Raw genomic sequence first — 266225 nt, forward strand, 5'->3', positions numbered from 1 at the left:
TTCTAGACCCACTCCCATGGCATATGGAGGTTCCCAGGCCAGGGGTCTAATCGGAGCTGTAGCCGCATCTGCAACCTACACCACAGCTCACGGCAAAGCCAGATCCTTAACCCACTGAGCGAAGCCAGGGATCAAACCTCATGGTTCCTAATCGGATTCATTAACCACTGAGCCACGATGGGAACTCCTCCCACCCTAAATTTAATGCCCAGTTTGGAAATCAATAGATAAAATTGATCGTCTTATGCTAGTAGGGAGGCTGTCCAATCTATATAATTTACTAAATCCTTAATAACATTTCCTTTTTCTGCTATAAAATATGAAGGCTTTTTAAAACATCTGTAACTTGTTTCTATACTGCTTTTTTTTTTAAAATGCTTTCCTCATATCTGCATTATGACATTCACATTTTTGTTGTCAACATACCCTTCCCAGAGGAGTTTAGCCTTTAAGCTAGCAGATACTTGACCATGCTTTGTGGTGTTCTTTTGTTTGTTTTAGTGAAGTGATAGGTGTACTTGGTTTTAAATAACTTTGAAACCTGGGGCAGTTTACTGCACCCAGTTGCTTAGGGATGCAATTTGAATTCCCATGTACAAACCTGACACTTGCCCAGTGGGAGGAGAACTCAAGCCTTAGCCAAGGCTCTGCCATTTGGGCCAGAGCAGCAGCTTCCTTCCTGTGGCAGTACCTTTCCAGCAGGTGCATTGAATTCATAGTGTTCTGAACGCTACAGAGATGTCACAGGAGTCTGAAATTATTATAAATTTTATTTTCTAATTCATTCTTGTTTGCCCTTTCCCTACATTCTTATCCCTCCCACCTCCTGTATCTTCATCAGATTGCTGCTATCATCAGTTTGTTTAGGTCATACTGTATTAGCATTAAACAGTTTTTTAAACTTTAAAAAGCAAACATGCACACAGAAGGGCAAAATATTGCCTCTGTGAAGAATGTGGTAAATAAAAAATATTTGGAAAAAACCTAGTCTCTTGGTGTTTTTTTGTTTGTTTGGTCTTTTTAGGACAGCACCTGCAGCCTATGGAGGTTCCCAGGCTAGAGGTCACATAGGAGCTGTAGCCTCTGGCCTACACCACAGCTATAGCAATGCCAGATCTGAGCCTATACCACAGCTCACGACAATGCTGGATCCTTAACCCACTGAGTGAGGCCAGGGATCAAACCTTTGTCCTCATGGATACTAGTCAGATGCATTTCCACTGAGCCACGACGGGAACTCTGGAAATGGATATGGGTTTCTAATGAAAAGTGAAAATCTGTTGACTGGGAAGTGTGCCTTTTCAGACAAGACTTAGGGAAACATTTTGAAACAAGATAGGTTGCCTCCCTTGCCTCCAAAGAATCTCATCATAGGAAACTTTTATGAGTAGGACTTGACGTCACAATATTCTTTACTAGAATACGTAGAGTAGTAACAGCCAAGAAGTACTTGCTAGTTTGTGGTCTGGTTCTACTCACCTACCTCTGCAGTGTCAGAAGAGTTAAAAGGGGGAAGACCCTTCAGAAATTAGATGTGCCCCTATTTCTTGGACCATATGGCTGTTTGCCTCTAGGGCTGAAGCCACAATGTGATTTTTCTTGATAGATTTACTAAAGTTTAGGGTCCTTTTGTCCTTTTAGGTTCAGCTGTGTTTGGACCCAAGTTAGCTACGTTCACAAGTCTGGTTTATAAAACCGAAACTCCAGTTTGTAAATAGAAGAAGTTGCACATGGGGTGGCACGCTCAGATGGTCACTGAATTTGCTCTCTATAGCAGTCCAGCTTATTATATGCTGGGAATTATGAATTTTTTGCCTAGATGTCAATACCATGTACTATGCACTGAAGATGCACCGGTGAACTGGACAAAAAGCACTTTTCTTCCTCTGGGCATGTCTGCTTGGAATCTGAAGGGAGGCAGTGCTGGTGAAATTGCATAATGACCTAAAACTAAGAATCATTTCAGTTTTAGAGATACCATTGTTTTTATGAAAGGAATACTAGAAGCTACTTTCCACCTGGGAAGTGTTTGCCTGAATAGTGTCTAGGTTTTTGTCTCAGTGTCTCCTTTTAAACATTTGTGATTAATACCTTCATTTTTTAGCTCTATTAAATACAAATGCTGGCCCATTTCCCACTCAGATGCCTTCAGGGAGCTTTGCATGCTATATTTAAGTGCCCACAGATGTGTGTATAACCCTTGCCCACACTTAGAAAATGAGTTGGTGATAGATTGGTACATGAACACACCCAGTGTTTGTTTATTCCCAGTTCGGGACACCTTTGGTGATTACACTCAGTGGCTGGTTTTTTTTTTTTTTTTTTTTTTTCTTTTTAGGGTCACACCCAGGGCATATGGAAGTTCCCAGGCTAGGGGTCAAATCAGAGCTGTAACCTACAGCAGGATCCGAGCCACATCTGCAACCTACACCACAGCTCACAGCAACACCAGATCCTTAACACACTGAACAAGGCCAGAGATTGAACCCGTGTCCTCATGTATACTAGTCAAGTTCATTAACCATTGAGCCACGACGGGAACTCCTGACTGGCTTTCTTCTGAGATGTTCTGTCCACCTAAAGTCCTGGAAGACCCTACTACTGAGAAGGTGTTAAGCTGCCACAGAAGTCAGCTGACTTCAAGAAGCAGTTAGCCTTGTTTATAACTCACTTTTACTATGTCTTGATAGTTTTTATTTAGAAAAATTACCTACATTTTGCTATGGTATTTTCCATCAAAGACCTCAATAGTCTTAGAACATTTTTTATGTTTTATGTTGTTACCTGACAACATTTTTGCATTCCCTTGGTATGATTTAAACTTTTGAGAGGAGTTTCTCAAGAGTAGCAATTGTATTCTTCAGTAGCTCTGGTCTTATTGTAATGGTCTTATGTTATCTCTTCTTGTGCTTACTTACTACTTCATATACTTCTACAACTTTTTTTTTGTCTTTTTTGTCTATTCTAGGGCCACTCCCACGGCACATGGAGATTCCCAAGCTAGGGGTCTAATCGAAGTTCTAGATGCCGGCCTACACCAGAGCCCACAGCAATGCGGGATCCAAGCTCACGGCAACGTCGGATCCTTAACCCACTGAGCAAGGCCAGGGATCAAACCCGCAACCTCATGGTTCCTAGTCGGATTCGTTAACCACTGCGCCACAACAGGAACTCCCATACTTCTACAACTTTAACCCAGATCTTTGTTCAGGAAGTGGTAGGTGTAATCACCACACCATCGTACCTGATAAAAAATGAGAATTAACTGGAGTACCTATCATGGCTCAGTGGTGAACGAACCCGAATAGTATCCATGAGGACACGGGGTTCGATTCCTGGCCTTGATCAGTGAGTTAAGGATCCAGCATTGCCACGTGCTGTGGTGTAGATTGCAGACAAGCTCAGATCCTGTGTTGGAGTGACTGTGGTGTAGGCCATCAGCTACAGCTCCCATTGGACCCCTAACCTGGGAACCTCCATATGCCAAGGGTACGGCCCTAGTAAGACCAAAAAAAGAGAAAAGTAAACTTTTTTTGTTTTGTTTTGTTTTGTCTTTTCTAGGGCCTCTCCAGCGGCATATGGAGATTCCCAGGTGAGGGGTCCAGTGGGAGCCGCAGCCACCAGCTTACGCCTGAGCCACAGCAGCGTGGGATCCGAGCCACGTCTGCAACCCACACCACAGCTCACAGCAATGCTGGATCCTCGACCCACTGAGCAAGGCCAGGGATCGAACCTGCAACCTCATGTTCCTAGTTGGATTCGTTAACCACTGCGCCATGATGGGAGCTCTGAGAAAATAAACTTGGATGTCTTTTTCTTCATTCCATAGATCCAATCACTTCCCAAATCGTATAGGTTTTACTTTTCTTGTATCTCAAATCTGTTCACTTATCCCCATCTTATCAATGCCCTACGTTAGGTTGTGGTTAAACTTAAGAATATGAAAAATGAGTTACTTTGTTCTTCTAATACTTAAAGGCTTGATAAACCATGTATAAGCCAACACTGGAGTTTTGGCACCTTGACTTTCATTATTCTGGTTGTAGTTTCAAACTCTAACGTGGAGTTAACACCAGTGAGGAGGGAGGAAAATGAACTTTGGAGCAAAATTACCTTCTACCTGCTGTGCATTGCTTCTGCGCCTTAGATTTCGATGGTTGCCAGGCCTTAAGGTGAACTGTATGTGTGCTATGTGTGTGTATTTTAGTTCTTGGAAAATCTAGAGAAATATTAGAGTGATGGGAGATAGGGCTAAAGGCTAACATAGACTTTTTGTGTGTCTAAAAGGAATTAAAAGGGGCCATCGAGATTGTTGTTTGTTTTCAACAATTTGCCTGTTTTTATGACCTATTACCCTGAAAACCAGAGACTTAAGTCTATAAACGCAGAAGCAATAGAACATTTCAGTTGATTTTCCTACATCATGTATTGTGCCAGGCACTGCCTGACTGAAACTTTTCTTCCCTCCTGAAATTAATTTTTTAGACTAGAGGCATCTGGATGCTGGGATTCCACCAGCATTACTTGGGATCAAGGTTCCATTCCTAATACGAAATGAACCTAAAACTGAGCAGAACCCTGTGAAGCCTCCTGGCGGACAGACACCACTCCCTGCCCCCCCAGTTCCCCGTGTTTTATTTGTAGAAAAGCATTAGCCTCATAGGCCTTCCTTGAGTTCCAAAGAGCAAATTTAATCAGAGAAGTGAGAAAATGCAGAAACAAAGGAAAACTGTCAAGTAAGGTAAAATAGTTTAAAACAAAAGTCAAGGACCCTGAGTTCCTACTCAAGGGCTGATAATATTCTGAGCCATATCTAAGTTGTTTTATAGATACCCAACCCCCCACCAGATAGAAGAAGGTGACCCCTGCTGACGGAAACACATAGATCCCAAATAGTTTTGAGGCGGAATAATAACTCAGGTCGTCAGTGGAGGAGGTGGAGGAGCGTGGGCTCCGATGCCTTCTTTGATATGGCCGTTGATTAACATTTGTGGCTTAAGGGCTCCAGGGAGTAACATCCCCACAGGCCTGGTTTACTATAGGGAGTGTACCTACACCCAGATGGACATTAATCTCTAATCCCCTAGGGGAAGAGAAGGGCAAAGAAACGGTGAGACTTGTGGGACATCCCCCCACCCCAAAACCCCTATTGGACAAGGACTGATAGAGGTAATTGGGCAAGGCCAATGGGGGGCCCATTGGACCCCACGTTGGTACCCCCCATCTTTAAGGGATTAAAAACCCCTATAAGATAATAGAGAAGGGGGACTCTTCTTCCCCCTCCCAGCTGTCCTGGGAGCTATTTGCTTTCCTGTAGCAAAGACTTTGCTTGCTTGATGCCTGTGTGTTTTCGAAGTTCATGCTTCAGCTTCATGAGCAAGAACCCAGATTCCGGTAACATCTTTCCGGCAGCAGTTTGAAATTACAAGGGTGATGATGTTGACTCCTGAAACATCACCCAGTTACCTCACTGCCAACCAGAAATCAATCAGAAAAACGCTCATAAGTTGATCAGTCTTCCTGTGACCTTCTCCCTCATCTGGCCTTTAAAAACACTTCCATAACAGCCATCAGAGAGCTTTTGAGCCTGTTCTCCTTGCTTGGCACCTTGCAATAAACAGGGTGCTTTCTTTCACAACCGGTCGTCAGTAAATTGGCTTTGCTGCCAATTGGGTGAGCTGACCCAACTTCAGTTGAGTAACAATCTGGGTGGCGGAAAGAGGGGGGTTCTCAGCTCCTCCATTTGAAATGTGTTTATCTCATTATTTCCTGAGAGCATATTTTTAAGCAGTAGGACCCAACGATTTTATTTGGAATGCGTCTGCCTGAAGTGCCATCTCCTGACCAGCCTCCAGCCAAAAAAAAAAATGTCTGGACATAGGAATGCCTTCTGCCTGCCAGGGGAGTTTGGTGAGGGGGTGGGGGTGGGGAGGGCAATGCTTAAATATCCAAAGAAGATGCCAAGGACACGGGCAGCATCTGCATTTAATTCCTCTGATCTCAGAGAGACAGCAGTGGTGATATCTTGGAGCAAGATTTTAATTCTTTGCTCAGGAATCGAACCTGGGCAGCATAAGTGAAAACCAGGACTCCTAGCCACTAGACCAGCTAGAGGGTAGAATTGCCCTGATTCCTGCCCCCTTTTGAAAGTGTTGCCGTTCGGCCTCTCCGCTGTTGCTGAAAAGAAACACAGAGTGTTTTGGGTGAAGGAGAAAAATACAGTTATTGCTTTGCCAGGCAAAGGGGGCCCCAGCAGGCTAATGCCTTAAAGACTGTGCCACCCCCTTGGGAGAGACTAGGAGGTGGTTTTATTGTTTGGGGAGTGGCAAATCTAAGGATCAGGGTGGACGGCCAGCTAGCATTGTTTCTCAGGGCGGGTTAAGTTTAGTGGCCCCAGGACTGGTTCTGGTGGTCCTCCTTCTTCCCAGAATGAAGAATGCTTCATCAAGTAGTTCTTCTACTTGCTGGGGGTTTTAGTTCTACCAAAAGGTTCAAAGGTATTGCTACGTATATTCCTTGAGGAGGAACCAGGACCCTGCCCCGGGGCTGCACTACTGTTATCTTATCTCCCTGATCTCTGCATCCCCTTCCTTCCCCAATTAGCAACGGCCCTTTGGAACTGAGGGAAGGTCATGAAGGCTGAGCCTTATTCCCTAAAAACAAGAAATGGAGGACACAGGAAGGCTTGTGTGCCTAGGAGCCTCACAGGGCCCTGCTCCATTACACTGCTTCACCTCAACTGATGGGAACCCAGAGTTTTTCAGTATCCAAGCTTTTAGAAAAATAGGCAAAACAACACAAAAAGCACGATAGAGCGACGCGAAAAAACTTTTCAGGGATGCTTGCTCAAGTCCCAGGGCGCCTTGGGTCAGGAACCAGAGAGGTCAACAGTAGAGGTCCAGAAGCAGGTGCCTAGGGGAGAGAAAGGGCAAGATGTCGTGGGGGTGCAGGGAGCATCCCCAGCCACCCCTAGCACTTGCGCACTGGTGCAGGTCTGCGGTCCAAGCCCAAGGATTCACTTTCTGACCCTGTGAGAACGGTCCGATTAAACATTTTTATTTTCCACGGCTGCCGAACTTAATGCTATGATTTAAAACACATAGGCTCCCCGAGAGATTGTTGCGATTCTTAGCCGGCTCCCTGCTCCGCTGCTGTGGGCGCGGACGCCGGCACCGCCGAAGGCAGCCCCGGTTGAGGGTTGCTTAGGCTCGGGGTCCTGGGTTTCTATGACGACGCGCACGCGTTTGGGGAGAGGCGAAGCGACAAGGTGTACGGCGGAAAACACAGTTTATGGGTACGGCTTGCAAGTGTCCGTTTCCCATCATTTCTGAGGCAGAAACATTGCGAACTCTGCCACCCTCGAGTCGGTGGAGCTGCATGCACGAGGCGCGGCCTGTGGGGGAGGCCGGGGTCGGAGACCACTCGCCTCGAGCCGGGGGCGCCCTCGGTGGTTGGAGGGGTGGGTGGTAAGAGCGTGTCTCTCCCCGCCGCCGGGGACCAGACTCTCATCCACCCACAAGCTTCTTTGTTGCGTCAGAGGCCTTGGGAGAGCCCAGAAGTCTCCCCACAGAGGGAGAACCCATTGTAGATGAATTATAAACGCCAAGGGTAACATAAACACTTGTTTGGTGGGGGACGGGGGTGCTTGTCTCACTTTGGTGGGTTTGTTTGTTTGTTTGTTTTTTTGCCTTCAGGTCAACGTGGCAGCCCTGCCAAGTCCCAGGATGCCGCTGCTTAAGTTTCTAGGTTAGCTTTCTGGAGGGCTATTTCAAATTACTAAAGAGAGTGATAGGAGCATTGCTTATTATGTCGCTTCCGAAAACGCCTTCCACATCAGCATCTGAGGGCAAACATTTGAAAATCTCTACATCCAAGGAAGAGAGAGGTAAAGTGCTTCAAGGATCTCACAGGCATAAATAATCATGGTCCTAGACAGAAAGCACAATACGTTCATTATGCGCCTTAATCTGAGATTTCAGGATACCTTTTTATTTTTTTTTTATTTTTTATTTTTTTTGTCTCTTGTCTTTTGTCTGTTGTTGTTGCTATTTCTTGGGCCGCTCCCGCGGCATATGGAGGTTCCCAGGCTAGGGGTCGAATCGGAGCTGTAGCCACCGGCCTACGCCAGAGCCACAGCAACGCGGGATCTGAGCCGCGTCTGCAACCTACACCACAGCTCACGGCAACGCCGGATCGTTCACCCACTGAGCAAGGGCAGGGACCGAACCCGCAACCTCTTGGTTCCTAGTCGGATTCGTTAACCACTGCGCCACGACGGGAACTCCAGGATACCTTTTTAGCTCCGTTTTTCAATACAGTTGTTTTAAAAAAATCAAAAGCCATTTTATAGTATTTTTGTTGGAGTCTTGTTTCACTACTCCACAGAAGGACTGTGTTTGTAGTTTTTTTTCACATGCTGATGAGTTTTATGTATATATACATATATATATTATATATATACAAACACATATATATATTTTTTTTTGGTATTTTTGCCATTTCTTGGGCTGCTCCCTCAGCATATGGAGGTTCCCAGGCTAGGGGTCCAATTGGAGCTGTAGCCCCCAGCCTACGCCAGAGCCACAGCAACGCGGGATCCGAGCCACGTCTGTGACCTACACCACAGCTCACGGCAACGCTGGATCCTTAACTCACTGAGCAAGGCCAGGGACCGAACCCGCAACCTCATGGTTCTTAGTCGGATTCGTTAACCGCTGCGCCACGATGGGAACTCCTATATTGTTTTAAATTCAACTTATTTTAAATACCAGCGGTTTGGCATTTGATACCTGAGTTTGCTTATTTTGCTAGCTGCTCCTGCAGCATGTGGAATTTCCCAGGACAGGAATCGAATCTGACCTGCTGCAATGACAACACTGAACCCTCAACCTGCTGCACCACAGGGGAACCCCTGTATCTGTGTTTTTGAACTGATGTCTGATATGTGTGAGTAGGACAGACAATACTAGTTTTTTTTTTTCCCTTGACTAGATAGATGATTTTCAGTGTTTTAAATATTGTTGCTATTCTTGACAACCAGAAGCAATTTTTTTTTTCTTTCTGTTAGTGACAGATAGATGGGATTGATGAGGCAGCCTGGGAATCTCTTAACTCTCAAAAAAACTATAGTAAGCTTTTCTTTCCCATTCTTTTCTTAGGACTTCCTGAACTAAGGGAGAAAAAAAGTCTGGTGGATTGGTCAAAACCCCTTCCTCCTTCCCTTCAGAACCAGTTCATCCCTGAAGAAGTTCTACTTTCTCTGACCTGTGCAGCCAATGCTGGTCCTTGTCCTGAGAACTTACTGCCCCCTAAGAAAATTAAAACCCCAAAGGTGTGTATATACATTTAAAGGACTTGGGAACATTATCTTTTGGTTGAGCCTATGTTATATGTTCCAGATTGTCTTAAGACAATTTTAAAATTAATTTCCTAGAATGAAAACTCTTTTGCATGAATATTTCCAAGGAAATGCTTGAGTATTTCTGTTAACCTGTGTAATTTTCATAAATGATCACTACTCCTCTCAGTCTTGATATTCTTCTTTCACTATTGAATTAGCCTAGTTTCGGTCTTTCTTCCTAGTACTGAATAAGAGTTCTGCTCTCTTTTCCATAATGTATCCAGATGCCCTTGTAAATACTTAAAAAAACAATTAATAATAGATTTCACTGACTCCAGCGCCCTCTGCTGTGTGTTCATGTTTTTCTTCTCAGGTTACTCTTCCACGCCGTGCTGACCATGTTTGGCATAACCCTATTCGAAGAAATAAGTTCAAATATCTGATTGACCATCCTGTTTCCCTAACGGGAGCTGGAAGGTAAAGAAGGAAGATAGTGGGGTAGAAACAAATGAATAGGGTAATGATCTCATTTTGTATGATTGCCTTAGGAGGAGCAGAATTGGAAAAAAATCATAGAATCATAGATTTTTAAGATTGCAGTGTCTTTGGAGTTCCCGTCGTGGCGCAGCGGTTAACGAATCCAACTAGGAACCATGAGGACACAGGTTTGATCCCTGGCCTTGCTCAGTGGGTTAAGGATCCGGCGTTGCCTTGAGCTGTGGTATAGGTTGCAGACGCGGCTTGGATCCTGCATTGCTGTGACTCTGGTGTAGGCGGGCATCTAGAGCTTCGATTAGACCCCTAGCCTGAGAATCTCCACATGCTGTGGGAGCGGCCCTAGAAAAGGCAAAAAGACCGAAAAAAAAAAAAAAAAAAGATTGCAGTGTCTTTGATGAATCTGAATACAATCCAAAGAGGGCATGAGACTGCCTTTTTGTGTATGGTTATTATCAGGATGGTAATAGGTGTTGGCTCTTCTGACTTTTCACTTGTTTAAATTTGTTTTTGCATGCCTTTGTGTCTTTGTCCCCTTACTCTCCTATTCCTTGTTGTACCCTAGTAGAAGGGACAGTATATGCTTTTAGGGCCTGTTATATTGGCCCATCTGAGAAGAGCTAAGTAATATAGCTTCATGATGTGAAAAACCTTGAAAAGCAATTGCTTAATCTGTGGTTTTCCTCAAAGCGAACCCTTAAACTTTACACTGTTTTTTTTGTTTGTCTTTTTAGGGCCACACCTGCGGCACATAGAAGTTCCCAGGCTAGGGATCAAATCAGAGCTGCAGCTGCCGGTCCACAGCCACAGAAACATCCAAGAAAGATCCAAGCTGCATCTGCGACCTACACCACAGCTCATGGCAACACCAGATCCTTAACCCACTGATCCAGGCCAGGGATTGAACCCGCATCCTCATGGATACTAGTGGGGTTCATTATTGCTGAGCCATGATGGGAATTCTCTACACTGTTTTATATCAACCAGCAAGTTCTACTGTTGGGTTCTCTTTCCCCCACCCCCACCCCCGGCCAGGGATGGAATCCAAGCTATAGCAGTGACACAAGCAGCTGCAGTGACAATGCCAGGTCCTTAACCCACTGCACCACTAGGGAATTCCTATTGTTGTTTTTATATCATTTCTAAAATGATATAAAAACAGGAGTTCCCATTGTGGCACAGTGGAAACAAATCCGTCTAGGAACCATGAGGTTGGGGGTTTCATCCCTGGCCTCGCTCAGTGGGTCAAGGATCCGGCGTTGCCATGAGCTGTGGTGTAGGTCGCAGATGCGGCTCGGATCTGGGTTGCTGTGGCTGTGGTGTAGGCCAGCGGCTATAGCTCCGATTCAGCCCCTAGCCTGGGAACCTCCGTGGGTGCGGCCCTAAAAAGACAAAAAGACAAAATAAATATTTACAATGTCAACATTTCCCCTGTGAAGATTATGATCTGCTGATTTTCCATGTGTTGTTCATTTATCAGTTTACTCCCTCCATGCTTCTTGCTGAAATATCACTTATTAGTAAGTTCACAGTTAACTAATACTTGGGTAGGTTATTTAGTCTTGCTGAGTTCCATTTTCTCGTTTGTAAAAAGGGAATGATAGCCTTGCTCTCTTTTGTGTACCTCCTGGGGATGTAGAAAGCACAGATGAGATAATGAGTCCAAAGCACTTGTAAAACTTTACGGTGCTATTTAAATATGTTCTTACTCAGCCATGTCTCAGTCCTAGAAAAGGTGGCAGAAATTCAGGCTGTTGACTTTTGTGTCCTGGGGCTTTGGTGTTGTAAATATCTGTATTTTACTCTATGCCTCCGGATATGGCTATAATTATTAATATCATAACTAGTAACTATAAGCCATTGGAAGTACTTGGAAAAAATAATTAGCTATATCTGAATGTGGCGATAAACTGACATTAAAGTTTTAACGTCAAATGACCTGTGACTTGGAATTTTTAAAATGCGAAGACCTGTCATGCGGTAGAGAGGATGACGGCCTCCCTGAAATGTCCTCCCTTCAATCCTCAGAACCTATAGATGCATGTCTTACGTGGCGAAAGGGACTTTGCAGATGTGATGAAGGTTAAGGACCTTAATCTTGAGATTATCCTGAATTATCAAGATGGGCCCCGGAAGGAATCGCATGCTGCCTCACTTTCTGGGCTGCGACTGCTTTGCAGTTGTCCTGTGCAGTATGGGGCCCCTACTGTGACCCCTGGAGCTCTTCTGTGATGTGCTGTCCCCCTCCTCCTGGCTGGCCTTCGAGGTTCTGTGCTGGTACAAGAACATCTGGAACGTCAGCCTCGAGCTTAAGTGCAGGGATCATGAAAGACAGCAGAAACCAGCTGCCAGCTATGCTTCCCCGCAAAGCTCTGTACTTGAAAGATGACATTAAGCTCCTGGGACCGCATCTCCAGGTTTCCCTCCACTTCCCGAGAGATTTCTTCTCTGTGACCCTTGAAAAAGGAAGTTTGACAGCCATGCACTTCCTCATCTCAGTAAAACTGGAGCACCCGGCGATGCTGGAGAAAGTGTCCAGGGAACAGTGGATGCACATCTGGTCACGGGACGAAGACATCACAGAGCCTCAGAGCATCCTGTCCACAGCGGAGAAGGCTGGCATGTCCACAGGACAGGCCCAGGACTTCTGGAAAGGGTCTCAACACCACAGGTGAAGAACCAGCTCAAGGAGACCACTGGGGCAGCCCGCAGACCTGGGGTCTTTGGGCTGCCCATCCCTGTGACCCACCTGTATGACAGAACCCACATGCTGTCTGGCTCTGATCGGATGGAGTTGCTGGCACACCTGCTGGAAGAGAAGTGGATGGGCCCTGTGCCTCCATCTGTAAATGCCAGACTTTAAGGAGCCCAAGGAAGCAAAGCTATTGGTATGAAACAGCAGACGCATCTGCTCACCCCTTCACTGCAGGGCCCTGGGACTCTGGTTTCCTATCTGACAGGTTCTTCTGGGGACCCTGGGAGAGGCCAGGGAGGGGGCTCTGGTACATCATCTTCTGTTAGTCTCCTGGCTGCTGTTACTTCAGTGGCTCATGAGAGCTCCAAGCTCTGCTTTCCACAAAATAAACCTAATGCCATTCAGCAGCCTGTTAAAAAAAAAAAAAAAAAAAAAGATGGGCCCAACCTAATGGCCTGAGTCTTCAAAGTGGAAAAGGAAGGAAGGCGAATGGGGCAGAGAGAGGAGACAGAAGACAGGACAGATTCCGAAACATGAGAGGAATTAAGTCTGCCCCCGCTGGCTTGGAAGATAGAGGAAGGGAGGATACAAGCTAAGAACGCCGTTGGCCACTAAAATCTGGGACCAGCTTTCAGCTGACAACCAGGAAACAGCGATTTCAGTCTTAGACCTGAAAGGAACGGAGTCGTGTTCACCCAAACAGGCACAGAAATGAATCTCCCCTGGAGCATTCAGGAAGGGACACAGCCCTGCCAACAGATTTATTTTATCCTAGTGAGACCTGTGTTGGACTTCTTACTTCCAGAGCTGTAAGATAATAAATTTCTGTTGGTTAAGTTGCTGATTGTTAGGGCACCAGTAGAAAATCCACGTGGACACAATGAATAGTATTCTTAACAAGGGGTAACTTGTTCACCAGCCTTAAATATTCAGAGCACAGCCGTAAAATGCAAGCGATCAAGCACATAGGCTCTGAGTAATATTTTTTGATGGCTCTATCAACCAGGATTCAGTGCAGAAAATAAATACTCTAGATATTTTAAGCAAAAAATTGAGTATTTACAAAACTGTTGGAAGGGCTGAAGGAGCAGGTGTGAAGTGATGCCTTTGGGAGTAACTCTCAGAAGAGGATGGAGTTAATGCTTCATGGAGGCTGCTGCTTCTGAGGCTGTCACAAAAGCTTAAGGGTATGCTCCCTTGATTAGACATTTGTACAAAGAAGATAAAAATGCCCAATAAGTACACGAAAAGATCTTCAGCATCATTAGCCTTAAGGAAATGCAAATCAAACCACAATGAAATACTATTTCACGTGTAGTAGGATGGCCATAATGAAAAAATAGATGATATCAAGTGTTGGTGAGGATATAACAAAATTGGAAGTATCGTACATTACTGATGGGACTGTAAAATGGCATAGCCTCTTTGGGAAATAATTTGGCACTTCCTCAGAAAGTTAAACAGAATTACCATTTGACCCAGTAATTCCACTCCTAGGTATATACACAAGAGAATTGAAACTTTATGCCCAGAAACTTTTACATGAGTATAATTGGCAACAGTATTATTATTATTATTACTTTTCTTTTCCTTTTTTTTTTTTTTTTTTTTTTTAGGGCTGCACCCACAGCATATGGAGGTTCCCAGACTAGGGGTCGAATTGGGGCTGTAGCCGCTGGTCTACACCATAGCCACAGCAATGCTAGATCCTAGCTGCATCTACAACCTACACCACAGCTCATGCCAATGCCAGATCCTTAACGCACTGAGCAAGGCCAGGGACTGAATCTGTGTCCTCATGGGTACTAGTCAGATACGTTTCTGAGAGCCATGACAGGAACTCTTCATTATTTTTGTTTTTTTTTTTTTGGCCGTGCCTACAGCATGCAGAGGTTCCCGGGCCAGGGACTGAACCAGGGCCACAGCAGTAACAACACCAAATCCTAAACCATTAGGCCACCAGGACACCCCAGTAGCATTATCTATATAGCCCCAAAGCAGAAACAACCCAACTGTCCATCAGTTGATGAAAATATAAATGTGGCACATGATGGAAGATTATGCAGCCTTAAAAAGGAATGAAGTACTGATACATGCTATAACATCAATGAACTTTGAAAACATTATGCTAACTGAAAGAAGGTATTCCCCAAAGGGCATATATAATATGTTTTTGTTTATATGAAGTGTCCAGAATAGGCAAATCCACAGAGACAAAACGTATATGAGTGGTTTCCAAGAACTGGGAGTGAAGAGATTGGGGAATTATTGGTAACTGCTAAGGGGTTTCTTTCTGGGGTGATGAAGTATTCTGGAATTACATACTGGTGATGGTTGTACAACTTTGTGGATATACTAAAAACTTTCACGTTATGAATATACTAAAAACATGTAAATACACTTTTTAAAAGGATGAATTTAGTTCCTGCTGTGGTACAGTGGGTTCAGAATCCCTCATTGTCACTGCAGTGGGTCAGGTTGCTGCTGTGGCACAGGTTTGACCCTGGCCCAGGGATTTCCACATGTGTGGCCAAACAAGAAAACAAATAAAAACTAACCCCCAAAAGGAGTTCCCTGTGGTGCAATGCGATCAGCCATGTCTGTGCAGCACCAGGACACAGGTTTGATCCATGGCTGATGCAGTGGGTTAAAGGATCCAGCATTGCCACAGCTGCGGCCTGGGTTGCAGCTGCAGCTGGGATCTGATCCCTGGCCCGGGAACTCCATATGCCTCGGAGTGGCCAAAAAAGAAAAAAATTAAATGATTTTTTTTGTATGTGAATTATATTGCAATAAAAAATACCCCCTTAGCTGTGATCCAGGGATCAGGAGACTAAAATCAATAAGCTGTCACTGCTGGCTGCTGTTACTACACTGCTTCTGTGGAGCTGGGTAGCAGAAGGATGAATCCTGAATTGCTGCTCAGGAAAATTACTTTGCCATGATGTTTCTGGGAGAATCAGCTAAAACTTGGCAGGAAATTGGCTTCTGCCTCACTTTTATGTCCAAAATCTTGAAAAGTGTATCCACTCATGGAACTTAGTTCATACTCAGGTCCTCAAATATGGGAAAGCATTTCCTTCCTCTCTGGTCCAAAGAGGGTGTCTAACACACAAGGGCCTAATGTATTCCGGTACTGTACTATGGTTCAGAAGCAACCAGGCATCCTCGAGAAACTTCTAGCTTCACAGAGTTCCTGTCATGGTGCAGTGGAAACAAATCTGACTAGGAACCGTGAGGTTGCAGGTTCAATCCCTGGCCTTGCTCAGTGGGTGGAGGATTTGGTGTTGCCATGCCCTGTGGTGTAGCTCGCAGATGCAGCTTGGATCCCATGTTGCTGTGGCGGCTACAGCTCCAATTGGACCCCTAGCCTGGGAATCGCCATATGCTGCAGGTGTGGGTGGCCCTAAAAAGCAAAAAAAAGAAAAAGAAACTTGAAGCTTCATAAGTCATTACCAAAATTATCAAAAGCTTATATTATGTCATAGGTTCTGACAGAAAGATGCAGAGTTTTAAATACATTTTAGGAAGACTTAATTTTGCTTAAAAAGGATACCTCAGTTATTTGGAAAATTAGTATCTCTAAAGTACGTTATTCTCTGATAACTTCAGATCAAACCTGTGTTTATTGATGTATGTATATAAGTCAACCAGTGATGATTTGGAGAACAATTTGAAGTATGAACTCAGTTTGATAATCAAGGGGTTGGAGAAAGGGATGAAAAATTTCTTTTTTTTTTTTCCGCCTCTCCCCCACCCCCATTACCCTGGCTAGAACCTCCAGTACAATGTTAACTAGAAGTGTTGAGAGTGTATGTCTTGTCCTATCCTTGACCTTGGAGGGAAAGCTTTAGTTCTTCATTAAAAGTATAATGTTAGCTGTGGGTTTTATCAGGCTGAGCACCATACCTCTGTTCCTGGTTTGAATGTTTTTGTTATGAATGGATGTTGGATTTTGTCACATTTGTTTTCTCCCAGTATGACTGTGTATTTGTTCCTTTTAATCTATTGGCATAGTGTATTTTTTTTCTTTTTCTTTTCTTTTTATTTATTTATTTTTCCACTGTACAGCATGGGGACCAAGTTACACACACACGTATACGTACTTTTTCCTCCCATTGCTGTGTTGCGATGTAAGTATCTAGACATAGTTCTTTTTTTTTTTTTTTTGTCTTTTTGCTGTTTCTTGGGCTGCTCCCGAGGCATATGGAGGTTCCCCGGCTAGGGGTCTAATCAGAGCTGTGGCCACCGGCCTACGCCAGAGCCACAGCAACGCTAGATCCGAGCCGTGTCTGCAACCTACACCACACCTCACGGCAAGGCCGGATCATTAACCCACTGAGCAAGGGCAGGGACCGAACACGCAACCTCATGGTTCCTAGTCGGATTCGCTAACCACTGCGCCACGACGGGAACTCCTAGACATAGTTCTCAATGCTACACAGCAGGATCTCATTGTAAATCCATTCCAAGAGCAATAGTTTGCATCCGATAACCCCAAGTTCCCGATCCCTCCCACTCCCTCCCTCTCCCCCTGGGCAGCCACAAGTCTATTCTCCAAGTCTGTGATTTTCTTTTCATTGGAAATGTTCATTTGTGCTGTATATTAGATTCCAGTTATAAGTGATATCATATGGTATTTTCTTTCTTTTTCTGACTTATTTCACTCAGTATGAGAGTCTCTAGTTCCATCCATGTTGCTGTAAATGGCATTATGTCATTCTTTTTTATGGCTGAGTAGTATTCTGTGTATACATACCACATCTTCCTAATCCAATCGTTTGTCGGTGGACATTTGAGTTGTTTCCATGTCTTGGCTATTGTGAATAGTGCTGCAGTGAACATGCAGGTGCATGTGTCTTTTTTAGGAAAGTTTTGTCTGGTTATATGCCCAGGAGTGGGATTGTTGGGTCATACAGTAGGTCTATGTATAGATTTCTAAGGTACCTCCATACTGTTGTCCATAGTGGTTGTACCAGTTTGCATTCCCACCAACAGTGCAGGAGGGTTCCCTTTTCTCCACAACCCCTCCAGCACTTGTTACTTGTGGATGTATCAATGATGGCCATTCTTACTGGTGTGAGGTGGTATCTTATAGTAGTTTTGATTTGCAGTTCTGTAATAATCAGGGATGTTGAACATTTTTTCATGTGCTTGTTGGCCATCTGTATATCTTCCTTGGAGAACCATCTATTCAGGTCTTTTGCCCATTTTTCCATTGGGTGGTTGGCTTTTTTTGCTGTTGATTCTTTTTTTTTTTTTAACTCAATGAATTAAGTTAAATTAAATTAATTAATTAATTTATTTATTTTTGTCTTTTTGCCTTTTCTAGGGCCGCTTCCCAGGCTAGGGGTCTAATCAGAGCTGTAGACGCCGACCTACACCACAGCCACAGCAACGTGGGATCCGAGCCTTGTCTGCAACTTACACCACAGCTCACGGCAACACCAGATCCTTAACCCACTGAGTGAGGCCAGGGATCGAACCCTCAACTTCATGGTTCCTAGTTGGCTTTGTTAACCACTGCGCCATGATGGGAACTCCTTAACTCAGTGAATTTTATTACATTTATAGTTGTACAATGATCATCAAATAATTTCCTTTAAAAAATTTTTTTATTAATGATTTTTATTTTTATTTTTCCTTTATAGCTGGTTTACAGTGTTCTGTCAGTTTTCTACTGTAGAGCAAGGATTTCTTAAAAGTCTAATAAAATCAGGTTTTTATGTTATGGCTAAGAATCAGGTTTTTGTTTTCTTTGTTTTTGTTTTCTCCTTTGGCTGCACTAGTGGCATGCGGAAGTTCCTGGGCCAGAGATCAACCTGAGCTGTAGGAGGTCCTGCTGTGGCACAGTGGGTTAATGATCTAGCTTATCTCTGTGAAGACGTGGGTTTGATCCCTGGCCTGGTGTAGTGGGTTAAGTAAGGATCTGGCTCAGATTCAGTCCCTGGCCAGGGAAGTTCCATGTGCTGCAAGTGCCCCTGAAAAAGAAAAAAGAAATAGTTGGAGTTCTCGTTATGGCTCAGCTGGTTAAGTAGCATGGATAGTACCATGGATACTACCCGACTAGTATCCATGAGGATGCGGGTTCAATCCTTGGTCTCACTCCAGAGGGTTAAGGACCCAGCATTGCTGCGGCATAGGCTGGCAGGTGCAGCCTGGGACCCCTAGCCTGAGACCCCTAGCCTGAGAACTTCCATGTGTCTCTGGTGTGGTCCTAAAAACCAAAATAAAACTTAAAAAAAACCAAACAAACCCTGCCATAGCACAACCTGTTGCATTGACAATGCTGGATCCTTAACACACTGAGCCACATGGGAAGTCTAGAATCAGGTTTTTTGTTTTTATATTTTTTTGTATTTATTTTTTCAATAAAAAATATTTTCCAGAAGAGTAGAAGCACGTGACTTACCATGAGAGTTTTATGAAAAATATGTCTATTTTTGACAAAAATTATATTCTAACAAATAAGATATTTCCTCTAAAGATACCAATAATTCAAGAATAGAAATATAAAAGGCTTCTAAAATTACTCTTTGAGAAAATTTGAATGACAGTTACAAAACCAATATTTCCTTTATAAAGAAGTAGATTATGGAGTTCCCATTGCGGCTGAGCGGAAACGAATCTGACTAGCATCCATGAGGATACAGGTTTGATCCCTGGCCTTGCTCAGTGGATTAAGGATTCGGTGTTGCTGTGAGGTGTGGTGTAGGGGTTGCAGACACAGCTCAGATCTGGCATTGCTGTGGCCATGGCATAGGCCAGTAGCTACAGCTCTGATTAGACCCCTATGCAACCTCATATGCTCGAGGATGCAGCCCTAAAGACACACACACAAAAGAAGTGGATTATGTATATATATATAGATGAAGCATTCAATGTTTTTAGCTAACAAAACAGTCATATTGGCCAACCTCTCCAGCAGTTACTAGTGTGGTAGAAACTGATGTCCCAAGATTCTGAGGGTAGCTTAAAAAAATTACTTTATGCCATGTCTTTGACACATAAAAACTGTGTGTGTACACATATAAGGTGTACAACTTATGTTTTGATAAATGTATATACATTGTAAGAGATCACTACAATCAAGCAAAAAACATCCATTATCTCTATATAGTTACCATTTGTGTATGTTGAGAAGATTAAGATTTTTTCTTGGCAAATTTCAAGTATACAATACATATTGTTAACTTATTATCACTATGCTGTACATGGGATTTCCATTTTACATAACTGAAACTTTACTTTTTTTTTTTTGTCTTTTGTCTTTTTAGGGCCGTACCCACGGCACATGGAGGTTCCCAGGCTAGGGGTCTAATTGGAGCTACAGCTGCTGGCCTACACCACAGCCACAGCAACGCAGGATCTGAGCTGTGTCTGCAACCTACACCACAGCTCATAGCAACGCCGGATCCTTAACCTACTGAGTGAGGCCAGGGATTGAACCCACAAACTCATGGTTCCTAGTCGGATTCATTTCCGCTGCTCCACGACGGTAACTCCCCTGAAACTTTGTACTTTTGACCCAATTTCACCCTTCGCTCCTACTTCCCTCCTCTCACATATGCGTGAGACCATGCAGTATTTGTGTTTCTCTGTTTGGCTTATTTCACTTAGCATAATGGTCACCAGTTTTCATCTGTGTTGTCACAAATGGCAGGATTTTCTTCTTTGTTAAATCTGAATAACATTGCATTGTAGGGAGTTCCCATTGTGGCTCAGTGGTTAACAAATCTGACTAGGAACCATGAGGTTGCGGGTTCGATCCCTGGCCTTGCTCAGTGGATTAAGGATCTGGCATTGCTGTGAGCTGTGGTGTAGGTTGCAGATGCGGCTCGGATCCCTCGTTGCTGTGGCTCTTGCCTAGGCCGGCAGCAACAGCTCCAATTAGACCCCTAGCCTGAGAACCTCCTATGCCGCAGGAGCGGCCCTAGAAAAGGCGAAACGACAAAAAAAAAAAAAAGCAAAAACATTGCATTGTTTAAGTATGTATTCCACATTTTCTTCATACACTTATTTGTCAGTGGGTGTTTAGGTAGTTGCCATGTCCTAGCTATTGTCAATAATGCTGCAATTTGGAAGTGTAGTATCTCTTCAAGATCCAGATTTCCTTTCTTGGGAATATGTATCCAGAATTGGGGTTGTTGGATTATGTGGTAGTTCTATTTTTTATTTTCCTTTTTTGAGGAACGTTCATACTGTTTTACATAATGGCTGTACCCATTAAAGCTGGGGGGAGAGGCAAAGAGTTGAAAACTATGTGCAGTAAGTGGCATGATTAAAACTGCTGTAGGGAGGAGTTGCTGTCGTGGCGCAACAGAAATGAATCTGACCAGGGACCAAGAAGTTGCAGGTTCAATCCCTGGCCTCAATTAGTGGGTTAAAGATCTGGCGTTACTGTGAGTTGTGGTGTAGGGCGCAGACTTGGCTTGGATCTGGCATTGCTGTGGCTGTGGCGTAGGCCAGCAGCTGTAGCTCCAATTAGACCCCTAGCCTGGGAACCTCCATATGCTTCGGGTGTGGCCCTAAAAAGCAAAAAACAAAAACGAAAACAACCCCTGCTATAAGCAGGTAGATCTGGCAGAAGGATGTAGAATATACTAGCGAGACACAAGAATCCACATAAAAAGCAATGACAGCTTCGACTAACGATTTGGCATTGGCAAGAGACAAGAGGACTAACCACTGGGATGGTGGAGGAGTGACTGTGAAATTAATAAATGTCAGTGAAAGGTGGATCTTGAGGACAAAGGATGGGGTCAATTATGGATGCTGAGATTTTGATGAGTAGCGTGGTGGTGTTGACAGGATTAGTGAACACCGAAGGGTGAAAAGTTAGAATGGAAGAGAATTATGGTGTTGTATCCAGAGGTAATAAATGTGAGATTTGTTAGCATTGCCAAGGGAAAGAAGAACAGAGGGATGAGGACAGAATGTTGTGGCGCATTTCCATTTAGAAGGCAGGAGGTCGCAGAGGTGCCCGAGAAGGAGTCGTTGGGACAAAAGAACTGGGAGAAAGAATCCAGTCACACAGAGGATAGAGGAGAAGAGGGTGTTTTTAAAAAGAGAGGGGATCAAGCCTGGAAAATATTCCAAGAAAACAGTAGACCGTGAGAACTGATGACTTCACTGTAGGAAGTCATCCTCAGCTTTTTGGAGTGTGATTTCAGAAGAGAAATAGGGATGAAATCTGATGGCAGGGAAATTTTAAGAAGTCTAATGTTTGGCAGCAAGTGAGTCATAGATCAATCAAGGTAACTTGACCACACCGTGTGGTCAAGGGAAGATTTTTTAGAAGGAGAGACTTGAGTTATAGACCAAGGGGAATGTTCTAAGAGAGGGGGAAATACACAGAAATTATGATTGGGGAATGAGATCCCCAAGGATGTGGGCGAAGATGAGATCAAGGACAAAGGGAGGAAATCATTCCAGGAAGAGACTACATCCGAACCTGACATTGAGGGAAAGGCGGCTGGGAAATTTGAGGTGGAGAAGAGGAAGAATGTGGGAGAAAACTCACGTCCAATGCCTCAGCCTTCATAGTAAAGTATGCGGTAAGGGGACCCGTCTTGTGTCCCTTTTTACCCACCAGAAGGTTGTGGGTGTGGACCTTACCACTTTTATGCAGGAGCCAAACAAAATTTATTTTGTCAATATCTTTATCTTATCTTTTAGGGATATTTCGTTTCTCTATGATGTTAAATATGTGAAAGGAGAGACGAGGGAGAGCGCGGTTTGTCCCCCGCAGATGGACCGTTCACACGATGGCGTCATTGTGCCTCATAAGGTAAATAAAGTACTTAAATTATTTCCCCATCCTCTCTCTGCTTAAAAAAACCCATCTCCCCCAAATATAAGTCCATGTTGTAAGGGCCTGCATTATGTTTTCATAGCGCTTCCTAAGTATTTCCAGACAAGGGCATTTAGCGAGAGAAGATCAAAGATGTCTTATTTTAAGCCATTCTCCAAACTACAGTTACTTACTGTAATCTAGAAAATGTAGTATAGGAGACAGTATTTTTTTTAAAAAGAAACCCACAGTTTTAAGTTGTAGAATTCTTGAAACTAACACAACATTGTAAATCAATTATATTTCAGTTTTTAAAAAGGCAGAAAATTGTAGAATTCTTATTTTTGGCATATTGCTAAGGTGAATTTTAAATTCTCATTAAATTTTAAAGTCAGTAGATTTTTGTGTAACTAATACTAAAACTAAAACCAAGACTGTTCTTAAATGGTTTTTTTTTGGTTGTGCTCACAACATACAGAAGTTCCTGGACCAGGGATCGAGCGCATGCCATAGCACTGACCCAAGCCACAACAGTGACAATGCCAGATTCTTAACTGCTAGGCCACCAGGAAACTCCCACGGTTGATTTTTTTAATTTGCGCTCTGCTAAAAGTTACTGCTCTTTGCCATGACCCATATGAATATTGTTATTTCTCTAATCAAAATCTCTTAATAAATAGTATCCCTTTAGGGTAGGAATTAGAATTTGTGCCCTTCAGTTTTTTTTGTTTGTTTGTTTAATCTACTAATGTTTTTATTCTTATTGTTCTTTCTAAGCCAAAGAAACTAACAGATACTTTGATTCCTGAAGAATTTCACATTGTGTCAAACACAGGCGTTTCAGGTTTGGAGTGTTACGATGAGTGAGTACCATGCTATATACGGAATGTCTGAGAAGTTGAACTGTTTCTTATTTCCCAGACACAGAGAAACCTGAGTGGTTCATTCATGTTCCCAGGCAATATCTACACTGAAATGGGTAAACATTTGGCCTGTCATCCTCATGCAATTTAAGAAAGGTATCGAACACTAATGAAAAAAATCTTAAAAAGAGTTTGGCACAACAAGGATTTCCTGTATAATGCAAGAGACTATATTCGATGTCTTTTAATAACCTATAATGGAAAAGAATCTGAAAAAGAATTACATGGATATAGTTCACTTTGTTGTATACCTGAAACTAACACCATATTGGCAATCAACTATATTTCAGTTGAAAAAAAAGAGTTTGGGGTTTCCAGGATTAAATGGTTCTCTGTCTTTTCCTGTTGTTTACTTTTGAATTAAAAAAAAATAGATCTTTGTTTTGAATGCTTGCCATGCCTTTTTAGGAATGGTTTTGAGCCATGATAAAGGAAAGTATTCCTCTAAGCTGGAATGTTAGAATGCATACCCTAAGGCTTAGCTCTAGACTTCAGACTAGGCATTTCCAGTTTTCTTTGGTTTCTACTTAGGGGACTAAGAATGAGACCTTGCTTTTCTTTTCTGAAACAGCACTTAAATGTGTCCTAGTTTAAAAAACTAGGAGTTCCTGTCGCAGCTCATCGAAAATGAATCTGACTAGCATCTATGAAGATTCGATCCTTGGCCTCGCTCAGTGTGTTAAGGATCCAGCTTTGCTCTGAGCTGTGGTGTAGGTTGCAGATGCGGCTTAGATCTGGTGTTGCTGTGGCTATGGCGTAGGTCAACAGCTACAGCTCCAATTTGACTCCTACCCTGAGAACTTCCATATGCCCAGGGCGTGGCCCTAAAAAGACAAAAAACAAACAAACAAAAAAAAACCCCAAAAAACAAAACTAGAACTTTGGACTAGGTTTTATAGTAAAATATCTAGAAACTGTCACTGTTTTTACTTTATCCGACATGTATGTTACATGGCATTTCTTTCTGAACGTGGATTTCAGAACAATGTTTTGCCAAAGGGACTAAATGGAACTCATTTTTTGGGCAGCTTTTAATTTTTATATAATTTCAAAATTCTAAAAAATGTTACATAAATAGTACAAGGGCCTCTCATATACCCTCTATCCTGACTCACTGTTTTCATTTTGCCTCATTTGCTCAAATACACACACACTTAAACTATTCAAAAGTAAGTTGGAGACATCATGACCCTTTGCCACCAAATACTTTAGTATATATTTCCTAGCAACCCACTAGTTTTAGATTTTTTTTTTTTTTGGTCCTTTTAGGGCCACACCTGCAGCATATGGAGGTTCCCAGCCCTAGGGGTCAATTAGAGCTGTAGCCTCCGGCCTACACCACAGGCAGAGCAACGCCAGATTGAGCTGCATCTGTGACCTACACCACAGCTCACAGCAATGTTGGATCCTTAACCCACTGAGTGAGGCCAGGGATCAAACCTGCGTCCTCATGGATGCTAATCAGATTCCTTTCTACTGAACCATGACAGGAACTCCAAGTTTTAGATGTTTTTAATGACTTTTTAGCTCCATCATTTCTTAAATGTTTATTAGTTGCCATTTTATAATACAGACTCATAGATTTCTATTATTTTCTGTGGGGTATAATTTCTTGTTATCACTGACGTTCAAGTTTTTCCTGGTTTTGCCAATGTGAGCCCCTTTGAGCTGGCTCTTCTTTTCTTTAGGCGTGTCCCCATCATTCTTTGAATGTTTTCTTGTTTTCTGGCTCAGTATGATTTTTCAGGTTCATGTTATATTTCCCAACTCCCGCTCTAGAATGAGCTATGAGTCATTTCTCCAAGGGAGTACCATTTCCTTTTAGCGGACAAGGACACTTAGAAACCAAGATCTGGGTGTTGGGTGTGCTCTTTGCTCCTAGGGTTTTATTGTTTCTAGGCGCTCACGCACACTCCTTTTTGAAACTTTATTTTGAGTCTTTATATTCCCTGGAGATTTTTCACTAATACAAATTCTGAAAATTCGCCTTATTACCCAACTGTGTTCCATTAGGGGGCAGAATCAAAGGAACTGTTTTTAACTAGGGAGAGAAAAAGGTATATAAATAATAGTGAATTTGAAGGATTATTATGAGGTTCTCAATGTGATACCCATTTAGGTACAAACAAATACTTCCAGAGGACAGATACATATGCTGCATGCCAGGAAAACTGGGTTCTCCTTCTATCTCTGCATATTAATTTTATAACCTGTTTAGTCACTTAACTTTGTTGGCTTCAGTGTTTGTACAATACTCTTCCACCTTTGATTTTTCTTTTTTTAATGAATCGGAGAAACTTTTGTATTGTGAAATATTGAGGAATATGATCAAAGCTCTTTAAAAAATGTTTACTATGATAAGTATCATAGCTGTATCTGGAGATGTCTAAGGCTCTTTAGTTATAATCTTACGGGTAAAACGATGGGCCTTTCTGATGGCCTCCAAGGTTCTCAGTTCTATGAGGTCTTAAGTGTTTCATGTTGTGTTATGTGATAAACAGGCCAGATAATTTTCTTACAATAACATTTACCTGTCTTGCTCATTGCAGCAAATATACTACTCTCCTCACAGACAGTGAAAATAGACTATTGCTCTTCCCGTCCATGTAAGTACAGTTTGTTTTTGAAAGTGTTTCTTAGAAAGAATAACATATAAATATATATTCCTTTTTTTCTTTTTGGCTGCTATGGCACATGGAAGTTCCTGGACCAGGGATTGAACCCATGCCACAGCAGTGACATCGCCGGATCTTTAACCTCCTGAGCCATCAGGGAACTCCTGTCTTCTTTCTTATTTGTAGTTTATGACACAAAAATATTAAAAATTACAGCAGATACCCAAGATAATAAATGCCCACAATTCTACCATCTAATCATTGTTTTCATTTGTCCAGTTGTGTATTGATTTTCTATATATTTAAAATTTGTAGTAATATTGAAGTACTGTAAAATGCTTTCTTAAACGGTCTTAAATGGTTTTTTTGTTTTTAAATTTTATTTCATTGTGGTAAGAATACTTAACGCGAGATCTGCCCTCTTAGCAATTTTTTTTTTTTTTTCTTTTCTAGGGCTGCACCCGTAGCATATGGAGGTTCCCAGGCTTGGGGTCTAATTGGAGCTGTAGTCACCGGCCTACACCAGAGCCACAGCAACGCGGGATCCGAGCCGCGTCTGCAACCTACACCACAGCTCACGGTAACACTGGATCCTTAACCCACTGAGCGAGGTCAGGAATCGAACCCGCAACCTCATGGTTCCTAGTCAGATTCATTAACCACTGTGCCACTATGGGAACTCCCTTAGCAAATTTTTAAGTGTGTAATACAATGTTAATAGGCACACTGTTGTATAGAAGATCTGTAGACCCTTTTGCTTAACTGAAATGTTATGCCCATTGATTAGGAATTTCCCATTTCCTTTTTCTCCCCAGTTCCTTGAAACCACCATTCTACTTTCTGATTCTATGAGTTTGAATATTTTATTTGTTTTGTTTTTATTTTTAAATTTAATTTTATTATTTTTTTGTCTTTTTGTCTTTTCTAGGGCCTCACCCATGGCATATGGAGGTTCCTAGGCCAGGGGTCGAATCAGAGCTATATAGCTGCCGGCCTACGCTAGAGCCACAGCAATGCGGGATCCGAGCCTTGTCTGCGACCTACACCACAGCTCATAGCAACACCAGATCCTTAACCCACTGAGCAAGGCCAGGGATCGAACCCACAACCTTGTGGTTCCTAGTCAGATTCGTTTCCACTGCGCCATGACAGGAACTCCTTATTTATTTTTATTTTTAATTTTTTTCTTTTTAGGGCTGTGCCCACAGCATATGGAGGTTCCCAGACTAGGGGTCCAGTCGGAGCTGCAGCTGCCAGCCTATACCACAGCCGCAGCGACGAGGAATCTGAGCTGCATCTGCAACCTACACTGCAACTCATGGCAACGCCAGCTTCTTAACCCTCTGAGGGAAGCCAGAGAAGGAACCCGCATCCTTATGGATACTAGTTGGGTTCGTTAACTGCTGAGCCATGAAGGGACCTCTGAGTTTGACTATTTTAGATTCCTCATGTAAGTGGAATCAAGCAGTATTTGTTCTTCTGTCACTGGCTTATTTCACTTAGCATAATGTCCTCCAGGTGTATCCATGTTGTTGCATATTGCAGAATTTCCTCCGTTTTTTTATGGCTGAATAATGTGCCTTTGTATGTATATACCACATTCTCTTTATCCATTCATTCATCGGTGGATATTTAGGTTATTTCTACATCCTGGCTCTTGTGAATAGTGCTCCAGTGAACATGGGAGTACTAATATCTCTTCAACAACATCCTGCTTTTAGGTCTTTTGGATAAATATTCAGAAGTGAGATTGTTGGATCATATATAGAATACTCTTGCATTCTACATTTAACCACTGTTAGTATTTCTCCATTTTGCTATAGGCTTTTCTTTTTTTTTGCTTTTTAGGGCTGCACCAGCAGCATATGAAAGTTCCCAGGCTAGGGGTCAAATCAGAGCTATAAGCTGCAGGCCTACATCATAGCCACAGCAACATGGGATGTGAGCTGCATCTGTGACCTACACCACAGCTCACAGCAGCACCAGACCTTTAACCCATTGAGCTAGGCCAGGGATCAAACCCACATTCTCATGGATACTAGTTGAATTCGTTTCCACTGTGCCACAATGGCAATTCCTGCTATAGGCTTTTTTTCTTCTTATCGCTCCTTTGTCCCTTTTCTTTTTTATTGTGAAGTAGGCAGTATGAACAGTTTAGTGTTTATTGCTTCATATTTTTCTATGTTCTTATAATCCTACACAGTAGGTGTATAGAATTTTTTTTAATGGGGGAAATTAATTTTTTCATGAAAAAAAGGATCATACTGTTTGCATTTTTCTTGTTTTGTTTTGCTTTGAGTTTTGTTTTACTGTGTTATTGATATCTCGCTAGATTAGTATATGCGGGTCTAATGCCTTAACATTTCATTAATTGTCCATAGTATGTGCACTTTCTTTTATACATATTATATTCGTTTTGCCATTTGAACATGACCTATTGTAACACTAATTACATGTCTTCCATCTTAATCTTTTAGGAAACCTAATAAAAGAATAGAAGTGGTCCAGCTGAATGACGTGATGGATACTATGCTGGAGAGGGCTGGTGTGGACAATCAGGCCTATATAGGCCCAACCAAGGTAATGGCAAAGATCAGTGTAAACTAGTGGTTAAGAGTATGTGTTTTGGAGGTGGAGTGTCTGGATTGGAATCCTGGCCCTGCTGTCATTTATCAGCTGGTGACTTTGGGCAGTTCATTAACTGTATTTGCGCTTGTTTTCCTCATCTGTGAATTACAGATAATAGTATTAATTACCTCATAGGGTTGCTGTGGAGATTAAATGACAAAATGAATTTAAAATGCTTGTAACAGTGCTTGGCATATGGTAAACACTGTATAATTAATTGTTAGAAGTATTATTACTGTATTTAATTGAATATAAGGCACCATTGATTCTAAGATTCTTATTTAATATCCCACTGAAAAAACACTGCCGATTAAATCTTCTTACTACTTAAAATTTTTATTTTGCAACTAATGAAAGAGCTCTTTTAGTCTTACATAGATATAGATTTTTTCTTCATGGGGCTGTTTCTCTTTTGTTTTGTAAATTCTTATTTTTATAGAATTTGGAACTTATAGGCAAGTTCAATATAAGGTGCTCCTATGTAACCTTTATGTAAATTCACTAATTGTTTACATTATGCCCTGTTCACTTTATCATTCTCTCTCCTTCTCTGTGCATCTCTACGTATATGGTTTTTTTCTGAACCATATTTTATAGTAAACTGGTAACCTCATGCCTCTTTACCACCAAATATTTCAGGGTGTATTTCCTATGAATAAGGACATTCTCTTATATAATACAGTTATCCATAATGCAGTTATCCAAATCAGGAAATTTAACATTGCTATGATACTATTATCCAATACAGTTCATATTCAAATTCCAAATTTTATCATTTGTCCTTCTAGTGGCTTTATGGCCATGTTTCCCTCTATTTGGGGATCCTAGGGTCACACAGTACTTTTAGTTGTCATGTTCCTTTAGACAACTGTAATCTGAAACGGTTCTTTGTTTTTCTTGACCTCGATATCTGTAGAAAGTTCCTCAACCTTGGTTTGTCTTATGATTCAATTCAGGTTTTGTACTTTTGACAAGTATAACATAGCAGTGATATTGTGACTTTCTCAGTGCTTCATATAAAGAGGGGCGTGCTTTAACATAGCTTTTTTTTTCCCCAATTTTTTTTTTTGTCTTTTTGCATTTGCTAGGGCCACTCTCTTGGCATATGGAGGTTCCCAGGCTAGGGGTCTAATTGGAGCCGTAGGCACCAGCCTATGCCAGAGCCACAGCAACGCAGGATCCAAGCCACATCTGTGACTACACCACAGCTCATGGCATTGCCGGATCCTTAACCCACTGAGCAAGGCCAGGGATAGAACCTGCAACTTCATGGTTCCTAGTCGGATTCATTAACCACTGAGCCATGACGGGAACTCCTTTTTTTTCAAATGTAAAATAATTTTTATGGCAGCAGGAGCAGCGTATGGAAGTTCCCAGGCCAGTGATTGAATCTGAGCTGCATTTGCGAACTGTGTCACAGCTGGGGCAATGCCAGATCCTTTAACACATTATGCTGGGCTGGGGTTTGAACCCATGACTCTGCAATGACCTGAGTTGCAGCAGTCAGATTCTTAACTCACTGCACCACAGCAGGAACTCTTAGACATAGATTTTTTTTTTTAAAAAGTTTCATTTTTATATATATTTACAAAGGAAAATGTAAGTGAATAAAGTAGTATCTAAACCTTATTCACATTCAGAGTGCTTACCTCTTAAGATTTTTTTCTACTGACAAGACTATAATAAATATTAGTTATCTTACTCATCTTTTACCAGATGCACAAGCTTCTTCATATATTGAAGAAGGAGCAGACCATTTACAATACAGTATTTCATGAACTTATTCGACAAGTCAGTGTGGACTGTGCAGATAGAGGAGAACTACTGTCCAAAATCAGGTGAGAGCTGTTTTTGGGGTATCCTAGTTTCCTAATGAATTTTTTTTTACAACAGAATATAATTTATTGCAAAATAGCGATACATCTTACTTTCATAGGAAACAAAACCCTTTATGACTGCTTTAATGCTCACTTGTGCTATTTCTGTACATAAATGGCTATTAGATTTATCAGCCTGTTTTGTAGCATAATTCTTTTTTTTTTAAGTTTTTAAAATTTATTTTATTTTTTATTTTTTTGCTTTTTTTAGGGCCGTGCTCACGGCATATGGAGGTTCCCAGGCTAGGGGTCTAATTGGAGCTGTTGCTGCCGGCCTACACCACAGCACAGCAACACGGGATCCGAGCCATGTCTGTGACACCACAGCTCATGACAACACCGGATCCTTAACCCACTGAGCGAGGCCAGTGATAGAACCCACAATCTCATGGTATCTAGTGGAATTCGTTTCCACTGTGGCACGATGGGAACTCCATGTAGCATTATTCTTAAATAGGTTCAACAGTTGGCCTACACTCAGGGTCCACTGTAACCAACCAATTCTGAAATCACATGCCAAGGTTTTACTTAAACCGGTGAATCACTTTTCCTATTGAAAATCCTTATGAATTTTATATTAGAATTTTTTTTATATCTGCTGTTAAGAAAATCACAAAAGTACGCTTCTCTATTCTGTTGTTAATAAGGGCCCTAAGTGCATTTCTATTATATGTTCTATAATAAAAATATATTTGTTGAAAACTTCCTTAAGGTGATTTCTAGTCAGATGTTTGACACCATATTGTTTTACGATTGGGAGTCAAGTGCTATGTGAAAAAATGGAATAAGTATAGATTCTGGAGACACACCAGTGTGGTTTTAAATCATTATCTAGGTGTGTGACCTTGGAAAAAATCTATACCTTAGTTTTCTTATCTGTAAATGAAGATAGTAGCGACTGTGAAAATTTTCATTTATTTGTCCATTTGTCAGTCAATGATATTGAGTGTGTACTCTGTGTCAGGCGTTAAGATACTTCATAGAATTATGCCGAGGTTTAAATGAGAGCACAGAAGTAGGTGCTCAAGGCATATGATGATTTTAGATGATGATGTAAATACTATTATTAATTACTATAATTCTTCTTCTTATGACTACAGTACTTTCCAAAAAGCTGAAAGGAATAGTGGAATTAGAATACAGAGTTCAAATTATACATCTGCAGCTTATTTGCTATGGAACCATAAGCAACTCATTAGATCTCTCTGAATGTCTTTTGTCCTGAATGGAAATTAATAGTATAAATTTGCTCTATTTTCTCACTGTCTGATTTATGGAAACAGAGTTCCGCTATCTGACAGTGCTGAGAAACTAGGAGCAAAGCAAACCAAGAGACTGGTCATGATTAGATATGAAGGAGTGAGTTGTTGGAACAGCATCCAGAGCTACAGAATACCAAAGTAGGATGAAGATAGAGACGATTGAACACTGAGTTGTCAATCTGAGAACAAAGCCAGGAGGGACAGATGAGGAATCATTGCGAAGGAATGAAATGACTAACTGTGTATCCAGACCTTCCTTTTATGAGGAGTAGGTGTGAATGGGACTTTTCCAGTTGCTTTCAGCCTTTGGTTTCCAGGGGCCAAAATAAGGTGAAGCCCTATTCTAAGAAGTCTAGACACAAAGAGATAGGCAGGAAAATAAAAGCCAAAATCCTTTAAGAAAAATTGAGCCAGACCCCAGGCAGACAAAAACACTAACTTCCAAGTGTTAGAGGTAGGATCAAAACAGGGCTTCAATGTGGTATATATACACAATGGAATACTACTCAGCCATAAAAAAGAATGACATAATGCCATTTGCAGCAACATGGATGGAGCTAGAGAACCTCATACTGAGTGAAATGAGCCAGAAAGACAAAGACAAATACCATATGATATCACTTATAACTGGAATCTAATATCCAGCACAAATGAACATCTCCTCAGAAAAGAAAATCATGGACTTGGAGAAGAGACTTGTGGCTGCCTGATGGGAGGGGGAGGGAGTGGGAGGGATCGGGAGCTTGGGCTTATCAGACACAACTTAGAATAGATTTACAAGGAGATCCTGCTGAATAGCATTGAGAACTTTGTCTAGATACTCATGTTGCAACAGAAGAAAGGGTGGGGGAAAAATGTAATTGTAATGTATACATGTAAGGATAACCTGACCCCCTTGCTGTACAGTTGGAAAAAAATAATAATAAATAATTTAAAAAAACCCCAAAAAAAACAGGGCTTCAAAGCAAAGGATTTAGGATGAGAAAAAGTTGGAGTTAAGAATACAAAGTAGGGGGTGGGGGGGAAGAGCAATGAGGTTTCATGGTGGTTGCTGCAAACATTCATGATGTGCTTATAAAATGGTGAAATACTCAGTAGGTCGAGAATAATCTAGTGTCCAGCATTTCATTGTGGGAGGAGCTTTTTATTTTTTTGTCTTTTTTGCCATTTCTTGGGCCTCTCCTGCATCATATGGAGGTTCCCAGGCTAGGGGTCGAATCGGAGTTGTAGCTGCCAGCCTATTGCAGAGGCACAGCAACACGGGATCCGAGACGCATCTGCAGCCTACACCACAGCTCACGGCAATGCCGGATCCTTAACCCACTGAGCAAGGCCAGGGATCGAACCCTCAACCCCATGGTTCCTAGTCAAATTCGTTAACCACTGAGCCATGACGAGAACTCCTGGGAGCAGCTCTTTTGAAGGCCCAGGGTCTGCCTTCAATGAAGAAGAAGGAGACCTGAGCCTTCTTACAGAGTCCTCCCTGCTTCACAAGATTGTTGAGAGGATCTAACAGACATCCCCAGTAAAATGGTAACACTGTGCGTGTCCTGGAAATAATTATCAGCTCCTAGTCTCCCCTATGTTTGCTTGTCACACTAGTTTTCTGCGCTGTCTCATTGAGTGCTTTTGGATCAGCTTAGCGTGTCTCTGCTTTTCAAGCAACTGTCTCTGAGGCCTGTTGCTCTAGAAGGAGGATTTCAAATGAAACAGAGGTTCATAATAACCATTTTTTTATAAGGAGACGAATAACTGCCAGATTGAGTATGAGCTGAATAAGACTTTCACATTGCACAGAAATAGGGCCATTGCAGTAATTCTTTTTGGTTGACGCTATAAATATCTTTGGGTGCAGGCAGCTAACTTTCTTTCAGTTGTTATTTTAATTTTTCCCAATATTTTATTATGAGAATTTCCAAATACCTACATAAACATTGAAAGAATTTTACTGTGAGCACACCTATATCTAGATTCTGCCATTAACTTTATTTTTGTTTTATTTAATTTATTTATTTTTTGTCTTTTTGCCTTTGCTAGGGCCGCTCCTGCGGCATATGGAGGTTCCCAGGCTAGGGGTCGAATCAGAGCTGTAGCCGCCGGCCTATGCCAGAGCCACAGCAACGTGGGATCCAAGCTGCATCTGTGACGTACACCACAGCTCACGGCAACGCTGGATCCCTAACCCACTGAGCAAGGCCAGGGATCGAACCCACAACCTCATGGTTCCTAGCTGGATTCGTTAACCACTGTGCCACGATGGGAACTCCTAGATTCTGCCATTAACTTTATACTCTACTTGCTTTATTGCTTGTCTGTCCATGTAGCCATCTTCTGTTCATCCACCAATGTCACGAACTTCAAAGTAAAATGCAGACATCAGTGTATTTCCCTCAAATACTTCAGCATGTATATATTAACCAGAGTTCCTTTTTTTTTTTTTTAGGCTTTTTTCCTTTATTTTTAATATTTCTTTTTTTTTTTTTTTTTTTTTTGCTTTTTAGGGCCACACCCATGGCATATGGAGGTTCCCGGGGTAGGGGCTGAATCGAAGCTACAGCTGCTGACCTACACCACAGCTCACGGTGGGTAACGCCAGATCCTTAACCCACCAAGCAAGGCCAGGGATCGAACCCTCAACCTCGTGGTTCCTAGTCAGATTTGTTTCCGCTGTGCCACGACAGGAACTCCTGTTTTCCTTTTTAGTGTAAATTTAACATGTAATAAAATGAACAAATCTTGTCTGTGTTTGTTGACTTTTGACAGATCCATACACTTAAATAACCCCAAACCATATCAAGATATAGGTTATTTACCATCACCCCACAAAATTCACTAATGTTCTTTCCTTGTAAATTCCCATCCGTGCTTCTCCAGAAGTTCTGACATCTTTGCGTCTTACACCAGTTTCACCCACTTAGGAACTTCATACACATGGGATCGTACTACTTTTTGATGAGTAGTATGAGAAATCACATGTACTATTTTATGTAAGGCTTCTTTCATGTAGCATGTGTTTGAGATTCATCCACATTGTTGCATGTATAGGTGGTTTGTTCCCTTTTGTTGCTGAATAGTATTCCATGGTGTGAATGGAACAAAAAAAACAGCTTATCTGTTTTCCTATGGTGGACACTCGATTGTTTCCAGTTTGGGGCTGTTGTCAATACAGCTACTGTGAGGAGTTCTCTTGTGGCTCAGTGGGTTAAGGATCCAGCGTTGTCCCTGCAGAGGCCCAGGTTGCTGCTGTGGCATGGTTTGCTCCCCGGCCCAGGAACTTCCACATGCTGTAAGCGCAGCCTAATAAATAAATAAATAAAGCTACTGTGAACGTCCTTTTAGGAATCTTTTTATGTAAATGTGTTTTCATTTCTTGGGTAAATACCTAGGAATGGGATTGCTAGTTTGTAAAGTAAGGGTTTTTTTAAAATGAAAAAAAAAACTTATTTTTATAAAACTTTACAAGGTTATTTTCCATTTGTAGTTATTATAAAATATTGGCTATATTTCCCATATTATACAGTATGTCATAAAGTAAGTTTAAGTTTACTTTTAGAAGAAATTGTCATACTTTTCCCCAAAGTGTTCGTATCATTATTTACTCCCACCAGCAGTGTATGAGAGTTCTGATTGCTCTAAGTTTCTGCCAGCGTTTGATTATTTAATTCTTTTTAATTTGGGCCATTCTGGTGGGTGTGTAAGAGTGTTGTTATGGTTTTAACTTACATTTCCCTGTCACCTCTTGATGTTGAGCACTCTTTTGTGAGCTTATTGACCATTTGTTATTTTTCTGAAATATCTGTTCAAATTTTTGCCTAATTTTAAATTGAATTGTCTTTTTTGAATTTTTTTTTATTAAAGTAGAGTTGATTTTCAGTGTTTATGCCAGTTTCTGCTGTACAGCAGAGTGACCCGGTCATACATATATGTACATTCTTATTCTCATACTATCTTCTATCATATTGTCTCCCAAGAAATTGGATATAGTTCCCTGTGCTCTACAGTAGGACCTCATTGCTTATTTATTCTGGGTTGTCTTTTTATTATTGAGTTCAGGAGTTCTTTATATATATAATTTTATGTTTACATTTAGTGTAAATATTAATGTATTTAAAAATACATATCCAGTTGACCCTTGAATAATACACGTTTGAACTGTATGGGCCCACTTACACATGGATTTTTTTTTTCTCCAGTAAATACAGTACTACATGTTCCACGGTTTATTGAATCCATGGATTTGGAACCTTGGATACAGAGGGCATTCGAGCATCCTTGGATTTTGGCGTCATAGTGGGTCCTAGAACCAATACCCAACAGATACCAAGGGATGACAGTTCACGAATTTTTGACTGTGCAAGGGTGGGCACCCCAACCCCTAAGGTGTTCAAGGGTCAACTGCATTTAGTATTTTCTCCCGGTTTGTTACTGGCCTATTCATTTTTTTATTTTTTAAAATTGTATTTAATTTTTTGTCTTTTCTAGGGCCGCTCCTGAGGCATATGGAGGTTCCCAAGCTAGAGGTCTAATTGGAGCTGTAGCCACCGGCCTATGCCAGAGCCACAGCAACGTGGGATCCAAGCCACATCTGCGACCTACACCACAGCTCATGGCAATGCTGGATCCTTAACCCACTGAGCGAGGCCAGGGATCGAACCCACAACCTCAGGGTTCCTAGTTGGATTTGTTTCCCCTGTGCCACGATGGGAACTCCCTATTTTTAAAAAAATGTGCTCACATGACTTTCTTTTGAAAAATGAAAGTTTCATTTTAAGAATAGTTTTAGATCTACAGAAGAATTGAACAGATAATACGGAGTTTCCATATACACCCTTCTCTCCATGTATAGTTTCCCTTATTATTAACACCTGTGTTAATGTGGTACCTTTGTTATAATTAATGAACCAATATATCAATATTATTATTTAAGTTCATAGTTTACATTAAGATTTATTCTTTTTTTTTTTCCCCACTGTACAGCAAGGGGGTCAGGTTATCCTTACATGTATACATTACAATTACATTTTTTCCCCCAGCCAGATTTATTCTTGTGTTATACAGTTCTCTGGGTTTTGACAAATGCATATTTCGACCATGAAAATGAGTGAAGTACTGTGATATGTGATGTTTCATGGGAGAACCTTGAAAACATTATGCTAAGTGAAAGACGCTACTCACAAAAGATCACTTCTTATATGATTCCATGTATATGAAATGTCCAAAGAGGCAAATCTAGACAGAAAGTAGATGAGCAGTTATAGGAACTGAGAGAAAGACTGGAGAGGTGTTTTGAGGGAGTTCCTTCCTGCTCAGTGAGTTAAGGATCTGACATTACAGCTGCAGTGGCTTTGGTTATAGCTGTAGCACAGTTTGATCCCTGGCCCAGGAATTGCTGTATGCTGCAGGTGCAGCCAAAAAAAAAAAAAAAGTGTTTTGCGATGATAAAAATACTCCAGAATTAGATAATGCTGAATGTTGCACAACTTTGTAAATGTACTAAATACTTCATTATACACTTTAAAAGGGTAAATTTTATGGCATATAAATTATAAATCTCAATAAAAATTATAGTATTCCCTGATAGTCATTCCATCAGTGATTTCTCATTTATGTTGCCCAGGTTACTTTGTGTATCAAATTTCACATAATAAAAAGTTTAAGCACCTTCGTTTTTTTTGGGGGGGGGGGGCATGCCTATGGCATGTGGAAGTTCCTGGGCCATAGATTGAACCTGCGCCACATCAGTGACCCAAGATGTGCAGTGACAATGCCAAATCCTTAACTTGCTGTTCCACAGGAGAACTCCTAAACACCATTTTTTATATAAGCATAATATCTACTTTCCTATAACTTTTACTAGCTAATCTTAATTTTATACTCTAAAAATCCTCAGAATAAGTCCCTTCTTTCCTTCTCATTTATTTATTTATTTGTTTATTTATTTATTTATTTTTTAATGGCCACACCTGTGGCATATGGAAGTTCCCAGCTCGAATTGTAGCTGCAGCTGCTGGCATACACCACAGCCACAGCCACGCCAGACTGCTGACCTGCTGAGTGAGGTCAGGGATTGAACCCAAGTCTTCATGGATGCTAATTATATTTGTTTCTGCTGCACCATAACAGGAACTCCGAGGCTTTGTTTATTGTTTATTTTTAAATAGTTGGTCTCTTTTTACATTTTGGTCAATTTGAGAAAAATGATTTTATACATGAATTTATTTATCAAAAATACTATTTATAGGCATTCCCGTCATGGCTCAGTGGTTAACGAATCTGACTGGGAACCATGGGATTGTGGGTTCAATCCCTGGCCTTGTTCAGTGGATTAGGGATCCAGCCTTGCTGTGAGCTGTGGTGTAGGTCGCAGATGCAGCTCGGATCTGGCGTTGCTGTGGCTGAGGTGTAGACCGGCAGCTACAGCTCCGATTGGACCCATAGCCTGGGAACCTCCATATGCTGCAGGTGCGGCCCTAGAAAAGACAAAAAAAAAAAATAAAAATACCATTTATAAAAATTCCGCTATGTTCAAGGCACTCTGTTAGATGGTCTTAAATGTATAAATATATAATATAGTTTATATTCTCTTAGAGTTTATAATTAGAAGAAGAAATAAAAGAAGTCCTTATTTTGTTTTACACCTCAGACATTATATTCCAAATAATCATGACTAGTTCAAGTTCTCCACAGTTCATTCACTTGTATGAACATGGCAGGAATTCACAGCCTGGATCCTTTTCTTTTTCAGCCTTGTTTTTCCCACATATCTTTTGTGAGTGTCTATTCATTTTTTCCCTAACAGAACTTTCTCATGTATTTTCTGGCTCCTTTTTCCTTTTCTTCTGCATGACACCTTGTTTTCCTTCTTTCTCACGCAGAGAGCGGTATGTGCAAATGCTCGACCAAATCGCCCGGCAGATGATTGACTTCTACAAAGACATGGTAACTCAGCGAATGATGGACCAGCGCATTTTAGAAGAATTGTACAATTTTAAGAATGTTATTGAGGAACTGACCAGGTAAAAACTGTGCTTATCAAAGGTCTTCTCTCTTTTTTTTTTTTTCTGCTTGCTTTTTATGGCTGCACCTGCTGCATAGGAAGTTCCCAGGCTAGGGGTCAAATTGGAGCTCCAGGCCTAAACCACAGCCACAGCAACGCAAGATCCGAGCTGCATCTGCGACCTACACCGCAATTCACAGCCATGCCTGATCCTTAACCCACTGAGTGAGGTCAGGGATCGAACCCTGTTGTCCTGGATATTGTTCAGGTTCGTAACCCTCTGAGCTACAATGGGAACTCTGTATCAAAGCTCTTCTAAAGAGATTAAAAAAATATTCAGGGAAAGTAGAATGGTCAAATGTCAGGACTTTCTCATTCTCTTTTCATGTTTAGCAAGAGAACAGAAAGGCCTGAATAGAGATGTAGAGACATGGGTTGTGCAGGTCCACACAAAACTAGAGTTCTGTGTGTATTTGAAAGGGAAAAGACTCTTGTTCTTCCTGCCAGGATAGCGAGGTTTATCTTAATCTGGCTTACAAAGCAGTGCTGTGATTATGGCTGTTGAGGTTCAAATCCCAAAGAGAATAAGCACTAAATAGCAGTCACATTTAGTGATCATCTAACCTTGTGGCAAGATACAGTGGCAAGAATGAAGAAGATAGGCTGTGTCAGAGGGCAGGGTAGAGGGGCCTTAAGGCTTTGCCTACGAGCATCTGCCTTCAGTCCACTCTAGAGAATCCTCCAGATCCTCTTTCTGCCTGTTCCTAGCCAGTCTTATTCCATTGCCAAACCTGGTTAAGAGTCCATCTGAATAATGAACACTAGATTTCAGTTTGGTTTGTAAGGTTGAAAAACTTGGAAGAGATCTACACGTGATTACTAAGAAGATTCCTGTATATACATCTGATTTCCTGGGTAGAAACTTTTTTATTTATTTATTATTATTATTAGTCTTTTTGCCATTTCTTGGGCTGTTCCCACGGCATATGGAGGTTCCCAGGCTAGAGGTCCAATCGGAGCTGTAGCTGCCAGTCTATACCAGAGCCACAGCAACGCGGGATCCGAACCTTATCTGCGACCTACACCACAGCTCCCGGCAACGCCGGATCCTTAATCCACTGAGCAAGGCCAGGGATCGATCGAACCTGCAACCTCATGGTTCCTAGTCGGATTCATTAACCACTGCACCACGATGGTAACTCCTTTTATTTTTAATTTTCTAGAAACTTTTTTAAAGTCTTCAATTATGAATATTAAATTTATTTTCTTTATTTCAGGGAGCTGTGTCTGGTTCGGGCACATGATGTAAAATTAACAAAGGAAGCAGAGAAGGCCCACAAGGATTTGGCACAAGCTCTTTTAGATGCTGAAAAGAATGCCAAGTGAGTTACCAAATGTTAGCCATTATGTTGTATTTGCTTCATACCTTATTTCAAGACATAAAATTTTATAGGAACACTTAAAGTTTTTTTCTTTAATTATAACAGTGCCTGAAGGAGTTAATATATGTAAAGTTGATTGCATATATTAACTCCTCCACGTGCTGTTGCAATACAGCGCATCTTGTGTCTCCTTGTGTGAGAATTTTCCAGTGGGATATACCTAGGACTAAAATTACTGGGTCATAGGATATGCATAGCCTTGTCTGGCTGGATATTACAAAGCCCCCACAAAGTAGTGGTATCAGTACATCCTCTAATCTGAGATGAGCTTTCTCTTTTGCCCATATGTTATATCAGTGTTTGATAGAAAAATGTATCTGATTTTTATTTGCATTTTCCTAGTTAGTAGTGTGAGTCTAGTTCTTTTTTAGATTTTAATTCGTTTTTTTGAATTTACCATGGTCCTAACATTTTTATGCTATTTTAGGGGTTAGCAGACTTTCTATAAAGGTGAGATATGGTTTCTAATACAACTACTCAATCAACTCTGCCTTTGTAATATGTGCCATTATAGTGCAAAAGCAGCCATGGACAATACCAGAACTAGCTGTGTTCCAATAAAACTTTATTTATTGACACTGAAATCTGAATTTATAACCTTTTTTGGGAGGGTCTTTTTGTCTTTTTAGGGCCACAGCCACGGCATATGGAGGTTCCCAGGCTAGGGGTCGAATTGGAGCTATGGCTGCCAGCCTACGCCAGAGCCATAGCAACGCATGACCCGAGCCGCATCTGCGACCTACATCACAGTTCAAGGCAACACCGGATCTTTAACCCACTGAGAGAGGCCAAGGGTCTAACCCGCAACCTCACGGTTCCTAGTCAGATTCGTTTCTGCTGTGTCATGACGGGAACTTCCTGGATTTTTAGCATTTCTATGTGTGACAGATTATTCTCTTATTGTTTTTAATCATTATTAAATATAAGAAGTAAATATGTAAAAAATTAAAAATTAAAATTCTTAGCTCATGTGCTATACAAAAACAAGTGGTGGGCCAGGTTTGACCTGTAGGCTGTAGTTTGCTGACCTTTATTCTATTTCATTTTCATAATCTATTTCATTTTCTGTTAGAGTTCTGATTACTAGGAAGCTCTTGAGTGTATAGCAAAAGATATGTTTAATTGTAGTTTAATTTCTTATTTAGTTGATTAAAAATATTATTACAGAAGCAGCACATGTGCCTTATAAGAAAATTGGAAAATGCAAGGGGAGTTACCATCGTAGTGCAGCGGAAACAAATCCAACTAGGAACCATAAGGTTGTGTAGTCGATCCCTGGCTTCACTCAGTGATTTAAGGATCTGGTGTTGCCAAGAGCTGTGGTTTAGGTCGAAGACGAGACACGTATGCTATAATCACTCTTAAAAAAACAACAAAAGGAAACAAAATCCCCCAAACCCAAAAACCAAACTTAAAGACTCTCAAGTCTCTTAGGACAACACACCCTCTTCTAGCTATGGCCCCCTTTCTCTGCTCCTCTAACAATAGACTTCTTGAAAAGTGGTCATACTTAGTATCTCTGCTTTCTGTCCTCCCATTATCGCTTGAACCCACTCCAATCTGGCTTTCACCCCTCCTTTGCACCAGCCTGCACTTGTCAAAGTTGCCAGTGACTTTCATATTGCTAAATCCAAGGGTCAGTTCTTAGTTCTCATTTCACTTGACTTAGCAGCAGCATTTGTCGTAACTGACCAGTTGCTTTTACGTACGGCAATGTCTCAGTATTTTATGCTCTCCTAGTTTTCTTTCTGCTTCACTGTTGGCTCCTTCGTAGTGATGTATCCCTTATAGTTTCCTTTCGTCTCATCAATTTCTATTTATTTATTTTTAAGTATATGTATTTCAGTATAGTTTATTTATTTATAATGTGTTAGTTTCTGGTATACTGCAAAGTGATTCAGTTATACGTGTATATACATATTATTTTTCATATTTTTTCCATTATGGTTTGTCACAGGATATTGAATATAGTCCTATACAGTAGAACCTTGTTGTTTATTTTACATATAGTTGTTTGTACCTGCTAATCCCAACTCCTAATATATCCCTTCCCTACCTCCTTTCCCCTTTGGTAACTGTAAGTTCGTTCTTTATGTCTTCATCTCACCCGATTTCTAAATGCCGGTGCACTTATTCCCTGGATCTTTCCTCTTTCTATATTCACTTCCTAAATGAATCCATTCAGTTTATATAGTAGGCACTAAACAGATATTTGCTGAATGAACTTAAGAAAATAAACTAGAACCTCTTTTGTGTTAATCACCGTAACAATAAAACATCTTCAATTTTTTTTTTTTTTTGCCTTTTCTAGGACGTCTCCTGCGGCACATGGAGGTTACCAGGCTAGGGGTTCAATCAGAGCTGTAGCCGCCGGCCTATGCCAGAGCCACAGCAACGCAGGATCTACACCACAGCTCATGGCAATGCCGGATCTTTAACCCACTGAGCAAAGCCAGGGATCGAACCTGAAACCTCATGGTTCCTAGTTGGATTTGCTAACCACTGAGCCACGACGGGAACTCTTAAAACATCTTCTAAAAGCAGAGAGAAGTGAAAGAAAAGAGAGGGGAAAAAAAAAAATCTCATTTTCTTTAAACATTGATTTTGAAGTAGGATGGTTCAGTTTTTTTCTGTGTGATTAGAAATTATAGATAATACTTTTTTTTTTGTCTTTTTGCTATTTCTTGGGCCGCTCGTGCGGCACATGGAGGTTCCCAGGCTAGGGGTGTAATCAGAGCTGTAGCTGCCAGCCTACACCAGAGCCACAGCAATGTGGGATCCGAGCCGCGTCTGCGGCCTACACCACAGCTCATGGCAACGCCGGATCGTTAACCCACTGAGCAAGGGCAGGAATTGAACCCTCAACCTCATGGTTCCTAGTCGGATTCGTTAACCACTGAGCCACGACGGGAACTCTGATAATACTTTTTTTCTTTCTTTCTTTCTTTTTTCTTTCTTTCTTTTTTTTTTTTTTTTTTTTTTTTTTTGCCATCCCACAGCATATGGAGTTCCTGGGCCCACGATCAGATCCAAGAAGCAGTTTTGACTGATGCTGCAGGTCTGGCAACATCAGATCCTTAATCCACTGGTTGAGGCCAAGTATCAAACCTGTGTTCTGGTGCTCCAGAGGCACTGTCAACCCCATTGTGCCACAGTGGGAACTCTAATATATTTTTTAAACTAATTATTTTGTTGAAAATTTGGAAAATGTAGAAGCATATGAATAAGAAAATAAAGAGCATTCATAATTCTTTCTTTTAGAGTTAACTGCTATTAATGTTTTACTTTATTTTATTTGCTTTTTAGTGGCATATGGAAGTTCCCCGGCTAGGGGTCAAATTGGAGCTGCAGCTGCTGGCCTACACCACAGCCGCAGCAATGCAGGAGCTGAGCTGCGTTTGTGACCTACACCACAGCTCATGGCTGTGCAGGATCCCTAACCCACTGAGCAAGGCCAGGGATTGAACCCACATCCTCATGGATACTAGTCGGTTTTGTTTCTGCTGAGCCACTCTGGGAACTCCTACTATTAATATTTTAATATATTTTTCTTTTATATACATATTTTTAATAAAAATGAGATCAAACTAAATAAATGGTATTATCATTTGGGTTTTCTTATTTTATGTTGTACACACATTTTTTCCCTATGTTTCAGAATATTAAGAACATGATCTTGGAGTTCCCGTTGTGGCACAGTGGAAACAAATCCAACTAGTATCCATGAGGATGTGGGTTTGACTCCTGGCTTTGCTCGGTGGGTTGGGATCTGGCATCGCCATGAGCTATGGTGTAGGTTGAAGACATGGTCTGGATCCTGCATCGCTGCGGCTGTGGCTTAGGCTGCCACCTACAGCTCCGATCTGACCCCTAGCCTGGGAACTTCCATGTTTTGTGGGTGCGGCCATGAAAAGCAAAGCAAAACAAAAACAAAAACATGGTATTTAATTAGGTACAGAGTATTTTCTTCATAGAGCTACATTATGTATTTTATTTGGCCAATCCCTTGTTGTTGGACATTAAGGTTGTTTCTGAATTTTTTCTTTTGCTATTATAAACAAGGATCAGTAACGCCCTTTTTAAAATTGAGGTCTTTCAGGGAGTTCCCGTTGTGGCTCAGCAGAAATGAGTCTGGCTAGCATCCATGAGGATGCAGGTTCCATCCCTGACCTTGATCAGTGGGGATCCTGTGTTGCCATGGGCTGTGGTGTAGGTCGCAGACGTGGCTCGGATCCCACATTGCTGTGGCTGTGGCGTAGGCCGTCAGCTGCGGCTCCTGTTCAGCCCCTAGCCTGGGAGCCTCCATGTGCTGTGGGTGCGGCCCTAAAAATACAAAAGACATAAATAAATAAATAAATACACACATAAATAAAATTGAGGTCTTTCAGATAGTAAGGTACATAATTCTTAAGGTTGTAGCTTATTGAAATTTTATACATATATTTATCTATGTGCTACCTAGGGTGATTAATTTTTTCTCAGTTTTTTTTTTTTTTAACAAGTGAAAGCCTCTAAATAGAATAAGCTTTAAGAATTGATGTTGATGGTTCATGGCTTTCACCAAAGTTAGAAGAATTTTATGTCATTGACCTTTAACTCTTACAGAAAAGTTAGTATTACTTAGGAGGAAGTGCTTCAAAAGGTTTATGAAAGGCTACCAGTTACTTTACAACTTCTGTGTTTGCATTTAATCTCAGAAAGGCTTTTAATTCTCGGAGTTCCCATCATGGCTCAGTGGTTAACAAATCCGACTAGGAATCATGAGGTTGTAGGTTCGATCCCTGGCCTTGCTTAGTGGGTTAAGGATCCAGCGTTGCCGTGAGCTGTGGTGTAGGTCGCAGACGTGGCTTGGATCCCATGTTACTCTGGCTGTGGCGTAGGTCGGTGGCTGCAGCTCCAATTCAACGCCTAGCCTGGGAACCTCCATATGCCGTGAATGCGGCCCTAAAAAAAAAAGCAAAAAAAAAAAAATCTTTTAATTCTAAAAGAAACTTCAGTGTAAGTTAGAAAGAAAAGTATGTTCTGGTAGGCATGAAGAAAAATGGTTTAAGAAAAAAAAATTATATTTAAGCTTTTGATTGGTACAGAATTTCTTTAAATCTTATACTAATGACATATTAAAATTTAAAAATATAGTGGCTCACAATTCTTGGTCTTTGTGCCATTGTATCTTTTTAATAAAGAATTCTGAATTCTATGACATAAAAGTCTAAAAGCAGCTATATTACTGCTACTTGTATTCTAAATTTTTCATTAATATAGTGTTATACCATTAGAATGCCATGGTATAATTTATTCTAGTAAATAAAGAATATGATGAAAAGTGTTTGGAGCAGGGAATGATATATTGAACCTTTTACTTTAAGACCTTTGTTAGATTTATAAACGAAACGTGAATGTTTTATCTTCTTTTTCATTGTATATTAGTTTTACTAATATATCGAGCAATTATACCATAATTACTCTATGATGAGTTTTAAAGCTTTAAAACTTATTTTAAAACAAAGCTATTTTCTAAAATGCTTATTTTAGAACAAAGTTATTTTTTAATAGGTATTTATGTAGCTGTTTATTAATTTTTCTTTCAGAATTGTAGAAGAATATCATGACTTATATACATTACAAAGAGGAAGAATGGAGAGTGATATTAAACAATTAATGATGGAAAGAGATGTCTGGAGCTCAGCCACATATGACTTGTCCATAAAGGTTAATTCATCTGGAATCAAAATTTCTTTTTTTCTTTTCTTTTTTTTTTGTCTTTTTAGGGCCACACCCATGACACATGGAGGTTCCAAGGCTAGGGGTCAAATTGGAGTTGCAGCCACCGCCTATTCCACAGTCACAGCAATGCCAGATCCGAGCTGCATCTGCAATCTACACCACAGCTCATGGCAACGCCGGATCCTTAACCCACTGAGCAAGGCCAAGGATCCAACCCACGTCCTCATGGATGCTAGTCATGTTTGTGAACCGCTGAGCCAGGACAGGAACTCCCAAAATTTCTTTTTTTGACTGAATAAAGTTTCATTTTACAATTGTCAATAATCTAGATAGAAAATTAAAAGATGAAGATTTATATTTAATTGATGAATAATGCAGCTATTCTATTATGGGCCTTGAAAAAAAGTTAAAATTTTTCTTTGTTTCTTCTCTATTGCCCAATTAAGGGATCTTTTTTTTTTTTTCCATTAGAACCTATGAAGTATGAGCAGGAATTCTTTTTCTGTTGCATATGAATGTGTTTCAACTTTATACTGTTAATAAACTAAGAAAAACGTTTTTTTGGTTTTTTTTTTGAAACATAATCTAAAACATAATCTAAGCATATTAAGATCACTGGATAACTTACTTTGGTTCTATTGCCTTGGTACCCAGTATGACAACCGTATTGAAACATGGCAGCCTGTGGACCATTCTAGTGATGCTCTAGGAAAGTAGCAAAGTGGAACAATATTCTGTTTTTCTAAAATGTTTACTGGTCGGGTGCCTGATTTCACATCTGAGACTTATAGTATTAATAGCAAATTATGACCCTCTGCAGATTCATTTTTTGTCCTGTTTTCCTCTGGAATGGTCAGATATCATCTAGGACACAAATATTCCATTCTGATGTTTTTTTTTTTTTGTCTTTTTCTAAGGCCACATCTGTGGCATATGGAGGTTCCCAGGCTAGGGGTTTAATTGGAGCTGAAGCCACTGGCCTACGCCACAGCCACAGCAGTGCCGGATCTGAGCCGAGTCTGCAACCTACACCACAGCTCATGGCAACGCCAGATCCTTAACCCGCCGAGCGAGGCTAGGGATGGAACCTGCAACCTCATAGTTCCTAGTCGGATTCGTTAACCACTGAGCCACGACAGGAACTCCCATTTTGATGAATTTTTAAAGGGATATTGTTGGGAGTTTCGTGGTGGCGTAGTGGTTAAGGATTTGGCATTGTCGCTGCTATGGTGCTGGTTCAGTACCTGACCCGAGAACTTCCACATGCCATGGGTTCTGCCAAAAAAAAAAAAAGAAGAAGAAAGAAAGAAAGGAAATAGTTATTTTTTTCATAAAAAACTATGTTACGATATATAATGGGTTTACTAATGTTTAAGTGAATTAAATGTATTTTAAATCATCTCAGTTTTAATTTCCAATGCAATAAATAATAATAGATATAATCCATATAAACAAAAGCTTTTTGGAGTTCTCTGTAATTTTTTAGAGGGTACAGATGTTTTGAGATAAAATCGTTTGAGATCCTCTGTTATATACTGTATTCAATTTGGTTCCAGTTCAGTAATTTTAGAAAACATGAATTTGTGATTCAAATTAGTTTGTGACTTAAATAAGAAATTGTGATTGAATTAATGATGCACTGAAAAAATTGATATGTGATATTGGTTTAGGTTTAGTTTACTATGTATCATAGTGGTTTGTTAATGTTTTAGGTTCCTAATTTTTGTACTTTTTAAAAATAGGTTATTGAAAGAAATAAAATCATATTGGCTAAAAGACTTTACCTCAATGAAAAAGGCTGGAGTAAATATGCTAAGCATTTCATCATATTGCTGTCAACTAAGGTAAAGCTCAGTTCACCTAAGTCTGTTACGGGTTGAGACTATAAGACTCCTTTGTTAATTTATAGATTAAATTTTAAATATAGTTTAATATTTGTGCTTTATTGTGGGAAGAATGAAAAATCCAAGGAAAAGCAAATAAAGTCTCTTTTTTATGTTTGTCTTCTATCCTAATTAGAGCTATTTAAGCAATTTAATAACATCGCACATGTTACAGAGTTATAGTGCTTAAACAAAAATAGAGCTGTGTTCATTGAAATAGTTGCATTATTGATGCATTCTATGCATTTTTATGGGAAAAAATAGTGAGCCTACCAGGTTGAAAAAGAAGGACATGGCATTTAGTATGTTTCTAGAACCAAAGCATTTACACTGGCCATTTCATTTAATTCTGATAACAATCCTGTGGGATATAGATTAGGGTCTTTATTTTATGCATAAGAAAAATTAATCTTGAGTTAAATAACATCCCCCAAGTTTACCTAGCCAGTGAATGGCAGGGGTTTACTTTTTGTAGTTTGGCTTTGAAATTCCTCCTCTTTCCACTTGCTGTACTACCTGCCACATCCTATGAGGAAATTGGCTCATGTTGCAAAGGAGAAAATCTTGTTCCTAATACTCTTTTTACTGTGGAAAATTCACCACCAAAGGAACTGTGTAATTGTGTCACTGATACTTTGCAGGAGGAGTATCTTTTCAAGTTTTGGATTTATTTTCTATGAATGTCTCTCATATTATTAATAATGGCCTGGTGTATGGTAGTAAATGTTTGTTACATGAATAAATGAATAAGTGGTTTAATTCCATGCATTTTGTCCAGGATACTGCAGACCTTGCGCTATTGCAGAAATTGACACAGAAGTGGAGAAACTTGGTTAATAAATTTAAACAAGAAGTGGAACAAAATGAAGAGTCTGTAAAGAAGAACTTGCAAAGCATTAAGGATGGCCTTGTCAAATGGCAGCACTTCTTCAGAAATGATAGGTGGGTCTCTAAGAAACTTGTTTTTCTGGTTATACTACATCATGTTTGATAACTCAGTTCAGTTCTTCCTCTCTCTCTTTTTCTCTATCTCTCTTACCTTGTAATTACTTTGACATTGATTTTGGCAAGGTAATCTGCTGTCATTGCAAGGACACAGTCCTGCAGGGGCTTGAATAGGAATATCTATTTCTTTTTTTTTGGCTTTTTTAGGGCCGCACCCTCAGCATGTGGAAGTTCCCAGGCTAGGGGTCGACGTGGAGCTACAGCTGCTGGTCTACGCCACGGCCACAGCAACACGGGATCTGAGCCGCATCTGCGACCTGCACCACAGCTCATGGCAACTCTGGACCCTTAACCCACTGAGCGAGGAGAGTATCTAGTTCTAATCATTTCTGATCATCTTATCCCTCTACCCAACTGCTGCTGCCTCCATTAAGTCCAACTCTTTTTATCTTTTCTTTCCTCTCTGTTTTTTTATTTATTTTTTATTTTTTTTGTCTTTTGTCCTTTTAGGGCTGCACCTGCAGCATATGGAGGTTCCCAGGCTAGGGGTTAAATTGGAGCTGTAGCTGCCAGTCTACACCACAGCCACAGCAACACGGGATCCGAGCCGCATCTGCGCCCTTCGCCTCAGCTCACCGCAATGCCGGATCCTTAACCCACTGAGCAGGGCTAGGGATTGAACCCACATCCTCATGGATCCTAGTTGGGTTTGTTAACCACTGAGCCATGATGGGAACTCCTCCTCTCTTTTTATTTTATTTCATGTATTTATTTTTTTTGTCTTTTCTGGGGCCGCATCCGCTGCATATGGAGGTTCCCGGGCTAGGGGTCAAATCAGAGCCGTAGCTGCTGGTCTATGCCAGAGCCACAGTACTGCAGGATTTGAGCCGCGTCTTCGACCTACAACTCACGGCAATGCCGGATCCTTAACCCATTGAGTAAGGCCAGGGGTTGAACCCCCAACCTCATGGTTCCTAGTCGGATTCATTAACCACAGCGCCACGACGACGGGAACTCCATCCTCCTCTCTTTTTAAAAATCAATTTATGGAGGTCCCTGTGGTGCAGTGGGTTAAAGATCTGACATTGTCGCTGTAGCATCTCAGGTCACGATTCTATCCCTGGCCTGGGAATTTTCACATGCCATGGACACAGCCAAAAAAAAATTAACTCATATCATTGCTTTTGGCAAACTTGAATATCAGGATCCATTTGCAAGGTCTGTAGCATAGGGCAGGTGCAGAGATGTGGAATCAATGGCTGGCACTTACAAGGGTTGGATTGGACATTATTTATGCTTTGTAACAGTTAGAAAACTGACAATAGAAGAGGCTGCTTATAAAGTATTTAAGTGGAGGCTGGATGACCAAATCACAGACAAGGTTAGTGGGAATTTATCTATACTTTGAATGCAGACTGGACCCTGTGATTTCTACAACTTTATTTTTTAAACTTAAAGATGCTTTCTCTGTTGAGAAAGCACATTTAGGTACCATTCCCATCTCAAATTGAGAACAGTGGCCTCAGTTTTTCATCCTCTGAGAAGTTTCCCAATTAGTAGATTTGGAAGGTGTGGGAGCTGAAGTGGTACATTTTCCAGGCTGGTTGCTGTGCCATTGCCCGCTCTACCAATTGTTGATTCTGCTGGGAGGGGAGCACAGGTGGCAGTGGTTCTCTTCTTTTCTCCTCAAGAACTTCTTTACCAAGAGCTTTCTTCATGTGATACTTCCAAAGATATTGAAGGAAATGCTTTCTTACCAGAAGGTGGGGCTCCTGACCTAACTGTTGAGTCTTGATTATTCTTTGGGCTTCCTCTCTATTTACATATTGTTTTGGCAGCTGTGTTCAACAGGAGTTACTCTTATGATGACCTAATTTTGAATGCTAAGGACTCAGAGACCACCTTTTTAATACTTTCATGGCCTCTGACCCTGTAACTTGCTTACTCAGGTCTGATTTTGGTCTGAATTTATATTTATAAATTTCAAGATGAATGCCCAAGAGAGAGAGGCTGAACCTAGAAGGCATTACTGGAAGATCATTGGTGAGAAACATAACATTAGTTGTTATATATGAGTGGATTCATAATTTTCTTTGTTTATATCTTATTCTGAGGCCATGTTCTTGCTGTTTTTCCTTTTTTAGTGGAAAAAACATTTTATCCCCTAATAAAGAAAATGTATCTGAATCAGTTGTTCTAGACTTCAAACAGTGGCTAGAGGTAAGACTTTCTAATAAACAATCGGTAACCAAAATGCTATCTGTAAACTTGCTACTCCTCACTCCTCACTGAGTCACATTTCATTCTTTGAAAATGCCAGACTAAGTCTTATAAAAGACAAAGAAGCATCAGGACTACAGGGGCTTTTTAAAAATACTCTTGGAGTTCCCATTGTGGCGCAGTGGTTAACGAATCCGACTAGGAACCATGAGGTTGTGGGTTCAATCCCTGGCCTTGCTCAGTGGGTTAAGGATCTAGCGTTGCCATGAGCTGTGGTGTGGGTCGCAGACGCGGCTCAGACCCCTCGCCTGGGAACCTCCATAAGCCGCAGGAGCAGCTCAAGAAAAGGCAAAAAAGAGTTCCCATCGTGGTGCAGTGGTTAACAAATCTAACTAGGAACCATAAGGTTTCAGGTTTGATCCCTGGCCTTGCTCAGTGATTGATTTAGACTTCAGGTTAGACAAACAAAAACCTATACAATCTAGGAACTTTCACAGGAATCATGTAAACAGAAATGTTACATCTTACCAAAGCAAATAGTAATTAAACATCCTCTGCTCTCTGAGACTTAATGCTTGTTGATTTTTTTTTTTAACCTACACAGGATTTAATATAATTATTTTCATCCTGGGGAGTTCCCGTCATGGCTCACTGGTTAACGAATCCAACTAGGAACCATGAGGGTGTGGGTTCAATCCCTGGCCTTGCTCAGTGGGTTAAGGATCTGGCATTGCCCTGAGCTGTGGTGTAGGTTGCAGACGTGGCTCGGATCCCGCATTGCTGTGGCTCTGGCATAGGCTGGCAGCTACAGCTCCAAATAGACCCCTAGCCTGGGAACCTCCGTATGCCGCGGGAGCAGCCCTAGAAAAGGCAAAAAGACAAAAAAAAAAGTTATTTTCATCCTGGTATACTATGGGTTGGTTATATAGAGTATCAAAATTAATTTAAATTCACTTTAATTTTGATAGTAAAATGTGTGTCATATAAAGGAATGGTATGAAAAATAATAATAGGATATGTAATTTCAAAATAATTGGGAGTCACCTGAATAGACTTTGATGAAATCATTAGTGAATAATGTGCTAATTTCCTCATCTCTCTTTCACTCTCTAGATACTGACTGAAGACAATGACAAGTTTTTTGGGGATCTTCTAGTGTCAAAATATGATTCTCTAAACATCATTAAGCATTTACAGGAAAACTGGGCAGATATTGGGCTTGGGATATTTAATCGCCATAAAAGTATGGAGGGGAAGATACCATCAGAGCAGAAGCACATGGAGGAAATTATGAAAAGCATAGCAAGACTCTACAAAGAATTTGAAATAAGAATAAATGGTGATAATGGTAAAAAAATGATAATGATAATTAGATGGCTTGACAGCATAAAGCATTTTATTTTATTTTATTTTATTTTATTTTTTGATTTTTTTTTAGGGTGCACCTGCAGCATATGTAAGTTCCCAGGCTAGGCGTCAAATCAGAGCTACAACTGCCTGCCTGCACCACAGCCACAGCCACACAGAATCTGAGCTGTGTTTGTGACCTACACCACAGCTTACAGCAATGCCAAATCCTTAACCCACTGAGTGGAGCCAGGGATTGAACCCACATCCTCATGGATACTAGTTGGGTTCGTTCATTACTGCTGAGACAAGACGGGAACTCACCATAAAGCATTTTAATAGTAATTATTCTTTTCAATACATTTAATATTTAAAATCAATAATATAAGTTAAAAAATCAAGCAAAATAAGGCACCGAGCATTACACACAATATAATTCATTCATCTATAGTATACGATTTGATGAATTTTAGTATATTTATGGTCATATGCAACCAGGCGGTAAATGGTTTAAAATAAATGAAGTCAAAATGATGAATGAGAGTGAAATTAATAAATCATTTTGAATAGTCCTAAAAGATTAAAGTTTACTGATGAAGGCAGTGAAAATATTTTCATCAAGGACAAGACAATGTTTGCTTTTTAATTATTTCTCTTTATGTGTCTCTGAGATGGGAGCATTTTCATTTCTTAAATGCAAAATGACATTAGACTAAGATATAGAGAGGGTATTTTGCCATGCTCTTACAGGTAATCAGTCAAAGATTAGGATCTAGACTTGATCTTTATTCAACCAAAACAAACGTCATGTAAACCTGGAAAATGACCTAAAACATGACTCAAGAACTATGTCTCTTCTTGTTTCTGTTACTAACTATCTTATAATCACCAAGAAACTGTTTTTCATCCTTGTCTTAATAGGATGACTCACTGACCTTTAACAGAAAATTGTAGTTCATAGTTTCTGGGTTTAATTCATTTCAGTCTCAGCTGAGAAGACAGAGTAAAAACTGTCGTCATAGAAATAGTCCATCAGTCAGAAAAGCACTGATTACAGTGTTTATTCACTAAATATATATTTAGGAACTACAGTTTGTAAGATTCTCTGCTAATTAAGCTATAGGATAATAAGAAAAAGAAAAAAGATATGCCCCTGCCCATTAGATTTCATAACTTACTACAGAAATAGTAGACTTAGAAATACTTCTAAAAGTGAATGCTTTTCTCACTTTTCTAGGTCTCTCTAAAATTCTTCCAAGTTTGATTAGTTCTCTTGAACTCTGTTCTTTGAAGCTGGGAAGCCTTGTGGAGGTTCCTGAAATGCTTCTTGAGGAATGGGACAGACTTAATGAAAAAATTGATGAAATGAAATCTCAGTTGGATGCATTGTTAAACATTATTGGTGCTGTTCCACAGTACATAGATGTGGATTCTGGCTTGTAAGTTCCTATAGCTCTCTGCTGGGTGAGAGAAGGGAATCCCCACTTCTCAGCTGCATTTTCTCATACCCAGTCCCAGCAATGGGTATTTGGGGTCAAATAAGAAACCATAACATCCTATTCCTCCCAGGAAGAAAGCCCTCTAACTGGGAGCTGGAGGAAGGAGTCCTGCATTCTTTTTTTTTTTTTTTTTTTTTTCCCAGAGTGACACCCGCAACATATGTAAGTTCCCATGTTAGGGTCTGAATTGGCGCTGTAGCTGTTGGCTGTGAACTGAAGTTGGCACTCGCCATCAGCCTCTACTTGGGTTAAATCATGAGGCACTACAGCTGCTGATCCGCGGCACCCCCTGAGCAGAGCTCTGTGCTCTGGGGAAACTGGAAGAACAGGTCTTCAGATAGTCAGAGATTTTTAGGAAGAGAATTTATGTGCCCAGCTCTTGCATCTCCTCATGTCTCGAATAACACGAAAGCCCTTCGTGGTGATGTCTCCTCCTTGTGACTCGTAGTAACCCTCACGAGCCTAGCAACAAACTTTTATAAAGTGTGTGCATGGCTGCACACACCTCCCCCTCACTTTTATTGTATATACTGATATTCTTTCCCCCTGCCTCTTTGGGGAGGCATTTCACAGTCCTCTGTGAATGCAGACACCTCCAAGGGTGAGAGCCTGGGTCCTCCTACAGGTCGTGAAAACTCAGGATAGTGGCTCCATAGCTGAGGCGCATATTAAAGGAATGATTTCAGTGAGCCCAGCCCTCTTCTGTTCCTGCTACTTCCCCTTTGCTACAAAAGCTCCTATATATCCTAGCTCCTCCCTCACCGCCTCGGAATGGTTTCTCAGGGCTACCTGAGATGCTGTTCCCCGGGCTTAAGTCCTGATTTCCCCCCAAATAAAGTTTAACTCTCAACTTTCAGGTTCTGCATTTTTTTAAGTCAGCACAACCTACACTACAGCCATACCAACACCAGATCCCAGCTGCCTCTGCAGCCTATACCGCAGCTCAGGGCCACTGGATCCTTAACCCACTGAGCAAGGCCAGGGATGGAACCCGCGTCCTCATGGACACTCGGGTTTGTTTCCACCGAACCACAGTGGGAACTCCTGGGAGTCCTGTATTCAGTCTAGAGTGGAGTTTCTGCCTCACTGAGCTGAGAAGGCAAGGAGTCAAATTCTATAGACTCTTGCCTTTTGTCCTGAATCTTCATAAATTGTGTTGAATAGATGCTTCTTCAGCTGTCCTTAGAACCATTTCCAGAGGCTTTCAGTGGTTTGTTTGTTTGTTTGTTTGTTTTAAGTAATTTTCACTAGTTTCACTGGGGAATGGGTGACCTTTTCTCCTCACACTGTCATGTTGGAATTTGATCTCTTGAGAGGTTTTAAATTCATTCTCGGAGTTCCCGTCGTGGCGCAGAGGTTAACGAATCCGACTAGGAACCATGAGGTTGCGGGTTCGGTCCCTGCCCTTGCTCAGTGGGTTAACGATCCAGCGTTGCCGTGAGCTGTGGTGTAGGTTGCAGACGCGGCTCGGATCCTGCGTTGCTGTGGCTCTGGCGTAGGCCAGTGGCTACAGCACCAATTGGACCCCTAGCCTGGGAACCTCCATATGTTGCGAGAGCGGCCCAAAGAAATAGCAAAAAGACAAAAATAAATAAATAAATAAATAAATAAATAAATAAATAAATAAATAAATAAATAAATAAAAATAAATTCATTCTCATTCTGTAGCCTCAGTGGTTCTAGAAGTGAATGGGAAGGGTGTGAGTGTGAGTTTTTATAGTGTGGACCAAACACTGAAAATAAGATCTACATTCCCCAAGTGCATTATACCACTGGCTACCTACCTGGGGTTAGGAAGGCTGTCAGGGAGTAAGCCATTCATTCTACTAGGTAATTCGAGGCTTTGATTCACCTTTCTCTGAATTCTTAAAACAGTTGTCAACCCCTAAGTTTACTAGGCTCAGGCAAATAAAACTTTTATCTGATGGCTACTTTCATACCTTTTTTGGACTTGCTTTTTCCTTCAGGGTACTCCAAGCACATGTATCTAACACGATTCAACAGTGGCTTTTGAAGATAAGCAATGAGATTAACAACGGTAACATGGAACTTCAGCGCCAAGTATGTACTTGCAGGATTTGTTAAATTGTTTTTCGCCTTAACCGGGGCTTTTCTTCAAGGAAAAACAAAGTCATGCCAATCCAATTGAAGCAGAAGGTTGGGAGGGCAGAATGGGTCCTAATGTAATTACTCAAATAATTTTCAGTAGATTTTTTTAAAAAAATTTTTATTGGAGTATATATAATTGATTTTGTTAATTTCTGCCATATAGCAAAGTGATTCAGTTTTATACATATACATATATATATATATATATGTATATGTATATGTTCTTTTTCATTAGGTTTATCATAAGCTATTGACTATATAGTTTCCTGTGCTCTATAGTTGGACATTATTGTTTATCAATTCTATATATAATAGTTCACATCTGCTAATTCCAAATTCCCACTCCATCCCTCCCCCACCCCACCTTTCCCTCAGCAACTACAAGTGTGCTCTCTCTGTGAGTCTGTTTCTGTTTCAGAGATATGTTCATTTATGTCATATTTTAGATTCCACGTATCATATGGTTTTTGTTTTTCTCTTTCTGACTTACTTCACTTAGCATAGTAATCTCTAGGTCCGTCCCTATTGCTGCAAATGGCATTATTTCATTCTTTTTTTATGGCTGAGTAATAAAATGTGTGTATCTATCTATATCCATCTATCTGTCTATACACAAATATACACACACACCCCCACACACACCACATCTTCTTTATCCATTCATCTGTCAGTGAACGTTAGGCTGTTTTCATATCTTGGCTAATGTGAATAGTCCTGCTGTGAACATAGGTGTGCATGTATCTTTTTGGATTATAGTTTTGTCTGGATATGCCCAGGAGTGGGATTACTGGATTATATGGCAATTCTATTTTTAGTTTTTTGAGGAACCTCCATACTGTTTTCCACAGTGGCTGCACCAAATTACATTCCTTTCCATGGATTTTTAAATGTGGTATGTTCCTGCCTCTGGAATGAAGTTTCAGAGATGATCAAACGTTTTTGAGTTTTAATTATTATCTTTATCCTTTATTCAATATACTGAAATTTTTTCCTTACATAACCTTAATCATTTTAAGAATTCATCTTGGTGCCCCTGACTGGCTAAAGGGATGACAGAAGCCTGTTTCTAGGAGGAAAGGGCTACAATACTATTGGTCTGTAGTTATTAGAAAAAATAAGAGAATTGTCCTGCAATTCCGAAGAACTGAACCTGTAGACTTCTTAACTAGCACAACATGAAATAATAATTTCCAAAGGGTATCTTGATTTATTCTATTTAGTTCTACCTCTAGTCTTATAGTTAAATTTACAGACGAGTATTATAAGTAAACAATATGTGAGTATTTGATCTTACAAAATAGATTAAATTAATTTAGGGTTTTTTTGTTTTGTTTTGTTATTTGGTCTTTTTAGAGCTGCACCTGCAGCATATGGAAATTCCCAGGCTACGGGTAGAATTGGAGATGTAGCTGCTGGGCCTACACAACAGACACAGCAACTCGGGATCCAAGCTGCATCTTCGACCTATACCACAGCTCATGGCAACACTGGATCCTTAACCCACTGAGCGAGGTCGGGGATTGAACCCGAGTCCTCATGGATCCTAGTTGGCTTCGTTAACCACTGAGCCACGATGGGAACTCCTAATTAGTTTTAGTATTGCTTAAATTAGGAATTTAAAATGCATAGATCATCATGTTAAATGGACATATTACTTATGAAAAATTATCTCGAAATTTATGTGCATGTTGTAAACATAAAGACACTAAGAGTTGAGGAGCAAATATATTGACTGGAAGTATGAATCCAGGGGATCCCCAGGCTTGGGAGACATTTCTATGACTTAGAAAACAACCAAAATTGAGAAGAAAAGGGGGTTGGCATATGCACATTGTGGTATATGGAATGACTGGCCGACGGGGACCAGCTGAATAATACAGGGAACTAGGCCCAATGTTCTGTGATAATCTGTATGGATAAAGAATCTGAAAAAGAGTGGATGTGTATACATGTAAAGCTGAATCACTGTTGTACAGCAGAAATTATCACAACATTGTAAATCAACTATACTTCAGTAAAACTTTAAAAAATTAAAAAAAAAAGAAAAAGTGTAGCAGAATGCCTGTCACGTAGCGGGACTCAATAAATATTTTTTGAATGGAGTAAGGAAAATTATTCTGGCATTGTTGGTGTTTTATAGTGTTGCTATATTAATCCCTTCTTTGGTAAAATACTCAGTTTACCATTGGGAATTATCTCCAAAGAATAAGATTTTTAATTTTTAATGTTATGGAATTCAGTTTTTATAATACAGAACTATTGGAAAGTTTCTTTTTCTTTTCTTTTGTCTTTTGTCTTTTTTGTTGTTGTTGTTGCTATTTCTTGGGCCGCTCCTGCGGCATATGGAGGTTCCCAGGCTAGGGGTTGAATCGGAGCTGTAGCCACTGGCCTACGCCAGAGCCACAGCAACGCGGGATCCGAGCCGCGTCTGCGACCTACACCACAGCCCACGGCAACGCCGGATCGTCAACCCACTGAGCAAGGGCAGGGACCGAACCCGCAACCTCATGGTTCCTAGTCGGTTTCGTTAACCACTATGCCACGACGGGAACTCCTACTTCTCCATTTTAACACTGTAGGATTATAATGTAATTAAACTGCAAGATTATAAATTCCTCAAGGACCTGTGTATATTCATATTAACTGGTATAAGTATTTAAAAATGGGAAAGTTGTTTTTTTTTTAATCTTTTTTTCACCCACCATTCATTTTCCTTTCTGATCTATTTTCTTACTAACAGGGTTTTAAATTTTTGTGTTTTTTTTATTTTTTATACTTTATGCCTTTACTCCATCTAATCTGTATTGTTTGGCAATATAAAACAGTGATTTTCAAAAAAAAATTTTTTTTGGCCGCACCCATAGCATGTAGAAATTCCTGGCCCACAACTCAAACCCGTGCCCCAGCAGCAGTCCAAGCCACTGCAGTGACAGTGCCGGATCCTTAACCCATTGCTCCACAGGAGAACTCCTCCTATTCAAATATTTCTTAAAATGTACCTCTGTCAGCAAAAAAATCTTTGAGTGAATTATATCTAACTTACCGTTTCTAACTTCTATGAAAGAATTACTCTATTGCCCTTGTTTTGTACATTGTAAAATATACATAAGTAGTCAAAAGAGAGGAAATGAACAGTATTTTAAACTAATGTTTAATAATGGTTAAAGAAACTGGTGTGATTGAGTAGACTTTATAATTTTCTATCATTTCAGGTTGATACTTAGTGATAAAGCCATTTGAAGGTTGCTTCCAAGTTCCATTTACTTTAATACTTGTTAAGGACTGTCGTTGAAATAATAGCTCACAAAGAAACAATCAAAAGTGAAGAAGTGCATTATTGGCTGTATTCATTAAATAACAATACTCATTTTCCAATTCTATCAAGCTGTTATGTAAAGATTTAAAAAAATTGATTAGTAAATATGTCCATCTACCATTATGTCAGTCAGTTGTTCTTATAAAGATTAGGCAGTGTAGCATTTCTTTATTCCAACAAAAGATTCCAACCAATTGAAATACTTTATTCGTAAGATTTTGAAACAATTAGAAACTTACTTCCAGATTTTCAGGTTTATAAATTTGAATTTTAAAAAGAGAGCTATGTGTCGTATTCAGGAGTGAAATCACACCAAGATGGAAGTCCTTCCAACTATCCATTTTCAAAATCACCTTCCAATAACATAATTTTTTTTATTCATTGTTAACCATCAATTATATTTTGAAAGGACAAATTAGCTGTCATTTTTTTTTCACATAAACTAGGAGATGGCTAAGTTGCTACTTACCATCCCTAAGAAGTTTAGTAAATTTAGAAAAAATCTTTTTATAAAAGAAAAACTCTTACTCATCTTAACATTTTTCTGGAGTTCCTGTTGTGGCTCAGTGGTTAACCAATCCGAGTAGGAACCATGAGGTTGTGGGTTCAATCCCTGGCCTTGCTCAGTGGGTTAAGGATCCGGCGTTGCCATGAACCGTAGTGTAGGTCGCAGATGTGGCTTGGATCCCACGTTGCTGTGGCTCTGGTGCAGGCCAGCAGCTACAGCTCCAAATAGACCCCTAGTCTGGGAACCTCCATATGCCGCGGGAGCGGTCCTAGAAAAGGCAAAAAGACAAAAAACCCCAAAAACCCCACTTTTTTCTTAAGAATTTTTTTATCAGAATCACAATAAATCTATGGTTTATTATAAAAATTATTTTAATGAAAGAAAATGATTACATATCTTTGTGAAAGTAAAAGATATTTTTCTGTGTTTAATTTGATTCTAATTTTAAATTCACCAATGACCTATTGCATGACCTTGATTCTACCATTTAATCTCTCTACTATAACTTTGTTTTTTATTTTTTATAATGATTTTTATTTTTTCCATCTAATATAACTTTGAAATGAAGATAATAAATTTCTATTTTGTTGGGATAGTCTAAGGATTTACTAATATTTTATGTAAATAAAATGAGTTCTTCCAGTGACAATATCATCCAGGCCACTGGTATGAAAAAAATAATTTAGGGACTTCACTAATTCTCTAAAAGGAATTAATTTAACTGAGAAGCAGCAGGGGCTTAACTAGTGGGGGAAATATCTTTGACTTCTGTAAGAATCTAGTAGGATTTTTAAACTCTTTCTCAGGAAGAGTTGCCTTTACCTGATGTGTTAGTTCAGGTATAAAAATACACTAGTTAAGATTGTTTTAGGTCATTTTCAACCTTTCCTTTTGAGGTGGGAAGTTTGGGTTTTATTTTATTTTATTTATTTTTTTAGGGCCGCACCACAGCATATGGAGGTTCCCAGGCTAGGGGTTGAATTGGAGCTGCAGCTGCCAGCCTACACCACAGCCACAGCAATGCTGGATCTTTAACCCACTGAGCAAGGCCAGGGATTGAACCTGCGTCCTCATCGATGCTAGTCAGATTTATTTCCACTGAGCCACTATTGGAACTCCAGGTTCGGGTTTTAGTACAAGGATAGACTGCCAAGCTTTATTTATTTATTTATTTATTCACTCATTCATTCATTCTTTTCATGGCTGTACCTGCAGCATATGGAAGTTCCCAGCTTAGGGGTCGAATCGGAGCTGCAGCTATAGGCCTGCACCACAGCCATGGCAATGGCAGCACCAGATCCAAGCCGCACCTCCAACCTACACTGCACCTTGCAGCAATGCTGGATCCTTAACCCACTGAGTGAGGCCAGGCCAGGGATCGAACCCGCATCCTCAGGGATACTAGTCAGGTTTGTTACTGCTGAGCCACAATGGGAACTCCTCAACAAACGTTGACTTCCTCCCAGCTAAGTGCTGTGTGTGATTTGAAGGATAAAATGATGGTCCATGCTTTAAAGAGACTCACAGACTAAATGAGGAGACAGATATGCAAACAGTTACGATAGAGATATGTACAAACTACTCTAGAAACATGGGATAAGGAGTAAATTAAAGCCAGTGGAAGTTAAAAAGTATTTTCAGAGTTGATCATATTTAAGCCAAGAAGAACACTTAGGAGCTCAGCAGAGAAAGGCGGTGGGATATTGAAGAGAAGTTGTCGACATTCACATTTCATAAAGTTTTTTGCATCTTATTTCTGAGACCCAGCCTTAGCAAACGCCATTTGCAAAGATTCCCAAACTTTCTGTTCTCATTGCCTTTTGTGCTCCAGTATTTTCACACTCCTAAGCCGAAAAAAAAAAAAAACCAAAAGAAAAAACCAAAAAAACCCGCACAGTTCATTTTTACATAGGTAGGTTCAAACAACATACTAAATGTCCTAAACATTAGTAACTTTTAAATAAGTTACACATGTTAAAATAGTTAAACAAGCAGGCCATTGGACTGGGGTAGCTCCAGTGCCTTTGGTAGCCTGTGTAAACAAACTAAGAAAATGAAACTCAAGAACAACAAATTCTAAACTGTCAACTAGATCTCGAATATGAAAAAAATGAAACTCAGGAACGCTATCATAATAGCCAAATAACTATATTTTCCTAAATAAGGCAAACATTAAAGTTACAGCTTTAATTGCTTTGCTTCAGTGTCTTGTCTATAGAAATCTCTGTCTTAACTCCTGCCCAACAGGGAGCTTCTAACCATTTTTCAGTTTTGGCACTGCCTGATGGAAATTAGTGTTTGCTCAAAGAAACTTTGTAAAATTTGTGTCTCAGTTTAACTTCATTGAAAGAAAAAACTTTTAATTAATTGTAAATTGAAGTATATTGACTTATTAGTTTTAGGTATACAACATAGTGATTAGATATTTTTGTACATTGCAAAATGGTCACTGTGATAAATTCAGTTACCATTTGTCACCAAAGTATTACAATATTATTGACTGAATCCCCTATGCTATACATTACATCTCATGATTTATTTGTTTTATAACTAGGAGGTTTTTGTTTGTTTGTTTGTTTTTTGCTTTTTAGGGCTGCACCCGCAGCATATGGAGGTTCCCAGGCTAGAGGTCAAATCGGAGCTACAGCTGCCAGCCTGTGCCACAGCCACAGCAACACAGGATCCAAGCTGCGTCTTCGACCTCCACCACAGCTCACTGCAACGCCAGACGGATCCTTGACCCACTGAGCGAGGTCAGGAATCCCCAACCTGCAACCTCATGGTTCCTAGTCAGATTCATTTCCGCTGCGCCATGCGGGAACTCCCAATAACTAGGAGTTTTTCCCTCTTAATCTCCCTTGCCTATTTTACTTATCTTCTCATCTCACCTTTAAAAAATCCTTTATTCTCATTTAATCAGAATTATTTACCAATGTAATGTATGTGCTTTTGATCTGTACAACCTCTCCAGCCTTGAAATCAGAGGACATCTCCATCCTCATTTCCAGAACTACCTTAATTTTCACACAGTAATTGTTTTTACCCTGCAACTGCAATCAAACCAGCTTTCAGAGATAGGATGTCATCACAAGTGGTATAGTGTAAGGTTGAAAGTGTGAACCACTTCACATTCATCCTATGTTTGGCAGTTGACACATATAAGTACTGTTTCCTTTAAGAATTTAAAATCCCTTGGTATCCTTGAGAGTTCCTTGTGAAGCCCTGGGATGCCTGGTGCACATTTGTGGAAATGGCGGCCCTAATTGATTAATACCCTTGACCAGGCTAAAGAAGAGGAAGAGGATAGTGCACTGATGTAGTGCAGGGGGCAAAAGAAAATGAGGTTACATTAGTTGAGTAGTGATGATTTGATTTCATTTAGAATGATAGTTTGTTGAAAATTGGACGCGGGTATGACCAGTCCTATGTTTAAATTTATATGTCTTGGAGTTCCCATCGTGGCGCAGTGGTTAACGAATCCGACTAGGAACCATGAGGTTGCAGGTTCGGTCCCTGCTCTTGCTCAGTGGGTTAAGGATCTGGTGTTGCCATGAGCTGTGGTGTAGGTTGCAGACGCGGCTCGGATCCCATGTTGCTGTGGCTCTGGCGTAGACCGGTGGCTACAGCTCCGATTCAACCCCTAGCCTAGGAACCTCCATATGCCGCGGGAGCAGCCCAAGAAATAGCAACAACAACAACAAAAATAAATAAATAAATATATATGTCTTTTACTGTTTAATTTCTTTTAAATGGGCCATTTATATAGTAATTTTTTAACAGATGGATGAATTGCATATACCCATGATCCAGTGGATGGTAAATTTGCTTATTTTAATGGTACCTGACTTTCCTGATCCAGACACTGTCATAAAGTTGGAGGAGAAAAGTGCTGAACACCGTGACCTAGGAGTTGCAAAGCTAGAGCTAGATGCAATTGCCCTGACAAAAAAGTTGTCCCAATACTCCAGCTACTTGAGCAGGTGAAACTATCTGGTTATTTTATTACTGCCCTTTTGAAGATTAAATGTGACATAAAGCAGAAGAGGAATTGGCAATTAAGTAGTAGCAATAAGGGATTGTTTTAAAATCTTGAAAGAAATGCTAGTTCAGTTTTTAAACAGCTTCAACCCTGTTGGAATATGAGATTTTATTGTTTCCTCAATGTTTCTAAAATTCTTTTGAAAACAGTGTTAGCATTGGCAGGCTGGGAACTGTTTATGTATGTGGGCTGAAAAACTGAAACAAGGCACTTACTTGCATAAGTAAATTGTATCTTGCATTTTTGCACATACCATGGGGAACATATTATGAAGAAGCTTGTAGTTTCCTCTGTAATTCCATGCAAAGCTGAGTGTATCCTTTTATATGTTTCACTACACACCAACCAATAAACATCTCTTAAAAAGTGGGAAAAAAAAGTGAAAAAGAAACCTCTATTTGAAAAACTAGAAGATTCTTGTCAAAGAGAACATCTATAAAATTGTAATTTATTAACTAGAAAGCATTCTGTCACTTTGATTGCTTCAAATTCAGTAAGTAGCTTTTATAGTCTAGCCAATTTCCCCTTCATTTCCATTCAGTGTTACCAGTGGTCAAGAGTGGTGGGAATGGGGAGTTCCCTCGTGGTGCAGTGGGTTAAGGATCCTGCATTGTCACTTAGTGGTCTGGGTCACTGGTGTGGCACAGGTTTGATCCTGGGAATTTCCACCCACGAGTGAGGCAAAAAAAAAAAAAAAAGGTGGGAATGGAGGGGAGGAAGAAGAGAAACTGAGCAACAGATGGAGTATTCTCTGGTGAGTCAGTAACTTAATTATTATGGTAAACTTCCACTGTATCTGGATTTAAAACACTTAGAAGAGGAACCCAGAATAAAAAGTTCATGTTCTGTATGTGCACTTTTTCCCCCCCAGTTGTTGCAAAGACATGGTAGCAGCTATGACACCGAGTAAAGCAAGTCACTCAGGAAAACATCCTAGCAAGGAGCTTAATGACCTGGATGAGATGAAGGTAATAATTTTGTATACCCCTTCTTTTGTTTGTTTTAAGCAGACTTTTTAGGTTTAAATGATGTACCACAACGGCGCATATTTAAATGTGCAATTCGATAATTTCTCAAATGTACATACACCTGTAAAATAATCGCTATGATTAAAAAGGAACATATCCAACAAAGTTTCCTTGTATCCCTTTATAATCTCTCCTTGCAGTCTCATCCCATTCCAAGACAATGTCTGATCCACTAACACCAAAGATTATTTTTCATTTTTTAGAGTTTATATAAATAGAATCATACAGAATGTGTACTTTTCTTGTCTGACTTATAAATATACACTGATTTGTCTGAATACAGTGGTGGTTTGTTACCACTGAGCACAATGGGAACACTTGTTGACTTGTTAATGATGGGAATTCCGACTGGTATGAGATGGTACCTCACTGTAGTTTTGATTTGTATTTCTCAAATGTTGAGCATATTTTCATGTGCCTACCGGCCATCTGGATGTCTTTGAAGAAATATCTGTTTAGGTCTTCTGCCCATTTTGTGATTGGGTTGTTTGTTTTTTTGTTGTTCAACTGTATGTGCTGTTTGTATATTTTGGAGACTAGGCCCTTGTTAGTTACATCGTTTGCAAAGATTTTCTCCCATTCTGGGTGTGTGGTTTTGTTTTGTTGTTTTTTTTTTTTTTTGGTTTCCCTTGTTGTACAAAAACTTTTGAATTTAATGAGGTCCTGTTTTTTGTGTTTGTTTTTATTTGTTGTTGTTTTGTCTTTTTGCCTTTTCTAGGGCTGCTCCCGTGGCATATGGAAGTTCCTAGGCTAGGAGTCTAATCAGAGCTGTAGCCACTGGCCTGTGCCACAGCCAGAGCAAAGTGGGATCTGAGCCACGTCTACCACCTACACCACAGCTCACGGCAACACTGGATCCTTAACCCACTGAACAAGGCCAGGGATCGAACCAGCAACCTCATTGTTCCTAGTCAGATTCGTTAACCACTGAGCCACGATGGGAACTCCTATTTTTGTTTCTATTGTCATTTTTTTAGGAGATGGATCAAACAAGATGTTGCTCTAATTTATGCCAAGAGTGTTCTGCCTATGTTTTCCTCTAGGAGTTTTATAATATCCAGTCTTATATTTAGGTCTTTAACCCATTTTGAGTTTATTTTTATGTATGATGTTAGAGAGTATTCTAATTTCATTCTTTTACATGTAGGTGCCCAGTTTTTCCAGCCCCACTATAAAAGAGTCTCTCTTTCTTCCCATATGTTCTTGCCTCCTTTGTCATAGATTAGTTGACCATAGGTGCTTGGGTTTTTTTTCTGGGCTTTCTATCCTATTCCGTTGATCTATAGTTCTGCTTTTATGCCAGTTCCATACTGTTTTGATAACTGTAGCTTTGTGGTATATTCGGAAGTCAGGGAGCCTGATTTCTTCAGTTCTGTTTTTCTTTTTTCTTTCTTTCTTTCTTTTTTTTTTTGTCTTTTGTCTTTTGTTGTTGTTGTTGTTGCTATTTCTTGGGCCGCTCCCGCGGCATATGGAGGTTCCCAGGCTAGGGGTTGAATCGGAGCTGTAGCCACCAGCCTACACCAGAACCACAGCAACGCAGGATCTGAGCCGCATCTGCAACCTACACCACAGCTCACAGCAACGCCGGATCCTTAACCCACTGAGCAAGGGCAGGGACCAAACCCGCCACCTCATGGTTCCTAGTCGGATTCGTTAACCACTGCGCCACGACGGGAACTCCTGTTTTTCTTTTTTCAATATTGCTTTGTCTATTTAGGGTCTTTTGTGTTTCAATACAAATTTTAAATATTTTATTCTAGTTCTGTGAAGAATGTCATTGGTTATTTGATAGAGATTGCATTGAATCTGTAGACTGCCTTGGGTGGTATAGTCATTTTGACAGTATTGATTCTTCCTATCCAAGAACATGGTATATCTTTCCATCTGTTTGTGTCATCTTTGATTTCTTTCATCAGTGTCTTATAGCTTTTAGAGTAAGATCTTTTGTCTCTTTAGGTTGCTTTATTCCTTGTCATTGATTTTTAAAGTATATTGATTTCATACCCTGTGATCTTGCTAAACTCACTATTCCTGCTAAGAAGTTTTATTTTTTTTCAGATTCCTTAGAATTTTCTTTGTAAATAATTATATCATCTGCTGATAGTTTTATTTCTTCCTTTCTAATCTATATGCCTTTAATTTCTTTTTCTTGCCATTATACTAACTAGACTCTTCAGTACCAGATTGAGTAAAAGTGGTGAGAGCAGACTTCCTTGCCTTATTACATCTCAGAGAAAAAATATTTATGCTGTCATTGTTAAGTATAATGGGAAATGTAATCTTTTCATAGATATCCTTTATCATATTGAGGAAGTTTTATTTTTATTCCATGTTGGCTGTAAAAACTTTTTTTAAAAGTAATGAAAGAATATTGAATTTTTTTTTTTTTTTTACCTTTTTGCCATTTCTTGGGCTACTCCTGTGGCATATGGAGATTCCCAGGCTAGGGGTCGAATCAGAGCTGTAGCCACCAGTCTACACCACAGCCACAGCAACTTGGGATCTGAGCCGCATCTGCAACCTACACCACAGCTCACGGCAACACCGGATCGTTGACCCACTGAGCAAGGCCAGGGATCGAATCTGCGACCTCATGGTTCCTAGTCAGATTTGTTAACCACTGAGCCACGATGGGAACTCCTGAATGTTGAATTTTATCAAATCCTTTTTCTGCTTCTACTGAGATGGTCAATGAGTTATCTTTTTTAGTCTTTTAATATGATATCTTAAAATGATTGATTTTTGAATTGAATGTTAAACCAACCTTATATTTCTGGGATAAACCCCACTTGATCATGAAATATCACTAAATTCAGTTAGTTGAATTTTAAAATGTTGGCATTGAAGTTTATGCGGGATATCGATTATATCATTTTGCTTTGTTTCTAATATCTTTGGTTTTGATATTATAGTAGTGTTAGCCTCTTACAATGACTTGGGAAATGTTTCCTACTCTCCTATTTTATACAGCAATTTGTGTAGAATTATATATTATTTCTTCTCTTTGTCTTGAATCTTGGTCAGTTTGATTAATATGTGTCTGGGTGTATTCCTCCTTGGGTTTATTTTATATAGTATTTGTGTGCTTCCTGGATCTAAGTGAATAATTCCTTTCCCATGTTAGGGAAGGTTTTGGCTTTTATCTTCTCAAAGATTTTCTCTGGCTCTTTCTCCCTCTCTTCTCTTTCTGGCACCCCTCTAATATGGATATTGGTGGATTTAAAGTTGTCCCAGAGTTCTATTAGACTGTTTGCATTTCTTCTCAATCTGTTTTTTCTTTTCTGTTCTGTGTCAGTGATTTCCAGCAGTCTGTCTTCCACCTTGCTTATCTGTTCTTCTGCCTCCTGTATTCTGCTGTTGGTTCCTTCTAGTGAATTTTTTATTTCAGAGATTGTATTTTTCATTTCTGCTTGCTTAATCTTTAAATATTCTATTTCTTTGCTCAGTGTTTCTCATAATTTATCAATTTTTGTTTCCAGTTTGTTCCCAAGATCTTGAATCATCTTTACTATCATTAGTCTAGTCTTTTTTGTGAAGGTTGGTAATCTCAAGATCACTTAGCTCTTTTTTTTTTTCTTTTTTCTTTTTTGTTATTGTTGTTGTTGCTATTTCTTGGGCCGCTCCCACGGCATATGGAGGTTCCCAGGCTAGGGGTCCAATCGGAGCTGTAGCCACCGGCCTACGCCAGAGCCACAGCAACGCGGGATCCGAGCCGCGTCTGCGACCTACACCACAGCTCACGGCAACGCCGGATCCTTAACCCACTGAGCAAGGCAGGGACCGAACCCGCCACCTCATGGTTCCTAGTCGGATTTGTTAACCACTGCACCACGACGGGAACTCCAACTTAGCTCTTTTTTTTTTTTTGGAGGGGGTTCTTATTCCTTTATCTGAATCATAGTTCTCTGCCTCTTCATTCTATATAGATTTTTTTTTGTATGGTCTCCTTTTTTTGCAGGCAGTACGGTTGTAACCTCTCTTGCTTCTGATATCTGCCCCCTTTGTGACTGAAGTTGGTACAAGGGCTTGCTGCAGACTTCTGATGGGAGGGACTAGTGCCTCTTCAGTTCTCTTTATTTAAAAAAATTAGGAGTTCTTTTACTGTGCAGAGGGTTGAGGATCTGGCGTTGTCACTCCAGTGGCTTGGGTTATTGTTGTGTGAGTTCAGTCCCTGGCCTGGGAACTTCCCCATGCCATAGGTACGACCAAAAAAAAAAAAAAAAGAAAATTAATTCCCATTTCCTTAGGGTTATCTTTATTTCAAATTCATTCCCATCCTGAGTACTACTGTCTTCCTCTTATCTCCTGGACAACCTCTGTGGTACGTGAATCTTTATGACATCAGACTCTGGGACTTGTATGGCCTTATCCATATCCCATAAGGTGAATGGTAGAAGATGGTTCTACCAAGAAGCCTTGTCTAATCTATACTGTGATGCTGTATGGCTTGTAGCACACCCCAGCTACATTCTAGCAGTTGAAGAATCTTGTCAACCTACTGAACTGATATTTGGATGACATTAATTATAGCTTCCCACAATCTAATATTTTCTGGGCTCCCTTCTGAAAAATGAGAGTTACATGATGCTGGACTGCGTTCTGGAGTGGGAACCTCTTAAGTAAGCATCCTTTGGAATTTGATCACTCTTACTGATGGTTCTTACTCCACTCTTCCACAATAACCACCTAAATAAATTACTTCTTCCTCAATTCTTGGGGATTATCTATTTCCCCAAGAGCATCAAGGCAGTTCAGTATAACTAACAACCCTATCTACCTCCCACCTGATTCTGGTGTATTCAGTCTGACCTCACACAGCTGTGCTGTAGTTAATGCTGGAGGCCATTTTCCAAAAGGACTCAGTTCTTGGGATCCACACCCTTGTCCCTATTTCTCTTTTTTTCTTTTTCTTTTTAGGCTCTACCTGTGGCATATGGAAGTTCCCAGGCTAGGGGTTGAATCAGAGTTGCAGCTGCCAGCCTATACCACAGCCACAGCAACACGGGATACAAGCTGCATCTGCAACCTATGCCACAACTTGTGGCAACACTGGATGCTTAACCCACTGGGCAAGGTCAGGAATCAAACCCGCATTCTCATGGATCCTAGTTGGGTTCTTAACCCACTGAGCCACAATGGCAACTCCAGCCCTGTGCCTATTTCTGAAAGAAGTTGATCTCAGTTGCATAACATTCCCTGCTTCACTTGGGAATGAGAAATGCTTAAATCTTCATTTGAGGCTTAGAAGCACTATGTCAAAGAGTCCTGGCATCTAGTGAAAGTATACTGGGACCACTACAGCCAAACCAGCTGCTAAAAACCCAGAAGAAACTTAGCCCCCAATAAACTGGATAGAGGTCTTTTTTCATGTACATTAAGGTTGATCATCTGTAATGTATATGGCATCCAGATTTATAGCCACTGATACCCTGGAATTTGGTCATAATCTGAGCAAATGGCGGACTACTTGGTCATTTCAGAAGGCCTAGATTGGTAAAAGACACACGTGGATCAGCACTTGATCTTGCTGAGGATGTGTAGGAGGATAAATCTCCTCTCAATACCAAAGAAATATCTACCATGATGGAAACAACAGAACTGCTAGCTAGAGCCCTTCAGTCCAGCTTCTGGTTGCAATTGATTCCCTCCATGCCATTCTTTCCTGTCTCTGTCCTGTGTAATCTGTCAAGACCCTGCCATCCACTTTGGCCTACAGTAACCTCCTATGTGTTGCCCAGATATTATTTCCAGCTTGAGGATTTGGCCCTCCAAAAGAAATATGACTTTAAAGAGTGGTGCTAGGGATTTGCCTTAGTGTTCCAGCAGGCAACTCAGGGAAGTCCCAGCTTTCCCACCATTTTGGGGGGACGTAGAATGGATGGGTTCATTACCACCATAGTCTCAGTATTCATAAAAGACTATCTCTTCTCCTGTTTTGTGTGTGTGTGTGTGTGTGTGTGTGTGTGTGTGTGTGTGTATGCCTTTTTTAGGGCCGCACCCCAGGCATTTTTTTTTGGAAGAGCTACTTTTTTTTTTTTTTTTTGTCCTTTTAGGGCTGTACCTACGGCATATTAAGGTTCCCAGGCTAGGTAGGGATCGAATCAGAGCTGCAGCCACTTGCCTACACCACAGCCACAGCAACGCCAGATCTGAGCCGTGTCTGTGACCTACGCCATAGCTCGTGGCAGTGCTGGATTCTTAACCCACTGAGCGAGGCCCGGGATCAATCCTGCATCCTCATGGATGCTAGTCAGATTCCTATCCGCTGAGCCATGATGAAAAGCCCCTTCTCCTGTTTTTGATCCACTACAATAGGCTTAACATTTAGGACCATCCCCTCTTAAATCCTCCTTTACCCCAGGCGTGAATTTTAGTCCTTTTACTTCACATCAGAAACATTTATTTACACAGCCCCGAATCAGACTTTATCAGAATTAGAGTATTGATGGTAGGAGATTCATATGTACCGATTGGTAACAAAGCTATCCTCATCTATAGCTGGTCAAAAGTGATGTAGAAGGTTTTGAAGAAAAACTTACTTCTGTGGAAAACTTGCTTGACTCTATAGATTACCTTGAGACGTTCATCAAAAGAGTCCTACTGATATTTTCCCCATCAGAAGTCCTATGATAATATTTTCAGTGTCTCGGAAGTTTATAAAAAATGGCAAGGATCTACTTCATAGAATGCAAATTCAGTTAGAGAATAGTTTATTTCTCATGAATGGAGAATTAACTCTGAGGAAATAAAAAATTTTAAATGCCATTACTATTTTCAAAATTAACGAATGCTTTTGTTCTGGGTACAATAAAGTTAAATAGTATATGGATCAATTTTTGTAGCTGGAAGGATCTTTAAGGGCAGTGCTGTGATGGAGGTTCATGCTGGCTCACAAGGGCTAACTGTGCAGAGCACTTCACAACTCCGTATTCAGTGATAACACACTGAATTGATGAATACCATTGAAATTGTCAAGGCGGGAGCATATGCTATAGAAATTAACAAACGCTACACATTAGGGGTTCCTCCCACCAGAGAAGGTTTTCACCAGCTCCCCAGTGCACAGAGGTCATCCAAAGTACATCAACAACCTCATTTTGTTGTTGTTTGTTTTTTCTGTTTTGGCCACCCCGATACATATGGAGTTCCTGGGCCAGGGATCAGATCCAAACTGCAGTTGTGAACTACTCTGCAGCAGTGGCAACACTGGATCCTTTAACCCATTGTGCCTGGCCAGGGATTGAACCTGGTGTCCTGGTGCTGCAGAGACACCACTGATCCTATTGTGCTACAGCAGAAACTTCCCTCGTTTGTTTGTTTTTGTTTGTTTGTTTTTAAATAATTTTATTTTTTCCATTATAGTTGGTTTACAGTGTTCTGTCAATTTTCTACTGTACAGCAGTGACCCAGTCACACATACATATGTACATTCTTTTTCTCACGTTATCCTCCATCATGCTCCATCACAAGTGACTAGATAGAGTTCCCAGTGCTGAGCAATAGGATCTCATTCCTTATCCATTCCAGATGCAATAGTTTGCATCTATTAACCCCAGATTCCCAGTTCATCCCACTCCCTCCCTCTCCCTTTTGGCAACCACAGGTCTCTTCTCCAAGTCCATGAGTTTCTTTTCTGTGGAAAGGTTTATTTGTGCCTATATTAGATTCCAGATACAAGTGATATCATATGGTATTTGTCTTTCTCTTTCTCACTTACTTCACTTAGTATGAGAGTCTCTAGTTCCATCCATGTTGCTGCAAATGACATTTTGTTCTTTTTTATGGCTAAGTAGTATTCCATTGTGTATAGCTAGTATATCTTTTTTTAGTCAATAATTTATATCAATTATTTATTTTAAGATAGTCAAGAAAGTACATACATAGTGTTTTGTAGAAGTCACCATATTTGACAAGAACCAATCCTGATGAGTCAAAACCAAAGATAAGTATTTATCATTGGAGTAAGGAATTTAACAGGCAACCAATATACATGGAAATTCCTGACCTGTGTAGCCCAAGTGATCGCTTATACCCAGCGCTACACAAACGCACTTTGTCCAAGAAAGAAATTTTGAAAACTTACCTCTTCCAAGATGTTTTTTTAAAATTATTATTATTTTTCAATAGTTATTTCCCCAATACAATTTTTTTCTACTGTACAGCATGGTGACCCAGTTACACATACATGTACACATTCTATTTTCTCACATTATCATGCTCCATCATAAATGACTAGACATAGTTCCCAGTGCTACACAGCAGAATCTCATTGCTAATCCATTCCAAAGGCAATAGTTTGTATCTATTAACCCCAATTCCCAGTCCATCCACTCCCTCCCCCTCCCTTTTGGCAACCACTAGTCTATTCTGCAAGTCCGTGATTTTCTTTTCTGTGGAAAGGTTCACTTGTGCCTTATATTAGATTCCAGATATAAGTGATATCATATGGTATTTGTCTTTCTCTTTCTGACTTACTTCACTCAGTATGAGAGTCTCTAGTTCCATCCATGTTGCTGCAAATGGCATTATGTCATTCTTTTTTATGTCTGGGTAGTATTCCATTGTGTATATATACCACATATTCCTAATCCAATCATCTGTTGATGGACATTTGGGTTGTTTCCACGTCTTGGCTATTGTGAATAGAGCTGCAATGAACATGCGGGTGCATATGTTTTTTTAAGGAAAGTTTAGTCTGGATAGATGCCCAAGAGTGGGATTGTGGGGTCATATGGTAGTTCTATGTGTAGATTTCTAAGGTAACGCCATACTGATCTCCATAGTGGTTCTACCAGCTTACATTCCCACCAGGAGTGGAGGAGGGTTCCCTTTTCTCCACACCCCTTCCAGCATTTGTTATTTGTGGACTTACTGATGACGGCCATTCTGTTTTTTTTTTGTCTTTTTGTCTTTTTTGTTGTTGTTGTTATTATTGTTGTTGTTGTTGCTATTTCTTGGGCCACTCCCGCGGCATATGGAGGTTCCCAGGCTAGGGGTTGAATCGGAGCTGTAGCCACCGGCCCACGCCAGAGCCACAGCAACGTGGGATCCGAGCCGCGTCTGCAACCTACACCACAGCTCACGGCAACGCCGGATCCTTAACCCACTGAGCAAGGGCAGGGACCGAACCCGCAACCTCATGGTTCCTAGTCGGATTCGTTAACCACTGCGCCACGACGGGAACTCCCATTCTGTTTTTTAATAGGTGAAACCTATTAAGAGTTTATTGAAGAAGTCACAACCAATTAGGTGAAATTAGGACTAGAAGCCAGTGCTTTCATCTCCTTTATTTGATCCTCTTTTCTGTTATTCAATAAGATATCATCCTAACCCTTTGAATGCAGAATTTAAACTTACCAGTGACATTTGCAAGGCTGTAGTAAACTTACTTCACCTCTATAGACTTTTATTCCTTGTCTGTAACACAAGGGTTTGGATTTTTTTTTTTTTTTTTTGGTCTTTTCCAGGGTTGCACCCACAACGTATGGAGGTTCCCAGGCCTAGAGGTCGAATTGGAGCTGTAGCCGCTGGCCTTCGCCAGAGCCACAGCAACTCGGGATCCAAGCCGAATCTGCGACCTACACCACAGCTCACAGCAACGCCGGATCCTTAACCCACTGAGCAAGGCCAGGGATCAAACCCGCAACTTCATGGTTCCTAGTCGGATTCATTAGCCACTGAGCCATGATGGGAGCTCCACAAGGGTTTGGATTTGATTTTTTAAAATATTTGGCTCTGACATTTTACAGTAATCCCACAATTAAAAATAAATCTAATGAGAAAAATATGAGACATATTTTTTATGGTTTATTTCAGGAACCTAACCTGTGTAATTATTTCACCACATGGTACAGTTTTTGTTTTTGTTTTTTTTGATGGTGTAAGTGACAAAATCACCTTCCCCAGAGAAATAACCTTCCCTAGTTCCCTCTGCTTTTACTCGCTAATGAGGACTAATGCATCTTTTAAACACTGAAACCAGATCTTAGCTGTTAGGAGATCTCAGTAAAGTTAATGTAGTTTTGCTATGCACTCTAGGGGGATGAGACCTGCTGTAGACCGGTACTGTATCTCAGTAGATAAGGGGTGAGCGCCTTTTCCAAAAAATGTTTCAAATCTTTAAACATTCACTTTTTCAGGGACAGGAGAAGTAATATTTTTGTAGTGGTAGAGCCCAGGCCACCTGGACTATAATCCAAGCACTATGCATAACTGTTTATGTGACCCTGAGTGAGATATTTAACTGCTCTATTCCTTAATATCCTCATCTAAAAAAATGGGATTAATAATAGTCTCATAATGAGGATCAAATGAATTAATAATGCACAATCTTTAGAACTGAGTCGGCATATAATTAAATGCAACTAAGTGTTTGCTGTTGTTATCATTATCCAACTTATAGTTGACCCTGCTAACATTTATTATGCCTTGGTAAATTCAGCCAGCTTTCTGCATCTAGTTTTATAGCACTTCACTACTCTTTGTCCTATTACAACCCAGATCCCAGACCCTGCCAGTAAGAGATGATACGATTTGGCTCTGTATTCATAGAAAATCACTTCTTCATAAATCTTTGAGCTGAACTGAAACAAAGTTAATTGAATGGAGTTGTATTTAGAGGAATTGTGCTTAGCAGCTCCTGGAGAGAATGGATAAATGAGTTGGGGTAATCTGATTTTTTTCCGCTCAGTGATTTACCTTTTATCTCTTCTCAGAGAGAATGCTATGAATGGATCACCACGTGCTCTCACCTCCTTTCTGGCCTCAAAGGCAGAAAAATAAAGTTATTGACACGTGAAGAAAAACGTCACCTACTTGGAGAAGGGGTATTTGCCATGTGTTTGCACTGGTCACTATTTATGCTTTTCCTGTATTTCAGTAGATAAGGGTACAGCAGCTTCCCCAGTGTTCTGCATCCTCACTCATTTACTCTATCGGAAGAGATTCCAGGGGAGGGTAGCATCACCCAGACGTCCCTCCTCACTTTCTTGGAGGATGATTTTGTCTCCTACATTATAGAGGAAAGGATGACTTTCAGAGGGGAGCCGCCTGCCACTCCCTGAAGCATATCCTCAGACCCCTCTGTTTCTGCTCGCACCCTTCCCCCTCCCTTCCGTCTCAGTCTTCCTGTCCAAAGTTATTGCTTCCTTTGAGTTCTTAATCCCATGCACATTGTCCTCTCTCTTTTGCGTCTTTAGTGTCTTCCTCTCTAATGGTTCCATCTATCAGTGCATAAACAATCTATAAATATGGTCTTTCTCCCATGCAAAAAAAATGTCTCTTGATTCTGTCTCTTTCTTTACTATTTCTTTCCCCCTTTCCTGTCACAATCACTTTTCTTAAAACTCTGCAAGTACTGTAAGGTCACCGATGATTCCTCATTACCAGATCCAAATATCTCCAATCCCATGTTTAACTGATTTCTCCTGATAACCAGGAGATTTGATCCTGTTAACCATTCACTTTTTTTGGAAATTCCACTTTTCTCTGTTATTTCTTTTCATGCTCCTTCTTGTAGTCTTCCACCTCTGCCTGTTTCTTAAATGCTGACAGTCTGTCCTTGACTTGTTTTCCCTTCTCATTCTACACCCTACACATTACTGTGTTAATCCCATAGTTTTAACCACCACCTGCCCCCTGAGGGTCCCAAGTCAATGAATATCTTATACCTACTGGCAGTCACAGATGTTTACTTTTACTTCAGTCTCTTTGAGAGAGTTCACCTCTAACAAAGTCTGAAGAAGCTCCCATTGTTATCAGAGCCATAAGCTGTACAGGTATGATCTGACGGCATCCGTGGTCTAAGAGGAAGGTTCTGTCTACACACTTGCAGGACCTTTATTTCACATTTAAACACTGAAGAAACATCACCTTTCTAAATTATACACCTTTAACAAATTCTTGTTTTTCCTTGCTGCCCAGATCTTGGCCAGAATTATTTTGAATTAACCACTGAATTATTTCATCAACATTATACATCTTAAATTACAATATACGTTTGAGAAACTTAATGAAGTACACTAGAAATGAGCGTGGCTGCACATCAGCTCTAGGAAAAAATTGAAGAACTGTGCAGAATCACAGGGACTTAAGGGAAAGGATTTTAAAGGTGTTTGACTTCACCCAACCGTCTGATGCATGAATCTTACTGTAACACCTACACTTCATCATTATGCCTGTGTTCGAATATCTGAGATGACAGAGAACTCCTTCAGTTAGTCCATTCAATTTTGATGAGCAGTGGCTGTTATAACATCATTCTTTTATTGAACTAAATGATATGTATTTCCTTGTAGCTTTTTTTCTACTCGTCCTAGTTTAGTCTTTTATGTTGATATGAAAAGCACAATTCGTCTTCTACATTATAGTATTTCCAACCATTTGAAAATAGCCATATTCAACCCGAGTCTATTTCTGGGTTTTCTATTATTTTATATTAACCTGTCTATTCAGGAGTCATCACCACAGTCTTTTAATTATTGAGGCTTTGTGGTATATTTTTATATCTGGTAAGGCCAGTGCTCCTTACTAATCTTTTTCAGGTATTTTATGGCTATTCTTCTGTATTATCTACCTCTAGAAAATATATGATTCTTAAAAACTGGGATGATATTAAATTTATGTCTTTTTTTTTTTTTAGGGCCACACCCATGGCATATGGAGGTTCCCAGGCTAGGGGTCGAATCAGAGCTGTAGCCACTGGCCTACTCCACAGCCATAGCAACACAGGATCTGAGCCATGCCTGCAACCTACACCACAGCCCGCGGCAACACTGTATCCTTAACCCGCTGAGCAAGGCCAGGGATTGAACCTGTGTCCTCATGGATGCTAGTCGGGTTCCTTAACCACTGAGCCATGACGGGAACTCCTAAATTTATATGTCAACTTGGAACAGATGTGTTTATGATGTTGAGTTGTCTGGTAAAGAATATGGGATATAGAATGTCTACTTTTATGCCTTTCAGTAATGTTTAATAGTTGGCTAATTTTGTATTTTGCACATTTTTGTAACATATGCTTGAGTATTTTATTTTTTTCAGATTTTTTTCTTTTTTTTGGTCTTTTTGCCTTTTCTAGGGCCACACCTGCGGCATATGGAGGTTCCCAGGCTAGGCGTCTAATTGGAGCTCTAACTGCCAGCCTACTCCAGAGCCACAGAAATGCGGGATCCGAGCCGTGTCTGCAATCTACACCACAGCTCACAGCAATGCCATATCCTTAACCCACTGAGTGAGGCCAGGGATCAAACCCGCAACCTCATAGTTCCTAGTCAGATTCATTAACCACTAAGCCACGACAGGAACTCTTCAGATTTTTAAGTGAGATCTTGTTTTCCGTTTTATCTCCTAATTGGTAACTCTGTATATATTACTGATTTCTGTATTTTAATTTTATATATGGTGACTGTACTAAATTAATTTATTGTTTTTAGTAGTTTTTCAGTAGATTGTTTTGGGTTCTCCAGATATTCAATCAAATCACCTATGCAGAGATAGTTTTTTTAAATCTTTCTTTCAATTATTATGCCTTTTTTTTCTTGTCTATTTGCATTGAATAATTCTTCTCCTCTTTCCTTCTGCCTTAACTTTTAGAATTTTCATTAGTGAGGATCTACTAAAAACTCAAATTTTGTTTTTCGGAAAATATTTTTATTTCGCCCTCATTCTTAAATTTGTTTTGCTAAGTATACAATTCTAGGGTGATACTAATTTTTCACAGAACATAGATACTATTTCTGTTTGCTGGGTTTATTACCAAACTAACAATTGAAAATTCAGCTGCCGGAGTTCCCCGCTGTGGTGCAATGGGTTCAGCAGCTTCTCTGCAGCACCAGGACACAGGGTCCGTCTCCAGCCTGGCACGTGGGTTAAAGGATCCAGCATTGCCACAGCATAGGTTGCAGCTGCAGCTCAGATCTGATCCCTGGCCTGGGAACTCCATATGCCACAGGGCAGAAAATTCAGCTGTTGCTTCTTTCAAAGTTAATCCATCTCTTCTCTTTGTCTACTTTTCAGATAGTCACCTTGGCATTTTGCAGTTTCACTCTGATACATGTAGGTTAAGATTTTCTTTTCAAATTTTGCTTGAGATTTTCTTGGTTTTCTAAATCTTTGGCTTGGTATCTTTCATTAGATCTGGAAATTTCTCAGTCATTACCGCTTCAATTACTGTTTCTACACATACAATATTTGCTCTCTTTTTTTCCTTCTAGAACTCTGAATGGATAGATATAGGAATCTATCTCCCATGTATTTTAATCTTCTTTCATATTTTCTATTTCTTTGCCTCTTTGCATTGCATCCTGGATGACTTCTTCTGGCTTACCTTCCAATTCACTAATTTGCTCTTCAGCTGAGTTTAGTCTGTATTAAAGCTTTCTATTGAGTTTTATTTTTTTAACTTTTTTTCATTTTATAATGATTTTTATTTTTTCCATTATAGCTGGTTTACAGTGTTCTGTAAATTTTCTACCGTACAGCAAGGTGACCCAGTCACACATACATGTATACGTTCTTTTTTATTACATTATCATGTGCCATCATAAGTGGCTAGATATGGTTCCCAGTGCTATACAGTAGGATCTCATTGTTTATCCATTCCAAATGCAATAGTTTGATCTATTAACCCCAGATTGCCAATCCATCCCACTCCCTCCTGCTTCCCCTTGGCAACCACAAGTCTTTTCTCCAAGTCCATGAGTTTATTTTCTGTGGAAAGGTTCATTTGTGCCATATATTAGATTCCAGATATAAGTGATACCATATGGTGTTTGTCTTTCTCTTTCTGACTTAACCTCACTTAGTGTGAGAGTCTCTAGTTCCATCCATGTTGCTGCAAATGGCATTATGTCACTCTTTTTTATGGCTGAGTAGTATTCCATTGTTTATATACACCACATCTTCTTAATCTAATCGTCTGTTGATGGACATTTAGATTGTTTCCATGTCTTGGCTATTGTGAATAGTGCTGCAGTGAACATGCGGGTGCATGTGTCTTTTTCAAGGAAAGTTTTATCTAGGTATATGCCCAAGAGTGAAATTGATGGATTATATGGTAGTTCTATGTATAGTTTTCTAAGGTACCTCCATACTGATCTCCATAGTGGTTGTGCCAATTTACATTCCCACCAAGAGTGGAGGAGGGTTCCATTTTCTCCACACCCCTTCCAGCATTTGTTATTTGTGGACTTATTAATGATGGCCATTCTGACTGGTGTGAGGTGGTATCTCACAATAGTTTTGATTTGCATTTCTCTAATAATCAGTGATGTTGAGCATTTTTTCATGTGCTTGTTGGCCATCTGTATATCTTCTTTGGAGAACTGTCTATTCAGGTCTTTTGCCCATTTTTCCATTGGTTGGTTGGCTTTTTTGCTGTTGAGTTGTATAAGTTGTTTGTGTATTTTAGAGATTAAGCTCTTGTCAGTTGCATTGTTTGAAAAACTATTTTTTCCCATTCCCTAGGTTGTCCTTTTGTTTATTTTATGGTTTCCTTTGTTGTGCAAAAGCCTGTCAGTTTGATTAGGCCCCGTTGGTTTATTTTTGCTTTTATTTCTGTTGCTTTGGGAGACTGACCTGAGAAAATATTTGTGAGGTTGATATTAGAGAATGTTTTGCCTATATTCTCTTCTAGGAGTTTGATAGTGTCTTGTCTTACATTTAAGTCTTTAAGCCATTTTGAGTTTATTTTTGTGCATGGTGTGGGGGTGTGTTCCAGTTTCATTGATTTACATGCAGCTGTCCAATTTTCCCAGCAACATTTGCTGAAAAGACTGTCTTTTTCAGAGTTCCTGTCATGGTGCAGTGGTTAACAAATCTGACTAGGAACCATGAGGTGGCGGGTTCGATCCCTGCCCTTGCTCAGTGGGCTAAGGATCGGCATTGCCGTGAGCTGTGGTGTAGGTTGCAGACGTGGCTTGGATCCTGCGTTGCTGTGGCTGTGGTGTAGGCCAGTGGCTACGGCTCCGATTCGACCCCTAGCCTGGGAACCTCCATATGCCACAGGAGCGGCTCTAGAAAAGGCAAAAAAAAAAAAAGACTGTCTTTTTCCCATTTTATATTCTTGCCTCCTTTGTCAAAGATTAATTTATCATAGGTGTCTGAGTTCTCTGATTCTTCTTCTTCTAATTCTTTTAGGTGGTGAGTTGTTGATTTTATATTTTTCTTCTTTTCTGAAGAAGGCCCATATCACTATGAACTTCCCTCTAAGGACTGCTTTTGCAGCATTCCATAGATTTTGAATGGTTGTGTTTTCATTATCATTTGTCTTGAGGTATTTTTAAAGTTCCCTTTGATTTCCTCATTGACTCATTGGTTTTTTAGTAGCATGTTGTTTACTCTCCATATAGTCAGTTTTTTTCTCATTTCTTTTCCTGTGGTTGATTTCTAGTTTCATGCCACTGTGGTCAGAGAAGATACTTGAAATAATTTCTATAGTCTTAAATTTGTTGAGGTTAGCTTTGTGCCCGAGTATGTGGTCAGTCATTGAGAATGTTCCATGTACACTTGAAAAGAATGTATATTCTGATTTTTTTTTTGATGTGATGTCCTGAAAACATCAATTAAGTCTAACTGTTCTGTCGTGTCATTTAAGATCTCTATTGCTGTATTGATTTTCTGTCTAGAGGATCTGTCCATTGATGTGAGTGGGATGTTTAAGTCTGCTACTATTATTATATTCCTATCAATTTCTCCTTTTATGTCTGTTAGTATTTGCTGTGTGATCCTTTTATCATTAGGTAGTGTCTTTCTTTATGACCTTCATTTTAAAGTCTGTTTTATCTGATATACGTATTGCCACTCCTGCTTTCCTGTCTTTTCCATTTGCATGAAATATCTTTTTCCATCCCCTCACTTCCAATTTATATATGTCCTTTGCCCTAAGGTGAGTCTCCTGTAGGCAGCACATTGTAGGCTCTTGTTTTTTATCTAGTCTGCCATTCTGTATCTTTTGATTAGAGCATTTAGTCCATTGACATTTAAGGTAATTATTGATAAATATGTATTTGTTGCTATTTTAAACCTTGTTTTCCAGTTTATTATATATGTCTCCTTTGTTCCTTTCTTTTTTTTGTTGGATGATTTTCTTTTATTTTATGCTATGTCCTCTTCTTTTTAGTTTTCTGAATATATTGTTTGGTTTTGATTTGTGGTTGTCCTGTTTTTCAAGTATGTTAATCCCTTCCTATTCCTGCTTGCTTTAGCTTGATAGCCATAAAGGCTCAAACACATTCTAAGAAAAAGAATCTCAATTTTCTTACTTTCCTTCCCCACATTTTATGATTTTAATATCCCTTTTTAACATCATCATGTTTATCCTTATGCTTATGGTCACTTTTTGATTTGTTACTGGCTTATTTGAGTGAATACTTTCCAGTTGTGATCTCCTCCATCCTATTTCTTCTTACTTCTTTTTTATTTAGAGGAACCCTTTCAGTATTTCTTTTAGAATAGGTTTAATATTGCTGTACTCCTTTAGTTTTTGTTTGTTGAAGAAATTCTTTATTTCTCCTTCTATTTTAAATGATATACTTGCTGGGCAGAATATCATTCTAGGCTGCAAAATTTTCACTTTAAGACCTTTGAATATATCTTGCCACTATCTTCTGGCATATAGTGTTTCTGTAGAGCAATCAGATGGTAGCCTTTTAGGAATTCCTTTATAATTAATTCTTTGTTTTTCTCTTGCTGTCTTTAGAATCCTCTCTTTATCTTTAACTTTTGCCATTTTATTATAATATATCTTGGTGTGGGCCTATTTGGGTTCAACTTGTTTGGGGCCCTCTCTGCTTCCTGTGTCTTGATATCTGTTTCCTTTAGATTTGGCAAGTTTTCAGCCATAATTTCTGCAAATGTATTTTCAATCCCCTTTTCTTTTTCTTCTGCTTCTGGAATCCCTATTGTGTGTAGATTGGCCTGCTTTGTATTATCCCATAGATCTCTTATATTGTTTTCATGTTTTTTCATTTGGTTTTCTGTCTACTGTCCTGACTGGGTGATTTCCATTATCCTTTTATCTTCCAAGTCACTAATTTATTCCTCTGCATTATTCATTTTGTTCTTCAGTGCCTTTAACTCAGCTTGTGTCTCTGCAAATGAATTTTGTAATTTTCCTTGGCTCCTCCTTATATTTTCTAGTTCTTTTCTAAAGTGATCTGCATTACTGTTCATATCTGCTCTTAATTCCTTAGTATTATCACTATCTCTCTTTTTTTTTTTTTTTTTTGGTCTTTTTGGGGCTGCACCCATGGTAAATGGAGGTTCCCAGGTTAGGTCGAATCAGAGCTGTTGCTGCTGGCCTACGCCACAGCCACAGCAATGCCAGATCTCAGCTGGGTCTGTGACCTACACTGCAGCTCACGGCAATGCTGGATCCTTAACCCACTGAGCAAGGCCAGGGATCGAACCCCAAACCTCATGGTTCCTAGTCAGATTTGTTTCCGCTGTGCCAAGATGGGAACTCCACTATCTCCTTTTTGAACTCAGTGTCTGTTAGACTGCAGAAGTCTGTTTCACTGTTTGTACCTTCAGGGGAATTTTCCTGTTATTTTACCTGGGAATAGTTCCTGATCTTCATTTTGCTTATATTTTTCTTCTTCTGTGAGTTTTTGGGAAAACAACCACTGTAATCTTGGAGGGCTAGTTATATGTGTGAGCACCCTTAGGTATTTTATAGCACCTCTGGCTTACTATTTATTTTTAGGGTATTGTGCGAGCTTCCAGGGAGATGGAGGCAATGGACAAGGCTAATAGCCAGTGCCTGGTTGCTGGGCCCTTGACAATGGCCCAGTAATTTTTTTTTCCTAGGAAAATCTTTTAATTAAGTTTACATAGCAACAATTGGTCGCTACTGTAGACATTAGTCAATTAGAAGATACTAGAGAAGGAGACGGAGCAGGAGGTCGAGTGGGGTCCCAGGGTACAGTGTGTGTGTGTTAGAATCAGGGAGATTGAGGGTTGTGTGCAAGATTTGGAGAGAGGGAGGTGTGTCTCTGTTGCTCGTGGTGGCGGGATGAGAAGGGTCTGATGCCCCTACTGGAGCCCTTGAACCTGCAGGAGGAGGGCAGCTGGCAGCGACTCAGAGAGGGCTAGCCCTCTGCATCCCCAAATTGCGCTTCAGTGGATGATCAGAGGAGCGTAGTGGGCCAGGAAGACAGTTGGCGAGTGAGGACACTGCCTTGAGAGAGGAGGTGGCCCTCGGAGAGGCCACTTCACTGCAAAAGGCAGAGGGCTGAGCCTCAATGCCAGCCCAGTGATTTTTGAATGCATTTTTCTCTTGTGAGCATTAAGCTTATATCTAGCTTTCATTTTATAAACATTGCTGCAATACACATCCGAAGGACTGTCTTTAGGCAATATCTGTACAGACTCCATTGAGGTAGTCAACATTGTTGGCTCTTTCTCACTTCTCTTTTTCTTTCCTGGTAGTCCTCTCATACTTCTGAGTCAATTTAGAGCCTCCTTTGTAGGCTCCTCTTTCTTCCCTGGCCCTTTATGTGATCTAGGTTCCTGTCTTAAGGCCTAGTCCTCTAGTCATTTCATAAGTTCTCCTTTGGTGATATAATTTACTTCCTTGGCTTTAAATGAATGCAGATTGCTATTAAATCTATATCTTTAGCCCAAATCCCTCCAATCTAACCTCCAGATCCACAAATTTAGCTACTTACTAGACATTTCCACTTGGCTATCTTAGTGGTGCCTCACACTCACATAGCCTAATCTGAATTCATCTATCTTCCCAAACCTGCTTATCCAACTTTGTTCATTATCTCAGTGAGTGGCACTATCATCTGTGCAGTGGCCTAAATCATATACCAAGTGACATTTAAGATGCTTGTTTTCCCTAACCATCTCATATCCATCTAATCAATTGATTACTCAGAGTTACTTCCTAAAAATCTCTTGAATCCTCCTCTTCCTCCTGCAACCCTGTGTTGTTCATTCCCTACTCTTGTCTTTTTCTTCTCCCTTCTCTTCCTCTTGCATTCCCCATCTCCCTTCCTCCTTTCCTTCCGCCTTCTCCTCTTTCCTCTTCTTTCAGTCTACTCTCCTGTTGGTAGAGTGATTGTTTTAAAATGCAAAACAGGCCAATCAATTTATCTGTACCTCACTTCCTTCAGGATAAATTCCAATCTCCCTGGCAGAATATTCTAGCCTTTCCTCTGTGATTGTGCCATTAACCATCTGCCTCTTAAATTTCTGTCCTATTGAGCGACTTTTGTTCTCAGAGCCAATCATGCACAAATAACATCCTCTGCCTAGAACTCCCTTGTACCATCTTTTTTCCCTCTCACTCATCCTCAAAGAAGAAACTCAGACATTAGGTCCTCAGGAAACCTTCCTGTCAAACCCTCTTTCACCCCCACCCAGCTGGATGGGGTGCTCCTACTCTGTCACTGTATGTATCCATAGCATTTTCTTGTTCATTAAATTATAAACTGCTTAAGGGCAGGGACCATGGTTATTAACCATTGTGTCCTTATCACTAACTCAGAGCCCAGTTGCAAAACAGTAGTCATTAAATATTTTTGAATGGAATAATTGCTAATATTGTGCTAAAATATTTACATCCACCTAGCTATAATATGATATTGTTTTATTTCACAGGACACTGCAAAAGAATTACTTGAGTCTGAAGCAGACAAGCCCCTTAAACATAAAGAAGAAAATATGGAGGATAAGAAACTTGAAGTGGAAAAGGAAGAAGAGAAAGCAGAAGAGGTAACATTATTTAGTATTTTTTCCCTTCTCTCTCTCTCTCTCTCTCTCTATATATATATATATGTTTTGCTTTTTTTTTGTCATTTCTAGGGCCACACCATGGCATATGGAGGTTCCCAGACTTGGGGTTTAATTGGAGCTGTAGCTGCCAGCCTACGCCAGAGCCACAGCAATGCAGGATCCATGCCGCATCTGTGACCTACACCACAGCTCATGGCAACACCAGATTCTTAACCCACTGAGTGTGGCCAGGGATCGAACCCGAAACCTCATGGTTCCTAGTTGGATTCGTTTCCACTGCGCCACGACGGGAACTCCCCTCAAACTTCTTTTGACCAGCATTTTCTGTTTTACTTCTGGTACAGTACTTGGCATAAAGAAGGCAAAATAAATGGAAAACCTTTTTGTTTGGCCACTAAATCTGTCATACCTTTTAAATCTCCTCCATCCCTTATTCTGTGACCTTAATTCAGGGCCTTTCCTCTCTATTTGATGATTTCTTTTTCAGCTTTCAAATATCATTTTCTTTTGTGTCTAGACAGAATGCAGGGCCCGTTTCTGGGTGCACATAGCTCTTGGAGCACACCTCTGTGCCAACAGTGGTCATATGCACCCTAATTATGTTACTGCTCGTCTTTCCTGCTGTTTTGTGAGTTCCTGAGTCTGGAAGAACCCCTCTGTGTTTTTCTCACAGATCTCCCCGTCCCCACTTCCCCATCCCCCTTAATCTCCTACAGTTTCCCGTGTGTCGTTCAAAGTGCTCGTTGAATGATTAAAGCAAATGGAAAACTAAAGCTTCAGACATGGTGCCAGGCACCTTACCGTGCCACTGTGTCACACCAGCTCACTAACAGGTCCTTGGTGTTTCTGTGCCCTAGAAACCTTCCGCATCTACAGAGAAGGAAAAACTAATTCGATACATTGGAGTAGATGAGAATGTTCATTCGCAGCCTCTATTTGGAACAGATATATTGTCTTCCTGGGTACGTATCTGAAACCCAAAAGGAAATTCAAAACTAGAGGGAAAAAAGCTAGGATATATAACATTACATAAAAATTATAAGGATCTAACATAACCTTTAGCTTCTCCAAAATAATTCCTAAATGATATATTTTCCAGATTTTTTTTCTCTCAGCATCATCCCTAGAAAAACCTTTGTTTTTTTTTTTTAAACTTAGCTTTACAAAAACTCCTCATTCTCCTCTTTAAATGTCATTTTAAAATCAGCACATAATCCCTTTCCTTAACAGTATCTTGATAATAGTTGACCAATTTTTAAATATATTCATTCAGCAGACTCTGTTGATAACTGTGAAAAGCATGTACCCCCAACCACAAGACTTAATGGGAAATTGGAAACTTTTAGACAGCAGCTATGGAAACTCAGCAGGAAAGCAGATTTAAAATTCTTTCACAGAAAGTTCTAGGACCATTGAGACTTAAGTCAGCTCTAGATTGGTATCTCTCTGTGCAGGATGCCATGATTTTAGGAGTCTAGGGGTGGGTTTCATTCCACTAATCCCCTGAAATATGCAACATTTTGTGTGTATGTTCACACTGTGCATTTTCTTGGGGAAGGTGGGGGAAGTGCCGGAAATGAACAGACATCATCAAATTTCAGAACCATTTCACTGCTGGGGTCTGATCCAGCTGAGAAGGTGCTGGTGTGTGTATATGGGTGGGAGTTGTGGTGAGGGTACTGGTGGATGGCAGCTAGATCACTCACATGGCAGCATGGTCCAAAGCAGAAGCAGATCACAGGGAGGTATGTCTAGGGAGGTCGTAGGAAATAGGTGCCAACTCTGGGAGGAAGCACTGGGAGATACCATGTGGAGGGTCAGGCAGGAGCCGGCACAATTGGAGTGAGAGTGGTATATGGGGGAGCACAATCCCATTCTCCCAAAGTAATGCCTTTCCAACACATTTTTAAAAATTGTGTGTTGGAGTTCCTTGGTGGCCTGGTGGTTAAAGGATCTGGCATTGTCACTGCTGTGGTGTGGGTTCAATCCCTGGCCCAGGAACTTCCGCATGCCGTGGGTGCAGCCAAAAAATAAAAATAAATAAATAAAATTCAATGTTAATATGTCAGTCGTTAACACCATGAGGCAGAGATGCAAGGGTTAGCAATGCAGACGCCATGTCCTGAGACATTAAAAAGAGGCAGGTAAAGGATAGCACTCTACTCTCCGATAACCCCACCAGTCCCATCCAGAGCCCCGGATTTTCTTCCCTGACCTGAGAACTCTGCTACGATATCTTGCTAAGAGGTCAGGCCCAAAGTGAGGCTGGAGGCTGACCCGAAAACAGGAGCCTGTAGCCAGGGGCCAAACAGAGGGTGTGGGCGCTTGTCTTTGATGGTGTAGGACTCCTGCTCCAGGATGCCAAAATTCCATGTGATACAGTGAGTGCCAGTGAGAGTGGTATATGGGGGAGCACAGTCCCATTCTCCCAAAGTAATGCCTTTCCAACACATTTTTTAAAGACTGTGTGTTGGAGTTCCTTGATAGCCCACCTGAGGACAGTGTGACCCAGAAAGTCTATCTCCAGGCTTTTTTTTTCCTTGTCTTTTTAGGGTTGCACTTGTAGCATATGGAGGATCCCAGGCTAGGGGTCAAATCGGAGTTGTAGCTGCTGGCCTACACCACATCCACAGCAACACAGGATCCAAGTGGCATCTGCAGCCTACACCACAGCTCACGGTAACACTGGATCCTTAACCCACTGATCGAGGCCAGGGATCGAACCTGAGTCCTCGTGGATATTAGTTGGGTTCGTTAACCACTGAGCCACAACAGGAACTCCTATTTCCAGGCTTTGAGAAGTTGCTAATACTCTACTAGAGATCTGTGAAGACCAAACTGTCTTAAAGTGCCATCCAGATGTATAATTACTTGCAAGTTCCTGGAGGTAAAGAATCAGATTCATCCTGTGGGGGTGATGTCTGTTTGATACAGTTTCTTTTCTCTGGTTTGCTTTTAGAAGAAGCTAGCACAGTGCAGTGGGATGTGTGAGTGAGGATGAAGAGGCCTAGATGGGGGTTTTGCTTTCACCCACTCCATCATTCGGTGACTATGGCAGCTTCCTATCCTCTCAGACCTCCTTTTCCATCTATAATGTGGGGATTCCTTTTACCTGCCTCTGTTTAGGAAACATGGGTAAATGACATTTTTAAAAGTACTCCCTTCTGGGGAAACGTCCTTATTTTGTTGTTGTCTTTTTAGGCCATACCAGAGGCATGTGGAAGTTCCCAGGCTGGGGATCCAATCCGAACTGAAGCTGCTGGCCTACACCACAGTTCACAGCAACACTGGATCCTTAACCCACTGAGCGGGGCCAGGGATGGAATCCGTATCCTCATGGATAGTAGTCAGGTTCATTACCACTGAGCCATAGCAGAAACTCCAGAAATGTCATTTTTAAATATGCTTATAGTTTTTGTCTTCTAAATTTTCTTTTTATCCTTCTGGAATATATTTAGAATCAAAATAAATAAAGGAGGTTCTTTTTTTCATATTTTCACTGCTTTGCTATTTATGAAATTCCCCAAGGAACTGAAAGATCTTTTTGGATTTTGTAATGTTAAGTGATTAGTGAAATAAATTATTAATAAGTGTAGTTAATTTCCTTGACTTAATTTTATTTATTAGAGAAACATGTTTACCTTTCTCTTTATTTTTTAAACCTTTTCTTCTTTCCCTATTTCTTTTTGTCATTATTTTCCCTGTTTCTTCTTTACAACTCTCATCAAATTTATATCCACCCAAGTATGAATAGTTTGCCAGCTGGTATGCTCTTTGGCCATAGGAAATCACTATTCTTCTCTGGTTTTAAGAGTGTACTTAATTATCTACTACATAAATATGAATAAGAGGAAAGAAGGCTTGGTCCAGAGCATTCTGAAGAAGAAGGCCATTTACTTTGGAGACTCTCAATTCATTCAAAGTACATACTTCCTTTGTCAGAGAGAATCAGCTGATCAAGGTACATTGGCCCCAGAATATCTTGAAGTAATGGCTATCATTGAACACATGCAGGAGAAGATATTGTAAGTATTGAGACATCACAATGGTAAGAAGATACAGACTGCTGGCCAGGAGGCCTGGCTGAGAAATGTGCACTTCTAGGCCTACCTTTGGCTTCCTTTTTCCCGCTAGTTTAGTGGGAAGGGTATCTTCAAATCTTCTTAGTGGGAAGGGTATCTTCAAATCTTCTGCTAGGGGCAACAAACTGTGCTGCTCCAGTAGAGACATTTGTCTTCAGCCTCCGTGGAGATGGAGGAAGTCATGTGTGTGTGTTATGTGGGGTGGGGGATAGAGGGTTAGAAGTGATCCAATTCAGTATGTTTCTAGGAGAGGAACTAGAAAAATAAATGCAAACTGGGAGAAACTATTGTGTGCAAGAAACGAGGTTGCATAACCCCCAAAATAGGAAGAGCAGTAGAGCTAAGATGGCTGAGAACACCAAGAGAGCATGTATGTATATATAACGTGTGCTCTAGCAGTTGAGAAACACACTCCAAACTGGTTTTCTTGATTGTAAGATTTGGTTTTGAAGGTGCCGAAAAAGCAGGAAGACTATTGGATTTAGTTTGTTGGGTCACATCCATAAAGAGAAGCCAAGGTTAACTACTGAAAAGGGGTTCCTTAGCTATTGATGGAGAATTCCAAATATCGCAAAGTCACATTTCACTGAGAAATGAAAAATAGGTTGTGTTCTTAAGTCACACCTTGACGGCATCTCTGATGTTACTCTCAGAGTGGCTTCTAGGCCAATTCTTGGCTAATCATTGAGGCCGATGCTCCCCTTATCTTTGTTGTTCCAATACATTCTTCTAAGACCATTGCCTTCTTTTAGACAATGAGTTTCTAGATATGAGAGATACTTTTTCAGACCTTTCCATTTTATTGTGTTTCTCCGGACTTGGTCCACATCAGAGAGGTTGAAAGCAGAGCCAGGGAAGCAGAGGAGAAGTTCGATGATGTAAACGAACAACTTCATTATACGCTTATACGAAATAAAGAACTGGAGAAAGAACTGGAGGAAATATGGATGAAGCATAAAGAGAAGGAGTCTGAAGGAGAAGAAGAAGAAAATGAAAGAGAAGAAGAAAAAGAAGACGACGAGATAAGGCCAGGAGAAAGAGCCTCAGAGTCTCCAAAGAAAGGTGAGGATTGCTTTCTTATTTTGCTTTATTTAGATTGTATTTATGAGCAAAAACTTGATTGGGTCATGAATATTTTAGAAAAGGATCAATATCTTTAGCAGTAATCTACTAGTTTATACTTCTCCTGGGAATGTTCTTCTAGGGTTAGGGTTAGGCTTAGGGTTTAGGTACTTCTCTTAGGAATAATCAATATAATTATTTAATTCTATAATTTTTGTGTTGAGACAGCTCACAAAAAGGAAAACCATATAAGTAACAGTGGGAGACAATAAACAAATGAGAGATATAATATTTACTTATAAAACTGACAAAGATTTCTAAAGACAATACAATACTGGCCAGAAGAGGTAAAGTAGTTAGTTTTATGGATAATACCTGTGGGTAGACAAGCAGATACAACTCTTTTAGAAAATAATTTGAGAGTATACATGGATATGCCTTAAAAATATACATATACTTTGATTTAATAATCTTACTCTTGAAGACTCTAGTCTAAGGAAATAATTCTTTTTTTGTTTTGTTTTGTTTTGTTTTGTCTTTTTGCCTTTTCTAGGGCCGCTCCCAAGGCATATGGAGGTTCCCAGGCCAGGGGTCGAATTGGAGCTGTAGCCATTAGACTACGCCAGAGCCACAGCAACGCGGGATCTGAGCCACGTCTGCAACCTACACCACAGCTCACGGCAACGCCGGATCGTTAACCCACTGAGCAAGGCCAGGGATCGAACCGGAAACTTCATGGTTCCTAGTCAGATTCGTTAACCACTGTGCCATGATGGGAGCTCCAAAGGAAATAATTCTAAATACAGAAACAAAAATTAATGCACAAAGATGTTCAGTGTATCACTGTATCTGATAGGAAAAAATAGAAACAACCTATCTCTTCAATCATGGAAGAAAAAAGAAGAAAAAATAAAATTTGCCATATTGAAATACCCGAATATTATACAACCATAAACATGGTATTTCCAGGAAGTTTGTAATGACATGAAAAATTCTTATGTTAAAATATCAAATGCAATGGGAGTTCCCATTGTGGCGCAGTGGTTAACGAATCCGACTAGGAACCATGAGGTTGCGGGTTCGGTCCCTGCCCTTGCTCAGTGGGTTAACGATCCAGCGTTGCCGTGAGCTGTGGTGTAGGTTGCAGAAGTGGCTCGGATCCTGCGTTGCTGTGGCTCTGGCGTAGGCTGGTGGCTACAGCTCCGATTTGACCCCTAGCCTGGGAACCTCCATATGCCGCGGGAGCGGCCCAAAGAAATAGCAAAAAGACAAAAAAAAATATATATATATATCAAATGCAAGAAACAGGACATGACACAATTTTTTAAAGCCAGAGAAGAGACCAGAACAAAATATTCCCAAATGTAGATAAAGATTGCCTCTGGTTGATGCAGGTTTATGGGGAATTTTGTCTTTAATTTTTGGTACTTAGTAGATTTTCTGTGATGAAAATAATTTATTCCACAGGAAAAGCAGTTCAGCTCTTTATTTTCTTATCTCTAATTTGTAATCTGCCCTCAAATAGTTCTTTTTTACAAGAAATTATTCACTTATTCTTTTTAGGGCTGTTCCCATAGTATATGGAAGTTCCCAGGCTAGGAGTCAAATCTGAGCCACATCTGTGACCTACACCACAGCTCATGGCAATGCTGGATCCTTAACTCACTGAACGAAGCCAGGGGTAGAACCTGCATCCTCATGGATACTAGTCGGGCTCTTAACCTACTGAGCCACAATGGGAACTCCTTCAGGTAGTTCTTAGTATCCCCAATATTGGCGGCTATTTTATTTATTTATTTATTTATTTATTTATTTATTTATTTATTTATTTATTTTTGTGTTTTTAGGGCCGCACCCGAGGCATATGGAGGTTCCCAGGCTAGAAGTCTAATCAGAGCTGTTGCTGCTGGCCTACACCACAGCCACAGCAACTCGAGATCTGAGCCACGTCTGAGACCTACACCACAGCTCATGGCAATGCGGGATCCTTAACCCACTGAGCGAGGCCAGGGATTGAACCCGAAATCTTATGGTTCCTAGTCAGATTCATTTCCACTGCGCCACAATGGGAACTCCAGTAGGCTATTTTAAAATGTTTGCTTTCATCTATAACCTGTGGTCTATTCCAAGGACAACTCCTAGTGCCAGGATAGTACTGGGAAGATACCCTCTTTGTTTCTCTCTGTCCCCCCATCTCCACCTATGCTCCCAGCAAAGGCATTGAGTTACCCAGCCCCTCATGGTTTCCCACCACAGCTGCAGTGTATCCTATCAATACTGGAGGAAGCATCTGAGCCCGTTTTCTCTCCTATAAACTCTCAACTGCTGAAATATTCATTGTTCCAGGTGTGAAAATCCTTTAGGTTGAGGTTCAACTATATGTGAGGTAGTTTTCATCAATTCAAACTACTGGAATTCTCTTCATGGCTTAGCGGTTAAAGGTTTTGTTTTTTTTTTTTTATTCTGGATATAAATTAATCCTCAAGACTTTTATGGAAATGGACAAAACTAAAATCACTCATTCCATGTTGAGGTAAATTATTCCACGACTGGAGCTCAGCAATTAATAAATCTGACTAGAATCCATGAGGATGCAGTGGGTTAAGGATCTGGTGTAGGTTGCAGATGTGCTTAGATTCTGCATTGCTGTGGCTGTGGGTAGGCCGGCGGCTACAGCTCTGATTAGACCCCTAGCCTGGGAACCTCCATATGCTGCGTGTGTGGCCCTGAAAAGTAAAAAAAAAAAAAAAAAAAAAAAAATTATCTTCTCATATTATGGTGTAATTTTATCTTGATAATTTGAGAACTAGACCTTTCTCATTACAGAAAAATAAATATACAGACCACACAAAAGGCTTACATGTTAAACTGGAGGGATTATCTCAACATGGAATGAATAACTTTAGTTTTGTCTGTTTCCATAAAAGTCTTGAGGATTAGTTTAAATCCAGAATAAAAAAAGTTTTAATGATTTTAGGTAGCAGTTAACTGTGGGCAGTTAGGCCCCAACACACAAAGAACAACCTACACAAGCACATAGCTACCCTTCTCCCCATCAGATCCACCACCCCATCACAGTCATTGCTGGGAGCTCAGAAGGAGAGCCTTGCAAAGCTTAGGGGAACCGGCTACTAAGCAAGGCCATCCCTGTGCCATTCAGGTGATCTGAACCTTTTTCCAGAAAATCCACAAGTTAGACATTCCTTAGGGTTAGCAGGCAGCTCCTTTAAAAACTGCAGACACCTCTGGAGCAATCTGAGACTCAAATGGGTCTATTTATATGTGTTAGTATAGGGAGATCACTTCTCTCCTGAGAGTTGTGCAGTGAAGGAAGGCAAAGTCATATGGTAAAGGAAGGAGCCTTGTGAATGCTGAGTAAAGAGAAGATGTGGATGGAGTAGGGAGACGTTTATTTATGTTTCATGTCATTTTTAGCAATTATTAAGTCACTGTGTTCTGAGCTGTGAATGGAGAAGGGGGTTTACGAAGATGAGTATGGCTCAGTCTCTGACCTCAGTGAGGCCTGTAGTTAGGAGTGGGGGCAGAGAGGGCGTGAATAAAGTGACCAAATGTGGGATGGAGATGGCAGCTGCCAGTCGGAAGGATTCCAGGTGTCGTGGAGCCGCTGGGGAGAGCAGGCTTGACAGCAGAGGTCCTCCTGCTATAGAGTCTGCACGTGGGAGACTGCAGAGAGGGGCCAGGTACAGGGCTGGATTTGGGAGGATTCTGCAGACTGGCTCTGTTTGAATGTCTTCCCCACCAAGCTTGGGGAATGTGCAGGAAGGAAGGAGGATATATTCTTGCTCTTTTCCTTCTCTCCTTGACCACATAGTGCTCTTTTCCAGGACCACTAATGGACTACATCTAAACTTTGAGAAAAATGCATTCTCAACCCCAGTAAGCAACATAGAGTCAAATTTGGGGCACATAGTTTTTAGCTTGGAGTTACTCATCTAGAACAGAATTTCTGAAAAGCTTCCTAAAGTCAACAGTTCTTAGTACACGGGTATAAGATACTGTTACCACAATAATTGTTTTTGTCTTTTCAGAGACACAGAGGAAGGAGAGTTCTAAATCCAAAACCCGAACTAAACCCCCTTCCAGGATGAAATCCAAATAGCAGCCAGATGCTGGGCTTCACCACAGCTCCCCTCACTGAACTCAGCCCCGATATCTCTGCACTTTTGAGCTGACAGTGTGGCTTGATTGGAGGGACTCCCTTTGCAGCAGCTTCCGGAAAAGCCATGACAGACAAGTCAGGGGCATTTTCTCTTCAAAAATCACAGTGATGGCTGTAGGGAATGGATGCATTAGTTTATTTCCAAGATTAAAAATAGCTTGTGCAAAGCTTTTCTAGTCTCTGCAATTGATTTCCCAGCAGAAGTCTATAAAAAGTATCAGTTTCTGTCAAGGAAATAATGCTTTTTGAAGACTTGGAATGCTGTAGAGAAGAGTAGCAAATAAAAAGCATTATTTTTTCAATTTAAAAGGATCATGATAATGCTCTAGTTTCGGCAGCATTTTCAGATTTCTTATTTCAGGCATTCTTAAGATTTATCTGGTCTTCTCCTTAACCCTGCAAAGTAGATGGAGGAAACAATATTATCCCCATTTCTCAGAAGATGAAATTAAGGTCCCAAATGCTCTAAGATTCCCCAGGGTCACAGAGCTGATTGATATCAGAGCCTTCAGCTTGCCGAACCTGTATCTGGATTGTTTGACAACGGTGATGGGCCTCCAGGCCATTGCTCAGATAGCTTCCTTTACAGTTGTCAGTGTTGCTGAAGATTCATTCAGAGTCTTCTTTTTTGCTGTTATTGCCTCATTTGTCTGTTCTGTTTGTGACTCTGGATCTGTCTAGGCACTAGAGATGGACTGAGCTACAAAAATATGTTGCAAATGACAAATGGACGTTCTGGGCTATCACTTAGCAAGGGGTCCCTCCTGCCTCCCTGCTCCTGGCTCCTTGCCTTTGCTTTCTCTCTCCCTGGCTCCAGACACCTACAAGATTTCTGCACCTGCTTTGCTTCCACATGTTTGATATTTCTTTGGATTTATCTCCTGGAATTTTAGGCCTCTGCCTGCTCCTTAATCCTCAGAAACCCTCTGACTCCAGAGCCCTCAGCCCTCTTTAAGCCCAACCCATGGTCAGGCCTGCCTTTGCCCACACATCATCAAAGTGTGTGTAGGATGGGTTTCAAAAATGCTTGGGGTCAGCCTAAGCCTACTGGATGACTCCTTAATTCTGGAGAAAGAAAACATGAAATTCTTTGGACAGGTGACTATATTCACAGCCCAACTGAAAACCACAGCTTAGGCTTCTTGGCTCACGCTTCCAGCTACCACTTGCTGGGGCAGAGCTAGCCCTATGCTTTCACTTTCCTAAGAGATTCTTGGATAATGTTAGCAAATTTGGGGGCTTTTGGTGGGATTTCAGAATACTTAAAAAATTAATTTCTTACTTTCAGGAATAAGTGGTCTTTTCTATATAGATCAGCAGCCCTGATCCCTGAACCGCAGTCTTACTCCGCAGAGCATGTCAGCTCCGTTGGGTAAATGGCTGTCTTCGAGGTCAGAGTTATGCCTGATGCCCCTACAAGGAGAATGAGATGTTGGCACCATAGACCTAGTTGGGGTAGTTTGGTTGTGAGCCACAGAAACCCATTCTTGGAAACCACAAGTGAAAGGATAATCTATTGAAGGCATGTTAGGGAGCTCAGGGTATTTAAGGGAAGTCTTAAAAGAACCAGGCTAGGGACAGATGGAATCAAATGGTTTTAAATTTCAGAAGCAAGAATTGCTTCACCAGTTGCTGCCACCAAAGAACTCCAGTCATTTTTACCATCCTTACATTCTTCTTAAATGCCCCATAAGGGAGAAAATCTACCTTATAGTCACAGACCACCCCATGGATATGCCAGAGGTGATGAGAAGACTTCAAGGATCTCTCCAGCTTCCTTAAAGGTAAGAAGGACACCTTGGACTATTTCACCAAGATGGAACACGGGATGGGGGAAGGAAATGCCCAAAAGAAAATTGGGGCTAATGGTAGGAAGGCAGAAAGAAGAAAAAGGATGCTATAAGGGAGGCACCTCTACTGGTGCTCCCTGAAAGTTACCACGGGCAGCTCCACTTTCCCAAGTAGCTGATTCGTGGGAGGTTTTTAGATAGACCTTGGGGCACTGCCACACCTTCTCAAGGTGACCCCGAGGTGGTCTCCTGAGCAGAGTGGAGGGAGGAGTTCTTGCCACGCTTCTCCAGCAATCGGGTTGTCCTGCTTGTGCTGAAAGAGGTCAGCCACTCTGTACTGTCAGATGTCCAGACAAAGAGGTGCTGACCTCACTTCCAGAAAGCTGGCCTGGCCCTCCTGGAGAGGAAACTGGATGGGCCTCGTCACATCCCTCTGTGTCACAACCCCTACTCTCAGTGGTGATGTGTTCCATGTCCCTGGGGAGCCAAGGTGGGAGGGTCTCAGGGACCTTAGGGAGTTGGGAGAGCGAGTCCACAGCCCACAGACCTGGCTCTTCACCACACACCCAGACCTGCTCCACGCATGTGGGCAGAGTTCTGGTCCTTGGTTATGGTGCCACCAACTTGACCGTGGTCAGGCCACTTGTCAGGTGCTTTCCGGCACACAGTGATGGGGCTTTCTTCTTGTTCTTGGCCTTTTCGAGCTGGATAGCAATGATTTAGCTATTGCCTGGGTAACCTACATTTTGCATCTCACTTTCAATGACTGCTGAGAATTCTGCTTGCAGGCCTCCAATCCCTAGAGCACTACCTGCCCACTTTTTGAATTCCAAACAAGTGTGCCATCTACCAGCAGGCATTTCCCACAGAAAGCGGAGGAGCTTCTCTAAAATTAGGAGTAAAACTGCTGCCTGGGGCCTGCATACCTCCAAAGCAAGAGTGCTGGCTGGCTGAGCCTGCGCCTGAGGTCCCCTGTAACCACAGCGATGTGAAGCAGTGTGTGGAGTTCATCAGCACCTCTGCCTCTGCCTCAGGAAAATGGACAGCTCATCTAGTCAGGTCTGCCACAGCCTCAAGACAATCTCCTATTCAGAACCGTTGAGCAAGTCCACTAACCCCTTTAATCTCAAAGATGAACTCTGCCGTGTACAAGTTTTCAAAAAGCAGGACTCCCTGGATGGTGCAACTTGCTGAGATGGTGCATCTAAGAGCAAGACCAGAAGGCAGCCTTCCGGAGGTTCCTTAAACAATCCCAGTGTGCAGCAGTGTCATTTGGCCTGGACACTGTTCCCGTTGCTCTGGAATGGCTAATGAAAGGGCTCCTGCACGCCTTTCTGGATGGCAGTGGCTTTTCTTTGGAGAGTGTCCTCTTGTACTTGCAGACGTGGCTCCCATGAGCCCCTGATCTGACAGAGGAATATCTATAGACTACCTAGGCCAGCCGTGAGGAACACTTTTGAAAGTCTGAAGTTTAACAGTTCCCATCATCTGTCAAACCAAGGCAAACTGCTTTGTGGCAGACCAGGTATTCCCGTCCCAGATGTCCAACAGATCCTGGAGTTCACAAGGTACAGCTGGAAATACATCCCCCATTTTCCACTCTGGCCACCCAAATAGTCAAACCTAGGTAAGGAAGCAGGGTGTGTCTGATTTCTGGCTGTAACTTACTGCTCATCAAGTCCTTTCTTCTGTCTAGCTTTTGCTTTACTGTCATGCTAACGAATGCTACACCTTTGAAACAAGTGCTTGAAATATTGCTTGTGTGTGTTTGGGGGCAGATTCTGATACAGGAGAAATCATATGTAACTTCTTAAGCTGGTTCTGTCCAGGAACAACCACCCTGGGGACAGGAGCTCCTTTGAAACATGGGGACAACCAGGTTAGGGGGCCAGGCTCCTATTTAGATGAGCCCAATTTTTGTCATTTAGAGCTACTCAGAATAAACCGGAAAAATAGTAGTAGTCATGATTTATCGAGCATTTACCTCATGTAAGCACCGTGCTAAGCACTTCACACGTATTATCGCATTTAGTCATAACAACTCTGTGAGTTTACTTTTATCTCCATTCATAACAGGGTAAGTTGCATGTCCAAGGTTACATGCCTAGTGAGTTATAGAGTCTAGATCAAATCTGTATGTCTGACAGTAGAGTCCAAGCTCTCAGTTCCAGTGCTGCTTTTCCTCTCCAAGCTCAGAAAAAGCTAGACGTGCAGTTGATGAACCCTCCTTAAAAGGATTTGACCTCCACATTCTCTGCTTATGGCTCAGCTCAACCACTGAGCAAACGCACTGACGTGCAAGCCAACATTCTAGAGGACATCAGAACCTTCACAGTCCTGACAGACTCTGCCAAAGACCATTGTTGCAGCCAGGAGCAATCTAATGAGGCGGGACATACTCTGTCATGCAGACATGGTCTCCAAGAATATGGAATGCAGAGGCACTGGCAGGATGACTCCCCGGATTTAGGGGAGTCCAAACTTCAGAGCCCCAGCATTACCTTGATATCAGGGTGGCCCTTGAAGTTCTAAGGAAGGCCTGCAATGCCCCTTTAAAGCAAACCTCTCCATTTTTGGGATAATAAATTTATAAGCTCTTTGTATGTTTTGGTTATTAACCCCTGTGGGTCTCATTATTTGCCAGTATTTTCTCCCAGTTTGTATGTGTCCTTTCAATTTGATGATGGTTTCCTTTGCTGTGCAAAAGTTTTTGAATTTGATAAGGTCGTATTTTTTTTATTTTTGCTTTTAGTTCTTTTACATTGAGAGACTGATCTAAGAAAATGTTGCTATGATTTATGAGAGAGAATGTTTTGCCTATGTTTTCTTCTAGTTTTATGGTGTCATGTCTTACATCTAGGCCTTTAAACCACTTTGAGGGTTATTTTTGAATATAGTGCGAAGGAATGTTCTAATTTTGCTGATTTACATGTAACTGTCCAGCTCTAGCAACACCATTTGTTAAAGACTCTGTCTTTTTTCCATTGCACAGTCTTGCCTCCCTTGTTGAAGATTAACTGATTCTATGTGTGGGGGTGTATTTCTGGGCTCTCTATTCTGTTCCATTGATCCATGTTTCTTTTTTTATGTTGGTATCATGCTGTTTTGATTACTGTAGCTTTGTAGTGTAGTGTGGAAGGGTTATAGCTCCAGCTTTGTTCTTTTTTTCTCAGGGTTCCTTTGGCAATTCTGGGTCTTTTGTGGTTCCATATACATTTTAGGATTATTTGTTCTAGTTCTGTGAAAAAGAATGCCCTATTTCTGGTGATATGGGAATCTAACAACCTACGGTACACCAGGCCTCAAGTTATATGCCGGCACAATAAATGCAGGTCTAGACAGACAAGATTCACGTTAATCCCCAGTGCCCTGAAATACCATTGTCATATCATTTGTTTGTCATAGACTCGTCCTACTCTCACACCCATGTTGCTTGGTTGTGGTGGACTCCAGTACCAAATTAGAACATGTTATCCCCTTTTATCAGCTTACAGCCTGCAATAGACTGAATGTTTGTGCCTGCCCCCCCCCCCATTCATATGTTGAAATCCTAATCTTCAGTGTGATTGTATTAGGAAGTAGGTGTTAAGGTGCTATTAAGAGGTGATGGTATTAGTGTTGGGTAGGTGATTAGGTCGTGGATGGTAGAGCCCTCATGAGTGAGACTAGTACCCTTAAAGAGACCCCCCCGGGAACTCTCTTCCCCATTATGCAATGTGAGGGTATAGTAAGAAGATGGCTGGTTTTGAACCAGGAAGTGAGGCCTCACAAGATGCTAAATCTGTCTTGTACTTCTCAGGCTCCAGAACTGTAAGATATAAATTTCTGTGGTTAATAAGCCACCCAGCCTATGGTATTCTATTATAGAAGCCTGAACTAAGGCACTGCCAATCTATTAATAAATAAAGTAAATTTCCAGAGAAAAATGATTCCCTAGTACATATCCTAGTTTTGGATTATACTAGGTGAAAAGTAACCAACAACCCTTGATGTCATCTTAACTCCAGTAATCAGTATGCTGGGATGGGTATTGGTCAACACAGTGGGAAATACTTCCCACCTCAGAGACGCTCTAATTGTCATTGGTCTCTTAGATGGGCTGGACCATCTATGACAATGTCCTAGCTGATCCACAAAAACAAACTGCAAATCCAAATAGAGTAGATATTCTAAGAAATCACCCAGGAGTCCCCTGCCCACCAACTCTTATTCTGTCACTGCCTCATCAGCACTTGCTTCTTCTCTCTGGTACCAAGTTCCTGGCTTTGGCGTTTCATTACCTGTCTTTGGTTTACTTGGATTTGACAGGTTTTTGGATTCCACATTTTGTGTTGTGGCACTTCTGCTCAGTTTAGAGCTTTGCCCACTCCTTTGGCTTCAGAATCTTCTGTTGCTTCCAGCAGAAACTACTCAATCCATGGCTTCAGCACTGCCACTGTCCCCAAAGCAAACAAATATAGTCTTTGGGAGTAGGGACTGGGGAGGCTTTTCTTCTAATAAGATGTGGAAGCATGTTTTTAGAGTTTAACAAAACAGCATTCTGATACAAAATTGAAAGCTATAGTCTCAATATTTAGCAAGCCTGTAAGCGGATTGTTATATCAATAAATTAATTTGGCATGGTTGTATGGATATGTGGGTTTTGAAATCATCTAGTAGTCTTGTATAATCTTGGGAAGATGCACTGCTTGGCTAAAGTCCTAAACTAGCAAGACTGAACTAGAACATGTAGTTTTCCCAGCTGTGAATGGAGGTGAGGAAGCGGCCCAAAGATGTATGACAGAGATGACCCTAAGGTTGGCATCATTATATCCTGCTTCATTACAATATACTGTTAGGAAGTTTTTAAAATGAGGTAATGCTGTTTATAATGTTCTCTATGCTTCATGTGTACATTATATTTTGACTTCTGTATATACTTACCACCAAAAGTTTAGTTTTCATCTGTCGCTATACAGTCGATCCCCTTTACCCAGTATAAAATAAGAGCACCAAATTACATGAAGAATAAAGAGGCAGTTTGAAGGACATAGACATTACCAAAGAGTGAGGCACTGGGGATGGTTACCACAGTTTCTCTCTATCAAAGAAGCATGTAAATCACCATTATATGTAGCCTTTTACCAACATCATGATTTTAGTCATATTTTTGCAATTTTTGTAATTTTTTCCTCTTTTTTGGCTGCACCTGTGGCATGTGAAAGTTCCCAGGCCAGGAATTGAATCTGAGCCACAGCTGCCACTTACACCACAGCTGCGGCAACACCAAGTCCTTAACCAGCTGTGCCACAGCGGGAACTCCTTAGTAATTTTTTTCCTACCATTTTCTAAAGATTTATTGGAGTACAGTTGATTTACAATGTTGTGATAATTTCTTCTGTACAACAAAGTGATTCAGTTATATATACACACACATACCTTCTTTTTCATTCTTTGCCCACATAGACCATCACAGAATATTGGGTAGAGTTCCCTGTGCTGTGGAGCAGGTTCCCGTTGGTCAGTCATTCCATAGACCACAGTGTGCATGTGCCAAACCCAAAGCCCCAGTCCACTCCTTCCCCCAGCCTGTCCTCTTTGGTAACTCTAAGTTTGTTTTCAAAGTCTGTGAGTTTGTTTCTGTTCTGCAAATAAATTCATTTGTAGCCTTTTTTTAGATTCCACATATAAATGATATCATATGTTGTTTATCTTTCACTGTCTGACTAACTTCACTTAGTATGGTAATGTCTAGGTCCATCCATTGTTTCATTCTTTTTTATAATTGAGTAAAATTCCATTGTATCTCTCTACCTCATCTTCGTTATCCATTCCTCTGTCAATGGATATTTAGGCTGCTGTTGCAGATAGTGCTGCTATGAACACTGGGGTGTATATATCTTTTCAAATCATGGTCTTCTCAGAATATATGCCTAGGAGTGGGATTGCTGGATCGTATGGTTGTTCTATTTTTAGTTTTTTAGGAACCTGTATACTGTTTTCCTTAGTGGTTGTATCAATTTACATTCCTACCACCACTGTAATAGGGTTCCCTTTTCTCGTCACCCTCTGTAGAATTTAGTGTTTGTAGACTTCTTGATGATGCCTATTCCAGCTGGTGTGAGGTTGTACCTCATAGTAGTTTTGATTTGCATTTGTCTAATAGTTGGTGATGTTGAGCATCTTTTTGGGTGTTTTTTGGCCGTCTGTATGTGAGAAGCATTTACTTATATGTTCCTGCTGAGACTGTAAGTATCCAGGGCAACTTCCTAGATGAAGATTCTGATGCCCTTCTATTTTGGTTATCTTTCAGAAACTCAGTAATGTTTTAGTTGATTTTTTAAGTTTACAGAAAATTTGGTATATACCTCACTATGCTTTCTTATTTACTTGGCTAATATCTTCTGTAGATATATATTTCTAATTGTGTAGGGAAAGTTAATGGAAAGATTTAAATTATACTACAGGAATGTGTTTATATTAAGGAATATCTGTATTAGAAAAGAATACTTCAGGGCATGTATACATCACATAATGTTATTAGTGTTTAATAAATAAGTAGCTGGTAGGTTCTATACTGAAAATACATCAGCCCCATATTTATAGTGATGCTTCCTCAGATTTTAATCAACATGTATCTGAGAAGCATTTTTGGCCTTTTATTTCTCTATTTAAAAAAAGAGTTTCAGAGTTCCTGTTGTGGCTCAGTGTGTTAAGAACCCAGCTGGTATCTATCCATGAGGATGCGGGTTCAATCCCTGGTCTTGCTCAGTGGGTTAAGGATTTGGCATTGCTGTGAGCTGCAGTGTAGGTTGCAGATGTGGCTCGGATCCCATGTTGCTGTGGCTGTGGTGTAGGCTGGCAGCTGCAGCTCAGATTTGACCCCTAGCCTGGAAACCCATAAGCCTCGCGTGTCCCCTCCCCCTCCAAAAAGGAGTCTCTATAAAAATAATTCCTTTTCAATTCTTTAATAGGTATACATTTTATGTCTAGCCCAAGTACATCTCCTTTTTCTTTCATTCACTCAGAAACACTGAAACATTTAAGTGTCACTGTACTTCAGGGTAGGTGCACATAACTTGGGGTGGAGTGTACAGGATTGAGTGTGGTGGGGGTGCCTTTGAGTTTGCAGTGTAGCTGGAGAAAGCCGGCACCTTACATACAAGATTACAACGGTGTTTGATAAGCGCATGATAGGGGCATGTGGAAAGGGCTGTGGGAGCAGCAGAAACCTTCCCAGAGGGGCCAGAGGGTGAAAAGGACATTTGAACTACATCTTCAGAAGTCAAAATTTAGCCATATATAGACTCAAAATTCTTTCCAAAGTAGAATGCAGGCTAAGGCTCTTTCCCCAATTACTCAGATTAGATGATCCAGCTACACATGTCATGTTGCTTCTCTGTCATGACATGATTTCACTGTCTTTCATGTGTGTTGTTGCATGGTGACTTTGTGCATTCCAAGGACATTCCACATGGCAACCAAAGAAAGGGCAGGAAGTGAGGACAGAGGGCCTCGCGCAGGGATGTGGCAATTATATGGCAGCCCTCTTTGCAGTCACATTATCTTTTTTCCTTCTCCTATAACATGGGAGAGTCTTTCTTTTTAGGATTCAGTGGCTCAACATGTTTGGAAGGATTTGGGAAGGGGATGCTTCCTTGAGTTCTATTGCTTGGAGAAGACAGGACATTTAGCAAGTCAAACGGCAAAGGTAAAACCACGGTGGAAGGTTTCTCTGTGGACAAGGACTGAAGGGTGTGGAGGTATCGAAGCTGAACAGCGGCTGGAGTGCCTGATAGAATCTCGGCTGCCATCCTCAGGGATTCGGATGCAGCCTTTTCCCCCTCCGCAGCAATCATCTAGACAACAGGTATGAAGAAAAGCAAAGGGGTTTTTTTTCTTCTTGGCTCCATGAAGTTTTAATCCTATTTACCGGGACTCAACAAAGAAGCTCTAGTATCTACTATGTGACAGGTGCTGCTACGCAGAGGCGAGCAGACCTTTTCTCAGGGATCTTGATCTAGGGAGGGAGATGCCACTATCCATTGCAGTTTAGGGTGGAATTTGTTAAGCGCCTTGACACATCCAGATGAAGTGTTAGGAGAGCTATTATGGCTGGCGGGTCTTGAAAGATTAGTAGGATTTTGCCATACAGAGAGGAGGTTGGCCAGCATTCCAGGCAAAGATATGGAATCTTGAAAGAATAACGCCCAATTTTGGTAAGCATTTCAGAAGAAAAAGCACCCAGCTTGCCACCCAAATGTCCGCTGAAAGTGAGCAAAGAGGGCTAGAGTCAGAGATCTAGAAGCAGCTCTGCCCAGAGGGCCACTTTCCTCCCTTCTGCCTCCACCAGCACTCCAAAGTTTTCCACCCTCTTAGGTAGTTAGGGGTTTGTCTTCTACTTTCTGTTCTTTGAGAGAAATCCACCTCCCCTCTAGCTCTCATTTTCCCCCACCCAACACACCTTCCCACCCACACCTCCACCCTCAGGGGCTGCCGGCAGCCCCGTTTTTGCTTCTCACTGGCACGCCAGAGCAGTGGCTCCGAGCAGCACAGCCTTCTCTCGGCTCTGGCGTTGAGGGGATTGGGCTCTGGTCATGGCCATCCCTCCAGAGCTGGTGCAGAGCTAGGGATACAGATCTGGGTGTCCTTCACCTAAAGGGGGCAGGTGATTGATATTACCCAGGGAACGATGCCAGTGGAGGAGGAGAGGGATGGAGGGCAGGGAAGTGCCTTCAGGGAGAGAGAGTGAAGGCAAGACTCAAAGACGAGGAAGAGGCCACCGCTACCAGAGAAGGGAGATGCTGCGCTGGGCGGCAAGGAGGCTATTAACACACTCTAAGAGAGCCGTTTTAATTGAGTGGTGTGGACCCAAGCCAGCCCCTCCCCGCAGCGCCCGGATGAGTAGGTCAGGAGCAAAAGGGAAGTGTTGTTCCTGAGCAGGCCTCGGATCCTCCGGAGCTCCTCAAAGAACAGCCGGGCGGGAGAACGGCCTGCTCAGGGCTGGCTCACCCGCACTCTGGCCTGTCTCTGTGCTTCGGCTTCCACCGCCAGCGAGTGCTGCAGCCCGGCCGGCAGCCTCACGTCCTTACTGAAAGAGAAAGCACGTGGCTAGGATGGTGTGTGGCGCTGCTCTTAGCAGCCCGCTTTCAGATAGACCTGCCACCTCTCTACAACACGTCACGATGCACAGCACATTCTGATTTAGCAGCTTATGCCGCCCTAGACTTCTGTGCAGACAGCAAGCAGAGAAGTGTCTCAAGGGTCAGTGCCCCACATGCAGATTTTTATTATCACTGATGCTATGGCAGAGTTTTCTCTTTACAATTAAAAAAGAATTGTATTGATGTACTATGATGATTTTCCTACAGAAAGTTTCATCTAAATCCTAGCTATTAAATTTGAATCATGAAAAACAGCCTTGGAGAGCCAGGCTATTAATAACGAGGGAAGTCATCTAAGTTTATAAAAGAAGTGATTTTGAAAAGAGTAGAACTGACCAACTAGGAACAATTCTTAATGTATTGCATAAAAGATACGAAATTGTATTTTTCCTCTGTTTGTAACTATTAATAACGAGGGAAGTCATCTAAGTTTATAAAAGAAGTGATTTTGAAAAGAGTAGAACTGACCAACTAGGAACAATACTTAATGTATTGCATAAAAGATACGAAATTGTATTTTTCCTCTGTTTGAAACTATAATAGATAGAAAACACTTTGGCTGTTCCTCAGAAAGTTAAATATGGAGTTACCGTATGATCCAGTAATTCCATTCCTATGTCTGTACGCAAGAGAACTAAAAACATGTCCACACAAAAATTTGCACATGAGTGTTCATTGCAGCGTGATTCATAATAGCCCCAAAGTGGAAATAACCCAAATGTCCATCAGCTGATGAGCAGATAAACAAAATGTGGTATAGCCACTCACTGGAATATTATTTAGGAATGAAGCACTATTTCATGCTTCACTTTGTATGAACCCTGAAAACATTATGGTAAGTGAAACAAGCCAGACACAGAAGGCCATGTATTATGTAATTTTTTCTAATATCTATAAATTAATTTTTTTGTATTTTTATTTTGTAATCAAATTTAACTTTTATTAGGATATGTTTGATTTGCAATGTTGAGTCATTTATGCTGTAGAGCATAGTGACCCAGTCATGCATACATATACATTTTTTTTTCATTTTATCTTCCATTATAGTCTACCCCAAGAGACTGGATATAGTTCTTCTCTATGCTATACAGTAGGACCTCATTGCTTATTCATTCTAAATGTAATAGTTTGCATCTACCAACCCCAATCTCCCAGTACATCCCCCTTCTTTCTCTCTTCCCCTTGGCAACCACAAGTCTGTTCTCTATGTCTGTGAGTCTGTTTCTGTTTTGTAGATAGGTTCCTTTGTGCCATATATTGGATTCCACATATGTGATATCATATGGCATTTGTCTTTCTCTTTCTGACTTCACTTACCATGAGAATCTCTAGTTGCATCTATGTTGTTGCAAATGGCATTATTTTGTTCTTTTTTATGGTTGAGTAGTATTCCATTTTTTGGAACTTTTTAGGGCTGCATGTGTGGCATATAGAGTTTCCCAAGCTAGGGGTCAGATTGGAGCTGTAGCCACTGGCCTACACCACAGCTCGCAGCAACATCCGATCCTTAACCCATGGAGCAAGGCCAGTGATCAAGCTTGTGTCTTCATGGATGCTAGTCAGATTCATTTCCGCTGAGCCACGATGGGAACTCTGTGTACCACATCTTCCTAATCCATTCATCTGATGATGGACATTTAGGTTGTTTCCATGTCTTTGTCATTTCGACTAGTGCTGCATTGAACATAGGGGTGCATGTATCTTTTTGAATGAAACTTTTGCCTGGGTATATGCCCAGGTGTGGATTGCTAGATCATATAGTAGTTCTATATATAGTTTTGGGGACCTAATTAAACTCAAAAGCTTTTACATGGCAAAGGAAACCATTAAAAAAACAAAGACAACCCACAAAATGGGAAAAAAATCTTTGCAAACAATGCAACTGACAAGGGCCTAATCTGCAAAATATACAAACTTAGACAACTCAACAACAAAAAAAACAACCAAATGGAAAAATTGGCAGGACACCTAAATAGACATTTCTCCAAAGAAGACACACGGATGGCCAGTAGACACATGAAAAAATGCTCAACTTCACTAATTACTAGAGAAATACAAACCAAAACTACAGTGAGGTACACCTCACACCAGTCAGAATGACCGTGATTAACAAGTCAACAAATAAATGCTGGAGAGGGTGTAGAGAAAAGGGAACACTATCACACTGTTGGTGGGAATGTAAATTGGTACAACCACTGTGGAAAACAGTATGGAGCTTCCTCAGAAAACTAAATATGTAGCTATATTTCTATTAAATTTCCAGAATAGCCAAATCCAGAGAGACAGAGAGTAGATTAGTGGTTGTCAGGGGCTGGGGTTGAATGGGCAATGAGGAATTCCTGCTTAATGGATGCAGACTTTCTTTGGAGGATAATGAAAATATTCTGCAGTTAGATGGCAGTGGTGGTTGCATTACTCTGAATATACTAAAAACCACTGAATTGTAATTTAAAATTGTTAAAAATGGTGAGTTTTAGGTTCTATGATTTTTAGCTTCAAAAATGTTTAACTCCTGGAGTTCCCATTGTGGCTCAGCAAGTTAAGGAGCCAACATAGCGTCTGTGAGGATGCAGGTTTGACCCCTGGCTTTGCTCAGTGGAGGAAGGATCTGGCATTACTGCAAGCTGCAGCATGGGTTGCAGATGGGGATGGGGCTTGGATCTGGTGTTGCTGTGGCTGTAGTGGGCCAGCAGCTGCAGCCCAAATTTGACACCTGGCCTGGGCACTTATATATGTTGAAGGTGTGGCTGTAAAAAGAAAAAAAAAATGTTTAAATTCTGGAGTTCCTGCTATGGCACAGTGGGTTAAGACTCTGACTGCAGCAGCTTGGATCACTGCAGAGGAGTGGTTCAATCCCCAGCCCACTGCAGTGGGTTAAAAGATCTGTGTTGCTACAGCTACAGCATAGGTCGCAATTGTGGCTGGCTTTCAATCCCTAGCCTGGGAACCTCCAGATGCCACGGGTGCGGCCCTAAAAAAAAAAAAAAAATTTAAATCCATAGAGAGAAAATATGAAAGTAATTTGCCCAGATGTTACAGTGGTTGGGTTATGGCTATGAAATAATAAGTAAATTTCTTCTTCCAAGTTTACACTATTATGACCACAGTACTCATTCAATGAAAATAGTCTTTCAAATAGAAATTTTGAAATAAAATCATAATATTTCCTCTTATATTGTTCTTTCTGGTTAATTTCCTACCCACATTTCTGTTCTCTCCACTTTGATTCCCCAAATACAGGTCACTGCATCCAAGGCAACCTGTGGAGGCAAGAGTAGGGATGTCAGTGAGAAGCTCTGGGCGGGAGGAAAGCTCCCCTCTGCACTGACGGCCGTTGTCTACATGGAGAAAGCACGTTTCTTCTGAAGGGTTATTAGGTACTGCCCTGTTTTAGCATCATAGCACCTTAGAGAAGGTTGTTTAACTTGCACAGCGCCCCCCAATAAATGTCTGTGGAATTAAAGGCAGTAAAGTCAGCTGACTAGTGGCTCCTAAAGACATCCCTGTCCTAGTCCCTGGAACCTGTGACTGTTCCCCCAAAGATACTTTGCAGATGTGATTAAGTTCAAGGCTCTTAAGATGGAGAGCTTATGCTGGATCTTCCCCGAGGGCCCTAAATACAACTGCAGGTGTCCTTTTATGGAGTTCTCATTGTGGCTCAGCGGATTAAGAACCAGACATAGTATCTGTGAGGATGTGGGTTTGATCCCTGGCCTCACTCAGTGGGTTAAGGATCTGGTGTTGCCGTGAGCTGTGGTGTAGGTCACAGACATGGCTCGGATCCTGCGTTGCTGTGGCTGTGGTGTAGGCCAGGAACTGCAGCTCCACTTTGACCCCTAGCCTCCATATGCCACGGGTGGGGCCATAAACAAACAAAAACTGTAAGAGATTAAATTGGTGGTGATTTAAGCCACCAAATCTGTGGCACTTTGTTACAAAAGCAGTAGGAAGTAATAGTGGTGAATTTGTTACTTTTTTTTTTTTCAAAATCATTTACTAGAGGACCAGAGCCTTTAATCTCTCTTATGTGATATTTATTCTCTTCCATATAATATTCATTTACAGGTGCTTTTACTTCCTTCCTGGTGGTGGCCCTCACCTCCCCCATCTCCACATCCCAGGAGTGGGAAAAAAATGGACTGTGGGTTCTGGAAGGAAGGTGGAACAGGGCATGGAGCTCCCCACATGGGTCATACTCTTTCTCCTTTTGACCTATTTCTGATGATTTCTTAGTGGCTAGATAAAAAGTTAGCTTCGAGCATTGGGAACCTTGAAAAGACTAATTTGGGGTGGTTGGAGAATTGATGAGAGGAAGGAATGTTGAAAAAGGAGGAGGAGGCATCTTAAAGAAGACAATTTTGCCTGCAAGTATTCAGTGCAGAGGAACAGCCCAAGAGGAGGCGTGATAGCATGAAAGTGCTCAACCCTGGAGAAACACTAAATAGGCTGGAGTTTTAGATACATTGGGGGAAGGATGGCAAGAGGTGAGGCTGCAACAGTTAGGTCATTTTTTCCACTCATCCCCCCCCCCCAAAAAAAAAAAAAACCAACCAGTATCTGGTTGCCATGTGATAGCCCTGTGCCAGGTACTGAAGACAGAAAGATGAATAAAATATGACCCCTGACATTTTGGAGTTCATGGTCTGGGAAGACAAATGCACAAACACATACATTACAATTCAGTATAACAAGGGCAAGCTTGAATGTCAAGCATTTGGCTCTTACCCTTTATCCTTTGGAAGGGAGGGATGAACAGGAAGAGAGGCAGGAGGAGGACAGAGGGGAGCGGCCGTGAGTGGATTTTAAATTCCAGAGCAGCAATTCCCCTCTATCTCTTATTCTAATTTATTCTCTTTTCAGCTTCTCCTATTTTTTGAGTCCTTCCCCTTTCCATTAGGATGCTAACACGGGTAACGAATTGGACAAGTCACTTCATTTTCTCAGCTGTGTCTGTTCAGGCCCCGTCAAGCACAATCCTCCTCATCAAGCACATTCAGGCCACCCTTAGTTCCTTCTCTTGGAGGTCCCTCTTCAGCTGGACACGATTCATAACCTCCTAACTCAGTTCTGGACTTGGGTGTCCCGTGGCCTTAGTGACAGGCTCTGTCACCAGGGGTAAGAGCCACCTGACCAGCCAGCTGTCCGGAATCCTGCTTTGTTCTTATGTCTTCTGAATACCTTTGCCACCTTGTCATGGTGGGCATCTGGTGAAGGTGAGGTTGCTGAGCTCACTGCCCGCGGGCTAGATGAGGCTGCTTGTGAGACAGCTCTTGCTTTTCTCTCCTTCATTCCAACTCAATCAAACCTAGACGGTTGATTGGGGAATTAAATCATGTAGGGGTTTATGACATCTTCCCCCTTTTCACCTGAAAGTCTTAGGTGAACTCACCATTATATAACTTTGCTCATTTCCCTAGAGAGTAAGGTCTCAGGATCCATTCTTTATCTCTTTGTATCCCACCACCCCCTCCTGTCCAGCCCCACCTACCCTCCCTGCCAGCTTCCACTCCCACCACCTCCTGCTCGGTGGGCACTTTACAATGAGTCTGAGGCCACCGGGGGAGGGTTGAGAGCAGAAGTGTGGCAGTGACCGACTAATCAGCACAGATAAGTGACTATGACTGGCTCGGGGTCAATTGAGCCACCTCTTACTTAACTGTCAGCTCCTTATGGGATGGTCGGTACCTTTAATAGTAAATGTGTGGCACATGGGAAATTCAGTAAGAGGCCAATGCAAAAAGGAATAAAAGGGATATTTCGACATACTTGGCGTTACTTCATCTCTGTACCTTTACATCCTGAGCAATGCTCTTCCTTTCCAGGAGAATTTCAGTGAGGGATCGATGTGCTAGGAGACGCTTCATGGTGGTCTGCACAAGGAACTGGACTGCTTTGGACACGTGAGCAAGACTGCTTAGGAGAAGAGAGGCATTTTCCATTCGGTAGTAGCAGATGGCATCTATCTCCATTACAAACATATCTTTGGTGACAACCTAGGTGGAAAAACATTTGGGTTGAGAGGTCCGATTCTTGGCTTCCTTTCCCACATAGGGATGGAGGAGCTACATGTGTTCAAAGGGTATATTCTCAGCTAAGACGATAGCGAGAAAGAGAGTGTGTAGGTGGCTCACCCTTGAATCACTGTAAGCATGTTTTTGAAAATGATGGAGCTTTTATTTTTATTTATTTATTTTATTTTTAAATTTATTTAATTTATTTTTTTTGGTCTTTTTGCTATTTCTTTGGGCCGCTCCCACGGCATATGGAGGTTCCCAGGCTAGGGGTTGAATCGGAGCTGTAGCCACCGGCCTACGCCAGAGCCACAGCAACGCGGGATCCGAGCCGCGTCTGCAACCTACACCACAGCTCACGGCAACGCCGGATCGTTAACCCACTGAGCAAGGGCAGGGACCGAACCCGCAACCTCATGGTTCTTAGTCGGATTCGTTAACCACTGCACCACGACGGGAACTCCCAGGAGCTTTTATTAAATACATGAAAGAACTCATGCTTTTGAAGAATCCTGTTGTAAATCCTTTTGTGAAAAATCAGGAATAATTTTCTTATATGAAAACATTCGGTTGGTTGCATATGAGGTCTTTGAAAATTGATGCCAAACCGCACCCCTCCGGAAAAAAAAACTCTGCTAAAAGAGCAAACATGTTCTGGAAAACAAGCACTCTAATGTACTGTGTGTATACTTGGAGGGCAGTTTAGTGCCACATATCAAAAGCCCTAAAAGATGTATGTGCACAACATTTTCATTTTTTGTCATTTTAGACACAAGGATATATTTTAAGGATTTAGTTGCAAGGATGTGATTCACAATATTGCTTATTATAACAAAAATGGAAATAACTTAATATCAACAATAAGGAATTAGTTGACTAAACTGCATAGACACTCAACCAGTTGAGTAAATTGAGTAAAATCTGTCCAATGAAATGCTATGTGTCTGTTTAAAACAGAGGTAAGACAGAGCTAACATATGAAAAGACAGTAATAGATTGTTGAGTGAAAAAAGACATGTTTCAAAATAGTATGTATGGTATGAAATAAATGTCTCTCTCCCACACACTCCTGTCCGAAATATAACCAGATACATAGAAAAGCCTGAAAGGATACATTCCAAAATATCAACTCTATGGGTCATGGAATTGGGTGCAGTTTTATTCCTTTTTTACATTTATTATATAAAATTAGCCTTTTAAAAGTATCTAAGTTTTATTCACATTTCCACTTACCAAAGCAAAGAGTGAAAAAGAACCTCAAACTGAAAGTGGGAAACAATTTAGGAAAGGCTTATAAATCTGAATTAGTAACAAGAAAGTCTAGATGTCTCTACTTTTAACTTTTAATTGTGGTAAAACACACATAACATCAAATTTACTATCTTAACCATTTTTAAGTGTACAATTCAGTAGTGTTAAGTACATTCACATTGTTTTGCACCCAGTCTCCAGTACTCTTTATCTTGCAAAATTAAAACCTATTGAACAACTCCCTGTTCTCTCCTCATCCCAGCCCCTGCAACTACCATCCACTTTCTGTCTCTAAATTTAACTACTCTAGATGCCATATATACAGGGAATCACATCGTTTTTTGTCTTTTTGTGATTGGCTTGTTTCACTTAGCATAATTTTCTCAGGGGTGATCCATGTTATAGTATATGTCAGAATTTCATTCCTTTTTAAGTCTGATTATTATTCCATTGCAAGACTATACCCCAGTTTGTTTATTCAGCCACCGATGGGCATGTGGATAGACTTGTGGCTTCCACCTTTTGACCATCATGAAAAAATGATGCTATGAATATAGGTATACAAATATCTCTTCACTACCCTGCTTTCAATTCTTTGGGATACATACCAAAAGTTAAATGGATGAATTATATGGTAGTTCCATTTTTAATTTTTTGAGGAACTGTCATGTCTTATACAGCAGCCGCACCATTTTACATTCTTACCAATAGCATACAAGGGTTCCAATGTCTTTACATCTTTGCAAACGCTTACTATTTTCCTTTTTTTTTCTTTATAGTAGCCACCCTAATAGATGTGAGGTAGTATCTCATTGTGTTTTATTTGCATTTCTCTGATATTTAGTGATGTAGAGCATCTTTTCCTGTATTTGTTGCCCATATATATATCTGCTTTGGAGAAATGGCATTGAGGTATATATGCTATATACCATATATGGAGGGCAATCTGCTTTATTCAAAGTCAACGGATTTAAATATTAATCTCATCTAAAAAACTGTCTTAACAGCAACATCCAAATGTATCTGACCAAATAGTTCGGTATCATGGCTTAGCCAGATTGACACATAAAATTAAACATCACAAAGGCCTTTTGCCCATTTTTAATTGGATTATTTGCTTTCTTGTTGTTGAGTTATAAAATTTCTTTACATATTCTGGATATTAACGTCTTATCAGATACAACATTTGCAATTTTTTTCCTATTCTGAAGGTTGCCTTTTCATTCTGTTGGTTGTGTCCTTTGAGGTATAGGAGTTTTAAAATTTGATGTAGTCCGTATCCTTTTCTTTCCTACTTTTAAGCAAAATTAGTCATTTTTCTCTCAGCTAGAACTGGTAGCTCAGCCAGGGGAAATGTAGAGAGAAAGTAAAATCCGCCACATGGCCTTACTTACCTCGTGAAAGGGTATCTCCAAGGTTTGGAGACGAAGGTCAACCTTGTGGTAGGTATCCAAGCAGGGCAAAAAGAAGAAAAGGCCTAGAAGAGAGGAAAGGAGAATAGTTATGACAGGTGTGTGGGGTTCCTTTTTTTTGGCACCAAATGTAGTCAGTTGCACACTGCATTGCATTACTTAGCTTCCAGCTACACATAGACCACTGAGCCATCCCACATCTACCCCATAGTGTGTTTGTTATTGCTAAGGTTACCATGTAATTTCTTGTTCAATCTCAGACACTTTGGAGGATGTCATTGTTAATTTTTTTACAAGTGTTTTTTTAAGCTTTATTGAAGTATATTTGATTTACAATGTTGTGATAATTTTTAAAGCACTATTACACCAGGACAACAAGCACAAACAGGGATTATCCCCAGCAAAGTGAGCTGTATGGTCATCTTGGTTATTGTGCTGATCCATCCCGATCTTGGGTTACATATCTGTCTCCTTCACCAGATTTAAACTCTAAAACAAGAGTGTCTTATGCATTGTTGTTAGCCGTAGTGCCCAACTTTGTCCCTTTTAAGTGCTTCTAAAATTGTTTTTGAATTCACGTGTGTTTTAAAGAAACCTCCGTGTGGTATTTCTTAAAATGTGAGCCCCACAGGTAATCAGAATAGCAATGTCATGATACCAGCCTTCTCGTTGTCTAGTTAGCCCTCACCCATCCAATGTAATGTATAGGGTCCATGTGCAATCAGTATTTTTAGATTGATTTATTGACATTTTTTGAGATCCCACTGGACACTGCAGGCTCCTACAGGAGTCAGAGCTTTGTTGGAACCAGCGTCTCCTCAGAGAGACCAGGATCTCTCTGAGAAGCCACCCAGCTGCTAGCCCTTCTCAGCCCCAGTGAGAAAGATGCCGAAAACTAGAACCAGAACGAGGTGGTCCCTGTCCTTCATCTGCAGGGCCTGGTTCTACTTTGGTGGGGCCCCATCTGCTGGTTCTGAATCTTCAAACTCTGATTTGTGTCTCCTCGTCTGATTTCTATTCTCTACCTGTCTCTGTAGACCTCACTTGGAACTTGGACCTTTCCTCGTATATGCACAGGGACTTTACTCCTTCTCAAGTCTTCCTGGCTGGCTTGGATCTTCAAACCCCAACCATCTGACTTTTTACACTAATGATACATCCACCTGTGTCCTATAACCTGCTTGGCCACCAACTCTGCAAGACTTTAAGGTCCTAGAGACCACATGTCATTCATCTTCGTATCCCTTATATTTAAACAAGGTCTGAAACACAGGACGTGCTCCACCCAAGTTTCTTAGATTCCGTTAACTGAAGGCCAGTTAGATACTTGGATGCTGAACTTTGCCTGTCTGGCATGGTTTGGATTGATCCCCTGGATTCTGAACTAGCTTAGTTTCACTCTGAGAATTCATAGACTCAGATCACATACACAATCTACTCAAACTAGTACTTGCCATAGGTCCTAAGCCTACTTGCTACTCCAGCCAGCCTGGCCCCGGTATTTGGCTTTCTGCATCTATTCTCTCAGTCACTATGACGTGGTAGTAATGCGTAATGCTCTCTGAGGAATTTCTTTCTTTCTTTCTTTTTGCTTTTCAGGGCTGCAACTATGGGATATGGAAGTTCCCAGGCTAGGGGTTGAATCAGAGCTGCAGCTTCCAGCAACACAGGATCTGAAATACACCTGTGACCCACAATACAGCTCACAGCAATGCCGGATCCTTAACCCACTGAGTGGGGCGAGGAATCGAACCCACATCCTCACAGATGCCAGTCAGGTTCATAACCACTGAGCCACAATGGGAACTCCCTAAAGAATTTCTTAATAACCTGTGTTATAAGCAGTAGATTAGAAAACAAAGATAGGAATCAAGTTACTTCATGTAATCTGTGGGCTAAATTACAAATACGCATGGATTGAAGAAATTCGCAAGTCTCTGGGGGGTAAAAAATGTCATTCTCACCAGGGCCTTTGGCTCTTCCAGGAAGCAGATGTCCCAGTCGGAATATAATTACTCTCTCATACTCCTGTACAACCTAAGGGGACATTTAATAATTCTGAATCACTCTAAGAAAGAAAAATGAAGTCTTCAAAAGACCGTGGCATGAGAATGATCCTAGGTATTAGAAATCTCTTGTTTTGAAAACCAAGAAAAACTTGTTAATACTTACATTAATGCAATAGAAAATAGAAAAGCATTAGAGAAAATCAACTGGACCAAAAGTTGGTTCTTTGAAAAGATCAACAGACAAATATTTAGCCAGACTGACCAAGACAAAAGAGAGAAGATTTAAGCTGCTGAAAGACATCATTACTCTCCTTACAGAAATAAAAAAGATGATGAGAAAATACTATGAACAACTATATGCCAACAAATTAGATAACTTTGATGAAATGGACAAATTCCTAGAAAGTCATAAACTACCAAAACTGACTCAAGAAGAAAAGGAACATGAAAAAGACCCAGAAGTAAAAGATTGAATTAGTTGTTTAAAATTTTCCCACAAAGAAAAGTCCAGGACCAAATGGTGAAATCTGCATGAACAGTGAAACTGACAACCGCCCCAGCAGCATCTGCAGAGGTCCAGCCGTAGGCATGCTCTTCCCTGGTACTCCAGCCAGTGACTAAGAACAGCAGGGATTCAAGGGCCTGGCCATTTCCATTTCTGCCCATTGTGAGACTCATCTCTGAGGCACACTCTGCTCTGGAGTTCCCTTTCAGGCTGGCCAAGACTTTCTTGGAGGTGTCCCACAGTCTCAGGCTCTCTCTGTCCAGTCCTTCCTTCCCCTTCTCATCCCAGGCGTCAGATCTGCATCATTCTTGAAGGCTTTCCCTACCTGCTCTTGTTCTTTCTCCCTTTAATCTTTCACAAACAATGGCGCCCCATAAGTCCCTTTTACTTCTGCCTGAGAAGTTTCCAGGAAGTGTCAGGAGTGGACATCATGACCTATTCTGGGCCAGTCTTTGTGTAACAGAGCGTAGATGATCTAAACGTAGCTTCTGCCCTCAATGGCTCTCCAGGCAATGGGAGAGATCAGGTATCCACAAATATTATACATGTGATAGGTGCTGGAATGGCTGCAAAAATAGGATGACACCAGAGCACAAGGTAGGGAGTGACAGTCTGGAGGAGTCAAGGAAGGCGTCACAGTTACCACTGAGCAGGTATAAAGGAGTAAGAACTCTCATGGAAGGTGAGTGGAGGTGAGGGCATTCCATACAGAGCAGACAGCATGTGCCAAGATGCAGAAATAAGACCGGGCATAGTGTGGTCAGCAAGGGGCACCAGGAAATTACTTATTGGATCCTCCTGGAATCTCACCTTTATGCAGAACCAGATGGAAAAAGGGAACGTCACAATGATGAAGAGCAGGGATGTGAGGACAAGAAGCCACTCACAGGCCCCCAAACTGGAAGGTTTGGTACCTTAAAAAAAAAGCCAAAGAATAATTACATTGGAGCGTCATCATATTCACTGACTAACACTTTGTTAGCACAGTCCTTGGTGTCAGCGTCAGATTAAAGACTTTGCTGGAAATAGTAGAATGAGCTGGATATCTGCAAGGTCAGTTCACAGGACCTGGGGTGCCATCTGCATAAAGGGCTGGTCCATGAAGATGGACCAGGCTCCTGGAAAGGAAGTAGCGGTTACGCTGGAACAAGAACAGAATCCAGAGGTCTGGGTTCCTGTTCTGGCTCCACCATTTTCTGTCCAAATGACCTTAAGCAAGGCACACAACCTCCAATTTCCTCATCTATTTAGGGACATACTGTCTACCTGATAACTATTTCGTAGTAACTATCTGATGGGACATCTCCTAACTCTGACATAAGGATGAAATGCCATATAAACATAAGAGCACTGAACTGTATTTTTTCACATGTCTAGTGCTATTATTTGACATGATTTAAACCACATGTGTCCAGAGTTTTATCTTCCCCATGTGCCACTTGCCCCAATTATGAAATTCCTCAGTGAGAGCCCTTTCTTTGGGTTAAGGTGTAGATCTTTCGATAGTCTTTGAAAATCACCCATATGGGGTAATATTAGCCCATTTGTGCCTAAAAACGGGGTGTAAGGAACTGGAGTACAGACCATCCAGGTTGCTTGGGTGATAAAGGGAATGTTATCAGGGAAAGTTGATCTTAGGAACAAAAGCTTCTTGAGGTCTTGTCTTGTTTATAAGTTCCCAAGGCTGGAATAATGCTTGACCCATACATATTTGTTGAATGTAGGAAGGAGAAGAGGATAGTGAAAATGATTAAAATTCAGTAGTTACAGAAATATTGAGAATTTTAATCTCGAGGTATTAGAAAACTGGCCAAAGGTATACTACTTGTGAGTTAAAATCTCAAGGTGACTACAGACTAGAAATGGTGAAAAGTCTATATTTAAGAGATGGGAGGAAATGGATAACCAATCAATAGCCCTGAAAAAAATTTTTTTTTCTTTTTAGGGCTTGCACCTGCAGCATATGTGAGTTCCCAGGCTAGGGGTCCAATCGGAGCTGCAGCTGCCGGCCTACACCACAGCCACAGCAACGTGGGATCTGAGTTGCATCTGTAGCCTATGCCACAGGTCACAGCAATGCTGGATCCTTAACCCAGTGAGTGAGGCCAGGGGTCGAACCCACATCCTAATGGATACTAGTCGGGTTCTTAACCTGCTGAGCCACAATGGGAACTCCTGAAAATTTGATTTCCAAGTTTGGAAGATAACTGGAGAGATCATCATCAAGTTAATGTGCAGATTATTTGAAGAGGGAAGATATGCAAGCTGTATCAACACCAAAATAATCTCAGCACCAAATGCCAGAGTATGGTGGTTCCCAAATGGTGTCCCACGGAACACTAAGCACACAAAGCAAGAATTCCCAGAGCAATATAAGACTAAGAAATACTGTGTTCCTATATCTCAATCCTGGAGCTTCCCAATATTCATTGGCATATTGAAGCTAGGAGAATCTCTGCAGCAAAGAAGCATTCTTAGCCTTGTTTAATCTAGTATCCACCAAACATTTAACCAAGCAATGTTCTCTCCAAGTGAATTCATTGCATTATTTCTCATGCAACCCACTTTGGGAGATGTGGTTTTTGAGAGATGCAGCCCTACTAACATCATATTAGTTTTTTAGTTTTGTTTTTGTTTTTGTTTTTTGCTTTTTTAGGGCCGCACCCACAGCATGTGGAGGTTCCCAGGCTAGGGGTCCAATTGGAGCTACAACTGCCGGCCTATGCCATAGCCACAGCAACACAGGATCCAAGCCGAGTCTTCGACCTATACCACAGCTCACGGCAATGCCAGATCCTTAACCCACTGAGCAAGACCAGGGATCGAACTCGTGACCTCATGGTTCCTAGTTGGATTCATTTCCGCTGTGCCATGACGGGAACTCCCACATTAGTTTTTACAATGTTCTTCCCTAAGAGCAATAACAGTGTTGTTGCTATGTTTAACTAGTCTTTAAATATATTTCATTTGCCAGTGGGAACCATTGTAAGTAAAAATAAATAAATGTACCTATAGACAAAATTTACATTTTATAAGTGAAGAAAGTCCTCAAAATTTTTTCAAACAGGACTTAGTGATGTGAACAGAAAACTAATATCTATACTCAAAAGCAGACTTGAAGCTTGATTCACAAAATATTATTCTCTTAGAATGAGTTCCTTGAATATCCAATTTGTTCGGTTTAAGTGAACTGTGACACATGACCTGGTGAAGCAGGAAGGGCCTTTAGATACGACATAGTCCAAGAATCCCCAACATTTCAGCAGAGTGAAGGTCCTTTTGGTTTCTCCCAAATCTTAGGTAGCCCAGTCACAGGAGTGTGGTGCTAAGTGAGGATGGGGAGGGGGTGCTGCTCTTCCCCTTTCCTCTGGGGGCCACAGAAACCTCTCAGACTCGGGCTCAGCAAGGGTGCCTCATACTTACTGTGCCTCATTCTTTGCTTGGGAGGCCTTGGGCTCTGGTCATTTATAGCTGGAGAGACTGAGCGAGGCCCACATGGTGAAGCTACCAGCCCAAGGCTGTAGCAAGCTGATGCAGTGCTGGTAGCCTGACCAGCAATGAGGGTCAGCACCCTGCAAGGATGGGCTTTCAGTAAGACTGTCTCACTCTAGAATCTGGCTTCTCTACTTCCCAGCTGTAGATCTTGGGTAAGTTATTTAATTTCTCAGCATTTTTTCCCTCATCTGTGACATGGGAATAACAACACTCAGTAAAAGACCTAGTGTGTACCAGGCATATAATAGGGGCTCCTTAAAGGGGGCTCCCTTCCTTCCCTACCCGACTTGTGTGGTCTGAAGCACAATACTTACAGATCTCGAAACTCAGCGTTACTGTAGCATTGAACCCCAGAACGTTTTAATGACCAGAAGTTTCTGACTGATGAAAGGACATCGATTAGGCAAAACAGTATTGACATGGTCCACATAAACTACACCCCAACTGCTGGATCTTTCTCAAGACATAGCTTTCAATGCTACACCATATAGTGCAGTGTCGGCAGTCAGGAAATGTTAAAATATCACAGTCAATGGAAAGTAGTACAATACACTATTCCTTATTTACCTTCCTTTAAACTTCCCTCACCTATAATTAATGTGTAAGATGTTTCTTCTAGTCACTATAAAAAAAAAAAAAAAAACTGGAAGCAGATACATTTGTTCCTAAGAATTGCTTTACCTGCAAAAGCCAAAGAGACACCTTTCCCCAGGATGCCCTCCTTTGGTCTAAGCTGCCTCCTTTAGCTTGCAAGGATTCTGCTCTGAGTATGTTTTGTTTTCCTCCGGGCTATGTGAAAAGTGCTTTGGCTATCTTAACTCATTTTATCCTCACAATTACCCTTTTAGGTAGGTTCTGTTGCTGTCCTGATTTGACGGATGGTTAAGGCCCTGACTACTATCGCAGGCTCACTGAGATTTAAACGTAAGATCTGGCTTTTCTCTACTTGGCTCTAGTGTCCCTACTTTTTAGAAAGAATGATCGCCCCAAAGAAAGTGTAAAATGCTTTTAGGCAAGTCTGAGGGGGTGGGGATGAGGCGAGAAGGAAAAGCTACAGAGTTGCCCAGAACCACCAGCTCATGCATGCCTTTACTTAAACTAGGTGCCCATATACCCTTCCACCGCCACAAAACCAGCTGCGTAGTTCCTTGGAATGTTGATTGTTCCCCAACGGGGACCACACTCCTTCCCACCTCTCATCCATGGCTGGCCCCTGAGAACAACGTGTTTAGTTGATAATATTTGCATTTCTTCTGATGCATTCTGGTCTTCATTACTGGGGTGGGGTGGGGTGTCGGTGGGTCCTAATTCACATTTTCCATTAACTGGGAATCTGAGCAGGTCCACGCCCTCAGTGCGTTGACTCATTGTCCCTTACCTAACATCCCTTGGGTACCACTGGGAAAGGCCGCATCCCCCTGCCAGGGCCTCAACCTTCCCTCTGTACCTTCCTCTGGCCGCTCACTCTCCAGCAGCGCCACCACTTCGGTGCCCTCCTCGCCAGAGCCCCGGACTTCATCCACGTCCACCACGGTGGCTGCCGGCGCTCGGGGCTCCGCTGGGCTCTCTGCGCGCCCGACGGCCGGCTGCTCCCGGCGCCCGCGGCCTCTGCCGCCCTTCTGGGCGTTCGGCTTCTTGTTCTCCTTGTGCGGGGACCCGCCGCCTCTCCGATGGGCCTCTCTGGAGGAGCTCCGAGCCCTCTTCTCCATCCTTAGAGCAGCCGGGCTCCGGGAGCTGAGCGCGGTCCCGGATACGTTGCTGGCGGGGATACAGGCGCGTCCCAGCGGGGACTTTAAACACTTTGGGCGGGGACGGGACCCGGCGGGGCGCGGGCGGGGCTCTGCTCCGGGTGAAAGGCGACAGCTGGTTCTCACCAGAGGACAGGGCCCTCTCCCCAGGAGACTTGGTGTCCCCTGCAACAATGAGTTTGTCTGAAAGCCCATTTATGGCGTTTAAAGCTGTGTTTCTAGAGATGGAGATCTGAGCTGAAGTACGACGGAGATGCGCAAACCGCTGAAGGTGTGATGGCTTTTGCTCCATCATTCGTAAACATAGGATGGAATAGAGTATGCGGTCTTCGCATAAGGCTAGAGAGCTCAAGAGAACAGAAAAGGGCGTCACGTTAGGGTAACGTTAAGGTAAAAAGGGAAACCTCTCCCCAGGTATCTCCTCTTCCCCCTAAGGTCTTCCCAAGGGTGCCTTTCTGCTCCGCGCCCCCGCCGCCCCAGTTTATTTTAGACTCTGGCCCTGCTCTTTCTGCTAAGCCTTTCATGGGTAAGGACTACTCCTGGGAAGATTCAACTCTCTGATTTTATGCAATCAATGGGTTGATTATGTAAGGAAACTCAATAAGCAATAAAGTGCAGTTAGATGGCCCATGAGAAATAGCCCTCTGTGAGTAGGTATTTAAAATGGAGCTTATAATATTGACCTCTTAAAACATAAATACTATGTATATCTTAAGCATTTAACTAACAATGTCAGTAGCTTTAATATGCGTTAAAAGGAACTTAGAGGTGCAGAAAATAAAAAAATAAAATTGGGAGTTTAAGGAAAATTCTTTCAGGCTTCTTCTCTCTGTCTCTCTTATTTATATTTCTTCATTTTTACTAGTTGTTATTTTTACCAGTGCGTAAGCCTATCGATGTTGCTTCTTGAAGAATCAGAAGGGAAGGGATCTGATTTAACTTCTGCTTTTAGGAAAGGAACACTTTTGTCTTTGGGTAGGCCCTGTTCCCATGCTTCCTTGATGAAAGGAGGAGTTTTGCTTTTTTAAGGTTTGCTTTTTAAGGTCCATCCAGCAGCAAAGTTGGGGAGCAGTCCCACCTGCATCTGAGGAGCTTGAAACATTGATTAGATCTATTTTTTTAAAAATTCTCTGTTAAAAATGTGGTTCTCACTGAATGGGAGGTTGGTTTAGGTAACCGTTCAAACTTAAGATTTATGATTCTACTCAAATAGCTCAGACCACATTATGGTAGAAATAATGTTTGCTTATTTTTAAATTTTTCAATATTTATTGAGTTCACCTAGGGATAGCTTTCTTTCCTCTCAAAAATCTTATTAAAGAATGAGGACCTGAAGTAACTCAAAACGAAATCTGGAAAAATCATTCCACTCCTTTCTTCCATATGTTTCAAGTTAGGTTCCTGGTGGTAAAGTAATTAAATGATTAGTAATAAAGTAATTTAAATAGTGTTGTTTACTCTCTAAACCTGATTATTACATAAGGGAGGACAAATATTTCCTTTCAAGTGCCTGAATCAATTAATAGTTCCTGCCCAGAGCACTACATTGAGAGAAATTCTGAAGCTGCACTTGGCCCATAGGAGGGAAGAATATCATGATTATTTAATATTTACTCAAAATTAGTAGTTGCTATTAAACATAACTAGTTCATCATCCTGTGAAGATTTACCTATTTGGAAAAGCATGAAACTAGCACTTATTATTTTCTCAGTCTCTGATTCTGTTACAAGTTAATCTGATCTAGAGTCCTAGCTGTAGATTCTTAAACTAAAATTGCACCTCAATTTTTGATTCAAGAATTGGCAGGATATCTGGCCAAATGACATTCTCAAAGCTGCACCCTGTCTCCCAATAAGATAGTGGGATTTCTTTTCTTTCTTTCTTCCTTCTTTTTTAAATGAATTGAAGTTCCCAGGCTAGGAGTCAAATTGGAGTTATATCACAGCCACAGTAACACTAGATCCCAGCCGTGTATGCGAACTACACCACAGCTCTCCGCAATTCTGGATCCTTAACCCACTGTGTGAGGCCAGGGATTGAACCTGCATTCTCGTGGATACTAGTGAGGTTCATTACCGCTGAGCCACAACGGGACCTCCAAGAGGGATTTCTTATAGGAGAAGAATTGGTGAGAAGGGGCTGTACTTGATGTTGGAGCCCATGTGGGTCACTTGTTCTCAATCTCCTTTGCTGTTATATAATCACTACTTCATTTTCTATATCCATATGTAACAGTAACACAAACACCTGCTTATAACACAGATCCGTTGGGATTATGAATGACAATGACAACATCTGAGAAAGTGTGTAACATTCCATGTGAAAAAAGTCAACACGGCATTTCAAAGCTGGAGGAGTTTGGGAGTGCCGAAGCCCCGTCTACTCATAATGACGTTGCTGTTTTCTTTCAGATTCCTTTTTAATTGAAAGTGTAGGTCATCCCTTTGCTGAAAATATTATATGTACACATCTTTCAGCTCTTAATACTTTAGGCCTTGTTTGGGTTTGTTATGAGGCTGACGTCTGTGGGAATGGAATTATTAGAAGAGGGGGAGGACCAGTTAAAGTTGCTGGCTTTGAGTTTGTTTCCAAGACCAAGGTCATGAAAGATTTCAAAGCTTTTTAGATGACTATATTTATTCTCATTTAGTGGTTTTAAATTTTATATCCATGTGGATTAATTAAGGGTGAATATTGATTTATATGACTTACTGGAAAAACTGGAATAAATTATCAGTAGATAAAGTTGAAAGTTTTATCTTTTTTTTTTTTTGGTCTTTTTTCCTTTTCTAGGGCCACTCCCGTGGCATATGGAGGTTCCCAGGCTAGGGATCTAATTGGAGCTGTAGCTGCCAGCCTATGCCAGAGCCACAGCCATGCGGGATCCAAGCCTTGTCTGTGATCTACACCATAGCTCATGGCAACACCGGATCCTTAACCCACTGAGCAAGGCCAGGGATTGAACCCACAACCCCATGGTTCCTAGTCAGATTTGTTAACCACTGCACCATGATGGGAACTCCAGAAAGTTTTATCTTTTTAAAGCTAGAAGAAACTATGGGGACTTAAATTTGACTTTTTTTTTTTGTCTTTTTGCCATTTTCTTGGGCTGCTGCCATGGCATATGGAGGTTCCCAGGCTAGGGGTCCAATCGGAGCTGTAACTGCCAGCCTATGCCAGAGCCACAGCAATGCGGGATCCGAGCCATGTCTGCAACCTGCACCACAGCTCACGGCAACACCGGATCCTTAACCCACTGAGCAAGGCCAGGGATCGAACCCGCAACCTCATGTTTCCTAGTCGGATTTGTTAACCACTGCGCCATGATGGGAACTCCAAATTTGACTTTCTTAATTTGTAGATAGCAGAGAGACCAACCAGGAGGGCACAGTAGTGGTCTAGTGATGCTGATGAGAGCTTTATACTGGCTTTGGCAGTGGGGATGGCTAGGATTCAGGAAATCTTTCTGAGGCAGATCATCAGCAGATTTGGTGACCGCATGAAGTTATGAAGGAGGGGGTGGTGAGTGCTTATAAGACTTGAGAAAGAGATTTTGACCTTTATAGGCTGAGCCTTTGGTCATAACTGCAGGCACCTCTGTCAGACCCATTTCCTCTAATTATACTGCTCTCAAGCATTTTATGTCCTGGCCTTCTTTGCCTGGAGATGCAGTTGTCCACTTGTAAGGTGCAGATAAGACCAGTTTGATTTTTCTCTCATTAATTCACTTCACAGATACATAGGGAGCACCTAGTGGATGTTTTGCACTGCTCTCCTCCCAGGATGTAAAGACATGCCCTTGAGGAATTTAGTCTAACAGGGAGAAATAGATGCGTAAACAGATATGGTGATAAAGTGTATATGTTATGACAGAAAGATCTACAGCAGGGTTTCTCCACCTCAGCACTCTTGACATTTTGGACCAGATAATTCTTTGTTGTAGGGGGACTATCCTGTGCATTGTAAGATCTTTCATATTGTCCCTGGCCTCTACCCACTACTAGATGCCAGTAGCACCTCCCCTCAGTTGCAGTGTCTCCAGACATTGCCAAGTGTCCCTTGGGGGACAGACTGCTGTAGGCGTTGAACCACAGATCTATATGGTACCATGAGGACACAAATGATGGGTAAATAATGCTACTTGGGAGGAGTCAGAGGAGACCCAGTTTGAGCCACATTAAGAGATGGGGCTGGTGATCCTCAAGTGAATTTCAATAACTGGGCCTTCCACAGGATCAAATGGCTGCATGAAATTCCTCACCAAGGCTTTTTAGTAAGCTTTAAATATTCTTGTTACCATGGATGAGAAACGTGTTCACACAATTATAGGCTTTATTTATGTTTTTAATAATTTTCCAGATTTACAGCAGTATCATTGACAAATTAAAATTGTCTATATTTAAGGGGTACATATATATTGTGAAATGATTACCAAGTTTTTCAAAACCATTTTTTTACAACAATTTATAACAGTGGAACAAAGGCTCGGATATCTTTTCTTTCATCCGCAAATGTAATTTTGATGATTTCCTGTGATGATAAAAATAGATTTCAAATCCAAACTTTTTCCTAAGGAGTATTTCAAAATAATGGTGGAACTTCAGGGAGCGCGGCAGGTGCAGGGCAGAGGGAGAGGAAGCTGCTGAGAATGCCAGGACACGCCCTGGGAAGGCTCCCTCCCCTGCCCTCCAGGGGCCTGGCTTAAACCTGTTGTTGCTGCTGCTGTGCAGCCTCCTTGCCCACCCGAGCCTGCACCACCCGGAGGGGAACTTTGTCTGTGGACTTGTAGGGGGCAGAAGTAGATTCTTGGCAGCGCCCAGCTTCTAGCAGCAGATGCAATGAGTGTAGAATGGCTCTTACCTTGTGACCTCGGAGGCCAGTGGGCAAGTCAATAGACCCCACTTGGTTGCCTTCTGAAAAGTCTGAGTTTACCTTTGACGAGAGTCCCCAGGGCCTCCTTTCCCCCCATACCTCAAGCTACTGAGAAAATGCCTATTAGACTGATTGCTGATTACACCTGTAATCTATTCATGGCACATGAGGTGAGAGGAGTTGGGGTTCTCATATTAGCGGGCATCAGAATCCCCTGGACGCTGGAGGGCTTGTTAAAGCACATGCTGGGCTCCTCCTCCCCGCTTCTTGAGCAAGTCTGGGATGGAGTCTGATTATTGATATTTCTAACAAGTTTCTAGGCTCTTCTGCAGCTCTGGAACCACAAGTTGAGGCTCACTCTCAGAGAGAGTGAAGTGTTTTCTAAATGCCCCATTTAAAGCAGCCTCTTCTTACTCCCCATTGCCCTGGTTGCTTTTTCTTTTTCTTTTTTTTCCCTTTTGTCTCTTTAGGGATGCAATGGAGGCATATGGAGGTTCCCAGGCTAAGGGGCCAATCAGAACTGTATCTGCCAGCCTATACCTCAGCCACAGCAACTCAGGATCTGGGCTTCGTCTATGACCTACACCACAGCTCACTACACCACTGCTGAGCCATGATGGGAACTCCATGGTTTATTTTTCTTAAGAGAAGTTATCATTACTTGATATTACGTACATTTGCTTTTCATCTTTTGTAAAGTTCAGGAGAACAGGAACTTTTGTTTTGCTGTTGTAGCTCCATATTCTAGAACAGTGCTTGACACATAGTAGGAACTAAAAGATATTTGTTACTTGAATAAACATGGTGTTTTGGAAGCCATCAGCCAAAGCTGAGCCCATGAGAGTGACAAAGGTCATTGAGGAAGAGGGGGAAGAGTAAAAAGGAGAAGGGCCAAGGACAGAGGTGGGTGTGCATGGACATTTAATGGAATAACATAAATAGGAAATAAGAGCAGGAAGCTAGGTACCCAGCCCAGTGCAGCAGCATCACAGACATCCATGGAGGAGAGGTTTTTCAGAAATGGAGGGTATACCGAGGTAAACAGCAGAGATCATCTAAGATGAAAAGACTGAAAAGTCCTTAAGGTTTGTCAATTAGAAGATCTGTCATTAATGATTTTGGTAAAACTAACTTGAGATGTCCAAAGTAGCAGGCTGATTACTTTGGACTGAGTAGTGAATGGTGGATGAAAAAGTGAGAAGAAATGACTGTTTATTCAAGGATTTGGCCATGAAGGACTGGCTGGAGGATATAGGTTAAAAGTATTTCTTTGTCTCTCTTTCTCTCTTTGTGTTTCTGTTTTGTAAGATAAAAAGGATTTGAGCATAATTTTGTTATAGGAGTCTGTAAAGAGATAATGAATATACAGGACTGTATAATAATAACCAAAGGTCAAGGTCATGGTCCTAGAGGAATTAGGGGGAGAGACCCAACAGTAGGATGGACGGGTGGGATGGATGGCCCATCCACTCTCCAAGACCAGGATGAAAGATTTAGGGGGGCTAGTTTAGAGGCCAGGGGCTGGAAGTTGAGGGGTGTCATTTTCTCTGGGAGTCAGAACAAAGTTATTTTGTAGTGGTGAGGCAGAAGTATGTAAAAAGCCTAATACAGCTGGCAAAGGCTTGGAGTAATTGCTCTGGGAAATAGAGTTGAACAGTAACATCATCTGGCCCCAAATTGGGCATAATGTTTCGGAGGAAGGAATATAAGTTGTATCATGAGCTTCTAACTTGCCTATTCCTTCACTGTGTTTTCGAAAGATTCTCTCATGCTGTTACCAAAAGTGGGGTCCAGCAGCTGGGCTCTCTAAAGCCAATAAAGAGGCAAGGTTGGTGGAAAGGAAAGTTCGCTTTATTTCGGAGGCCTATGGGGAGGGGTGGGGGGAAGGACTGCTGGCCAAAGGCTGACTTCCCACCCACCAACAATCTGTGGGCAAGAGTTTTTATAGGTGGAGGGAGGGGGCTACATGCAGAAACAGCACAGTCAACTCTGTCAGTCATCTTGAAATTGGTCACTCAGTGGTCTGACCAGCATCGTCTTGATTGTTTTAAGTAGTTAGTCTTTAGTTCCAGGGTCAGTTTGTTCCCATTTCCTTGAGGCCAGTTATCAAATTGTGGCAGCTTATGTCATGGCTACAGTCTGTTATCATGTAGTTAACTTCTTCCACTTGGTGAGGGTTTCAGTATCTGTAGACAGCTCACAGGATATGGCTCAGAATATTATCTACAGCTCTCGAGAAAGAACTAAAGGTCCCTGGCTTTGCTTAATGACTGAACTATTATTTGGTCTTGTTTGGCTCTTTTCCTTTGCGTCTGTATTTTCTTATTTCTCTGATTAACCTTATTCTTTGGCTAAAGATTTTCTACAGACAAAAGGCAGGCGGAGGACATGGGGGGAGGACCATAGGGTCCTGCTCCGTTTCCATATTTGTCATAGGGCGTATATTACAGTTTCAGAAGCTTAAAACACATGCACACACAGACTCATTATTGGCTGTTTTCTAAGGCAAGAATGCTGGTAGGAGCAGCTGCAATGGAAATACACTCCCAGATGCAAGTAGAGTGGGGAGGAGACCAGGTGGAGACAGTTAATTATCAGAAGAAAAGTGGGGTCTGGTCATCATAATAGGCTGCAGGATGGAAAACACGTTGGTGACTCACAGAGCTCTCTGGTTGTGGTAATTAATTGTAGGATCCCAGGGAATGAACTCAGCAAACAACCCGCTAAGTCTTTTTGATTTGTGTAACTACAAAAGCAAACCAACAAAACATTTCTACATCTGTGGAAAAGAGGCCTCTCATAAGTGAGAGACATGACTTGTCATCTTATTCCCAGAATAAGATTCCCAGATCCTAGACCCAGAGCCTTTGGAGTGTAGCCTAAATATTCTTAAAGAAGGATGCTGCTGAAACACTAAGTACTGCAGACCTTTCCCCCAGCCTTCCCCCAAAGGCCTTGTGATCCCTATGGCTAACTAAAAACACAACCACAGCAACATCAGATCTGAGCTACGTCTGTGACCTACACCACAGCTCAAGGCAATGCCGGATCCTTAACCCACTGAGCAAGGCCAGGGATCGAACATGCATTCTCACGGATATCGTCAGATTCGTTTCTGCTGAGCCACGATGGGAACTCAAAGTCATGGGATTTTAGATGGAAGAGAAGGTGGATGTGTGTGCTCTGGTTTCCTTCTTGATTTGAATTCCTTGATTATCTTTTGTCTTGTTCCTTTAATTAGAACATACATTTAAAAGTGGAAGTCTTTATAGACTATACCTAACTACTGCTTTCTAGTTTTCAGCGATCTAAATCCGGCTCATTCCACTTATCCAATAAATACATCCTCTTTAGTTTCCCAGCATTTTTTTTTTTTTTAAACTCCACTGGCACCTGGAATGTTTTCCATTCATTTAAGAAGGCCTCCTCCCTCCACCCATTCCTCTGTTCACAGAGCCTAAGTTGCATCTATCTAGCTCAGCAGTGATTCTCCACAAACCATCCGAATTGCCTGAAATTTCCTCCGAAAAGACCTAGACCTGCTGAATAGAATTTTGGCTGATCGCACCTGGTCATCTTCCCCCCACCTCCCTTAAATAAGCCCCTCACAGCTTATTCTGTGCCACACCCAGGCTAAGAACCTTGAGGCCTCCTCCAACTCCCGATGCCTGCTGGTAGGGCACCACAGCTCCCAGGGAGGTGGTTGGACGGGGTTCTCGCGCCTCTGCCCCACCTCGTGTCTTCCAACCACTTTGCCGGAGGTAGGCGCCTTGCCATCCTGGAAGGCTGCTTCCGCCCCCTGGGAGCCGGTGGCGGGGGAACCCAGGCTGGACAGCAGACTGGCCAGGCTTGCCCAACCGTCGCGCCCGCCGCGCGCCCTCGTGGCAGGAACGCGACGCCCGCGACGCAGCCGGCCAGCCCTCCCGCACCAGTGCGCAGGCGCGCGTGCCGCCTCGCAGCTGCTCTTCCGCAGCCGCTGTTAAGGAGAACGCCTTTGGCTTGGCCAGACCTGCAACGGCAGCGCCGGCGCCGACGCCAGGGTGAGGGGCGGCCGGGCAGGGCCGGGCTGCAGAGGGGTGCCCCGACTTCCTCCCTCCGGCCTTCTTCACCCCAGGTTGTGGGCAGTCCCTGGGGTAGGTGGAAGGACAAGGCCCCACGCCGCTGAGGCCCTTGAGGGACGTTGGGGGAGGGGCAGGGGACGACCCCTCTCCTCCCTACCCCAGCAGGAAGTAGGGAGGCTGCAATGAGGTCGTTGATTCTGGAAGGGGACGGGGAACCTCGCTGTCGGTTTAGGCTGGAGAAAATCTGCCTGTGCGAGCGTCTTTTTGCGGCACCCTGTCCTTGCACAGGGGGAGGCCGTATTGCGTCGGCCTCGTTCCCAGTCCTGGTTCCCAAAAAGTGGACTAGAGGTTCTGTCTGAAAGGGAGTTTGTAGTGTAGAGTAAGACCGCACACACGTCGAGTTAACCCAGAGTTGATGCTTCACCGAAAAACGAGCCAGGAACTTGGACTTCTCACACATTAGCCCGTGGCAGGGATTTCTGGAGATGCACATAGGTTAATCAAGAACCAGGTTGGGATTTAGAGTTTGAAATGTGTGTGGACTTTGCCAAATGATATTTCAGAGACCCCTCACTGTGTCGCTTCTGCCTCATTACCTTTAAAACCTGCATCTCAGTTTGTATTCCCCTATTGGCCATTTTGAACTTTTTTTTTTTTTTTCCCGTCTTGGGTTTGCCTGCTTTTCTTCATGAGCAATGTTTCTGATTTAAATCTCGTAGGACGAAATGTCTGAACAAGAGCGTGTACAGGAATGCCTGAGGAAGGAAATAAGGTCGCTTCTCATTTCCACCAAAGATGGTCTGACCCCACAGCAGTTGGAAAAGGAATATCTTTTGATGGTTGGCAGCCATTTACCACTTCGAATCCTTGGTTATCGGTCCACTATGGAGCTAGTATTGGACATGCCTGATGTTGTCAGTGTCTGTCCCTGCGGGGATGGTACTGTAATACTGAAAGGTAGGTTTGGAGTTCCCATCGTGGCACAGCGGAAGCGAATCTGACTAGAAACTATGAGGTTGTGGGTTTGATCCCTGGCCTGGCTCAGTGGGTTGAGGATCCGGCGTTGCTGTGAGCTGTGGATGCACATAGAGCTGAGATTTGGCATTAATGTGGCTCTGGTGTAGGCTGGCCACTACAGCTCTGATTAGATCTCTAATCTGGGAGCTTCCATATGCGGTGGGTGTGGCCCTAAAAATAAAATGAAATAATAAAAAATAAAAAATGAAAGGTAGGTTTGAGATTTGAAGGTCTATGAACTTTCTAGTAGTAACCACTTAGTAAGGAGTTGTTCTAGCCCTGCAATTTCCCTGAATCCCAGGCAGGAGATTTTAATTTTTTGAGAGAGAAGGGCGAACATAGGCACCTTTGAGTTCATAGGCAGAGTTACAGCTTTAGCACAATCAAGAAACCTTTCCCCTGGCCAACCAGGATCTGCTGTTTACCATAGGGAACTCTACCCAATATTCTCTGATAATCTCTATGGGAAAAGAATCTGAAAAAGAATGGATGTGTGTATGCGTATAGCTGAATCACTTTGTCGTACAGCGGAAGTTACCATTTACCGTTGTAAATCAATAAAACTTTAAAAAAATGGAAAAAAAATTAACCAGCAAAATATGAGAAGCCTTTCCCAGAACACTGTGCATTCGCAAAAACTACATTTTGGGAGTTCCTGTTGTGGCGAAATGGAAATGAATCTGATGAGTATCCGTGATGATGTGAGTTTGATCCCTGGCCTCCTTAAGTGGGTCAGGGATCCCATGTTGCCATCAGCTGTGGTGTAGGTCGCAGATGCGGCTTGAATCTCCCTCAAGCCTTTGGCTGTGGCGGGCAGCTGCAGCTCAGATTGGACCCTTAGCCCAGGAACTTCCGTGTGCCTTGGGTGTGGCCCTAAAAAGAAAAAAACAAACAAACCTACATTTTTCATACGATTTAAGATTATTGCATCTCAAGTCAGGACAAATATAACAGTGGGAGTTTTAAATTATGAAACCATGTTTTAAATTTTGTGAAGCACAGAAAAACAATTGTAAGGAAGTTTATTGTTTATCTCCAGAGTTTTCAGATCTTTCAGGAGTTAATTAGCAGCAGTGATGATTAATTGGGCTTTACTGATCTCTCTTCATCCTCTAGTAGAGAGGCTAACAAGCTTCTGCCTAAAAATCGAGTGATGGAGTAACTAAGGGTTCATGTTTATCATGCTACTTAGATATACAGCTCCTTGGAGAGTTAAAAATTACCTAAGCACTGATGCAAAGAATAAAGATGGGAGTAAGTTTTCACCTAAATGTGATTTCTCTTTCCACGCTTCTCCAGCCATTCCAGATGAATCCACCAAAGGAATAGCAAGTTTAGTTGCCAAACAGAGGAGCAGCCATAAGGTCCGGAACTCCATGCAGAAGGGAAGGGCTGGTGTTTGCTCTGGGCCTAGCTCTCGCCGGCGAGTACCTTACCGAGGAAGGGTGCCCCCTATTCTTCCAGCTGTCGTGAAGAGTGAGTTGAAAGACCTACTGGCGCTATCTCCCGTTCTCCTTTCTGATTTTGAAAAGGCATTTGCCAAGCGATTTGGACGATCCTTCCAGTATGTGCAGTATGGATTCCTCTCCATGTTTGAAGTGCTGAATGCTGCTTCAGATGTCATTTCTGTAGAACAGACCCGAGCAGGTTCTTTGTTGATGCTGAAGAAGAGCGTATCAGAGGAAAAGCAGAGAGGATGGCCTGCAAGTAAGCATGTTACCACTGGTAACTGTATTGCGAATCAGCAAATTCTGGAGCAGTTGGGGTACATGTATATTATGTATGTAATGGCTAAGCTCCAGCAGTTTGTTGAAATTGAATCCTGACTCTACCACTTGCTGGCTGAGTGATCTCAGGCAACCATTCTTACTTAAAATGTTTAAGCCTTAGTTCTCTCATATCTGGAATAGGAATAATGCTTGCCTTTTGGAGTCATGCTAAGGATTAAACGAGATGAGGTCTGTAAAGTGCCTGGCATTTGGTAAGCTTATACTAAGTGGAAACTATTACTATGAAGACACAATATCAGCTCTCTCTAGAGTGCCGTAAATAAACATTAGTTATATGTGTTCATATAAAGAAGATATAATTTGGAAAACAAAAAATTTTAAAAATGATACTCATTTGCAGCATTTGCCAATCTGATCTTTGCTGTCACTGACCTTTGATATCCCGGCAGGCACTGGGACAATTGATGTGGTGTAAGAATAAACCGCCTTACCTGTATAGCATTTTACCGTGAATTCTCATATGATAGACAGGTTGGGTCAAAAGCTGTCTTATAGATATGGAAGCCAAAGCTCAAGAAAGTTAAATGACTTGTTCGAAAATCTCTTGGCTAGAGAAGTGGTACAGCTACGATTAGATACTGAACTCTTAATACTGTACATTCAGTGCTTTTCCTACCCAATCGCTGTCTATCTCAAAGGCTCAGAAGACTAATGTGATCATTTGTACATTGTCTGCCTAGATCTTGACAGTATAGAATCTGTACACTGAGCCTATTGGAATTTTATGCCTAGTTCAGATTTTTCTTTTTTTTTTTCCAAAATCTGTATTTAGATTAATATAAGTGAACCATAGAATATCATGAGTTTACAAACCAGTATTTAAAATATGCTGGGAAGCATAATTTGACAAACATGTGCTAAGGGTTTTTAGGCTCTAGTCAGGGAAAGCTGTGGGGGCCACTGAGTGTTTTGAGTCTAAATCTCAACCTTCCTTCTCTTGAGGTGCTCAAACTTGAGGAGACTAACTCATGCTATTAAACTTACATGAGGTTGAGTGGTAGAAAGCAGTTTGCCAATTTATTGAACAGTAGGGGGTGGATATTCCTTCCCAGTGACTGGATTGTTCATGTTCCCCATCCATGGTCTCTTATTCCTCCTCAGGATATCTTGGAAGTAATTGCGTGCATGCGTGTGTGCGTGTGTGTGTGCGTGTGTGTGTGTGGAGGGGGACTTGATCTTAAAGAAGGAGCTAGGCCATGGTGGGGGTCCAGTGACCTATCTTTCATGTTGTACAGCGGAATATACCTCTCCTGTGATATTCCCATCCCTATAATTCTTGGGGGGAAAAAATCTGTACTCTGGAATAATATCATTTATTCTGTAGTTTTTCATTCCCCTCCCCCTCCCATACTGCTGTAGTTATCTAGTTTGAAAAGCGTAATTCAAGCAGATTCCTTATTTGAATACTTTTTGGTCTCTTAAGATACAGCTCTTTAGGTTTTTACCTATTGAAGTCTGCCTCTTTATAATTATATATTCAGGTGTCCTTAAGAGGCATTTTGGATAGCCTTAATCGTTCAGTAACACTGTTATAATCTCTTGGTTTTCTTCTGTAGATGACTAATCCCTTTCACTTTATGTAAGTTTTGTTGGCTTAATATGAAAATGTAAGCTTACTTAAATTTTAGTTCTAAGTTGAGGGCTTAACCTCTAGATATAACCACCAGAAAAAAACCTAGAAATTGTGACAATTTTTCTCTCTTCTTCTTTTATTCACACAAGGTAAAATATTTACCCAGCCATTTAGAATGAAACAACAAGGGTCATATCCCACAGGCTGTCCAATAACAAAGGCATGCTTTTCACAACCCACTTCAAACATGGAACCACTGAAGCAAATATTGGACATGGAAAAGACTTCTAGGTCAAATGTAGTGGAGACTTCAAGACTGAATCACACTGAAAAATTAAACCAGGTGAGATATCTTGAGTTTGCAGATAAAAAGACACCAAAAAATGTGTTTAAACTCAATGGTTATTAGCTCTTATGGAAAAGCTGACCTTTTAAAATTCCAATCATTCACTTATTTCAGATTTAATTTAAGCATTTTCTATGGTTCTGTGGATTAGTAAGAAGTGAGAGGTGGCAGTGAAAAAAAGAATACAATTTTATCAATCCCATGGTTTCTGCTATTTTCTGCAGATGACTCCCAAATCTGTATCTCTAGTTCCAGCTTCTCACCAAAGTTATAGAAGCATATTTGCAACTTACCTCCTGAATATCTTCACCCGAATGGCTGGCCCTGAGCACTGCAATCCTGGTATTTTTCTGTGACTATAATGCTGAAGGACTTTGAGTAAAAACCACTAGAATAGAACCAACACAAGCATGGTTAAGTTAGCAAGATAGGAGTTCCCCTCATGGCTCAGTGGTTAATGAACCTGACTAGCATCCATGAAGACGTAGGATCGATCCCTGGCCTCGTTCAGTGGGTTGGGGATCCAATGTTACCATGAACTGTGGCGTAGGTCACAGATGCGGCTGGAATCCAGTGTTGTTGTGGCTGTGGTGTAGGCCGGCAGCTGTAGCTCCGATTTGACCCCTAGCCTAGGAACCTCCATGTGCTGCAGGTGCAGCCCTAAAAAGACAAAAAAAGAAAAAAAAAAAGTTATCACAATAACAACTTAAGTAGAGCTCAAAATAAACACATGGAAATTAAATTTAAGACATAAAAGTACTTTTGTGTAATTTCAACAAATTAGCTTCAGTAACATAATTTATATCTAGTAAAATTTGCCCTTCAACATGTATGGTTTGAGATTTAATGTATGTATCTAGTTTGTATAATCATCATCACGATCAAGAAACAACATTTCTGTCATCCCTCACAGTTCCTTCGTCCCACTTTGTAGTTGATCTCTTTCCCCAGCTACAGCTACAGATAACCACTGCTGTCTATAATTTTGACCTTCTAAGAGTTTCATATATCTGAAATTAAATAATGCCTAGCCTTTTGTGTCTAGCTTCTTTAACTTAACAGGATGCTTTTGAAATTCATCCAGTATATATATGTAGTTTGTTCCTTTTTCTTGTTGAGTATCATTTCACTGTATTGGTACACCTCAGTTTGTTAGCCATTCACCATTGGATAATATTTGGGTTGTTTCCCATTTGGGGTATTATGAATAAAGCCACTGTGAACATTTGCTTACACTTTTTATGGACATAGACTTCATTTCTCTTTGGTCAATACCTAGGAGTAGGAGGGTCATGCAGTAAGTAAGTGCATGTGTATCTTGTTAAGAAGTTGCCAGCTATTTCCAAAGTGGCTGTATAATTTCACTTTCTCATGAGCTACATATAAGAGTTCCAGTTGCATCTTTGTTAATATTCGGTATTATCAATTTAAAAAATATTAGCCATTTGAGTGGTATGTAGTATTGGCTCCTTATGGCTTTATCTAAATTTCTTTAATGATGAGTAATATTGGATATCATTTCTTAAGTATACTTGCTATTATATCTTTTTTGAAGTGCCTCTTCATATTTTTTTGATTATTCTTAAAAAATGAGTTTTCTTTGTATTGAGTTGGAAAACTATTTATGTATTCCAGATATAAGTCCTTTATTGGAGACATGTTTTGCATATGTTTTCTTCTGGTCAGTGCCTGCTTCTTCACTTCCTGAATCCTGTCTTTTGTGGGGAAGTCTTTAATTTTGATGAAATCTTTTATTTTTTCTTTTGGCTCTTGCCTATTTAATAGATCTTTGCTAAATCCAAAGTGACAAAAATGTTTTCCTGTGTTTTCTTCTAGAAGTTTTATGATGTTAGTTCTTAGGTCTTTTATCCATTCAAGTTAATTTTTACATAAGGTACCAGGTATGTGTTGAAGTTTATACATATGAATAGTCAATTGTTCCAGCAATGTTTTTGGAAAAAACCTCTTTCCTTATGGGACTACCTTATTTCTTTGGCACCTCTGTCAAATCTGTTGATCTCATGTTTGTGTAAGTCTGTTTCAGGACTCTGTATTCTGGTGCATTGATCTGCATTGATCTGTTCTTTTGCCAGTTATCACCCTGTCTTTGATGACTGTAGCTTTATAATATCTTGAAATTATATGGATGGGTCCTACAGCTTTCTTCATTTTAAAATTGCTTTTGCTACTCTAGTTTTTTTTTTGTTTTTTGTTTTGTTTTGTTTTTTTTTTTTTTTTAGTCTCTTGAGGGGATAACACCGTTGGCATGTGGAGGCTCCTAGGCTAGGGGTTGAATTGAAACTGTAGCTGCCTGCCTGCCTGCGCCATACCACAGGAACACAGGATCCAAGCCATGTCTGCGACCTACACCACAGCTCACAGCTCACAGCAATGCCGGATACTTAACCCACTGAACAAGGCCAGGGATCAAACCCACATCCTCATGGATATTAGTTGGGTTTTTACAGCTTAGCTACAATGGGGACTCCATAAAGGGTATTTTTGATTTTTTTCTTTTTTCTTTTTTTCTCTCTCTTTTTTTTCCTTTTTTTCTTTTTTCTTTCTATTTTTTTCGTATATTGACCTGATATCCTGTGACCTTGAATTAAGGTACTTAATAAACTCAATTCTATAGTTCAATCCAGGCAAGAAAATTTTACTTCCATATCATTCTATATGACTTTTTTTTTTTTTCCTTAGCTTATGACATAGGCTAGTTTCTCCAGTATAATAATGATTAGAAATGGTGGAAGTGGACATTCTTGCCTGGTTCCTAACCTTAGGGGGAAAACATTTATTTTTTATCATTAACTGTGATGTTAACTAGCATTTTTATAAATGTCTTATATCAGATTGAGGTAATATTCTTGTGTTCCTAGATCCTGAGAATTTTTTCTATGAATGTATATTGAATTTTTTCCCATCCATTGAGATAATTATAGGATGTGATATTGTGACTTATATAGTAAAAAAGGTATATTTGGTTTTCATCCTTTTTTGGCACAGAGCCTCTAAAACTTTTGGATTTCCTAAGTGATTTTGTTATTTTAATGAGGTGGCTTTTGGAAAGCACCTAAGGATGGGAGTTGGTTGCTAGTGGAGCCAACCATGTAATTTGAAGATTGGAACTTTCAAGCCCATCTCCAACCTCCTGGAGGGGAGAGAAGTTGGAGATTGAGTTCAGTCTTGGCCACTGGTTAATCAGTCATACTGATAAAAGGATGCCTCCATAACCCCCCCCCCCCAAACTGGATTTGGAGAGCTTCCATGTTGGTGAACACATAGAAAATTGGGGAGAGTGGCATGCCAGTTTAGGAAGTTCTGTGCCCCTTCCCGCATACCTTGCCCTATGCATTTCTTCCATTTGACTTTTCCTGAGTTATATATTTTTATTTTTCTTTTACTTAAAAATTTGAGATATACTTGATATATAACATTATATTCGTTTCAGGCATACAACATGATCAGATATATGTATATATTGTGAAATGATCACTGTAATAAGTGTCATTAATATCCATCACCACACACAGAATTTTTTTTTCTTATGGTGAAATCTTTTAAGATTTACCCTCATAGCAACATTTAGTTATAGAATACAGTATTATTAATATATAGTTGATATACATTAATAGTTGCCATGTTATACATTACATCTCCAGGACTAATTAGTTTATAACTGGAACTTTGTACTTTTTGACCACCTTCACCTATTTTGCCCACTCCCAATGTGCTGCCTCTGGCAACCACCCATCTGTTCTTTGCTTCTGTGAGTTTGGGTTTTTGTTGTTGGTTTTTTGGTTTGTTTAACAGACTTCACATATAAATGAAGTCATATAATATTTGCTTGTCTGACTTATTTTACTTAGCGTGATGTCCTTAAGCTTCTTCCCTTGTTGTTGCAAATGGCAGGACTTCTTCTGTCATATCAGTGTTATCGCTGATACACATATCCCACACATTCATCCTTCACTGGACACTTAGGTGGTTTCCATGTCTTGGCTATTGTAAATAATGCAGGTACAGATGGCTTTTTGAGTAAGTGTTTTTGTTTCCTTTGGATAAATATCCAGAAGTGGAGTTGTTGGATGATATGGTAGTTCTCTGTACTGTTTCCCATAGTGGCTGCACCAGTTTACATTCCCACCGGCAATGCACAAGGATTCTTTTTTCTCCACATCTTTGCCAACACTTGCTATATATTGTCTTTTTGATAATAGTCATTATAACAGGTGTTAGGTGATATCTTACTGTGGTTTGGTTTGCATTTCCCTGATGATTACTTATAACAAGCACTTTTTCATTTACTTGTTCGCCATCTGTTTGTCTTTGGAAAAATGTCTCTTCAGATCCTCTGCTCATTTCCTAATTGAATTCTTTTTGGGTTTTGTTTTGTTTTTGGCTTCCGAGTTGTATGAATTCTTTGTATATTTTGGATATTATTAACCTCTTACCAAATATAAGGTTTACAAATATTTTCTCCCATTCATTTATTTTGTTGATGATTTCCTCTGCTCTGCCATAGCTTTTTAGTTTGATGTAGTCCCACTTGTTTATTTTTGCTTTTACTGTGTTTACTTTGTGTTAAATCCAAAAAATCATTTCCAAGACTGATGTCAAGGAGCTTGCCATCTAAGCTTTCTTCTAGGAGTTTTATGGTTTCAGGTTTTACATTAGGTTTTTAATCCATTTTGAGTTATTTTCTGTGTATGGTGTGGAGTTATATATCATTTTATAATAAATCAGTAATCTAGTAATTAAAATGTTTCTCTCAGTTTTGTGAGTCATTCTAACAATTTAAATTGAACACAAAGGGGGGATCTGGAAACCTGATGTACAGCCACTTGGTCAGAAGCTCAGGTAACACTCTGGACTTGGAGTTGTCATCAGAACTCAGTGGTTGGAGGTTCAGTCTAGTTAGAACTGGCCCTTAACCTTGGAATCTGGATGCTGTCTCCGGGTAGTTGGTGTCAGAATTGAGTTGAATTGTAGAATTCCTAGCTGGTGTTGGAGAATTGCTTGGCTGTGGGGAAACACGTACACACATATTGTAATTGGAATCAGAAATCTATAGAGAATTTCTTTTTTAATCTGTTATTTATAAATTACATTGATCTTTAAATAATGTTAAACCAACCTTATGTTGCTTGATGAATCCCACTTGGTCATCATATATTATCCTTTTTAAATACTGGTGGATTTGATTTGCTAATATCTTGATAAGGACTTTTGCATTAATGGCCATAAGGTATATTCTGTAGTTTTCTTGTCATGTTTTATCAGTTTTGGAATCATGGCAATATAGGCCTTTTGAAATGAGTTGGGATGCTTTCCTTCTTATTTTTGTTTTTTAATTTTTAAAATTTTGGGTTTTAAATTTTTTTTTTCTTTTTGTCTTTTCAGGGCTGCATCAGAGGCGTATGGAGGTTCCTAGGCTAGGGGTCTAATTGGAGCTGTAGCCGCCGGCCTGCGCCACAGCCACAGCCACGCCAGATCCGAGCCCCGTTTGCAACCTACACCACAGCTCACGGCAACACGGGATCCTTAACTCACTGAGCGAGGCCAGGGATTGAACCTGCAACCTCATGGTTCCTCGTCAGGTTTGTTTCTGCTGCGCTGAAACGAGAACTCCTGTTTTTTGGTCTTTCATTAAACGTTGCACAGAATTCATCAGTGAAGCAAACTGGGCCTGGATTTTTTGTGGTGTGTGTAATGATTTTAAAGTAGAGACTCAGTTTCTTTAATAAATAAAAAGCTATTCAGATTATCCATTTCTTCTTGAATGAGCTTTGACACTTTATGTCTTTCAAGAAGTTGCCCCTCTCATCTTAGCTGTCAAAGTTGTTGAAATAAAGTTGTTCATAATATTTAGGTCTTTTTAGATCTGTAGGAACTGCAGTGCAGCTTCTTCTTTTGTTCCTAATATTGATAATTTGTGTATTTTCTTTTTCTTTTTTTTTTTTTAATGATCAGTCTGGCTAAAGATTTATCCAGTGATTTTTTTTTTTTTCCCCAAAGAACCAAATTTTGGCTTTATTGATTTTTTTCGTTTCCAATTTTATTTCTGTGTTTATTGTTTCCTTCTTTCTATTTACTTTGGGTTATTTTTCTCTTGGCTCTTAAGGTAAATATTTGGTCATTGATTTTGATCCTTCTTCTTTTTTTTTTTTTTTTTTTAGGGCCACAGTCACAGCATATGGAGGTTCCCAGGCTAGGAGTCCAGTCGGAGCTATAGCTGCCGGCCTACACCAGAGCCACGGCAATGCAGGATCCCAGCGGCATCTGCGACCTACACTGCAGCTATGGCAACACCGGATCCTTAACCCACTGAGCAAGGCCAGAGATTGAACCCGAGTCCTCATGGATACTAATTAAGTTCATTAACCACTGAGCCACGATGGGAACTCCTGTCCTTCTTTTCTAATATAAACACTTAAGGCTATGTATTTTGTCTAAGTACTACTTTAGCTGTATCTCATAAATTTTGATACGATATATTTTCATTTAGTTCAAAATATTTTCTAATTTCCCTTGTGATATCTTTTTTCTTATGGATTATTTAAAAGCATGTTGCTTAGTAGTTCCCATTAGGGCTCAGTGGGTTAAGAACCCGACTCGTATCCATGAGGATATGGTTTGCTCCTTGGTCGTGCTTAGTGGGTTAAGGATCCAGCATAGCCACAGGCTGTGGTGTTGATCAGAGACGCAACTCAGATCTGGTATTGCTGTGGCAGTGCTGTAACCTGGCAGCTGCAGCTCTGATTCTACTCCTAGCCTGGGAACTTCCATACGCCACTGGTGTGGCCCTAATTTCTACACATTTGGGGACTTTTGAGAGATGATGCTGAGTTCTAATTTAATTCCACTGTGTTGAGACAACATAGTTGGATTTCATTCCATGTAATTTATTGAGACTTAATGTGGCCCAAAATATATTTATGTGGGTGAATGTTTCATATCTGCTTTAAAAGAATGTTTGGGTAGAGTGTTCTCTGCTGTATTTGGGTGGTGTGTACTGTAGATATCAATTAGTACATTGATTATGGTGTCATTCAGCAGCTGTGTACTTTTAGTGATTTTTTTTCCCCCCTGTTTTTCCCATTTATTACTGCCAGAATATGTTGAAATCTTCAAATATAATTGCTGATTCAGCTTCAGATATTTTAAATCTCTTTTAGGTGCGTACATATTTAGGATTGATATTTGTTCCTGAGGAGTCTCCCCATTCATCATTATGAAATGTTACTCTTTATTGCTCATAAAATTTCTTCTTTTGAAGTCTGCTTTGTTTGATATTACCATAGTGATAACTAGCTTTCTGTAGATGTTAGCAGTGTGTATCTCTTTACATACCTTTTTTTTTTTTTTTAAGAGCTGCATCTGTGGCACATGGAAGTTCCCAGGCTGTTGGTTGAATTGGAGCTGCAGCTGCTGGCCTGTGCATACACAGCCACAGCAATGCCATATCTCAGCTACATCTGTGACTTACGCTACAACTCATGGCAATGCTGGATCCTTAACCCATTGAACAAAGCCAAGGGTCCAAACCCACATCCCCATGGATACTAGTAAAGTTCTTAACCTGCTTAGCCACTAGGGGAACTCTCCATACTTTTATTTTTAACAGAGTTATATTTAATTTTAGTTTCCACTAGATGTATATAGTTGTCTTACTTTTTTATCCAGTCTGTCAATCTCTGTCATTTAATGGGAGTGTTTATACTATTTATATGTAGTATAATTACTGATACAGTTGTATTTAAGTCTGATTTTTGTGTTTTTCCTCCAATTTCTCTTTTCTTTTGGATTAATTTTTGCAAATAAACTTTTTAGAAAAATTTTATATTCATAGCAAAATTGAAACAAAATTACAGCGGGTGCCCATATACTCCCTGCCCCACATTCACACAGTTTCTCCCACTACGAGCATCCTGCAGCAGAGTGGTACCTTTGTTTCAGTTGTCAACCTCCATTGACACATCATAATCACCTGAAGTCTGTAGTTTACGTTAGGGTTTATTCTTGGTATTGTATATTCAGTGGGTCTTGACAAATGGGTAATGACATATATCCACCATTGTAGTATCACACAGAATAGTTTCACTGCACCATTCCCCCAGATCCTTGGTGTTGCATCTCTTCTTCTCTCCTTCCTCCCTAGCCACTAACAAACATTGATCTTTTTACTGTCTCTATAGTTTTGCCTTTTCCAGAATGTCATATAGTTGAAATCATAAAGTATGTAGCCTTTTCATATTGCCTTCTTTCATTTAATGGTATACATTTAAGGTTCATATGTGTTCTTTCATGTCTTGATAGCTCATTTTGTTTTAGTGATAAGTAATATTCCATTGAATTCATATACTGCAGTTTATTTACCTACTGAAAGACGTCTTGGTTGCTTTTAGGTTTTGGCACTTATGAATAAAGCCGCCCATCCCATTGTGCCACAGTGAGAACTCCCACCTGTATTTTTTTTAACTAAATGAATTTATTACATAACATTTGTAGTTGCACAGTGATCATTACAACCCAGTTTTATAACATTTCCATCCCAAACCCCCAGCCCATCCCCCAACCGTCCCAACTTGTCTCCTTTGGAAACTTTAAGTTTTTCAAAATCTCTGAGTATCTATTCTGCAAAGAAGTTCATTGTATCTTTCTTTTAGATTCCACATGTAAGTGATAGCATATGACATTGGTGTCTCACTGTCTGACTAATTTCACTTAGCACAATAATTTCTAGGTCCATCCATGTTGCTGCAAATGCCTTTATTTCATCGTCTATATATACCACATCATTTTTATCCACTCCTCTGTTGATGGACATTTAGTTTGCTTTCAGGTCTTGGTTATTGTGTATACTACTGCAATGAACATAGGAGTACATGTATCTTTTCTTTTTTTCTTTTTTTGTTTTTGTCTTTTTAGGGCCACACTTGGGAACTCCTAGTTCCCAGGCTAGGAGTCAAATCAGAGCTGTAGTTGCTGGCCAACACCACAGCCACAGCAATGGCAACACCAGATCCTTAACCCACTGAGCGAGACCAGGGATCGAACCTGCGTTCTCATGGATGCTAGTCAGGTTCATTTCTGCTGAGCCATAAAGGAAACTCCTACATGTATCTTTTTGAGTCGTGATTTTCTCTGGATAGATGCCCAGGAATGGGATTGTTGGATCAAATGGTAATTCTGTTTTTAGTTTTTGAGGACTCTCCATACTGTTTTCCATAGTGGCTGCATCAGTTTACAGTCCCACCAACAGTGTAATGAGGTTCCCTTTTCTCCACACCCTCTCCAGCATTTATTGTTTGTAGACCTTTTGATGATGGCCATTCTGGCTGGCGTAAAGTGGTACCTCATAGTAGTTTTGATTTGCATTTCTCTAATAATTAGTGATGTTGAGCATCTTTTCATGTGTTTTTTGACCATCTGTCTGTCTTTGGAGATTTGCCTGTTTAGATCTTCTGCCCATTTTTTTGATGGTTTTTTTTTTGTTTGTTTTGTTTTGTTTTTGTATTGAGTTGCAGGAGGTGTTCATAAATTTTGGATATTAATCCCTTGTCAGTTGCTTCATTTGCAAAGATTTTATCCCACTCTGTGGGTTGTCTTTTCATTTTGTTTAGGGTTTCCTTTGCTGTGCAAAAACTTTTAAGTGTAATTAGTTCCCATTTGTTTATTTTTGCTTTTATTGTAATTACTCTAGTAGGTGGATCTGAGAAGATATTTTTGTGGTTTAGGTCAGAGAGTATTCAGCCTAAGTTTTCCTCTAAGAGTTTTATATATCTGCTCTTATAGTTAGGTCTTTAATTCATTTTGAGTTTATTTTTGTGTATGGCGTTAGGAAGTGTTGTAATTTCATTCTTTTACATGTAGCTGTCCAGTTTTCCAGGCACCACTTATTGAACAGGCTGTCTTTTCTCCATCGTATATTCTTGCCTCCTTTGTTATATATTAGTTGACTGTAGGTGTGTGGGTTTAATTCTAGGCTCTCAATCCTGCTCCACTGATCTATATTTCTTTTTTTGTGTTAGTACCATACTGTTTTGATGACTATGGCTTTGTAGTATAGTCTGAAGTCAGGGAGCCTTGATTGCTCCAGCTCCATTTTTCTTTCTCAGGATGGCTTTGGCTATTCTGGATCTTTTGTACTTCCAAACAAATTTTAAATTATTTTGTTCTAGTTCTCTGAAAAATGTCCTTGGTAATTTAATAGGGATTGCATTGGATCTGTAGATTGCCTTGGGTGGTATAATCATTTTGACAATATTGATTCTTCCAGTCCAAGAGCATGGTGTGTATTTCCATCTATTTGTGTCATCTTTGATTTCTTTCATCAATGTCTTATAGTTGAAGTACAGGTCTTTTGTCTCTTTAGGTAGGTTTATTCCTAGGCGTTTTATTCTTTTTGATATGATGGTGGATGGGATTGTTTCCCTCATTTCTCTTTCTCATCTTTCATTGTTAGTATATAGATGATGCCATCGATTTCTGTGTATTAATTTTGCATTCTGCAACTTCACCAAATTCATTGATGAGTTCTAACAGTTTTCTAGGAGTGTCTTTAGAATTTTCTAGGTATAGTATCATGTCATCTGCCAACAGTGATAGTTTTACTTCTTCCTTTCCAATTAGGATTCCTTTTATCTCTTTTACTTCTCTGATTGCTGTGGCTAGGACTTCCAAAACTGTGTTGAATAGTAGTGGCGAGAGCAGACATCCTTGTCTATTCCTGATCTTAGCAGGAATTCTTTCAGCTTTTCAGCTGTGGGTTTGTGATATATGGCCTTTATTATGTTGTGCTCGGTTCCCTCTGTGCCCACTTTCTGGAGGGTTTTTTTTTTTTTTTATCAGAAATGGGTGCTGGTTTTTGTCAAAAGGTTTTTCTGTATCTATTGAGAGGATCATATGGTTTTTACTCTTCAGTTTGTTAATGTGGTGTATCACACCGGTTGATTTATGGATATTGAAGAATCCTTGAACCATGGTGTACAAACCTTCTAATGTATTGCTGAATTTGGTTTGCTAGTGTTTTGTTGAGGATTTTCGCATTTATGCTCATCAGTGATATTGGCCTGTAATTTTCTTTTTTTGTAGTATCTTTGTCTGGTTTTGGTATCAGGGTGATAGTGACCTTGTAGAATGAGTTTGGGAATGTTCCTTCCTCTGCAACTTTTTTGAATAGTTTCAGAAGGATGGGTGTTAGCTCTTCTCTAGATGTTTGATAGAATTTGCCTGTGAAGCCATCTGGTTCTGGATTTACGTTTGTTGCAAGTTTTTAAATCAAAGTTTCAATTTCAGTACTTGTGATTGGTCCATAGATCTTTTCTGTTTCTTCTTAGATTAGTCTTGGAAGATTGTGCTTTTCTAAGAATTGTCCATTTCTTCTAGGTTGTCCATTTTGTTGGCATATAGTTTCTTATAGTAGTCTCTTATGATCCTTTGTATTTCTGTGATGTCTGTTGTAACTCCTCCTTTTTCATTTCTAATTGTATTGATTTGAGTCCTCTCTTTTGCTTGATAAGTCTGGCTAAGGGTTTATCAATTTTGTTGATCTTTTCAAAGAACAAGCTTTTAGTTTCATTGATCATTTCTATGGGTTTCTTTGTTTTCTATTTCATTGATTCCTGCTCTGATCTTTATGATTTCTTTCCTTCTGCTAACTTTAGGTCTCATCTGCTCTTCTCTCTCTAGTTGCTTTAGATGTAAAGTTAGCTTGTTTATTTGAGCTTTTTCTTGTTTCCTAAGGTAGGCTTGTATTGCTATAAACTTTTCTCTTAGAACTGCTTTTGCTATGTCCCATAGGTTTTAGATTGTTGTGTCTTTGTTTTCATTTGATTATAGGTATTTTTAAATTTTTTCTTTGATTTCTTCAGTGATCCTTTGGTTGCTTAGTAGCATGTTGTTTAGTCTCCATGTATTTGTGTTTTCTGTAGTTTTTTTCTTGTTGATTTCCAGTCATAGAGTATTGTGGTTGGAAAAGATGCTTGATATGATTTAGGTTTTCTTAAATTTACTGAGGCTCGATATGTGGCCCAGAGAGTGTTCCATGTACATTTGAGAAGAATGTGTATTCTGCTGCTTTTGGATGGAATGTTTTATAAAAATCTCTTAAGTCCATCTGGTCTAATGCATCATTTAAGACCTGTGTTTCTGTGTTGATTTTCTGTCTGGACTATCTGTCCATTGCTGTAAATGGGGTGTTAACGTCCCCTGCTATTATTGTGTTATTGTCAATTTCTCCTTTTAAGGTTCTTAGCAGTTGCCCTATATATTGAGGTGATCCTATGTTGGGTGCATATATACTTAAAATTGTTATATCTTCTTGGATTGATCCTTTGATCATTATGTAATGTCCTTTCTTGTCTCTTAAAATATTCTCCATTTTAAGGTCTATTTTGTCTGATGTGAGTATTGCTACTGCAGCTTTCTTTGGCTTCCCATTTACATGGAATATTTTCTTCCATCCTCTCCCTTTCAATTTGTATGTGTCCCTAGAAGTGAAGTGGGTCTCTTGAAGGCAGCATATATATGGGTCTTGTTTTTGTATCCATTCAGCCAGTCTATGTCTCTTGGTTGGGACATTTAGTCTATTTACATTTGAGGTAATTATTGATATGTATGTTCTTATTGCCATTTTATTAACTGTTTTGGATTTGTTTTTGTTTCTCTTTTTTCTTCCCTTCTCTTGTTCTGTTCTCTTGTGGTTTGATGACTATCTTTAATGTTGTATTTGGATTGCTTTTTGTTATTTGTGTGGGTGCCTATTGTAGATATTTGGTTTGCAGTTACCCTGATGTTTTTAATATAGGAGTCTATATATATATATAAGATTGTTTTAAGTTGTTGGTCTCCTAATTGCAGGCACATCTCCAGTGCCCTGCATTTGTACCCTCCTCCTTTCACAATTTCTCATTTTTGTAGCATATTTGTGTGTAGATGATTTCATACATTTACTATACGTATGTCTTTACTAGTGAGCCTTGTCATTTGTAATATTTTTGTTTCTATATTTTTAAATTTAAAAAATAATTTTATTTTTCGTCTTTTTAGGGCTGAACCTGCAGCATATAGAGGTCCCCAGGCTAGGGGTCAAATTGGAGCTGTAGCCGCCGGCCTGTGCCAGAGCCACAGTAACACTGCATCTGAGCTGAGTCTGCAATCTATACCACAGCGCATGGTAACACCAGATCCCTAATCCACTGAGCAAGGCCAGGGATCAAACCTTTGTCCTCCTGGATGCTAGTTGGGTTCGCTAACCACTGAGCCATGACAGGAACTCCAATATTTTTGTTTCTAGTCATGGCCTTTACTTTTCCACCTAGAGAAGTTCCTTTAGTATTTGTCATAAAGCTGGTTTTAGTGGTGCTGAATTATCTTGGCTTTTGCTTGTTTGTAAGCTTTTGATTTCTCCTTCAAATCTGAATGAGAGCCTTGCTGTGTAGAGTAATCTTGGTTGGAAGTTTTTTCCTTTCATCCCTTTAATTACATGGTGCCACTGCCTTCTGGCCTGCATGGTTTCTGCTGAAGAATCTGCCAGTAACCTTATCGGTGTTCCCTTGTATGTTACTTGCTTTTTTCCCCTAGCTGCTTTCAATATTTTCTCTTTGTCTTCAATTTTTGTCACTTTGGGAAATACTTGTCTCAGGGTGTTCCTCCTTAGGTTTGTTTTTTATGGTACTCATTGTGCTTCCTGGATTTGAGTGAATGATTCCTTTCCCATGTTAGGAAGGTTTGAGGCTGTTATCTCCTCAAATATTTTCTCTGGCCTTTTCTTTCTCTCTCCTCCTTCTGAACCCCTGTAACACAGATGTTCTTGTGTTTGACATTGTCCCAGAGTTCTCTTAAACTGTCTTCATTTCTTTTCAATCTTTTTTTCTTTCCCACATCAGTGATTTCCACTACTCTCTCTTCCATCTTGCTTATTTGTTCTTCTGTGTCCTGTTCTGCTGTTTGTTGTTTCTAATGAATTTATTTCAGTTAATGTATTTTTCATCTCTGCTTGCTTAATTCTTAAATCTTCTATTTCTTTGCTCATATTTCTTGTAATTTATCAGTCTTTGCCTCCAGACTGATAAATAACAAGATCTTTATTTCAAAATCTTGAATCATCGCTACTATTACCAGTCTAAAGTTTTTCATGAAGGTTGGTAATGTCCAGATCACTTAGCTGTTTTTTTTTTTTTGGGGGGGGGGTTTCTTGCTCTTCTGAGTCACAATTCTCTTCATTTTTTATAGATTTTTGGTGTGGTCTCCCTTTTTTCAGGCAAAATAGGGTTGTAGCCTCTCTTGCTTCTCATCTGTGTCCCCCTTGTGGCCCTCAGCACCAAATGCTCCAGGGGCTCCTTCTCCCAGTGCCAGATCCCCAGGCGTGGGGACCTGATGGGGTGCTCAGAACGCTCACTCCCATAGGTGAGTCTCTGTGATACAGATACTTTCTAGTCTGTGGGCTGCTCAGTGGATTTGGGTTAGTTATATTGCATAATCACCCCTCCTACCATCTTGATGTAGCCTTCTCTTTGTCTTCTCCAGTAGAATATCTTTTTTGATAGTTTGCAGTCTATTTGGTTGAAGGTTGTTCAGCAGTTGGTTGTAATTTTGTTGGTTTTATGAGAGGAGGTGAGCTCCAGTCCTTCTATTCCACTGTCTTAATCTGGTCTCCCCAACCTGGATATTTTAAGAAGTCTTTGCATTCTTCCCAGTGAGAACACAAAAATTTCTCAGCTCTATGTGAGATCTGGGTGTTGTTTGCTCTGTTGTTTCTTATTGTTTGTTTCCCCAGCCTCAGAGAACATCCCCTCCCCCACTATACACAGATAGTAATAACCCAGAAACTTGAGGGGTCCCTTTGTGGATTTCCAGAGCTGTATCTCTCTGTGCCAATCCTTTTTCTCTATACCTACCTGTATATTAGTATCCTTGTCCTCCCCAAACTCTTGCTCCTCAGTTCATGTGTTTCTGTTACCCCTTTCTGTGCCACAGCCTAAGAACTCTCCAGGCTGCCAGGTGGGACAGTTTAGGGCTCACTGCTCAGTTCTGTACTGTCATTGAACATCTGTAACTTAATGTTTTCTAGTAGTTTATGGAGGGAGGGTGTGATTTATAACTTTGTTTTGAAAAGTGAGTTTTTTTAGTATAAAAAACTCAGCCTAAAAAAGTTACTTATAGTCCTGTTGCTTTAAAAGGTAGTGTTCATTACTATTCTTTTCATGAGGATGTCCCTATTTTTTAGGTTACTTTCATTTTTCATGACATTACCTGTACTAGAGAGACCTGACACCAGCCTGCTCATCTTCCTTTGTAAGGAGACTGATTGTATGCTTGTCAGTATCTTTTTTTTTTAAGGGCCAAACCTGTGGCATGTGGAAGTTCCCAGGCTAGGGGTCAAATTGGAGCTACAGCTGCTGGCCTACGCCGCAGCCACAGCAACACCAGATCTGAGCCAAGTCTGTGACCTACATCACAGCTCACAGCAACGCCTGATCCTTGATCCACTGAGCAAGGCCAGGGATTGAATCTGCATCCTTATGGATCCTAGTTGGGTTTGTTAACCGCTGAGCCATGATGAGAACTCCAGTATCTTTAATTTTGAAATTCTGAAAGATTACAATGAACTGTCTAACTGTTGGTTTCTTTTTCATTAATTTTTTTTTTCTGTCTTTATAGGGCCACACCTGTGGCATAATGGAGGTTCCCAGGCTAGGGGTTGAATCGGAGCTACAGCTGCCAGCCTACACGAGAGCCACAGCAACACAGAATCCAAGCTGTGTCTGTGACCTACTACCATAGCTCACGGCAACGCTGGATCCTTAACCCCCTGAGCGAGGCCAGGGATCAAACCCGCAACCTCATGGTTCCCAGTCGGATTCATTGCTGCATCCTTGGTGGGAACTCGCCTCTTTTTCATTAATTTTATCAAAGAATATTTGCATTTAAAAAAAATTTTTTTTTCCAAACTGATGTTCAGAAAAGTACTAATATATTATGGTATGTTCGTGTGTGTTTTCTCCATACATTCCAGTTAGATTACTCAAGATTTCATGCAGTTTTTAAAAACTCAAATGTTAATTCTTGAAAGATGGCTAAATACAAAAATATTTTCTCTGACCAAAAGCTACACATGGTCTAGTTGTCCATTTTGGATTACTGACAAAGTTGACTTTTAAAAATATTTATTAGCCACGTTTATTTATTTTAATGAATTATTTGTTCTCTTCCTTTGTCTATTTTTCTCATGAGATATGCTCATGAGTTGAAAGTTTAGTGAATTTTTACTGAATGAAGTGCAGGAATTTTGGCTGTCATATGCTAGAGATGTATTTTTCTAGATTGACATTTTTCTTTTTTGAAATAGAAGTTCACAAGGTAGAAATATCAAATCAATTAGTCTTTTTATCTTACTTTTGCCTCTGATCTCATATCTGCAAAGCTCTTCCCTGCTTGAAGATTTAAAAGAGCTTTCTCTTTGTTTTGTGGCTAAAAGAAAACTTGAAGTTTTAATCTAGCTGGATTATAATTTGGGAATGTGTAATTTTGTGCTTCTGTGCCAGTTCTACCCTGTGCCAACTGAAAAAAAAAGACAAAACACCCAACGCAACTTAAAAGGTACAGTTATGTTTTACTTGGGGACCTTACTGAGGACTGTAGCCTGGGAGACAGCTTCTCAGATAGCTCTGAGGAACTCTTGCAAAGAAGTAAAGGAGGATCCAGGATACATAGATGTTTTTGCTGGGGAAAAGCAAACCCCAAGAAGTTGAACATAAAAATATGATGGTTAATCACAAAGAACAGCCACCTCAAGTTAATGGTTTGAGTGCTTTTCTGTGTATGGGAAGATGCAAGAATCTGGGCTCATTGAAATTATTCCTTAGAAATGACTCTTAACTGAGTTCCTCTTGTGTTTCAGCAGTAACAAACCTGACTAGTTTCCATGAGGATGTGTATTCAATCCCTGGCATGGCTCAGTGGGCTAAAGGATCAGTGGGTTAAGGATCTGGCGTTGCTGTGAGCTGTGGTGTAGGTCACAGACGGGGCTTGGATCTGGTGTTGCTGTGTCTGTGGTATAGGCCAGCAGCTGTAGTTCCGATTAACCCCTAGCCTGGGAACTTCCATGTGCTGGGGCTGCGACTCTAGAAAGAAAAAAGGAAATGACTCTTGATGTTCTAGGGGCAGTATCCTGTTTTTCTTCATCCTGAATTCCCCTCAGTGCACACCATCAGTGGGGGCAGATGGGGAAGTGGGTGGTGTTGCTTGATGGCAGGCAGCATTCATTGTTTACTGGAATGGCAGGCAGCATTCTTTGCTACTGAAGTGGTAGGCAACATCTGTTTACAACTGTTTTAATTTTGGTACTCTAAAATATACCATAGTGTATGTTAAGGCAAATCCCTTTCTGTTCAAGGGTTTTTTTTCCCCTTGAAGTTTACAATTTCTCATAAATTCTAAAATTTCAGTGAGATTTCTTTTAGAATTAAGTTTTAAAAAATTTGGAGACTTAACACATTAAATGTATTCATTGAATAACATGTTGCAGTATTTATTCAGCATTCTGCTCTTGAGAATAGATATGTAGTTTTTTCATTAGAGTTTGGCACAGTTCTTGTGTTTTCTTAGGTATTGTACAGTATGATAACTTTTCTTGTCATTGAGATTTGGGATTCTAACTGCTTATGGCTTATGAGGAAAGAAACTGATTTTTTTTTTTTTTTTGCTTTGCTTTTTAGGGTCACATCTGCGGCATATGGAGGTTCCCAGCCTAAGGGTTAAATCGGAGCTAAAGCTGCTGGCCTGTGCCAGAGCCACAGCAATGTGGGATCTGAGCCACATCTGCAACCTACACCACAGCTCACAGCAATGCTGGATCCTTAACCCACTGAGGGAGGCCAGGAATCGAACCCACAACCTCATGGTTCCTAGTTGGATTCGTTTCTGCTGCGCCACAACAGGAACTCCCTTGAAACTGATTTTTAAAAATATTATTTTGAAACTGGCCACCTTACTGAGCTAAAGCTGCTGGCCTGTTTTAATAATGTTCTCATAGGTTTTCCAAATAGATCATGGTAATTTTATGAATAATAAGTTAATGTTTATAAAAAGTTTTCTTTGTTTTTCCCAACATATACAGTTTTTGTTTTCATTTTTCTAAATTTATTGTACTGATTAAAAGTTCCAGAAGCAATATTAAAGGGTGATAATGCATATTTCTTTTTTGGAGACTTTATAGAATTGAGTGGGAAAACTTGGCCTTTAACTGTCAGAATGAGGCAGTAACAAGTGCGAAGTTTGGGACATCTGCTCCTGGCATGGCTCCACGAAGACTCGTGAGAGATACAGAGACACTTTTCTGTATTTATTTTCCTTTCAGTTTCATCCTGTTTTGCAGCCTCAGGAATTTCTTATAGATGCAACCCAATAACCATATTTCACTTCCAGTTGAAGTTTTTGCCACCAGAACTGTTTAAATCTTGTTCTAAGGTGTTGGTTTTAATTCCTAATTCCTATATTTTAATTTCCTAGTGGGATAAACTACATAACTATCAGATTTCATATAATTCTATTTATAATATAAAAAGTACAACTTTGTTTCTTAAAATTATAAATGCATCAGTTTGCTAGGTGTTTCCTCAAAATTCTGAAAGCATATATGTTTTTTGTATTAACAGAAAAATGATAGATATATAACAATATTTGATTTAAATTGTAAATTTAGACAACTTTTTTAATCATATGTATTTTTTCACAGTGAACATACATTATTTTGTCATAAGAAAACCATGTTATTGGAGTTCCCATCACAGCTCAGCATTAAATGAACCTGCCTAGCATCCATGAGGATGCAGGTTTGATCCCTGGCCTTGCTCAGTAGGTTAAGGATCTGGTGTTGCCGTGAGCTGTGTAGGTCGCAGACGCAGCTTGGATCTCGTGTTGCTGTGGTGTAGGCCAGTGGCTACAGCTCTGACTGGACCCCTAGCCTGGGAACCACGATATGCTGCGGGTATGGCCCTAAAAAGACAAAAAAGAAAAACGTATTATAAAGAAAAAAAATCAGTTTCTTCTTTGTAAAATGAGGACTAGAATTTTTTTTTTTTTTATAGCCACATCTGTGGCATATGGAAGTTCCCAGGCCAGAGGTCAAATGAGAGCTGCAGCTGCAGCCTATGCCACAGTCCTGGACCCTTAACCAGCATTTTAAGAATAAGCATTTTAAAGCCAGGCGAACATGCATTCTCACATAGACAGTGTTTGGTCCCTAACTCACTGAGCTGCAACAGCAATTCTTGGAATTTTTTCATTTTTCAACCATAAGAAGAATAGACAGGTTTGCTCATTAGTATTCTACCTTTCCCCATTGTCCTCCTTTATTTCACAAAAGCAAATGGTTAGAATAATTTAAGCTCTGTTTTTGCAAGACATGCAATCTTTTGACCACATTCTATTCAATTTCCTTGACCTTCCCAGTGGAAGTTTAGATGAATGAGCATGTGAATGGGCAGTTATAGCTTAGCTGTTACCTTTCGAATGAATGAAGCCTCAGATGCTCTGTCCAGCCCAGCTCTTCAGGATTCTCTGCTTTAGTGTATGGACCTATGCCACAGCTCTAACAATAGTGTTCCTTTGCTTCCTGTTAAAAGGTTATTGCCTGTAAGAGTGTTTGGTCAAGTATCAGGGATCTGGCATTTCTTTGTTCTCTATCCTTACAACTAACAGTACTATCAACCAAAAAATTAATAGTCAACCTAAGAAAGAAATAGGAAATTTTATTCAAGACAACCTGAGGATTATAACCTGGGAGACAGTCTTTCAGAAAGGTCAAGGCACAGTTGTATCAGGTTTTTTTTTGTCTTTTTTGTTGTTGTTGTTGCTATTTCTTGGGCCGCTCCCGCGGCATATGGAGGTTCCCAGGCTAGGGGTTGAATCGGAGCTGTAGCCACCGGCCTACGCCAGAGCTACAGCAACGCGGGATCCAAGCCGCGTCTGCAACCTACACCACAGCTCATGGCAACGCCGGATCGTTCACCCACTGAGCAAGGGCAGGGACCGCACCCGCAACCTCATGGTTCCTAGTCGAATTCGTTAACCACTGCGCCACGACGGGAACTCCGTCTATCAGTTTTTGAGACAAAGGTTTATACATCAAAATAATATATCACAGCTTACATAGTCCAACAGGGTGAGTGGTGGGTTGCTATGACCTCCTACAGGATTGAGAAAGGAGTGTTATCTCCTAAGGAGGAGTTGCTTTGCCAGGAGAAAATTGCCTTTTTTTTTTTTTTTTTTTGGCAAGTAGGTGTTCCTGTGTCTTCTAAGGGGATCTAGATAATATCTAATGCACATGAAGAGTGCACACTAAAGTGGGGAAGGGGGAGTAGTGGCTCAAATGGGCAGAGAGAGGATTTTATGTTTAATTTTTCTTGTCCTGTTTTAAAACAATTTTATTTCATCAATATCCCATCCTACCCTACTTTTAGAAACCTTTAACATTCAGTGTGAGATTTAAAGTAGGTAAACATGGAATTATAAAAGAAGTTCTGGTGTTAAGTGAATTGAAAGTCATGGCTTAGTCTTAGTTTGCAACTACTTTCTTGTCTTGTCTTTTTAGGGCTGCACCCATGGCATATGGAGGTTCCCAGGCTAGGGGTCTAATCAGAGCTGTAGCTGCCAGCCTGTACCATAGCCACAGTAATGCTAGATTCAAGCCACATCTGAGACCTACATACACCACAGCTCACGGCAACGCCGGATCCTTGACCCGCTGAGTGAGGCCAGGGATCAAATCTGCAGCCTCATGGTTTCCAGTGGGATTTGTTTTGGCTGCGCCACTATGGGAACTCCTGCACCTACTTTTAATTTGCGCTCAAACAATTGATAGTTTTTCATAAATTGGATGCTGTGATTGGTATTGCAAAGAAAAGAAGCTTTTTAAATTTCACTTGATGACCTAGCTCAACTGTCTCTTAATAATATCCTCAACAAATAACAGAATAAAAACAGTTACTGTTAGGAGCCCTTTAGTGGTTAGTGCAATTCTTCAAGTTTCATCCTGTGCCCAACTTAGGGTAGCTGCTTCCTGACTGTTTTCTCATGAGTTCAGATGAAATTTTTAGGATGGCAAGTCACATTCATTACTACTTAGTTTTTAGTCATACGAGATACCTAACAAATATTTAAGTATTTGAAAGTATCACTTCTGCATGTGTGTCTGTGCCAGTTTTGTGATCTTTATCAGAAATGTATTAATATTTTATTACCATATGGCCAAAAGATGTGTAGTATATTCCTCTAAGATATAGCTTCTGTTCCTTTCTGCTTTTAGCTTCATGCATCTTCTTTCCAAAATGCTTCCACCCTCATATTTCTAAATATCATCCAGGTGCCTATATTTTTAAAAAGATTTTGTTGCAAAAGTAATACAGATCACAAAAGATATGAAATACAGAAAAGCACAGAAGAAAATTAAAATCACCTATACTTTTTGCTTTTTAGGGCTGCACCCATGGTATATGGAGGTTCCCAGGCTAGGGGTCTAATTGGAGCTACAGCTGCCAGCCTACACCACAGCCACAGCAGCACTAGATCCAAGCTGTGTCTGCGACCTACACCACAGCTCACGGCAATACCAGATCCTTAACCCCCTGATGAGGCCAGGGGCCAAACCCGCAACCTCATGGTTCCTAGTCGGATTTGTTGCCACTGCGCCATGACGGGAATGCCAAAATCACCTATATTTTATCACCCAGAAAAGTTGACTTTTTAAAAAAAATAAAATGGGAATAATTCTGGTGCAGGTTTGTGACTTGCTTTTTTAGTCGTAATTATGAATTGTGAACATGCTATGTTGTTAAACATTGTAATGAAACATAATTTTTAATTGCAGTATGGATATGCCATACATTTTTTAACTTGGGAATTTGGTCTGTTGTTAGTTTTTGCTATTAAAAATAACCTTATTGATGAAAATCTTGCTCAAATTTACACTTATCTTGATTGCTCCACAGATAAAGTTCTAGAGGAGCAATCACTGCATCTAAAGAAATGTGTACCTCTATGACTTTTCATTTATGTAGTTGGGTTGTCCTTCATAGAAGTTGTTTCATTTAACACCTAAGATGTGTGTGAATGTGCTTCTTTCTCTGGACCTTTGCTAATACTTGGTATAAATGAACACTTCTTCAGAAAACCCTCCCCTGACCTCTCCCCACTAACTGTAGTTGCTTTCCTAACACTTTCAGGTGCATTATTCTTTTATGACATTCTGGGGTTTTCATAATATTTATCAAAATTGTAATTATATAGTTATATGACTTTCATGTTGGTTTCCCAACTCTAGACTGTAAGTTCCATGAGGCCAGTGATCATGTCTAGTTTATTTACCCCTGTTTATTCAATGCTGAGAGCAATGTGAAGCACATAGTATGTGTTCATATTTGTTGAATGAATAGGTGGACATTATTGTAAAAGTAATATTCCAATTTGATAGGCAAATAACTATATCTGACTGTCGTTGTCTTTCATCCTCTAATGCCTTCAGGCAAACTATTTTATCCTTTTCCCTTGAACTTTACGCTTTTATTGGCTAGCTAGTGTTAATTTCTATCAATTGCCTGTTCATATCTTTGTCCATCTTTCCGAGGAGTGTATCTTTTTTACTGAGGACTCTTCCCTGCCTCCTCTCTGGTCCTGTAGTCCCCTATCTGAATATGGCATATATATACATGTGTAATTATCTGTATGTATTCCCCTCTTTATGCCCTTATTTATAATCTTTAGTTTATTTGGTTTATTGTCCATTTTTTTGTGTTTGGTATGTAGGCATTTGAGATTAAAGCATTTTTGTTTGTTTGTTTGTTTTTTGTCTTTTGTCTTTTTTGTTGTTGTTGTTGCTATTTCTTGGGCCGCTCCCTCGGCATATGGAGGTTCCCAGACTAGGAGTTGAATCGGAGCTGTAGCCACCGGCCTATGCCAGAGCCACAGCAACGCGGGATCCGAGCTGCGTCTGCAGCCTACACCACAGCTCACGGCAACGCCGGATCGTTAACCCACTGAGCAAGGGCAGGGACCGAACCCGCAACCTCATGGTTCCTAGTCGGATTCGTTAACCACTGCGCCACGACGGGAACTCCATTTTTTTTTTTTGTCTTTTGTCTTTTTTGTTGTTGTTGTTGTTGCTATTTCTTTAAAGCATTTTTGAAATCAGGGTCCCCTCTTGATTCCTTTCTTCATGTCAGTCGCTGATTACCTCCCACCCTATTTCCCACCACATTATCACTTCTTTTCTCTACTTAGAGATAGTCCCAAGATATTCCCAACTTGGTATTTTAAAAATCTTCCTCATCCCATTCAGTTTAAAGTCAGCTTAATTTAGTCAGTTAGTTTGAGGCAAAAAAAAATGTTTTTTTTCTTGAGATATATTATGTTCCCAATGAAGAGCCTATTATTTTGACGTCTTAGCCTAGGCTTGGCAAATATTTTCTCTGAAAGGCCACACGGTAAGTATTTGAAACTTTGAGGGCCAAATCCTGTGTGTCGTAACTACTCAGCTGGCCTTAGTAGTGCTGAAGCAACCTTAGACACCAGGCTAATAGGTGAATTTGGCCACAATCCAGTAAAGCTTAATTTATGGACATTGACATTTGCATTTCATAAAAATGTTTGTCACAAAAATTATTCTTATTTTTTCCTCAGTCATTTAAAAATATGGAAACCATTCGTAGCTCATGGGCTGTACAAAGACGGATGGTGGGTCAGATTTGATCCATGGGCCATAGTTTGCTGACCATGTCACAAGCCATGCTCCATAGAGACAACTCATGTTTGTAATCACCATCCTGACACTTGCCTCCCAGATTCTTGGAACTGATTAAAAACCAGCAAAAATCCTCCTCTATGTTCCAAAGTCCTTTAGTTTTCTGTATAAAACTTGAAGTCTCTGAGGCTTTTCCCTGGTCTGTTTTTATTCATACCTGTAGAATCATCACTTCCTTCCTCTCTCTTATATTCTTCCCTAATTTCTGTGGAATCCATCTTTGTATTATTGTTTCTTTCTATTCTCACTTGCTTGGCACCCTGGTTAAAACTCTGCAACTGATTGTCACGCCTCCAGTCTAATTTCCTGCTGCCAGATTAAAGTTCTGAAAATTCTCTCCCTTGCTAAAAACCTCTAGTATCAGTTTTTGTGTAGGTAACCAAGAAAAAGTCCTTGGTTTGGCCTTTAAGGAGCTCCTGCGGTATGACTTCAGTCCGTCTACAGTTTTCTCTTCCACTACTTCTCTGGGGCCTTTAGGCAAACTGTTTTATCCTTTCCCTTTGGGCATCATATTCCTTCCATTTTCTTTCCCTCTCTTCCACCTTCCTCTGCAGTATTCTCCCCATCCTTCAAGGCCTCCCTAGAAGGAAGCCTTGTGTATATATTGATGCGATGTATCCTTCTGCACTTTTGTACTTCTGTAATGGTGCTCAGAGTCAACCTCAGGCCTCATTTCCCTACTTAATCGTCACTGGCTTGGGAGGAATGACACTGTCAGAGGTGACTTTTTTTTTGTCCCCTGAAAAACCTAGTGCAGTGACAGTTTAATAAGTTGCGTTGAATTGTCAAATGGTGGGATGTGAAAAATCAGTTCTCTTTAGATTCTCTATTGTTCACTTATTAGGAAATATCTTGTAGCAGGTCCAAAGAAATGTAAAGAACATACGACCAAGGGCTGAGGCGTTTTGTGAAAGTTAGTAATCTAATCGTAGGACTCTAATCCCACCTTACTAGATCCCACTTTCCTGTCAACCTTAGGAGATAGTGAGATTATCTTCATTTTTCAGATTATCTTCATTTTTTGGTTTTTACAAGCCGACCTTCTTTAAGGTCTCAGTTTGTTCATAATGACAGGCCAAGTGACATATGAAGAAATATCTAAAAAACAAAAAGTTTAGAAGGTAAAAATTATGCGATAGGATTTTAGGTCATTTGTATTTTTCTTTTATTGTGTCTTTTCTAATACATATTTTTTTACATCTACTTAATAGCTTTAAACATAACTCTATGATATTTCACTCAGTTGGGTCTCTACCCTGTGGCTGCTTACTGGACCTTAGTGTCTGGATGTATTCCATGCTCCTAACCGCCAGTGCTTTCAGCCTGTTTTTTTTCAGTTATTCCCCTGCATCATCTTTTTACCTTATTGGGGCCTCTCTATGCCATTGCCTTCTCTTTGCTAAAATCCTCTGACCCTGCCATCTTAACTCAGGGCTCTCCTATCATTACTCCCTACCCATGGAGTTTAGATAATCATCCATTACTTCATTAACTTTATTTTTCCACTTTCTCGGATGTCTGAGCTCCCTTCCCTTTCCTACTGTTCTTAGAAGCGGACCTTGCTTCCGAACTCACAGAGGGAATACTGAAGCCATCATGTAATAATTCTCTCCACCTGCTCACACCACATTCACTGAGCCATTTTGTATCCCTCCTGGTTCTTTCCTCCTTCATTTCTCTAGTAGCAGAAGAGTAGGGCGAGACATTCTGCCAGTGCCCTGGCTTACTATCCTTCCCGGCTTCCAAGTCCCTTCCACCGTCCCATCTCTTGCCTGCATTAGGCATTCACTAAGTCTGTTTTTAATAAACATTGAATATTTTTATAAACAGAAGAAAATTAGTAACAAAAATCTTTCCTGGGTAAGAGTGTGGGATTTCATAATTGAAGATGTTAAAACCTAGAGAATGTTAATTATTCCGGAGAATTTCAGTGTTTAGTTTTATAAGGATTCTTTCTACTCTATAGTGTGAAAAGTTATAGTGCCTCTTAAAAACAGTATCCATTTGATTGAAATACATATCCTGTGATAGATGTTTCCTTTACAAACTGTTCAGATATATCTTTGACTTTTTTTTCTTACTGTAACTTGAACTCCCCCCCCCCCCTTTCATAGTTGGAGAACACCTTCAAATCAGTTATTGCACAAGTTGGACCTGGAGGGACTATCAATCCAGAATTAAAACATAAGATAAAATTTGTAAGTATCTGGGAAGTGGATGAGAGTAACTGATTATACACTTGGGTGTCATTTGTGGTTAAGTTTAATTTGCCTACAGGTATTTAAATTTTATATTTATACCCGATCTTTTCAGATTTACTGCAAATGGAGTGATCGTTTCAGACCAGAAAAAAAAATTATATATTCCTAAACATTATTAGTGTTCTCAAAATTATTTAGAAAATAGAAGTTCTTCCATAAATTCTCTTTTTTTCTTCCCCTCACCCCAATAAATCATTGTTATAACAGTTCAAGATCTTTCCAATGCCAGTTTTATATATATGTATGTCAAATATTATTCTAAAAAATGCATGGTATCCCATTATGTTGATATACCGTATTTCACTTAGAGATCTGTTATTGGTTAACACTTGGTTTATTTCTAACCTTGGCTATTAGAAACTGCTGCAGTTAGTGTCCTTGAACATTAGCAGTAGACTTGCCAAAGGTATGGGATGTATTAACTTTTGATAAATATTACTAAATTGCCTTCTAAAAGTTTTGAACAAATTTACACTCCCACTGACTCTGAAATGTCACTCGCCAAACATGTTGTTTTAACTTATGCCTCTTGACTTTTACTTTGAGCATCTTTTCCTATGCTTAGTAACCATTTATATTTCTTATGTGACTTGCCTGTTCATGTCCTTGGCCTAATGTATTCTTTCTCCTTATTAATTTGTGAAAGCTCTTGAGCTCTTTTGTGTTGAGCCAAACGGTGTGTACACTTAAAATTTTGGTGGGAGCTGTTAATTCTGATTTGAATGATCACTGTCATTATACCTCGCATTACCTTATATTAGTCTGTTTCACCTGTTGTGGTTTTACTGGGAGAAATGCAAAAACCTTGGTGCACTCAGTATCTGTTTTTTTTGTTTGGAAATTTGACCAAGTGTCCAACAATTATTTATTTAAGGATGTTCAATATGACTTTTTTATGGTAGCAAAAAGGGAAAAATATTCTTGATAAAGGATTGCTTAAATTATCCACTCAAACTAAAGGATATCATGCAGCTCCTAAGAAAATTTATGTGTATCTCAGTTAATTTACATGGAACTATCTTCTTGATATATTGTTGGACTTTAAAAACAAGTTTTAAAGAATAGTAGGTTTAATATTGTCCTTTCATGTGAAGTTGTGAATGATGTGAGTGTGTGTGTGCCTAAAGAGGATGTTTTCTGAAAGGCAGCAACAGCTGTCTCTGGGTCACAGGATTTTGGAATAATTTTTACTTTGTATTTTTCCAAAGCTTGAATTAGAGTTTTTAATAAAATACATAATATCTGGAAAAGTCTAGGAAAACACAAAGCTTTTTATACTTTGTTGTGAGAGAGTTAGTCCACTTCTAGGAATTTATCCTAAAAATATTTGTGCAAGTGTGCAAGATAACAAATATGATGATAATCACTGCAATATTTGTGATAATGAAAAGTAGGAAATAGCCATAAGTAATCAGGTAAATTTAATTATATTGAATATTTGAAAACCCTATAGTTAGTAAACATGTGATCTGTATTTCCTGATATGGAAAGAGGTCTATGGCATGATATCAAAAAACAGAAACAGTGACCTTATTTTTATATTAAATAAAGGTATTTTAATGTGCATATGGACAACAGTGGCTATTATCGATGGATATTTTCTCTGTGCTTAAATATATTTTCCAGCATTTTCTATAGTGTCCATTGCATTTCTTTGTACCATTTAAAAGGCTTGAAATTATGCCATAGAATATTTATTTAATGTGAGCTAAAGCTAAATATGTTAGTTGAGCTAAAGAGCTATAGGAATTTGTGGAGAGTTGTGGTATTACAATATCATGCAAGAATGATTTCTCAACTCTGGAAATGTTGGAAGTCACTGCCTTTTTTGGTTGTTAAAACTTTTTTTAAAAAACTGGAAACCAATTTTAAAAAATACTGTAGACTCTAATTCATTCATTCAATAATGATGTTATTTTTGCCTTTGTTACTATTTAAGTTATACTGTCTTATTTTAATATTTTGTCTTCCAGCATTCCAGTAGTGTTTATGTTACATTTCATTTTCTATTTACCAGGTTGTATCCAAGTTTCCAGAGGGTTTGCTTATTTCTAAACTGCTTAGAGAGTTTGAGGTGAGTGTTGTTGTGGTTTTCTCCCCTACCAACCATGGTTTTTTATGGCTGGCTTATTTTTCTCATGATTGATAGGAATTTTGTTGCTACTCTTTGAATCCTCCAAGTCTGTGCTCTAGAACTTAAACATCTTGTTTTGCACTTTGATGGCCTCTTCTTTACTTAAAACAGTTAAGAATATGATTCTTAATAAATACTTGATTATGCATAGGATGGGCTATTTTACCACCATTGTAATGTTACTAGAATAAAAATTATTGTTAATGTCTGATAATACCAAGTGTCAGTGGGAATGTGGAGAAACAGAATAGCTCATATGCTTCTTGTGGCATAAAGCCCTTTGGCGAGCGTGTTGACAGTTTCAGTTTACTTGAAGATGTGCACCCCTGATGGTTCAGGAGTTCCACCGCTATGTATGTACTTTAGAGAAACTCTTAAACATGTGCACATGAGAAGACATACATAAGACATGCACACTGCAGCATAGTAAAACATTGGAAGCAAATTAAATGGCTAGCAATAGGAGAATGGATAAATAGAGATTGACATTTATACAATAGAATAAAATTTAATATGAAATAAATGAACTAGATTTTTTTTTTTTTGGTCTTTTTGTGTTTTCTAGGACTGCACCTGCGGCATATGGAGGTTCCCAGGCTAGGGGTCGAATCGGAGCTCTGGCTGCCAAGCCTACGCCAGAGCCAGAGCAACGCCGGATCCTTAACCCAACGAGCAAGGCCAGGGATCGAACCTGCAACCTCATGGTTCTTAGTCGGATTCGTTAACCACTGCGCCACAGCGGGAACTCCGTAACACATAACACGGATCATTTTTGGAACTCATGTTTAGTGAAAAAATAATATTGCAGAATGATCATTCAGATACTGCCATTTACTCAATTTTTAAAAATGGTTAACTTTGTACTAGGCTCTGTTCTAAATGCTTTTCTTATAATAGTTCATTGTTTTCACAACAGACTGAGGCACAGAGAAGTAACTTGCCTAAGGATGAGGTAGCCAGTAATGAGTGAGGCCAGAATTTGAAACCCTGCAGTTTGGTTTTAGTATCCTAACTCTTAACTACTAAAGCATGACACTATCTATACTATAGTATACCACCATCATGTATTTGCATATATGAACACATATTGAGAGATAATGTATAGCATAATGATTAAAATTCATCACCTGTATGTGCTATTTTATAGATGATAAAGTCAAGATAGAGTTTTGTGAAGTTTAAATAGCTTAAAATAATTAGAACAGTGCCTGCCACATAGTAATTGTTCATAGTAGAAGAAAAAGAAGAAAACTTAGGAAAGATACATATCATCCTCAGATAGTGATAAAGAAAATTTAAATTCTCAGTGTTTTAAAGAGGTGAATCTTTTAGAACCACAGAATTTATTTCAGTAGGACCACGTGAAAGCTAAAACAAAAGGTCTTGATGTTTTTTAGATTTGCAAATCAAGTCAGTTATTTAATAATGAAATTATAGAATAAAGTCTGAAATAGAGTGACGAAGTAATGGAATATGACTTAATTATCACAAAACTAATGGGTAAAAATAAACTGCCTATGCCATATTCATAGCTCAAAGTGAGTGGTTTTCTACCACAGACATTTTAGCAAAAGTATATTTCTGTAATAAAAATTCATGGTAATTGTAATGTATACATGTAAGGATAACTTGATCCCCTTGCTGTACAGTGGGAAAATAAAAAATTAAAAAAAAAATTCAGGGTGTTAAGATTACAAGTCAACAATATTAGAAGAACTAAGACAAACCTTTTAATGTTATAGGGAAGCTCTTTGCCCTTCTTAGTAAGCAGACTTAGGCAGAAGTTCAACATTATTAAAAATACATAATAAATATAGATTTAATTTAACTTTTATAGAGACACTTACTAATAACTCTTATCCAACATGATGTAAAAGCTATCTGTATAATTTGTCTTCTTGAAATATCTGGTTAACAGTCTGCCATTCTTTCAAGATCTCTTATTAAGTTGCTGACTGAAGGGAAAATAATACAGTAGCTGTGGCATGGTTTTTGGATCTTCTGAAGCTTTGCATAACAACAGTCAGAGAAACTAGATAGCAAAACCAAAAATCCACAGACAATATTTACAACAAAAGTGGGAAATACATCACCTATGGATAATTGTTGGAGAGTGATCAGCAGCATCCACAAGAGCCTCATGATATTACCGTCTGTGCCAGGAGAAGACAGAGGGAAGCCAGGGAGCCAATGTCTGATTGACCTAGGGAACAGAAGAACTACAAAATAAGCATCAGGTATTCAGTAGAATGTACAGCAAGCCACTTTAAAAACAGCAGCTGAAACTGAATGATACTGCGACCTATCTAATAGCAGAGAGTGTTTCATAGTAAGACTTAAATGGGGCTGAAGCACCATAGCCCCTGAGAATTCTTGAAACTGACCAGCTAGAGCTCCCTTCCAGACACTAATGAGAAATTGAGCAGGATATGGACAATAGAAAGAAGTTCCTGTAGTGGCTGAGCAGAAACAAATCTGACTAGTAACCATGAGTTCGCAGGTTTGATCCCCAGCTTTACTCAGTGGGTTAAGGATCTGGTGTTGCCATGAGCCATGGTGTAGGTCACAGATGCTGGCTCAGATCTGGCATTGCTGTGGCTATTGTGTAGGCCAGTGGCTACAGCTCTGATTGGACCCCTAGCCTGGGAACTTCCATATGCTGCAGGTGCAGCCCTAAAAAGACAAAAATGAAAGAAAGGGATCTAGATGTAAGGAGGATTAAGAGAAAGAGCCAGGAAATTTCAAAATTAAGCTACTATATATTTTTAACAATATGTGAAAACAATAGGAGGAGGAGCTCTGTGAAGCAGAAGGCAATCCAGAATGATGTCCTACAAGTCAGTAAAAAGAATTTCGTATAAAATGTGCAACAGAACAGGGTCATGGTCAAATCTCATCATTTTTAGAAAAAAGAGAACAAGGAGCGGAATAACATCTATAGACAATGAAAGCATGTCAGAAATACATGTCCCTAGTAGAGATCAAAACTGAAATCTGCATTTTCAAAAATATATATTAAGGGAGTTCCCGTCGTGGCGCAGTGGTTAACGAATCCGACTAGGAACCATGAGGTGGCGGGTTCGGTCCGTGCCCTTGCTCAGCGGGTTAACGATCCGGCGTTGCCCTGAGCTGTGGTGTAGGTTGCAGACGCAGCTCGGATCCCGCGTTGCTGTGGCTCTGGTGTAGCCCGGTGGCTACAGCTCCGATTGGACCCCTAGCCTGGGAACCTCCATATGCCGCGGGAGGGGCCCAAGAAATAGCAACAACAACAACAACAACAACAACAACAAAATATATATATACATATATTAAGAAAGTGATACAAAACATGATAGAACAACATAAACCTAAATTAGACGAACTTGGAATAAGGTGAACAGTACTCAGGGAAGAATTATAAATAAAAATTATTTCAGAAATGAAGGATACAGTTCAAAGATTACAAGAGCAAAAAATTCAACTAATGCCTTAGGAAAAACAGTATGTAAAGAAGAGGAACATTTTGAAAATCAAAAGGAAATGAAGGCAGCACTGGGAATCCATGCACAAAGGGCTCTGTCACTGAGGTTTTTGTAATATAATGAGAAACCCAGGCATGCAAATAAATTAAGATAAATAATACTATGTCTGAGTGGTCTATATTGGAACAGGCCTACAGATAACTATTGTAAATTCTAGAGAAAATATACAAAATCACTCCCTGAAGGTACTTGAAATTGTCTCAAAGCAGGCAGAAACTGGAAAGAAGTCAGCACCTGGAGGAGGGAATGTTAGCTTTTTATTTGCCTGGATTTTGGCCTGATGTTGGGCCCTACAGTCTCTGGAATTGGAGATTTGGATAGAAATCACAAGTTTTATTGGCTTAAGGAACCAGAGGATAGAATTTGGAGCTAAGTAGCAGCCGAAAAATGAGGAGAGAAAGCTTTGGATTGAGAGAGCCACAGAGAGGGAGCATCAAAATCTGCACATAAATTCTGCTTAGATCTCTGACTTTAGAACTGCACATGCCTGGGGCAAACTCAAAGCAGCCTAGTAAGGCCCGAGAACTAACACTGTTTCAGCTGTTGCCCACCACAGTGAGAGTTTGAGTTTTAAGTTTAGCCAGGTTAATTCCCTGTTAAAACTAAGCAAAAAGCAGTACTCTTAGAAGGAGCATACACGGTTCTAGAGTATCAACAGCCCTATCTATTACGATGTCCAGGATACAAAGCAAAATTATTAGATAAAGAAACAAGAAGATGTGACCCTTGGTGAAGAGAAAAAGTAATCAATGGAAACTAATCCTGAGATGATGCAGATGTTGAAGTTAGCAAAAAGCATTTTAAAGGAATTCTTAAAATCACATTTAAAGGGGTAAAAAGCAATTTCTGTTCATATTGAATGAGCAAATAAGAAACCTCAGTGGAGAAAAAGACACTGTAAAGCCAGATGTTTTTTCTAGAGCTAAAAATAAAATATCTGAAGTAAATTCACTGCAACATCTTAATAAATTGGAAATGGCAGAAGAAGCATCAGTAAACCCCAAGACAGATTGGTAGAAATGATCCAATCTGAAGAAGAGAGAGAGAAAATGGATAAAAAATTTAAAAAAGCAAAATCTGGCAACAGTGCCAGTGGCCTGATATGTAATTGTGAGGAGAGAAAAATGGTAAGGATAAAAAAATGAAAAACAGAAAAAATATTTGAGAAAATAATGGCGGAAAATTTCCTAAATTTTGTGAAAGAGTTTTACAGACTTAAGCTCAGATTACCCCACAAAATAAATACAAAGAAAACCTTACATAGGCACATCATAGTCAAACCGCAGAAAACCTAGACTAATTAGAAAATCCTGAAAGCAAATAAGGAAAAGTGACACATTGCCGTAGAAGGGAATGGTGTTACAAATGATGCTGACCTCATTAGAAACAATAAAGGCTAGAAGGCAGTGGAATGACATCTTTAAAGTTCTTAAACCATCCCCCGCACTCTGCCCAAATTTTTATTTTCAGTGATAGTATCTTTCAAGAATGAAGGTAGGAGTTCCCATTGTGGTGCAGTGGTAACGAACCTGACCAGTATGCGTGAGGACACAGTTTCCATCCCTGGCCTCACTTAGTGGGTTAAGGATCCAGTGTTGCCATGAGCTGTGGTGTAGGTCACAGACGTGGCTCAGATCTGATGTTGCTGTGGCTGTGGTGTAGGCTGGCAGCTGTAGCTCCTCTTCTGACCTCTAGCCTGGGAACTTCCATATGCTGCAGGTGTGCCCCCCCAAAAAAAAGATAAGGGTAAAATAAAGAAATTTTCAGATAATTAAAAAATAGATACTTAATCGTAAACAGCCATGCACTGTAAGAATTTCTGAAGAACATTCTTCAGGCTGAAGGAAATGAAGCCAGCTTATATTTGAATTTACAGGAAGAATTAAAGAGCACTGTAAATAGTAAATGTGTGAATGTATATAAAAGACTTCTCTTTATTAACTAAATATATGGCTGTTTAAAGCAAAAATTATAACACTGTATAATTGGGTTTGTAATGTGGATGTGTAGTACTTGTGAAAACCATAGCATAGTGAATGGAGGGGCAGTACATGGAACTATAGGTTGCAAGTTTCTTGTATTTTATGTGAAGTAGCACAGTAAGACTAAAAAGTTAAGGATGTATAAAACAATAAATAATGCAGAGTTATTCTATAAAGCCAGTAGGTAAATTTAAATGGAATTGTATTAAATACTTAATAAACTCAAAAGGAAGACAGAGTTTACCATTAAGCTGTTTTGCTTGAAAGACAGAAAAGGAACAAAGTTTGAGACAAGTAATCTACAGATTGGATCAGCAGAAACTAAGTAGCAAAAATGGTAGCTGTTTGGGAGGAAATATTTGCACACAATGTGACCCACAAGGGCTTAATCTCTAAAATATGCAAGGAACTTATACAGCTCAACAACAAAAAAACAAACTAAAAAAAAAATGGGCAAAAGACCTAAATAGACATTTCTTCAAAGAAGACCTACAGATGGCCAGCAGACACAAGAAAAGATGTTCAGCATCACTAATCATTAGTGAAATGCAAATGAAAACTACAGTGAGGTATTATCTCATACCAGTCAGAATGGCCATCCTTGAAAAGTGTAAAAATAATAAATAATGGAGAGGTTATAAGAAAAGGGAACCCTCCTATACTGTTGGGAGGAATATAAATTGGTACAGCTGATGTGGAGAAATGGTATGGAGGGTTCCTTAAACAACTAAAAATAGAGTTACCATATCATCTGGCAGTCTCACTCCCCACTCCTGGGCATATATCTGGAAAAAATGAAAACTCTAATTCAAAAAGACAGATGTTTATAGCAGCACAATTTATAATAGCCAAGACAAGGACACAACCAAAGTGTCTATTTAACAGATGAATGGATAAAAAAAAATGTGGTATATATAAATACAATGGAATGTTATTTAGCCATAAAAAGAATGAAACAATGCCATTTGCAGCACATGGATGGACCTAGAGATTATCATACTAAGTGAAGTAAGTCAGATCTGTATATGTATCCTATGATATCATATGGTGGTATCTAAAAAAAAAAAAAACCTTAAAAAATGGTACAGATGAACTTATTTACAAAAGAGAAACAGACTCATAGATAGATAAAATAAATTTATGGTTACCAAAGGGGAAAGGATGAGAGGGATAACTTAGAAGTTTGAGATGAACAGATAAATGCTACTGTATGTAAAAGTATAAACAACAAGAACCCATTGTATAGGATAGGGAGCAATATTCAGTATTTATAGTAACCTATAATGGAAAAGAATCTGAAAAAGAATTTTAGATAGATAAAATGACTTTGTTGGATACCTGAAACTAACACAATATTATGAATCAACTATACTTCAGTTAAAAAATGGTGGCTGTAAACTATATTAATAATTTAATTAATGTAATAAATATTATAAATAATGTAATTGTGGGATGGAATGAAAGAGCAAGATGTAACTAAGTACTGTCCACAGGAAATACACTGATAGTAAAAAGATACAGATTAGTTGAAAGTAAAAGATGAAAAAGATATACATATAGGAGTTCCTGTCATGGCTCAGTGGCTAATGAAACTGACTAGCACCCATGAAGACATGCGTTCGATCCCTGGCCTCGCTCACTGGGTTAAGGATATGGTGTTGCTCTGAGCTTTGGTGTAGGTCAGATCTCACGTTGCTGTGGCTATGGTGTAGGCCAGCAGCTACAGCTCCAATTAGACCCCTAGCCTAGGAAACTCCATATACTGCAGGCATGGCCCTAAAAAGACAAAAAAAGAAAAAAGAAAAAGATATACATTTAATAAGTGTAAAAGAACTGAGTGACTGAAAAAAAAATCAGGTAAAGCAAACTTCAAGGCAAAGTGTATTATCAGAGATAAAGGGACATTTCATAAGGATAAGGTTAATCAGGAAGACACTACAGTCAAATATATGTTCACCTATTACATCATCTAAAAATGACAGAATTAATTATGAGTTATTTCCACTATTATAGGGATCCTCTCTTTCTGGCTATCAATAGAATAGTAAAAAAAAAATGAATAAGAACATAGAAAATCTGAAAATCTGAACTATGTGCTCTACCATTTGATCTGTTTGACTTTTTTTTTGGCTGCAATTATTGGCATCCATAAATTCCCAGGCCAGGGATTGATCAAACCTGAGCCACAGCAGTGACAATACTGAGTCCTTAAACAGTAAGTCACCGAGACTTCCTGTTTGAGTTTTATATAGCACTGTACCCAACAACTGCAGAATACACATTCTATTCAAATACACTTGAAACATTTGCTGAGACAATAGAGATATATTGGCCATAGAAGAAGTCTCAACAAATTTCAAAATACTGAAATCTTACAGAAAATGTTCTTTAAGATGGTATTAAATTATAAGTCAATATAATAAATTACCTAAGAATTAACCCTCTAGACAATTTGAAATTAAATAATACTCTTCTAAATAACTTATTAAAGACTGAATCAAAAGGGAAATTAAAAAATATTTCCAACTGAATGATAATGAAAATATATCAAAAAATGTGAGATGCAGCTAAAGCAGTAGTCAGAGGGAAATTTATAGCTCTAAAATGCCTAGATTAGAAAGAGAAGAAAGGTTTAAAATCATCATTGACCTAAAGGTCTGCCTTAAGGCTAGAAAAAGAGGAGCAAAGTAAACTCAAAATAAGTAGGAGAAAAGAAATAATAAACTCAAGAATATAAATTAATAAAATAGCAACAGTTAACAAAGCCAAATACCGATTCTTTGCAAGATACCAAAATTAATAAATCATTGGCTAGTTAAATTAGGAAAAAAGAGAGGACAGAAGCACCAATGTTAGGAAAGAGATAATGTCATTATAGAGCCTACTATAAAGACAATAAAGGAATATTATAAACAACTGTGCCTATTATTTTACAACTCAGATGTAAAATTCCTCCAAAGATACAATTTACTCAACTGAGGCAAGGTGAAATAGATAATCTGAATATAAGTACCAAATAAGTGGATTTTTGTTACTTAAAAACAAAGTGAAACAAAGGCCCATGTGGTTTCATTGATGAATTCTATCAGATTTTTAAGGAGGAAATTATGTTAATCATACATTATTTCTTCCATAAAATAGAATGAGTTGGGGAGTATTTTCTTGGAATACATTATCCTGCTTCCAAAACTTGACATAGGGTATTACAAAAAAACCAATTTAGATCATGTTTCTCATAACATAGACTAAAAAATCTATTACAAAAATAATGATAAATTGAATCCAGCAATATGTGAACAATACAAGGTTGGAGTAATTGTCTAAAAGGAATTATTGTAATTCACCATATTAACAGAATAAGGAAGAAAATCATGTCATTTTAGTAGATGCAGAAAAAGAATTATCATAGTTTAATATCCATTTGCAGTAAAAATTCTCAGAAAAGCAGGAATTTCCTCAGTCTGATGAAGGATATCTCTGAAAATTCTGTGCTTGTCACACCTAATGTTAAGACACTCGACACTTTCCTGCTAAAATCAGAAATAAGGCTACCATGTCCATTTGCACTGCTTGAATTCAGTGTTGCACTGGAGGTCCAGTAAATAAGAAAAGGAAATAGGAAGGCACAAAAACTTGAAGTAAAATTTGCAGAAAACATGGTTGTGTACATAGAACATGCTAAACAATCCATGAAAAGTTGTTAGAACTAGTAAGTGAATTTATTAAGGTCAAAGACAGAAGTCTTTAAAAATTAAATTGTAGATCATATATGTTAATAATATAGATTAATATAAAAGTCTATTTCCATATGTATGCAGCAGACGATTGGAAAATGAAATTTTAAAAACTCTATTTACAATTGTGTCAACATAAGTTATTTGAAAATAAGTATAACAAAAGAAACATAAGGCATCTATACTGAAAAATACTAAGCATTGCTGAGAGAAATAAGACTTAAATCGAGAACAATAACACATTCATGGGTGAGAGGACACAGTATTGTTATTAATCTATAGATTCAGTATTCCCATTATAATTCTTGTAGGCTCTTTGTAAATATTGACAATCCATAAATTTGTCATATGTGATAGTGCATAAGGAATTCAGTTCTTACACACTCAGCTGATTTAAAACAGAAGTGCCAAAGGAATTCAGTGGGGAAAGGAAAATATTTTCAATAAATGATGCTGGAACAGTTGTTTATATAGGAAAAAAAAAATGAGTCTAAACCCCAACCTCACACTATGAACAAAAATTAGAGGTAATGTCATAGACCTAAATGAGAAAAATAAAATTATTAAAGCTTCTAGACGAAAACTTTTTTTTTAAGGGCCACACCTGTGGCATATGGAAGTTCCCAGGCTAAGGGTCAAATCAGAGCTGCAGCTGCCAGCCTACACCACAGCCACAGCAATGCCAGATCTGAGCCATGTCTGCAACCTACACCACAGCTCACAGCAACAAGGGATCCTTAACCCACTGAGTGAGGCCAGGGGTCGATCCCACAACCTCATGGTTCCTAGTTGGATTCGTTTCTGAGGCACCACGATGGGAACTCCCCAGGAAAACTTTATTTAAAGGCTGAGGATATTTAAGAGTTTCTTAGGACATGGAAAGTAATAACCATTTGAAGAAAATTGATAATGAGACTTTTAAAATTCTAAAAATTAACAGATGAGGAGGGAAGAATTGGGAGGGTGGGTATAGCGTATACACACTACTGTGCAAAATAGGTGATTAAGGAGAACCTACTATATAGCACAGGAAAATCTACTCAATAGTTTGTAATAACCTATATGGGAAAAGAATGGATATATATATTTGTGTGTGTGTGTGTATATCACATGGATATATGGATCTATATGGGTATATACACAAATATATATCCATGTATATATGTGTGTGTTCCATATATATATATATAGGTGTGTATATGTTTATGGGTATATATATATATATGTATATATATATAGGTGTATATGGATATATATATGAATATACAGCTCCGAGCTGTGTCTGTGACCTACACCATAGCTCATGGCAATGCCAGATCCCTAACCCACTGAGTGAGGCCAGTGGGCCTCATGGATACTAGTCGGGTTCATTACCCCTGAACAACAACATGAACTCCAAGAATGGATAAATTTATATGTATGACTAATTCACTTTGCCGTTCATCTGAAACTAATATAATATTAAAGTCAACTATACTCTGATAAAATTTAAATAAATAATCATTGGAAAAAAATTGACCACTGGGAAAAAATTTTACAATTACGTATCTGGAAAAAGGACTCATATCCAGAATAGAGAACCTTCTATAGTGCTATAGAAAGCCAAACAACTCCATTAAAGAAGATTTGAACATACACTTCACAAATGTAGGTGTATGAGGGATTAATAAACACAAATGATGATAAGCCTTTACATTTTTGGAGCAAGTATAAAATGGTACTTCTCTGAAAACCGTTCTGACCTTTTGTTATAAAGTAAATATGTTTACTCTTTGATCCAGAACTATACTCTCAAGATATTTATCTAAGAGGAATCAAAGCTCATATCCCCTGAAAGACTTGTACAATAATATTTTTAACAGTTTTATGCTTAATAGCCTAAATTGGAAACAACCCTATTGTTCTTTGTATGAAAATGAATAAAGAAATTGTGTATTCTTACAATGAAATACTATTAAACTGCTGAAAGGTAAGCCAACATGGATGAATTTGAGAAATACTTGCTGCTGAACTGTAGGTTACCTTCTCTATGACGTTCTAGAGTAGAAGCTAATAGATTAAGCTAATCTGTAGTGGAAAAGAGAATTGTTTTTTTCTGCGAAAGAACTTGCTGAGGTGATTGAAATGTTTCATATCTTAAATGTGGGTTTAGGTTACACAGTTTGAATTTGTCAAACCTAATTCAGTGGTAAACGTAAGTTCTATACATTTCACTGCATGTAAATTTTACCTTAAAAAGACTATTAACCTCAGTTAATAATGGCATGCTGACATGTTTGGGAGTAAAGACTATTCATGTCTGAGGTTGTGTTGAAATGAATAAAAAAGATAGTCTGGTAGGTAGATGGATATATAGATGATAAAGCAAATATAGCAGAACACTAGTAATAATATAGGTAGTGGATTTTCACTGTCCAAGTATTTCGCCCTTTCCTGTGTTTAAAATTTTTTATAAGAAAATACTAGGAAAAAATGAACAAGGAAAGAAAGATTAAAGCAAAAGTAAAAGGTATTGAAAACAGGTGGAGAAGAGGCAGCATATGAATAATAAAACCAAAGGTGGAACAGAACAAATACTAAAAACTATAATTTGAGTAAACTTACTGAAATGGAAAACTTGAAACTATATGTTGAAGGAGCACACTGCATACCTGAGAATACTGACCCAGAATGACCAACACCAAATTACTGAACTTGAAGAAAAAAGCTAATTATCTGAGCTAGATCTAAAAGAGCAAGTGATTTATAAGGGAGACAAATTTAGGTTATAGACATTTTCCCAGCAATGTTTACAAGAAAAGGGATTTTAAAAAGTAAGGTATTTCAAAAGAAAGTAAAAAGTAACATATTTCATGGAAAGAAAATATGAGCCAAGGATTTTATGGCTAGCAAAATTGAATTTCAGCTATGCAGAGCTAGGCAAGCTGTTACTGCCGTACAAGAATTCAAGAACCGTTGTTCCCATGAGCTTTTCTCACGAAGTTTACTGAAGAATGAACTTCAAATAATCAAAATCACTAGAAAAACATCAACAAAAAGAACTGACAGTGAGTGCCACTTAGAAAACTAAGACTAAATGAAGGTTAGAAAGAAGAGAACATAGTATATGATGGCTGTTACTCTGACAGTGTAAAGGACCATCATGCAAAATGGTAGAAAGAGAAAGGATGAACATAGGTAAAAAATGTTCATTGCTTTTATTAATTATACTGGTAATGGCAATAACTACTGTTTTTCTGAGACTTGTATAATGAGGTATAGAACATATTAGTAATTATGGGGTAAATGGGCGTAATTATGAGGTAATTTAAATTGTATGTACAAGGGTATTCTAATTGCATAAAATTGAACCTGGATCATCTTATCATCCCAGACCAGCAAGGAAACTATTAAAGACTAGGTTCACCTCAGGAGGACTTAGGAATCCATGTGAAGTGGTTTTTCAGGTTTCATTAAGGATAATAATTGCAGTGGTTTGAAGCCCATCAAATGTGTTTAATTCCTTGAGTTCATATGATATTAAAATCTAACTGGTTATCATGGAAGATGATAGAGAACCATTTCATTTTCTTGGAAAATGGTAAAGAAAAGAGAAAGAGCCAATCACTTATTCTGGCTTTCCTAAATGAACTAGTAGGAAATGAGGGGAGCATATTCACCACAAAATTTTTTCCAATAAAGTGATAAAAAAGAATCTGTGGAATTAGAACATCACTATGCTAAAACTCTCAGTAAAATAGTAGATCAGGCATTGACCAATAATGGCTCCCAACAAGATCAAGAAAGAGACATCCAGACATTATTTGTGCCTCTTTTTAGAATATGGCATCACCAATAGGCTTGTCCAAGTGGAGGAACTTCTAACTGGCCTAGCAGTTTATGATGAGGGATTATAGGTCTCTTGGTTTGTATAATACTTGTTTGGAAGCAAACATTTATTATAATGCCTGAGTTCACTCGCCCTTACAATTTTAGTTTGGCCAAGTCCAAATTAAAAGTATTGTCCATGGGCATCTGTATATGTTATATTCCTGTTTTGTTTGTTATTGTTTTGGTGACAGGTAATTTTTAAAGAGCCACTTTCACCCAAAAAACTGGGCTTCTTAAATGTGACAGAGCTTGTTGGATCTCTTAGTGACATTCTTCATGTTGAGTTCAGGGAAGGAGAACAAGACTTGCTGGTGTTTGATGCTGATAGGAAGCCTCTACCACCTGGTGAGTTTATAGTATAAGTAAACCCGATTTTTAGTTGTTTCTGGAAGGACAAGGGAAAAAAAAAAGCACTGATTATGTAATAGTCTTTTTGTGTGTGTGTGTCTTTTTAGGGCCACACTGTGGCACATAAAGTTTCCCAGGCTAGTGAGGTTCCTCTGGCCTACACCACTGCCTCAGCAATGCCAGATCCGAGCCGCATCTGCGACCTACACCATAACTCACGGCAATGCCAGAAGTAAACTTAAGAAACTCTGATGGTCTTTATTAATAATACAGCAGCCTTATTACAACACCTATCACCAGAATGGAGGTCATTATATACAAAACATCTTCAAGGCCAGTGTGTGAGCTGTGTGATTGATGTGGTTACAGTACAACCATTGTCCAGATTTGGATAATTCTGAAGAAATAAGTTTTCTGAAATAGTATTCTGATGGGGAAGCACTCAATAGTTTAGTGGTTCTTTGGCTGTTTAGGAATACGTGGAGGTTCTTAGAAATACTTGAAGGTTCCTGATAAGTGGGTGTGCATTGGGACTCAGCAGTTGTATTTTTTTAAAACATTTTGTTTTGTGATAATTTTAGGTTAATAGAAAAGTTGCAAAGATAGTACAGTGTTCCCATATGCCCTTTATCCAGCTGTCCCTAATATTGACATCTCACATAACCATGATATGTTTATCAAAACTAAGAAATTATCATTGGTACATCACTTTGAACTAACTTTGGGTTTTATTCCGGTTTTACTAGTTTTGTTCCTTTTCTGTTTCTAGACATGCACCAGGATATCCCATTGCATTTAGGACTCTGGTTTTTGTTTTTGTTTGGCTTCGTTTTTTTTTTTCTTTTGAGATTTTTATTGATGTTATTGTAGATTCACTTGTAGTTATTAAGAATGAATACAGAGAGATCCCATGTACTCTTTCTTCAGTTCACTCAATGGTAACATTTCGCCAAACTGTAATACAGTGTGGTACTTGTATTTTTATAAATTTCAACAAGTACCTATGGTGGACAGGTTTTTTATTTTCTTGGTGTTTTTTTTTTAATAAAATGTGAATGTATCTTTGTTGATTTTTTTGGATTATTAAAACATTCTAAAAAAATTCCAGTAGCACAGATGAGTAAAAAGTTGAAAACGAACATTTCTCATTTCACTCCCTCAAAAAATGCCATTAGGGAGTTCCCGTCGTGGTGCAGTGGTTAACGAATCCGACTAGGAACCACGAGGTTGCGGGTTCGATCCCTGCCCTTGCTCAGTGGGTTAAGGATCCAGCTTTGCGGTGAGCTGTGGTGTAGGTTGCAGACGCGGCTCGGATCCCGCGTTGCTGTGGCTCTGGCGTAGGCTCCGATTCGACCCCTAGCCTGGGAACCTCCATATACTGAGGGAGCGGCCCAAGAAATGGCAAAAAGACAAAAAAAAAAAAAAGAAATGTTTTAAAAAAAATGCCATTAGAATTTTTTATAGCTTTCCAGATTTAAAAAAAAATGTGTATGTGAGCCTAACTACACTTTTAAAGAATTACAAAAGCAGTATTTGCTTGTTTAAACAATTCCAATAATGCAGAAGTAGTAACTAGTAGTAATAGTTTTAGTGTTTTTTTTCTGGATCTTTTCTAATTATTTATCATATGTATAATTTTCTTCCACAAAGCAGCATTGTATATAAATCCTTGCTTTTTATACTTTGTAGAGATATTTTTCCATATCCGCATATACAAGTTTATTTCCTCCTTTTTAACTGTATATGTAATTGTTTTATGTAACTGTATTAGAATTCATCTAGACAGTCTCACATCAGTGGACATATAGAGTATCCATTTTTTTCTGTTAGAAAAAAAACACAGAGATAAACATTCTTATACCTACATCTTTGTACAGTTATTAGTTTATTTCTTTAGGAGTCATCATAGTTTTTATGTTTGTCTGGGGTCTTTTTTATGTCAGCCTCTTATGGTCATACACATGTAAATTTGAACAAAATGTGTGATTTGTTTGGGAATTCCCTAAAACTTAAGGCATCATATTATGGAATATTAAGCAGTTACATGTATTGTATATTGTAACAGTGAAGGTTCATAGCTAAAGTTGAACAAGAAATAAATTGAAATCAGGATGTTGAAAAATAAAACCTTTCACCAAAGTTTAAAAAACTTTATCAGACTTACCTTCTCCCCACAACATGAATGATTTAAGATTTGTTTCCACCTGGACCTCTCCTTATATCTCTCATACTGAAAGATTTACAGAGAAGTTCATATCTCTCATCTTTATTATCTGCCCAGGGCCTGGTACATAGAATGTATTAGTAACAGTTTACAAATTATGTATATGTATATGTACATATATGTATTTAGGCTGCTGTATTGCTCATTTCAGATGGAGCTGCTTCATCAGTCAGAAATTCATGTTTAGTTCATTCAGACGAGAAAATAGAAGCCAAAGCTTCTGTGTCCAGTCCCCCTAGAAATTCACTGTCTACTGCTGTTATCAAGGAGACAACATGGGATTGCCCTTCAAAAAACCAGAGAGAGCCAGAACAGAAGATTTTTAAGAAGCCTAATCTTGTGGTAAAGCCTTTACAGCTGGTGAGTAGGGTTTAACGACTGTGTGCACTGGAGATTCAGTATTATGGAAAGTAATTGAATATTTCTTTAAAATAAACTTCTGTTTGAGAAAAGTCTTATTTCTAGATCTGTAATTTCATAAAAGAGATCGTAACTTGATCTGAAGTCATCTTATGCAGCACTTATTCTGATTTCCAGTCTCTTTTAGAACTAATGTTCCTTGAGTCTCATTTCAGAGTTTTCAGATGGCTTTAAGGATTGGACACTTGGCTTGGGATGACACTGCTCTGTTGTGTTTCAGTAGCTTAGAGACCCTCCAGGCCTTGGAGGGAAGAATTGAGGAGCTTTGTTGTAGATGTCTATCTCAGCACTGCTGCAGGTCACCCCTGTACCTAGCCTAAGTTATCGGGTGACTTTTTTTTTCCTCCTTCATTATATATCCACAGAGACTTCTCCCTTTTTGTGTTTTCATTCCCTATTACTTATTTTGTCATCGTTAAGGAATTAATTGCTAACTTTTCTTCCCTTCTGCTCTTTACATCTGGCTTTTGATTTGAATTTCTCTAATAATTAGTGATGTTGATCATTTTTTTCATGTGCCTGTTGGCCATCCTTATGTCTTCTTTGGAGAAATGTCTACTTAGGTCTTCTGCCCATTTTTCAATTGGGTTGTTTGTTTGTTTTTTTTGCTGTTGAGTTGTATGAGTTGTTTGTATATTTTGGAGATTAAGCTCTTATGGGTTGCATTGTTTGCAGCTATTTTCTCCTATTCCATAGGTTGTCTTTTTGGGTTTTTTTTTGTTTTGTTTTGTTTTTATGGCTACCTTTGCTGTGCAAATGCTTGTAAGTTTGCTTAGGTCCCATTGGTTTATTTTTGTTTTGATTTTTATTGCCTTGGGAGACCGACCTAAGAAAAGAAACACTTGTATAGTTGATGTCAGAGCATGTTTTGCCCATATTCTCTTCTAGGAGTTTTATGGAGTCTTGTCTTATGTTTAAATCTTTAAGCCTTTTGAGGTTTTTTTTTTTGTGCCGTGGTGTGAGGGTGCGTTCCAGTTTCATTGATTTACATGCAGCTGTCCAGTTTTCCCAGCACCCCTTGCTGAAGAGACTGTCTTTTTCCCATTTTATATTCTTGCCTCCTTTGTCGAAGATTAATTGACCATAGGAGTCTGGGTTTATTTCTGGGTTCTCTATTCTGTTCCATTGGTCTGTATATATGTTTTGGTACCAGTACCACACTGTCTTGATGACTGTGGCTTTGTAATATTGCCTGAAGTCTGGGAGAGTTATGCCACCTGCTTGGTTTTTGTTCCTCAGGACTGCTTTGGCAATTCTGGGTCTTTTATGGTTCCATGTAAAATTTTGGATTGTTTGTTCTAGTTCTGTGAAGAATGTCATGGGTAATTTGATAGGGATTGCATTGAATCTGTAGATTGCTTTGGGTAGTACGGCCATTTTAAGAATATTAATTCTTCCAATCCAGGAGCATGGACTATCTTTCCGTTTCTTTGCATCCTCTTTAATTTCCTTGATTAATGTTTTATAGTTCTCAGCATATAAGTGTTTCACCTCCTTGGTCAGGTTTATTCCTAGGTATTTGATTTTTGGGGGGTGTGATTTTAAAAGGTATTATAATTTTATATTCCTTTTCTAATATTTCATTGTTATATGGAAATGCAACTGATTTCTGAATATTAATCTTGTATATTGTTACTTTGCTGAATTCATTGATCAGTTCGAGTAGTTTTTGTGTGGAGTCCTTAGGGTTTCTGTATCATGTTATCTGTATCATGTCATCTGCATAGCATGACAATTTTACCTCTTCTTTTCCAATTTGGACACTCTTTATTTCTTTTGTTTGTCTAATTGCTGTGGCTAGGATTTTCAATACTATGTTGAATGAAAGTGGTGAGAGTGGGCATCCTTATCTTGTTCCAGATTTAAGTGGGAAGCCTTTTCACCTTTTCTCCATTGAGTATTATATTTTTTGTGGGTTTGTCATAGATGGCTTTGATTATTTTAAGGTATGTTCCCTCTATACACACTTTGCTAAGAGTTTTTATCATGAATGTTTTTTTTAATTGAAATATAGTTGATTTACAGTGTCATGTTAATTCAAGGTGGGTGTAAAGCAAAGTGATTACTGTATTTTTTTCAGATTCTTTTCCATTCTAAGTCATTACGAAATATTGAGTATAGTTTCCTGTGATATATAATATGTTCTTGTTGGTTATTTTATATATAATAAAGAGTATATGTTAGAATTTTCATTCTTCTAATTTGCCAGGGGATTCTGTTAAAGGTGGCCCATGAAATATACCTGAAGAAACATTGTCATAGAGTTTGAAATGTCACCCAAATATTTATAGTGGTTTCTTTGGTTTTTTCTTTTTCTTGACTTGTAGCAAGTAGAAATTAACAAATCACAGCTCTACTTGGCAATGGCAAATCATGATATCCCACCAGATGCTGTAAGGGACAAGAAATTATGCAGACTGCCACCATTAGATACCAGTACCCTCGTGGGGGTCTTTGTGGAGTATATCATCTCTCCTAGTCAATTCTACATCCGAATCTATAGCAGAGATTCATCAGAGTTACTTGAAGACATGATGATTGAAATGCGGTAGGAGTCCATTGTTTTCAATGTATTTATCTATTTCATTCTAAATCAGTTCTCAAACATTTTGGTCTCCGGACTCTTAAAGATTAAGGCCCAAGAGAGCTTTTGTTTATTAATATTTATTGTATAGAGATTAAAGCTGCAAGAATTATTTTTATACTATTAAAATAATAGTAAATCGTTTATCTGAATATAGATAACATTTTAATGAAAAATAACTGTTTTGTGAAAATTAGAAGAGTGCATTGTTAACATTGTTGCTGATCTCTTTCATATCTAACTCAGAAGAAAATTGGATTTCCATATCTGCTTCTGTCTTTTAATTTCTTGAGATACATTATTTTGGTGGGAGCATATGAAAACATCTGGCCTCACACACATAATGTAGTTGGGAAAAGGAGTATCTTAATAGACTTTTCAGAAAATTGTGACTACTCTTTGGTAGTATACCAAAACTTGACAAGTGGTAATTTCTTTTTTTTTTTTTCTTTTTACGACTGCACCTGTGGCATGTGGAAGTTCTTGGGCCAGGGGTTGAATTGGAGCTGCAGCTGCTGGTCTACACCACAGCCACAGCAACATCGAATCTGAGGCCACATCTGCGACCTATGCTGCAGCTGGCAGCAGCAACGCCAGATCCTCAACCCACTAAGTGAGGTTAGGGATTGAACCCTTGTCCTCAAAAAGGCAATATTGGGTCCTTAACCTGCTGAGCCACAGTGGGGATTGTGACAAGTGGTAGTTTCTTAAAGTTAGTTACAATGTAGAATTTGAACTTTTCAAATTCTGCTGTGTTAAAATGCATTTTATGCTTTTGCACTTTGAATATATCTAGGATTAGCTATGTGATGGCAAGCTCCAGTGCAAAATTAAAATGCAAGACTCCTTAAAATTATTAAGAATTTCGTGACAACAGTAACAGAGCATTAAAAAATAGCATAGGGACTTTCTAAGTGTAGATTCAGTGGAACTGGCCCTGAATTTTACCACCATCTAAGATTTTAAAACATCATGCATTGGTCTTTTGGAAAATACTGGTTCACTGAGTTACATATATCTTCCAATATTGGCATGTTTCATCACACGGTATATTTTAAAAAATCACATTCATTAATATCATCGCTGATCTCAAAAAATTATTAAGTATTAGGAAGCCGTCAAGCTCATGGTGCTGGATGCAACTTTTTTCCAAAAATCCTAATTTTCATTTGGAGGCTTTGAATTTTGTCATTGACAATAAATGCTGTGTTTTCCTGGAAATGACAAGCTCACTTCATTTTTGAGAAAATACTATGTCACATACCCAAGTTCGAATAAATGTAATTTGTGAGTGGACCTTTCAAGCAAAAATAATGTTTAAGAAAAGTGTCTAGCTCATCTTACTAATAAAAATAAAGCTACACACTCATGTACACATGCACACACACACACACACACACACACACACACACACAGCAACTACTTCAGTTTGCAGCTGAAATGCACAAGTGCTTTTCCTTAAGGCAACTTGGGAAGTATTTTACTTGTACTTCTATTTTTGTTACAGAGAATATTTAAAAAGTCATCACTTAGTAGTTGAGATTTAATAAGCTTAATAACTTTTATTGCTTTATCAAGGACATTCTTAAGTGAAATGGGTGTCTTTCTTTTCTTTTTTATTTACTGTGAATGCATGGCAGTGAAAAATAAATGATTAGTGCAGTTTGATGGAGTGCATTTGCCTTTATTTAGCAAAAAGCCACCTGGAATTTATTTTTCAGCAGTGAAAAATAAATGAGTACTAGTGCAGATTTACGGAGTACATTTGCCTTTATTTAGCGAAAGCCACCTGGAATTTCACCCTTGCTTTTACACCATCAGTGCAAATGTTATCACAGTGAAGAGAGCACATAACTATTTTCATAATACTGAAGTATTAAAGTAGCTTATATCTTATGAACTTTTTGAGAGGATGTAGGGTTCCAGGAGTCTTTGAGCTACACTTAGGGAACTACTGCTCTAAATTATCTTTGCTCTACTGAAATATGATGTCCTTTTTTAGTAAACCTATGTAAAATGTTTGTCTTCTCAGTCTCTTTAGATTTATTCATGAACAACAATGTCTAATTTTTACATTGGTGTCACATATAAGAATGACTTATTTTGTAGCTCTCCAAAAGCATTCCATGGTTTTTTCCTAAGTTTACTACATTATATGGTCATCTCCCACTCAAGAACTCCTGGCATAATGTTATGTAGTAGTCACTTAGGAAGTTTCTATTTGAAGAAGTTTGCTGATAAAGAGAAGGGATTTGGATAAGAGAAAGAAAATTAATTGGTTTAATAATAAGCATTGCCAAATCAGAAAAGGTGAGGATTTTTTTCTTTGCTTTTTGCTGAGACTTTCCTATCCTTGGTACATCAAAAACAAATGATCTTTAATTTTTCCTACCCCTGTGGGTTTCTCTATATTGTGGAATTCTTCAGGCGCTGTTACTCTAATCAGCTGGTTTCTGATCGATATGCCATGCCAGAGTATTTTATCCAACCAGGACACCTCTGCTGTGTAAGGATTTCTGAGGATAAATGGTGGTATCGGGTCATTGTCCATCGAATTCTCGGGAAACAGGAAGTTGAAGTGTTCTACCCAGACTTTGGAAATATTGGAACTGTTCAGAAGAGCTCCCTGAGGTTCCTTAAGTAAGTTAATAAATTTAATAAGGAACTAAGTTTTGAACCATAATGCTAAAGCTGTATGGTATTAGGATCTCTCTTCCTTTTCTCCTGCATCCCTCCCTCCTTTTCACCCTTTTTTCTTCTCAGTGCAGATTTGGCAAAATGGTCACTTAGTTTCACAATTGAATATAATCTCTTGCGTCTTCACATGACTGTGAATCTGAATGGACAGATTCCATGAAACTTAATTTTAATTTCTACTAAGAAAATGGTTCTTTGGGTCATGCTAAGAGGTGAATTTATATAGCATGAAGGTTGAACTGTTCCTCCCTGGTTTTCAAAGACTGCTACATTTTACAAGTTTATTTCTTAGATTGCTTTAAAGTGTAAGACATTAATTTTAAAATGCAACAATAAAATACACTGAAATGGTGTAAAAAGCTTAAAGAGTGGATAAGAGATTACATAAAATGCAGTTTTAAAATATGATTAAACATCCATATTTGATTATCTGTTGCAGGTTCTGCTATACAAAGCTTCCGGCTCAGGCTATCCCTTGTTCTTTGGCTTGGGTGAGACCAGTAGAGGTATGTTTGTGTGTTTTCAGTTTAATAAGCAAACATTTGATGCCAAGAATAATTCTAGATTTTCAGGATACAAACATATATAAAACATGGAGTGAGCCCTCAAAGAAATCGTTGTAGACAGCATGTGTTTTGCCTTTATTCTCTTCTAGGAGTTTTATGGAGTCTTGTCTTATGTTTAAATCTTTAAGCCTTTTGAGGTTTTTTTTTTTGTGCCGTGGTGTGAGGGTGCGTTCCAGTTTCATTGATTTACATGCAGCTGTCCAGTTTTCCCAGCACCCCTTGCTGAAGAGACTGTCTTTTTCCCATTTTATATTCTTGCCTCCTTTGTCGAAGATTAATTGACCATAGGAGTCTGGGTTTATTTCTGGGTTCTCTATTCTGTTCCATTGGTCTGTATATATGTTTTGGTACCAGTACCACACTGTCTTGATGACTGTGGCTTTGTAATATTGCCTGAAGTCTGGGAGAGTTATGCCACCTGCTTGGTTTTTGTTCCTCAGGACTGCTTTGGCAATTCTGGGTCTTTTATGGTTCCATGTAAAATTTTGGATTGTTTGTTCTAGTTCTGTGAAGAATGTCATGGGTAATTTGATAGGGATTGCATTGAATCTGTAGATTGCTTTGGGTAGTACGGCCATTTTAAGAATATTAATTCTTCCAATCCAGGAGCATGGACTATCTTTCCGTTTCTTTGCATCCTCTTTAATTTCCTTGATTAATGTTTTGTGGTTCTTACCTCCTTGGTCAGGTTTATTCCCAGGTATTTGTTTTTTTTGGTGAATTTTGAAAGATATTGTATTTTTGTATTCCTTTTCTAATATTTCAAGATACATGTTTTTTTAAAGAATCTTCTCATGACATCATTGTGGGAGATGATTGGAGTGGGTTGGAACAGGAGGCATTTCCAGCATATAGATACATTTGTTTATGTAGTTATAATTATGCACATAATTTTGTTTTTCACTCAGAACTCTTAGACATGCCATGCATATTTATTATACTATATTTGCCTGTTTAACCTAAACCTAAGAGTTGCTTGCATATATACATGGATTATCCCTTTAAATTGTTTTTGTCAGAAAAGCACAATAAAGAAGAAAGAAAAGGAAAAAACGTAATTTATAATTCCCCAGTCAGATACATTCAGTTTAGAAATTTGACATGAGTTTCTTCCAGTTTAGTTTATTGGATATTGGAGATGAGGGTTTTGGAGGGTTTTGTAATAGTAATGTAATAGTAATCACATTATTTTATATTCCATTTTTCTACTCATCATTATAACAAATATATTTGTATGTCATAGTTCTCAATTTTAATATGTTCATAGTAATCCATAAGGTAAGCGAGTATTATAGCCTGTTTAACTGTCCCTTTATTGTTAGACTAATTCAGTCTGCTTCTGATTTTTATTATCAGTAATGTATGGAAAGTATGTATTTTGTGCAAGTCAGTACCGAGTATTGTTTTTTAGGGTGCGTTTTAGCCCTGACTAGGTTTCTTTTTATAGCTTCCATCAGAAAGGTCAGGAATAAATTTGTAACCTACTTATAGCCAATGTCCGTTACTCTCATATTAGCCAAATGGCTTCCATTTTTGGTTCTTTTTGTTGTTTCCTTCACAAATTGCTTCTGGACTTAGGGCTTTTGCCCTGGCTGATCACTAAAATAGCTTATTCAAAGAATTGTCATGATTGGATCCTTCTTGTTCAGATTTAAGCCCAACTGTCATTTCCCCAAGAAGGACTTCTTTGACCAGCCAATTTAAGATGTGCCCTTCCTCTTCAGTTATTCACTGTCACTTTGTTTTACTTGCTAACATCAGCTGGTATTATCTTAATTGTTTGATCATATACAGCATCGTAAGTTCCTGAGCCCAAGGATATTGTCTGTCTTGTTTACCACTTTATCTCCAGTTCCTAGATCAATGTTTGGTCCATAGTAAGTGCTCAATAAATTATTTTTGACTGAATGAATGTATCTCTCTTTATTTCTTTATCTTTTTTTTCTGGTTTCAAAAATAGTTAATGCACTTGGTAATGGTAGAGTAGCAATAGAGTGGCACAATGGGACTAATAGTCTTAAACACAAAATCCAAAGCAGGCAGAAAAAGGGGAGTCTACCCTTGGATGTCAAATTGCAGTAAGAAAGATTAGGAGTTTTTCAGCTTCTTTCTTGAGGTCATGCCCCAGTCTGCAATCTTGCTGGATTGAAACGTTAGAGGACATTGTTGGGGGCTAGCAGAACAGCTAAAAGTTAGGGGGTAATACTTGAAGGAAGGGGCCATAGGGTGGGTGCATTCCAAAATTAGGGTATGGATACAGTCTGCCCAAATCCTTAGATGACAGCTAAACTTTTCAAGCGCTGGGAAGAACCTAGTGGCCTTAGTGAAAGATCACCGGCTTACCTGTTCTTTCTTTTTCTCACCTTGCATGCCTTAGTTTGAAGAGATTTTTAAATTATTCCACTGTGTTATTTAAGTGATGACTCTAGGAAATAAAACATATGTGAATAGCAGTGCAAGGACGTTAGAACACTAACTCCTTTAATGTCCTCTTCTGATTTTTGTTTTGTAATCAATGCTACTATTTTTAACCTCTCAAGGAATTGACTATATAAAATAATAATAATGTCCATTTAGGTATAGTTAACATATTTCTCAGTTTCTTAGCTGTTCTTCTCACTACTCAAACCTTCTGTCTGGGGACATTTTCTATTTGAATTGTATTATTTAGGATTTCATTTTGTGAGAGAGTTTACTGACGGCAGACTTGGTTATGCTTACCTGAAAATATAATTTTGTACTTCTTTTTTTTTTGTCTTTTGTCTTTTTAGGGCTGCACCTTTGGGATATGGAGGTTCCCAGGCTAGGGGTCCAATCGGAGCCGTTGCCGCCAGCCTACGCTAGAGCCACAGCAACGCCAGATCTGAACCATGTCTGCGACTTACACCACATCTCACGGCAATGCCAGATCCTCAACCCACTGAGCGAGGCCAGGGATCAAACCTGCAACCTCATGGTTCCTAGTCAGATTTGTTTCCACTGCGCCACGAGGGGAACTCCTGTACTTGTTTTTTTTTTTTTTGGCTTTTTTTTGGCTTTTTTTTGCCATTTGTAGGGCCACTCTCACGGCATATGGAGGTTCACAGGCTAGGGATCGAATTGGAGCTGTAGCCGCAGGCCTACACCAGAACCACAGCAACACAGGATCCGAGCCTCTTCGGTAGCCTACACCACAGCTCACAGCAATGCCAGATCCTTAACCCACTGAGCAAGTCCAGAGATCGAACCCGCAACCTCATGGTTCCTACTCGGATTTGCTAACCACTGAGCCACAACAGGAACTCCTCCTGTCCTTGTTCTTAAAAGATATATTCAGTAGGTGTAGAATTCTAGGTTGGCAGTTAATATCTTCAGCCAATTGAAGAAATCATTACACTGGCTTCTGGTTTCCCTTATTATATTTAAGTCAGCTATCCATTAATGGATGTTCCTCTGGAGGCAATGTCCTTTTTTTCTGTGGCTGTTTTTAATTTTTTATAGCTGTTTTTATGATTCCATATTTTTCTCTTGTGTTCTTCAGATATTTTTAAAAACAGAATACATTTTTATTTTATAGATATTTACTCTTTGTGTAAAAGAAAGATCTTTTCACTTATCTGGGAGATTTTGTTAAAGGATGCTATGTTTTTAACTATTTCAAAATCAAAATCATATTAAAATTACCTGCTAATGAAATTGAAACTTGAACATTTGCTCTTTAGAAAACAAAGCTTCTTATTATTGAGGTAACATTGATTTATAAATTATGTAAGTTTCATGTGTATAGCATTTTATTTCTGCTTCTATATACCCTACCACATGCTCACTGCCAAAAATTTGTTCTCCACTTGTCATCAGACAGTTGACCCCCTTCAGTCATTTTGTCCTGCTCCTTTCCCCTTCCCCTGTGGTGGCCACTATTGTGTTCTCTCTATGTCTGTTTCTGTTTGTTTTGTTTTATTTTGTTTCTGTTTGTTTATTTTTTTTATATTCCACATGAGTGAAATAACATGGTGTTTGTCTCTCTCTGACTTATTTTTTAGGTAGCATAAAACACTCAAGGTCCACTTACATTGTAGCAAATGGCAAGACATCATCTTCTTAAATAGCTGAGCAGTATTCTGTTATATATGTACCACATCTTTTTTATCCATTTATTTGTTGATGGACAGTTAGGTTGTTTCCATGTCTTGGCTATTGTAAATAATGCCACAGTGAACATGGGGGTGCAGATGTCTTTTTGGATTTGTATTTTCATATTCTTTGGATAAATACCTAGAAGTGGGATAGCTGGATCACATGGTAGTTCTATTTGTAATTTTTTGAGGATTTCCATACTGTCTCTGATAGTGGCTGCACCAATTTACATTCCCAACAAAAGTGTATGAGGATTGTTTTCTCCACACGCTCACCAGCACTTGTTAGTTCTTGCTTTTTTGATAATAGCCATTCTGACAGGTACAAAGGGATATCTTACAGTATTTTTCCATGGTATATGGAAATACTCCATGGTATACTCCATGGTATATGGAGTTCTGGGGCCAGAGATCAGATCCAAGCCTCAGTTGTGATCTAAGCCACAGCTGTGGCAGTGCTGGATCCCCATCTCTGCAAATTAATTTTCCAATTTTCCTTGGCTCATCCTTATATTTTCTAGTTCCTTTCTAAAGTAATCTCCATTACTCTTTATATCTGCTCTTAATTTCTTCATATTCACCCTTAATTCCCAGTGTTTTCACTATTTCCCTTTTGAACTCAGTGTCTTTTAGACTGCAGAGATCTCTTTCATTGTTTACTGCTTCAGGCGAATTCTGTTCTTTTAACTGGAAATGGTTCCTGTGCTTCTTCATTTCACTTATATTTTTCTTTTCCTGTGATTTAGGGAAGCTAACTACTATAATTTTGGAGGGCTCTTTCTATGCGAGAGTGCCCCTCTGTATTTTGTGGGGGGTTGCTATTGAGTTTTGGAATGGGAGTTTGGATATTTGCTGTCTCGTTCTTTGGTGTGAGCAGGCTGTTATCCCCTTGAGTGTGTTTCCAGGAAGAGGGAGGCAATGGCAGGGCTAGTAGTCAGTGCCTGGTTGCTGGGCTTTTGACAGTAGCAAGGACCTGCAGGAAGGTGGCACAGGCTACTCCTAGTTGCAGGGCCCTGGGAAGTGGTAATGAGCCTCAGGCAGATTTAGATGGTGCCTGGAGCACTTGGCAGTGGCAGGATGTGTGAGTTCCCAGGGGGAGAGAGCAACAACAGGCGTTGTTTGGTCACAACGCCTTCCCCTGTGGTACTTTCTGAGGTGATTGGGGCCACAGATGTTGCCCGTTCGTGGACCCCTGGTGGTGGTGGCCCACTTCTGGAGTCAGAGATAACTGTGGTGGTTCGCCCCTGCCACCTGTATACCATGCAAGAAGCACCTTGTCCCACTTAGCCCATGTAGGAAGTGCTGCACAGGCTGCTACTAGTTGCAGGCTCCTGGAAGTGACAGTGATTGGATATGTGTGGGCACTGCCCAGAGCATTTGGCAGTGGCGGCAACAGGGCAGGTGTGTTCCCAGGAGAGTGAGAGCAACAACGGGTGGTGCTCGGTTGCAGGGCCCTCATTTGTGCCAACCTCTGAGGTGACTGAGGTCACAGGTGGGGCCTGCTCACAGACCTCTTGTGGTGCAGGCCATGCCCTGCTCTGGTTTCTGAGATGCCTACTGTGGTGTAACCCCGCAGACTGTAGATCACACAAGAGGCTCCACATCGTGCTTAGCCCCCTGCTGCCCTTAGCCCTCACAAGAGGTGCCCAGCCACCCAGGGCCCACACAAGAGGCACCCAGTCTCCTGTAGCCAGAGCAAGGGAGAGAGATTCCTATTGCGGTCCACCCCTCCTCCTCTCACTCTCCCCAGCAGTAGCACCTGGCTTCTTCTGCAGGCCCAGATCTCCTCCTGGGTTCCCTCGGCTGTGGTGTTCTGCTCCCCAGCCTGTGGCACACCCCTTCTTAGCTCCTCAAGCTGCCCCCACATAGCCAACCCTAGTCTGCTCCCTGGAACTGACCCCCGGAGCCTGAGTCTCAGCACCCAGCCCCCGCCTGAGCGGCTCAGGCTCTGCTGTCTGGGTGATGGCGCAGATGATCTGTGTGGCTCTCACTTTGCTCTGCTTTTCTCAGGACTTGGAGATCCCCCTGTCTCAGTTTATCTCCCTGTAGTTAGGTGGCTTCCCGGGATGTGTTTTCCTTTTCTCTTTAACTGCTCCCTCTCGTGAATGCTAGTCCTGTCCTAATTCCTTTTCTCCCTCTTTTTCCTTTTGTTCTACCCAGTTGTGTGGAGGGTTGTTTCCCCTTTTTGAAGGTTTAAGTTCTGCTAGCATTCAGTAGATGTTCTGTGCGAATCATTCTACATGTAGTTGTATTTTTTGATGTGTTTGTGGGAGAAGGTGAGCTTGATGTCTTACTCCTTCTCCAGCTTGATCCTTTCCTCTCTCCCTGACGTCTTGATCCTTTCTTTGTCATTCACTTTTGACAATTTTAATATTAGGTCTTGGAGGATGTCTTTTTGCATAGAGGTAATGAGGTGTTCTCTTGGCTTTGTGAGCCTTCATATCCAGTTTCTTCCCCACGTTTGTATTATTTGAATAATCTGTTGTCTTCTCCCTCTCTTCTCCTTCTGCGATACCCATTATCCTAATGTTGCCTTTCCTAAAAGAGTTGGATAGCTTTTGTAGGATTTTCACATTTTTAAATATCTTCTCTTTCCTCTCCTGCTTATGTCATTGCTAGATTTCTGTCTTCAAGATCACTGACTCTCTCTTCCATACGGTCTGCTCTTGTCCCTGTGCTTTCTAATGCATCCTTCATCTCATTTACTGAGTTCTTCTGTTTGGCTTTTTCCTAGAGTTTCATTCTCTTTAGTAAAGTTCCTTCTGTTCATTAATTTTATTCCTGAGCTCATTAAGCTGCCTTTTTGAGTTTTTAAATTTTTTTTTTAATTTTTAAGGTGGTACCCATGGCATATGAAGGTTCCCAGTCTAGGGGTCAAATCAGAGGTACAGCGGTCAGCCTACACCACAGCCACAGCAATGCAGGATCCAAGCCAAGTCTGCGCCCTACACCACAGCTCACGGCAATGCTGGATCCTTAACCCACTGAGTGAGGCCAGGGGTTGAACCTACAACCTCATGATTCCTAGTTGGATTCGTTTCTGCTGTGCCATGGAACTCTTGGAGGTTTTGTTTGTTTGTTTGTTTAGCTTGGTTGACTTTCTTTACAACAGCTGTTTTGAAATTCTCTGTCAATTGAATCACAATATTCTGTGTCTTTGGTTTCTGGAGAATTGTCATTTTCTTTTTGTGATGTAGGGTTGCTATAGTGCTTCATGTTGCTTGATGATGAATTTTTCCTCTGCCACAACATTTGATGTTAAATGGGAGTTCCTGTTGTGGCTCAATAGGTTAAGAACCCAACCCATGAGGTTGTGGGTTCAATCCCTGGCCTTGCTCAGTGGGTTAAGGATCCAGCATTGCTGCAAGCTATGGCACAGGCTGCAGATGCAGGTCAGATCTGGCATTGCTATGGCTGCAGCTCTGACTTGACTGCTAGTCCAAGAACTTCATATGCTGCAGGTGTAGCCTTAAAAAGGAAAAAAAAAGGAGTTCCCGTCGTGGCGCAGACGAATCCGACTAGGAACCATGAGGTTGCGGGTTCGGTCCCTGGCCTTGCTCAGTGGGCTAACGATCCGGCGTTGCCTTGAGCTGTGGTGTAGGTTGCAGACGCGGCTCGGATCCCGCGTTGCTGTGGCTCTGGCGTAGGCCAGTGGCTGCAGCTCCAATTAGCCAGCTTCCTAGCCTGGGAACCTCCATATGCCGCGGGAGCGGCCCAAGAAATAGCAACAACAACAACAACAACAAAAAAGGAAAAAAAATGATGTTAAACAATAGGTTAGGAGTTAGAGTCCTTTCTTTTTTGTTTTCTAGTAGGTGGTGCCGCACACATTTTTTGTTTCTTTTACGTGAGCTGCCACTGGTTGTATTTGAGTGGCAGTTTCCCACCTCCATCTTTTCTGTAAGTGGTGTGGCTCCATGCCTTCATTGTTGCTTTCTGTGCCACCATGGGCATTGCTACCTTGCTTCTTCCAGATTTGCTGTGGTCACCAGGCTGTTGGGCTCTTTCCTTGCCTCTGGGATCCCCTGAGTCACAGGATCTGCTTTTGGAGGTGGGGCATTAGTGGTGGGAGTCATGGGCACCTCAGAAGCTGGAGGGGCAGGGACCCAGGCCCTTCCGCCACTGCTTACCAGTTACCTTTGGCCATGGGTGCCAAGTGTGGTCAGGTAGCCAGAGTTGTGTCACCGCCTTCCCTGCTGCTACTGGGTTCTCTGAAACCGTGGGCTCCACCACCTCCTTCAGGGCCAGGATTGTAGGCCCTGACTGTGCGGTTCCCTCGCCTCTTCTCTGTGCTCCAGTTTGCTTACCTTTGGATGTACAGATGTGTGTATTTCTCCAGGGCCCTATTGTGCGGGTCAGAGACACCTTTATTGAGTTATAGATGTTTTACTGGATATAGATGAAAGGGGGGAGATCAAGGTAGTTTTTCCACTCTACTTTGTTTTTGAAGTCTGAAAAACATATTCTTCACTTTTAATGTGTTTATTCTCATTTGTCCTACTTTGTTGTTCACTGGACTTCTTTTTATCTATACTTTGTTATATCTGGCTAATTCCCAGCCATTTATTTCTTCAACTATGATGTTTTCCCTGTATTCATATTCTCTGTTCCTGCCTCTCTTTTTCTGGCACCATAATTAAACACATGTGAAATCTTCTGAATTTACCTTCTATATTTTTTAACCTCTCTTCTGTATTTTATGTATTTCTGTCTTCCCATACTGCATTCTGGGTAATTTTTCTAAATCATCTTCCATTTTACTGATTTACTCTTGTAAATACCTAATCTACTATTGAATTAACCTATTAGGGTTTTAATTTTGATAATTATATTTTTACTTTCTAAAAGTTCTTTTGGTTCTTTAATTCTGCTAGATTAGTTCTTAATAGACTGTACATCTCTGCAGAAGCTTTCAAATTATTTTCATTTTTTCTTTGTTTTTCTTTAAGCATAGCAAGTTCAATTGTTTCATAATTCATCTAGAAATTCAAATACATAAAGTTTTTGAGTTTTGTGTTACTTTGTTTCTCTTTGTTCTTACATGTGATTAATTTTTAAATGCTTTTTATCATTGCCTATATACTGCTCATTGACTTTTAAAAATTTTTGTAAGAATATCTGAACACAGATTAAGATTGCCTGTCACAGAGTTCCTATCGTGGCACAGCAGAAATGAACCCAACTAGGAACCATGAGGTTGCAGATTCGATCCCTGGCCTCATTCAGTGGGTTAAGGATCCGGTGTTGGTGTGAGCCATAGTGTAGGTCACAGACGCTGCCTGGATCTGGTGTTGCTGTTGCTATAGTGTATCTGGCACCTGTAGCTCCAACTGGACCCCTAGCCTGGGAAAACCTTCATATGACGCAGGTGCAGCCCTAAAAAGCAAAAAGATTGCCTATCCCTAGAGAGATTTACATTTGCTTCTGCCAGGTATCTAGCAATGTAACCAATCTGAAACCATGTTATTTTAAATGAATATCCTGAGGATTTGTGTACCATCCAGGTGGTATGAAAGTTGAGCTGCAAATCTAAGTGAAGGCTAGGTTATTTCTTTTCCCCCTTATCCTAAGCTTGTTACCCCTAGGAACTTAGCTTAATAAGGGAAAGTTCTACTCTCCATTCCCTCCATGGGTAGACACTGGCTTTGATTTCTGTCCTCTTTGACCTGTGAAACCATCAAAACCAAAGTTCACAGTTGCCTGAATTGGCAATTTAAGTCAAAGTAGTTACCTATTTCCCTTTAATTTTAGCCTGATAATTTGTTACTCTCTTGTCACTTCTTTGCTGATTTTTGGACATATTTTTAAAATATTTTTTAAGGAGTTCCTTTTGTGACTCAGCAGGTTAAAAACCCAACCAGTATCCATGAGGATGTGGGTTCAGTCCCTGGCCTCTCTCAGTGGATTAAGGATCCAGCTTTGCCATGAGCTCTGGCATAGGTTTTAGATGCTGCTTGGTTCTGGTGTTGCTGCGCCTGTGGTGTAGGCCAGTAGCCGCAGCACCAATTTGACCCCTAGCCTGGAATCTTCTTTTTGCCACAGGTGTGGCCCTTAAAAAAAAAAAAAAAAAAAAGCATTATTCAAAAAATTTTTTTATTCTAGAACATTTAGTTGTTGCTGTGAAAGAATTGGTCCAGTAATCTGACTCAGCCATTTCTGAACATGAAAGTTATCATCACATAACAATAATTTTTTCATAAGCCCATTCTCATCATTTTTCCTTTATTCTGACTTTTCTCATTCCCAAATCATAATATCCTCAAGTGTGTTATTCTGGTGTTTTCATGGTTTGATTTTTCCACTAAAATTTCTAGTTCATTCATTAGAAATTCATTTTTGTAAATGATTTTAATAATTCATGTTTCAATCTGTCATCTGAATCTCTTATCTTGATTGTTTCAGGAACATTGGACATCGAAAGCTATTTTGCACTTCCAGAAGTTGTGTGGTTTGAAGCCATTAGTGGGGGTAGTGGACGAATACGTAGATGGAATCCTTAACATTTTTCTGTGTGATACATCCTCAAATGAAGACGTCTATTTCCATCATGTCTTGAGAACAGAGGGCCATGCTATTGTATGCCGAGAAAATGTCCCTTCTAAGGTAGAGCAATCTGGATGTATTTTGTAATGTATGTTATTCAATCTCAACACTTCAAGGTGTAAGAGCATTTAGTAGAGAAAGTGATCTGATTTTCTTAGAGACATCTGTGAGTTTCTCACCTTCTTAATGCAGAGCACTTTGTAAATTTTCAGATGACCATGGAAAACTACATTTGACTTATCGTCCTTTAGAAAGAGAATGCTTTTATTTTAAATAATTGAGGATTCTGTCTTACTCCCAAGTATTTAATTCTCTAATGTTTTCTTAGATAAGAGCAACACTCTCTTATTTTGCAGTTATTCATAGCAGTGTCTACATCACCATTAATATTACCATTGATAAGTTTTTTTTTTTTTGTCCTTTTTTGTTTGTTTAAGGGCCACACTCATGGCACATGGAGGTTCCCAGACTAGGGGTCAAATTAGAGCTGCAGTTGCCAGCCTACACCACAGCCACAGCCACATCAGATCTGAGCCGCATCTGCAACCTACATCACAGCTCACGGCAACGCCAGATCCTTAACCCACTGAGCAAGGCCAGGGATCAAAGCTGCATCCTCATGGATACTAGTCAGATTCGTTTCTGCTGGGCCATGATGGGAACTCTGCTGTTGATAACTTTTGTGACTGGGAAAAACTATCCATGTGGGAAAAAAAAAATCTAACTATTAAATTTTAGAAGGTAATACGTTTCCACAACATTTGAAAATTATGACATACTAAACTTTTTCACTTTTTCTCTGAGAAACTAAACTCTTCCTTCTTCTTTGTTCAATCCTAGGGTTTCAGAGACCTTAACCCTTTAGCTTTATACACTAAATGCAGTGCAGGGCCAGATGACATTGTCCTCCCAGAGCGGGCTCATCCTTCCCAGCGGCACTGTTTTCATGAAGACCAAGAGTTAAGTCCACGATCAAGAGACAGTGAATTATATACCCTGGTAAGAGGTTTCTGCAAATATTATTATAATTCTTTTTTTAATTGTTAATATTAAACGAGTACTTACAGTCCTGTAAAAGGCCCTTTGTATTATTTAATACTCATAAAATCCTTGTGATGTAGTGAGGATAATTACCCTTATTTTACAGGTGAAAAGACTGAGTCTTAATTTACCTTGTTTCTCATCCTCTGCTGATTTAAACCTTGACTTCAGGCATGCTGATTCCTGCATGATTTCTCTCATACACTGACTTCTGCTGTTGTCTTGGGCAGTCATGGCCTCACCAACATTGACCCAAATGCTGTTCTTCTTCCCTCTACACTCCTCAGATTCTTCTTGAAGTGTTCTCATTTCTTAATTTCTCTGTAAACCTTTTGGCAACTCCTACACACAGTAATAATAGTATTGTTATGTATTATCCTATCCCACAGTAGTAATAATAAAAAAAATAACAACAGCGACACTTACTGAACTCATACTCTATGGCAGGTACTGTTCTACGTACTTGCATGTACTAGTTAGTTTAATCTTCATAACCACTATACCAGGTTGGTGCTTTTGTATCCTTGTTTTATTTAAATTTTTTTTTTTTTTTTTTTTACTTTTTAGGGTTGCACCTGTAGCATACAGAGGTTCCTAGGCTAGGGTCGAATTGGAGCTACAGCAGCCGGCCTTCACCACAGCCACAGCAACACAGGATCTGAGCCAAGTCTTCAACCTACACCACAGCTCATGGCAACGAGGGGTCCCCGACTCACTGAGCAAGGCCAGGGATCAAACCTGCATCCTCGTGGATATTAGTCGGATTCATTTCCGCTGAGCCATGATGGGAACTCCTGTATCCCTATTTTAGATATAAGTGAAACATGTTAGTAAGTAGTAAGTTAAATGGTTTTTCAGCAAACAAGCGGATAAACAGAAATGCCTCATAGTCCTCATGGCAGTACTGGACTAAGAATATGGGCTATGTTCAGTTTGAAAGCCAAAAATTTATTTTTTTGAACACAGCAGGCCTTTTCCTTTGAATAAAATATGAAAATACTGTTTTATATAGGGATATTTTATATATATAACTTTTTAAATTATAGGGGTAATGCTTTTTTTTAGTGAATATTTATTATTTGAAAAGAAAAAAAAGAAACGCCATTTAACTATTGGGAGGTTAACCTTACTCTGAAAAATATGTATAAATGCTTACTGATGCATGTTTAAAGCAGTATCAACATTTTAGATTTCTAGTTGAAAATTAGTTAAAATTAATTGGGCTTGTTTGGCCCATAAAACTTTCTGAAGCCTGAGTTTTTCTTAGTTATCATTGCTTAATTAGAATGGTTATATTTTCTTATTCTTAAATAGTGAATTGAATTCCAGCTTAAAATTTTTTAGATTATCATTGCTCTGTTGATGTCGTCAAAAAATCATAGTTCAGTCCTAAAAATGAAATAAAGCCATCTTTTCTGCAAAAGAGATAAGGCCCAAAGCTCCTCTATCCCACTCCAGCCTGTCTTTTAACATATCAAGACTCCCATATGCTACACACACAGGTATGCACACAAACACCTGGTTCTTTCTAATTCCTACTCTTCTTTTAAGCATCCTAACAGTTTGTGTTATCTCCTTTATTGCATCTTCTCAGATATCCTCCTCCCTCAATAATATTTTGGTTATATTTCTGTTTTGGCTCTACATTGAAGGCTTCATTGTGATTATCTGCCTTCATGCTACATTTTGAGTTCCTTTGAAGCTGGAAACTGTTGCATTCACCTTTATATCCACAGAGCTTCTTGTACACATTTCATAATATGTGCTCAATAAATGTTGGCCTGAACTTGTTTAGCTACCTGGGAAGGCCTAGGGTTGTAGATTAAGTTAGTAAATGATATATAGCATTTGCATGAGCCTTAGCAAAATAGCCATCACTTCCCCCCCCTCCCAGTTTTACAGGCATGTAGATTTTGAAAACAGTGTTAGTATAGAAAATAAAATAATTTCTCTCTCATATCTACTAGCAAGATATTAAAGATGAAAAGGATTTCAGTCACCTTAAATCAATCACCTCAAAGGAGCCATTAAAGGATTCTGAATTCCTTTCTTTGAAAACACAAGTTAAGAGCTGTGAAGAAGATCCAAATTGGTCCATCCCAGAGCTAAAGGATCTGAAAGAAGACAGTGAGGTAAGAGAAGGGAAGATAGTTTTTTTTAATGTACTTAATATAATTAATTTATAAGTGAAGGGGACTGGAATAAAATAGCTCTTTAAACCCTACTGCTTTCTGTTCCTTCAGAGTGTCTTTCACAGATGAATTACAGTCGCCAAGACCAAAGTTGCAGCAACATAGCCTGTGCCACAAAAAAGAAAAGCCGTTATCTGACTTTGATATATTAATTACTGTCCCATAGCTCTGGGCAGTCTTCAGGAATTATGCAGTGATTAGAAACTAGTATTGAGAAAACAGAATTTGGAAAACTCATCAGAAAAATGTTGACAACTTTTTTGGAGGACCTATTTTAATCAAATATGTATATACACACAGCTTTTTAAAAAAATCAGATGTTTTATGTACACATAGCTTAGAGTTCCCCATAACCCACCCCTTCCCTTACAATTTCCTCTTTCTCAGAGCACCATTTCCATCTCTTTTAGCTGCTTCTTTTGGAATTTACCTCTCTTTCCTTCATTAAATAGCATTCTAAGATTGTTATTTCCTGATTTTTCAGCTTTCAGTATGCATGGCCTTCTCACTGTGAGAGATGGGGGTTTAGTTTTCTTTCATCCCTTCACTCCCACCACACACAAAAATATCCCTTCTGTTTGCCTCAACACCATTTTACTAATATAGTTATATCAAACTTTCCACTAGATCACTATTCAATATTTATTTGAATTATGACTGTAAATCCTATTTACAGCCAAGTCACGGCAAGTTTTCCTTTCCTCCATAACTTTTATTTTCTCTAGTGTTAATATTTCTTTCTTTTAAAATCAACATACAGAAAAAATTGACTTTGTTTTTGGAGTACTGTCCAATCAGTTTTAATATATGTATAGATTTGTGTGAACACCACCACAGTCAGGATGCAAGAAAATGGTTCTGTCACATAAAAACGAAAACTGCCTGGTGCTACCCCTTTATAATCACATCTCTCCAAATCCCTAAACCCTAGCAACCCTTTGACCTGTTTTCTGTTTTATACCTTTTCAGTTCTGTCATGTAAGTGGAGTCATATGGTATATAACATATATGTGTGTGTGTGTATATATATATATTTATGTGCTTACTCACCATCCACACACATATATATGTATATAATTTTATGTGCTTACTCACCATCCACACATATTTCTTGGTGAAATGTCTGTTCAAGTATTTTGCCCATTCTTTTGATTGGATTGTTTGTGTTCTTACTGTTGGGTTTTGAGAATTCTTTATGTGTTCTAGATAATAGGCCTTTGTCAGATATATGATTTTCAGATATTTTCTCCTACTTGTAGCTTGTCTGTCATTCTCTTAGTGGTGTCTTTCATACAGCAAAAAAGTTTCTTTTTTTTTTCTTTTTCCTTTTTTTTTTTTTTTTTTTGCTTTCTTTAAGGGCTGCACCTGTGGCATATGGAAGTTCCCAGTCTGGGGTCAAATCTGCAGCTGCCAGCCTATCACAGCCACAGCAGTGCAGGATTGGAGCTGCATCTGTGATCTATACCACAGCTCATGGCAATGCCAGATACTTAACCCACTGAGCGAGGCCAGAGATTAAACCCACATCCTTGTGGATATTAGTCAGATTCATTTCCACTACACCACAACAGGAATTCCCATCATACAGAAAAATTTTTACTTTGAGAAAGTTTTGTTTATCAGTTGTTTCTTTCTTTTATGTTTATTATTTTCTTCTTCTTCTTCTTCTTCATCGTCTTCATCTTCATCGTCATCGTCTTCATTGTCGTCTTCGTCATCGTTGTTTTCGTCATCTTCGTCATCATCTCTGTCGTCGTCATCTTCTTTGTCTTCTTCATCATTGTCTTCATTGTTGTCTTCTTCATCTTCGCCTTTGTCTTCTTCATCTTCGCCTTTGTTTCTTCGTCTTCTGTCGTCTTTGTCATCATCATCGTCATCTTCATCATCTTCATTGTCGTCTTTGTCATCATCTTCTTCGTTGTCTTCATCGTCTTCATCTTCGTCGTCGTCGTCTCCGTCATTATCGTTGCCGTCTTCGTCTTCATTGTCATCTTCAACTTTGTCTTCGTCTTCTTCGTCGTCATCTTTGTCGTCATCTTCATCGTCGTCTTCGTCATCTTCATTGTTGTCTTTGTCGTCATCGTCTTTGTCATCATCGTTGTCATCTTCGTCATCATCATCATCGTCTTCATCATCATCTTCGTCTTCTTCATCTTCTTCGTTTTCGTCATCTTCTTCATCGTCATCTTCGTCGTCATCATTGTCATCATCTTCTTTGTCTTCTTCTTCTTTGTCTTCTTTTTTGTCTTCTTCATCGTTGTCTTTGTCTTCATCGTCTTCGTTTTCATCTTCGTCTTCATCATCGTCTTCGTCGTCGTCTCCTTCTCCTCCTTCTTCCTTCTCCATCTGTGGCATATGGAAGTTCCCAGGCTACAGGTCAAATCAGAGCTGCAGCTGCCGGCCTAGGCCACAGCCACAGCAATGCCAGATCCAAGCCATGTCTGTGAACTATAGCTGATGGCAACACCAGATCCTTAACCCTCTGAGTGGGATTTCTAAGTATTAAGTTAGATGATTACTTTTCCCACTCTTGAATAATGGGCCTTAGGTAGGAGGCATTGTGGGCAGTGCACCAGCATGCTCCCGTCTGGCACCAGAGCTATATGCTCTTTGTGGGTTATGTGGGCTTTTCTGTTGTGACATGGTCCACTACCGTGGGTGCACTGGTAGGCAGGGTTGGCTCCCAGCCTCGTTGGTTGCTAGGCCCTGCCTTGTGTGGTGACTGGTGAGTTGGGCTAAATTCTGGGTTGATTGGCTTTGCAGTGCCAATCTGCTAATGGTGGAGCTGGTTCCTAGAACGGCTGGCTGCATGGCCCTGGGCATTCCAGGGTTGGTTTCAAGCTGCAGATGGGCAAGGCTAGGTTCAGGTGTGACAGCTGAATTTTAATTAGTATGTTTAGAAAATTTACATCTAATAAAATTATAAATGTTTTGATTTTGAGTCTATCATTGTATTATTTTTCTGTTTGTTTCTCCAGCTTTTCATTCCTTTACTTCTCCTTTTCTTTCTTCTTATTGTATTTTTTTGTCTTTTTTGTCTTTTTTTAGAGCCACATTCACAGCATATGGAGGTTCACAGGCTACAGGGTCTAATCAGAACTGTTGCTGCTGGCCTAGGCCAGAGCCACAGCAACGCCAGATCTCAGCCGCGTCTGCGACCTACATCACAGCTCACGGAAACGCTGGATCCTTAACCCACTCAGCAAGGCCAGGGATCGAACCTGCAACCTCATGGTTTCTAGTCGGATTCGTTAACCACTGCGTCATGACAGGAGCTCCTAGCTTCATTCTTGAAGGGTGTTTTTGCTGGATATAAAATTCTGGGTTGCCAGTTCCTTTCTTAGAGCCTTTTAAAAATTTGATTCCACCTCTTTCTGACTTTCATGCTTTTTGAGGTAAGATCTGCAGTGTTAAAATTGCTGTTCCTCTAAAATAAAGTGTCATTTTTCTTTGGCTTCATTCAAGATGGTTGTGTTGGAGTGACTGTTGTGGCTAAGTGGGTTAAGGACCCAACATTGTTTCTGTGAGGACGTGGGTTTGATCCCTGGCCTTACTCAGTGGGTTAAGCATCTGGTGTTGCCGCAATCTGTGATGTAGGTCACAGATGCAGCTTGGATCTACTATTATTGTGGATGTGGCATAGGCTGCAGCTGCAGCTCTGATTTGATCCCTAGCCCAGGAACTTTTATATGCCATAGGTTCAGCTTTAAAAAGAATTTTTTTAAAAAGATAGTTTGCCTTTACTTTTCAGCAGGTTGACTGTAATCTCTGTAGGCATGGATTTCTTCAAGTTTGTCATATTTGAGGTTTTCTAAGCTTTTTGAATCTGTAGGTTTATATATTTCACCAGATGTGTGAGATATTTCTTTAAATAATTTTTCTGCACTGCATTCTTTCTCTTCTTCTTTTGGGACTTTGCTGACACAAATGTTAAACCTTTTGGTATTAAGTCATAGGTCCTTGAGGCTGTATTTTTGTACATTTGTTTGCTTGTTTTCCTGATTTTATTCTCTGTTGTTTAGATTGAATAATCAGATTGAATCTGTCTTCAAGTTCATGCATTTTTTACTCTCATCTCTGTCCTGCTATTGAAAAGAGAGTGGCAGAGCTCTATTGTCAATATAAAAACCTTTACTTAATTCCACTGTTTTTATTACATGCTCGTACCATCCTCACCTTTACCTTCCAGAAGAGCACTAGTCTTTTTAGCAGAAGGAAGAGGTATGGTTTCCTTGGTTTTTTAAATAGAGGAAGGTATCTGGGGACACCTGCTTCTTTCACAAACTTTTAACTAGTGTTTTTGTTTTCATTCCCACTTTACATTCTCAATTCCAAAAACTTTGTAGTAGCAATTCCTGAACTTTTTCAGTATCTGTAGCATAAGTTTGGGTTGATTCTCAGTTTTTCCTGCTACAAGCTTAGGATTTTACTTTCTCAGGATTACTGAGTAAGTTGTCACTTCTCTGCTTTCCTGTATCCAGAATATAGGAGGTGTTTTTCTCCTCTTACATTCTCTTTGACCATAAGTTTATACCTTTAATATATTTTATTTTGGTGAAGGGGAGAGTAATAAATTTGTACTCAAACTGCCGTCTTTACCTGGAGTCAGGAAAAAATTGTAAATCTAAATTTTAAAATATATTCATATAGGAACCATAAATTAAAGTTTTTTTCTTTGTCACCTGATACATTCTAGGATGAGATTCCCACTGGAATGCCATGCCTGGAGTCAGTAACCATAGGTGATGATATTTGGGATGAGAACTGGTTACCTTTGCAGGCTAAAATGGGAAAAGGAAGTGATGCTGCCTCCTATTTATTTACCTCAAGCCTTGATGGAAAGAAACCATATTCATCATGTAAAGAAATGCCACAGGAGGTTAGATCCTTGGGAAAACATAAAGCAAATCACTACTGAAAAAGGAAATACAAACGTAATTGTCTAGGCCTCAAAAAAGCTATATATTCGAAAATTCAAAAGGATTTCTCAGACAGTAATTCAGAAGAATGCATTATTCCCCCCAAGGATGGTAGTGTTAGGGATGGGGACAGGATGAAGTGGCAGAGAATAAACCATGGACTTATTGTGCCCATCTGCCCTATCAATCATGGTTTTTTTGTTTTATCACAGGCACCTAGTCAGGACCTTAGGATCTAGAAATAAACAGTTTTCTCTAATTTTATTTTTGTTGTGTTAGCCTCTACAGTGAGAATATTTACTTATAATGGGCCCCATGTATTTAAATTTTAATTTATTTCCCACTGGCTATTAGAAGAAATATCAACACTTTAGCTGCTTCTTGTTATTTGTGCCATTTAAATACTTGATCATGAAAATAATCTAGCCATGAAAACAGTATTAAAGAAAATACTGCAGAGTTATATTTGTTTTTATGAGATCTATGTATTCAAAGGAATTCCATATGTTGGGTATGAAACAATAAAGCAAGGGGGAAAACTCATGCTTATATACAAAGTTAATGAATATCTTTTATTGCTTAGTATACATTGCTTCCTTGCCTTTATGTAGTCCAAGTTATCCTGTTTGGATCATGTGGCACTATGTCTCAGTTATTGTTGCAATTTTTTCCTCTATGTAGGAATGGTGTTTTTCTGCACCCAAAGATATATGGGATGATTCTTGGCAGCCTTCAGGCTTTGTGAATGGAATGAAAGTAGAAGTTCAGAAAACAGAAGGACTGGGTGCTCTAGAAAAAAATACTGGCACAACCAGGATTCAGAAGGTAAGTGTCCAATGAATGTTATTGTGACAAGTTTTCATGAGGAAGTGCTTTCATTTTTAGCAAGTCAAATTCTAGTTAATGATCCCTCTCTTGGCATTTACTAGAATACATATACATAAAATGTATATTTATTTAAAATTTTCAGTTAATATAGTTATTCATCTCTTCAGAAGAAAATTCTGAGCCTAGAATTAAAAAATTAAATTATTAAATCTCTAGGGATAGAGAAAATAGGTATTTTCATTTAATTTAATCATAACTTTTAAGTTCTGTATGTGTCCTATCATCTAGATGAGTTTTTCATTGTATATTGCTTCAGCAGAAAGCACTCACCCTGGAATGAAGTTCATTTGTTTCATATTTCTCAATATATTATGAATGTCCTGAAAATAGCAGGACAGTTTGTGGGAATCATGAAATTTGGCTGACTTGAGTCTGTACTTTTATGCATTACATTAAACATGAAGGACTTGAGTCTAGGAGACTTGTTGAAAAGCAGATTTGTGGACGTTAACCTTTCTGGGTGATGTATTTTCTACAGAGTATGGTTACTTTGCATGTGAACATTGATAAAGTATGCTGTATTACGTAGAACAGTCTGTTCCAGAAATGCAGATTGCTTAAAGCCACAGATTTAGTTTTAGAATAAACTTATATTTTGTTTCTCAGGTATTTTTAAGATATAATAGCTTTATTGAAATGTAACTCACATACATATAATTCATTTAAAGTATGCAGTTCAAATGATTTTTAGTATGCACAGACTTATGCAATCATCCATGCAATCAGTCCATTTTAGAACATTTTCATCACCCCTTCAAAACAAACCCTACTGTTGATTAACAGTTATGCATCCCCCGTCCTCCCCCAGCCCTAGGCAACTACTAATCTGTTTTCTCTATATATAGATTTGCCCGTTTGGGGCATTTCATATAAATATCATATAATGTGTGGTTATTTGTGATTGGGTTGATAATTTCCTTTGCTTTGCAGAAGGTTTTTAGTTTCATGCAGTCTGCTTGTTTACTTTTGCTTTTGGTTTTGTATCCAGTAAATCACTGCCAAGACCAGTGTCATAAAGTTATTCCCCTATGTTTTCTTCTAGGAGTTTTATGTCTTATATTTATGTCTTTAATCCATTTTGAGTAGGTTTTTGTGTATAGTATAATATTAAGGATCCAGTTTTATTCTTTTGAATGCAGAAATCCAGTTTTCCCAACATCATTTTTTGAATAAACTATCCTTTCCCCATTATGTATTCTTAGCACACTTATCAAATATCATTGACCAAATATGTGTGGTTTTATTTATGGGTTCTTGAATCTGTTCCATTTGTCTATATGTTTGTCTTTAAGCGAATATCATACTGTGATTACTGCAGCTTTGTGGTATATTTTGAAATTGTGTGGTCCCTCTTTTTTTTTTTTTTTCTCAAGATTTTTTTTTTGGCTGTTTGGATCCTTCATGATTCCATATGAATTTTAGCACTGTTCTATTTTTGTGAAAAAAAAAATGCCATTTAGGGTCTAGTGCTTAGGACTTGGCACTTTTACAATTGTAGCCCAGGTTTAACCCCCGATATTAGTACCGAGATCCCACATAAAGCTGCCACACGCTGTAGCAAAAAAAAAAAAAAAAGCCTTTTAGATTTTGATAGGGATTGCATTGACTGTAGATCACTTTGAATATTATGAACATTTAATAATATTCTTCCAATTCATGTATATGGAATGTCTTGCCATTTATTTGTCATCTTCCATTTCTTTCATCAGTGTTTCACTATTTTCATTCTATAGATTTTTCACTTCCTTACTTAAATTTATACCTTGATATTTTATTCTTTTAAATGGGTTTGTTTTTAGTTTTCTTTTTGAATAGTTCATTGTTACTATAAAGAAATATATAGGGTTTTTTGGTTGTTTGATTTTTGTTTGTTGATTTTATATTTTCCAACTTTACTGAATTTGTTGATTTAGGTCTAACAGGTTTTGGTGGAATCTTTAGAGTTTTCCATATATAAGGTCATGTCATCTGTGAACAAAGATTATTTTTTCCTTTCTGAATTGATGCCTTTTATTTCTTTTTCTTGCCTAATTTATTTGGGCAGGACTTCCAGTACCATGTTAAGTAGGTGTGATGAGAGTGGGCATCCTTGCCTTGTTCTCAATCTTAGAAGAAGAGTTTTCAATTTTTCACTGTTGACTATGATGTTAGCTGTTGGCTTTTCATATATGGCCTCAATTATGTTGAGATAGTTTTTTGTATTCCTAGTTTTTGAGAATTTTTATGATGCAAATGTATTGAATTTTGTCAAATGCTTGTATTCTGCATCAGTTGAGATTATGTGATCTTTTTATCCTTTCTGTTAATGTGGAATATTTACATTAATTGATTTTTATATATCAAACCACCCTTGCACTTCAGGGGTATATTCTACTTGGTGATTCTGTATGATTCTTTTAATTGTGCTATTGTATTTGGATTGTTAGCTAGTGTTTTGTTAAGGATTTTTGTGTCTGGAGTTCCCCTCATGGTGCAGTGGAAATGAATCTGACTAGGAACCATGAGGTTGAGGGCTTGATCCCTGGCCTCACTCAGTGGGTTAAGGATCTGGCATTGCTGTGGCTGTGGTGTAGGCCAGCAGCCATAGCTCTGATTCGACCCCTAGTCTGGGAACCTCCATATGCTGCAAGTGAGGCCCTAAAAAAAGACCAAAAAAAAAAAAAGAAGAATTTTTGTGTCTGTGTTCATCAGGAATATTAGCCTGTAGTTTTCTTATCTTGTACTGTCTTTATCTTTGGTATCAGGGAAAAGCTGGCCTTATAAAATAAATTTGGGAATGTTCCCTCTTCAGTTTTTGGAAGACTTTGAGAAGGATTGGTATTAATTATTCTTTAAATGTTTGGTAGATTTCACCAGTTAAGCCATCTTATCTTGGGTTTTTCTTTGTTGAGAGGTTTTACTGATTTAATTTCATTACCAGTAATATGTCTATTCAGATTTTCTATTTCTTCCTTTCCATTTTCTATTTTCAATATGTCTTCCAGTCTCAGAAGATTGTATGTTTGTAAGAATTTATTCATTTCTTTCATGTTATCTAGTTTGTGCACAATTATTTGTAATAGTCTTTCATTTTTTTATTATTAAATTTTTTTTTTTATTTTTAGGACCACACCTGCAGCATGTGGAGGTTCTTAGGCTAGGGGTTGAATCAGAACTGCAGCTGCAGGCCTGTGCCATAGCCACAGCAATGTCAGGTCCAAGCCATGTCTGTGACCTAAGCTGCAGCTCACTGCAATGCTGGACCCTTAACCCACTGAGGGAGGCCAGGGATGGAACCTGCATCCTCATGGATACTAGTCGAGTTCTCAACTCACTGAGCCACAATGGGAACTCATTCTTTTCTGATATTATTTGTCCTTTTTTTTCTTCATTCATCTAGCTAAGTGTTCGTAAGTTTTGCTTGTATTTTCAAAAAACCAACTCTTGGTTTCATTGATTTTTTTTCTGTTCTGTATTTTATTTATTTATGCCCTAATTTTTAATATTTCCTATCTTCTGCTAACTTTGGTCTTAGTTTGTTCTTTTTCTAGTTCCTTAAGGTCTAAAGTTGGCTTGTTCATTTGAAATCTTTATTCCTTTTTAAATGTATCTTTTATGCTTTATTCCTAGAGACATCCCTCTTATATTCTTTTGCTGCCTCCCATAAATTTTGTTTCCATTTTTATTTATGTCAAAATATTTCCCATTTACCTTTTTTGGCCCATTAGTTATTCAGGTGTATGTTTTTTAATTTACTGTGTTTTTTATTTTAATCTTCCTTTTTGATGGATATTCTCTCTGAGTGTTGCATTTTAGGTTGACACTTTTTTCCCTCAACCCTTTGAAGATGTTATTCCTTTGTGTTCTGGCTTGTGTTGAATTACCAGCTGTCAGTTATCGTTGTTCCTTTGAAGGTATGTCTTTTTTTTTTTTTTTTTTCCTCTTCTGGTTTCTTTGAAGATTTGTGTTTCTTTGTTTCCAGCTATTTAATAATTATATATCTTGATGTTATTTCCTTTGGATTTATTCTGCTTTTGGGTCCTTGAGCTTATTGTATCAGAAGATTGATACCCTTTATCAGTTTTAGAAAATTCTGGCCCATTTATCTAGTCAGACACTGCTTCTGCCTCATGATCTCTCTCCTCCCTGCTGGCATTTCAGTTATACATACATTAAAACTTTTGGCTGAGTCCTACATACCTACTGGGCTCTGATTTCTCGTTCACAGCCTTTTTTTTTTTAATAGTGACTTTTATATTAATTTTTCCAGTGCACTAATCCTGCCTTCTACAGGATCCAGTCTGCTATTAAATCCACACATTGAGCTCTTAATTTCAAACAATATTTTTCAGTTCTAGAATATTCATTTAATTTTTTAATAGGTTCCAATTCTCTGTTTAAATTCTCCGTATTTTCATCAATTTTTCTATCACTTCCATTTTCTTGAACGTGTTACTCATAGTTGTTTTAATGTCTTTTTCAGCTAATTTCAACATCTGAATCACCTTTGGGTGTGTTCGTACTGTTTTTTTCCTCTATTTGATCTTGTCATTTGATCCTCTTTTTGGCATTCAGAGTGGTGGGGCGGGCGCATAGAGGGAGGATACCTCATGTTTCTTTTTTTTCTTTTTTGGCCATGCCTGTGGCATATCAAAGTTCCTGGGCCAAGGATCAAATCCAAGCCACAGCTGTGAACTATGGCACAGCTGTGGCAGTGCTGGATCCCGAATTCACTGTGCCGGGCCAGGGATCAAACCAGAACCACTGCAGAGAAAACACTGGATCCTTAACCTACTGTGCCACAGTGAGAACTCCTCATGTTTCTTTTTAATTCATTGATGGACATTATGGATAAAAAATTGCAGAGGCCCTGGATGATTGTCTTCCTCCAAGGAGGGTTTGGTTGTCTTGTGCTGGCGGGTACGAGACAGTCCCCTTATATTGGGGCTTGGTTTAGGTTTCGTTGATACTGCTCTATTTCACTTTTGTCCTTACTCCTTAGATGTGGCTCTTACTCCTAAAGCATGATTCTTTGGAGATTTCAGCTGAATGCCTGAGGAGTTGTCAGCCCCTCCACCTTTGTGAAGCTCAGACCCCATCCTTTATCTCCTCAGCTTAATCAATATCTAATTTACATACCATACGGTTCACCCATTTAAATTGTACAACTCAATTGATTTTAGTATATTCACTAGTTTAGTAGCATGTTGTGCATCTGTCACCATAAGAATTTCTGAACAGGAATTCCTGTCGTGGCTCAATGGTTAACGAATCTGATTAGGAACTGTGAGGTTGTGGGTTCGGCCCCTGCCCTTGCTCAGTGGGTTAACGATCCAGCATTGCTGTGAGCTGTGGTGTAGGTCACAGACATGGCTCAGATCCTACGTTGCTGTGGCTACAGCTCCGATTCAACCCCTAGCCTGGGAACCTCTATGTGCTGTGGGAGCGGCCCAAAAAATGGCAAAAAGACAAAAAAAAATTTCCGAACATTTTCATTGCCCCCCCAAAGAATTGTTAACGGCATTTCATAAATTGGAATCCGTACAATATGTGGTCTTTTTAAAAAAAAAATTTATTTTTAATTTTTGCTTTTTTACGGATGCACATATGGCACATGGAAGTTCCCAGGCCAGGGATTGAATCTGAGCAATGACAGATCTTTTAACCACTGTACCAGGCTGAGGATCGAACCCATGCCTCCCCTGCAGTGACCTGAGCCACTGTAGTCTGATTCTTAACCCACTGCACCACAGCAGGAACTCCATGTAGAATTTTATGTCTTCTTAGCATGATATTTTCAAGTTTTATCATGTTATAGCACATATCAGTACCTTTCTTCTTTTTATAGCTGAATAATCCATTGTATGATTGACCATGTTTTGTTTGTCCATACATCAGCTGATGGACATTTGAGTTGTGTCGGTTTTTTCACTATTATGAATAATGCTGCTGTGACATTTGTGTGTGTGTTTTTATGTCGACATATGTTGTCAGTTTTCCAAGAGTAGAATTGCTAGGTCCTTTGGTAACTCTGTGTTTAGTGTTTTGAGGAATTGCCATACTTTTCCAAGCAGTTGCACCATTTTACATTCCCACCAGCAATATAAATGTTCCAGTTTGTTCATATCTTTGCCAACGCTTGTTATAATATATGTAATATAACAAATATAACATACACTTACATGTTTTTTAAATTATAGCCATCCTAGTGGGCATGAAGTTTTATGGTATTGTAGTGTGGGATTATGCTTTTGATTACATCTGTTAATGTTTCAGAAATCATGAACATGTTTCTTGAAAATCTGCTCATCTCTAGTTACATAAAAGTACATTTTCTGACAACTTTGAGGGAGTCAGTCATTGATGACTACAAAGGGATAAATCTGGTAGAGCAGTGCTTCCCAAACTATAATGTTCACACAGATCACCTGAGAATCTTGTGAAAATACAGGTTCTGATTGAGCAGATACAGGTTGGGGACTGAGGTTCTGCATGTCTTACAAGATGCTGAAGCTGCTTGACAGTAAATGAGACTTGGAGCAGCAAGGCTCTAAACCACTGTTTGGAGGAAGAGACTTGCCCTTCAGTTCAGTGATTAAACTGGTTACAGGTCCTTGCTTTCAAAGTGGCATACGTATTTAGAAGACATTCACCTGTGTTCTTTTTTCAGAGTGAAAAGCTGTCAGAATGCATCTTAAATATGTTTTAGGAGTTCCCGTCGTGGCGCAGTGGTTAACGAATCCGACTAGGAACCATGAGGTTGCGGGTTCGGTCCCTGACCTTGCTCAGTGGGTTAATGATCCGGCGTTGCTGTGAGCTGTGGTGTAGGTTGCAGACGCAGCTCAGATCCCACGTTGCTGTGGCTATGGTGTAGGCCGGTGGCTACAGCTCCAATTAGACCCCTAGCCTGGGAACCTCCATATGCCACGGGAGCGGCCCAAGAAATGGCAAAAGAACCAAAAAAAAAAAAAATATATATATATATATATATATATATATATATATATATATATATATGTTTTAACAATTTGTCTTTCTTCAAAATCATATTTGTCAGGGAAGAAAAAAGTGCTTTTAGAAAATTGTTTCTGATTTTGATTGTTATTAAACTACTGAAGATAGGCAGCAGTAAGCTTTTGTCTGGGAGTTCTGTAATCTAGGGCTTATTCTTTACCACAAGTTTGAAGAAGTTGGCTTTTGGAGTCTCAGCTTATCTGTCTGCACATACTGATTTGGACCAGTGATCTTTCCAGCTCTAAAAGTTTATCATGTTAATGTTTCTTAATTATCACTGAATCAGTAATGAAAGAACTTCATTTTAAGTGAGAAAAAAACTTATAGGATAACTGACAAATACATGTGAGTTACATAAACTAAGCAAAAAAATTGAATCTAGGCCTTTGCTTTCCTACAGTAGCATATTGTATGGTAGGATAGTTTGTGGAATTTTAGAGTTTTCATTTTTGCTGCCAAAAAGGGGGGCACGCATACACAGCCATTTGTATATAACATAATTGTAAGTCTCATCTGTGCCAGCCAAGTTTGAAAATGAACAAGAGTTTTGTCATGGAAGAAAAAAGGAATTCAAAAGAACACCGACTGATATTAAATGTCTACTGCATGAGCCTAAAGAAACATAAAGCCATATTTTCTGTTTATGTAATTTTTGTTTCAGTTTACTCTAGATAGATCCCAGGCCAGAAGCCACTTAGGGGGGTTTGTTATGGACTGCTCCTGGTGGGACCCACCTGGTCATGTTAAGGCTGGTTAACAGCGTAAAAGATAAGTGCTCTAAGTCACTGTAGACTGTACCTATTTCAGTAGTGACTCTGTGGTAGGGTATAGGCTCTATTGGTTAAAATTTGGCGCTTATTCACTTTAGCCCCAATTGAATCTTTTCTTGGGAAATTCATATTTTTCTCTCAAATTCTGATTCTTAGTACTCCATTTTGTCACACCTTCTGAGGAGTCTCCCTTTAAGTCCTTTGTGTTGTCCTAGTGTGTTTTCATGCTGCAGAATGCAGTTAATGCCTCCTTCATGGCCACCTGCAGCACATGCACTGTTTCCCTAGCTGAGCATCTGAGCTCCTAAGGAACAGGGACCATCTTCACTGGGAGGTGTTGTGATGAAGCAGAACATACGCCAGCCTGAGTTCACATCTCTGCCTGTCACTTATGGTTGACGTTGGCTAACTTGCTTATTAATTAGCCTCTTATAAAAAGCATATGCTAAGTGAAAGAAGTCATAATAAAGAAGATATAACAACACCTAGCCTAAAACAATGATCTGATGTTTGAGTGAAGAAACACATGCCAATAACCTAGCACTATGCCTGATAATGAGTAGTCAGTGAATGTTATTTCTCTCATTTCCTGCCATACTTTCTTGGCGGTGTGTGGTAGACCTGAGTACATGTTTGCTCATAATATGTGTTCAATAAATGCTTCTTGAATTAATGGTTACTAAGAGGACTTGTTTTCTGGAAAGTATCTAAGTTCTTCAAAGTGGGGAGGTTTTACTAATTTTGTATGAAGATGTTTGTCTTTTGTATATAAGTAAGGAAACAAAATAGACTTAATTCTTGTTATCCTAACAGTTACTTTTCATGCTTTTGCCCCATTTTCCCCATTCTGTAGCAACCAAACTTAAAGAGTTCCTCGGAGTCTTCCACATTACCCAAATTGGAGGAGTTCTACCTCTCTCTTATCCAGTCAGAGCATTCAGCAGAAGGGGACCAGTTTGAGCCCAGCAGCATTCAGACTCCGCCAAAGCAAATTCAGCTGTCCACAGCAGCACTCGGCCCAGCTCCTGCAGTGGTCAATTCCCCACAGAAACACTCTGGTTCAGGTAAGCTGACATGCAGTTGCCATGTTGCTAAAAATTTTCATTTATCTTTTTCAGATAAATGCTGGCCTTTATGTTTGTCTTAAGTCCTCATGTTATTTCTGGGCTCAATTGTTCCCTTTCACTCTGCCACACCTTTTTTTCTGCAGTTGGGGGAATGGTCATGTTTATGTACAATGAAATTTGTCAGTTTTTAAGCGTGCAGTTCTGTGAGTCCTGACAAATGTATACAATCTTGTAATCAGCAGCACAGTCATGATATAGAGCATTTCCATCAGTCTGAAGTTTCTTTGTGGTCCTTTTCAGTTATTCCCGCCCACGGTTTGCTGGCTTTTGGCATGTTACTTCCCCTTTTCTAGAATTTCATATTCAGGGAGTCATGTAATATGTGGTGTTTTTTTTTTGTTTTTTTTTTGTTTTTTTTTTTTTTATCTTTTCAGGGCTGCACCCACAGCACATGGAGGTTCCCAGGCCGGGGGTCAAATTGGAGCCGCAGCGACTGGCCTGCCCTACAGCCACAGCAATGCAGGATCCGAGCCGCATCTGCCACCTACACCACAGTTCATGGCAACACTGGATCCTTAACCCACTGAGCAAGGCCAGGAATTGAACCTGAGTCCTCATGGATGCTAGCCAGATTCATGTCCGCTGAGCCACAACAGAAATTCTGTGTGTCGTTTTTATGTCTTGACTGCTTTCATTTGGCATAATGTTTTAGAGATTCATTGATGTTGTTGCCAGTGTCTAGAGTTTGTTCCTATTTATTGCTGAGTAGTACCCGCTTGTGCAGACATGCCACCATTTGTTTATCTGTTCATCGGATGATGGACATGTGGGTTGTTTCCAAATTTGGGCCATTATGAGCGAAGCTGCTATGAGCGTTCTCATACAGCTCTTTTGTGTGGACTTGTGTTTTTTATTCTCTATTCTAGATATAAAACTTTTGCCAGATACATGTATTACAAATATTTTCAGTTATATGGCTTATCATTTCCTTAACTGCATCCTTGGGAGAGCAAAAATTTTCCTTTTGATGAAATCAGATTTGTTAATTTTTTCTCTTATGGTTTGAACTTTTTGTGTTTTATTTAGAAATCTTTCCTAACTCAAGTAAATAAGACTTTCTCTTACATTTTTATTAATTAAAAGTTATATAGTTTTAGGTCTTATGTTTAGGTCCGTGATCCAATTTGTTAATTTTTGTATGTAGTGTGATAGAAGGATCCGTGTTTATTTTGATTATGTGTAAATATTGTTTTTCCAGCATAATTTTTGAAAAGACTGTGCTTTCTCCATTAAACTGCCTTAGTGTCTTTGTCAAAAGCCAATAGGTTGTAATGTGAGGGTCTATTTCTGGGCTTTCTGTTACGTTCTATTAGTACTGTCTACCTTTATATCACTGTTTTGATTTCTGTAGCTTTATAATAAGTCTTAAGATCATACAAGTTGGTTTTTTCAAATCGTGGCTATTGTAGGTCATTTTCCATGTGAATTTTAGGATTAACTTAATTTCTAAAGAAAGCCTGCTAAAATTCCTATTGGGATTTTTTTTTTTTAATCTTTAGATCAATGGAAAGAATTGTGACATGTTAACAATATTGAGTTTTCTGATCTACGAGTATCATATAACCTTTTCTTGTTCAAGGTTTAGTATGTCCTTTCCTATTCAGCATATTTTTCATCTTCAAAGTTCTCTAGGATTTTGTTTGGGTCTCTTTTATATCTTCCATCTTTCTCCTCAGCATTCTCATCATTCACCTCTTGAATAACTTGGAGTATTTATGGCAGCTGTTTTAATACCTTTGTCTTGTGATTCTAGCATATGTATCATTTCTGCATTCTGTCATCTGTCATTTCTTTTTAAAAAAATTTTTTTTGTCTTTTGTTTTTTTAGGGCTGCACCTGTGGCATATGGAGGTTCCCAGGCTAGGGGTCGAATTGGAGCTGTTGCTGCCAGCCTACACCACAGCCACAGCAACGCCAGATTCGAGCCTCGTCTGCAACCTACACCACAGCTCACGGAAACGCCGGATCCTTAACCCACTGGGTGAGGCCAGGGATTGAACCCGCAACCTCATGGTTCCTAGTCGGATTCATTTCTGCTGCGCCACAATGGGAACTTCTTCTTTTTTTTTTTTTTAAATTTTTGTGTGTGTGTGTCATCTGTCATTTCGGAATGGCCTCTACTGATTGGTCTTTCTCTTGATTACAAATCATATTTTTTTGCTTTGCATATCTGGTATTTTTTTTAACAGATGGAGACACCGAATTATAAACATTACTGGTTGAATCTCTTTTTATTCTTTCCTCCTCTGCTTCCTTCCCTTTGACCTTCCCTCCCTCCCATCTATTTATTTATTGGGTGGTGTAATTAAATTACCTGAACCTGGTTCAGTTATTCCTCTGTTTATTTTAGGTTTCATTACATGGGTTTAGAAAAGCCTGTAGTCTCTTAGCCCTGCTAGGCTGTACTTTTCTGAGGATATTGATGGGACTTGATGTCCTATGTGTCATGAGGTCTTTATGCTAAAGCTGGTGGGAACACAAACTGTTTTGCTCTAGTATAACCTGCAGTGATTGCTCTGCGTAATCCCTTCAGGTAGGTTTTCTCCCTGGCTTTGGTGGTTTCCTCACATGCGTGAGCCAGATCACTACCCAGCCTGAGACTCAAAAGGACCTCTGCGCCGTCTCCAGCTTCTGCTCCTTCTGCAGCTACCTCGTCAATTATACTTTCCACTCACAAATTCCAGACACCTTGGCCTCTGTGAATTCCAGACTCCGTCTTCTTAGCCCCAGCCTCACTGTGGATTCTCCCTCCCTGTACTGCAGCCTGGACTCTGCCTTGACCATGAGCTCAGGCACTTCCAGGGCTCACTTCATTGGTTTCCTGTCTCTCAGGGATCACTGTCCTGTGAGCTAGAGCTTATTGTTCAATGTCTGAGAGCTGTTGTTTCATATATTTTTTTCCAGTTTTCTAGTTGTTTAAAGCAATAGAGGTGATTTTTTAACCCTTGTTCAGTTAGCACCATGTCTGGAAGCAGAAGTTTTTGCTGTTTTTTTAAGTTCTTTCATCATTGTCCCTTATTTCATATTTTTTAAGTCTGAGCTCACCAAAGACTCCCTAGAAAGTCCCATTATTTCATTAAAACTCACCATCTCTTTTCCGCTCTAGTGGGCATTAATGGTAGTCTTGTGGTCAGAGTTTTACTTTTTATAATATCCTGTCAAATCCTCCTTAGCATAATTTATCACATAAATGTATGGCGCATATGCCACATGCTCTGTGCGAGATACTAAAGATACAAAGGTGAATAAAATATTGGCCTATGCCTGCTTTTTCTCTCGATTCTTTTGAAATCTGTGATTTTAAGTCTAGAGCAGTGCTTTTCAAAATGTAGTTAGGAGTTCCCATTGTGGCTCAGGGTTCCCAGCTAGTATCCATGAGGACGGAGGATTCGATCCCTGGCCTCGCTCAGTGGGTTAAGGACCCAGTACTGCCGTGAGCCTATGGTGTAGGTCACAGAGGTTGCTCGGATCCCATGTTGCTGAGGCTATGGTGTGGGCCAGCAACTACAGCTCTGATTTGACCCCTAGCCTGGGAATTTCCATATGTTGTGGACGCGGCCCTTAAAAAAAAAAAAATGCTCAAAATGTAGTCAGCTTACTGGTACTAGTCAGTGAAGCATTTGTGATGATGGACAACGAAATAGCACATTGTTTTTATCTCACATTTTTTTTTCCCCCTAAAGCAGGACTTTCTTGAAGGAAGCAGTTGTTGGCTTAGATTCTGGCAAAGGCTCTTTCTCTCCTTGTAGGCAGATGACAATTCATAGGCCAGTTTCTCAGTAGCCCTGCTCTAGAGAACACATGTGGAAGCCTAGTATCCCCTTCTTTAGCCATTAGGAACTCTCATTGGAGTTCCCAGCAATTTATTTCATTTAAAAGATTCTTCCTTCTTAGTTAAACTAATTCCCAAGGAATTCTTTTTATGGCTGATAATTAGTTTTTGGAATTTCTTAGCAAGCACAGTCTTGGTCAGTTTTGTTTTTACCCTGGCAGACTTGGAATTGGAACCACTTTGGCAATAGAAAATACCCATCAGACACCATTTTACTCACTGCTAGAAGGAAATAGGGGAACGTAAGGATTCTTCCCTGGAATTGGAATTGGAATTCTATCCTGTTTATTTTACAATGTCCTAGAAAGAGATCTTCCCTTCCTTGTTCATAAGTACATGTTTTGTCCTCTCCTCTTTGCCCTCATCCTGACAAGAATTCATTTTGTCTCAGTGCACGATTTTCCCATCCTCTTTTCCTTTCCATTTGTTGACTGGTTTCCGAGTCTCATTCTCTCAGATTTGCCCTTGATGGTTGTTACCACCTAACAGAAGATGATTGTAACAAGGATCGGTAAAGGTCTAAAATAGGAGAGAGAAGGCAGTGAGTATGAGAACCTCTTGAAAAGACCTGTGTTTTCTTTCTTTTTCAGTGGAAAGCTCTCCAGAGAGCCTAAAGAATGAAGATTTTTCTAGTAGCCATGCTATTACAGTGTTCAAAGATAAGAGTCAGGGAGCCATGGACCAGCTCTCTTTGATTTTGTCTCCTGAGCACCAGATTTCTCAGAAGCTCTACATTCCTCGAAGTACAGCCACTGCTGCCTTAGGAGCTGCTGCACGGTTAGCCACATCCAGGAGCCTCCTCCACTGGTACCCCAGTGTGAAAAGGATGGAAGCATGAGGGAGGGAGGAGGGGAGGAAAAAATAAATCAGATACTTAGGATGGGGTGACTTCCCAGGCCAAAATAAGAAGGAGGTATTGAGACAAAATCGTATTTTGATAGTTGATGCCTTTGTCTTTCTGCGTGACTCTTTCTTAGCTTAATTATGCTGGCAGTCTCCTTTCTTGTGTAAGCATTAATGTTTAATGTTAATTTTCGTTCTTATTGATGTTCATTATTCTGTATAGTTTTGTTCACCTTTGTTCAGTGTAGTAATTTAAAAGAGTTTTTAGGTTTTTTTAAGTTTCTGTAAATGTTTTGCTTGTGTATATCATGACTGTTAAATGTAAACTGAAAAACTACTGTTTTCATGATCCATATTTAGTAAGACAAAAATTCTCACATCCCTATCCCCAGAAAAAAAGGTGTCTGAATTTAAGGCTGCTTTTTCTCATTTGAAAACTTCTTTATCATAGAGAGAATCTAGGGTTCCAATCTTTACCATTATAATTTCTCTGGAATACTGAGATCAGTAAGAAAATCCACACCAAGAAGTTTTGGTCATGTGAAAACTTTTACATTGTAAAAGAATTAAGCTTTTTTTTTTTTTTTTCAGTATAGGCAATTTCTTTAAGACTAACAACAAAATTATAGAGACGGATTGTTGAAACTTCACTGGGCCATCTCTGTAGTGGTCAGAATGCCCAGGAGGCTTAATGTAACAGTAGTTTAATAGTGGCATTGTGGAAGCCCTTTATGACTTGTTGTTTTCCGAAGTCCAGTTTATTATATGACATTCTGTTTAGCTCATAGTACCAACCATCAGAGAAAAGAAAAGACTGAAAGATGAAATTAAAGAACGTGAATGCTACAGATTTCTTTGTGGCAAAATACCAGACTTAACCCCAAACTTAAGAAATCCCATACAGAACCATTTCTTAGTGGTAAAATCAGAGCAAGAGGTAGGCGTTACTAGCACACTGCACATGTCTAAGTTCTCATCTTTCTAGCCGCTCTTCCAAGGCCTCCTGTTTTGGCGCTAAATGGGAGAGCTGGCCCTTAGTGCCTTGTTCTTCTTCTACAGTAAGGAATATCTTCTCTTTCCTTCTCACTTGATCAGCAAAATGTCCACTGAGGAAGGGAGTGATATAAGAGCAAACATAAGAGTGCATTTAAATGTACAGTTTAGTGGTTGCAATTTCTTTCTTAAAATGAAGTGATCATGAGACAAAGTTACACCCAAAGTCTAACTCCTGAGTGTTGTGATTTTAAAATCTTAGAGAAATCCTGTTTAACGCAGTACAATTTAAAAATTCATGTTCACCTTTAATTCCAGGATATCTATAAAAGTGATGATACGCTAATTGACACCTCCCCCCCCCAAAAAAAAAATCTGGAGACATCGTTGGTAATTGACCCAGGCAGAGTAAAATTTTCATTTGGGTTTCTGTGACTTTATATCTGACATCTTTGTTGGAGAAAACACTTGAAGAGCTATATGGAGGGTCAATGAACACTTAGATACCACATGACCATTAAATGTCAGGCATGACACTCAACTGAGATATGAACTGGCAAAGCTCTGTTTTTCATATAAGTTTGGGTAATTATCCACATTTTGTGTCTAAAGAAGAAACTTCGTTTTGGATGATGCTTCTCAGAATTTTAAGTGTGGGTAATATCCTTCACTTCTCCAGATGTACATTCACTGGGTTTCTGGAAGTGAATCTAGTAGAAGCAGTATTTACATGTTTAGTACATCAAGCTATAACCCTCTCTATAGTAGCACAAAACTACCAGTAAGAACTGTATTAACATTGGGTAATGTGACAACATCTAATTTTACACATTGCCAGTTAGATAGGGATTATGGAATCACTGTGCGAAGGCTCTTTCAGAATCCTGTTCTTTACAAATAGCCGGATAGAGGATCATTTAGACGGAGCTATCTCAAACTAATGAGTGTCAGCACTCTTTGAAAGGAGCCTATTTAGTATTGAATAGTTAACATCCTATTTGAATTAGCAGAGTGAAGAATGAATCTTTTTTTTTTTTTCCCTAAGAATGAATCTTTGAGAGGCTTGTACATTTTGACTCTTTGTCTTTGACTAGGGCGGCCAATCTGCCAGTCTGTTTCCCTGTCTTCTCCCAAAAGGTGGGCTTTGGTATTTAACTGAAATAGCTCAAGGCAACAGACACATTTAATAGATGAATTGAAAGTGAGTAAATAGGTTTCTGTGTATGGGCAGGAATAGGCATAAGAAGTATTCAAAAGATTGGGAGCTGGTCATAATTAAGGGTTAATTATATTGTCAAAAGATGGGTTGACATCTGCTACGCATAGAACAGCCCTCCCTCCCCACACTTTTGGTGTTAAGGAGCTGTTAGCAGTAGTGGAGGGCCTTAAGAATTGCTGACTGGGTATGGGAGCCTGAGGTGTGTGTGAGGGAATGGGGGTGAGAACACACATGAAAATCCTGGTAGTAAGCTCGTAGGGAGGAAAAAGAAGCGGCTTTACTGTTAGCCACTCAGGTTGTGATTCCAGTGGCTTGTATCCAATACCCCCTCTCCCATCCAAACACAAAAGAGGGCCATTCCTGTTGCAATGAGCTGTGCCTTTTCCCTCTCACTCTCACACATTTGAGATACCAGTTGTCCATTTCAAGTCCTCGGCATAACTAGAGACTTCTGTCTGCAGCCAGACTCTGTCTAAGCTAAAGACTTAGAACTGTGGACTTTTGTTCTGGAAGGGATCTCAGATGAGGAAATTTGAAGCCTAGAAAGACTGACTTGCAGATGATCACACAGCAGACATTCCTGTGTCTCCCATGTCACTCCTAGTTCAGCACCCTTTCCACAGGAAAATAGGGCAACTCCAACTTGGGTGGATGATTTGATGCCAGAAGATATGGTTTGGTAGGTAAGTCCAAAGGAATGCTGGTTCTGATAGACAGCTGATCAACCCCTGGCATTGGCGAGGAGAGGGATTGATTTACAAAGATTTCATGCTCTTGAATGTGGATATAGCTGTAATAACAGTGGCCAGTTCTACAGCTGTAGACTCTGAAAGGGGGCCTCTTCAGGGGTAAGAAATTAAAATCTTAGAGAGAAGTCTTTCTGAGGCTTCCTGTTAACATTTATACTAGGTAGAAAGACCTTTCTCACGAACTTCTGATGTCTGTTCAGAATTAAATTCATCGTATTTATATATGCAGTGCTACAGTTATTCCTAATTTTGCAGGGGCCACCACTAAGACATTTGCAAGATTTCATTTTCTAGAGCCCATTCGGATCTTGATGTTTTTCCAAGATGCCAGCCAAGGTGGATATCAGCTAAATTTGTCCATGTGCTTTGAACATAGCCCTGTTGCTAACAGTTAGGTGTCATTTGTCTCATTTAGTCACCAGTCAGCCTAGTCACTTTTTGGTGTCATTGGCCTGTTGGAACCAGAGTACTTTAAACTCTTCTCTTCCTAACCATGGAGACACAAATCGTTTCAGCTTCTCAGTGGAAAACTTCTCTAGTATTAGATCATCATGTGCCACTTTTCATATGAAATTGGGTGTTTGACCAACCCCAAATGTTGGTAGAGAATTTATTCGCAGTGAAATTTTCTTGGTTATAAGCATAGATTGTAGGAAGTGCTTTTATTTTTCTGTTCAGTACAAGCCTTGTTTTATATTTCCATTAAAATTTTTTAAAATGTTTTTTAAAACGTCTGGGAAGATGATCATAGGAAACATCGTTTACTTGATTATTATTTCTTGGTGTGACTTAGGTAAACAATTTGATGAGGAAATGAAAATATGATATTATATGTGCCCTCTAAACTTGTTACAGAGCTAATGGGAAGTTACTGGGATCAAAAAATTGTGATTAGCCTTATCTTTGGAGTTTGTAACTGCCTTTGGTTTGATTTATTTAAATATTATTGAAGTTGGAATTTGTTTTGTCAAAAATGTTTAGATGCATTTTTGGGTAGCTTTGGTTGTGATGATTCTGCAGGAATGTAAGTTTCACTTAAATATGTGACCCATAAGAACTTAGTTGAGTAAAGTACAAAATTTCCTTGTGCAGTTCTGAAAACAAAGATCTGATGTTCTTCTCTACTGAAATATTTGTCTTCATTTTTGGCACAAACTCTTTGTTTTTCAGATACTTTGGCCTTTGTAAACCTTTGCTATATTGTAGATAAATGCTTTTATTCCAGGAGGTTGGAAATTCATTCACCCTGGAGCCTCTTCTTAAGTATCCGGCAGCCATATTTCAAAGACTTGTTTTCTTTCTCTTGTACAGAGAACCTATCTAACTCTTATAAAGCCATCTTTCAGTTTCTTAAATTCTCTTTTGAGACCGTTGCACACACTGAATACCCAAGGTAATTCCATGTTTTGGCTGTAATTCAGCACTCTTTCGGTTGCTTTCCTGATTTCCTGATTCCGCTCTCAAGGTCTTTGCTGCAGCAGCTCCTCTTCCTGGAGCAGCTTATTTCCAGGTGGTTCTCAACTCCATTTGAGTGAAGTTTGGTACAAAATTTTACTTAATCTGTCATTCCATAGGACCATAGACACCAAAGACTAATTCATTTCCTCCTTGAACAAATTACTCCTTGACAAAAGCATCCTGTTACTACAGTATGGTTATTCGTATGTTTTAATGAAAGTTTTTCTTCTAATACCATATATATAACAACCCCTGTCAATCAAAGAAGACTGTGGATGTATCATTTAGAATAACACCAGGCAAAATATATCCCCACAGGATGTTGCCTATTTCCTCTTCGTGACACCTTGCTCTTAGTGGATACCTGTTTTCCTTTGCTTAGAAGGAAAATACATGGTATGGGCCAGAGTCAAAAGTTTATCCTTTCTTTTCTAAATTTTAAAAGTAATAACATTTCAGTACTGATCAGGGTCCAATTGTGCCTCCTGAATATCTCATTAGTCCAACTATTTAGCTGTTGCCACCACCTGAAGCAAATTGAGAGGAGTAGGGTGGGACATTTGGCTGTAATTAAATAATAATATCTTTCTAAAAATCTCACATTTTAGGCAGTAGAACATCTGCTTGTGATCAAGTTGACTCATTTTCAACAACTTTTTTTTTTTTGCCGTTTAGGGCCGCATTTGTGACACATGGAGGTTTCCAGCGTAGGGGTCGAGTCAGAGCTGTAGCTGCCAGCCTACACCACAGCCACAGCAACACAGGATCTGAGCTGCGTCTGTGACCTACACCACAGCTCACAGCAATGCCAGATCCTTAGCCCACTGAGTTTGGCCAGGGATAGAACCTACATCCTCATGGATAATAGTCAGATTTGTTTCTGTTGCATGAAACAGAAACTTCAACAACCTTTTCTGCAGCTGATACAGATATATCTTTGCTAACCTGTTCAGATTCAGAAACATAATTCCACCAAAACCCTTTGGTCTTTAGTTTCTACATGGAGTAGATCCAACAGTTGACTTTACCCAGATTCATGAGGCTCAGCAAAGTTGCCTCAAAACTTGAGTTAAGAGAAAAATGGTGAATTTTAAAACCAAATCAATTCTAGCAAACTTCATGTAGTTATCAAGAAATCTGCATTCTGTACTGGCTTTGCTTAGAATCTTTTCAGATTTACAGTCATCCCACATGTTGTGGAAATCAATTTGCAATGTCAATTCTAGAGTTCTGTGGAATTCCTCTCAAGTTTCTCGGCTATGTTGAAAGAAATTAATGCTCACGGATGCTACCTTGTCCTTGTACCAGATCTAATAAAGACTTGAGACATAGTCTTATTAAAGACTATTTGCTTGAACAACTTGGCAGAACCATTTGTTTGATGTGAATATATATGTTTCAGAATTTCCAGGAGTTCCCATCGTGGCGCAGTGGTTAACGAATCCGACTAGGAACCATGAGGTTGCAGGTTCGATCCCTGGCCTTGCTCAGTGGGTTAAGGATCCGGCGTTGCCGTGAGCTGTGGTGTAGGTCGCAGACACGGATCGGATCTGGCATTGGCTCGGATCCCACGTTGCTGTGGCTCTGGTGTAGACTGACAGCTACAGCTCCGATTCAACCCTTAGCCTGGGAACCTCCATATGCCACGGGAGCGGCCCTAGAAAAGGCAAAAAGACCAAAAAAAAAAAAAAAAGAATTCCCAAGTTCTATATGCTCTGTATCAGTGATCCCTAAGCTTTCATGGGGGTGGGGTGTCATTAACTTTATTTTAAATAAATGTCAAACACTGAGGACTGTCTCCCCAGAATGTGCACATTCACACAAAATTGCTCCCTATTTTCTGGGAGACCTTGACTCCTGAAACCCACTTTACACATTCTTTTTTTCTTTTTTTTTTTTTTTTTGTCTTTTTTACAGCTCATGGCAACGCTGGATCGTCAACCCACTGAGCAAGGGAAGGGACCGAACCCGCAACCTCATGGTTCCTAGTCGGATTCGTTAACCACTGCGCCACGACGGGAACTCCCACTTTACACGTTCTTAAACCAGAAAGGGTCAGGAAAATTGCTGTCTTACTCCTGGCCTCACCCCCACCCCTAGTGTCTGCCACCATCCACTAGTTGCCTCAGATGTAAACCTAGGAGTAGAGTCCATCCTGGCTGCTCTCTGCCCTTCATCCCACATCCAACCCATCTTAAAGGCCATCAGATTCTACCTCCTAAATATAGTCCTATTTCTCTGTAAAGCTACTGCTGCCGCCTTAGGCCAGGCCACCTTCATGTCTTTTCTGGCCAGTGGTGGACGTGCAATTAGTTTTACTGAGTGAGCGAATGAGTAAACAGGGCAGGGAATAGGATATAATTAAGATCAATTGAAATCATGGTCTTTTTTTCTATAAGACTGTATTCTGAAAGTTTATTAAACAGAAGACTATCCTGGGAAGAGTCTAATCAAACACAATCCATTTAAACTTTGCATTTCTAATTGAAGAGCACAGCCTCTGGGTAAGAGAACTGAGTAGAAGGACTTGGAGGTATTTTGTCTAGGTTATTCTTCTGCACAAACCACATTTGGGTTATTTTCCTGGTTTGGTTTGTGAAAGTGCCAAAATAAAAAAATTTTTTCAAAGAGTTTGATATTTGCCACTTCTCAGCAGCCCAGTTTCTTAGCCTCCTCTCAGAAAAATTTGATATACCAAATTGGCTCCTTTTAGCTTATCATTCTTTATTCTTGGAGGCACACTTCTGACTTCCCAGCTTATTTTCCAGAAAATCCTTTCAGCATTACAGACCCCAGTTCAGTAATCAATCAAAAGAAATTGATTTAAAAGTGTTCTCGGAGTTCCCGTTATGGCTCAGTGGGGTACGAACCCAGCGTTGTCTCTGTGAGGGTGTGGGTTCCATCCCTGGCCTCGCTCAGTGGGTTAAGGATCTGGTGTTGCCATGAGCGGTGGTCGCAGACATGGCTCAGATCCTGTGTTGTTGTGGCTGTGGTGTGGGCCAGCAGCTGCAGCTCCGATTCAAACCCCTAGCCTGGGAACTTCCATAAGTTGCAGGTGCGGCCTGTAAAAAGAAAAAAAAAAAAAGTGTTCTTTAGGGTTAATATATTAGGTTGGACATAAATCGCTTTTGCAGACTTCCTGGTGGCCTCTCAGTTGAGGCTAAATTGAGTTGTGTGAGAGAGGGAGAGATGGAGAAAGACAGGGAGTAGGCAGGCTCGTGGCGACTGTGTACCAAATAACGGACTCCAGGGCCAAAGCAAAGTGAAAGACACCAAAGAATCTGCTGTCCTTACCAAAAACCACCTCTTGGGAAAATAAAAAAATAATTAAAAAAAAAACTACCTCTTTAGTTTTTGACGACTTTTCAGCCATTTATTCTTTTAACGAATATATTGACTTTGAAGATTCATATTGTGAGGGTTTTCTTGCTTTGAATTCAGTGTAGTGATTTTTAAAGAGTTCACTAATGCGGCTAAAAAGAAATGAGCAGGGAAACTGCTACCGGCTTTAACCCTGTTAAGTGGCAGAGGTTAAATTAAAGATTCACCCTGAAAAATAAAATGTTCATGACTGACCGTCACTAATATTACGGAGCCCACAGGAAGTGGACCAATTTGTCAGCCGGGCCCTATAGTTTAATTACCTGGAGGAGCTTTTGAAAACTTCTGTGGCTTGGACCACATCATCCTCCAGAGCTTCTGGTTTTATTCGTCTCAGGTGTTCCAATGAACAGAAAGGGCCAAGAACTACTGTCAAGGAGGGTAATCCCAACCACAAGAAAAACTACATGCCATGGCCTTTCTCACCATAAGCATTAAGGTTTAAAATGATGGTTCTTGGAGTTCCCGTCGTGGCTCAGTGGTAACAAACCTGATTAGTATCAATGAAGATGCAGGTTTGATCCCTGGCCTCACCCAGTGGGTCAAGGATCCCGAGTTGCTGTGAGCTGCGGTGTAGGCTGCAGATGTGGCTGGGATCCTATGTTGCTGTGGCTGTGTCATAGGCTGGCAGGTGTAGCTCTGATTCAGCCCCCAGCCTGGGAACTTCCATATGCCGTGGGTGTGGCCCTAAAGAAAAAAAATTAAGTGCTGGCTCTGAAGGGAAAGGTGAGAGGAGCCTGCTATCTGCTCCTGCCTGCCCATTTCCTCGTCCCTTGTCTCATTCTGACGGAGCCCACCGTCTGCCACCCCCTCCTTGCCCTCCCACTCACAGAGATGTGAGCCGCTGTGACAGACAAGAGGGTTGTATCCCTTGGCGGTACTAGCGTGGGAATAAGGAGTGCAGAGCTCTTGTGTTAGAAAGTCTTTTTTTATTTTAAATAAGTAGGGTAGTGATTGACTACTGGAAATTTTGTTTTAATATTTATTTAAAGGTAAGGATGTTTCACTGGAGATCTGCCCTCTAAACAGACTTTTCAGGTGCACACTACAGTATTGTGAGCTGTGGGCACAATGCTGTTCAGCAGATCCCTAAAACTGATCTTTCGTTACCGAGGTTTTAACCTCATTGACTAGCAACTCTGCATTTCCCCCAAGCTGGTCTTAATGTGATTATCTGATATCTAAATCCCTGGTTCTTTTATACCCCCTGGTGGCATTTTCCCACGGAACATTATAAAGTGATATCATGCTTGAGTTGTGGTGGCTTTTCTTTCTTCTCTCAGCAAGAACCAAGTGCTACAGCAACATGGCAAGTTTTGAAGGGACATGCCCAACCCTGGAGCCAGCAGTAACTGTCTTCTTTTGCTATTTGTTAACCAGTTATTTTATTTTGACTCAACAAGATAAACTAATACAGTTGGGAACCCTGATGGGAAACCTTAACAAAACTGAATTTCCTGCCGTCTTTGGAAGGAGTCTGTGTAGGAGAGTTGGAGTGGGCTGGTGTCACAAAAGGCATCAGCTAAGGCTTTGTTGGTGATGCCTCCCAGGCTTTCCCTCCAGACCGGACACAGCTGAGCTTTCGGGACAGCTGCTCAGTTGGGACTGCAGGAGCAAACATAGTATGTGAAAACCTCGTGGGAGTTTTAATTTGGGGATTATAAATCCAGGATTTCTCTACCTGAATTACGTCCCCGAGTAGATTTGGTGAAGGGAATTTCACAAAGCTGGATTTTTAAAAATCCGTTTTGTTTTAAAAGCTAAGTATGCGAGTTCCTGTTTTGGTGCAGCGAAAACCAATCTGACTAGAAACCATGAGGTTGTGGGTTCCATCCCTGGCCTCATTCAGTGGGTTAAGGATCCAGCATTGCTCTCAGATGAGGCTCGGATCTGGTGTTGCTGCAGCTGTAGTGTAGGCCGGCAGCTGTAGCTCCAATTCGACCCCTAGCCTGGGAACCTCCATATGCCATGGGTGCATCCCTAAAAAGCAAAAAATAAAAATAAAAGCTAAGTACTTTGTTCTTCTGAGATGAATTTTTTTTTAATAATGATTTTAATTTTTTCCATTATAGCTGGTTTACAGTGTTCTGTCAATTTTCTACTATACAACAAGGTGATCCAGTCACACATACATGCATACATTCTTTTTTCTCACATTTTCATATTCCATCATAAGTGACTAGTCATAGTTCCCAGTGCTATACAGCAGGATCTCATTGCTTATCCATTCCAAAGGCAATAGTTTGCATCTATTAACCCCAAATTCCCAGTCCATCCCATTCCCTCCCTCTCCCCCTTGGCAACCACAAGTCTGTTCTCCAAGTCCATGAGTATCTTTTCCATGGAAAGGTTCATTTGTGCCATATACTAGATTCCAGATATAAGTGATATCATATGGTGTTTGTCTTTCTGACTTACTTCACCCAGTATGAGAGTCTCTAGTTTCATCCATTTTGCTTCAGATGGCATTATTATTTTTTTTTTTAATGGCTGAGTAGTAGTCAATTGTGTATATATACTACATCATAATTCACTCATCTGTCGATGGACATTTGGTTGTTTCCATGTCTTGGCTACTGTGAATAGCAGATGCATGTGTCTTTTTCAAGGAAAGTTTTGTCTGGATATATGCCCAAGAGTGGGGTTGCTGGGTCATATGGTAGTTCTATGTATAGTTTTCTAAGGTACCACCATACTGTGCTCCATAGTGGTTGTACCAGCTTATATTCCCACCAACAGTGCAGGAGAATTCCCTTTCTCCACACCCTCTCCAGCATGTGTTATTTGTGGACTTATTAATGACGGCCATTCTGACTGGTGTGAGATGGTACCTCAGAGTAGTTTTGATTTGCATGTATCTAATAATCAGTGATGTTGAGCATTTTTTCATGGGCTTGTTGTCACCTGTATATATTCCTTGGAGAAATGTCTATTCAGGTCTTTTGTCCATTTTTCAGTTGGGTTGTTGGCTTTTTTGTTGTTGAGTTGTATAAGTTGTTTGTATATTTTAGAGATGAAGCCCTTGTCAGTTGCATCGTTTGAAACTATTTTCTCCCATTCTGTAAGTTGTCTTTTTGTTTTCTTTTTGGTTTCCTTTGCTATGTAAAAGCTTGTTGGTTTGATTAGGCCCCATGTATTTATTTTTGTTTTCATTTCTGTTGCTTTGGGAGACTGACCTGAGAAAACATTTGTGAGGTTGCCGTCAGAGAATGTTTTTGCCTGTTCTCTGAGATTAGGTTTTGCTGTCTCCTCACTGCTAGGTGGCGCTCTAGGACAGGAATTTTGTTGCCAAGCCTGATGCTAAAAATGCTTTGAAGTCCTTTCTCTTTCAAAGCAGTGTAGCATTTCACTGTTGGAAATGGATGGATCTTGCAACTCCCTTCATCCAGTCTATCTTTTTACTTGAAAAAACAAGTAAAGTGCCATAAGTGACTTTTTTGGGAAGAAAGGGTCTTAGAGCAATTCTCATAGGGTGCTCATACCACAGTTTAAAGTTTCTCCTCCTAGGAGTTCCCATCATGGCACAGTGGTTAACGAACCTGACTAGGAACCATGAGTTGCAGGTTCGATCCCTGGCCTTGCTCAGTGGGTTAAGGATTCAGCGTTCCTGTGAGCTGTGGTGTAGGTCACTGATATGGCTCAGATCCCATGTTGCTGTGGCTCTGGTGTAGGCTGGTGGCTGCAGCTCCGATTAGACCCCTAGCCTGGGAACCTCCATATGCCACGGGTGTGGCTCTAGAAAAGACAAAAAAATTTAAAAAAAAAAATAAAGTCTGTCCTCCTGCACAGCAAAGGAAACCATTTTTTAAAAAAACCCAAAAAGACAACTTAAAGAATGGGAGAAAATAGTTTCAGACGATACAATGGAATACTACTCAGCCATAAAAAGAACAAAATAATGCCATTTGCAGCGACATCGGTGGAACTAGAGACTCTCATACTGGGTGAAGTAAGTCAAAGACAAACACCATATGATATCACTTATATCTGGAATCTAGTATATGGCACAAATGAACCTTTCCATGGAAAAGATACTCATGGACTTGGAGAACAGACTTGTGGTTGCCAAGGGGGAGAGGGAGGGAATGGGATGGACTGGGAATTTGGAGTTAATAGATGCAAACTATTGCCTTTGGAATGGATAAGCAGTGAGATCCTGCTGTGTAGCACTGGAAATTATATCTAGTCATGTATGATGGAGTATGAAAATGTGAGAAAAAAGAATGTATGCATGTATGTGTGACTGGATCACCTTGCTGTATAGTAGAAAATTGACAGAACACTGTAAACCAGCTCTAATGGAAAAAAAATAAAAAATCATTAAAATAAAAAAAAATAAAGTTTCTCCTCCTAATTTGACCCTACTGGGAGCTGCCACAGAGCTTAGACTCTTAACACTTTATTGCATGAAGTGTCCATCTTTACTGCATGAAGTGGCGGAGAAATGTCAACATAATCATATTTGGAAGCTGTAAGTACTGATTCTACCTTACTCCACTGAAAAAGTTCTAAGGGAAAAAAGTCCCCTTTCCATCTTTATTTTGGACTTTCCAAGCAGATATGTTTCTACCTCTTTTATAAATTTCTGAGGTAAAAAATTGTAAAATTCTTAAAATTTAAGCACATTTTGAGTCTTTGAGAGGATTTTCTTATCCTAGGCCCTTAAATCTTGTGTGTTTGTGTTTTCTCGGGGAAGGTCCCTGGCTTCCTCGGATCCTCAAGAATGATTAAGAGTGCCTGCAGGAATTCTGTAGCCTGAGTTAAGATCATATATAACCTCTCAGGTTCTCTGGGGAGCTGGCAAACAACTGTTAACCCTTGTGACTTCACTCTCAAGTGAAGACAAGCAACTTCTGTGGTGCAGAGAATGGGTTTAGCTCAAGAGGATCTCAAGTCAGTTATGATAAGCATCACTTCGTAGGGCTTTGCACATCGCAAAGCAGCAGAGACAGCTGCCATCAAAAGTTAATGAGTTTGCTGTGAAACATGGAAGAAAAGGTAAGAAGCAGAACGGCTGATGTTATGTAGCCAGTTTGATTTGCTGTCTGTATAATTATAAAAGTCCAATGTATGCAAAACATAAAAGGATTGTTTATGCATTTATCTGACACCTATTTCACTCTTACCATAAGAAAAAGTATGGGAGAAAGGGCATAAAAAAGAAAAAAGTTAATGAGGTTGGATCACATTAACCCAAGGATGGTATCTAAGACAGGAAGTCACTTTATAAGTTCAGCACCCTGTTCACTTCTGGGCAGCACTACATTTATAAGAGAGGTAGACCCGCCTTCACAGGATTGCTTGAATAATAGAGCTTTATTGAGTTGATATAATGTTATGATTTATATAATGTTATCTGTAAAAAGCTTCTTGTTATAGATTATCTGCTTTATGCAGATGATTTCACTTACTCATTTCAACAACACTAGAGAGGAGGTACTATTATTATTCCTGTTTTACAGATAAGAAAATTGAAGCATAGAAAGGTTTAAGTATCTTGCCCACACTGGACAGAAATTAATATTGTGCCCTAACTGTTCATTTACTAAGTATCCCATACCCTCTACACATTTCATTTTCACAGCACCCTATTACTGTTCCTGTTTTCCAAGAGGAGAAACTTGAGGCTCAGAAAATTAAGTAGTTTACCCACAGTCACATCTAGTAAGTGGCAGGAACTAAGTGTCTGATTCCTCCACAGTCTTTGTTATTTTCCATCATGCTTCTCCTCTTCCCTCCTAAACCCACTCCCTTTCCACCCATTGCATTCTATCAAAAGTGCTCCCGTGGGGGCTCGTTGCTGAATCTAATCGTTAGCTCTCAGTTCTCATCTTGCCTGACCCATCATTAGCACCTGACGCCCTCTCTCTCCTTCCAGGGCATCATGTTCTCTAGGGTTCCCTCCTACTCATTGCTCAACACTGGGCATCTCCTTTCCTGGTTCTTCCTCTTTCCCCCTGACCTCTTAGTGCTGGAGGACACGAGGCTCCCCTCCCTTGGTGAGTTCCTCCTTTCCCATGGCCTTAGTTGTTGTCTATATGCTCCCACATACATATCTCTGGCTCAGACCTCTCTCCTGAACTCTGCGCTCAAATGCCCACTTGACCTCTCTGCTGGGATATCCAAACAGCATCTGGAACTTCGCAGGTCCAAAATGGAACTCGTGATCTTTGCCTTCCTCTGCACCCGAAGCCACACCTTGTCCAGCGTCTTCAGTAACTCACGTGATTGCAACCCCCTCTATCTCACTAGGCAAAATCCGGGGAATTATCACCAAGTCTTCTCTTTCTCTCCTACTCCACACCTAATCAGCCAGGGAATTCTACTGGCTCTACTTTCAAAACGTATCTGGCATCCAATGCCTTCCCACCGCCCCCACTCCTGCCACCTGTTAGGAATCATGTTTAGCCTGGGTTACTTCAGCAGCCTCATCTGGCTTCCCTGCTTCCTGTATTTCTCTTCCACCCTGTTCTCCACAAAGCACCAGAGAGAACCTCTCAAACTCTTCCGTTGGAAGGAATCTTTCCTCTGCTCGAGACCCTCCAAGGGCTCCCAGTCTTACTCAGAATCCTTCTAATGGACCTCACGGGGCATTGCCAGATAAAATGCAGGATGCTCAGTTAAATTTGGATTTCAGATAAATAGCGAATAATTTTTTAGTGTGAATATGTCTCATGCAGTGTTGACATAATTATACTTAAAAATATCATTGTTTATCTGAAATTCAAATTTAGCTGGAATCTATAGTTTGACTTGCTAACTCTACCAGTCCTACCTCCAAAGGCCCCACCTGATGTGTGCTCCCATTACCTTCCTCCTCTCATCCCCACAACCTCCCCCTTGCTCGCTCCGTTCCTCCCACACCGACCTGGCTTTCCTCGAGTGAAACAGGCACCTTCCGCCTTTGGCTTTGTCTTGGCTGTTCTCCCTCCAGTATCTGCATCTTCTCAAAGAGGTCACTTTGAAAATTTCTGCCTGACTCCTGACTCCTGATCTCTCTTACCAACTGCTCTACGTTTTTCCATAGCACCTAACTTCTAACATAGAAATTTTATTGTCTGTCTCTGGTAACCAGAATATGAGCTCCACCAGCGGGTATTTTTCTCCAGTTTGTGCATTACTATGTTCCAAGAGGCTGAAACAATAGCACAGAGGTACATGCTAAGTATTTGCTGAATGAATGAAAGATTTGGAAAACTTATGCTCCTTTCCTTTGCATTTTTTTCCCCTTCTGTTTCAACTTGTTTTATGAGCAATATTTGAAAAACCTGAGAGGGTATAGCCTGGAGAAGAAATTATTGGCCGAGGTGGGGAATGTACTTACACCCCAGCATGGTGGTCCTGCAGTTCTGGGATATTCTGTCAAGATGCAGGACTGTCCATGTCTCTCTGTGCAGGCAGTTACCCTGTCCCCACACCCTCAGCACCCTATTTAACAAAAAGCTGTTTATTTTCTATATGCCAGGCCCCATGCTGAGCTCCAACAATATGAGAAGAAACAAAAGAATTCCTACCTGCAAGGACCTTAGAGTGGGTTTGAGGTTCCTGCCTGTCTGGGAAACAGAAAGGGAATTGGGCCTGACTGGGCCCATCTGCCCCCTTTTCAAAGAAAGCACCACAGCTTGCAGGCATCCTCTCTCTCCTCTTCTCCCCCTGGGTTTTTTCCTACTCTGGTAATCCCCAGAGGGAGAATCAAAGTGACTATTAAGCAGGAGCAGTGAGAAGAACATCTGCTCTAACCTCACTGTGACCCTGCTGTGCTCCACAGAGATAAATTAAAGCAGGCGCAGGAAGCCTGTTGGCGTCAGTCTCCAGTGACGCCAACAGGAAGGTGGAGCGGGAGAGGGAGGATGCGTGAGTGCACACAGGGGCACTGGAAGCAGATTTGCTGCTGAAAATCATTTCCTCCCAGAGTGTCCCAGGAGAGGGAAAAAAAATCCTTACAACCAGGATAATGATGTTTACTCAATAACTTGGTATCAATTTTCAACCTACCTTATTTCTGTACTGTTGTGTTCCTGAATTACTGATTAGAGAAATCATCTTTTTTTTTAACTCTCTCTTATTTATTTAAAATTTTTTTATTACGATCAATTAGAGAAATCATCTTCATATGCAAATGCTAACTAAAAAATTCTAGAGTCGTTTGCAGACGTGTAGTAGTAGTGTGGCTACAAGGTGCAAACTAGAAGATGGAGCAAGATGTATCTTTGGGAGAGGATGGCTTTCTCTTCTCTCTTTCTAAGTGGACACTTCAGCATGTACTGGACACTCGAGAGGGCTGTAATTTTCTAATTCAATGAGAATTTACTATGGACCTGTTTGACACAGGCTGTGAAACGTCCTGTTTCCATGGTATTAAATTTACTAAAAGAGCTCATCCTTTACTAAAAGAAGACAACTCCCTCTTGGAATTGATCAGGCGGAGAGAGGGTGAAGAAAAGTAGACCTTGGCATCAACTAAATGCCAGGAGCGAGAATTTGTTCTTTCTTCTTGTTAAAACTGACTAGATGATGGAGTTACTTGGTGGCCTAGGAGTTAAGGATTCAGCCTGTCACTAATGTGGCTCAGGTTCGCTCCCTAGCCTGGGAACTTCCACATGCCATGAATGCGACCAAAAACAAAAAAATAAAACACTGACAGTGGTAGCTGGAACTCAGGGCACTTTTGACGGCAGAGTTCTGGAGGGAAATCCTAGATCTGGTGATCTTGTAAGGATAATTGGGGGTGAGCCATGTTGACCCTTGGCCACTCTGGAAATTTCATTTTCAGCTCTTCTCCCTGACCCACAATGGGTGCTGCCCTGCCCTCCCCCATCATAGCACATGCAGGCCCTGCCAGGTGGCACTGACCTTTGTTCCACGTTTGGAGGCAGGATGTAGCTATCGAGTTTAAAACTTTACCCATCGCTCCTAGTAACTATTAGTGTCTTACAGTGAAATCTAGTCCCCTGACTTACTTCACTCAGCATGAGAGTCTCTAGTTCCACCCATGTTGCTGCAAATGGCATTATTTTGTTCTTTTTAATGGCTGAGTAGTATTCCATTGTGTATATATACCACATCTTCCTAATCCAATCATCTGTTCATAGACATTTGGTTGTTTCCATGTCTTGGTTATTGTGAATAGTGCTACAGTGAACATGCAGGTGCATGTGTCTTTTTCAAGGAAAGTTTTGTCTGTGCATATTTCCAAGAGTGGGATTGCTGGATCATATGGTAGTTCTATGTATAGTTTTCTAAGGTACCGCCATACTGTTCTCCATAGTGGTTGTACCAGCTTAAATACCCACCAACAGGGCAGGAGGGTTCCCTTTTCTCCACACCCTCTCCAGCACTTGTTATTTGTGGACTTAATACCATATGATATCACATATCTGGTATCTAATATACAGCACAAATGAACCTTTCCACAGAAAAGAAAATCATGGACTTGGAGAACAGACTTGTGGTTGCCCAGGGGGAGGGTAGGAGGGAGTGGGAGGGATTGGGAGCTTGGGGTTAACAGATGCAAACTGTTGCTTTTGGAATGGATTAACAATGAGATCCTGCTGTGTAGCACTGAGAACTATGTCTAGATACTTACGACGGAGCATGATAAAGGGAGAAAAAAGTATGTATACATGTATGTGTAACTGGGTCCCCATGCTGTACAGTGGGAAAAAAAAATTGTGTTGGGGAAATAACAATTAAAAAAAAAAAGGAAAAAAAAAGAAATATAGCCCCCTGATTAAGTCTTCCCTCTTTATATGTATATAATGAACACATAAAGCAAAGAGAATCTACATTCTGTGCATATTTGCTTCAACAACTTGATTTTCCCATCAGTCCTTTATATTTGGCTTAACATAATGTTTTTCTGTTTCTTGGTAATAATGTCTTAGGACGATGTATTTTAAACTTGTTTTAGCACTGGGCATTTATCCTTCCTGTCACCTTGATGAAGTGGGAATCTGGGAATAAGTAAGATTCCAAAAAAATTTTTTTAATGAATTAAATAATTTTACTGGAAAAAATTACACCTTGAGTAGCAAGCAAGAGCACTGTTTTCAATCAGCTTAGCAGATCACGTTCCAAAAATAAAATGCTCATGGCAGGCCCAGCAGACCACCCACAACCATCGGGAACATTCCAGCTAAATGTTTAGCACCATTACTTTCATTTTAACGATTAGTAAAATATCCACTGCTACAAAAACTAGGATCAGACAGGATCCACTTACACCTTTATCCCAAACCCCAATCTTCTTCCCAGGAAACTTGGCTATCTAGCCGGGGAATGTGACAGAACCAAGTCAAAAGGAATGGCTAATGACTGTATGAATTTAGATGACCCTTCTTGGAGGCTTTTGTGGGAGAGGCAGTTAATGAATGAAGACAATGAGGCTCTAACCCTGCAGGACTCAATAGGCACTTCTTAGATCCTGTGCTTCAAAGTAACATGAGAAGTAACTAAAATACTGAGACTGTGCCAAAAAGGAAGCATCCCTTTATTCCTCATCATAACTGAGACAACTTTCAGTTCTTAATCAATCTTCCACTTTTCCAGACAAATGCCAGTGAGTGTTTCTAATTCCTCACGTATGGTAATGTGAAGTGATATTATCTTAACTGTGAAAAGATGGTAAATTTTTTCATCGCTTTATTGCAAAATATAAATCACATGCAAAATGAAAGATGGCTGTTAAAGATTTATTCCAAGATAAATAAATCTCTAGCTCCCCTAAACTCAAAGGACCTCTTGTAAACTGAGGAATAGGCTCTGAGAAGAGACACTAAGCCAAGTGCGAATAAATGTCTAGACTGTTGGTCTTGGGTGGCTCAAGCTCCCCCTCTTGATTCAGTTAACAGATGTTTGACGAAGACTTACCTAGTGTGCGAGGCATTGTGTGAGATAATAAAGATCATTTCTGTCTTTAAGGATTTCACAGGTGAGAGGGTGGACAGGGTTGGGGGAACTTGCAAATAGGCAACTATAGTGGGCATGATAAATGCCCTTTGGAGCACATTTAGGGATCCTTGGCAGCATGGAAGGCTTGATCCAGCCTAGGGTTGGAGAGCAGGATATCTTGCAAGGAAGACTTCTCCAGAGTCATCACCTGTGCTAAGTTTTGAAGGTCATACACCTGTCTCTGGTTTTAGTGTATAAAAGGTATTTCAAAAACGCAAAAGAGCATGGGCGGTTCAGTCGTAGAATTTTCAAAAGCACAAAAGAAAGAAAGGAAGTATGGAAGTTGCCTGAGGTGGAGGAACTAAAAAAAAAATAAGTTTAAGGAAAATTGCCCCAAACTGCTAAAGAAGGTAAAAATGCTCTCAGGCTAAGAGCATTTTCTAATGAGCCTATCTAACTTTGTTTGCATAACTGATTGCGGCCCAGACGTTTTTACAAGTCTATAAAATTTATAAGGTTATTTCTTTTCTGCCAATTTAAAGAAGGTAATTCTAAAGGTTATAGTTTATTGTTCTGTAGGACATTAGCCAATTTGAAACTGACTTAGCAAGTTTATTTCACCATTATTTTTTCTTTTCTTCATTAATTATAAAAACCCCCAAGTTTTCACATTGCCTTTGAAAACAACTTTACTCTCCTGGTGGTTTCATCATTAGAGTTAATAAAACTTTGAAATGAGCTTATTATTATTTTTTTGTTTAAAAACCAGTTTTTTGGAGTTCCCGTCTTAGTGGTTAACGAATCTGATTAGGAACCATGAGGTTGTGGGTTTGATCCCTGGCCTTGCTCAATGAGTTAAGGATCCAGCGTTGCCATGAGCTGTGGTGTAGGTTGCAGACGCGGCTCAGATCTTGCGTTGCTATGGCTCTGGTATAGGCCGGCAGCTACAGCTCTGATTCAACCCCTAGCCTGGGAACCTCCATATGCTGCAGGAGCAGCCCAAGAAATAGCAAAAAGACAAAAAAAAAAGTTTTGTGATATTTTGGGAATTACGCTTTGATCGATAAGTATGATCAGAAGGTAAATAGTTCATTATGAAAGCATATACTATATGCGAAGTGTTTATTAAAGGTCTTGAATTTAATGATTAATTACTCAACTGTCATTAGCTACATTCTGTTCTGTTTTTCCATCATAAGAAAAATAGTGATATTCAGTAATGATCTATACTCAGTGCTTTCATCTAGGCAGCAATCTCAACTACTGTTCTCTCACCTGTGTGCACTAATAGGGATCATTTTTCACCATCTAGGGGTCTTATAGAAATGCTAATTTGTGGGTTTTTTCTTGTGATTTAAAAATTCTCTTGGCATATACATGCACAGAGATTAATTTGAGAAAACCAGAACCATATAGTACCAAGTGGCAATTAAGAAAAAGGTACACCTGCCAGGAAACCACCTTACATCCTACTGTAACTAGTGCAGTGCTATGATTGGGATGCTTTTTTTTTTTCTTTTTATGTCTATACCTGTGGCCTATGGAAGGAGGTTCCTGGGCTAGGGGTCGAATGGAAGCTGTAGCGGTCAGCCTACACCACAGCCACAGCAATGCCAGTTCCGAGCCACTTCTGCCACCTGTGCTGCAGCTTGTGGCAACACAGGATCCTTAACCCACTGAGCGAGGCCAGGGATTGAACCCACATCCTCATGGACACTGTGTCAGGTTCTTAACCCACTGAGCCACAATGGGAACTCTTAAGCAACATGCTTTTAAATAATTTTGTACTTCAAAAGATAACATCAGGAGCGTGAAAATACAGCCCAAAGATTGGGAGAGAATTTTTGCAAATATATATGATTAGGGACTTGTGTCTAGAATATATAAAGACATCTCCCAATTCAGTAACAAGAAGGCAACTAGCCCAATTAAAATGGGCAGAGGATCTAGACATTTTTCAAAAAAAAAAAAGATAAATGGCCAGTAAACACATTAAAAAATTCTAAACATCATTATCAATTAGAGAAATACAAAGCAAAGGCACAAAGTAATACTCACACTACCATGGCTGTAATAAAAAAGATAATAACAAGTGTTATGAGAAGGTGGAGAAACTGTAGCCCTCATTCATTTCTGGTGAGAATATAAGAGGATGCAGCTGCTTTGAAAAAGTTTGGCTAAATACGGAACTACCGTATGATCTGACAGTTCCACTCTTAGCTATTTATCCAAGAGTAAATGAAAAGTTATGTCCTTACAAAACTTGGACATGAATGTTGATAAGAGCATTATTCATAATAGTGAAAAAAGTGGAAACAACCTTATGAATGGAGGGAGAAACAAAATGCAGTATGAACAAAATGTATATCCACACAGGGGAATATTACTCAGCCATAAAAGGAACGGAGTAATAAATCATGGTACAGAATAGATGAACCTTGAAAACATGGTAAGTGAAAGAAGCCAGACACAGAAGGCCAAATATTGTATGGTTCTGTTCATGTGAAATTTCCAGAACAGGCAAATCCGTAGAGACAGAAAGTCAATTATTGATTGCCAGTGGCTAGGGGATTGAGGGGGACAGGGAGTAACTATTAATGAGCATGGAGTTTCTTTTTGGAATGACGAAAATTAGATAATGGCAATGGTTTCATGACTATGAATACGCCACTGAATTGTGTACTTAAAAGAGGTGAATTTTGGAGTTTCTGTGGTGACTCAGCGGTAACGAACCTAACTAGGATCCATGAGGACATGGGTTTGATCCCTGGCCCTGTTCTGTGGGTTAAGGATCTGGTGTTACCGTGGGCTGTGGTGTGGGTCGCAAATGTGGCTCGGATCCTGAGTTGCTGCGGCTGTGGTGTAGGCTGGCAGCTGCAGCTCCGATTTGACCCCTAGCCTGGGAACTTTCTATATGCCGCAGACGCGGCCCTAAAAAAGACAAAAAAATAAAAATAAACAAATAAAAAGGTGAACTTTATGGCATGTGAATCATGTCTCAGTTAAAAAAAAAAGTTAACAAAAAACAGCCCTTTGATGGGAGCAAAAGCCTATATCTGATTAAGAGGGCACTGTTGACTTCATAGACTCCAAAGGAGGCTCAGGACAAACACAGTGCTACACGGTGATGGAGCAATAAGAGACATGGATCAGAATCACCTGCAGAGCTTTTAGAATATACAGACAACAGGCCCACTTTCAAATTTCCTAAATGAGTGGATCTATGGTGGAATCATGAGTGTTTCCATGCCCAAATCCCCATCTTGTCCCTAAAGTGTGGATAAGACCAAACCTATGACTGTATATATTCCTGCTTTAGATGTTCAGTTATTAGAGGACAAGATGAGAAATTAGAATCAGGAAATCCAGATGCCTCTGATTCTAAATCATTTCAGTTCTATACCACAGTTTCTGTCCTACACTCTAAGACCAAATGCTGTCCATTCCTCACATTTCATGAAGAGTATTTACAAAGCATATTGGTTACTGATACTTCTTTTCTCAAATTCATGCCAACATCTCAACTGTCTCAGGTATGTAAAAGGTACTCAATAAATGTAATTTGTTTCCCTTCTATATATCTACTTATGTCTGAACCCCTAAATCTTTAGGAATGAATAGCTTTCCCTAACAGTAGCTTTGGAATTTGCAATAGCAGCTCTTGTACAAATACTTGGAGTATTTTTTTGGAATAAAACTAAGTTAGACAAGGGAGTTCCTGTCATGGCACAGTGGAAATGAATCCTAGAAACCATGAGGTTGCGGGTTAGATCCCTGGCCTTGCTCAATGGGTTAAGGATCCAGCGTTGCCGTGAGCTGTGGTGTAGGTCGCAGAGGCAGTTTGGATCTGATGTTTCCATGGCCGTGGCGTAGGCTGACTGATTGGGCTCCTAGTCTGGGAACTTTCATATGCTGTGGGTATGGCCCTAAAAAGCAAAAAAAAAAAAAAGTTCAACAAAGATTAATATTGGTTAATCTAAAAGTAAATATGGGGAGTTCCCATTGTGGCTCAGTGGGTTACAAACACAAACTAGTATCCTTGAGAACACAGGTTTAATCCCTGGCCTCACTCAGTGGGTTAAGGATCCAGCATTGCTGTGAGCTGTGGTGTAGGTCATAGATACAGCTCGGATCCTGCCTTGCTGTGGCTATGGTGTAGGCTGACTGATTCGACCCTAGCTGGGAACTTCCATATGCCGTGGGTGCAGCCCTAAAAAGCAAATAATAAAATTAAATATGAATTCTAGTGAAAATCAGAAATCTCCTTCATCACTGAATGGCATTGTGTGTGTAAATCTGTTGCTCACCACTTCAGCCTTGGCAAGTGTCAGATCACGAAGTCTCTGGGGTTGTCCAAACACAGCGGGTCCCAGAAAAAGAAGAATGTCTCATGACAAGAACCCTGTGGAGTGCTTCAGTCTGTTTCCATGATTTATGATCCCCTTACCTCAGTGGTGATTCCTGCCATTTGGTCCAGACCTATAGAGGCCATGTCTGACACTTTGGCAGAGAGAGGGGTATGTACCATCTTGAGTCTATCTTGGGCTCACAAGTCACCTTTCTTCCCTGCAAAGTTATCAGCTGCTTAATTTTCAATGAGACGTTTGCATCTGTGCCTGGAAATCAAGGCCAGGTTTAATAAAACCTGAACTGGTTCCCAGTTTCCAAGGACGAGCAACATCAAGGAACCCCACTACATACTTGCCCAGGACTTTAGGGTAGATGAAAAATGCCAGTCTTCCCACGTGTAATATTTTCAAAGATTCATGAATGGCCACTGACAATGTCTAGCAAGACAACTGCTAATACATCTGGGTTAGAGTGAGATGGCAAGAAAACCGAAACTCACTGTCAAGGTGACTACAAAGATCACTTCCCATCTGTCTCCATTCCTCTTCCTCTAAAACAACATGTAGGGCACTTTGGTATGGCCCTGCGAAAGTAGGACAGAGGCATGAATGACTTTTCAAGATTCTTTAAGCTCCCCTAGCGTACAATTCAATGTTTGGGGAATTGTGTGCAGTTATTATTTTTATAGCTAATAAGATACACATTGTACAAAACTTAAAAGATTCAAAAGGATCTACTGAAAAAAAAATGTCTCCATCCCATCCATTTCCCTTAACCTTCCAGCCTCTTATCCCAGGGGCAGTGGTTCCAGGCCGTGTTTTAGGTCCTGGGGTAAAGCATTCCTTGATGAGCTTCCATTCTGGTGTGGAGAGACACAAAATAGCTTTGGGTCTTGATAAATCCTATGCGAAAAATAAAATAGCCTGAGAAGGACCAGCCCTTGAGGCTCTCAAGAAGAGCTTGGTTAGCTCTGCCAAATGTTGCCAAAATGTCAAGTATGGAGCAATCATGGTAGTGATGGGTCTACTCAATTTCCCAACATGAAGATGGTTGGTGACCTTGACATTAGAGGGTGGAGATAGCAGCTCAATTGTGATGAGTGAAGGAATGAATGGGAAGCGAAACAGTGGAGACAATATTAATTTGCTCCAGAGATTTACTGTGAGTTGGCAGAGAAATGGGACAGTAGCTGGAATGCTGTTGCACAGGTTAAGTGACACACTGCCCATAAAGTGTGAACCCAATGCCTGGCACAGAGTGAGCGAGCACATATCTATTCTTAGTATTGTATTGCCTATCCCTGGTCCTTTCCATGTCTACTCAAAACTCATTTTTCCTAAAAATATTTTCCATCTATTATTGTCTCCTGTGAGTCCTGGGAATGTACAGTGACTCAGAGAATCATCCACAGTTATGAGTGCTTGTATCTCTGGCAACTACAGACACAAGTTACTGTTCCAGAAGTTGTAAAAGGAAGGGCCTTATGTTTTAAGTGGCTTGTCCGAGTGCATGTGATGCTGGCAGGGTGAGGTCAAATGCCAACTCATTGCAGCTTGGAAGAGTGCTTTGAAGGGTGCTGCCAAGTCCCAGGTTTCAGGCAGTAAGTGATCTTCCTCCTTTTTCTCTCTTCTTCTGGGTCCCACCTTCAGCTCCATCACAGTACAGATGTGAATGCATTGTCTCTAGACAGATTTTGTGGCATTTCCATATTTTCCTGTGACAATTAGGGGTGGTGGTGGTGGTGGCAGGTTTGTGGTTTGTTTGCTTTTGGTCTTTCATTTGTGCAATGTCTGCCAAATGGAGGTATCTCCCCAGTTGTCACTGTGTATGATCAGTTAAATGGCCAAAGCTGAGTCCTAGGGATAGAAAGACAGAGCAACTTGGGTAACATACAGCTCAGGTCAGCTACCCTAGAAGAAGGGAAAGAGGGCTGATGGAGTCCGGCCTAGGTCACTGTAGTCCTGCTCCTCAGGCCATATTCATTTCAAAACCCTAAGCATACATGCAGCACGTCAATCCCATTAAAGAATCAGTTAATCCCAGAGAATCCCAGACTCTCAGTAAATGCATCTCTTTGTGCCCAGGTGGACAGCTACTGTTCTGGGAAGAGAGGAACATTCCTTCTCATCTTCAAGGTGACAGAGTCAGAATGACTCTTCTCTTTCTCCTCCTGCCAGCTGAAGGGCGGTGTCCTGAAGCCTGGAGTCATGGCTTCTTAAAGCTCTCCCCTTCCCCATTGTCTCTTTAGCCTTGTCTCCTGTTCAAACACAATTTGGTGGATATTCATGATATGACCCCATGTATGTGTGGCTTTAGTCATGGCCTTGCACTGACATATAGTTGTTCTGAATGTCTTATTTTTCCAACTATAAGTGTGAGCCCCTTAAATGTCTTTGAATTCCCTTAGGCTGAGTATATGGTATAGACACTCTGCAAATATTTCTGAATGAGTTTTCATGCATTCCTTTAGCCTCACAGATCTTAGAGTTGCACTGGAGAGGCAAGGGATACTCAGGTGAAATAGTTCAATAGCAGGGCAAGGCAAGAATTCAATGCCAAAATGGCAGTGGAGACCCAGAAGGGGCAGAGCCAAGGATGTCAGAGGAGAAAAAGTCACAAGGCTCGGTCGGTCTGAAAAGCTCTGACTTGCCCTGAGAGAATAAGTCAGTAGTTGCTTTTAAAGTTGTCCTGGCTTTACAGTGAATCTGGCTGGCATAATAGTATTACTGCAACGGTCATTTTGGTTTTTGTACACTGATCTCTCTGCTTCCTAAGAAGTATTTGTTCTACAGACAAGCCCAGCTCCTGGCCCCCAGAAATCTCCCAGCAAAGTTTACTTCCATTCTCTTTTCCCACTTTCCAAAGCCCTCTCACCACTGTTCTTTTCTCTCTCTCTTTTTTTTTAATAAAACCTCTGTTTCTATGAAAAGATTAATCTTATGGTTGAGCTCTCTAAAAGAAAGAGCCGATGGCAGGAGAATGGGCAAGGAGAGGATGCAGATGCTTTCCTGTGCTGTTTTCTGGGTGCTGCGCTTGTGCTTTTAATCCTGCTGCTGTCAAGCTCCATTAGGAGATTAGAGCATCAGCCTCCTACCTTTGGGGCCTGGCCTCCCATCAGCCCTGGCTGAAATGAGGACGTTGTTGGAGACTGGTAATCAAGAAGAAAGACAGGTCGGGTATTTGCAAAGAGCCCTTCCTCACCATCCGTACAGCCCAGTTGCCTTTCACATCACACGGGGGCATTTATCTTCCTCCTTGTGAGCACTGACAGCCATAAGTGAAGCCATCAGGATGCCATCTGCCAGCATCCATAAAGGGATTTTAAAACAGTAGTGGAGGATCAAGGCTGAAACTCTGTAACCCTCATATACCATGGAAAAGGAATGGATTTCCTTTTCCTGGGAATATGAAACAGTGCTGGAGGAGAAGAGAACCCTTCTCCTCCAAAGCAGACAAAACAGTCAAAAAATCTTGGTGATCATGGCGTGACAGATGTTACAGCCAGGCAGCCTTCATATCTGGCCTCTGATATGACTTTGGTGGGTCAAGACATTTGCACCCTTGCCTCGGAGAGCTGGCAGCAAGTTTCTGGGGAGGAAAAGGCCCCCTGGTTTCCTTTCTTTGCACTTGATACAAAGTAGAAACCAGTGCCATAGAAAGAATCTATGGGGGGATGTTTGTTTCTCAAGCTGAAATTCACACCTTCGTTGTCATCAGCAGAAAATATTAAGAGCCCCACCATACATGTTATTATGGATCTAAAATCAGAATCCGTATTTTTTATTTTTTTTCTTTTTGGCCACACCCGCATTAAATGGAAGTTCCCTGGCCAGGGATTGAACCTATGCCATAGCAGCAACCTCAGTCACAGCAGTGACAACTCTGGATCCTTAACCCACTGAGCTACAAGGAACCTCCTGGAACCCATATATTTTTTTGTGAGCCCTTAGTGTAAAAAAGTGCTGACTTACACTCAGCAAATATATGAAAAAAAAAAAAGGTGGAATATAAAGCTTGAAATCATTGTTGGGGGGGAAACAAATAGGAAGATTATGACTGTTTATCCCTATCTTTTCTCCAGAGCTAATTACTAAAATCAATGCTGCTTTTTTGAAGAAAGCTTAAAAGTTTACCTAGAAATGCATTTGCCAAAGCCAGGTATTTAATTTGGAATTTTAATTTATTGGTTAAAATTTAACTTACAAAAGAAAAAGGTCTATATTAATGCCTACAATTAGGTTTAGTGATACAAGCCCCAACACACTCATTTTTTTGAAATGGTTAGTTGTGCTTCCTTCATTAGGTTGAAGCAAAAGCTTTTCTAGGACAATTGGTTAGACAAACATATTTAGCATTGAGATAAGTGCAGACAGAATGGCCTCAGAGGAAAGAAGGAATATAGATTTATCAGGTGATATGCCAGGAAGAGCTGTAAGCGTGAGTTTGGATGTGAAGTAGCAAAGCAAAGTCTGAAGGAGCAGCAAATGTCCAGATGACAATGAGCACATCCCATCTGCTGTGAGAGCCTGGGAGAACAATACTGAGCTAAGTACAAAGATTTAGGGCTGTGTAGCACTGGGAACTATGTCTAGTAACTTTGGATGGAGCATGATAATGTGAGAAAAAAGAATGTATATATGTATGTGTAACTGGGTCACCATGCTGTACAGTAGAAAAAAAATGTATTGGGGAAATGAAGAAAAAAAAAAAAAGATTTAGGGCTTTTCTTTAGACAGCAATGATAACAGTAGGAGAGCAATCTCAAAAGAAATTTCCTGAGGAAATAGGACAGTTTGCTCTATAAGACATGACATAGGAGAAAGCAATTCATATAGTAAATTTTTAACCATAACTTTTAGTGTAAGAAGAAAATATTGATTTCCGATACCCACCTTGGGCTGAATAAGCAATGCTCTGAACTTGGGCCATTCCAGCCAGCCTCAGCATTGCCCAGATTGTGATGTTTAGAATGGCCTCATCGTGAGTTCCTGTGTCTTCAAGCAGTTTGCCAGTTAGGAGAACATTATTCTTTTCTCTTGTGCTCATCGACCTGTTTACAAATATGCCACATAGGGGATTTCCTGTTGTGGCTCAGTGGGTTAAGAACCCGACTTAATCTCCGTGAGGACGTGGGTTCAATCCTGGGCCTCAGTGGGTTAAGGATCCGGCATTGCCATGAGCTGCAGTGTAGGTCACAGACACAACTCGGATCTGGTATTGCTACTGCTGTGGTACAGACCAGCAGTTGCAGCTCTGATTTGACCCCTGACCTGGGAACTTCCACATACTGCAGGTGCAGCTATAAAAAGAAAAAAAAAAAGCCATATTTAGTCATTTTAGGGAGCAAATATTACATCCTTTTTTTGTTATGATGTTGCAGCCCTTTTATTCTTTTTTTTTCTGCTTTATTGAGCTATTATTGACAAAAGTGTACATATTTTAAAGTGCACACCTGATAGTTGGATATACATATACTTTGTGCAATGATGACCACCATCAGGTTAATTAACATGTCCATCACCTCCCATAGTTACCTTTGTGTGTGTGTGTGTGTGTGTGTGTGTGTGTAGTAAGTTCTACTCTTGTAGCTAATTCTAAGTCTACAATACACTGTCATTAACTATATTCACTGTGCTGTACCTTATTCCCCGGAATTTACTCATCTTACAACTTAAGGTTTGTGCTCTTTGACCAGCATCTCCCCATTTCCCCATATCCCAGCCCTTGGTAACCACCATTCTACTCTGTTTCTGTGAGTTCAGCTTTTTAAGATTTCACATGTAAGTGATATTATGCAGCATTTGTCTTTCTGTCTGACTTACTTCACTTAGCATAATGCCCTCAAGGCCCAGCCATGTTGTCACAATGGTACAATTTCCTTCTTTCTCACAGCTGAATAATATTTATATCATTCGTGGGGGTGTGTGTGTGTGTATTACATCTTCTTGTATCCATTCATCTGTTGATGGATACTTGTTTTCATATCTTGGATATTGTATCTAATGATGCCATGAATGTGAGAGTGTAGATAACTGAGAGGTATTAATTCTGTTTCCTTTGGCTAAATACCCAGAAGTGAGATTGCTGGATCATACCATGTTCAATTTTTAATTTTTACAGGAAACTTTTATATTGTTTTTGATAATGGCTGTGCCAATTTATATTTCCATCGATAGTATACAAGAGTTCCCTTTTCTTCACATCCTCACCAATACTAGTTTTCTCTTGTCGTTTTGATAAAAGTGATAAAAGCCATCTTAAGAGGTGTTAGGTGCTATTTCATTGTGGTTTTTTTGTTTTTTGGTTTTTTGCCATGTGTTGCCATGTGGAAGTTCTTGGGCCAGGGATCAAACCAGTGCCATAACAGCAACCCAAGCCACTGCAGTGACAACACCAGACCCTTAATCTGCTGTGCCACCAGGAAACTCCTCATTGTGGTTTTGATTTGCATTTTCTCATGATTATTGATGTGGAACACCTTTTAACATACCTGTTGTCTATTTGTATGTTTTCTTTGGAAAAATGTCTACTCAGGTCCTTGGCCCATTTTTAATCAGATTATTTGGGGTTTAGTTTTGATTTGTTTTGTTTTTTGCTATTGAGTTGTATAAATTTCTTATTGTATTGTGTTTATATCAATCTCATATCAGATAGACGGTTTGTAAATATATTCTGTCATTCCATAGGTTGACTTTTCACTGTGTTTACTGTTTCCTTTGCTGTTCAGAAACCTTTTAATTACATGTAGTTCTACTTATATTTGCATTTGTAGCTTATGCTTTTGGTGACATATCTAATAAATTACTGCCATGGCCAATGTCAAGGAGCTTTTTCCATATGTGTTTTCTTCTAGGAGTTTCCAGTTTCAGGTCTTACATTTAAATCTTTAATCCATTTCAAGTTATTTTTTTCTAGCAGTGTAAGAAATCCAGTTTCATTCTTTTGCATGTGGATATCCAGTTTTCTGGAAACCATTTATTTAAAGAGACTGTCTTTTCCTTTCTACCTATTGTGTGTCAAGGATTAGTTGACCATACCTACATGTGTTTATTTCTGGACACTCTGTTCTGTTCCATTGAGCTGTTTTTTTTAAAGCCAATACCATACTGTTTTGATTACTATTGATTTGTAATATAGTTTGAAATCTGGGAGTGTGATGCCTCCAATTTTGTTCTTTCTCAAGATTATTTTATTCAGGGTCTTTTGTGGTTCTATACACAAAAGTATTGCGTGTTCTATTTCTGTCAATAATATGCCATTGGAATTTTTATAGATATTACATTGAATCTGTATGCATTCAATCATTTAGGGTGAGTATGGACATTTTAACAATATTAATTCTTCCAATCCATAAACATGGGATATCTTTCCATTTATTTGTGCATTCTGCACTTTCTTTCATCAGTGTCTTAGAGTTTTTGCATACAGATGTTTCACCTCCTTAGTTATACTTATTTCTAATCATTTTATTGATTTTGAAGCTATTGTAAATGGGATTGTTTTCTTAATTTCTCTTTCTGATATCTTGTTAATGTATAGAAGTGCAACTGATTTTTGTATGCTGATTTTTGTATCTTGCAATTTTTACTGAATTTGTTCATCAATTCTAACAGTTTTTTGGTAGAATCTAGGACTTTATATATATATATGCAAAATGTGTATATATGGTTATATCATCTGCAAATGGAGACAGTTTTATTGCTTCCTTTCCAGTTTGGATGCCTTTATGTCTCTTTTTTAAAATTTTTATTTACTTTTATTTTATATTGGCATGTTGTTGGTTTACAACACCGTTAGTTGTTTGACTTACTTCACTTAGTATGATAATATCTAGGTCCATCCATGTGGCTGCAGATAGCATTACTTCATTCTTTTTTATCACTGAGTAAAATTCCATTGAATAAATGTACCACATCTTCTTTATATACATTTATTGGTGGACATTTAGATTGTGTCCATGTCTTGACTGTTGTAAATAGTATTGCAGTGAACATTGGGGTGCATATATCTTTTCAAATTATGATTTTCTCTGGATATATGCCCAGGAGTGGGACTGCTGGATCATATGGTAGTTCTATTTTTAGTTTTTTAAGGAACCCCCATACTTTTCTCCACAGTGGCTGTATCAATTTGCATATGTACCAACAGTATGGGAAGGTTCCCTTTTCTTTACACTCTCTCCAGCCCTTATTATTTATAGACTTTTTGATGATGGCCACTGTGAGGTGATACCTCATAGTAGTTTTGACTTACATTTCTCTAATAATTAGTGGTGTTGAGCATCTTTTCATGTGCTTTGTAACCATCTGTATGTCTTCTTTAGAGAAATGTCCATTTAGATCTTCTGCCCATTTTTTGGATTGGGTTCTTCATGTTTTTTGATATTGGGCTGGATGAGCTGTGCACTTTGTTTGCAAATATTTTCTCCCAATCTATAGGTTGTCTTTTCATTTTGTTTATGGTTTCCTTTGTGGTGCAAAAGCTTTTAAGTTTAATTAGGTTCCATTTGTTTATTTTTGTTTTTATTTTCCTTATTCTAGGAAGTGGATCCAGAAAAATATTGCTGTGATTTATGTCAAAGAGTGTTCTACCTATGTTTTCCTATAATAGTTTTATAGTATCCTGTTTTACATTTAGGTCTTTAATCCATTTTGAGTTTATTTTTGTGTATGGTATTAGAGAATGTTCTAATTTCATTCTTTTACATGTAGCTGTCCAATTTTCCCAACACATTTATTGAAGAGAATTTCTTTTCTCCATTGTATATTCTTGCCTTCTTTGTCGTATATTATTATTATTATTTTTGTCTTTTTGCCTTTTCTAGGGACGCTTCCCGTGGCATATGGAGGTTCCCAGGCTAGGGGTTGAATCAGAGCTGTAGCCGCCGGCCTGCACCAGAGTCACAGCAATGCGGGATCTGAGCCGCTTTCTGCAACCTACACCGCAGCTCACGGCAACGCCGGATCGTTAATCCACTGAGTGAGGCCAGGAATCAAAACTGCAACCTCATGGTTCTCAGTTGGATTTGTTAACCACTGCACCACGACGGGAACTCCTGTTGTATATTAATTGACCATAGGTGTGTGGGTTTATTTCTGGGCTTTGTATCCTGTTCCATTGATATATATTTCTGTTTTGTGCTAGTTATTATCCTGTTTAGATGACTGTAGCTTTATGGTATAGTCAGGAAGCCTGATTCCTCCAGCTATGTTTTTCTTTCTCAGGATTGCTTTGGCTACTTGAGGTCTTTTGTGTTTCCATATAAACGCAACCTATCTGCAAAAGAGAAACAGACCCACATACATAGAGAACAGACTTGTGGTTGCCAAGGGGGAGTGGGGAGGGAGTGGGATGGACTGGGAGTTTGAGGTTAGTAGATGTAAACTACTAAAATTATATTTGGAATGGATAAGCAATGAGGTCCTACTTCATATCACAGGGAACTATATCCAGTCTCTTGGGATAGACCAGATGGAAGATAATATAAAAAAGAGAATGTATATACATACATGACTAGGTCCCTTTGCTGTACAGCAAAAATTGGTATATTATAAATCAACTATACTGTTAATAATTTTTTGAAAAAATAGAAAATAATTTTGTTCCAGTTCTGTGAAAAATGACAATTGTAATTTGATAGGAATTGCATTGAATCTGTAGGTTGCCTTGTGTATTGTAGTTATTTTGAGGATCCCGATTCTCCCAGCCCAAGAACATGATATATCTTTCCATTTATTTGTGATATATTCAATTTCTTTTATCAGCATCTTATAGTTTGGGGATTATAGGTCTTGTGCCTACTTAGGTAGGTTTATTCCTAAGTATTTTATTCTTTTTGATGTGATGGTATATGGGATTGTTTCCTTAATTTCTCTTTCTGGTCTTTCATTGTTAGTGTATAGGAATGCAAGAGATTTCTGTGTATTGATTTTGTATCCTGCAGCTTTACCAAATTCATTGATGAGTTCTAGCAGTTTTCTGGAATGAGCTGGAAAGTGTTCCTTCCTCTATAAATTTTTGGAATAGTTTCGGCAGGATAAGCATTAACTCTTCTCTAAATGTTTCATAGGATTCACCTGTGAAGCCATCTAGTTATGGACTTTTGTTTATTGTCTTTATTGGAAATTTTTAATCACAGTTTTAATTTCAGTACTTATGATTAATCTGTTCATATTTTCTATTTCTTCCTGGTTCAGTCTTGGGAGATTATATACCTTTCTAAGAATACGTCTATTTCTTCTATGTTGTACATTTTATTGGTGTATGGTTGCTAGTAGTACTCTTTTATGATACTTTGTATTTTTGTGGTGTCGGTTGTAACTTATTTTTCCTTTTCTAATTTGATTTGAGCCCTTCCCTTTTCTTCTTCATGAGTCTAGCTAAAGGTTTATCCATTTTGTTTATCTTTTCAAAGAACCAGCTTTCAGTTTCATTGATCTTTTCTGTTGTTTTCTTTGTCTCTATTTCATTTATTTCTGCTCTGATCTTTATGATTTCTTTCTTTTTACTAACTTTGGGTTTTGATTGTTCTTCTTTCTCTAGTTGCTTTAAGTGTAAGGTTAGGTTGTTTGAGATTTTTCATGTGTTCTCAGGTAGGCTTGTATTGCTATAGACGTCTCTCTTAAAACTGGTACTGTTGCATCCCATAACTTTTAGATCATTGTGTTTTTGTCATTTGTCTCTTGGTATTTTTTTATTTCCCCTTTGATTTCTTCAGTGATCAATTGGTTGTTTAGTAGCATATTGTTTAGCCTCTACATGTTTGCATTTTTTACAGTTTTTTCCCTTATAGTTGATGTCTAATCTCATAGTGTTGTGATGGAAAAGATGCTGGATAGGATTTCACTTTTCTAAATTTACTGAGGCTCACTTAGTGGCCCAGCATGTGATCTGTCCTGGAGAATGTTCTGCGTGCACTTGAAAAGAATGTGTATTCTGCTTTCAAATAGAATGCTCTATAAATATCAATTAAGCTCATCTGGCCTAATGTATCATTTAAGGCCTGTGTTTCCTTATCGATTTTCTGTCTGGATGATCTGTTCATTGATTTAAATGAGGTGTTAAAGTCCCCCACTACTACCATGTTACTGTCAATTTCTCCTTTTATGGCTGTTAGTAGTTACCCTGTATATCGAGGTGCTCCTATGTTGGGTACATATATATTTACAATTATTATATCTTTTGGATTGAGCCTTTGATCATTATATGGTGTCCTTCTTTGTCTCTTGTAAGTCTTTGTTTTAAAGTGTGTTGTCTTATATGAGTATCGATACTCCAGCTTTTTTTTGACTTCCATTTGCATACAATACCTTTTTCCATCCCCTCGTTTTCAGCCTTTATGTGTCCCTAGATATGAAGTGAATCTCTTTTAGACAGTGTATATTTGGGTCTTATTTCTTTATCCATTCATCCAGTCTATGTATTTTAGTTGGATCACTTAATCTGTTTACATTTAGGGTAATTATTGATATGTATGTTCTTCTTGCCATTTTGTTAATTGTTTTGGATTTGTTTTAACAGGCCTTTTTTCTTCCCTTCCTGTTTTATCTCTTGTGATTTCATGACTAATTTTATTGTTGGATTTTGATTGCTTGGATTGCTTTTTCTTTTGTGTGTGTGAATCTATTGTACCTTTTTGGTTTGTGGTTCCCATGAGTTTTCATATAGCAGTCTGTGTGTGTGTGTGTGTATTATTATTTTAAGTTGCTGGTCTCTTAATTTCAAATGCATTCCTAATATCCTGGATTTGTACTCTCCTCATGATTGCTCGTTTTGCTATCACATTTGTATATGGATTTCTTACCTTTATTGTATGTTTGCCTTTACAGATGAGCTTTCCCAATTGTAATTTTCTTGTTTCATTGTGGCCTTTTCCATGTAGAGAAATTCCTTTAGCATTCATTGTAAAGCTGGTTGGGTCTTGATGAATTCTGTTAGCTTTTGCTTGTCTGTAAAGCTTTTAATTTCTCTGTTGAATCTGAATGAGCCTTGCTGGGTAGAGTATTCTTGGTTGTAGGTTTTTCCCTTTCATTACTTTAAATATAATATACCACTCCCTTCTGGCCTGCAGTTTCTGCTAAAAAGTCAGCTGATAACCTTATGGAGATTCCCTTGTATGTTATTTGTTGCTTTTCCCTTGTTGCTTTTAATATTTCTTCTTTGCCCTTAATTTTTGTCAGTTTGATTAATATGTGTCTTGGTGTGTTCCTCTTTGGGTTTATCCTGTATAGGATGTTTCCTGGACTTGGGTGACTGTTTCCAGTGTTAAGGAAGTTTTAAGCTATTATCTCTTCAAATATTTTCTCAGGCTCCTTCTCTCTCTATTCTCCTTCTGGGACCCCCATAATGTGAATATTGGTGCATTTAATGTTCTCCCAAAGGTTTCTTAAACTGTCCTCGTTTCTTTTCATACATTTTTGTTTATTCCATTCCATGGCAGTGATTTACACACCATTCTGGCTTCCATATCACTTATTTATTCTTCTACCTAATTTATTCTGCTATTGATTCCTTCTAGTGTATTTTTCATTTAAGTTATTGTATTATTCAACTCTGTTCTTTATATCTTCTAGCTCTTTTTTAAACACTTCTTGTATCTTCTTTATCTGTGCTACAAGATTGTAGTTCCTCTTACTTCTGGTGTCTGCCCCCTCCTGGGTGAGGCTAGTCCAGAGGCTTGTGCAGGCTTCCTGGTGGGAGGAATTGGTATTTGCCCACTGGTGGGTGAAGCTGGGTCTTCACCTCTGATGGGCAGGACTGTGAAAATTGGTGTGTTTGTGTTGGTTGTGGGCTCAGGAAGACTTTAAGTATCCTATTTGCTGATGGATGGGGCTGTGATCCTTCCATGTTGGTGATTTGGTCTGGGGCATCCCAGCACTAGAGCCTGCAAGCTGTTGGATGTAGGTCGCTCTTGGTATCAAAATGGAAGCCTCCAGGAGAGCTCATGCCATTGATTACTCCCTGGAACCTCTGTCTAAGTGTCCTTGTCCCCACAGCAAGTCATGGCCACCCTCTTCCTTCCCAGGAGAACTTCCAAGACCAGCAAGTATGTTTGGCCCAGGCTCTTGTGAAGTCAGTGCTTTTCCCCTGGGTCCTTGTGCACATGAGATGTTGTGTGCACTCTCCACGAGTGGAATTTCTGTTTCCCCCAGTCCTTTGGAGTTCCCGTGATCAAGCCCCGTTGGCCTTCAAAACCAAATGCTCTGGGGGCTACTCCTCCCATTGCCAGACCCTCAGGCTGGGGAGCCTGACAGGAGGCTCAGAACTCTCACTCTTGTCGGAGAAGCTCTGTGATATAATTATAATTATTTTCCAGTCTGTGGGTTATCTACCCAGTGGGTATGGGATTTGATTATATCAGAATGCAGTCTTCCTTCCATCTTTTTGTGGCTTCTTCTTGGCCTTTGGATGTAGAATATCTTTTTTGATAGGTTCCAGTCTTTTTTGTTGATGGTTGTTCAGCAGTTGGTTGTGATTTTGATGTTTTCATGAAAGTAAGTGAGCTCAAGTTCTTCTTCTATACCATCTTGTCTACACCTAAATGTCCTTCTGCCTTTATATCTTTTTATTTTCTAATTGTTCTAATTAGGACTTCCAGTACTATGCTGAATAAAAGTAGGCATCCTTGTCTTATTCTTGAGGCCAGCATTACCTTGATACCAAAGCCAGACAAGAATACTACAAGAAAAGAATATTACAGACGAATATCCCTGATGGGCATACGTGCAATAATCCTCAACAAAATGTTAGAAAGCAGAATTCAGCAGCATATTAAAGCATCATTCACCATAATCAAGTTGGATTTTTTGTTTTTTCGTTTTCTTTTTATGATCACGCCTGTGGCATATGGAAGTTCCCAGGCCAGGGGTTGAATCTAAGCCACATCTGTGACCTACACTGCAGTTTGTAGCAATGCCAGATCCTTAACCCCCTGAGTGAGGCTGGGGATCGAACTTGCATCCTAACAGAGAAAATGTCTCATCTTTAACCCACTGATCCACAGTGAGAACTCCAAGTTGAATCTTCTCTTTTTTTTTTCTTTTTTTTGGCCACACCATGGCATGTGGAAGTTCCCAGGCCAGGGATCAAACCAGTACCACAGCAGTGACAATGCTGGCTCTTTAACCCACTGAGCCACAACGGAACTTCACTATCAATTTGGATTTATCCTCAGAATGCAAGGAGGGTTCAATGCATGCAAATCAATAAATGTGACACACCATATTAATAAATGAAAGATTAAAAACTCATATCATCATTTCAGTAGAAATCGCTTGACAAAATCAAGATCCTTTCATGATTAAAACTTTTGACAAATTAAGTATAGAAGGAATGTACTCAACATAATGAAGGCCATATGTGACAAGTCCACAGCTAACATCATACTTAATGATGAGAAGCTGAAAGCTCCAAGATCAGGTGCAAGACAGATAACAATATATTTTTTTTCATTTCATCATGACATTTTGTTTAATCATTGAGAGCACCCGTGACAAGATGCTTTTATCAGCAAACTGGGGGAATAAATAGAATATCCTTGATGGCAAAGAAAGACTATAGCACCTACAATGTTCCTAGGTCTACTCAGATCTTTTGCATAACTTGAGTAAATCACATACCATGTCCCCCTGTGAAAATAAGCTAATAATCCCAGTTCACATGGGCCTTGAGAAGCTCCTAAACATGTGAATTAATTACGAAATATATAATTGTGTTGAAAAAGATAAATAAGTTAATATATTGCCTATGTTTTAGGTGGCTTAAACAGACCAAGGCAAACTCATTCTATTTCTTTAGTCGTTCTCTGTTAATTTAAGCAATTACAGGGACCACTTTAAGAGTTTACTTATCCAGTGATGCAACTGACAAGGGCTTAATCTCTAAAATATACAAACAACTTATACAACTCAACAACAAAAAAGCCAACAACCCAACTGAAAAATGGGCAAAAGACCTGAATAGACATTTCTCCAAGGAATATACACAGATGGCCAACAAGCCCATGAAAAAATGCTCAACATCACTGATTATTAGATACATGCAAATAAAAACTACCATGAGATACCACCTCACACCAGTCAGAATGGCCGTCATTAATAAGTCCACAAATAACACGTGCTGGAGAGGGTGTGGAGAAAGGGAATCCTCCTGCACTGTTGGTGGGAATGTAAGCTGGTACAACCACTATGGAGCACAGTATGGTGGTACCTTAGAAAACTATACATAGAACTACCATATGACCCAGCAACCCCACTCTTGGGCATATATCCAGACAAAACTTTCCTTGAAAAAGACACATGCACCTGCATGTTCATTGCAGCACCATTCACAGTAGCCAAGACAAGGACACAACCTAAATGTCCATTGACGGATGAATGGATTAAGAAGATGTGATATATATACACAGTGAAATACTACTCAGCCATAAAAAAGAACAAAATAATGCCATCTGAAGCAAAATGGATGAAACTAGAGACTCTCATACTGGGTAAAGTAAGTCAGAAAGAGAAAGACAAATACCATATGATATCACTTATATCTGGAATCTAATATATGGGACAAATGAACCTTTCCATGGAAAAGATACTCATGGGCTTGGAGAATAGGCTTGTGGTTGCCAAAGGGGAGAGGGAGGGAGTGGAATGGATTGGGAATTTGGGGTTAATAGATGCAAACTATTGCCTTTGGAATGGATTAGCAATGAGACCCTGCTGTGTATCACTGGAAACTATGTCTAGTCACTTATGATGGAGCACGATAATGTGACAAAAAAGAATGTATACGTGTATGTGTAACTGGTTCACTATGCTATATAGTAGAAAAAAAAATAATGTATTGGATAAATAAATAAATAATAAAAATATATTTAAAAAATAAGAGGTTACAAGTACGAATAAGAAATTTCTCCTTAGTTACTGAATTATGCCAGAGCTCTCTTGTGAATTTTTATTCAAAAACCGATTCATCCTTAAGTATCTTCTGGTGGCCGATGCCAAATGTAAATTGGACATCAACTTTGCTTCATATGGAAACATAGATGCCGTAAAGCTCTTTGGTGCTGGGTAGAGCTCTTAGGGAATGAGCATTGGTACTCTATCCCTGAAGAGTCACGCTTTTTAACCCCTGGTTGGCTGTGCCAATTACTTTTACTTTGACTGAGAAAGTACTTTGCTGTGGTTATAATAATTTCGGCACATTGTTTTGATGAGTAATATTCATACCCTCCCAAGAAAAGAGACTGAGCACATTCAATCTTAAAAGCAGCCACATTGGCTGTAGAGTGGTTGCTTAGTCTTGTGCATGGGCCAGTTTTGGCCATGAAGGCAGGTGGGAGGAGCCAGAGGAGAGGATGTGGACAGAGGGACAAAACATGCTTAGAAAGGCCACCAAGAGTGTGATACAAGTAAAAAGAGACACCTGAAACTGATGTGAACACAAAGCATACAAAGGAGTCAGAGACCCTGGCAACTATTTTTTAAAGCTACCATTGACTGTATACTAACAATGCACAGACAGTGGGCTAGGCAATCTCTATATGTGCCACCTGAAAGGTGGAAAGTATCTATCTCCCATTTTGCAGCTGAGGAACTAAGATTAATAAAGATTAAATTTTGGGGTTAGTAGATGCAAACTGTTACATTTAGAATGGATAGACAGTGAGGTCCTACTCTATAGCATAGGGAACTGTATCCAATCTCCCGGGATAAACCATAATGGAAGGAATATATAAAAATGGATATATATGTGTGTATAACTAAGCCACTTTGCTATACAATGGAAATTAGCACAACACCGTAAGCCAACTATACTTTAATTTTAAAAAGTGAAAGAAAGATTAAGTAATTTTTTTCAAGGTTAATCTGGCTATGAAAAGATCCAAACTCAGTTTGTTTGATTAAAAGGTTCCTGCTGTTAATAAATTCACTATTGACTATACTATTTTGTTTTTGCAGTATGATTATTTATTTTTTGACTTTATAATGATTTTATTTTTTTCATTATAGCTGGTTTACAGTGTTCTGTCAATTTTCTACTGTATAGCAAGGTGACCCAGTCACACATATATGTATACATTCTTTTTCTCACATTATCCTGCTCCATCATAAGTGACTAGATATAGTTCCCAGTGCTATGCAGCAGGTGCAGTATGATTATTTAAAATACAAGTGAATAATTCCTGATTCCCAAGAAGTGATTATAAAATAAAAGATTTCTTATCTAAAGAGAGGGAAGGTGCTTTCGGGGAACCCAGGAAAGGGAGACAGAAGAAATTGCACAGTTGAATAAATTTAAATGAAAGATAAAATTCAGACCTTCACTGAGGTAGCATACCCCTTTTTGTTGGATAACTGATTACACCTTAAAAGAGTTCCAATTCCAAGGTCTTATGAGAGAGGACCACCCTCCAATATTTCTGGGAGTTTGCAGAACTCATTTTCTCACATTTCTCTCTGTCTCTGGGTTCATAGACTCACACATACTACCTCCTTCCTGACCCACATTGTAACCGGGACAAAGCCAACTCTCTTCACCTGTTCTTGCACACCCACAAATCACTCGCAGGAATGCATATTGTGAGTTTAGAAACTTTGCTAAAGATTTGGGGGAAGAAGTTCACAGGATGGTGACATATGCCTGTGTCCCCTCTTCCTGGCTTCCTCTTTGTTCTTTACATCCCAGGAGCCATAAAATCTTCCCTTTGCCTCATGGAGAAGAGTTTTTCGAAAATCAATTTCCCTCCTAAATTTAGAAAGGAAATTTGGTGCTTTTCCTTTTTATTAGCATAACACACCCCAGTAGAGATTGACTGGTGCGGCAAACACGTCAATGTCTTTACAGCAGAACGAATAAATATCAGCCCCATGCTAAACCACCCTCTGCTTTGGGTTGGGATCCTACAGGAGTTACATTCTAGTGTAGGGAGCCTAGAAGTGCACCTGAGCTTAGGTGTTGGCTGGATTTAGTGACTCACCTTTTTTTTTTTTTTTTTTTTTCCTAGGGTCGCATCTGTGGCATATGGAGATTAGGCTAGGGGTCTGACTGGAGCTGTTGCTGCCGGCCACAGCAACGCAGCATACATAAAGATTCTAAACAGCCTCACTATTGCTTAAGATTTGCCACCAAATCAGGTCATATCAGCTCAGATTTTGTTCTCAAATGAGATCTTCCCTAAAGTGATGTTCAGAAAATTTTGAATTTCAAATTGTGGATAAAGGGTTGTAAAACTGTATAAGAGAAAGCCAGTGAGCTAGGTTTTATAATCTAGCCTCTTTCTAGAGGCATCTGTGGTCTTAATCACTGATTAAACAGTACTTTTCATTTTTAAAAAGATATACTTAAATCCTATCTCTGATTTACTAGATAGCTTGAATATCAGATGGCAGAGTTGGTCACATGGAAGAAATTAAACTAACGCTCCTTTTTGAAACTTCCACCAGAGCAACCTGTCTTTAGATAAAATGAATTTTTGTTTTTCAAATTATACTGACAACACCAAGATTGCTTTGGAAAGAAACAGCCTCCTCAGATAAAGGAGGAGGAATGTTTCCTCTGGCCACAGAGACTAGGTTGGGGTCTGAGTTTTATCTCACTCCTATTAAGTGATGCAGTCTCTCTCTGATGGGTCCTTTTATTTTATAATGAAAGTCAGTAGAAAAATATTATCAACTTTACAACTTACTGTTTTATTTACCTACATCTCTTGCATCCAAGAGAGCAAGGAATATGGGCAATTACCTTTTCCTTGACGTAGTCCTATAGATCTCTAGCAAAAATAAAGAATTTTTACCCAAAATCAGTCCTCCCAGATTAGAATAAAAACAACTTTACACATGGAACTGAAGACTTTCTGCTTCTGATAGTAGCAGATCCATCCTCCTGAAGGGTAAGCTGAAGATAACTAAAAGGTTGGATAAACATGTTTAAAGTCTTCTAAAATGCTAACAAGTTAATGAAGAATTATTAGCTTTCAGCCTCAAGAGAGGATAGAAATTCAGAGATGAACCTTACATTTGGGACTGGTTAGAGGTCAAAAGTTGGAGCCCATGGTCCAGTAAAGGTATGGATGCTGCTAAACCACCTTCTCTCTGCTTTGGGTTGGGATCCCAAAGGAGTTACATTCTAGTGTAGGGAGCCTAGAAATGCACCTGTGCTTAGGTGTAGGCTGGATTTAGTGACTCCCTTTTTTATTTTTTATTTTTTTATTATTATTTTTTTTTAGGGTCACATCTGTGGCATATGGAGATTCCAGGCTAGGGGTCTAATCAGAGCTATAGCTGCTGGCCACAGCCATAGCAACGCAGGATCTGAGCCGCATCTGCCACCTACACCACAGCTCACAGCAACGCTGGATCCTTAACCCACTGAGCAAGGCCAGGGATCAAACCTGCCTCCGCATGGATGATAGTCAGATTTTTTAACTGCTGAGCCACAACGGGAACTCCTAGTGACTGACTTCTAATGAATAGTATATGGCAAAGGTGATGCTCTTTCTCCACACGATCTTTCCATCCTGGGTTTCTTTTTTAAATTCTTTTATTTACTGAAGAGTAGCTCATTTACAATATTGTGTTAGTTCCAGGTATACAGCATGGTGATGCAGTGTTTTTTGTATTCCATTATAGGTTATTACAAGATAATGGGTATCATTTCCTGTGCTCCTTGTTTCTTATCTATTTTGCATATAATAGTTTGTATCTGTTAATCATCCCGTTCCCCTAACTTGTCCCTTCCCTCTTCCCTCTCCCTTTTGGTAACCACAAGTTTATTTTCTATGTCCGTGAGTCTGTTTCTGTTTTGTATATACATTTGTTTGTATTATTTATTAGATTCTACATACAAGTGATATCATATGGTATTTGTCATTCTCTGGCTGACTTATTTCACTAAGCATAATATTCTCTAGACTGATGACCAGCAATGGTAGAGAAGACTTGAACAAAACTATAAACAGCTAGATAAAACATACACCTACAGAACACTCCCCACAATACCATTCCTCTCTAGTGCAAATGAAGCATTCTCTAGGATAGACCATATGTTAGGACATTAAATAAGTTGCAATAAATTCTAAATATTTAACATCATAGAAAGGATGTTCTCTTACCAGAATGGAATAAAATTAGATAACAATAACAGAAATAAACTTGAGAAATTCACAAATATGAATGAATTAAACAACATACTCCCAAATATCCCATGAGTCAAGGAAGAATTCAAATGGAAAATTGGAAATTTTGAAATTATTGAAAATAAAAACACAAAACACCAAAACTTATGACATGCAGTGAAAGCAGTGCTTAGGGAGAAATGTATACCTACGAATAGCTATATTAAAAAAGAAGAAAAATCTCAAATCAGTTACCTAAACTTCTACCTTGGGAAACTAGAAAAAAGAGCAAACTAAATCAAAAGCAAGAAGAAATAATAGAGATTAGGGTGGAAATAAGTGTGATGTAAAATAGAAAAATAATAGTGAATCAATGAAACAAAAACCGTGTTTTGATAAAGATCAACAGGGGAGTTCCTTGGTTGCCTAGTGGTCAGGACTTGGTGCTTTCACCACTATGGCCCAGGGTTCAATCCCTAGCTGGGAACTGAGATCCCACATCAAGCTGCTGCACACCGTGGCCAAAAGAGAAAATAAAGAAAAAGATCCAACAAAATTGAAGCTTTAGCTAATCTGATCAAGAAATAAAAGAGAGGACTCATTATGAAACTCAAGAATAAAAGCTAATCACTATTGACATCACAGAAGTAAAAAGGATTATAAAGAAATATTGTGAACAATAACAAGACCAAGTGAGCTTTATTCTAGGGATGCAAGGTTGGTTCAATTTTTAAAAATCAGTCAATGAAATTCACCATACTAACAGGCTGAAAAAAAAAATCTCATAGTTATATAAACCACTATAAAAGCATTTGACAAAATTCAACACCCATTTATGACAAAAACTTTCACAAAAATAGGAACAGAAGGGAAAATTGCCAAGTTTATTACTACAGCTAATGATGAAAAAGACTGAATGCTTTTTCCCTAATTCTTAATCAAAATATCAGCAAGATTCTTTGCAGATATAGAGAAGATTATTCTAAGGTTTAAATGGAAAAGCAGAGGAATTACAAGATCTAAAACAATTTTGAACAGGAAGAATAATGTGGGCAGAATCAGTCTGCCCAATTTCAAGGTTTCTTATACAGCTACAGTAATCAAGACCCATAGTAGGAAAAAGTGGAAAATCAGACCTTATCAAAATTTAAAACTCCTTTTGCAAAGGAAGGAAAGAGGGAATATTTATGTAAAGAGGATGAAAAGACAAGCCACAGACTGGGGAAAGTATTTTCAAACCGCTTATGCAACAAAGGACTAGGAACTAGAGTATATAAAGAACTCTCAAAAACTCAACAGAAAAAAAAATCCAGTTAGAAAATGGCCAAAAGACATAAACATTTCACCAAAGAGAAGATATAGATGGGAATATAAATGGCAAATAAGTATTTGAAAAGATGTTTAACATCATTAGTGATTAGGGGAATCTAAATTAAAACCACCATGTGCTATCATAGTGATCTATCAAAATGGCTAAAATCTTGAAAAAGTGACAACACCAAATGCTGGCAAGGATGCAGAGAAATAGGATCACTCATACATTGCTAGTGGGATGGAAAAAAATGGTACAGCTGCTCTGCAAAACAGGTTGGCAGTCTCTTAAAAAACTAAGACTGCAACTCCCATACAATCCAGTGATTTCTCTCCTGGGCATTTATCTCAGCAATATGAAAACTTATGTTTACACAAGAACTTATACACAAATGTTTACATCAGCTTTATCATAATAGCTCAAAACTGGGAAAAAAAAAGATGTCTTTCAATGGGTGAACGAATGTACCCAAGGGATGGTATATCCATACCTAATAAATAAACCTGGATGGAGCGCCAAAGAATTATGCTGGGTGGGAAAAAAAATCCAAACATTATATACCGTATGATTTCATTTGTAGAACATTCTTGAAATTACACAATTTTAGAAATAATAAGTGATTTCTAAGGGCTAGGGGTGGGAAGCGGTGCCAAGGAGAAGCAGATGTGTCTACAAAAGGGAAACTTGAGGGATTCTGGTGGTGAGTAAAGATTTGACCAGGCATTTCACAAAACAGAAAATTCAAATAGCCTATAAACATGTGTAAAAGTGCATAGACTCAGTAACAAGGAATATGGAATAAAAATCACAGTTTTGATACGATGACACATCCACTAGATTGGCAAAAATTAAGTCTAACAATACTAGTTTTGACAAGGATTGGAGCAGCTGGAACTACCATACATCTCTGGTGCGAGTGTAAACTTTATGACTACTTTGGAAAACAATTTGGCATTATCTGACAAAGTTAAATATAAGTATACCCTATAGCCCAGCAATTCCACTCCAAGGTATATACACTACAGAAAAGTTTGCCCTTGCACACCAGGACATATACAGATATAAACAAAGATGTAATTAACTGTTCTTTGTAATAGCCCCAAATCTAATTACACGCAACAAAAACAGATGACCTCGTAATCAAGTGAAAGAAGAGGCCAGACACACAACAGAAGCTTTACGCTACATTACTCCATTTATAGAAAGTTCAAAAACTAAACTATAGTGTTCAGGGATGCATAATGAGCTGAAAAAACTATAAAGATGTATATACAGAAGTTCTTACCATAAAGTTAGGATAGTTGTTCCTTTAGGGAGAAGGACTTATGAAAGGGAGTGGGATCTGGGTTGATGGCAATGACCTGGGTGGGAATTGCAAGGTTTGATGGGTGATGATTCCTTCGGCTGGCTGTACCGGTATGTTGTCTCCCTTTTCCTCCGTGGGTAATTGTTTATAAAAATATAACGCATCTCTTTAGATTTCACTGTTTTGCCTTTGAGAAGAAATGAGAGAAGAATGTAGGTGTGAGGTTTTAACTGTGTGAAAAAGAAAAAAGGCAGCAGAGGAAAATCTGAGGTCAAAATTTAAAACTTGTGAAGAAAGGGTAGGTGGATTGTTGAGGTAACAGCAAATTTACTGAAATGATTAGGTGGGTAGCTTGCCTATGGATAGGTTTTTTTGTTTGTTTTTTGTTTTTAATGCTTTAGAAGTAACAAAATTTGCTCCAAGTGCTAAATTTCTTACTCCCCTCTTTTACAAGTTGGACCTGAGCTGAGGGACTATGGGTCTTCAATTTTTTTTTTTCTCCAAATTATTCGTTCATCTTTGCTTTGAATCCTCCAGGCTATCCAGGGTATGAAGAGAAATATGTCTGATGTGGAAGAGATGGCTCCCCCTTTGAGCTTAACCTGTGGGTGAACCCCTCCCTCCCTCTTCCCCAGTCTTCAGTCCAACCAACACTGGGAGGCAGGGTCAGAAGAAAGATAAATGGACCGAAAGCAACAGTTTCCTTCCATCTCATCCCATCAAGTTCGAGCAGCTCTTCTAATCTACCGATATCAAAATTCATTGTTTGGGGTACAGCACATAAGCAATTCGTACAGTTTTAAAATTTTACAAGAGGATGATATGAAATCTCGAGCGCCGTTAACGCTTTCTCTTTGTGTTGGGGGTGTGGAAGAGCATTGCTTCTTTCCTGCCTTTTTCTGCCAGATCCCACCATCACATCTCCGCATACACACTTACTCCCTCCCTGCCCCGCCAGGAGGACCAGGAACCCTTCAAGGCGGGGACATCAGGTGTCACTGGACTTCCAGGGACCAGTGCAGGCCGGAAATAGGAAAACAGATGAGCCTTTCAGGTGACTCTGGAGGCAAAGTCCCGTGGACAGCGACACACCCTGGTTCCTAAGACTCTCATTCTCCCAGGATTTACCGTGCTGGATCCAACCTGTACGTAGCACGCCAAACGCCCTGTGCAAGCTTTCCTAGAGCATCCAAGTTTACATTTCTTAGCCAAAAAGGTAGTGGAGCCAAGGGACGCTTCTTTGGATGGCAACAGCCTGTGCTGTCTTATCCCTTCCCT

At 39.7% G+C, this 266225-nt stretch overlaps 3 protein-coding genes and 1 pseudogene across 3 annotated transcripts; 3 read left to right on the forward strand and 1 right to left on the reverse strand.

Annotated features, from left to right (window-relative positions):
• Positions 1 to 7248: 7248 nt before the first annotated feature.
• Positions 7249 to 94918, forward strand: AXDND1 (axonemal dynein light chain domain containing 1). Its single transcript, XM_047753938.1, has 26 exons — positions 7249 to 7294; positions 7695 to 7885; positions 9159 to 9331; positions 9714 to 9817; positions 22209 to 22320; positions 23101 to 23186; positions 25796 to 25852; positions 28339 to 28441; positions 30206 to 30327; positions 38504 to 38644; positions 39903 to 40007; positions 45656 to 45776; positions 47534 to 47635; positions 48453 to 48616; positions 50764 to 50839; positions 51953 to 52187; positions 53424 to 53625; positions 55653 to 55746; positions 63399 to 63598; positions 64529 to 64625; positions 75401 to 75511; positions 85293 to 85406; positions 86285 to 86389; positions 89370 to 89452; positions 90342 to 90571; positions 94621 to 94918. Exons 2-26 carry the CDS (start codon positions 7807 to 7809, stop codon positions 94689 to 94691), a joined length of 3087 nt encoding a protein of 1028 aa, XP_047609894.1. The 5' UTR covers positions 7249 to 7294; positions 7695 to 7806; the 3' UTR covers positions 94692 to 94918.
• Positions 11744 to 12699, forward strand: LOC125111825 (glutathione S-transferase kappa 1-like; annotated as a pseudogene).
• An 8554-nt stretch (positions 94919 to 103472) lies between the features above and the next one.
• Positions 103473 to 122135, reverse strand: NPHS2 (NPHS2 stomatin family member, podocin). The gene is made up of 8 exons (XM_047754036.1): positions 121815 to 122135; positions 117683 to 117786; positions 116323 to 116395; positions 114341 to 114423; positions 111474 to 111677; positions 108889 to 108944; positions 105533 to 105611; positions 103473 to 104379 (listed from the first exon to the last, which is right to left on the reverse strand). Exons 1-8 carry the CDS (start codon positions 122074 to 122076, stop codon positions 104101 to 104103), a joined length of 1140 nt encoding a protein of 379 aa, XP_047609992.1. The 5' UTR covers positions 122077 to 122135; the 3' UTR covers positions 103473 to 104100.
• A 9639-nt stretch (positions 122136 to 131774) lies between these two features.
• On the forward strand, positions 131775 to 219282 carry TDRD5 (tudor domain containing 5). The gene is made up of 17 exons (XM_047752643.1): positions 131775 to 132006; positions 133366 to 133773; positions 135579 to 135772; positions 161693 to 161776; positions 163857 to 163913; positions 177272 to 177425; positions 179840 to 180012; positions 182400 to 182620; positions 185084 to 185296; positions 185793 to 185859; positions 196437 to 196637; positions 197418 to 197576; positions 199586 to 199750; positions 204507 to 204689; positions 205411 to 205554; positions 214234 to 214444; positions 218930 to 219282. The coding sequence occupies exons 1-17, from the start codon at positions 131775 to 131777 to the stop codon at positions 219175 to 219177; spliced, it is 3114 nt and encodes a 1037-aa protein (XP_047608599.1). The 3' UTR covers positions 219178 to 219282.
• The last annotated feature ends 46943 nt before the right edge of the window (positions 219283 to 266225 follow it).

The sequence above is a fragment of the Phacochoerus africanus genome, chromosome 11 (genome assembly GCF_016906955.1).
Source record: "Phacochoerus africanus isolate WHEZ1 chromosome 11, ROS_Pafr_v1, whole genome shotgun sequence".
Taxonomy (NCBI): Eukaryota; Metazoa; Chordata; class Mammalia; order Artiodactyla; family Suidae; genus Phacochoerus; species Phacochoerus africanus.

Excerpts from the sequence above, each read along its gene's own strand:
- AXDND1 (XM_047753938.1), top strand. The coding sequence starts at position 7,807 with ATGTCGCTTCCGAAAACGCCTTCCACATCAGCATCTGAGGGCAAACAT. Across the intron at positions 22,321-23,100 it reads GCGTCATTGTGCCTCATAAG|CCAAAGAAACTAACAGATAC; the intron begins GTAAATAAAGTA and ends GTTCTTTCTAAG. Across the intron at positions 25,853-28,338 it reads CTATTGCTCTTCCCGTCCAT|GAAACCTAATAAAAGAATAG; the intron begins GTAAGTACAGTT and ends TTAATCTTTTAG.
- NPHS2 (XM_047754036.1), bottom strand. The coding sequence starts at position 122,076 with ATGGAGAAGAGGGCTCGGAGCTCCTCCAGAGAGGCCCATCGGAGAGGC. Across the intron at positions 111,678-114,340 it reads TGGAGATACCCTTTCACGAG|GTTGTCACCAAAGATATGTT; the intron begins GTAAGTAAGGCC and ends TTTTCCACCTAG. Across the intron at positions 108,945-111,473 it reads GCATTGCTCAGGATGTAAAG|GTTGCCTTGGATGCAGTGAC; the intron begins GTACAGAGATGA and ends TTGCCTCCACAG.
- TDRD5 (XM_047752643.1), top strand. The coding sequence starts at position 131,775 with ATGTCTGAACAAGAGCGTGTACAGGAATGCCTGAGGAAGGAAATAAGG. Across the intron at positions 177,426-179,839 it reads TAGGAAGCCTCTACCACCTG|TTCATTCAGACGAGAAAATA; the intron begins GTGAGTTTATAG and ends ATTCATGTTTAG. Across the intron at positions 205,555-214,233 it reads GCACAACCAGGATTCAGAAG|CAACCAAACTTAAAGAGTTC; the intron begins GTAAGTGTCCAA and ends CCCATTCTGTAG.